Below are 243,655 nucleotides of genomic sequence, written 5' to 3'. Positions count from 1 at the left end.
AGAAATACCGGCTCCTGGGCTCGGCCATCTGTGACACCCTGAACCGAATGACCTTGTGGAAAAGCAGAACCGTAAATTAGCCTAAAACATTCGGCTGAAACCTGTTCTCCTGAGGATCAGCTGTCAGGCTCAATGTGCGGAGCTCTGTTTTGAGGCTATTCCCCCTCTGTTCACACCCCTCCACCAACAAACAGGGAGGAGTCCCAAAAATATACATTAGTTTCCATTACATCATGCATCAACCTTACGTTGTTATGTTTCCTCCTCTGCCTGATCCTGATAGAGCATTCATTTAAATCCCACTAATGGGTCACGTCAGGTCACTTTTCTCAATCCCCATCGCAGACGAAGCTGAGAGTCTGGTCTCACTCCACGGTCACGTTTTATTGACTGAATGAAAATACCACTGGGAGGATGGGCTTGGCTCGGGCGTTCTCCAGCAGACACAGCATGAAACCAGAAGCAGAAGCAGATTCACGTGCAAAAAGAAAACACATATAGGGAAAATGTTGTGCTTTATTATGATGGGAACAGAAAACATATCATCGAGAAGCCTCTGGGTTTTTCGGCAAAAGCGGATCGAGCGCTGGATAAGCGACCGCAACTGTTCCGTGTCCTTGACTGGCTTAGTTTGTGGCTGCACATAATTAGCGGTGTGACTATTAAACTGTTTTACCAGGATCCCGCTGAGCTGAGCTCCAACCGATGCTGCCTGACTGCAGACCTCCTCTGAAAGTTAATGGGTCGTGGGGGCGGCTCGAACTAAAATTAGGTAAGAGTGTTTCATCCTGAGTATGAGATTTGTGCTCAAAGTCCACAGAATCTGAGCCCCCCCCCCTCCTCAGCCACCCCTCTCCCCATGTCACCACTACTCTTTAGGCTGTTGGCAGATTCATTTGCGCTTGACCTAGTTAATGTCTCTGGAGAGATGGAGGAGTAAACACATGCAACTGCTTCTCTCCAGAAAGACCTAGAACTTTCCACACGCCCAGTTCACAGGCCAGTGTCCACAAGAAGGACCTTTTTTGGCTCGTGAGCTGCGACAGGGGGAAAATCCCCAAACTTTACTGATAAAACTTTGACCTTCTAATAGTTGGGTCATCGAAATCTCATACACTCCCAACTTCAAAATATTCTGTTTAATGTGAATAATCTCTGTTCGATCCAGTTTGATCCCAGTGTTCTCCTGTACAGAATTGGATTTTTAGGGCCTTCTTATTCTGACTATATTATCTAGTCAAATTAAATTGCAGGTTTTTCTCTTTTCTTTGGTTTGTTATATCAGTTTTTAATTACATGTAAAAATTCTGCTAAGTCACAAGTCTGCAGCAAAGGGAATCCTTCTCCAACAAATAACTGACTGTTCATGAAGATGGACGACACCTCTCCATATCCTCTTAATGGCAAGAAATGAAGCCGGAGCTCATCAGGGGATGGAGCCACGGTGGTGAGGTCCCTGCGACACAGTTGTCAGCCGTCAATCATGATGGCTCTGCAGCCATCCGCCTGATGAAGATGTAGACACTTTGGCATCACATGTTGACAGCTGTCATGTCTTCCATCTTTATAAACAGTCTATGGTTGGAACGCCTGATTTGCATTTCTAGCTTTTTTACCACAAACAGGTTATACTGTGGCTCAAGCTGCTTTCAGACCTGCACTGAACTCCACAGTTCCTCCGTATTTTCTCTGGAGGAAGAAACACAAATGTCCGAGAGAGGCAGTTTCTGCGGAACTTTCTCTCCTTAAGTTTGTAGAAATCCAGTCAAAGCTGAAAAACAAATACAAAATGAGTCTGTCTAGAATGTCACTCATTCACCACCTCCTGTAGAATATGATAGACACTGACTTGTTTGAGTGAGACAGTCCTGCTTGGGGCTGCGCAGGTCGGCTCACAGGGAAACTTCAAGCATATCAGTGCTTCACCTATGTGTGAGGGGTCAAAATGTCAAATGTGTGAAAATGGTGTAAATTGTCCAAAACCTTCCACTTCCTGTACCCGTCATTCAATACTGGCTGCCGAGGACTGGGCATCATAACCAAGTAGAATTTCAACCTGCTCTTTGGGCTAAAACTATTCTACAGACAGTCAGACAACTATACAGTACACATGCATATCATGCAGTGAAGTGCAGATGGGTCAGATAAGTTTACAGTCTTGTAAGAAGGATTTACAAGCTCTTTTTGACCTAAATATGGGTCACAGGGCGGAAAATGTGATCTGAAAATATCACCATACTAGCTGTGATGCCACTGTGGAGTGAAAGGTGTGAAACATGCATGCCTGTGCTTGCATTTCTATGTATGGTATTTTTCACTTTTTCCAAACGAAATTAAAATGTTATGCTTTATTCAGAAAAAATGACATGCACAAGTCGAGGCAACGCAGACCGCAAGAGCCAGATTGGTTAAAAAAAAAAGTTAACGCTTCTTTTATTGAGTCTTTCTTTTCTTTGTTGCAGTTTTTTAATAGAAAAGTGACAGCTTTTCAGCATCTATCAGCTCCAACTCCAAAATGTCCACTTAGAAATAGTCACCATTCTTCTGGAGTAAACAGAGACACCAGAGAATTTGTAAATAAGCGGAGAAGACACTCAAAGAAGCTCTACCGCCAATGGTGTTTCGGCGGTGTAATTGCAGCGTGACTTACACACACCTACGCACAACTATTAATGCTCCCTGCATATGCAGAAGCATAAATCTGCCTCAAAGGGACAGTTCACTGAAAAATTGAAATTCACTCATTATCTACTCACCACTGTGCTGATGGAGGGTTGGGTGAAATCCGGCGGAAGTGTCTAAGGTTGCGCACTTAGCTACACAGCGGTGTGTCTGAGTGCCCTTGAATGCACATCTTAGGAAGATATCGTCGGATATTTAAGCTAAAAACATGGTGCAAATGTTCTTGTTTGGAATCAAATATAAATGTCGGAGCTTGTGGACAGTTGGATGACACCACAAGAGCAGAATGGAGGCATGGTTTGTTTTTTTCTGTTGTTTTATCACGTCTGAAGTTTTGGTCACCAGTTACTTCGATTGCATCTGATTCGGCTGATACAAGGTTAATTCTGAGACTCAAGAAGTGTTTTGTGGACTCAAACACTTCACCCACCCTTATCCCTTTAGGTTTCAGAGATTCAGATCAGAGCTGCGGAACAGCTCTGCCTACTATCACAAAATTCGCAAGCTTGCAAATATGCGGGCAAATCTCTGAAAAGTCGTAAACTCATCTCTGCAATAACAGACTGCACTTGTGCGTCTGTGAAGTTTCCAGTAAACATTGGCCAATTAACATCAGATTTTTTACGTTTCAGAAGTTTTTTTCCAATGTACGAGCATTTCGATTTCAAACCTGGAAAACAAACGGATGCACAGGAACACACATTTGAGTGCTGCAGTTTTAAAGGAGGGAATTCTAAATACAAAAAACTTTCCAGCCTATCATAACACAATGCAAGGCTTCAAAACCTGGTTTAATTTATGCAAGCCCTTTTAACAAAAAAACTTATTCTAACCTTTCAAAGCCTTTTTATCTTATTCAGAATATGGTAGATGATGGACGTGGAGGAGGGATGCTGCTGTTCATGCACGTGTGTACTTATGGGCAAGATGGGATGGCATCAGAAAGAAGAGATGGGCGGGCGGGCGACACAGGCTGTGGTGACTGACTGAAAGATCACAGCAGGAATGTGGAAAGGAAGTATAAATATGTGATAGAGAGCAGTGAGGGGGCAGGAACAGGATTAGTGTACTGTGTGTAGAATGACAGGAGGCATGTGTGTGTGAGTGTGAGAGAGAGAGAGAGAGAGAGAGAGAGAGAGAGAGAGAGAGAGAGAGAGAGAGAGAGAGAGAGAGAGAGAGAGAGAGAGAGAGAGTTGACGGGGGCAGAGGAGAGCGAGTGAGCAGCGTGTCACGTGTATTCCAGAATAAGCACGGAGCTGCACTGGGGCCGATCTCTGGACACAGCGGCAGCAGCCAGTCAGACCCTCGGTCCCTCAGGTCCCTCAGGTCCCTCGTGCTCCTTCCACATGGACTTTTCTCTAGCAACCATACAATGTCACCTGTCCTCTCCCTCGCCCCATCTAATCACCCCCCCTGGGCTTTTCTCTCACTCTCCATCCCACTCTGAGAATCACCCACCTCATGCACACAGCAACCACGAATCAGAGGCGTCTTGCCGCAAAGATTCAGTTTACGTTGCCAAACATTTCCCCCGTGTTTTCAAGGAGTTCCTCTCTGCATGTGTAATGTCAGTGCACATGCTCTTGTGCAGAAGACTTTACCGTAAACGTACAGCTTGTTTGTGGCATCTGAAGGCCATTCTATATGCCTCGTGCATAAGTTCAGCTCCAACTATGTGGCTAAGTACAGGGAATCCACTCCTCACCTAAAGTGCCATCCTGATGTGTATGTTTCATGGGATGTGATGGAGGAGAAGCAAACGCCTCCCGAGCCCTCGTTGAATCTGACTGCTTCTCAGAGGAAGGTAGGAGGGATGCCAGGTGCACTATAAAAGGTTGGGACGACATCCAAAGAAAAGAGCTGCAGTCTTAAAATGGGCCTTGAGATGTTATGCAAGTGTAGAGACTCCAGTAGCAGGGCAATGATAATAAAAGATAATTAAAAGCCCACGTTGAAGCTTTTCTGTCTCTGCTGGTGAGGAGACACGTGTTGGCTACAAGCAGCCCCCGCTACACCCCAGCTGTGCTCTGGATGGAAACGTCTGAGGTCGGACTCGTGCACGGTAGCTGCGCGGTGAAGTGGCTCAGAATGGACGACTGCTGTGCTCCACGTCAGCTCACAGGGCAAACATGATTATTAACGACATTCAACATAACGTTACTGGCTTAGCTCGTGGAAAAGAATACACGGGGGGATTATGAATGACACGATCAGACTTGAAATTGTGCGGAATGACCTGTTGAAAGGAAAATAGCAGGTACTCGTACAGGTGCGTATTTTAAGTGTGCAAGACAGTTTCATTTTGGTAATCAGGACGATTTTAGGACGTTGTTCAATTTTGTCTGTCTTCTCTTTTCTAATTGTAGTTGGGCTGCGACATTTAGTCGACTCATGAATTAGCTGATTGCTGGAAAATGTTTAAATCATTCTTCAATTAAACGCGCAAAAGGTCGACGCAACTTCGATAGGAAGTCGTGAACGTCTGTTGCTCAGCTCCTGTGAATTAAGTTTGCCAGGGCCCTAGCGATGGAGTTTTCGTTCACCACAGGACCCTGAAACCAAATAATTGTGTGAAGATGATAAAACAGTTAACTTTTTTCTCTATTTAGTTTTTTATACTGAAACTGATTATTGCCTTATAATAGGAACAGGTCACTATGTGTATTTGAGGTTTACAATAATCAATACAAAAATCTCCCCGACCTCTGACAGGACGTGTCTGCGATGAAGCATCAGCTCCACACTAACTATGATCACCAGCTGCTCTCCCAGTGAAGCTGGACGGTTGCCCACTAAAATAATTATCAGCCCGAATCACGCCACTTCTCGATCTCGCACTGAAACGCCCACATCGCGATCCCGTTAAATGTGCTAGCAGAGGGAGCGTGGGCAGTTCTGCATTGGACGTAGATTTGGCGGCCAGCCGGGTTGTCAGCCATCTCGTCGGCTCTCCACAGGGAGGCCCAAGTATAAGACCTGGTCAACCTATATGAAGAGAAGTGTCTGCACCTAAATGATCCACTGGTTACGCAACAATCCACAGACCAATCTCGATTTAGCAAGTGTGAGTTGATCTGTCCGTTCCTTTTCCCCCTTATGTAACCCTGACCTTCACAAGAAGATTATATTATACTGGTGCTATCGACTGAAACGTTATATCATCTGCTCAATAGAAACACATTTGCTGACGACGGAGATAAGATCTAACAACTATGAATCACACCGGAGCGCAGTCCATGCACATTGGCCAAAGTTCCAGCCCAGTGAAGGATTATTCAACGTGCTGCTGCGAAAGGCAACGCTTGTGGTGAGCTCACAGTCCTCTGCATCATGCGTGGCCCTCCTCATCTTTGTGTGTGTGTGTGTGTGTGTGTGAGTGTGTGTGTGTGTGTGGTAAGCGCAGGCTGGAGCACTTACATAACCCAGTTAAAACATACCCCAGTCACATGTAACGTTCAGCCCTGCAGATAGATATCCCACTGTCGCTTGAGCTGCTCTGGCAGCCCTTCAGATGTTAGAGAGCGTAAATACATGCACAAACACACACACACACAGAAAGAGAGAGAGAAATAAAAGATTTGACAGTGATTCGCTGCCAGACATTCTCAACTTCCTGCATGTGAACTGAACTGTCTGTGTGGAAAAGGCTCGTGGAGCTCTCTCTGTGCATGTGACTGACTGGAGACGGACCGGGAAGAAGCCACAAAGGGAGTGGGCACATGACGAGCTGCCGGAAGTCCAACCTTTTAAAGTCACAAAAAATGCACCCATGTATCACTTCTCCTCCGACTACATAACCTCCGACACTAGCTCGCAACACTATTGGCTGAACCTTGCCACACACAACTGGCAGTTTTTTTTCTTTTTTTGCTCCCCACACTGCTGCAGCGTGCCCACACTACGTGCAGTCACATTTCTGCTGTGTGGGCGTGGTTAACTGGGCGGAACTAACATTTACTGTAAGAGGATGACATATCTGGAGGAGTGAGCAAAGAGTGTGAAAAGGAAGATGCGTCCTCTGACTCGAAGAGTTCATAGGGTCCAGACTCAGTCGTTCCCCACATTATGCAAGAAGCATATTTGTTTTTCAAATGTAAGATTCAGTCCGTTGTAATCTAATAATTTTTGTCATTATGACGTGAAACATCTGTGGAAATTATTATGTAACAAGATAAATTGCCATGTTTTCTGTGCTGAAAATAGAGTGTGAGATCCAAGCTGTAAAAAAAAAGAAGTGAATGCACCGTGGTTTTAATCCTGCTCCTAGACCTTTCAAACTTTTACAGGAAAAGTTACATAACCTTGTGATTACACAGCTATGAATCGCTGCTAAAGCCTAGTGTCAACTGTGTCCGGCCTCTGCACGTGTCTGTACGGTCTGTCCCACACTGTCATGGCTCACATGTTTGTGTTTACGTTGGTGTTCCCTTAAGCAGTAGCTTCAGTTGCCGTTTAACATAGTCATGCACATTCCAGACGTTCTTCTTTTCCACCAAACCCTCTGCCTGAGTGACATTAGTGACTGTTTGTGGGGAACAGTCTATATGAATAATGCTGTGGTAAACTGATTGGTGTCCCAACATTAGAGTACAACCTGCACACACACGCATTCTCACGTCACTGTAGTTCAAGATTTGGGAACAGGACAGCATATGGCCCTAATCCAGGGTACAGAGCTGAGTCATATGCACAGCTCATACATACTCTGGGACAGCTGCTCGTAAGACAAGACACACACAAACATGTTCCCCTGCCAACAGCACCCAAACACTCTCTCATATCTGCTTGCAGCACACATGCAGGTAAGGACAAGTTCTGTTCTTATGCAGCCTGCAAGTAAGATGAGGGTCAACTGAGGCTATCAGCAAGCGCTTCCAGAGAATGTTTTTGGCGGTTAGGCTCCGAAAGTGTCTGTGAATCGGAAAATGAGAAACACATTTAGCAATGCCTCACATAAATCGCACACACATGCATGAAACCCCCATGGGGCCCGCGGGGTTTCCAAAGTTTCTGTAGGTTGAGGTGTGGTGTGATGTGCACCCACGCACACGTGCTGTGCTTTTCTGCTCGGCAGAGTTGGGACAGATGTTTGGTGCATGCCCTGTAATAAAGAGGGTGTGAGTCTCTGATTTGGAGTTTCATTTTTTTATGAATGAGAACGGGAGACATGCAGTCTCCGTGGGATACAGAATCAGCCAGCCTCTCTGACAAATTGAAAATCACAGCGCCTGTTTGTGCTGTGTGACTCATCTGGGATCCTGACCGGCGAATCCACACGCACAACCTAAATCCTCTGTGAGAAAATCGCAAATTGCTGCCATTGTTCCCGACAAATGACAACCAAATGCAGCCGGATTAATGTTAATACATAAACGTTCCTGGAGATCAGACATTGGATCTACTGGAATATCTAGAACCATCTGCGGTTCAGCCCTGGAAAACACTTTAAACACTGCAAAGTAGCTGTGGAAATCTGTTACTTATATAAACACACGCACTGTTTTCTCTGCATTTCATACAGGGCCTGTGTCACTGCAGTTTAAAATGCTGCATGCGTGTGCCCGAAATATCTCTTTGATCCAAAACCCAATAGATGTCTGTTTCCTGTGCTTTGAAGTGGATGTGATGTATTCCACTGTGACGTGGAAGCCTTGAAGACAAAAAAGGGAAATGAGCGTTTGCTGGGAAGCTGTAGGAAGCTCCCGGTCGTCCCAACGCCTGGGGTCACCGAAGGACCTTAAAAGAGTGGAGCGGCCACAAAGAACGATTACAGCTCAACATTGGTGCCAGGCGTGCCACCTCCACCGGCTTCATGGGTGCTCTGGTGTCTGAGGTGCAGGATGTGAATTAAAGCGAGACACCGCAGTCAGGACACTGGGCTGTGGCTGCCGTTGTCCTGCTGCTCCTCATTTTGACAGCTGCACATAAAAAAAAAAGTAGCCACATACGCTCCCCTATGATCACTTGACCATAAAATGCTCTTGGAATCTAATTACCATGGCACAGGCTCTTTACAGAAAGCTCAGAAGACGCTCCAAGATGTCCTCATGCATTTTATGTCTGACAGATTTGCACCCAGTTGTTAAAACAGTCTGGGCAGCGTCTCTGCCTCTGTCAACGACACACACACACACAGACGCCTTTGGATTTGCCCATGTGACCGGTTCCCTCTGCAAAATGTATTGTCTCAAATTCAGTTTTGACCCCATCCTCGATCGTGGGGGGGAGACGAGGTGAGGAGTCTGGTGGGTGTCTCCCGAGCGCACGTGACCTTGTTTTCTGCGAGAGGGTTCGTGACTCACTGGCTCCAGGCTCAGGAGCCTCGTCTGACAGAGTGCTCCTAATCCCTCCCTCTCAGGCAGTCAAACAGAGGTCCTGTGAGTCACGCCTTTACCGCCACTGTGTCCCCAAAAAAAGGGAAAAAGAGATGCAGCCCAAACACACACTGCATGTCGACTGCAGCACCAGTTACAGAAGGTAAAGCTTGTAGAAGGATTGATTGGCTGCAGCTTCTGAAGAACAACAACATGATGCAATTCGTCCTCATTCCTCACCAGTCAGAGACCTCTCATGACTCATACATGTGAATTGTACTCTGTACATGTATTCAGGAGGTTGAAGTAGTTGAGTATAATTTTCTCCGGTAGGTGTAAGTAACTTGAATATGTCCATTATATGCTTCCTCATATTTCTGCTCTTTTTCATTTCAGAGGAAAGATTGTAGCCAACTTTTCATTTGTCATGTATAGGCACTGAAGAATAATTACTAAGTAGTATAGTAGAAGTATACTTCAATCCTCTGTGTAATTATACTATAGTATATTTTGAGTAACTTCAATCTGATATTTAAAATGTATACCTTCTCACACTCCAGCTCCTTAACATTTCAGAGGAAAACATTGTAACTTACTTTTCATTCGAAATGTACAAAAGCTGAAGGATGTAGAAAAATCTACAAATTATTGTAGTTAAGTATCATTTTTGAGATACTTTACTCGTGTACATGTCAGAGGGAAACATTGTACTTTGCATTTCATATGTAGTTAATCGAAGACAAAAGGTTTGATCGGTTTAATTTGTTTATATGGATTTATAACTTTTGCTTCACATTTAACGCTCATATTGAAGAGTCAAAATTAGGATCCAGTAATAACACTCACAGGGGTCTGTCTATTTATAATAAATACTTACTTACTTTGACATCATAGTACATTTTCTTGTCTGATGTCGTTTCTTTAGTGTAGTACTACTGTTTTTATTTGGGTGAGATCTAATCTGCATTATAACCGTAATGAAATGACTGTCCAACAGATGAGCCGAGATTATTTATTTAAATATAGTCTGCTCAAGTGTCCTGGAACAAACTCGTGCACGGGCCATCTCAGTTGTTCCTGGATTTGCTGACTGTGCGCGAGGAGCAGGCCGCTCAGATTACCGACATGCCACAAGTCAGCCATCATCTTCATCTTCATCCCCATGGTGCGGATGATATGATGATGAAGAGTACCTGCACAGTGACCGAACCCAGCCCCGGGTTGACTTCTCGCCCGTGGCTCGTTGAAATGAAACCGATCCGCGTGTCCACGTGTTTGTGTCATTTCCATGAAATCTGCATATGTAAACGGCCCTCGCCTATCGCTGCGCGGCTGTGCTCGGGGGGGACGCGGATTGGTCGGCGGGGGGCGACCGCGGAGCCAATGGGGGCGGCGGCGCGCCGCGGTCCCGCCCTCCCAGACACGTTTCGCTGGGAGAAGCAACACGGGCGCGCTCCGCTGGCTGTGTGTCCTGGCCGCTGCGCTCGCTCACTCACACGCCGCACGTCCCGCACATCAGCTGCTCCGAGAGGCCGACGCGTCCTGCAGGATTTACCGCTGAACAAAGGAACCAGCCGCTCCATCCTGAGGGGAAGGTAGGCTGCCCCACCTCCGGCCGTCTCGCGTCCTCACCACCCGGGCATCCGGATCAACTGCATCGATTACGCGCGCGTGCGGAGGTGAAATCACGTTTGTTTATTTATTTATTTTAAAAATCATCCAGAGGAATTTGACTCGCTGATGCTTGTGCTTAATTCCTGGCGTCGGAATAACTATTAATAAGAATGCGATATTTCAGGTCTGTCGTGATGGAGATAACTACATGAGTGTGAGTGTAGTTTTATGTAACCTTCACTGAGTGCGCTGCCAAATTTACTATGACTGATGAGGAAGTCTTTTGTGTCTGTTGCTGATGTGAACGCTGCGGTCAGGCGGACTGATCCGAACATTGTACTACTCCTCGGTGAGGACAGATGATGAACCTCTGGATGCTGAATTTCTATTTCATATAATTCCAGTTTGTGTCCATTTAAAAAAAAATAATCAGTGTACGTGTTGAGTGGTGGACATCTCTATCCAGCTGCCCCACCTACACAGGTAGATGGACACATAGAGATAATAAGGATAGGGTTTTTCTAATCAATTATGTCTTGACAATGTGTGAACAGAATGTATATCAGGGGATATTGGAAGTTGTTTAGGCCTATGTGGTGTATAATGTGTTATATGTTATTAGAGTCAAATCAGTGATAAAAACGAGTCAGGACAGAATATATTTTAGGATGTATTGAATATCCTGAATTCAATTTGATTTTAATCTAGGAAGAGAATGTTGGGTTCTCACTGATATTGCATTGATTTCTCTCTACTTGTCGAGAAGCATCACTATTGACTGAGATCGACTTCTTAGTATAGATCCGATTAGTGTGTCGTAGATCCATGTTCCACAAAAGTTTGACCATAAATACTTTGCTCATCCACTGCTTTCAATGAGATTAAACTCTTTCTTCTGATTAACCTGAATGTGTGTTACTTGGTGCTTAATTTAATCTTTTCAAGCGTATTTACCTTGAAGTACATATTAGTTTCTTGAAACTCTGCCTCTGTACGTTTTGAAATCTTCATATTCAGATCATTTTATTTATATTGATCGGCCTATCTGTTCCCTTGGCCTCGTCTGTGGACCTTTTTGTTTTGTTTCCAGTAAAGCTGCTGAACCGTGCGTGGTCACAGTTACCCAGAGACCATATTACAACCAGCAATCGGACGCATGTAAATGTTCCCCCTTTGTGTCTTCTGTTTTTGTGTAACGTGAGAACTTGTAAAATCAGTAAACCTCTGCTCCACCCTCCTCAGCAACAGTAAGATCAGAAGGTGGCCGTGGTCTCGAGACAAAGAGCCAGGGAGCAATTAAACTCTCCTGCCCTCAAATTTCACAGCAGACAAAATGACATACCAGGCGTTCACCATACAGCCACCAGAAGTAAAGTGTGTGCTGACAACACTGATCTCCATTCCATTATCTAGCAGTCAGTGGTGGAGAGGTGGACAGATCCCCATTGAGTTTTACTCCACCAGGCACCATCTTCATGTTGGGAACACACAGTGCCACTTTCTCTTTTTCTCAACCCCCCCAAGTGTCACTTGTGTTGATGGGAGGCCTGCAGTGTGAAGCGCTGGTCGTCATGGTATCAGACCCCTGCCCCCTCTTTCTGAATAAACAGCCTTACAGTGTTTATGAATGAGTGCGATGGGAACAGCTGGCCGCTGATATATGAAATGTGGAAATGTGCTCCTGTGTGTGGAGTGGAGATTTACGGTGACAATAAAGACGCCGGAGGCCTTGGGTTGTTGTGGACACTCGGGTGTTTGGCGTTTGCTTTTGATCGCAGCCCGTGTGTGTTTACTGGCTTCAGGTGTTGCTTCTGCAAAACAGACAGATCATTGTGGTCTCAACAACTTTGCTCTCACAGCCACCATCTGCTCCGAGCGCCCGGCTGCGTCTCTTCCTCTGCTCATGTCTGCTGGGCTGGACGTGCAGGAGGATTTTTTTATCCACACAAACCTGCACAGTTCAATATTTTTTATACATTTCCTGATGGCTGCTGATTATATTTAAGCTACCACAGCTTCTCATCTTCACTTCTGTGCTGCCTGCTGCTTTTCACTACTTTCTGTTGTTGCATGAGAGTAACGCTGGTTTCCTCTCTCTGTCAGGTCAGTGATGGTCATTGCTAGTTAGAGCCTGCAGCCAAGGATGTCTGCTACTGATTCGGACAACTCCATTGACTGGCTGGCTAGTGACACCGAGGACAATGAGAGCGAGCGAGAGTTTGACGGTTCCAGAGAGCTCAGCCAGACAGAGGCTCCTCCGTCCCCAGGCAGCCCGACACACCTGGGTCCGTCTGACGCCAGCCACCGCCAAAGCAGCGAGATGAAGGGGCAGGACGGTGACTGGAGCGAGGTCAGGGAGGCCTCCAGCCGGGGATCTTCCCCCGGCCGCACAGAGACAATCGACATCGCCATTGGACTGTGTAAGACACACCAAGGTGAAAAAGCGAACGGCAGAAATGCCCAACAAGCACTGAAGAGACCTCGCAGCTCCCCAGAAGAGGACTGCGAGGAACGGCAGCTCATTTCCAACATGTCGGAGAGAGACCGAATTTTCAGCAGTAAGGTGAGCCCCCCTCCCCCCCTCCTCCTCCATGATGAGTGTCCTCTTCCCACAAAAGGTGGTTGACAGTGTCGGCAAAACTAGAGCGTGTCCTGTCACCTGGATTGACTCCCCTGCAGGTTTCACTGAACATTTCATGCATGTCATTTCCAGTCTTTAGGCATGATTAGACCTGCAGTTATTCTTCGGAAGAGCTCGAGTCCCTGAGTCATGAATCAAACTTTCAATAAGCTGAACAGTAGAAGGAATTTAGAGTTATTTAAGTCATGTTGAGCACTTTGAATCAATGAGATCCGGATTTTAAACGTTTGTTTCATCACATTTTGGCAGAGATATCACTTAAAAATGATCTGTTTTCCTTTTCAGTGCATGGAGCTACAATGCTACATTCACCCGCTGTCATTAATCTTGAATGGCCTTCGTTCAGGGAGATACAGAGAACGTAAGTCGGTCATTTCCTATCTTTTCTTCTGTTTTCTCAGTAGATTTACAGTGTTTAACAATGACCTCTGTTCCTCAGCTTGGTTCACTGTCCTTCTTGTGGCTGGGAGAAAAACAATAGACCTGATAGACAGTGTGCCACACTGGGTCCCTGAGATTTCTGAAACATGTCTTCTTGAAGGAGTTATCGACTAACCACAATTAATTGCTTACTTGTACGTCCATCCAACTTTTATACTGGAGCTTTTTCTTCTATATAGAACTCCACCGCATTACATATTTTAAAGCAGTTGGAAATGAGAACGGTCTCATTTCTGAGTTTCTTGTAAATTGGCAGTGAGAGGGAGAACACTCTGTACAACCGTCTCCAGAAAAACAGCTGCTATTTGTGATTCGTCCGATAGGTGCAACGCAGTCCTCTGGAAGGCAGCTCCATGTTCAGACAGGCTGTTAAACTGCTTAGTTTGGGATCTTTGTCAAATCAAAACCTTGTGTGACCCAACACTTCCTGGCCACAGAGGCAGGGAGTCTGTTCCCTTTACACACAGTTCACACAACCCATCTGCTCCACAGAGTCGGCCCTGCTGTCAGCACGTTTCATGCGGCTCATGGTACAACTTTCTTCTTTTCCAGGACTCAGCAGTTTCCAGGAGAGTGTGGCGATGGACAGGATTCAGAGGATCATGGGTGTTCTGCAGAACCCCTGCATGGGGTAAGTGTCCTCAGCACGACCCACATTCTGGTCTGCATGCAACAATAGCTCATACACATACCTCCAAAAAAGGCCTAACAGACCAAAGACCAAACTGCCTAAATATCCGTCCCCTAAACATGCCTGATTTTTTTCAACATCCATGAAGTGTTATTTGAGAAACAAACGAAATAACCACTTAGTGTTAAATGAGTGGTAAAAAGATTTTCATAATGCAGGATATAAAACAATAAACCTCACTCAGGAGCAAAAATGAGTCTCTAAACTTAAAAGAAATAATAACGTGACATAAATCCAGCCCTTTATTTGCATATATATAAGCAGTTGCATTTTGAGATGTATCCATGCTTTGTTTTTACAGATTTGATCTTCAGAATTAAACAGCATATATTTTTTGCTTCTGAGCTGCTCTTAAGCAACAACTACATTCAACCACCATATTGCACATAATTATAACAGCTAGAAACGGCCCCTGCTATCCGTAGGTCAAATCGGTCTCCAGTACGTCTGTGACTCGTGGTTCACAGCAGGTTGCCCTGCGAGGAGTCGCTCCCCCCCACACGTTCAGGATGAATTTACTGCTAGGATGGCTGGGTTTCACTATAGCTGGCCATCTTGTTAAAAATGTAACAGGCTCCAGAGTGGGGACAGCACACTTGTGTCTGCTTGATTAGCTCTCCACTGGCCAGACGGCATAATGGAGGACATCCCCCCCTGTGAAGGAGAAAGTCTTTCAGTCTCTGTAACGTGATCATTTATCAAAGGATTTGATATTGTAAATTTGTTTTACGTGATACATTAGTAAATGGCAACCTTTTATAGGTGCTTTACCATTAGAAATTGTGTAATTAAACCCAAGATAATTAAATTAAATCAATATCATATTATCAATAAGAATATTTTCCGATAAACAGTTTTCATGACAAAATGTGAAAATCCATGTGAAGATAAATAAAAAAGAATTAGATGAATGTTGAGTACTTTATATTGCATTTTGGAAAATTCCCCACAAAAGCAAAAACCATCATGACAATCTCAACAAAATACTCATCATCGTTTTTTCAGAGCTCACTTAGACATGTTCGAAATGTTTGTCCAATTTAAAACGACATAAAAGCAGGTATTCACATTGTTAAAGCTGGAACGAGTCATAATCACCAGTCAAGGAACGCGTCTGGCAAGATTCTTGATCGACAGAGTAACCAAATTATATAAAATGGAACAATGGCACAAGACAATAATGTCCATACAATATAAAGCTGACAGTCTGTAAATGAAATAACAGCGTCTGGGACCATTGAGCCCTCAATGCAAAGCACCCTGGGAGGTTTCTGTAGGGGAAGCAGAGTGAAGGGGAAAGCACAGTGTGTCCTGCGGGGCAGCCACCGGCCGTGAGCCTCTGCATCAAGGTGCACCGACACATAATAAAGTGCTGCTGAGTGTGGCACAAACTAATTGGAGCCCTCACCCACCAGCTGCTGTCCTCATATGGGAGACAAAGAGTGGGTGTGGCAGCCTCCCCTGCAGACAGCAGGGGCAGAGGCTGGGAGGTGGACGGCACCCCTCCCTCCCTCCCTCCCTCGCTCCCCGTGCCTGCCCTGTGTTGCCAGCTGGCAGCCCCCCCGCCGCAACACAATGGCAGATAGGATCAAAGTGACTTTTTTAGCAGTCGCCGTGGCGGATAATCTTTCACATGAATTTAACATGCCCTGAATGGAGTGTAGCATGAAGGTCCTGATCAGATGACACGGGCTAATCCCTACCCACCATCTGGTTTTTAACGGGTAGACGCAGCCCCGTGCCCACCTCCGACGAGACCTGCGTCAGCGCGGGGAGTTTGTTTTCTCAGTGACGCTGCTGGAGACCGATGTGGCTTTGGTGTTTATATTTAGAAGCGAGCAGAACTATTATGCATCATGCCACGTGTGAGCTCAAAACATGTGAGAAATGTGCTTAAGACAATCAGTCCCCTCCTCCCCTCCCCTCCCCTCCCAGCACACACACACTCATGCGGCGCAGCCTTTGCTAAGTGACTGCAAGTGTTCATGTGCTTTTCAGGATTGCATATTTCCTGTGTTGGAGAAATGACATTTCCGAGAAGAGAATTGTTTTGGTTGATTACTCGGATTTCACTGCTTGACCAAATGTTTTTCTCTGGTTTCTTTCTCTCCTCCTCTCTTTCCGTTTCATTTTCCAGAGAGAAATACATTAATATCATTCTTAAAATGGAGGAAATGCTGAAGAGCTGGTTCCCTAACGTAAAACTCCAAGACCAACTCGCTGTCACTCAGACGGAGAAAGGCCCTCCTACCAAGAAACTGAAGGTAAAGTTGTGTGTGTGTGTGTGTGTGTGTATATGGAGGAGGGGGCGAGCAGAACTGTTGTGTAACAGTTCTTTGCTGTGACATGGTCGGCTGCCAAGAACACATGCTGACAGTGCAGTGAAGGAGGGACTAAAATATCAATTGTTATTTAATCACAGGTCTGGGACAGGGAGGTTTAAAGGCTATTTTTACTGAGGTATTACTGCAGTCTCAGGTTCGCTAAGAACAGTGGTGGAGGAGAACAGGTAGTTTGGGAAGGACTGTTCCTATGGGAATAAGAAAGGTCAGAATGCTCTGGAACATTCCTCCGCATTTTTTAGCGGTGAGGATTTATATGGCTAATCCTGACACGCCCTTCATTAAACAGGTACTGATTTAGTTCCAGTCAACACAGAGACGATTCATTTAATAGGTTCAAAATACCAAATCTGTAACTTTAAATTTGATAAAATTAATATTTTGTTTAAACATGGGAGGAAATTTCTATTTCTAATGTGAAAATGATCTCTTATAATGACCAATGCCCAGGGAATTATCATCCAGCTCTTTGCTCTACACAGCATTTTGATTTCTTTTGGCTCATTGTTTACGTTTTACAGCAGATTTTATCAAGGGGATGTTTTCAGCCGCAATAAATATTCAATTAATCCACTGTATGCTCCCTGTCCAGGCTCCAAACACTAGCAAGAGTTAACAGATTGTAGCCACAGAAGCAAGAGCCGGAGATTTTAGGTGATTTGTTAGACCAAAAAAGTAGCTGAAAGAATCGTGAAGATTAGTTTTGTTAATATCTTGTTCACAGCTTCAGACGAATGCCGATGTCTCTTTGTGTCTACTTCATTTGTAAATCGGCAAGTGTTTGCCAACAAGTGTTTTCGAACAATCTGAAGAGATGATGATCTATCAGTGTTGTATTTGCAGCTTGTCACACTGCCCCCAAGTGGCCAATCAATCAATTATTCCAAGACAGTCTCGATGAGGAGTGGTGCTGGTGTGTTGGTGTCAGCCTGTTCAGCAAATCATTTCTGGGTCAGACTGGGGCACTGGGAGGACCACGCCTAGAAACATTTTAAATTCCAGTGGTTTTTTTTAGAAATACTTTTTTCGGGCGTGCCTTAAATATCAGATGGGAACATCAGATTGTTGTTTTGCTCTGACAAATTTATAGTTTTGTTGTTAATCAGTGGCCATTGATCCTGGCTTATAAACTAGTAAATTAATTAAACTAAACCATGCTCCCTTCTTTCCACACAGCTGTCGCCAGTGAACGCCACTGCAGCCGAGAGCCCAGTCACCGTGAGCGATCCTCCAGTCGGTGCCAAAGCCCTGAGAGTCACCGACCTCGCTCCTGGTGGAGCCTACTCCGCCAATAACCTGAAGTGGCTCCACACGTCGCCCATCTGCCCCCCCACAGCAGAGCAGGCCCCGGCTGGCCCCAGGCACCTGCTGCCCCCCAGAGACAGAGACCTTACCCAGGTTAACGCTGTGTCCTCCAGCACAGACGCCCACACTAAGACAGACTCTGTGCCGCGGGGCCTTCCGCCTGGCAAAATCAACGCGCCCTGCCTAGAGAGGCTCCTTAAATCGACAGAAAGCATCATCACCCGCAGGGAGACACGGGGTTTGATGGACAGCAGCTGGTCCTAGTCCACACAGAAGGCTGGGTGTCCAGCTGTGAGCACTGCGCAGCCCGGCCTTGCCTTGCCCACCTTGCCTGGAGCCAGTCAGCTTGCTCAGCCCATTCCAGCCTTCCGGGGGAAAACGGTAGCCTTCAAAAGGGACATCACATTTTCCTCTTTAATGTGGAAGGAGTGTCGACAAACACGTTGTGCTCTCTGTATGGGAATGTGCCCACTGTGACATGACAAGTGTCTGCTTTAGTTCCCTTTTGTTGACTTCTCTCTGTTTTTTTTTGTTTTTTTTGTTTTTCCCGTTTGCACTCTTCAATAGCCTGTGTTAGAGAGGGAAGAATAGATTTCACAATGGCGGGATCACCGAAGCTTGTGATTTCATGAGTGAATTGTTCCCACCGGCTTGTAGATGCAATAATACAGCTTGACTATCTGTGAAAACGCCATTATGCCAGAAAGGGAAAGAGCGGCAGGAGTACACGGTGCTTGAAGGGAGTATTTCAGATATCCAGACATGTCAGTGGTCTACATATTGTTGTGCTGAAAACAGGGGTGAAATGTGATGTAATCCCATCCACCCACCACCCACTCCACTTTTAAGTTTATTGATGTGACTGTTACTCATTTGTATACTTTATAAATAAGTCTTTTTGGTACAACTGTTCTACCTCAGTGGGCACCACGTCATGGTTATTGAGTAGGAATGTGAACGCTAGTTATCCGCAGCAGTGAGCCCGTCAGCCCCTGACAGCGAGGTTTGCCGTACGAGCCGTCCTGCTTGTACAAACAGAGGATGCTCTCTCCATGGGGACGCTATTGTGGCCTGACTGGTGCCATTGTAAAGAATGTCAACTGCAGATTTCGTTTTTTGAGTTTCCCAGTCGAAGGCAAACAGTGCCTGTAATGTCAAGCTGTGCCTGTAAGCTGGTTTGATAAAGAGAGAGAGAGAGAGAACCATTCAGAATACCTGCTCCTCTGTGGGATGTACAAATCAGGAATTCTCACGCTCCTGCCATTTTCCTGTATCGATTAAGTTATTCAGATCTTGCCAACTACTTTCTGTGGTGGAGTAGAGCGATTTATAATTATTTTGCCACCAAACTGGGCAGTATGCTAGACCAGCAGAGAGCAACAAGGTGTTTCTCTGTGTAAATCTTACAGAAAGGTTGTCGATTTACCCTGAAAAGTGGCCTTTATAGTGTGAAATTTTATACTTTCAAAATAAATGTGGTTATATTTGTTTGATGCAAATTGCCTTTTTTTGTGTGTTTTTTCCGTGCGTAGCCTGGTCGCAGTTACCGTCAAGGTAGAGAACCTGCAATCGTGTTGCACTCAAGCTCTTTCTCCTTTTACATTAAGTAACATATTCAGCACCACTTTGTTAAAGCATAAAAGGCACAATTCAGAGGGTAAGACACAGGGAAAGACCCAACTGTGTCAGCAAAGGACATGAAAAAACCCATTGTTAAGTCTCAACTATAAGATTTAAAGCCAGTCAATCCACCATCAAAGAACACCTACCTGATTTATATTACAGGTAGAGCAATTAAAAGGTGGGCTGACTGGGAACCCTTAAATTCGGGCTTACTTCCCGAATGAATAATACGATTTATTGTTTGCCAGGAGGATGTAATTATCAGCACAGTTCTGCTGTAAGTGAAACGGTTTTACAGAAGTGCAGTGAAATATGCCAGCGTGGTATCACTTCATGTTTCTAAGAAAGTGTTGCCGCTCAGGGCAGGTTGGCTTCGGTTATTTCCATGCTCACACAGGAAAGTACTTTCGTAAGCCTGCAGACAAACCCCACTGCAGAGCTACGACTATATTTCTTATTTTATTGGTATTTCCTAATTAGAATTTTGTTAAATCGGGGCAGAGTCAGAGATTTCGACTCTCTTTTTCAAGAGAAACATGAGAACAGGAAAGATTGACAATCAGAAAATAAAAGCAACACAACAAGGACTTAATTGAAACATGAATCGTGAAAAAAAACATCAGATAACGAAGACTTAAAATCCACCAAGGAGAATGTTAGACAGTCTCCAGTCTCCGCTTTATTTAAACGGTGCACAACAGCTGAACACAGCTCTGCAGACATCAGAGTGAGCGTGGAGGATACCTAAGGTGCTGTAGTGACCAGATTTAAATGAGAGAAGAGAGGTGAGGTAGTTTGGAAGTTTCATCACTACACCTTTATAACGGAATAACATGAGATGACTGTGGAGATGTTCAATCAGCCGAGTGACGCAGAGAACAATGATGAGTGTGAAATTTATGATAAAATGTAATGCACTATAACTTTAATATCCCCCTGTTGAGATACAACACATTTATCTCTCTCATGGAATAATAATACAAAAAATGGAGGTAAAAAGAGGTAATGACAGATAGACAAACATCATTTTCAGAGAAAGGAAACATTGGAAAACCTCTGCATGTAATAAACATTTGGTAGATTTAAAAATGTCTGCAGGTTTCCTGTTGGAGAGAAGTGTTGGACTGTGACCTACATTCGTTACAGCAGCAGCTAACTTTCCAAAGTTCTGTGTGATGAAAGAGACGAGTCCCGCCGCCTGGAGCTGCACGATAAACTGTGCCTCAAAGAAAGAACACCTTCACTGCCAGAAGAAAAAAAAAAGTATTTCTGCAAAGAATACTTGAAATGACTGGTGTCCCCGAATCTAAAACCGAACACCGCCACCTATAGGTGGAAACATCACAAACACAGAGTCCATCCTGTGTTTGTGAGGTTTCTTCTTTCCCCAAATGAAGCTGCTTTGGAGTTTTATCTGTCAGATTGAATTAGAAGAAAAAAAATGTCAGAACCATCCGTCAATCTCAGACCTTTTTTATTTTCTTCGGTCACCTCAAGAGCTATGACTGAAGTTTGAAGGGGGGGGGGGGGGGGGGGTACTGTGGTTTCGGAAACAATTTGCGATGTCATTATGGAGATAGTTCAGCTCTTCCCCTTTTTTCTCTCTTGATTCGTCGTTCTCTAAATTGCAGTGTATAGTCACGTGTCTCGTTTTCTAGATTAAAAGGGGCTGGCTGACTGGAGGTCCATTACCCAGACAGCATTGTTTCCCTGCATTTCTGCCCCAGATTCCATCTCCCAGGGGCCGGGCTAATAGCACTGGACTCACGTGTGCAGTCGACCTGACAGCATCTGTATCAGAAGGCGGCTGGCACAGAGCTGAATCCGTCTCGCCCTGTAAAGGGAAATTGTAATGAATGATAGAAAGAGCTGCGGCTACAAAAAAAAGAGACACATCTCTCATACGGCTCCGTGAAGGGAGTTGTTGTAAAATGGATTTCACTGGTTAAAATGTGATGTGGAAATAACACAGAACAAAAAGGGCAAGGGATCTTCAGATATGGAAATATGGGTGCACTTAAAAACTCTCTAATTGTGGAAGATATCCAAAATAAATGCATTACCATAAACATGTACACCAAAATAGGCAAGTAGGGCACAGAAAAAGGGCTACAAGGCCAAGCTCTTTAAAAATGCTCTCCAGAGGATACTTATCATATTTTAGGAACATAAAAATACTCTAATTGCGAAATGTATCCAGAATAATGGCTGGTCTGCATTACTAGAAACATGCAAACCCCAAGAAATGGCAAGTCCTATGCATATAAAAGCCAGCAAGTGCCAGAAAAAACCCATAAGTGAATGTTTTTAACTTGTGAGTGGTAGCAGAATCCCGAATTATCTTCCAATGGTCCACCTGATGACACAATGCACCAGAAATCACATCTCCATTTTAAAGGTCCAGAGAGGTCACTGATTGATGTCAGCGTATTGTTACCTTGAGGCCGACATGTGGGAACAACTACAAAGCCTAATCACCACTGGAGGAGCAGAGATGGGAGTCTTTTGTTTGAAACATTGAAAGGCGAGTGGGAGAGAGAAAAGGGGAGAGGGGGGAGGAGGACAGGTCCGCTCTTCCAAATTGCAAAAAGCCGGAAGGAATAATAAATAGAGCTTAATTATCTCCAGCTACTCTTTCATTGTAAATCAGCCTTGATTCGAGCTCCAGCTGACTGTGAAATGACAAGGCAGCGCCACACTGAATGGGACCCAAGGTGGCGGCGCTTCTCTCTGCTGCAGCTATTTATATGCACTGTATCTATGTAATTCAATTTCTTCAAGTCTTCGCAGACAGAAAGAGGCAGATGTGAAGTCACCTCCCAGCCGCCAAGTCAAAAGAACGTTAGGTGTCACTTCAGGATGTAACAACCTCGGTTAGGGTAGTGAACTACAGGGAGATAATCCCAGCATCTCCCCTGCAGGCCCTTTAAAAATATTCCTCAAGCTGTAAGACCACATTTAAAAAACAACATCCTCCTGTGATTCAACACTTAGACGCACATGATTGTAGTCTTTACACCTGCACTATGAAGCAAAAAATAAGCCAAGACCACACAGTCATCACAAGCATAAAATAATGCATGCGACCATAACTGACTTGCCATCAGCAGATTGTCAGCATTGAGGTTTAAAGCTTAATAATCACTTGAGTCGTTGGACGTATAATCAAGGCCCATCGACTAATTTCGAAATGTTGCCATCAGAACAACAAATACTCTGCCTCCTCATTGATTTACCGGTTGTCAGACCAGCAGGAGTTGCAGGGGAGACAAACATGTTTCCGAACATCCGGCAACTTTGCATGAGAATGTCACACATTTCCATCTGAGATCAAAAGTATAGAGGGAACTCATTATGCTGTTAGGAAGCGTGAGGCCGATTCATTCACACCCTACAGAGATAATGGTCTCATCTGTCAGAGGAATGAACACCTTTAATTACGAGAGAGCCGTGAAATGATGACACAACCACCACCGCTGCAGTCTGCTTCCCACTGAGGGAGGGCTGGTCGCGTCTCCCATAAAACCTCTGAGCAGTTTGCATGGACACTGGCGAGGTCGGGTCTTGCTTACTTTTATGCCTTATGAGCTAAATTGTTCAGTATATTAATGAGGATAAATTAATGCTATTTAAAGGATGCTGGTTGATGCATCATCCTAATATTGCAGAAGGAATATCCTGGTCTCCGGAGCTAAGTGACCCCCCTTCCATTGATCCCTGGTACAGAGAGCAGTGGGCCTCCTCAGCTCAGAACCGGGCCATGGATTTCTCTGTCTCCAAGAGGTTATCCTCAGCCCTTTTAGCAGCAGAGATGTTCAAAGAGCACTGTTGCTGCTCTGCGTGACTCTTCCCAGCAACATTAACACTTGTTTGAAATATGAAAAACCTACGATCTGAGGAAATATCCAAATTCAATGCATTGCACCTGCACAAAAAACTGACACGAATGAGAAAAAAAGCTTGATCACATGTGAGTGGACGACCGGGAGGCTATTTAAAGGCTTGTTGAATTTTTCACATGCAGAGATGATGATGATCGCATTGGAAATGATTCTCTTTCTCAGTGTGCTCTCATTGTGTGGTCAGCTGTCCCTGATTCAACATCGTCCACAAGCTTCATCTTCATCATGGGGTTTAATTTGTATGCAGTGTTTCAAGCTGTGCACCGCCGGGGGCCCCGGAGACCAATTATGGGAGTGTGGCATCGTCAAGTCCCCCCACACCACAACCTGCCACATACTGCTGGCTAATTACCTGCACTTACTCCTGTGGCAGAGGAGCACGACCCGCTCTCCCGAGGCTTCGGATCTTCCTGGAATAAGCAAACTATCCTTTTAAAGAACCTGCAAGAGGCATTTTAGCTCGTTGCATCTGGCAGCTCTCACATCCCGCTGGGTGAGTATGTACAGCAGATACTCCGTCAGGACCTGGATGTCTTGAAAGATGTACTGCATGTGCAATACAAATATAGCATTAAAGCCAGTGGATGTATGAACAACAATTCCTTCAACGACTTTATACAATCAGATAAATAATCAGACAATATAAGAACTGTACAGTGATACTGTGATTAAGACATATACGTCTTAATCACAGTAGATCCTGTTGGAGTTTTCACAGCATTTCCAGACATCAACATAATCAGTTACCAACAGCTTGATGTCAGAATCAGACTCTGCTCTGTAGGATGTAAACAGGAATATGAACTGAAGATTCGTCATAAATAGGATCATTGGAATAATAGGACAAACAGCAGTCAGATTATCCGTGTCCATATAAACAGTCTGTGTTGCACTTCAAAGCTTTGTCAGATCCACAGTTGATCGTAAAGCTGCAAAACATAACTTTGATGTCCTCTCGGTGAGTGAATCTAACTGAAGGGGCGTCCTACAGTCGTCCTCAGTATCCTGAGGTGCACCACCTGGCACCTCCCTGGAGTCTACTCAGCAGGTCCAGGGGATGCACATCACTGAGGATGAAGCACCGAGGGGGGGGGGGGGGGATGAGACCCTGGATACAGACACACCAGCCGGTGACATATCAAGAGCCCAGAGCCTAAATATGGCCCCCTTTCATTAAATCTCATCTCCAAGAATAGGGAGCAGGCCGTGCTCTCGTAGGTATGAATAATGGAAGCAGCCTCCAGGAGCTAATTTCCAGAGTGATCACGGAGCTAAAGAATGGCCCGATGATCACACAGATAAAGTGAGAGGCTGACATACAAGATTAATGCCTCCAGGTCTGTTTCCAGAGATTCACGGCCTCCGCTGTCAGATCTTCTGATGCCCGTGTTCCTGAGCACCCAGGATCTGATGTACATAGAAAACAAGATCCACTTTGAAACACTGGAGACGTGTTGTTGACATTTGTCAGTGTGCACACAGCAGCTGTGATATCAGACGTATAATATAATTACACAAAACTAAAGGGACGTTCATGCAATAATAATATATGACATATGGTGGATTGTTGTACATAAATGAGAGCTTGATCTCACAGTTTTGTTGTTGTGCTGTTATAGCTGCAATATTTATGCAATGCTTTTAATATTCATTCATACACAATTAATATTTAGTTTGTCACATGTTGGAACAGGATTCATCTGGTTAGGATGTGCTCAACTGTGTAATTACTGCTTCTCTGAACATATTTTTGATGTTCATTTAATGTTGTGGCTCATTGATGTGAATCCTTTGTAATTTAAAAACACAGAATAAATGGATCATCAGCTCTTCGTATCGACCACTAGGTGGCACTGCTCTCAAAGGTAAACAAACTCACTGCTGTGCAACTTGCAAAAATAGGATTAGATAATCCTTTATTATATATTATATAAACACAAGAAAATATAAATTTAAGGAATAGAGCAGAAATAATACATAGCTTCCACACATAGAAATGAACATTGCACATTTCCATTAAATGACTTTAACCTGAGTGAGTTAATGGTGCAGTTCCAGAAGTGATTTGTGTGGTCTACTGTGAGCTACTTGATAACCCTCAATAGCTCAATGATAAGGAAATATAAATATATTGAATTACTTGTACTAATGTTGTGGTGTACAAGGGAATCCATTTTTACATATAGGCAATCAATACGGTTATCAATACATTCCAGCATGGACCGCCTAATGTCTATGATCTGTTTTCAGAAGTGACTTTGATAGCTCACTCTTCAGAATTACCTGTGTGTGATTTTTTTACTGAGGATCCTCATTGTTTGTCTGCCTCCTGCAGACGACATCACGTGTTCCAGTGTGGCCCCCTGTCTGCTGCAGCTTCAAAGACATCTGTATCTCTGCTGATGAAGGACACGGTTTAGTGTTACAGTAAATACATGCAGCGTGTGATATGTGACTGGACGCCTTATTTGTCTGTGTCAACGAACCACGCATCAGGTCATCGCCCTGTGAGCCCGCTGGAATCTCATGAGCCCACAGCCCTGTGTCGCTGGTCGACCACAGAATTGATCCCAGCATACCAGCAGCGCCTCTGTTACACGAGATGCTGCTCAGACCGATCTGTAATGGCTGACTGGAAGGCATCTCACTTCTCTGCCCATGACAAAGCTGCAAAAGACTCGGCTCATGTTGCAGTGAGACATGGCTGAAATATTTACAGTCACCAGCCCGGGGACTGACTCCATCAGGCCCATGGCAGACAAAGTGTCCAGGGCGTACTCTAAATCTTTCCCCTCATCTGATCCTGTGCCAGTAACTCACGGGTTGTCATCAAACAGAAACGGACTACTGTAGAAATGTAGTGTCACTATGCTCTAATAAGGACTTGAGATCCAGCAGTGTGATACTGGCCATTACACCCTGACAGCGGCGGATTTAACACCTTCTTCAATTCAGTAATGGAGGCTGAAATAAACTAAACAAATCAAATCATCCTCAAATTTTCAACTTATTATAAGAGAAATATGAATTCAAAGAATATGCTTACATGCTAACGTGTTGCAACAGCCCAGGCTAAAGCAGGCTATTGCCAGGGGCCCCCTGAGAACAGCTGATTACCTTGGTCCATAACAGCTTTTGTGAGCTTCCCCTTAAATTATACGATTGGCTACATACAGCAGAGAGCAAAGACTACATGGTTACAAACCTCTGTAACGAGTGTGTCAGTATTTCACATCAGTATTTTTCTGTTTTCAAAAGCATCATAACTTCAGAGGTTTGGTTAAAGATTAGAACATCAAAATGCAGGTGTGATGTGTCTGGGGTTAGCAATCATTAAATTTACTACTTTACTATTATTTCCATGTACACACAATAAGTGCTTTGGTTTTTACTTGTGATAATAAAAGAATAGTTTGAAGATTCGATAATGTGTGTTATGTGTTTCTGGGGTGTGTGTGTGTGTGGGGGGGGGGGGGGGGGGGGGGTATGGTTTGATGTAGGGCCAAGTCCCTTTTGCCTGGGGGCCCCAAAGTCCCCTTGAAACGCTCTTGATTCCATGACATGTATCCGGCTGTGTGTTCATTGCCATTCAAAATGTGAACATGAAAGCACATCTGTGAGGGGCCAGGTGGGGTTCAGCATCTTGCCCAAGGACACTTCGGCATGGGCCGGGCTTCGAGCCGCAGACCTTCTGGTTGGAGGAAGACCGCTCTACCCCCTCAGCCACAGCCCCCACAATAAAGTTGTATGTGTAAATCTTGTGTGTGGGGGGTTTTCATATTGTTTCTTAAACTCATAGCGACACCCCCGACTTTACACACCTTGTCAGTTAAGACATCATCAAGAGGAAAATGACTCGATCAGAACGGAGGAGCTTTGTCATTTCATTAGTTTGTTCAATTTCTTTGACGCTGAAGCAACGTTGTGTTAAAAAATTTGCCACTTGGCATTTTAATAGAAAGCCATATTGTTGATTCTTTCCACAAAACTTCATGAAGCGAATCATTCATGTGCCCCCCATCCTGACCTTATCAAACTTTTATGTGCAAATTCAGTGTATAAATGAATCAATGCTGTCATGGAACACTGAAGCACAAACAAGCCGTCAGGTTTCAGACTGACCCACTTGTTGATAACTACTTCTTTCTTGCAATCTGTGGAATTGACCTATATTGTGCTGCTGCCAAAAATCCATCTAGTTCATATCGAATGATGCCTCTGATCGTTTTCAGCCCAACTGAACTCAAACAACATCGCTGTTGTGAGACCAAATAACTGAACCGTGGCCAGAGGAAAAATTAGAAGAAGAGCCCGACTAGAATTAGAGCTCTATGATGTCTAGAGAACTAATAATGAATTTATTGTCAGGAGCAACTGGTGTCAGTGCAGAACACTTCAAAAAGCCTGTGTGAACAGAATGTTTATAGAACTTAAGAAAAAAGAATGGAAATGACCTTGAACCAATAATTGCACCGTGACTGCTCCGCTTATTCTTTATTTTATAAAAACTAACAGAACAAACAGTCATGTTTCATTAATTTATTACACAAAGGCTCCATTTACAATACATACAAGTGAACAGAAATACGTGTTTGTAACAGTGAACGTTCATTTTAAGCTAAGATATGAGTAAAACTGCAATTAAGACATTTGGCTTACATTTATGTATATTTACACCATAAATATATAGATGTCAAGAACGTCACAACTGCATCAGAAAGGTATTTATAAACCGTCTTACAATGAGATGCAACTATTTTCCCATTGGAAAGTAATTGAAAGTATTTCAAATGTCCTATATTCAATACAACCTACAGATATGTATGTATAGTGAACAATGCAGGTAATTATGATGAGGCAAATAAAGAGGTCGACAGTAAACACTGTGTTCACACAGACATGGCTGTGATTTAAGCAGAACAACATGTAAACATCATGTCTTCCCGCAGCACTTTTATGTGTCTATATATACGTTGGACAATACAAGTCTTTAAGATCCTCACAGTGAAAAGAGAGAAGGACTTTTACTGAGGCGTCAAACAACAGCCGAGGGACTTTTAAGACTGCAGTTATTAGAGGAAGCTGCCTACGTTCTTGTGTACGCGCCAACACCGGCCTCTCGGCTCCTGTCAGCAATCACACATGTTACCTCTTTAAAACCTACATTTGAATCTAGAAACAGCAGGAGGTGGTCTATTGTCTGCTGGTTTTTATGAGAGGATAAAGACAGAGTCGCCTTGACCAATGAAAACGCTGCATATTCAGTCGTCACTCAAGCGAACACTGTGTCGGCCTCTTTGAGATAATGTCAGCTGCAACGTAAAAAAACAAAAAGAAAATAAGATGCTAAGTCACTACTTTAAACCGGAACATGAACAAACAGCCTTGACACTTGGACTGGACCCGATGGTTGTTGCTCTCAGGAGGTGTTGCTTCTCTTTCTGGATCTTTGTCGTCTCTTCAGGATTTCTTCTTCTTGGTCACTTTCACAGTCACGCTGAGAAAAATAAAAATAAAATCTAGTGTTAGAATTTAGAAACAGTTCTGATTAATATTATTTTGAAAATCTATGGGCTCATAACTGTACAGGTGGTACAGCTCTATGACTCCAGATAGATTCAACCTCTGCTGCAACTATCACGGTTACATTTACAATAACAATTGTAAAATACAATGAAATCTCTTGTTTTCTTGCTGACAGTTGGATGATTCAATTAATTGTATTTTCATCTCCTTAATAAATGAAAGATGTATAGCGACAGCCAGGCTCAGCGAAGCATAAATAATAAATTAAGAAGATACAAAATGAAATTGAATGAGCTTTAGTGGTGCTGGCAAGAAAGTTGTGTAAAATTCATGCAATTTGAGATTTTACTCAAGTTTCCAGATTTGCCAGAAAGCAAAGACGCTTGTTGAAGTATTGTTTTAACTCCTGATTGAGCCGTGGCTGTTACTTTTACAACAGTGTGTTCATACCCCGTCCTCCTCAGGCAGCTTGTGGCCCTTCTTCATGATCCGCGTCAAGTGGTTGCACAGAGCCACAATTCTAAATGAGAACTGTTGGAGAGAACAAAGAGAGAAACTGTTACAACATAAACCAATGACATTTTTATAGAGCCTTGATTACTGTAAGTTCGTAAATACTGCACTGTACCTTCCACCTGCGTCGGGCGTACTGTCTCCTAAAGTTGTCCAGGTTCACCACCGACAGCCTCTTCACCATGGCCTGTCTGGTATTCACTGGCTACAAAGACACAAGGAGCTTTCATGTTAATTTCAAATTTGGAGAACGCTTGTCAAAGGAGAAGCTCAGGAAATAAAAGGAGCTGCTGAAAAATCAAAGCAGATTGGAAATGGGGATATTTAATAAATAATGCACATTTATTTCAGAGGTTTTGACAACAGTTAAAAATGTCAGTGTGCACATCAACCGAGACCAAAACATCTGTGAGGTGTTGAAAAACACTGATAAAGGTGCAAAACTGATAAACTACATCTCATCATAGATGCTGTTGTAACATCTCCAAGAAAGAAACAAAAAGGATTTTACATCAAATAAATAAATTCAACCTTCACTAAAAGTGCCCATTGTTAGTTAATAAGACTACAAAAGTTATTTTACACATTTATAACCATTGTAAAAATATGACAACAAAAACAATAAATCAATCAGAAAATGTCAACTTCAAATACATTCAATTGAAAATATTTGCAGTTTGATTCTGTATTCATGTAAACATAACTGAGTAAAACATTCATAACCATTGTTGTCTTCATTGCTACAGTATATGTCACCAAAGCTGCTACATCAAAAAGAGCTGTGCGTAAATGAAATCAGCTTCTGTTAATAACATTTCAAGTTTAGTAACATTTTTAATATTGTACCACATAAAATAAATGTTTGACATTTTGTGAAGTAGGATTATTTGCTCTCTAGAGCATTACATGTAGATGCAGAGTTGGCGGTTCACTGGTGATTTTGCCCTCGATAAAAAACTAATTTTCTCTTTGTTTTTTGTAAATTTTTGATAAACAAGATATAAGCTTTAGAGTTAGGCCTAGTGGTAGATACTTGGACAGAGCCAGGCTAGCCTCTGCTGTATCTTTATTTTTATCGTGTACAGTAGCTAACTTTCCCGTGGTAACAGCGACCTCCACCCTTTACCATTCGCTTCTTCACCTGAGGATTGTGGGTAGTGTTGCACTTCTCCTTGACATCGCAACACAAGCTTGTGGTAAGTCTACCTCGGATGATTAGGGTTGATAATCAATATCTCTATTTAAAAACCAATGGGATTTTTACTTCCAGAACCAGACTATTAATCATCTCATTTATCCCTCAACAAGAAAGCAATCACGCGTATTTCCTGAAATCTATTTCTTCAACTGGAAAGTCCAATTATTTTTGTTTTTCACATATAAAGAAATTTAGAAATAAATTTGAAAAGGAGACTACACAGCTATACATTCAAATGTTTGTGTCTCTGAAAACAAAAATCGATGTGTAGAACACGTTAAGATCCCTAAGTTCAAGGCAAGCGTGTCTTCGTCTGAGCGTGTTAACCAGACTCGCTGAGCGGCTGCTGGGCCTCTGGGGACAGTTCCCCTCCACAGGACTGACGCAGCAGCTCCTTCAGCGCCTGCTTCACGTCCACGTTCACACTGCTGCTGTGGACGCTGTCAGCGCCCCCTGGATGCAGGGAGCTCATCACGTCCTGCAGCCACTGCATTTCAGAATCCAGCTCCAGCCGCAGAGCGTCCATCTGGCTCTGCCTCTGGTTGTATTTCCCGCTGATGCTCTCCAGACCGGCATCTACGGCCTTCACGTCCTCCTGCAGCAGCCTCCTGGTGGCCTCCACTTTGCGAAACTCATAGCGGACCTGGGAGAGCTGCTTCCGCGCCGCCTCGCTCTCCTCCTTGTACCAGGCCTCCTTGTCATTGTAGACGGAGAGCAGCGCCTCGATGTCCACCTGAAGGGTGTGGTGGGCCCCCGCCACCTCTGACAGCCCCGTCTCCATCAGGCTGATGTCCTCCACCACATGGGCGAAGCGCTCAAAGTTGGCGTACGTGTTGTTCTGCGGCATACTGGAATGCAGCTGGATGGTGTACTCCTTCAGACGCTTAGTCTTCAGTTGCTCCGCTTTCTTCTCGGCCTCAGGGGCGGCGCTGTCCTCCTCCGGGTGAGCGCAGGACTTCAGACAGAGGGGTGGAGGAGGGGGAGGACACTGAGTGAGAGTCTCGTTGTCTTTGAAACACACGAAGCGGTGAATATCCCAGCAGATGTGGTACTGAAGGATTAGTGTGTGACCCTACAGCGAAAGCCATGGCAGTTAAGAGCACCGAAAGGGACAGACATGTTTGTTGAGTGTGTTAAGTTTCCTGGTTTCATGCTGATGTGTCCAAACAGGATGAAGACTCCACCGCAGGACACTACTCCCATGCATTTCAGCAGTCGACACTGGAGTGGACTCCGTTGACGTTACGGGTTGTTAAATGTCCATGCCAGTGAAAAGGACGAATAGTGACCAGTTGCTTCCCCTTGACCTCCGACTGCGAACTACAGACCTATTAGATCTGTGCTGCTGGGATGATCCCTATTTAAATCGAGTTACTATCACCAATGGGAGAGAGAAATATAATGACAATCATATAAGCTGTGTCTTCTCCTGTCGATCCTCAGGGTCTTTGCTTCAGCTGGTGTAGAACACTGCTGCTCACATTATAACCAGCACCAAGCCCCGGCCCATGTCTCTCCTATTCATGCCTCCCTTCATTGGCTGCCAGTTAATTTTAGGATTGATTCTAACAACCCACTGTCATGTTATAGATCTGCTCACACCCTATGCTTCAGGCCATAATTTAAGATCTTCCAACCAGCACTTACTGGTAGTTCCTCAGTCATGACTGGTGACTAAGGGTGACCACGCTTTTGCCATCAGGACCCCGAGGCTCTGGAACTCATCGTCTCAAGTGATGAGAATTGCCAACACATGTTCAAATTACTGATGGAAACTTATTTTTGAAAGAATCTTCTTTAATCCCTGATTTTTAACTGGTTTTGATGGATGTTGTTTGTTGTGATTATTTACTTGTATGTTATTTATATCTCTCTGGTGGGCAGCATAGACCACAAAGTATGCGGTCTATGGGGCTGTCTACTGCCGAGTCATCAGCTCATCCGGCCCTTATTACTGGAGTTGGTCACGACAGGAAACTTCTGAAGTCCCATGGTTTTGTTTTACATGTGTAACCATTAGCTGTTGAGTTGCGTTGAGCATGAAACTGAAGCACTTGGTCAGTGAAGTGCAATGAATCCTGGGATAGGTTGGGCTGCGAAGGATCGACCCGTTGGAGCCTTCGTTTCTCGGGGATGAAAGGACGTATTTGTCGGCTGCATTCGAAGGACACCTCGAAGTGGGACTGTCTACTTGTGCTGCTGTGACACAATCTGTTCTTCAAATGCAGCCTCAGAAGAATGCAGCCTCTGAATTGAGACACGGCTTATGTATGGTGCAGTCACTTTGATAAACTACTGTATGTTCCCAAAACTTATAGACCGAAGTTAGTGTTATGAGCCTGAAGTCATTTTTATTTTGTTCAAACAAACCTGCTTCCCCGTTTGACATGAACTGCCTGGTGTTGTCTCACGTGTGCGGGGGGGGGAGCTGACCCTAGTTATTAAGAACACCAAACACATGCTACGACACGGCACACATGTAGAGCATACCTTGATCCAAGGATGATTGAGGGTTTCTTGTATGGTCAACCGTTTTCTGGAAGAAGAAAATGCAGCTGAGTAAATACAGGAGGGAGGAGCGGGACCGCCAGTCACACATTCTGCTGTGAAACATTCATACGTTCAGATGAGTTGAAAGTTCACAGGGATATTCAGTTTCTGGGAAGGCGCTTTAAATGGAAACACTTGTTAAGCAACAGAACAGGACCACACGGTGCAAAAAAAGACAAGTATTGCACAATGGCTCGCCTGAGGTAGTGAGGCTCCTTTGTAAATAATGTTTATTCAGCTTATCTTTTTTAGTGTATCACAGTGTGTACCAAAAACAAATGTTTCCCAAATCCTTGCTCTAGATTTCTGTGGACTGGCAGTGCTTTCATTTTTCATTTGGATCAGGACTGCGTATTTAATGCACTTAGGAGTTATGGCAGTGAAACCGAACTAAAGCCGGGCTTTGTACTGGCATTGTCGGGACTTGACCTTTGGCTTTCAGCTGTTTGCCAGCGACCTGTTTGGTTTACCTCGTGTCCTTCTCCAGGAGCTGCCGGATGAAGCTCTTGGCCAGCTCGCTCGTGTTGCTGAAGAACTCCTCGTCGAAGTCGTAGCTCATCGCCGAGATGTTTCCCATCGTCTCCTGCTTGGTGTCACCCAGGAAAGGTGAGGCGCCGCTTAACCTGAAACAACACAGCGACCGTTCACACACTGACTAAGACCCTCCTCGATAATCTCCAGAATTCCTATTCATAATCACGAATCGTGGCAACTCACAGTATATACGTGATGACTCCGATGCTCCTGTGAATGGGAACAACAGCACAAGGTTAATCCCGAGTTCTGCCCCGTAGCCTGTTGTGTGGAGGGCAGCAGCGTCAGAGGTAATTAAAGGATCTTACCACATGTCTGCCTCCAATCCCAGTTGCTCGTAGTTGACTATCTCTGGGGCTGAAAATAGACAGGACATGGTTGTGCATCACAATCAGGCCACCAGACATCACACTGTCCTGCGGGGGAAAAAAAATCTCGTACAAAACACTTACCGACGAACTCAGGAGTGCCAAAAATGTTTTTGAAATCTGCGCCAGCTTCTATTTTGTGTGCGAGGCCGAAGTCTATGAGTTTGATGCGGGGCAGAGGAACATTCCTGTCCAGCAGCATTATGTTTTCAGGCTGAAGGGTCAAGAAAACAAAAGAGAGACGCACGTTTTGTAAGCTGATTGGCTCTAATACAGAGAGTGATTAATACATAAAGACAATGAATAACTCACGTTGCCTCTTTAAAGCCGTCTGTTGTGTAAGCAGTAAAGAAAAACATTGCAACCGTTATACTTGTTACACAAGTTTGACATCTTGAGTGGTTTCAATTTTCTTATCTAACTCGTGGCAAGAAAGTGAAAAAGCACATTTCAAGAAAAGTTCTTACTTTCCATCTAAAATGTCAGCTTAATTTTTGCCAAATGAAGTTTAGACTTGTGTTGGTGATAAAACGCATGAAGAGGGAAGAGGTAAACAGGATGTTGGTTTTCACAGAGCAGCGACGATGGCAACACTGCTCTCTGAATGTGAGGAGATAACCTTGTGGTGTTTGTATCTCAGAATCTGGGCCTCAGCCAGAGCAAACAGGAAGGAAGTATGATTATGAAAAGTGAGACTCTACTGACATGTCCATAAGACACCCGCTATAAATATTATATTGTCCTTGCATGTACAGTATGTAATGGTAGAGTTGCTGCAGAGGGAAAGAATTTCATCTGCAACCCCGGGACAGATATAGTCTTATTGTTGTGATGCACAGATGGAGCAGTTTGTACCTTCAGATCAAAGTGTGCGATCCTCTTGGAGTGGAGGTACTGGACCCCGTTCAGGACCTGTTTGATAAACTGAGTGGCCTGCTCTTCACTGAGAGACTCCTTCTGAGCCAGGAAGTCAAACAGCTCTCCTCCAGAGACCCTGAGACACACACACACACACAAAAACACACACTTGAATTTGATCTATAGTGTGAATGGATGCCTTGTATACGTTTGTTTGTGGTACTCATTCAGCTCAGCTTTGCCTCTGTTTGTCCAACTCATCAACGTTCCCCATTAACTTCACAGAGCGACATAAAGCATCCTTTGACCAGCTGGCATCCCAGAAGCATGATATTCTTTCACTGTCATACAAAGAGGACAGAATGGACGGATCACTGGATTACGCACACAGTTTGCGATCCTGCCGCTAACGGTCACAGTCACAGTTCATCCCTGCTTTAATTGGACAGAGCCTTCAATTAGTCCCAGTTTTCAGTTCTCCATGTTCCCATGCGGGGGCTGGCTGGACACAGACAGGGTCCTCTCAGGACTGATCAACACAACTGTTACTGTCGCTGAGAGACATTCAGTTCTTTCCTGGAACAACACTCGACAATGGATTTCAGCAAACCCGTGTTTAACAAACCAAGCGTGGACAAAACACTCATGGAGCGGGACATGTAGTGAATTTTAAAAACTCTGTAAACACTACTTAACATATTACACGCTAAGTTAAACAGGCTGCGATCATGTGACTGCAGAAGAAATGGACACAAATCTCTACTGTGTAGATGTTTGGGGGTTTTCAGGGAGAGGTTTTTATAGTGGGAGGTGATTCTCCCAAAGGAAACAGTTTCAGGGGAGACTCAGTTCAATGAGGTTAAATATTACATAAGTACGGTTGCTCTGAAGTGCAAAATATGACCATAAATTACAAAACACCTGCAAAACGATGGCGCTCATCACTGATTGGATGGATGCACTGTCGAAATGTGTTAGTCATTGTTAATGCTTATTTGCCATTGGGGTTTGGGATGTGTTGTGTTTCGTGATTTGCCTTTAATGTGAATGTAATAGTAACCAAAAGGATTTCAGACTAAAACCTTGTGATTTTGTAACGTTCAGAAACACAGCGTTTGTTGGGGAATGTTTCTGATAAGTCTTTACTTGTTTGTACTTGTTAAATTCTTGATTGTCTATTGGATTAAAGAAAATAACCGTGGTCACATAGTGGGTTAAGGGTGAGTGTAGGGGGGTGGACTTTATCCGGTTTGTTGAACCATGCGGCGACTCACAGTTCGAGGATGAGCACCACGTCCGTGCGGTTCTCGTACACGTCGTGCAGGGACACGATGTTAGCGTGCTGGAGCTCCTGCAGGATGGTCACTTCCCTCTCGATCTCCTCTCTCCTCACACCTCGCCTGCTGGCCCGACTCTGGCGCTTCTTGATGAACTTGGCTGCGTATTCGGTGCCCGTGCTCTTCTCTGTGCAGCGCTTGACTATGGCAAACTGCCCACTGCAGACAACAAAAAGACACCAAGAAAAAGACACAGACGTTACTTAACAAGGTTATTACTGGGGTTTTTTACGTGGCAAGTGATAAAAACCTTGTACTATCAGTCATTTGTAAAACTTTCAAAATGAGAATCTTGGTAATCAACGACAGGATGTAGCTGCAGGTGAAGAAACCCAGGGAGGAAGCCATGTGTCACAACCAGATGAAATATCGTGGTAAAGTTCATCACTTCCTGTCTCCCGTCCAGACAAAGAACAATCAGGCCTAGAGTGTGGACAGAGCTGGTGTCCTCCCACTTCACCAGCATTCCTGCCAAATCTCAAACTATCCCCAAGTGATCAGTCCACAGAGAAAATAAAATCCCAGGAACTCTGGATATTTCACAACAGAGGCGTGGCTCGGGGGGGGGGGAGCATCTCTCAGAGGACGATTGTTTCACTTTTCACTGAGCTCTTGTTTCACGTGCCTGAGCCTCTGCCTGGGACTCTGACATGCTCCTTCAGTGTCACTCTCCTCCGACATAACTACACGGTCCTTTCACTCATAATTGACTCCCTGACAGACAGATTGAAGAGTGTGAAAACATTTTCCAGCGTCGTCGCCCAGTTAAATATATGTGCAGAGTCTCTGTGATCAGAGCAGCACATGTAATCTCAGGCCTGACTAAGACAGATCTGGGACCTGAACTGCCAACCGTGTAAATTCAGACGTCTGAGTCACTGATCCGAAGGCGACAGATACTCGAGGGTGAGTCCTGCGGTGGCAGAGGTGACGTTCTGTGTATGGAGGGTGAGCATTCCGGCGACTTCGGTTAAGGAGGTTGAGCGGGTCATCCACCAAACAAACAATGAAGTTGATTGTTTGATCCCCGGCTCCTGCAGTCAGCACGTCAAAGTGGGTGAGATACTGAACCCCAAATCCCCACTGATGTTTTTTTCAGCAGAGGGAAGAGTTTGATAGAAACAATATAGAGTATCGCTGTTGGAACTAGTGTGTGAGTGGGTGAATAGGGCTGGTGAGACAATTATACAGACAATTTACCTTTGTCTTTGAATAATAGAGACACTTTGTATTTTTAGACATAATGAAAAAACACCCAGAGGAGGAGAGAGATAATAACTGGCATTTCATATATTTCGGACATAACTGTCGGAGATTCCAGGGTGGCTGTGAGAAGCTGTCCAATCTGCATCCACTATCATCATGGTGTCTAGTGGGGCTAAGAATAGCTCAGCTTCCAGGCTCGTTCTCCACTGCTGCTGCTGCTGTGGATAAAGAGAGAGGCGTCCTGCTGAGCGCGGAGGAGTGGAGAGCGAGGATGAGTGGGAAAGAGGAGTGCTAAGAGGAGCTGCTGGATAAAAGACAAGAGTCTACAAACGCACGGACGCCCACTCTGCTCCTGCCACACTCAGGTTCCACTTTCCCTCTCAAGTAGCACTCACACAGAGCTCATCGCAAAACAAACCTCCGCCAAGGCCCAACAGTCCCTTTCAATCCAGTCAAGCTGCACCACATTTCAAGCAGTCATTGATATCAGTCCACTTAACAGGCCAGTTTTTTGTTTTTCATCAACTATAATTAAAATGTATATAATTAATAATAATGAAGTATTTGCTCGGAGATTGGTGAAAATGTCCCCCCGAAAAAAACTATCTCGCAATGTTGAAAAAACGCCCTAATCCGGATCCGCACCAAAAGTGAATGAGCTCGTTCCCCCACCAAGGTTTGTTGTAATTCATCGAGTAATTTTTGTGCCAGTTTGCTTATAAACAAAATACAGCCCAACAGGTGTAAGGACATAACCTCCTTTGCAGAGATGAAATAACAACCAAACAACAGTTATCCTCTTTGTGGTTTGAATCAACCCATATAGTGGGTTTAACCTTTCCTTAACCACATAAGAGCAGGACGGGTGAGCCGGTTTGCTTTTATGAGGCACACCCTGTCCTGTGCTCACTCAACAGTCACATCTGGGAGCAGCTGCACTGTACACGCTAAGCTCCATTAGATTTACCTCACTCCAAAACAATGAAACAATAAGTCACTGAGGTTTTCTTTTCATGCAGGCCAACAAACGTTTATCAAACTGAAGGGAAAACCCTCCGATATGAAATGATAAATAGACGTCTCCCTGACAACAAAAGGTTAAAAGTGAAAGTGGACATCATTTTTTTTTTTTTATGAGTCAGTATGCGTTCCGGATTCCAGAGCGGCACGTCATCAACTGTAAAGCACAAGGTAATTATTAAGATCTTTTCATCCATAGCGGCGCAACTGATCGTGTCCAGACAGATAATGCAGAAGAGGAGGAGAGAGAGAGAGAGAGAGAGAGAGAGAGAGAGAGAGAGAGAGAGAGAGAGAGAGAATGGGAGAGAGAGAGAGAATGGGAGAGAGCATCTTACATCATAACAAAGAGTCTCATGCTGCAGAGGTAACAACAGGGAGGGTGGGGGGATGAAGCAGAGCAATGTGGAGTCTCAGATTCCCCCCCCCCCCCTCTGTTCCGTTCGGGCGACATCTACACCTCAGAGACGTCCCAAGAGGCGGACAATGTTAAAGATGACGATGATAATGTGTGAACTGGAGAGGAGGGGAAGGCGTCCAATGAGATACTCTCTTGCCAAAAACAGGCACCCCAAGGGGAGGAAGAGTCAAATGGCAGGCGCGGCAGCAGTGTCCTTGATTTGCCTGTTAGAGCGAGGCCCGGGCAGAATAACCCTTCGCGTTGATGGTTGTCGCCAAAATGTGAGAAAGTGCCCGACACGACTGTCTGCGGCGGGCTTTGCTTTAGTGTGGCTGCGGAGTCGTGTAGAGTAACAGCAGAGAGCAGAGATGCTGGGAGTGGTATTCCACACCGGGCCAGGCGTGCCGGCTGTCTTAGCCTCTAAGCCGGGGCCGGTGGGGCTGAAAGTACCATCTCTCCGCAGAGTTTCCACTTCCAACAGCTGAAGGTTATTATCCACAGCCAAGGTTGGAGGAATGCTCGGACAAGTGGCGCCGGCCCAATATTTAAACACATTTCTCAACTGAACAAGCTCGGGGGGCTGCGATGACAATGAAAGCCAGATTCGTAATTGGCCAAGCCCTGTCCCCGACGACCATCTGTAAATCGACGGCTGGAGGAGAAGCTCGAACTTCTAAAATAAGGATCCTCACACTCCAGAAAACAACAACTACTTTGTACAAAATGCAGCTTGATCAGCCACTAGGCTTTTGTTCTGAAATACTTCAACTTGAATGCCCTTTAAATCGTTCAGGATACTATAGATCCCCATTGGTTTTGAAGTCGTCCAATGTCAACAAATCCTCTCCGGCTCAGCGAGGCTTTACGAGTGTTTGCCGACAGCAACGGGAGGACCCCTGTCGAGCGGGAACTTCGGGAATGTCCAAAAGGTCAACCCGGAGTTCCCTCTGCCCGGCTGCGTTGAATAAACACATTTTTCTTCCCACTCAACGGCAGGAATGCGTGTTCCTCAGAGCTGACTGCGTGCATTCCCGACCTGCTCCGTGCACACCCTCCCTCAAGGCTATAGATAAACCTCGTACAGTAGATCCCATTGGAGAAATTCAATCACTTCCCTGCATTCACCAGGAGCACCTGTTGCACCTCGCACCTCAACACATCCCGAGTGTGAACGCCGCTGCCTCCACCGAGCATCGTCCGCCCTCCCTGCGTCCTCGCCAACGACAACAAGCGTCTGCACATTTCCCCCCCAATTCAAATTTCCTTCTGCATTCATTGTCATGTGTTTCTAGAAATGACATCAACCAGAGAGGAATAGGGAAACACCTTTGACGTCAGGTGTGGTGAGATCAGACCTCGTCAGTGTTTCTGCATTTGAAATGTGTCTAATTGGATCACGAGTACAGGGCTCTGGGAGATCCAACAAGAGGCTATCTTGTTTTGCCTCATGTTCACCATCTTAGCCATTGACTTTAAATGAGGATTAACGACATGACAGCTCCCCCCCACCACCTCCCTCGATTAAAAGACCCTGCCTCCTCCATGTTAGTGGGTGAGACGTAGACCAAACTAAAAGTCAAAGTACATGTCAATTAAATTGTTCTCAAAGACGGCTTCTGTAATATCAGTTAGTTGTTATCAAACTGATGTTTGATAATTTTTCCAATCATTTTTTCTTCTATTAGATATTTGATGCTCTATAAAAGGAAAGAAACATCATGACTGACAGCTGACACTGACTCTTAGTCGAGCATGTGATATAACTAGTCCGCTACTCTAGATCCAAATGCACAAACTGGAAGCGTTCATATCCTGGATATTTTGGCAATTCATTTTCAGATAATGGGAAGAAGTGGAGACATGTCGTCCATCTCTATTCACAGTCTATGATATTAACTTAGCATGTTTGCTAACATTAAGTACAGCCAAGGCTAATGGGAATTTTGTTCGTTTTGTTGTTATTTTACAAAACATATTTTACCATAATGGGATGCTAATGTGGAATGATTATAATTCATCAGGACGTGGACATAATAGATGTCATGGCAATCCATCTCTGGTCCAGTAGTTCTTTAAACAAAAAGGTCAAATTCATGGTGGCACTAGAGGTCACGATCTTTATGATTCAGCATCTGGGGACCATGAATGCAGACTCAAAACTTCTTGTCAATCCATCCAATACTTGTTGAGATATTTTAGTAAGGACCAGAGTAGTGAGCCGAAAACAACTGACACATCAACTTCCACAAACACATGCAGCCAGTGTAGATAAACACCACAGACTCAGGGCTGTATTCGCTAACCATTGTGAAACCTGTGTAGGAGACATCACACTCACATCCGCTATGGTGTCAGTGCAGTATTTACACATTTCAGTAAATAGAGGAAGTTTACAAGCCTTTTATTTGTGTTCAGGAACGCAAAGACAATGGCACTTCCTACCCAGCGGTGCATCCTGTGAATTGTTGTCGTTACTTGACCATGACTTACAGAGGGGGTGTTGTTGTTTTTTTTGAATCAGTAAGCGCTACATGACTGACACGGAAATAACATCTTGTAAATGTACTAAAGTTGTCTGACCGAACATGGTGCTGGTCACCAAACATGGACAAGGACGAGTCGGTTGTTGACAGGTAGAGTTCACATTCATCAGCACCTTGCCTTAATGGTCACTTGCATAACAGCTCACCACAGTGGGCCCACACTCACACACTTCCTACTGTACGTCATCATCAGTGTCAACAATCACATGTTAAGACCGGTATACAGTTGCGGGTGAATGCCTCGCGTCTCAAGCACAGGGTTTACCCAACGATCTCCATCGGTGGAAAGAAACAGTGAGTACAACCGTGTGGGGTCCTGCGACTTTTGAATCTGTCAACAGTGGGGGGCTGATATGATGAATGGACTTTCCTCTGGGCTCAACAGTTCCACAGAGCACAGAAACATTTAAATAACCCACATCGATCAATTCCTGGCCACACTCAACATCCCCCACTCTGTTGAGAGGACGATTGAGCAACAGTTCCACTGTGGAGCGGTCTGAACCCGTGAGGTCAGCACAAACTGTGGGTGAACTCAAAGCTCACAGTAAAGCTGTCTAAACAACACAGAAGAGCTACGAGCGAAAGACTCCATTGGAATTAGTGATACAATTCTCAGATGTGACGTGTGACTGAAATAACTAAGTTTTGTGGTTTCAGTCACAAACATCTGCAGTGTTAAAAACCACAGTAGATGGGAGTTTCTGTTTCCAACGACAGTGAAGCTGAGCACGTACAAACCTCAGCTCTCAGTTCTCCTCTCGAGAAACACGTTTCAGCTCAGCCACAACTCACTGACGTTCTTACAATAAACATTTAATAACTAGAATAGCATTAAGTAGAGTAAATGCCAATTAGTATCAATATGTATTTTTTATAAATTTCTTTCATCTTTTAATGTAAAGCACATTGAGTCTGCCTCTGTAAGACATTGACTATATATAAAAAAGCGTATAGATTAATTGACATAACTATTGTAACTATTGCAACTATAGTAGCTAAAATCTGTTGTGTTGCCAGGTTATGAACGTGATGATTCTTCTTCTTTAATTAATCAGGAAGCTACAATATTGGAAATTCATCTGCAATTATGATTCACAATTTGTCATTAATTTGTTGCAGTTGATAAATAGCTAATAAGTTATTAATAAGCGCATTCAGATCTCTGCTGCTCTTCTCATAGAAAGTGGTCAACAAGTAATTTGACTTGACAACCCTAAAGGATTTGACAGACACATGAATATAATCCCTATTTGCACCTTGTAAACCCTGAGTAATGGATGCCTTTTAATAATTGTGAAGTCATACCCAGTTTACGTCCAGTAAATTTCTGCTTTTCAAGTTGCATTGGAATGTTTAAATAAATGATGTGTAGAATCTCAATGTAGCATATAATCAAAGTGCTGGACATGAAACCTCTCCTGAAATGCAGCTGAAGCATTTCCAGAGCAGATGTTGCTCTGTGCTGTGAGGGTGTGTCAGAGGGTCGGGGGCCAGCAGACACCAGGACGCAGTGTGTATTTTGACAGGTAGCGAAAGGTCACAGGTCAGACGCTGTCCCCTCACACCCTCTCCGTCTGTTAACAAGTGCTGCGTATGTCCGAGGCGTGCGTCCGTGCAAAACGACTCAGCAGCTTCCTCAGGCCCCAATGCACTCTGCCAACTTCCTTTAATTTATTTCCCCATTAGACGCTGTTTCCTTGATGTGTGCTCTGAATTAACACCCCTCCTTAACGTATAAACTTCAACACATTGGTTCCACCAACGCCCAGAATCACCTTTGGCAAAAAATCATATTTCATTCTCTCTCTTGGACTGGGAGCTTGTTTTCATAAAGAGCGTTCACTTTTCGGACTTTATCTCTGGCTGTAAACTTCCACCTAGTTTTGACACAGTGACACTCCCAAGTCAAGCTTAAACAAGCCAGCTGTTTGCACACATAGAGGCAAGCAGGGGACTCCTCTCACACTCTGACTCAAACACAGTTTTTTCGAGCGCTGGAGATAAACATTTTCTACTGGACTCACCTTCCTAGTTCCTCCCCAATTTCATAGAAATCATCCACGTTCTGTTGCTTGAAAACCGCCATGCCAGGTGTCTTCATTGATGTGGTCTGTGGGTCCAGCCTGTCTTTTCTCCACCAGTCCAGCCCTGTGGATATAAGAGAGCAGTTCACATTGATTCCTGACAGGGGCACAGAAAACCCTTACTACGTGTTGCAGCTTGCTGTGGAGCATTCCATCTCAGAGCTGTACCTACTTTCACCTTCCTGTTCACAAAGTCTTCACAACACTAGAACTTGACCACCAAAGGAGAAAGTGCGCTTGGTTGGTCTTTAATTTGTCTAAATACTGATTTACTGGCTTAAGATGTAACTGTGCCAAGCTGAGCCGAGTAACAGTGTTTCCTTCTTGTGATTATAACAGGATTACAAATTAAAAGATAAGAGCATTTGGGGTATTGAGGGCAGGGTGTCTATTATGAAACATTTTGTCTGACACAGGCCACAGCATATTCTTTGTATTGCTATTATTCCCTCTATGAATAGGAATGAATGAAATAAATAATGAAGTTATAAAATAGAATATAGAATAAAAGGCAATCTCATCTTTTTCGCAAACTGAACTAGAACCAACTCCCCATATGTTAAGCCTCATGTCACACATTAAACTGAGCAGCAGCCACATCTTACCTCAGTGTCAAAGCTTCTGTCTGCTGATGAACTCACATCTGTCCCCACGTCTCCTGCAGCTGCTCTGCTCTCCTCATGAAACTGGCTCCTTCACCGTCTCTGTTGTTTTCTGTCACTTGGGGCTGCACCGTCAGGCTTTTGAGTCTGCACAAGTCCCTCCCCCTGATGGCTCCACTATGAAACTCAAGCATGAGATGGACAGGCTATGAATAAAGATGACTGACATGTCTGCTGTTTGGTCTGAAGTGAGGATTACTAAAGCGTTCCTTATAAAACACCCACAGAGGGGAAGACAAATTCAGTCAGCCGTTTGTTTTTATTGAATGTGTGCTACGGAAACATAGAGTGGCGTACGCTCACTTCTGTGACATAAAAGCTTTGCACTTTATACTGAGTAAACAAACAAGGTAATGTAGAGATTTACAAACAAATCAATTGAGTGCACAATAATATTTAGGGATGTGAAAAGAAAAAAAAGGACAAAAAGATAAACTGAAGAGCAGAGGGTAACTTTACATGTAGCTTATTCAATGTGAAAATAAAATGACAAAACATGAACAATGCAATTTAACAAGCATCAGAACAAGTGGCCGTGCATTGAAATAAAAGTGAACATTGACATTATGAGTGGAAGTTCCGGAAAAAGTAAATTTTTTAGCTTAAACTTAACAATTTCTAGAGAGACCTGCTCTCATGAGGATCATTTGATTTGATTTGAACCTACAGTTTTTCAATCTACATTTCTATTTTAATAACAATTGGAACAAGGAAAAGAAAACATGGTCAATTCTGACGCAAACAAATGCTCTGTAAATAAAAGTAAAAGAAAGATAAAAGTTATAAGTTGTAAACAATACATCAGCGAACAAGGGAGAAGGCTCTGTGTCCAAACCTCGTAGATTTCAAACAATAACAAAATCTTGTTTAGCCAAAAGAAAACATGGTTCTTTGTGTTTGTAGAATATTTTTAGACTGTAGTTAGTTGAACAGCATGAATCACAAACCAGATGGTCACAGTGCTGGAGAGGAAACCATCATGTCTTAGTACCTGGATGTGGAGGAGAGACAGCTGTTGCCACACATGTTCAATAATCTCCATAGATGACAAATCATATCATCAATTCATTCTCACACAACAACCACACTGAAAAAGTGACTTCTCATCCTGAGCTGAAGTCCAGCACAGTGATTGGTACCTGTGGACGAGTGGCAACGCTGGACAGAGACCGATGTTGTACTGCCACACTGTGGACAACGAATGCAAATACATCAGCAATTTGAGATGAGGCTCAGAAATCCCAGCATATGAAAGAGGTTGGGGTCAAAAGTATGAAAAACACTCTCATCTTTGGGGAAAAGGGAAAATTACTGAAACCTTCCACCTGATTTTTAACTGATAAGACAGGAGTAAGATTTAGTTTTTAATCCAAGGTTTGATCAAAAGAGTTTCTGGACCACACACACCTTGTGATTTGAAGGCTCTAACACTTAAAGTTTAAGTTTTCAGCATCACTAGTTCAAGTTCAACAACAGATAAAAAGTTGTGTTGTTCAGAACAAGTGGAAAAACATTTCAGAGAACATTTGAGTTGCGATGAAAGGAAAAAAAGAGTAAACAATCATTTGTTCGACAGGTATAAAAAGCTCCAACTTATTACAAGATCAAAGCCATGATTTCGAAAATACTGATTTGGACTGATGTGAAAGTTTGAACTTGGCATTGGAGGATAAAGAGATAATAAGACAAACACAGTTTTGGCCGTCAGGTAAACACACAAGCATCCAGCAAATAAAGTATTTAGGAAATAAGGCAGGAATACTGATGTAAGCCACACAGCCTGTGACGTTTTTGTCCTTTGTCACGATTCCACCTCGACTGTATGAAGTCGATTGTTCCAGCATCAATGTGGAGACCAACTCCAACAGATCTCTACGTCAGAACAACCTTTTTACAACAGCGACACATCACTGGTGTGTGGAGGAGGTCTCTTCGTCTTCAGCGTCAGGTTAATTATCCTCCTCATCGTCACTGACGAAGCTCCGTCCGTCCTGACTCGACTCCCTCTCCCTGAGGAAGGTCTGCCTGATGGCCTCCAGCTCCGTCAGCTCCAGACGGACCTTCTCCAGGTGGAAGGAGCGGCGGTTCTGGATTTGCCTCATGGGGAACGGGTTCATGTCCCCGAAGGCGATGCTCATCAGCTTCCTGGAAAAAAACAGAGACGGTGGAAAAACTGTTGTGTCAGTCTTGGATGTTTCATATTTTTCTGCAGACACTGTGCTGTGGATACGAACTGAATTTGTTGTGTATTTGTTTGAGGTAACTGAGTGTTTTACTTAGTCTAAAAGTGTATTAGAGTTAGAATTTGTACCTCTGCCAGGGAAGTTGTGTTTTTGTCTGTTTGTTTATTTATTTGTTTGCAGGATTACACAAAAACGACTCCTTTATGGAGGGGTGGGGCATGGCCCAAGAAAGATAACAAATTCTGGGACAAATCTGGATCAGGGGGTGGATACTGGAATTATTTTCACTTTCTTCAACATTGCGAGACATTTTTCAAAATTGTCCCTGATTTCCAAGAGAAGAAAAAATATGAGATTGAAATATATGAGGATGCAATTTGGAGCAGTTCCTAATAAAATTCAGGATCTAGTGAATTCAAATGTGGTTTCATAAGGAGACGAGGAGAGGAGTTGGGCCTTGGCCGAGGTATTCCGTCTACTGAGTGCCCTTCTGGTTGATTCTTGATTATTTAATGCTAAGCTACAGATGCAAACTCCTACTGTAGATGAGCAGTATGAGTTTATTTGCTCAGTAACAGAGCATGAGGACACAATCAGCTACTCCAGTGTAAATGGCCTTGCTCCTTATTACTGCAGACACACTGGTCTGTGTCACGATGCAAATACCAAAACAAACAGTAAGCAGTGGCTGTACCTTGAATCCAGGATTGTTCCGGTGAAGTATCGGAGATATTTGAAGATGGTTGTGGAATCCTGCAACTTCAAAAACTCTTCCTCCTTGTACTTGAAGAGAGCGAGGGCGGAGCGAAATATGATCTGTAGAGGGGAAAGTATCAAAGCTGTGAAATTCTCCCCTGGACTTTCCTGTGTGAACATTAACAATAATCCCATCATCATCTTTAATATGCAAGGTCCATTTAGAAGGAGTTTTTATGACTTTTAGAGGAATGTCTGAAGGTAACAATATTTAGCACCAAATCGCCACTGTTGCATTTGCTTAAATGTGACCGAACCTTAAAAGGTGGAAATATGCTGTAGTGTTGACTGTTCATTTGACTATAAATGTGTCTTTTATCATATAAAAGGGTTTAAACTCGTCATGTTAATATGTTTTAAAAGTCTCCCCACGGGACTTATTCCTTTTTTTGGACTTCTACTACACAGATATTGCCTCACACGGTGGAGACCGAAAATGAAACTAAAATAAAGTGAATACTAAACATCAGGGAGCAAGAATTAATCCAAAAGTCTGCTAATGTTGTTGTATATGCCTGATGTGTGACTATCAAACTGTGACCTAACAAGTTTACCATACGATACAAAAAGATAATGATAATATGCGTGTTGGTGCTCTGTCCACAGTTTGGTTCTGTTGCCACCAAAGGGCCAAAACAAGTCCAGGTTTAATGTCGTATTCATTTATTGTGGTTAAAAACTGCAATGTCAAAACCACAGTGCCGACATGTAGCATTGATTTGGACTCATCTTAGGGCAAATGACAGCCTGATAAAGAAACTCATTTTGTTGGTCTTTTGCTGGTGCTTTGTCAGCGCTCTTCTAACTGAAAATAGATGTGTGCTGTTGTCGAAAATGAGAGTATATTTAACTTGTAGAACATAGAACCAAAACAAAAAGCTAAAATAGGCTAAAAAGCTCAGCAGCTGTATAGTTAGGGGATAATTTCATGTGGGATCCTCATATTTTTTAATAACACAAAAGCATTTACCCACTGTTAATATAAAAAGTCTATATATATAGATCTCTGGCGCTACAAATGATTTTGAAGTTTGAAGACACAGTGAATTAATATGACTAACAACAAAAAATGCACTTGTTGGAACTTGTTTACACCCCAACAGAAAGCATGCTATATATAGAAGGAGCAGAATTTAAGCTCACACGAATGTCCAGCATGCCTGGACAAATATCAGAAATGGAGCGACAGCGTTTGAAAACGGAGAGTCAGAGTTTTACTTTCTCTTTTGCCTCTTACCTTTGGACCTTCGTACAGGAAGGCGTCCCAGATCTTGAAGAGGACGCTGCTCACCACACTGTCCACGAACACCACCAGGAACCAGTTGAAGGTGATGAGGGAGAAGTCGACCTTGTGCTGCTCAAAGTGGGCGTGAAGCCGCGGCAGCTTCTCTAACATCAGGTCCTTGAACACGCGCTGGTCAACCTGCACAAGCAAGAGAAACGGGGAATTTTATTTTCCCAGCAGGAGGAAAAACTTCAGAAAAAAGTCCAGCAGATAGAAAGACTGATCAGTGCACTGCATTCCTGCTCTGGTATGTCATGAGCACTCGGTCACATGGATATGACATCACCATCACCAGAAAAAAAAATAACACTCCTGAGGAGGCAGCAACTTGTCCCATGTTCTCCAGTATCACAGTATATAATTTCAGCTTGTTTACCTGTGAGCCAAGCAGAGTCTTGGTGTAATAGTCTCTCGGCATGAACACTTCCACAATAGCTATGAGGCTCCAGAAGGCGTCCTCTTGGTCCAGATAGAGCAAGGCAATGGCAGCCAGCCTGAGGAATTTCATACAATAAAGAGTAATGGTTACAAGGCATAAGAGGAGAGAGGGAAGAGCAGAAAAACTAAATCCCCTCCTGTTGGTACCTGTTGAGTCCCTGACAGTAGCCAATATCTGGGTTCCTCCAGGAGAACGCCATCAAGACGTTCCTGAGTTTCTGGATGCCGCCCGCACTCGGAGAGGAGTAGTGCTTGTTGTTGGGCAAAGTGCGCAGCAGGTCCAGCTCGATCTGCTTCGAGGCCGGGTTGGGCTTGTCCCTGGCTACATTCAGTAGCGTCTCATAATAGTCCGGCGCCAAATGGTCCCGAAATTTCTTGACGTGGAAGGCGACACACCAGCGCCACACCTGGGACCGGTGCTCGTGCGGCACACCGCAGCGAATCAGGGCTTTGAGCTCAGGGGAGCGCACCAGGTCTCTGTTCAGGGTGCTGGCCAGGTAGTTCTCCCACTTTACTCCTACGGACACCTCCTGGTTCGTCATGGACAGCGTCTTCAGCTCCAAGGCTCTCACCTTCGCGAACAGCTTCTCTTCCTCCTCCTCTTCCTCAAGCACCGTCTTGAAGCCAAACACGTCGTACTCACTGAGGTTGATTTCAAAACAGAGAAACAAAGTAGAAAAAACTGTCAAGAATCAGTGACGCTCACGTTAATGCAAAAGTTATTTAAACCTAGGTACCTCTGTTCTTCCCAACATGATGGAAGGATTTCCCGAATTTATAAGAACGGGTGCAGTGCCTGTTCGGAATGGGCTGTTTACTTGTCCTGTGTTAATTATGAATTACTCCTTGTCACACATGGGTCCTCCTCAGATATGAAGTTTTTATAAAACAGTTTATGGTGCAGAGTGAAGTTAGAAAACTTGCTTTATCTGCAGTGAAGATTTTATAATAACTGTTAAACAGTTGGCACAAATATCAGATCCAAGTTCTGTGGATCTTGTTACCATGACGAAGCTTTGCACCTGTTACTGGTCAGCTCTGCGTCTGTCTGATATGGTGAAATAAAAATTATCAAATTATCTAAATAGTTTGGTGTAGAATTTGACCCAGTTTCAGAAGTTTGCGAGTATTTGCACACTGCCCCACCCCCACCTACTGCTACAGAGCAGTAGCGCCTGTTCAACTTTTTATTAATAATTAGCATATTGCATGTACAAACTGCGCCAGACTAAACACTGCACTTCCCTAGACCTTTAGAAATACACATGTTAGGTGTGAAGTTGATAAGATGAATGATTTTCGAGATATGCGTTACACTGACAGAGAGAGATTCAGACAGCACTAGATATATTATTATACCCATTCAGCAGAGCCTGTTTTTCTGGTTTAATAAATGGGTGTCGCTGTTAATCAAGGTACAACAGGTCTTGTGACTCTCATGCAACAGTGTCTGTTAAGACTACTAGGATAATATCCGTCTCTCCTGAAACAGATTTTTCCATGATTTGTGAAATCCTATGTCTACATATAACAGCATGTCCAGGGACTGACACATTGGCTACTGCTGTTTCCTAACATTTAATGGCCATACCTGACAGTGCTTGGTTTGAAGATGAGGTGCTCCTGCTGATCGGAGCCCTCTACCTGCAGAGCATCCTCTAACAATCTGGAAATGACGTCACAGGCAGGACTCTGCTCCGAAGACGAACACACCGGGTTCTTCACTTCTTGAAGCAGCACCAGATATTTACTCTCTAACTGACACAACTTGGCCTCCAGGGCCGTATACTGCAGGAAAGGGAAAACGCAGAGGGTTACAATAAAGTTTCTGATTGTTAATCATTTTTTCTTGTTTTGCAATTCAAGAATTAGGGGGCACCAGCCAAGCTCAATACTGGACTTCCCCTACCACTCAGACTTCCTGTTTCTATTAACAGGAAAATGCACCATTAACCACCAAAGACAAGACAGTACCTTTGCTTCTAAAGCTTTTTCTCTACTCTCTGCATTCCTGCGTAACACTGTCAGCTCCAGGATCTCTTTGTTCAGGAACTTGTTCTGGGATTTGTAGCCTTGAAGACCGTCCTGAATATTAAAAACACATCGTTTGTCGGGTTAAACAGTGACAACTTAATCACAAAAAGAAAATAATACTTGTGGATCATACACTGAAGCTAAAGAAAAACAAACTTTTCCTGGACTACAAATCGATTCCCACAGAATCAGTGCTTATAATCAGCAGCTTCATTGTCCCTCTCTAAAAATCCGGTTTAAGTGTTTTCCTCTGCACCTTCAGGATGTCCAGCTCCTGCTGCTCTTTGATTGGAGACAGTGAACTTGCATCATTTGGTTTTCCACTGTCCTCAAGGCTCTGCTGCGACAGCTTCATGATGACCTCATCCTTAGCCTGGATGGTCTCCATCATCATACCCAGCTGCTCATTCATCTCCCCTACTTTAATCTTCAAGCCTTTCAGCTCCTGTTGCAGGCTCTCCTTCTCCAAGGCGAGACGCTCCATGTGGCCACACAGGGCCTGGATCTGTCCGTCTCTTTCCTGAAGCAGGTTCCCCAGCTGGGTGATGTCTTCCTGGGTTATTTCAGAGGCCGGGGCCGGGGCCTGGTCTGAGGCTGTGGATGGATCAGGAGCCGGGGCTGGACAGCGCACTGTTGGCCGCTCGCTCTGAGACGTCCTGAGGGTCTGCTGCAGAAGTCTAACCAGCTCCTGGGTGATAAAAGACGAGGTAAATTTGTCACCACATCAACTTGTAGGGTCACAATGATGTTTTGAAATGAAGTTGCCTGGTTCACAGAAAATATGCATTTGAAGTCATAATATTACAAGAATTAAGTCGTAATTTAACAAGAAAAAAAACGTCATTATATTATGAGAATAAAGAAAAAAAAACTATTTAGGAGAAAACCACCCGGAACACCCCTACTTGGCAGAGTTCCACTCTTTCTGGAACCAAACTCTTGATTACAGATCTCACCGTTTAATAATATGTAAAGTCCTATATTTTAACCACAGACTAATTGTATTCTAAATGAAACGCCACAATCTTGCAGCTTGTTACTGAAACTGACAACAACTCATAGCACAAGGAAGTTAATCTTAATGTCTTGACAAACCTTGACTCGTTGTACTAACCAGGCAGTCAAGTGTGTGCCAGTTGGGTTTTCCCACTGTGTTTTATGGCAGAGCTGGGAAAAAACCACCAACACTAATATAATAAAGAATGTGTCGATGCTCATTTGGACCTGGAGTCAGGCTGACCAGAGAAACATGTGACGTTTTCCTCCACTATGCCCACATGACCTCCTCATTCACTTCAACAACATCGTCAAATGTGCTGCACTGAAAAAATGTGGCTAATGTGCTTCCACAAACACACCCACATGTGTGCTCACACAGATGGAGACACAATGTGTCACATGCAACAAATTTGTATTTCCTTTCCAGTTACACAGAGACACACACCAGTTGTCTCCAGAGTCAGTTAGAAATTCCTGCTTAAGTTGGAGCTGCAGAGTCTTAACTACCTCCCAACTGAGGCACACGCGCGCGCACACACACACACACACACACACACACACACACACACACACACACACACACACACACACACACACACACACACACACACACACACACACACACACACACACACACACACACACACACACACACACACACACACCCCTAGTCTCTAAACAGACTGTTTTGAGGAGAACTGTTGTTCCATCAGTTCTTGCTTCAGCATGACTTTACATTTTTGTCTTCCTTTGTCAGTGAGAAAGTTAGAACTACTCACAGCTCTAACTCAAACACCACCACCCAAGATTTCAGCTAAATTTCCCTGAAATACTATTTCAAGCACTAAATTCTGTTTGGTCATCCCCCTGAAGTGGATGAGTCAGACATTGTGAAGTAAAGTCCTGACAATCTATCATTGTGAAAACCAATGATCCTTGCTACATCCACTGAGAGATGACACAAAACAGGTTGAACAGAAGAGCTTAAATGGAAAAATGTCCACCTGATGTTTAATGATAAGAACTACTTAAATAAAATAAACCATCTTTGAGAAAATATATTTGAGATGTTATTGGACACTTTAGTTTGGTCCGTGTCACATCCACTTACATGGAGGAGGAGGGGGATTTATGATCTATACTGCATCCAGCAACCAGGGGGCAATCAATATGATTTGCTTTATAATCAGTCATGGCACATGTTGATATAAAGCAATCAGAATGTTTCCATTGTTCAAAAGAAGGTTTGTGTGTTTAGCAAACACAATAAACTTGAATATATATATATATATATATATATATATATTCTAATATATTTTTCATATCTTTATCACACTCCTTTTTGAATGCTATTACATCGGGAGAGATAATGACCTTCTGACTGGCGAGCTCATCTCGGAGTTTTGCCTGTTCCTGCTCCATGCGGCTCAGTTCTTCCTGTTGGCTCTGGAGGCGAAGCTGCATCTCCAAAGGTTTGCTTCCGTTGTACTCCACTGGCGAGCTCTCCGCACTGCGCGTCTCAGCACTGCGCCCAAACCTCCCAGAGCCCATCATGTCCCGAAGCAGTGGCCTCTTAGGCCGGGCTGGATTTCGCACAAAGTCAAATGTAAATGCGGATCCCAAGGAATCTGAGAGAGAATAGAAAATCGTACTTGTTGCCTCTTATGAAAGATACTTCAGGAGCTGGATGCAAAACAATTATACAGTTCTTCTATGGGGATAGTCAGCAGGGTATGAGTATTAAACCAGAAGTGTTTAGAGAAACATGAAGTACATACGTCTGAGTGTGTCTGGGTGAGATTTCTGTTCAATGAGGTCCTTGGGTGGGGCGTCCACCAGCTCCCACTCCTCTGTGCTGTTGTTACCAGTGTAAAACACACTGCGCCTGTTCTCAGCTCCCTTGCCCTGCCGCAGATAAGACATGGAGTTCCTGACAGAACAAAAACCAGACAGGAGGGTGAGTGAGACCAGGAGTGGAGCTATAATGACTGCTACTTTGTGCAAGCGGTTTAAATGGTAAATGGTTTTGTTTTTATATAGCGCTTTTCTAGTCTTGATGACCACTCAAAGCGCTTTACAGTACAGTTTTACATTCACCCATTCACACACACATGCATTCATACAGTGCATCTATTCGCAGCACTTTGTTATTCTATGGGGGGCCATTCAGGGTTCAGCATCTTGCTCAAGGACATTTCGGCATGCAGATGGGTCAGACTGGGGATCGAACTGCCGACCTTCAGGTTGGAGGACGACCACTCTACCCCTCAGCCACAGCCGCCCTTCTGGCAAATCCACAGACATCACAGACTAACTGCAGGGAACATGAAGTTCTACTCCTTGGTGAATAGTAACATAAGCATAAAGAAATCCTTTGTTAATCTATTAGGAGTGCTGCCATAAATTCTGATAATGCTAACGTCTTTTTAAATTAAATACTAATCAATTATATCATCGCATTGGAATAAATGGGAAGTTATGAATCATAGTTATAAAATTCTTTAAAGTGAAAACAGCTGTAAAATGGCCACGACAAGTGTGACACTGAAGTTGTCGCTTGCCTCACACCTCGTCAGCCGACACATCCGGCCCACAACCGTCACACAATAAGGACACAGTTTAACAAGTGTAGCTGCCCACAGAGCCCACATGATGAATCGCTCTTCACTTAAGGCCTCGATAAGCATCTTTAAGCCTCAGGACTCTGCTGTTACAGTAAAGGCTAATTTAGGCTCAACGTTAGATATGTGAATTTAAATGGACGGAGCAAAGATTCCATCCTCTCAATCATTTTGTGCGCATCTGTGCACGTCTTCTGAAAGCTTCAGGATACGGATGAAACAGACGAAACGTAGCAGTACCACAAGTAATGCTGGGAGGGCAGCATAGCCAATAGTTGAAAAGAGATGATCATAGGACACGAGGAAGATATTTCAACAATGGTGGAGACTACAAGTTTTAAGATGAAACATCGCTGCCTAGAACACGGCAGCATTTGTGTCTTTCTTTAGAAGTACATTATCAGAACCTTCTCTGCGGTCGCCATGTTTGTTGTTGTCAGCAAACCCTTGAGTCTGCGCTGCCCTCTAGTGGATGTTTTACTTGGCAACTACGCCAACATGAAGGATACATGGAAGTATGTCGGAAGCGACCGTTTGAAACCCATGTATCACTGTCCGTAGATTAAGGCCGCATAAATTAACCTTTACATCTTTGAGATTTGACTGCTTCTGCTCTCATCTTTATATCTACGAGCAGAAAATAACACACTGACGTAAAATAAAACAGGTTCAGTTAGCAGCTCTACTGACCCCATGTCATAACTGTTTTATCAAATTATCAGGACACAACTGAGTCTCAGGAAACAAGTTTTGCCTTTTGAAATACAGGAGGCTACATCATCGTTAAAGGTAGAGCAGACTGGAATTGAACAGCATCGCAGTTGAGTTGCTCTCAGATTCCTGTGCACCTCAACGAGAACAACTCTCTTTCCATCAGAGATACAAAGCAAGTTCAAATGCGCATTTCAATGTGTAACTTGAATGTATGTTTTTAATGGTACCAGAAGGGGAACTGTTGATGTCTCAATACTGGAGCAACTTGTGAACTGGATGTAACCATTTCCTCCCCTGCTGACACCTTCAACAAGAACTGAGGAGGTGTTTTGTTTCCTCACTACAGCTCTCTAAGGGCACGCGCTGCAGCGGTCAAACTAGCTGCACCTGTTCAGCAGGGACTCGAAACAAAGACCTGATGAAAATGTGATATCTTTCTTCAAAAACTGAATGTACGATATAACTGAGCCTTACTTGAGTTCTGTACCAAAGTTTTTGAGCGAGAAGTTGAGAGGGTTGGTGGACACAGCGGAGGCTCCTCTGGCCGTCTGAATCCCCACCATCGACCCGTCCTCTGTCTCCGTCTCCATGGCAAAGTCGCTGCGGACCTTCTCCATGCTTTCGCTCAGCTTCTCAAAGACGAAACCATCTGAAGTGCAACACAGAGACGATGAGAATAACATCGGATCAATACGACAGCACTCGCCTCACCACTACTCCTTAGGATCTAGGATTCATCTTATTATTTTTACTTTAAATTACACCAAAGGATTCCAAAATAAAGCAAAGCAATATTTGGAGTTACCCACAAAGCTATTTACAGCAGGATACATGCCTGTGGGTTCATGAGCAACTCTCTAAAAATCACTGTGTAACATTTCTAAGCCCAGCATGCTGAATATACATTTTCGTCTTTGTATGAAACTAACTTTGAAGATGTTGCTTAAACGATGTTTAAAAGGAAAGTGGTCGCAAATATCAACAATGCTTTGTATGTACTTGTGTGTTATCACAAATGTGTGTTTGTAATTTAAGTAATTTGAAATCAATTAACAAGTGCCAGTTCCAAACCTGAATACATTTTACCTACAGCCTTTTTTAACTTGGTTGTAACACTGTTTCCCCCTGAGACTCCAAAAGTGTTTCGTTGATTCAAACCCTCACCCACCCTCCATCGGCACAGTGGTGAGTAGATAATGAGAGAATTTAAATTTTAGGGGGTGAACTATCCCTTTAAGACATTGTTCTGAATAAGATGCTATCATGTGAACAGCATGTTCTGATCTTATCCCAGATAAACATAATTAAATTTAGGCATGTGGAATATTCTAATCTTGGATAATAACGTCCTGCTGGAGTTTTCACAGCATTGTGCGGCAACAACATTCAACAGTTGCCAACTGCTTGAGGATGCATTGTCTTGAGTTCCAGTGTAAGCAAGCAGTAGCCTTATCAGACTATGCTCTGTAACATGTTGCTCTATGAAGCTCTATAAATACACTGTACTGTACATGCTACTAGTCTGCAGAAACTCAATGTGAGAGAACAGCAGAGGATCCTCCGCAGGATTCATCGTGAGCAAGTTGATGATGTTTCTAAGAAAACATATGTCTCCAGATAAAAACGCAGTGCCATACACGTAGAAGACACCAAAAACGTGTGATCTCCGCAGCAGAGTTATTAATATCTTACGTTCTGTCTTTGCTGCAACACCCCTCACTAGAACAAGCTGGAGGATTTGTTTCAGTTGTGAACACAGAGAATCTCCCTCTGCGTTGTTCATGTGTGTAGGGAAACCTCTGGAGAAATTCCAGACCCAAGTCTCCGGAGTTCCTTTGGAGGCTTATGTTATTTGATTCTATTAATGCATTAAGATTTAAACACACACTAGATTAAAAAAACTTATGTGACCTCTTTTCTTTCCCCCTGTGTTGATCTTTCATTTAATCAATGCTCGATAAAACCACTCCTACATTCTCTTACTGTTAACACTTGGGAACCTGGCCACAAAATAACTCGCCTGGTGTTTGCAGCAGTTGTGTCAACATCAACCCATCAGATACACGTGTTTACTTTCAGCTGGTGCCTGGACATGATGAAACAGAGCAGGGACGTGTGTACATTCACACTGTGTGTACCTGTGTGTGTCTGCCTACCATTGTCTTTGCCGACCAGGCCGGTGGGAGGGTAGGCCAGGGTCGGGGAGCTCCAGCTGTCTCTCTGACCGGAGCTCCGAGTGCTGCTGTACTCCCAACGCTTCTGCTGCAACTGCTGGAGCCAGAAGTTCATCACCTGCCTGCTGGGGGCCTGGAGACACAAACACCAAAACACAAATAAGAGTTTTCAGACGATCTATGGATAAAGAAAGTCCGCGGATAATCCGGAGGCTCTCACACGGACATAAGTGCGTTCACACATGCACCTCATCCTGAGAAAGTGCTGAGAATCTCCAGAGTTCAGTGCATGCCTGAATTCACAAAAGGTGATTCACTTGCATGGATCAAAAACAAACTCTTCCTTAGTCTCAGAGGGCCAAGTGTTTACCCAGTAGGCGTTTTGAGTTCAAAGATTAAATGACACCTCACACATCGATAGTAATAGAACGACACCTGTCTGGATGCAAGATAACAGCTGTGGAGTCAAATTGAACATACGAAACAGTTTAAATATCAGGTTACTAAAAAGATCTGTCACGTGAAGGAGCGCAGATCCTGGTTTCAGTCTCTGTTCCTGCCTCAGGCCATGCAGGCGGGCCTGGTGTTAACCATTCACTCCATCTGCTTCAGCCTGGGCAGCAGGAGTGAGACCACAGGGCCCTGGTTTGGCACTGACCCCGGTCACAAGTCACATGACTGAAGTAGAGGGGAGCGTCACATGAGACACTTTTATATACAGTCTATGGCTGTGACACATTAACATACAGTTTATGAGCTCATGTGCACTTGAATCTATGATTAAAAGTAAACAGACGGATTCTGGAAGACATGACACTTGCATATTTCCTTCAGAGTGACTAAACGATGTGCATGTGAGACTAGATGACTGTGTCCAGTGTGAATGGGTGTGTCTGCGTCCCCCCCCCCCCTCAGAGGAGGAAGTGAGAAATCAGAGCACCACAGCCTCAGCGCTGCGAGGACCCTCACACCTTCAGCTCCTACCTTCAAGAGGAACTCCTTCCCGGCGGTGCGGATCTCAAACTGACCCTCTTCCCCCTCCACGTCGTAACAGAAGCACGCGTCTCCCACCTCGATGTGTCCGAGCGGCAGCGCGTCCTGCGGAGTCTTGAAGTAGTACAAGTAACACTTCCTCGGGTCGTACACGAACCACCTCGGCTTGTAGCCCCTCAGTGGCCCCTTGCCGGACAGTTTGTTCAGGTAGCCGCACAGCCGGGAGGCCTGCTCCTTCGCGCCCTCCACCTCGGCCACGTCCACTGACTTGGCGGCCGTGACCCGCGGGGTCGCGGCGGGGCTCGCGTCGCTGCCATCCTCCCCTTCGTGCATCTTTCCCCAACTTTCCTCTTCTTCTTCTTCGATTTCTCTGTGCAGCGGCGGATGCCCACTGCTGCTTCCATCCGCATGACTGGCTGCCTCCTGCCCCGGGGGAGCACGGGAGATGTAGTTCACTTCATAGTGTAGTTCGTGTGCGAGGCAGGAGCACCGCTGGGTGGAGCTGTTTCACAAGGAGAGCAGCAACATGACTTTCTCTTATTTTTTTACTTTTGATTACAACAATGTGCAAAAAATACCAAAGTGTACCAAAACAGTAACATTCAATATAAATAAAATGAAATTATAGAAAAAGGTAGTTAAGTTATACTAAATTTGTATAAAAAATGTTCTTCCTTGGGTCCTGAGTCATGGATATCAATTGAGTATTGTTTTTTGCAATCAACAAATCAACAAACAAACACAATGGCCAAAACATGACCTCCTTGGCAGAGGTAATAATACACATGATACACAAAAAGTTAAAAAGAAAACGAAAAGACTATATTTTGGTGTTAAAGCATAACTGAAAGTGAAATAAAATATGAAATATTTAAAAGAAAATATTTAACTTGTTACCTGCTTTTATAGTATTTTGTTTTGTGGGATGTAAAATTTAATCAGCGTAACGTCTGAAATCCCCACTGAGTTCTACAAAGTTTCCTACAGTTAGAGAGAAAAGAAGCACTTATATTAAAATGCTTAAGTTTAACAGTTTAATTAAACAAGATCTAACATCATCAAGAATTGAAGTGTTACTGCACCTTCTCTTTGATAACGTCTCTATCTGTAAAGTACCCGTGTAACTAAACAGCTATCGATAAATGTAATCGTAAAATTAACCATGTGTGATACTGGATGAACAGGCTGTTCAAGATGCTTTAGAGTTGCAATTTTGTTATAACACGATAGATGTGTATAGAATAGTAGATGGGTGGTCTATGTCTGGAAGTGCACCTACATATTTCCCAAAACTCTTTTATATAACTGTAATGCAGTTTTACCCATGGTTTAAAGGAAAGTGTAAGAAAAACTGATGCGGTGCTTTTGCACTGACATTTAACAGGCATCAACAGACGTGTGACCTTCTAAAGGACCCACATCCTCCTCTTGTGTATGTCACCACGAGACTGTTAAAAGATCTTAAACCGCCTCCTGGCTGGCAACTGTCTAATGAGACATACCTGCCTCTTTGTTCTACATCTATCAGAAAATACTGTACTGCACAGCAACAGTTGAAAAACATGTACGTCTATGTCTCTTGTGCATTGTTAACAATTCAATATGTGCACATTTACATTGTAAGCACAAATAGTGATTATATGGTAATTTACAAACACAACAGACAGAGCATTTGACCCCGAACCTGTTCACACCCCCAGAGGAGCAGATGGTGATTCACAGAGACATTTAAAACCAGAAGACAGCGCCGTTAAAGATGATGTTGAAATTCTATGTCCTGGTGTGTTGCAATACTTAGTCATACAAGGAACATACTGTATGTACAGTATGTACTTAGTGGCAGGGCTGCTATTTGTTTCCTCTTCATGTCGTGATAGCATTGACAGATGAAGTCAACTGAAATCATCTAAAAAAAGGCAAGTGTCTGTGTCCCTCTCAGGACTGTAGTAAACTAAATAAATCTTTGAGTGTTATATGACCTTAACTTCGACGAGGGGGCCGATGGGAGGAAGGTGGGAAGTTTTTTTCAAAGTGTAGTCTGCTCTTGACTTTTCCAGGATTACCTACCCTAGCTTTAATGCCGGCTGCGTTGGAGGATCACAAGCCTCAAACTTAAATTGAATGTATTTTGTGATAATATAAACATAAACACAATCAAAACCACATTGATCGCAGACGTTTTATCAGTTGAATTTACAATAATAAAATCCAGTCTCATCCCGCTCAGTATGACACAGACAGTTTCTGGTTATGGTTCTCCCCCACAGGGAGTTCCTATACTGCTCCTCGCCATGGAGCTGGAACTGCTGGAGGGGAATCATGACGACCTTTCTCTTCAGTGGAGGGTATGAGTTTTTATTGATGACAAACACGGCTGGGAAATATCTGATTTAATTTGGGTTGTGACTTCCAATGTCTTTGCAAGTTTTCTCAGATATTTCCACTCCTTCATACCTGCCTCAACAACCAAAACCAGAATGTATTGTAAAACCAAATGAGGTGAACACAAGAGATCAACATGGTGACGCAGCTCAGCTCCCATTACTACAGTAAATCAAACAGTCTGTGGGTAAAACAACCTCCTCCTGCAAATGAGTGCAGTCGTGTGCACAAACCACATTTTCTGTACATCTCTTTTTCCGTCTCTCTTCAGGAAGCTCTTGTTTGTTCAGCCGCCTCTCTCATGCAAATGAGACGTACAAACTGTTATTGTGTCATTGCCGAGCATCACTGCTTTCCAAGCCGGTGGAAAAAAGTGTGTAATTCTAAATGTCATCTGTCTATATCTCCTCATGTCTGGAGTTGAACTCCCTCAGAACACCTTTGATTGCAGATCACAGGCTAATGAGAAGATGAGAGAAGGGTTTTTAATGTTTGCTGAAATGGCTCCAGGTTCAAACCCCACACGGTCAGTCTCAAGAGAAGGTATGAACTCTATCAAGAAACAACAGCATCAGAGCTGTATATCTAAACAAGAAAGAATCAGTGCTCATTTCTTTTCTTTTCCTAGGGGTTGAGAGGTGCGCACTGTACGGGAGACCAAAACCCAGATTGGAAAAGATCTTCCCAGGGTTGAAAGATCCCAAATCACCCTCCTTCAGGAATTGTCTCAATTCTTTCTTCAAGGTAAGAACACTTATTTAATGAACACTCACTTATCTCATCCAATGAAAAAAAATCAAAAAAAATCAGCAGGGGAGAAAGTCTATTACCGTATTACTTAAATTTTACTATTTAAAATCTACCATTATCATTTAAATTTAGATAGTATTTGAATGAATAGGGAATACAGCACTTTTTTTAAAGTCAGAGAGTTCTTTATAAATGTTGGATTCCGCCTGGATTTGTGATTAAGCCGTTAATACATGTTATACAGTATGAAAAAGTTTCTACATGTGATGAGCAGTGAACAGTTTTTCCTGCAATAGTGATGAGATCATCGAGCTGCTTTGAATTTCTGGTTGACACCTCCTGGAAAATAAACAAATGAGTTCTGGTGGAGCCTTGTTTTGTATGTTAGGAGATAAACACAGGCTGTCATCACTGAATGTCTGTGCGGCTCTGATTAGGACCGAGCGAGGATGGAGCCCAGAGAAAAACTCAGGAGTTCTCACGCTGAAGTGACCCAAGGAAAACTGAGGGAGCTGGCATCGAAGTGGTTCCTAGAGACTCAAGTGCCCCACATCGTCCAAAACGGTTTATTCCCCACCTGGTTCCTGGGCTTCATCACCAGAAAGTAAGTATCGATTGAGGAAAGCGTGTTAAATATTAAACTGCTCGAGAATAATCACATTCTTTGGACATAAGTCACCTTTCTTTCTCTTTTTGAATCTACCCCTCTGTTCCTTTAAACCATTTACGTCATGCATGTTCACAAAAAAGTATTGAGTATTAAGTTTTGCGTCTTTTCTACTTTTATCTACAGTGCTGCTGAAGACATACTCAGAGAAAAGGAGCCGGGCTGTTTCCTGGTCCGTCTCAGTGATAAGGCCATCGGGTACATACTCTCCTATAAGTAAGTAATGACTTAGGGAAAAAATGGTGTTGTGTTGTGTGGGTTGTTGTGTGTTTCTGTGTTATTTCAGTAATTACCACTAAACTCCAATTCAAATTGTTATCATTTTACAATCAATAGAATCCAAGAAATAAGCATAAAGTTTCATATTTTTGACACAAAATAGAATCAACTGAATAATGATATTTTGTGCAGAGACTTGAGACTTAAACAAACTGTTTTTTATTGTTGCAGAGGCAGAGATCGGTGTCGACACTTTGTGATAAACCAAAATGAAGAAGGGCAGTTTGTAGTCTGCGGGGACAATAGGGGACATGACACGATACCTATGCTAATAAACTTCTACATGTCGAGCCCCATCGAACCGTTTGGAGAATTTCTGACATCTTCCTGTTCTGAGGTCAGTTTAAGTCACTTTATTTGGGTAAAATGGAGCCAGACTGAATAGCTCTGACTTTTATTGTTTTTTTTCATTTGTGCAGGTACGGAACGAAGAGCTGTATGATACCATCCAGATCTCTCAAAAAGAAAAACCTGTGGCTTCCGTCAGAACGGGTAAGAATGTGCCAAAACAACGGATTGACTTGCCTGCTGAGCGGGCACGCACCCAGCCAAGGCAGAGCAACAGACCACTAGAGGTGAGTACAGTTGATGTAAATGTAGAAGAATCAGTAACTCTGAGCAGATTTTAAAAACGATGGCTTGTTGTGTCAACCAGGAAGTACCGCCTTTGCCTCAGAGGAACAGGAACTTCGACAACGGCCCCCCGATCAACCAGGACGGTGTTTTGTACGCTCAGCTCCAGAAGCAGTCACCCAGGGATAAACCAAGATCCCAGCACATCTTTCAGGGCCATTTACCTGGAGACAATCCAGCAAGGCCCGAGAGATACACCAGCCAGAATCAGACTGTCAGTCGGTGTAGTCCTCCATCAGGACAAGGATCGTCTCTATACCCCCAACTCAGCCTGCCAGAGAGCAGCAATGGAAGGTCTCGTCCGGACTACAGCTCTGACGGGGAGCACTTTTATAGGCTGACTACACCTCCACACACCCCACCAAGACTTTCCCCAAAGCCCGTCAGACAAGTCACGGGCAGTCTCCCACAGTTAGACCCATGTGGTCTAGAACCTGCCCTTTATTACCTGGCTGGTAAATCTGGCAGCCCACACAGTGCAGCGTCAGAGACCAGCTCAGCGACTTCCGAGCAGGGCAGTGAGTCACCGTACGCTGAGGTCGCTGGTGTGGCCCTCTTCAGTCACCTCCCTGAAGACAACACATACGAGCTAATTCCTGTGCACGAGGACTCAGTGGATCCGGAAACCAGCAATAACACTTACGAGCCTCTGGAGGACCTCAGACCCAAGATAGTAAAGGTTAGCAATGTATTCAAATTTCATTCAAATACTTAATTCTTCACATATTATTGTCATTCATCATATTTAATAATGCAAATCTTCTGCAGAATGAGAAACGCAAATGGCATTTCCCTGAGGCCCTGAGGAAATGGTGAAGAGGCTCAGTCCCCAGCCGCTGAGGGACGTGTTGACTCCTGCCACTCTGACACTACTGTGCTACTAATATACAACCTGTGAAAACTTATTTTATATGTTCAACGTAGACTTATGTGTTCCTAGATATTCAAAAGTCTTTTTGTTTTGATGTATTTATTTAAAAATTATAATGCGTTTGCATTTTCCAGATGAGCTAAATAAAATGCACACTGTATACCGAACTTTTCAAAAACAACTTATTTAACACAAATCAATAGATGGATCGATATTGAAATTGCATTTCCTTGAGTCTTATTTTATTTCAACAGTTTATGATGTGTAGTGAAATGTATTTTATTCAATGTGCTCTATGATTTTCTGGTTTCTCCGAGTTTGGGGGTAAAAGTAGACATGATGCAGTTAAACAGACATCAGTATAAATATATTTCCTAATAGGAAACAAAAATTCAAACCAGCTCCACCAAATTTCACACTTATAAATTGCAGTTCGTTAAACATGCCTGATTTTTTTCAACAAGATGCATGAATTAATTCCCTGGGAAACTGGTGAAAAGATAATAACCCTGAGAAATAACAGCCTATCTTGCAATTTTAAAGAAAGTTATGCACCTTCATAAAAAGTATACTAGTATTATATGATAATGTCATGATGATAAAGGGGAAATGGGGAAATTCTACAAAACCCTCATGTGTAGGCTATTGTATTTAACACTTCAGTAACAGGAAACCGGATTTGCATACAGATTTCAAATGTCTGTATATGACAGCAATGGAGAGGAAGATGATCAAATGTATTTTATTGTATTCAATCATTTACTTCTCTTTTCATTTGCAATTACAGTTTTTGTGATCTCAGTAGAATTTCTGTGAAGATAAAACTTCAATGACAATAATTAGATATTTCTGAAACTTTCACAGTTGACATAAACTTGTAGTTAATTGCGTTAACTCACTCTAATATAGTTTTAACTGACATAAGGCTAGTTTATCAAAGTAAGTTAATAAATGACTGGTAAAACGTTTTACAGAGTAGTCTTTAAAATACTCATCCTCAATAATAACTTGTTTTCAACTGTGTTAAGAAACTTGTGAAGTCATGATAATGTTGATTCTTGGTCTCAGGAATAGTTACACATTCAACTCAAAGCGAACTTACTGGTTTTCTCTCTGCACTTTCCATCACATAGCATGGCCCTCATCAGCGGGGGAGTTTGTTCAGTCATTGTGGAGAATGAAGAAGTACTTATGGATGAACTATCATGGCTTTCAGCAGAGGTCTGAATGGTTTAATTGTCATAAAAGATAATTCTGAATCCGACCTTTATTCTGCACCAAAATCCCTCTTTCTTTCTTCTTATTTGGTTCTAAGCCAACCAACACACAGACATTGGTAATAAATATTTCCAAAATACTTTTCACAATCCTTCCTCCACTGTCGTCATCACCATCTGAAGCCACTCAAATGTAAACAAACAAGGTCCTGTGAAGAGAGACCAGCGTGAGGTTCACTCAGTTTCTTCAGAAAGTGTTGCTTACCGTTGGGGCTGCTTTACTGCCCAAGTATCACAGCGAGCCAGAAGCTTCTCTGCTGGAATCATAATTAACAGATGTTCCCGGTTATTTAATGAGGCCACACAATCAGCACTGCGTTGCCCCGAATCCTTGATACTGGCCTCATAAAGGGAGCTGGAGATAATGGAGTGAATTAACTGGCTGCCCTGCGGAAGGCAGACTGTTTAACTGACTTCAACATCCGCCTCCACACTCCACAAGTCCTCTCTGTTTTAGCTGGGGCGGTCTTTAAGATTGTGGCTCTGTTGTGTAAACTTATATTTTGAAGTTTGCTCCAAAGCTGCTTGTTTGTTTTTTTGTCTGCTGACACATACAATGTCCATCTAGGCAGGGGTAAAGACAGCGGTGCTATTTTCCTGAATCTGCTCCCTGATCCAGATCTGCACCAAAATTTAATGGATTCTGACAAATAGGGCATTATTCCACTAAGTGTTGTGGTAATCCCTCCAGTCCTTTTTGTATAATCTGGTTCACAATCCCACAAACACACAGGCAGGGGTGAAAACACAACCTCCTTCGCTGAGGTAGCAATAGATTATCACAATCTGAGTGAACACAGTAGAAATGTTTTAATTATTTATGTATATGCCTTGTTGCAGTACATATGATATATATTATATTATTACAAAGAGCTTCGGGCAACTGGAAACAAACCTGAACTGTTCCCCTCCCAACACACACCACTGACATGTTGTTTGTCATGTTGTTTTTTTTGCTGTAGCTTGCCTCCCAGTTTCTACTTCGGGAATCTGTCTGACTCATCTCCAACTAACCAGGTCACATTTATTTTGCAGCCACTGAAAGACGACTACAGTCTGACTCTAAGCAGATGCCTGGTCTGACCATCTGAGTGATTCATAATGAAAATATTCTGCATGTACCCAGCGTCTGACTCCTTCATGCATCCTGTACCAAAATCATCCGCCGCACAACAACAACACTGTGCACTGTACCTTGTGTAATATACCTGATGCAAATCTGCAACCAACAGCCGGGAAACCAGATCCCATTAATCAGTGACCCACATGACAGAGGCCGTTTCCTGCAGCTTGCTGCAGATGAGGTGTGTGTGTGTGTGAGGTGTGTGTGTGTGTGTGTCGGTGTGTGTGCGTGTGTGTGTGTAATGTAATCATGCCTGTGAATGCTGATGCAGCTGGCTCTTGATCACATCCTGCTTAACAAGTTATTACGGCTCTTATGATGGGGAGGTGCACTCATTCATTTCCTGATCTTTACTGTGCACGCTTCTTGATCATCATGGGCGGGTGGGTCGAGGCAAACTGCTCATAAGGACGTGATGATGGTGCAAGTGTGGGATCCTGGATTCAAACTATTCATTCATACCTTTTTTTCAGTGACAACAACAAATCCCACAGATGCATTGACACAAATGCAATTCACCACACAAACAACCAGTACACACAGGAAAAAAGCATTTATCAAAAGTACCTGAAGTCACATAAAAATACTATAACATGTGTAGTAACCAAAGGATGGCTGTAACTACCATCTCATGATAATGGCTGAGGCAGATGAAAGATACCACAATGAGTTCGGAAGACAGAGCCCTTCATTTAACCCGGAGAACAGGAATATATGATTGTCAACGTGCTCGAGAAACACAACCTAGCATGACTTAAAGCAACACACCGCATGTACAAATATTGCATAGCTCATATAGAGAATATCTGTATGCCCTTAATGCCAATGCTGTGCTTTCATTCACCTTACATCTACTGTGTCATTGTAGGAAGACATGTGCAATGTAGGTAGATAAATATTTTAAGTATAAGCAGCAATCCGGAGACGACTGGCTCATTTTTAGACTTGTTTCATTTCCCATTTTTCAAACTTAAAATGTGGAAGAATCTAGTTTTTTCCCAACGAGAGACCGAACCAGGTCAAGCCCTTGATAAGTAATAAAATAAAAAATAAATTTTCATCTGCAGCCGAGAAATCCAGCGTCCTGGGAATCCAGCTTTACCCAATATCTTGATTTCTAACTCGGCAGACTTCGATGAAGCCAGAGAGAACTGATATGTGATTCTCTTTTTGACGATGGGAATGGAGGACAGGCACTGTGCTGTGGCCAGGACACAGTTCAGGTAGAGTCCTGAGGTTCATCACGCCGTCGACCTTGGAAAGCTTCAACTTAGCCCTCTCAGATTCGTATATGGAAAGTACTGGAGGAACAAAAGAGACATAATGAGGGACATTGAAACAGAGAGGTCATGTAAACATACTGATTTACTGGATATCTGAGTATTAAGACACCAGAATCAGGAGATGTGTTCAGTGGAGACAAACTGTGGTGAGGTTATTTAAATATAAATAATTAGTAGTAATTAGTAGTAATTAAGTAGCTAAGGACACAGAGCCCACATTGCTGCAGCATGAGAGGTAACGCATGCTCAGCCCACGTTCAAAATGCCACTGCTTTTCATATAAAATGAGGTGTAAACAATATATTGCCACATGCTTTTATACATGCAATCTTAAAATGTTACTTTATGGTACATTTATTACCTTAAAAAGTCAGGTGCCCTAGATATCATATTCTCAAAGTCAGCAAAGGAGAGTTTGCTGTCTCCATCCAGATCGGCCTCCTCGATGGCTTTCTCACACACCAGCTCCACCTCCTCGGGAGTCAGCTCCTCCTTTGTCAGCCTATTCAGAGTCTTTTCCAGGTCCTCTTTGCACAGGTAATTGTCCACATTGAAATCTGTGGGTAACAGCGGTTACAGCAAACAATGGCTGACTTTCATTTTACACCGTTCTGGGAACTTTGAAAGAAAATGAAAGAGTATCCTTTAGAAATGCAGCAATACCATATATTTTGAAGGCATATATGGCCTTGAGTTCCCTAGGAGCCATTTCACTGAGGACTGAGAACATGTCCACGAATTCATTGAAGCTGAGATTGCCCATCCCGTCTTCTGAGAAAGACTCGACGATCCTGTTTCGAAACGGATTTTCCTGCAAATGAATTAACAACATGAACAAATAAATATACACGAGCGAAAATATTAATGCAAAGGTAAGACATGCTGCAACGAGGAGCACATCAAAATTTAGAGCTCAGAGTCTGGATGAGAAAAGAGTCTTTGTCTAAGCAACCATAGGTTTCATGACCATGTGGTTTTATATGCATGTTGTTCTACATATGAGCTGCAGCGTTTTTTCTGCTGATCACAGGGTTCGTCTGAAAATGGCTGACTCCTCCTCTTTGGAGAGGCCAATCGACTCAACACAGCTCATAAAAACTGAGTCCTAGTGAGATAGGTATGTATTTATGGGACTGTGGCTGCACACAGGACTTTGGGTGAGCATGTCTGGCCGAGTCTTCATCGATCCTGCCTTGACGGGTATCCATCTTCTTCCTGCCAACCTCACACCCCTGTTATCATACGACAGTTTGCCAGGAAAAGGTGCTAATTATACCCAGAGCAAGGACACATTTTGACTGTCGGAGAAAAAACCCTGGGTGACAAAATGCTGAATGTTCTTTTCAAATGGCAGGTGCTTCAAAATAGGGAGGGAATCCATCTGTCAGGAAAAAGAGGCAGATTATTTCATGGCACATTAGCTTTCATACGCTGTGTCATACAATCAGATGTGTGATGATGATGATGATGATGGTTAAAAATCAATTCTGGCTGCTAGAAGAGAGTGTGTATTGATTAGGTGTAAGCCCACGTGAGTAGTGGGTTTGTGTTCTTTTGGCAAATGTGTTGTTTAGGCCCAATAAAGAGCAATGACGAATTTGCAAAGTGCCTTTCAGGCAGTGAGGGTCAACAAATTAAAAGAAAAACCTTTGTTTTGTTCCTGAAATGCTTTGAAATCCGGCTGAATTCTGGAGCTTTTATTTAAAAAGTTGTAAAATTGTGTCAGAAGATTGTCACTCGCAAAATAGACCTCTGAGCCACAGGCAATGCTCGGAAAAATAAAACCAGTTAAGTAAATCATTAAAACGTATACACAAGCCACACAGACTACAAGTGATAAAAGATACTCAGTTCAGTTTTATGGAAAACATTGACTGCAGAAAACAATAAAGTGGTTAATCGAGATGGACCAGTTTTCTAACGTCACTCTTCACCATGGACTGTTTTAAAAAAACTCTTCACACAGCGTCCAGCAGAGAAACAATAAAACAGTGACAGTACATTGTAGAACTGTTTGAGGAGGAGTCACTAATCAACAAGGAATAATTCTGAAGTGGATCCAGAGCATTAACACAGGACAAGAAAACAGCCCATTCTAAACAAGCAGGTTTAGAACGGGCACTGCACGAGTCATCCAAGTCACACCGCAGGACTCAAACCGTACTGAGGTATATAAGGATTATTTTACCTTTAACTCTGGCATGTTGACTATCAAGGCTAAAGGCACATTGCAATCAGGCTCCTTGGTGTAGTCCATTGGTACAAGATGTGGAGCCAACTCATGGTATCTGCCATGTAACCTAGAATAAAAGATACAGACCAATTACTGTGCTGGAGGTTTTTACTCAACATATACAGGTAAACACCTGAGACACAGAGAGATGTTTAGCAGGATGGATTTAGTAGCAAGTAGTTTTCTATTGGTTTATAAAAGGCACATGTAGAGAGTAAAAATTAGGGACTAAACAAACTAAACTAAAAACTTACGGGGGCATTTTTTGAGTAAACATATTTCCCCTAGAGTAAAACATGGAGCTGTAGAAACAAACTAACTCTGACTGTGCTGGACTGAATTAATCTTCACATGCAGTTATTGCAATTTTTAACCTTTCTACCTTGAGTCCATCTCTTTTCTCTTGGCTTTAACATTCTTCAGTTTTGTGGAATATATTTTTGTCAATGAGGGAGCCGCTCATCAGCTGAAACACTGGTCTTAGAAGACAAACTAACAATTAAATAAGATAAACCTGACAAAACGATGGAGGTCAATTAGTGCACTGCAGGAAATGAGTGGGTAAACCTGCACCATGACCTTTGAAAGGGTTCGAGACGTACAGCTTCTCTGACCTCCTTGGCTCTAAAATCTCTTTAGAATTTTAATTTCAATAGCAAATCATGAGGAAACTATTAGCATTAGCATTAATTTACAAATAGTAAATACACATAGGAAGATACACTGAAATGATCCAGTATTAAGGCTGGATGTGCCATAAACCCGAAAGGCTGAAATCAGTGACCTCATGGTTACCAGTTATAACCTGATGGTACATAACTGTGATGTAACATCTGCAGCCGGAAACACAGAAACAAGCAGTGTTTTATGAAGGTCATAAAGTGTGGGACTCTAGTACGCCCTCTGCTGATTGTCAATTTGGTTTCCAGTCCACCGCTGACCACAGAATCGAGGTCAATTCAATATCACAAAGGAGAAACTGTACAATTTGTTGATGAGTGATAAGAGTGTGAACAAATACTGAGACACAACGTTGTGAGATTGGACATTTTTTCAACATTTTCTCTGTTTCTCCCAGAGACCTTGATGAGCGAATCAGACATAATAAAGGGAATGACAACTATGACTTTGTCTTAAATGGTGAACCTTGATGGAACTCAGGGGGCCAAATCAGACCCTAACTCCCTGCATGCCTGGAATCACATAACCTTTATCCTTAACTAATGTTGCCCCACAACATTCTTGAGTATCTGTATTTAATTTCTTTAAGTTGCTGCTTTATCTTCCAGCATCTAGAACCTCCTGAAACATGAGCATCAGTGGTTAATTCAATTAAAGAGAAAAGCAGGCATCTTCTTTTAATTTATGCACATGGTCCTGGGACTGAGTGAAAGGTAGAGAGGAATGATGCTAAACCCAGTGAGCCATGATACCCAGCGCAATCACTAAGAGCACGTTCATATTTATTTCATTTTTTAAGGTGTTGAGGATGCACATGTTGACGGAGGTGGAAACGTGACACTCCATCGGGCGGTGCTGAAAACAACACCACAGTCAAAAGGTCAAACTGACTTTCAGAGGTTTGGATAACGTTCTGATAATGCTGCAGGACAACATGGGGAGATGATGGAAAGATACGAGAAGATCATGAATGTGTTGGAGAAGAGAACCATTTACTTGTGATTGTAAGAAATGTAGCAGCCACTAAATAATCATTGACAGTGTCCTAATTTGACCGTTTGGCTTCATTTTAATTTGCACATACACATTGAAAACAATGTAATGTTGAATTAATTCAATTTCATTATATATTAAGTGGTTGCAAAAAATGAACATTTGCTCAATCAAGATATAACTTTGAAGTTTAGTGTACATACTTTTTAATTTGATTGTTATTTTTTATATTTATTCAAGATTAATTCCAAACTGTATTTAGGATTCAATAAAACATTTAAATCAGTTGAATAAACCAGATTGAGACATTTGACATTTACATCGAGTCAGTGCAGCTTTGCTTTGTATTATTAAAATCGTTATGAGGGAAATCTAGAAACAAATTGGGAATCGTCTTGCTATGAGGCAACAGGGCTAACCACACTTTGCCACCCAAACATTTAAAAATATTACACATCAACATTGTGCATTTATGTGAAAAGCAATAATCAAGATGTAAACTACATAAAACTTACCGCAAAATTTCTTTGCGGGTGAAAAATGTACAGTCCTGCAATGAGAAAAACACATGTGTGAGTTTGTTAAAGAGCTGAACCGTACAACCAAATGCAGAAGGTACATGGATTACACACTGTACTCTCAGTGACACGTGTGTGTGAATCATATATAATAACATTACTCTTCCTCTGACAGTCATGTTTACAGCCCTTACTGTAAAAGCGTTCATTGAGGTGTTCAGTTTCTCTTAAATGAGGAATGTGTGCGGGTGTTGTCACCTGCCACTTACGGTTGGAGCGATGAGGCAGGGAGGAACATGATCTGCTGCTGTCTGACATGCATGTACTGGCACACGCATTATCCAACAGCCCGACTGGGAGCACCTCAGTTTACATTTTCTCTTTTGCCAATTGTGTCTGAGCTGTGTCTCCTGAGTGTGAGGCCAGCTGAGCTCCAGAGACAATATAGGAATATAGGAAGAAATAAAAGGAAGGATCCCTATTCACTGTGGCAGCTCGAGTCTAAAACAACCCTTTTGAGGATGTGTAGGTTAATTATAATGTGGGTGAATATTTATAGCAATATCTGACAATGATATCATAGACAACTGGTATCCCTCATACAATATGATGCTGTTGATGGAGCCTATACACATAGAAAAGATAGAAAGTGTAATTACAATATCAAGCTGTGAATTTCTTAGAGGAGCTATCTACAAAGCCTTGGTCAGTTGAATTACGTATCGGGCGGAATATCTAAAACATTTGATTCTACAAAAATAAGATCTCTCACTGGTCGATATTGAACCGAGGCTTAAACAAAAAACAACAGTATTCTAAGAAGGACTTTTAACAAGCAGGAGTAACCAGAGAGGCTCTTGAGAACCAAACTGTCTCCTGAGAGTAGAGTTTCACAGCATATCACTCTGACTTGGCATCAATTATTGAGTCCACACCTAATCACATGATAAACCTGTGCACAGGAAGATGCGTTTCTTCACAGGAAAAAACCTGGATTATTGTTCCATGGAGAACAGAAAAAGGTCAGATGTTTTCAGATCATAACTCAACAGACAGCAGATCCTCCACTTTGCAGGGAAATTGAGACCTTCAGCTGTAAGACTTGATTTCATCTATTTGAACTGTGGAGTCAGAAATGATAACACTTCAACTGGTAATCGGTTATTTACTGTAATATCATTCACTTACGTGAAATACAGGACCACATTGTTCCATTAGATTGATGTTAAGCGATATTGACGACCAATGTTGAGTAAATTCTTTCCCTTCTTTCTCTTTCTTACAAACTTGTATTCCTGGTGGGTTGGACATGCACAGTATATGTATGATGCACGTACAGACCCAGACATGCACGCTCACCTGGTAGGCATCAAGCTGCTCGTCAGTAAATATAGTTTGTTTATTACCCATCTCGATCAAGTGATCTGCTGCTTGAACATCTGGAGCCTTTTGTCAATGAAAGGCATTTAGTCTCCTCACAGGACAAGTCCAGGACGCTGGATAAGTCTCACTGAAATGTCTCTGGTGTCCTTACAGCTGATGTCCTTCTTCACTGCTAACTCTTCAAGCATGTGGTATAAATGAAGAAAAGGTCAAAAAGAAAAAGCATGGTACCGGATGTGTCCAGTTGTGTCAGTGGAGCGAGTGGAGCCTGACAGCGGAGCCCAGGGAGAGCAAACTGATCTGCTTCTCTTTAAGCCCCTCGGCTGCTCTACACTGGAGTCAAGCCTGACCAATGACAACGCAGGCAAATAAATAAATAACCAAACAAATAAATAAATAAAACACAACCTGCTGCTAAAAGGAGAAGCTGTCCATATATTCAATAATCAGTACAATGTGGATATATGATAATAATAATAATGATAATATATGATCTATTATTATTATTCATAATAATATGCATGATAATAAATAATATTATATAATATGTATAATAAATAATTGTAGTATAGTATTTCCAAAACATATTTTACATACATATATTTCTGTACACTATACTGTGTTTCATAGAATTTATAACACGTAATACATTATTATTATTACTATTATACTTAGCATTATTACATTTTTATATCCAATAATTCCATCAACAGTCTATTATCAACTATGTATATGTGGTTTGTTTTTGTACGGTAGTATGGTAATTGAATTACACACATAAAGGCTCATGTTTGCATCTGAAGTGAGCACGAGACCCTAAAAGTCCGGATGTTGGTCGGGCTGCCTTGGTTGACCGGGATCGAGCAGGCTGTTCTGGTAACGAATCAGAAGCTTTGTTAAGAGTTTTACTTTCTCTAGATCAGCCATTCCCAAACTTAAGAATGCCGCAGCCCTATTTGAAAAACTGAAAAATGTGTGCAGCCCACCCACACCTTTAATCACAACTATATGATCCACACACAGGACTAGAAACATACATATTAATAATCTTATAGCTAAAATATTTGTATATGAACGCAGGCATATGCATAACATCCACATTTAAGCATAACAATTTGCAAAGCAACCAATGTAAAAAAAAAAAGAAAAGAAGTGCAAATAGGGTATTGTTAAAAATATATTCTTACTGCTTGTTTAACAGAGCACGTCAAGGATATCCGGCAGAAGACAAACACATTTGAGGCGTAACCAAATATACTTGAGGCGTTTAAGCTGGGCCTTCGACCGGGACTCACTTACCATACGCTTGGTCTGACCTGTTTGTCGGTCTGTTTCTGTATCTTTCTTACCTGCCTGCCTACCTGATAGTAACTTGCAGTCCCTTTGTACTCAGGATCTTTGGTTGTATCTGAACTTACCAGCCTGTCAGCACTCTCGGTTTTGTGGCCAATTTAGGTTTTGAACATTTTCTTCGTAAGCTCCTGATTGTGTAAATAAAATTCCATACATGCACTTATCTCCTTACTTTTGTGTTCTTGCACACTAAGTTCGGCCTCGTTCCACAGAGCATATCAGAATATGGATTCAATTTTCAAAAGGCTTGTCCACGTAAATTTCCGATGCTGCCATATGTGGAACCTACATGTGAATCATTTAAGAACAGAAAGTCACAGGTAAAACTTTTCCATTTGTTTCTTCTCTGTACTAGAGCTGTGCAGGCTGTTAACAAAGGAGAAACTATCTTATTTTGTGTGCTAGAACTTGTTTCCCTTTGTTGAGTTATCATAAGGGGCATTGTGTATCATTCCTGCTACTGATGAAAGGTCCATTGTTTAGTGATATTTACACAATCATTTAGTGGTTATACTGTGGTCTATAAGTGTTCTTAGGTAGACACAAGAGGCACTTGAAGTTCAGATGAACTAGTCCATTACTATTTGAACCTCAGCATCTAGGCTTCCAAATTTGTAAAATTATACATTATATGTATATTGTTGTAATAATTTTTCAGTCAGTTGAAATAAATCCTGAAGAGAAAAATTTGGGGTTGATTTGTGTCTGTATAGGCCTACTATAAAAACCACTTTGCATTTAAAATGTTTGTACTTGTACTTTTACTTTTGATACTTGAGTACATTACAATACCTGATCCTACTTGTGATACTTAAGTACATTTAATATGAGCTACTTTAAGACTTTTACTCAAGTCATTCTCTGACGGGTGACTTTTACTTTTACCGGAGTCACTTTCAGGTAAGATATCTGTACTTTCACTCAAGTACGGCTTTCCAGTACTTTATACACGACTGCAACCACAGTTTGCTGTTGACGTTCATGCTGATCCTCACAGGGATCCTCTCTCAGTCAGTGCTCCAAGTTTACAAGCTCCGAACTTCCCAGTGACACAGAGGAACCTGTTGATCTGCAGCAACTTCTCTCCTTCACAGACTCTGCAACACTTGCTTTTCTGCAGACGTGTCTCCATCTTGCAGCGGCCTGGTGAAAACAGAGCGTCCCCCTCCCCGTGTGCTCATCCTGGGCTGAAGCGCCGCAGACACCGAGGTCCGTCTCACTCAGCATCCACCTGCCTGTGACTGGCTGCGGTACAGTAACAGTGAGTGTGTGTGTGTGTGCGTGTGTTAGTGGACACCCCGGGACAGATGCATGTTTCACCCTCGCACCAACACAACCTCGTCTTGTCCCCGCGCTGCTTCACACCCTCGCTCACCGCCACCACAGGCACATTCACAGGCAAACTTCCCCGCGATGGAGTCGAAGCGAGATAAAGACCAGGGTGAGTTGTGACGGATGGAGCTTGTTGCTACGTCGCTATGCTAGGCGCTAGCGTCGTACGCTAAGGCTTATGCTAGGGTGAAGCTAACATGGTGACGTTTGTTCCACGACATATTTTTTTTTGCGCGTGACGCCTCCAGAGAGAGAGACACAAATTTAATTGAGCAGAACAGCCCCACGTTTCATCAGCTGAGTCATCCTCATGAGAGCACGCAGCGTCACTCCGCTCGTAGCTGACACACAGGCAGCTAACAACACGAACCGGTGGCCACTTGTACCGTGTCTGCAGCCGTCAACACGATGTACTTGTTGTTTCCTCCACGTTGCGGTGATGCAACAGTCACCGGTGCACCTGTCATTGCGTTATTTACACGCAAAGTGAACGAAATGGAGTGTACATCTGTTAATATGACAGAATGAATAGGAACTGTGGAGCTCCAGCGTCGTTACGTGTGGTTAACCAGATGCGTCTGCAGGATGGTTTGTCTCAGCAGGCTCAGGCAGCAGCATTCATGTGCACTCAAGAGTTATGGACTGACTCCGCCTGAGGAAAAAGAACCCAAATATAACTCCCATGCAACTGTTGAGACCGTACATCACACAATCCTCCCACACAACAGCACATCAGCCTTGTTTGTTTGTTTGTGAAACCCCCCCGGAACTGCACATTTGCACTGTGCTGCCACATATGAAATCCACAGATTTGCTTGGATTTGTATTTACCATTTGGAGAAGATTTGCACGAGTTATTTTCATGCTCCATGATAAACGGAAGAGACACGGCGCCTCCAGCATTGTGCTTCTCCAGCGCTGACTCACAAATAGGATTTCTTGCATATATAAGAATAGAAAAGTGAATGCTCTTGGCTGTTCCGCAGATGCAGACTGTGAGAAGATAACCGCTGTGCTGCTCAAGGGACGTACAGGAGAATTTGATCTGGAGTCCATACTCTTTCTCAAATTGAGAGGTCTCGGTAAGGTGAAATTCATATTTCATATTTCAAATTGCATCAATGTTTTCGTATACTTCTTTTTTGGGTTTGTCTTACAGGAATACATGATCTTGGATGCATTGGGGAGTGTGTCAATTTGGAGAAGCTGGACCTCTCTGGAAATAATATCACAAATTTGGGTTGTTTAACATCGCTGCGGCTTCTTTCTGTGCTCAATCTGTCTGCGAACAGGATTTCCAATTTAGGTAAGATTTCAGGAGCAATAGTTTTATTGATCTCAACTGATCAAATAACATTCTTTCATTAATATAATTGTATTAATTTAATGTTATTACTTTTGTACTTCCAGAGCCCCTGCGCAATTGTGACAGTTTACAGCACTTAAACGTGGCTGGGAATATCATATCCAGGTACTGCTGTGACGAATACTTCACCTAAATGAATGAGTTAACATGGCACTAATTACAATTTGTATTATAAACTGTAGAAACAATTGAATGTTTGGCATTAAATATGAAGTATTATATGTTATGGCCCTGTAAAATGATCTTGTGTGTGTTTTGTTTTTCACCAGCATTGAGAGCTTTCACTGCCTTCAGTCTTTGAGAAAGCTAGAAAATATACGTTTTAAAGACAACACTTACAATTACACTAATCCAGGTATGTTATTCAGTGATTATATTTAGTATCTATTTAATGGAGGGAAATCTTGATTAGTGAACTCACAATGACTCTCCTTGTCAGTGTGCAGAAACACATCATATAGAATCATAGTTCTGGAGATGTTCTCCAACATTAAGGTGCTGGATGGTAAGATGTTTTTTTGTTTTTTATTATTCTTATGCTTTGCATTAAAACTCTTATACTTGTGCATGTTTCACAAGGTCTGTGGATTTGTTTGTTTAAACTTTAGGTGAAAGAGTGGTCGGACGGGGCAGTGACTTGTACCAGTTATGCAAAGACATTGATGACACCATCAAAGGTATATTTTCTAACTAGTATGTATTATGTAAGTGTATTATGTTTGTACCGTACATTCAGGAGTTCCTCAGAAAAGGGATTTTAACTCCTCAATCTTCAATAGCCCATTAACACTAAAGATAACAGTATTTTAGATATTCAATTTACAAATGTATTGAAAAGGAATAACAAAAATATTTTCATGTGGGCCTCCCATTTGTCTTGATAATTTTTGAGATGTTAAAACCAGATTAAACATCTCTTGAGACACATGAATGTCACATTGAACCTTATCCCAATGCAGCGAGAGTGCCAGAGGATTTGTAGAGCAGAGTGGCAGAACAGCTTTATTTGTGTATTTATATTACAGCATTACCAGCCTGTGATGTTTTCCTGGTAGAGTAAGATGTTATCAGATTGAACCAATGTGTTTTTCTCTCCCTCTATGAATCTTTAGCTGGTTTATATAAGAATGGACAACTTGTCGAACGTCCTGATTGCAAGCCATGGGTGGAGGATAGTTACTGGGAGATAAAGCGATCAAACAACGCCATTATAGAAGAAGCCTACAAACAGTTTAATGGTAAGAGGTTCTCTGGGTGACTGTTTTACATGTGATCTAATCAGCTGTCAACTCAACCTATCTGTGTTTGCTGTATCGTAGTCCATCTAATCATTGTCCTTCATTTTACTCTACAGATGTTCTTCATGAATGCAGACTCCTCAACAACAGAGCCACACATGTCATTTCTCAAACTGAGAGATCAATGAGCTTGAAGAAGCAGCCAAAGCAGTACGCCATCTAAGTTATGATAACTTCAACGACCTTCCGTTGTATGAGTTCCTATGTCTAATGTACTGTAGGCTTTTAAAATTACTACGCTATATCCAAATGCTTGATAAGTATGTTTGCCAGATTCACGTTCTCTGTGTTGCAGTGCAAGCATTTGTTGAAACTTTATCGCATCCTATGCATTGGGTAGTGGACAATACATGCAAGTGTTTTAAAAGCCTTTATCCATTCTGACACCCCTCAGTTTGGTTCAAAGATGTCTTTACTTGCATTTGCATTTTGTACCATATTGTAGCCTAAATTTATGCTGAGAGCTAATGCTGCTCAAGAATTAAGAGCTCTTTTCCATTTAACATTGCTGGATAAGTTTGGGAGTTAATGTGTCCCATGCTGTATGCTTTCTTTGTATGTTAAACTTTTGCAAAAACTGAATGAATGATTGTTCCAGCTGTTTCTACTTGTTTTATACCATAGACTTTATTATGTGTTTGACCAACTTGTAGAAAATACAGTGCTTATAAAGGTGTTAAAGTCTACTTCACTACTTTTTTTTCAAACTTTACTTTAATACTGATACACACACACTGTGTACACATCCAGAACCAAAGAAAGTGTTACATTAATGATGTGTCTTAAGTAAAGAAAGGCGCAACACACAGAAGGCAGCCATACATGGTGGAATTTGTAGACTCTCAGTAACAGTCTACTGGCGCCACCTGTTGGTGGTAATGTATTCTGCAAAATTGTCTGAGTCACTCATTGAGTGCCACAGCTGCAAAGGACAAAAAATGTTTGAATAAGTGCCATTATCATAGATAAGTTAAATGACCCATAGACACATTAAACAGGATCAGCGGTGGCAGTGTCCAATCACCAGAGACCTCTGAACCCCAAACTGTAAGTGTGTGAATGCTGTAGACAGTGTTTTGCAAGTTCACACCTCTCATGAACTAGTTCAAAGTTCAGTTCATACAAGTAAACGTGAATAGTTCACGTTCATAGTTCACCATTTCAATTCTGAACTAGTTCATAGTTCAGTTCATTTCATAGTTTTAAGGTGGAAAGTGAGAATGAAAGACTTAAATTGTTAAAGAAAACCTTTTGCCTTTACTGTCGGAATCTTTATCAGACAGTGTGTAAAAATCCCTCTTTGCTTTCTCTTGCCATCTGTATATGAGACCGAGAGCTGCTGTGTTGCAGGTATGGCCTGCCCCTTTAAGGAAAGTTTGTAGTGTGTGACGTAGTGCACCTAGGTATTGTGGGAAAAGACGCCAAAAGTGTGTGTATAACGAGAAGTGACGGAGCACCTAGAGGTGATTCGAGTGTTGCCCCTGCTGTTTATCCGAGAAATAAAGTGGCCGCATTCCAAGTAAAGAAACATCTCCTCCTCCTTCTTCACGGAGCGGTCTGGACGGCTGGTTACCTGCCAGACAGCGAGCCAAGATAACCAGTGACAGGGGCGGCTCCTGGTACAGGCGACATAGGAGACTGATTTATCATGACGTGACACATGCAATGTAAAACAATACATTAACGTCACACCATCATCCTCTAACCCCGGGACGCACCGGAGGTAGAAGCGCTGCGAAAAGCGGCCCGCCTCCTTTCTTGGCCCATCTTAAATACTTGGGCCGTTCGCACCGGCAGCGTAGTGTCAGGAAGAACCTGGAAGCGCCGCAGCCACACACACAAGCATTTAATCTCCTGTGGGGGGGTGGCGGCTACAGGCTTGCGTAGGTCAGTCACCTGTGAAGACCAGAATCATTTACCCCTGAACCAGCGCGGAAAATGACGATGATGATGAAAAATTAAACATAAAAAAATTAAATATGAAATTAAATATAATTTTTTTATATTCGATTAAATTAAATTAAATTAAAATTAAATTAAATTAGATTAAAAAAAAAAAACTGTGCGCGCACATCCTGCGCAGAAGCCCATTGCGCACATCCTGCGCAGAGGCCTACTGCGCACATCTGCGCAGAAGCCCATTGCGCACATCCTGCGCAGAGGCCTACTGCGCACATCCTGCGCAGAAGCCTACTGCGCACATCCTGCGCAGAGGCCTACTGCGCACATCTGCGCAGAGGCCCATTGCGCTCATCCTGCGCAGAAGCCTACTGCGCACTTCCTGCGCAGAAGCCCATTGCGCACATCCTGCGCAGAAGCCCAATGCGCATGAATTGCGCGCGCAGTTTTTTTTCTTTCTGTTTTTATATTTAATTAACTTAAACATTACATAGTGTAAGATATTTTGCAATAAATAGCTGAAATCCTGCCAATTGTAAGAGTTCAGTATATCTTGAAAATGGGAGGGAGAGAGATTCGGGGGTACTCCTTGTCGGAGAACGGACGCTCTACCAACTAGGCCACACCTTCTGATGATTGTCAGGAGGAACTAAGCACGATAAGAAGATGGACAAATCTTCGCGTATCTGTGTACGTGTCATTTTTGCTGCTTTTGACAAACACTTAACAAAATACTTTCTACTTTACTACATACTACATACATACTACAACCTTATTTAAAAGTTACTTTTATATTTTTGGCTTTTAGATACTGGATGATTTAACATAAACACATAAAGAGAGAAGTTTCCTGTCGTCTATACGCGAGGACGCTACAAAATTAATTATTTCTCATTGAGTTGCGTACAGTTCATCGTTCTCATAAAAGTGAACGTGTTCAATGAACGCGTTCTTTTGCGTTCGTTCGTGCACAACATTGGCTGTAGTTATGGATGACATACTGGTTGTTGTATTGTGTGCTGGACTGAGGTTAGGTGTAGGTGAAGATATAATTTTTTCACATAAACATAATGAATCAGGCCCTTACAAAAGTCCCCTGATACATCCAAGAGTATCAATCAAGCAGAGGAGCTCAATTTCATGTGGATTCCTGCACATTTAAAAATACCCAAGTAAACAACCTGCTCATAATAATACGATTATGAGATAAAACATTATTAATCCTACCCCGGGAAAATTCCCTTATTACAGCTGCAGGTAGTCAGAAGGATAAAGAACACAGGAAAGTATACAAATATAATAAAATTAAATGAAAACACAGAGAATGTGTGCATGATATACGAGCAGCGGCTAACGGACTAACACCAGCAGGTGGCAGTAATCTGACATTGAGGCTGGAGACCGTGAAAGCCCAAAGAAGAAGAAGCGGCTCCTCTCCTGCTGCAGTACCCTATGTGCAGTAGAGGATCGACCTTGGTCTGAAAGCTGATGATGGCGGGGAAAGCGTGGAGGTCAGGGGTACGTACCGTCAGTCTGTCAGTCTCTCACGTGTGTTGTACCAAACCTCTGCGACTGTGTCACAGCAACGGTCAGTTGACGGCTCCTGGTACAGGCGACATAGGAGACTGATTTATCATGACGTGACACATGCAATGTAAAACAATACATTAACGTCACACCATCATCCTCTAACCCCGGGACGCACCGGAGGTAGAAGCGCTGCGAAAAGCGGCCCGCCTCCTTTCTTGGCCCATCTTAAATACTTGGGCCGTTCGCACCGGCAGCGTAGTGTCAGGAAGAACCTGGAAGCGCCGCAGCCACACACACAAGCATTTAATCTCCTGTGGGGGGGTGGCGGCTACAGGCTTGCGTAGGTCAGTCACCTGTGAAGACCAGAATCATTTACCCCTGAACCAGCGCGGAAAATGACGATGATGATGAAAAATTAAACATAAAAAAATTAAATATGAAATTAAATATAATTTTTTTATATTCGATTAAATTAAATTAAATTAAAATTAAATTAAATTAGATTAAAAAAAAAAAACTGTGCGCGCACATCCTGCGCAGAAGCCCATTGCGCACATCCTGCGCAGAGGCCTACTGCGCACATCTGCGCAGAAGCCCATTGCGCACATCCTGCGCAGAGGCCTACTGCGCACATCCTGCGCAGAAGCCTACTGCGCACATCCTGCGCAGAGGCCTACTGCGCACATCTGCGCAGAGGCCCATTGCGCTCATCCTGCGCAGAAGCCTACTGCGCACTTCCTGCGCAGAAGCCCATTGCGCACATCCTGCGCAGAAGCCCAATGCGCATGAATTGCGCGCGCAGTTTTTTTTCTTTCTGTTTTTATATTTAATTAACTTAAACATTACATAGTGTAAGATATTTTGCAATAAATAGCTGAAATCCTGCCAATTGTAAGAGTTCAGTATATCTTGAAAATGGGAGGGAGAGAGATTCGGGGGTACTCCTTGTCGGAGAACGGACGCTCTACCAACTAGGCCACACCTTCTGATGATTGTCAGGAGGAACTAAGCACGATAAGAAGATGGACAAATCTTCGCGTATCTGTGTACGTGTCATTTTTGCTGCTTTTGACAAACACTTAACAAAATACTTTCTACTTTACTACATACTACATACATACTACAACCTTATTTAAAAGTTACTTTTATATTTTTGGCTTTTAGATACTGGATGATTTAACATAAACACATAAAGAGAGAAGTTTCCTGTCGTCTATACGCGAGGACGCTACAAAATTAATTATTTCTCATTGAGTTGCGTACAGTTCATCGTTCTCATAAAAGTGAACGTGTTCAATGAACGCGTTCTTTTGCGTTCGTTCGTGCACAACATTGGCTGTAGTTATGGATGACATACTGGTTGTTGTATTGTGTGCTGGACTGAGGTTAGGTGTAGGTGAAGATATAATTTTTTCACATAAACATAATGAATCAGGCCCTTACAAAAGTCCCCTGATACATCCAAGAGTATCAATCAAGCAGAGGAGCTCAATTTCATGTGGATTCCTGCACATTTAAAAATACCCAAGTAAACAACCTGCTCATAATAATACGATTATGAGATAAAACATTATTAATCCTACCCCGGGAAAATTCCCTTATTACAGCTGCAGGTAGTCAGAAGGATAAAGAACACAGGAAAGTATACAAATATAATAAAATTAAATGAAAACACAGAGAATGTGTGCATGATATACGAGCAGCGGCTAACGGACTAACACCAGCAGGTGGCAGTAATCTGACATTGAGGCTGGAGACCGTGAAAGCCCAAAGAAGAAGAAGCGGCTCCTCTCCTGCTGCAGTACCCTATGTGCAGTAGAGGATCGACCTTGGTCTGAAAGCTGATGATGGCGGGGAAAGCGTGGAGGTCAGGGGTACGTACCGTCAGTCTGTCAGTCTCTCACGTGTGTTGTACCAAACCTCTGCGACTGTGTCACAGCAACGGTCAGTTGACTTCAGCCTGTTTGACCGACGCTCCTTCATTCACAGACTGACGTCTGCTCCCCAGCTAGCTAGCCATGCTACTTGCTTTGAGTTACTATAGCAACCTGATTCCTGGCCGCCAGCCTGCTACTACGACATGATTTCTATAATGTGATAATGCATGTGGTGACAGTGTATTGTTGACTGCTCAAGTGTAACATGTTACTGCAAATCTACGCTAAGGCAACACGTCTTCATATCATCTGCAGATTCTTAATCTACTAAGAAAGTGGGGTTTATCGGTCAATGACAAGGATAAAATCAAGGCACAGGAAGTAAGTTAAACAAGTAAAGTTGACTGTCCCCGCTGGGTTAGCACGGTAGCTAGCTAGCAACGACCCTCAGTAGAAATGCTGCTCAGATCTGAAGTTGACATGTTATTGAAACTCGGCACGGCTAAGACACGCCCTTCCCTGTAAACTGACAGCTCCTTTACAAAATGAGACTTCTCTTCACTGTTTTTCAGCTACAATATTAACATTACATTTTCTATCTCATCTAACCTTTACCTTAAACTTAACTTTAAAGGTATTTGTGTGGGTCCTTTATCCATTGTCCTTAATTAAGACGAAAACATTTTATTTAAGGAGGCCTAGCAGATCCTGCTGTAATGAGTATCTTCTTCCAGATAATCCATCTATCTATCTATCTATCTATCTATCTATCTAATTATCTGTCTATCTCTCTTTCTCTCTATCTATCTGTCTATCTGTCTATCTGTCTATCCATCTATCTATCTATCTATCTGTCTCTCTGTCTTTCTGTCTCTCTGACACTATCTGTCTGTATATATATATATATATATTTATATATCTGTGGGCTGTAAAACACAAGAATGCATAATTCTTGAGTCACCCTTTTCCTAGTATGCTCGCTGCCTCCAGTAAGTTCACTGTTCCCATACTTCTCCAGTTCTTAAGGGTTTCCTCAGTCAGAAATACACAGCATAGCATCCGTGACATATTCCTGCAATAGAAGTCAGAAGATAAAATGAAAAGTATTTGATTTTTATATTTCTGATTGTCAGGTGTCGAAGGTGGCTGGAGCTTTGATGAGAGAGACTCCACAATCCAGGACATTCAACCGTGGGGTATTCATCTTTTACTTTAGAGATTAAATACATTTTAAATTGAAGACTTTTTACATATAACTTATTAAATTGTGACTCTGAAGTGAGTCGTTGTTCTATTATCACTCAGTGTTATTTGTCTTTGTTCTGCCTCACAGATGCAAACCGTCACTTTAATCCCTGGTGATGGAATTGGTCCAGAGATCTCCAATGCTGTCATTAAAATATTTGAATCAGCTCAGGTAAATACTTATATTTTAAGTCTGTATTTTTCATACATTTTTTAAATGGCTCTATTCAAACTAATCTCCTGCTACTGTACACTTTTAAATTAGGCACCCATTCAGTGGGAAGAGAGGAATGTTACTGCCATTCAAGGACCTGGAGGCAAGTGGATGATTCCTCCTGATTGCAAAGAATCAATGGACAGGACCAAAATTGGCTTGAAAGGTAAATTTTTACAAATATTTATTAAAAATAGGATAATTAGCCAATAAGTTATTGCTAATGGTGCTGATGAAATAGGTACAGTGTTTTTCTAGTGAGTGTTAACTGATTATTCTATAACTGTAACATTTCCCCCATTACTCCCCACAGCAGATGTTAGGGATTTAGATCATTTAGAGAGTTGCATTACATTTGCTAATGACACTACAAGATCCATTGCTGTAAATTGCTGTTAAAAATAATCATGGCACATCAATATAAGATCTTATCCATTGGATAGGTGTTTGTGTTGAAGGTTAACAACTAAATATTATTGCTTTATTTAACAATAAACAGGTCCTCTGAAGACACCAATAGCTGCTGGTCATCCCTCTATGAACCTGCTGCTTAGGAAAACATTTGACCTCTATGCCAATGTGCGTCCCTGTGTGTCCATTGAGGGATATAAAACCCCATACACTGATGTGAACCTGGTCACCATCAGGGAGAACACTGAGGGAGAATACAGTGGGATCGAACATGTGGTAAAAATCTTCAAACATTACTTGTCAAGTATTGGAAATTGAATTTTTTTTGTAAACTATTTTCTGTTTTGACCTTTTCATTTTACATAGACATGCGTAGAATCAAAATGTAGGCAGTTTTCTTTGGCCCAAAAACCCTTATATTTTAATGTCTTTTTTTATTTAATTTCTCATAGTTACTGTTATTATTCTGTATTATAGCAGTGGGGTATTTCACATTCACTATTGATAATATTCATTTCAGATTGTCGATGGAGTTGTACAGAGTATTAAGCTCATTACAGAGCAAGCCAGCCTACGCATTGCAGAATATGCTTTTGAATATGCCAGAAACAATCAGAGGGCCAGTGTTACTGCTGTTCATAAGGCTAATATTATGTAAGTTGTTTTTATTACAAATTAGTTTTATAACTTTATTTTAAAGCTGTTTGAGGAAATTAAAAGGTTGTCCTCTCTTTTTTCTATAGGCGAATGTCAGATGGGCTTTTCCTGCGAAAATGCAGAGAGGCCGCTGAAAAGCACAAAGATGTGAAGTTCACTGAGATGTACTTGGATACTGTGTGTCTTAATGTAAGTCCCAGTAGCTTTTACAAGAAATTAGTTTTTGATTGGATACAAAGCAATATTTTGCGGTAAATATTGTATATTTAACATCCAATTATGTTTTTACAGATGGTGCAGGACCCCACTCAGTTTGATGTGTTAGTGATGCCAAATTTGTATGGAGACATCTTGAGGTAAAACAGATTGTGTATGCATTTAAACACAACTGTCCATTGTGTCTTTTTGTTTTACTCTACCTGTAGAAATGTGTTAAAACCAGGAGAGCAGTGCTGACTAGGTTGAATCCAGCAAACAATAAATTAGCAGAATATTGTAATGTGCTACAATGACAACAACATTACTGTAGGAACAAGAACTCTAAAGGTAAACCACATGTGTTTAATATTACAGTGATCTTTGTGCTGGACTTATTGGAGGTCTCGGAGTGACTCCTAGTGGAAACATTGGAGCCAATGGTGTTGCCATATTTGAGTCGGTATGTTGTTTTTCTATCCAGAAAATCACGGTGTGGGAGGAGTTACTGAAGACACATGAACCTTTTGTCTACATGTTTTTGTATCCTCATCATGATGATTGATTTTGATTAATTCCCCCCTCAGGTTCATGGAACTGCACCAGATATAGCAGGACTAGACATGGCCAACCCCACTGCCTTGCTGCTCAGTGCGGTCATGATGCTGCGGCACATGGGTCTGCACGGCTACGCCAAGAAGATCGAAGCTGCCTGCTTTGACACCATTCGAGACAAAAAGGTAAACTTCTTTTCAAGACATTAAAGACGCACATGTTCATAAGTTCCCTTTCTGACTTATTATGCTATTTGTCATCCATCTTCAAGGTTCTCACAAAAGACCTGGGAGGAAACTCAAAGTGCTCAGAATTCACAGATGTTATATGTCAGCGAGTGCGTGATATGGACTAATAAGATCCTCATGTGGCTGTGAGTCGATCGTTAGTGTTGAAGTCTATAAACTTAATCATGGCCTGTTGTATCTGCACATTTTTAACCGAAATATGTATTTAAAAAGATTTTGAGATCCCGAAAGTTTTATTTTTCCCGCACTTTTCAAAGCAATGTCTTAAAACGTTGGATCAACATTCAACGCTGTATATGTTATATGCGTATATACTCTTAAAAGAGATTTATCTGTGGTGAACATGGTCTATTTATTGGCTGTATTTAGCCTCCTGTGTGATGTATTGTACAATTTTATTTTATCATTGAAGGCACAATTTCAGCTTTTATAATTTGAACATTATCAGGCTCCGTCACATGAAACTTGAAAATGTTTTGCACTCGTCTTGTTGTTCAGGTCATAGTGTTCTCTGCTGCAATATAAAGAAAATGAGTATAACATCAGAACATGTCAGAGTCTTTATTTAATGTTATGCTAATGACTACGCTTGGCTTTATTAGCGCCCTCCACTAACAGCAACAATCCCTATGATAACTTGTTACTGTGGTTATTGTTTTTCATTTGTTCACATGGGTATAAACCATGTACGGAATATTACCAAATGCAGCACAAAATATGTAAATTTTTAAGATCCTTTCAAGGAAGTACCTGTTAAAATTTTTGACTGAAAAATAAATTGTATGTGAATCAGGAGAGATTTAAATTGAAAGATAAACAACATTTATTGCCATGCTGAATAAGAGATTAAGTAATGTGATATGCTTGAGTCTATTTGATGCTGAGGTCTAGACACTGCCGGTGGTTGATGGAATCTTGAGAATGTTGCGGATGTGAATGAGATGAGATTAGTGAACTCAGTTGAGCTTGACCAGACTGCACATGAAGACATGAGGCTCACAGTAAGTCAATGAAATTGCAGCTGACAGACACAAAGTGTAAAACAGATTTGAAGTTTGACAGTAACAAAATGATTGGCTGATTTAGATCACGGCAAAATCTGTTTGATTTCTATAAACATCCAACGGAAAAGAGAAAATAAACAAAAAATACAGAATTTGTACATAAAAATAAACATTTCACTGAGGAAATATTGTTCGTATCAAAATGTAATTGAGTAAAGTGCAGTGGAACAGGATTATTGCAACAGGATGTTGGTTGATTGCACAAAGCAGGTGGGGTACAAAAATGAATGTGAGTATGCAATGATATGTGAATATATAAAAATGAGAAATAAAATAATGTAATATGAGGTTCATTTTGAACTGTTTCCTATTACTTGTCTTGAAATTGTTTTATGGTAACTTGTAAAGCACCTTGTAGTATATACATATAAAGGTGATTCATAAATACAGTTTTTGTTTTTATTATTATTGTCATTGATTATCATAAATGATTATTGTTGTTATAATTGTTGTGATGTTAATATTGATGAACTCCCATCTGAAGAACTCGAGAGGATATTTTACTTGTTGTAATTACTTTTAAATGAGCTGCCTGTGTCCCACTAAATGCTTTATAAGCCTCGGACCCTGGCACCATGGCTCCAGTGTAATTTAACCCGGGGGAAAGGGGCAGGGTGCCGGCCTCCTCTGACCACGCCTCCTTCGTGTCCCTGCGGCCTCAGCACGACGAAACATCCGGCGCCTCTACTGGAGCTCTTCAGAAAGTTCTACACCGTGGAGCGGTTATAAGAGCCGGCCATCTTCCCCCCAGCAGCCTCACTGTTCACCGAAGGAAACACGGGAGTGTAACACCACAAGGTAAATATGTGACATCGTGTGTAAATGTGTACGAATCCCTTTGCTGCGTAGCTGTTAAACGTTGACGGTTCAACGTAGGAGAACAACAGCGGAAGTAATGAACGGACCGTGAACGCCACATGTCCTGCAGCTGTTACCGTGTTTTTCATATTTAGCGTCACCTTTGTCGTTAGGTAGCCTTCGCCAACGGTCGTTTCACATTTACAGAAGAGCCACATTGATTATTTTTTTTGTTCCTTTTTCTTCTGGTGTTTGTTGTAGAGGAGCTACCATGGTTCACGAAACCGGCTTCTACGACCTCCTGAGTGTCGGCCCCAAAGCCACGCAGGATGAGATCAAGAAATCCTACAGGAAGCTGGCCCTGAAGTATCACCCCGACAAGAACCCCAATGAAGGGGAGCGGGTGAGTGACGCACACACGCGGAGCCGTTGGAAATGGCTCTGCTAATTTTAAACACCTGACTGAAGGAAGTTTCTGGAAAGACCGAGGCCACCTCCCCGGTGTCTGGCGCTGTGTTAGAGCCAGGGATCGATGTGATGACATATCCTCGTCCTGACTCATGAGACCAATCAATCAGTCAAATTTCTTTGTGTAGCCCATATTCACAAATCACAGTTTGCCTCATAGGCCTTAAATGGATAGTTCACCTAAAAATTCGAAATTCACTCTATCTTCTCACCACTTTGCCGGTTGAGGGGGTGGGTGAAGTGCAAAACACTTTGGAACTTTCAGGGTTAAACAGTGCTGCAACAGAATCCAATATAAATTAATTAACTTGGGGATCACTTCTTCAACGTATAAAAAAAAACATTAAATGCCTCCATACTGTTGCTGTGGTGTCGTCAATGTGTTTGTAAGCCCCGACATTCATATTTAGTTTAATTGTATTGGATTTGGCTACAACGCTGTTTACCAGAAGTGTTTTGTGGACTCAAACACTTCTTCACCCACCCCTCCATAGATATAGTCGGGAGTAGATAACGAGTGAATTATCCCTTTAACAAGGTGTGACGTCCTCTGTCATTAACAAGAGCAATGAAAAACTACAGAAAAAAACGATTGACAGGGTAAAAAACATAGAAACCTCAGAGAGAGAATGTTGTTTAAAGTATTTTTTCCTTGAGAAAACGTCTGAACGAGAAAGTGAACAGCAATGACCGATGAAATGAGTTATGTCAGTAATGGTATGTGAGTCGGTTAATCGTCAACTTTTTTTTAAGGGCATTTAGTATTATTCCTCAGTAAGACAGGTAGTGAGATGTATCATTATCTTACTGTCTTGAAAGGTATTGATATTGCAGAATCTCAGTATCATATTATCGAAAAATGTCCTCATATTGTTAAAAGGGAAGATGTTTTTCTTGGCAACTTCTTTTCCTTAAGAGTGAGTGTCATTAGGTGATTGTTTGGATGCTTTTACAGTGCAAGGCCAGTAGTGGGCTCCAGCAGTATTTGCATAGAGGGGATTAGATTGAGTCGTGTGGAGAGTGTATATGACCACAGCAAGGAGAGGCTGTACTCCTATGTTGATGATTTTGTTTGGCGGTTCTTGCTATAAAGCAAGTTCACTAGAGGTTGAAGTTTCTGCATCTGATCATTTATCTGAAGATATCACAGCAGTGTTAATTTTGGCAGCTATTTTTGATTTAGTCTTAGTCTTTTGACGAAAATGCATATTAGTTTTAGTCACATTTAGTCATTTTTATCCTTCTTAGTTTTAGTCGACGAAAACAAATTACATTTTAGTCTAGTTTTAGTCACATTTAGTAGCCACATTAAACTCCTTTTCTTCCCTTCTCAGGACCAGGGACCCTGTGTTGTGTCTAAAACTGCATAATAGTCTAGCTTGCAGTACTTAGGTTGTCCATTAGATATCCCTACCAGCATAGGTCTATAGCAGGGGTCGGCAACCTTTACTTTCAAAAGAGTAATTTTACCCCCTCTTCCCCCAAATAAAATTTGTCTGGAGCCGCAAAACATATTTGATAACAAAACAAATAAAGTTTAATATTAAGTTAATATAAATTATAGAACCACAATAAAGAAAACTCTTTTACTGTTTGTACCTGTTAAAACAAAGGAAAACACCGAACACTTATGAAGAGATGAAAATATACAGGCAAGTGTAGGCCTACTTTGAAATAAATTAAACACAGACCTTTGTAGGGCTATTTGAATAAGAAGTACCCTATTTTGAAATAAATAAAAACATATAGCTGCAGCCTAATAGCTTAAAAATATATATTTAGTTTTAAATGTGAAAACAAAAAGTGAGAGCAGGTTAGACTGGAGGCGGACACAGAAACTGAAGCTCGGTTCAAACCAACTGCAGCTTCTGCTCTGATCAAGAAGGTGCTGTGCAGATCTCTGAGCAGCTGAGACCAGAGAAACTCTGTGTTTTCACTGTTTCCATAGTTAAGAAGCTGCTTCACATGGACGAGCTCAGATCTTGTGTCTCTGAGCAAGTGAGCGGGGTGGGGGGCGGAGCCTCGGGACCGGTGCACTATCTGGGGCGCACACACACACACACAGACGCACACACTCACTCGCCCGCTCCTGATACTTCATGACGGCCTGATACGATGTTTAAATAAATTATTGTGACTTAGTCAACCACCAACATTTTCGTCTCGTCTCGTCAACGAAAGTTAAAATAGATTTAGTCATAGTTTTTATTTTCAAAGAATCGTTTTCGTTACGTCTTCGTCTCGTCTTCGTCATGGAAAAAAGATCGTTAACGAATATTTTTCGTCATCGTTTTAGTCAATGAAATTAACACTGTATCACAGGTAGTTAGTCTTTCTGGGGTTTATTTGTTTTTTCTACCTGGTGATTCATGTTCGACATCACAAACTCACTGGAAACCTAAAAGCTCTCTCACTTTGCTGTCTTGCCAGTGTTGCATATTGCAGATATTAAGTAACAAAATCACACATTATTACCAAGATGTAAAAACAGCAAGTACACAACCATTCATTTAATGCACGTTATAATGTTGCGCTGGGAGAGGTGCAGCATCTACACTGCCAAAATAAAGAATAGGTTATTCTACTCATCATGAAGTATGCTAACTAGAACAGCCCTCAGTAGAGTGCAAACTTTTGCCAAACCACATTTTCATATTCACCAAATCAACATGTTGATATGGATCTGCACCAAACTGCACACACTCTTAAATATCAGTCTACTAAAGAGGCCTGAAATTCTCAGTAGAATTTAATGGGCTCTTCCCTGACCCATACTGCAGCCCTCCACCAAGTTTCATAATTAAAGTCCATGTGTACATCTAATAAAACCAAAAGATTATATTTCCGTAATCATGAAACCATCATCAGTCATTACCACTTATACGGAGATATGTCAATTATTTATGAAATGAATGCAGTCCTGTTCTCAAAAATGAGGTAATGTTTTTTAAATGTTTTAATCCACAGTTCAAGCTCATATCTCAAGCATACGAGGTGCTGTCCGATCCAAAGAAGAGACAATTGTATGACCAAGGTGGAGAACAAGCGATCAAAGAAGGAGGCGTGGGCGGAGGAACATCGCCAATGGACATTTTCAACATGTTCTTTGGAGGTGGGGGACGGATGCAGAGGGAGAGAAAAGGTAAGATTTGTATTGGCTTAATAAGTAATCCACCTGCATACTGTTTAAGTTTATATATTCCAAATGCATAACATTTAACTTTTACCTTCATACATTACGTTATAAACATATATTTTTTTATATTTTCCTACAGGGAAGAATGTTGTTCACCAGCTTACTGTTACTCTAGAGGAAATGTACAGTGGCGCCACCAGGAAGCTTGGACTCCAGAAGAATGTGATTTGTGAAAAATGTGAAGGTACGTATTGGTTTGTCGTTAATCGTTAACTACTGAACAAGTTTGTTCAGAAGTATCAAACTGTCATTATTCTCTTTATGGCAGGTTATGGTGGTAAGAAAGATGCCCTGGAGAAGTGCTTGACTTGCAAAGGAAGAGGAGTACAAATTAAGGTGCAGCAGATTGGGCCCGGCATGCTCCAGCAGATCCAATGCATGTGTTCAGACTGCCACGGACAGGGGGACAGGTTTAACGCCAAAGACCGCTGCAAGACCTGCAATGGACAAAAAGTAGAACGCAAGAAGAAGATTCTTGAAGTTCACATTGACAAAGGTTAATTTTTCTTCCATCTCAGATATTCTTATTTCTTTAAGAATTGTCGTTAGTATTAAATGTGTAAAGCAAACTAACCAGAAGATAAATGTGTTTGGCAGGTATGAAAGACGGTCAGAGATTGACATTCCAGGATGAAGGCGACCAGGAACCTGGACTGGAGCCCGGAGATGTGATCATTGTACTTGATCAGAAGGACCACTCTGTTTTCCAGAGACGAGAGGATGATTTGACAATGAAGATGAACATCAAACTTGTTGAGTCCCTGTGTGGTTTCAAGAAAACCATTCAAACCTTAGATGATAGAACGCTAGTCATCAGCACACAGCCAGGTAACTGATCAGCTGCTCTCCAGCCTCCCTAACCCTTAAATGGACTTTTTCAAATTCAGAGTTAATTTAAATGTCTTTTTTTTCAACAGGTGATGTCATCAAGCACAATGACATCAAATGTGTTCCAAATGAGGGCATGCCAATTTACAAGGATCCCTTTGTAAAGGGAAAGCTTATTATTCAGTTCCAGGTAAGACACTGAACTGTTTAACCAGTGTTACACCGGACTCTGGATTCAAATCTTTCTTAGGTTATATTGTCGGACCAAACCTTCAGATCAGGTAATTGTAATTTAACCCCTCAGGTGGATTTCCCAGAAAAAGACTGGCTTCCAGAGCATCTCATGTTCCAGCTGGAAAGACTGCTTCCTCCCAGGGAGGACGTGATGGTTACTGATGATGCGGATGAGGCGGATCTCTGTGAGGTGGATGAGCAGACACAACAGAGAAACTACGGCAGGGAGGCTTATCAGGAAGATGAGGAGGGTCCCAGAGGCGGAATGCAATGTCAGACTCAGTGATTATACACTATGATATCACAGGTTGTAGAGCATGTGGGGTTTTTTTGTGAAATGTTTTTGTTTCTTTAAAGTTATGATTTTTAAGTAATGCACAGCAGATTGTTCACATTAAGTTTAAAACAGTAAACAACCCATTTGTGTGCTTCTTTCCTGAAACACAAACATGCAACTGGGGTGATTGTATTTCCCATTTTAATTGTGCCCCCAAAGTTATCAAGTGTATGTTGTTGTTAACTCATTCTCTTTTGTTGATGTATGCTTCTGAAGAAAACCAATGCACAAAAGATTTATTTTCACTCAAAAGCTGAAAGGACTACTTGTATGCTTTCTGTGAAGGTAATTTCAGCCACGACAAACATTTTATTATTTCTCAATAAAAGTCCCAGAATGCCGAAATCTTTGGATTTATTGTGATCTCGCATGTCATATGTAACATTTTTTAAACTTTGCTAGCAGGTTAAAACATTTGTACAGACAACTGTGGGAAAATAGGGAGTTTATCTTGAGCATTGCAGACATGATGAATGTCCCTCTTGGCATTTAAAATGCGGTGAGGAGTAATTCCCTCTGCCTTTAAAAGCCTCTCACAAATTTCTTCTGAGGTGTCTATAAAATGAGAGGAGGAAGGGGTGATGATAAAATAAATTCTTACATTGTAAATATAATTCTAGGATTAGAGTAATTGATTAAAATCAAGTTAGAACAGTAGAATGCTTTTTCCTCTTTAACTTCCCTTTTGGTAGGTTATCATTTCAGCTTTCCAGATGTCATAGAATACATGTCAAACTTTTTTCCATTTTCATTCCTTCCCCACAAGCTCTCTTTCCAGTGTCCAGGAATGTCTGGCAGGTGTGATTAAAAAGAGAAACCATATCCTGTGTTAAAATTTGAATTAAAAGCAGTTAAAGAAGCAGAAGTAGAAAGCTTGGAAAACACGCTACATTTTTTACTTTGTTTGCGATATCAAGGCACCGGGGAAACTGAGATTAAAAGTGGCTGAAATGCCCATCTCCAGCGCAGGTATAAATAGCCTGACATTGATAAATGGATGATTAATCCTTATTAATGTTTCAGCATTATTTTTTTTGAAAAACATCTCACATTATCATGTCCTGTTTTACCTAAGACATACAATCTGTACAGCCATAAAGTTTTGAACATATTTTATTGAAAGCGAGAATTGCAAGAAACAGGAACTGTTGGGATTTATTGTTATTTATCTCATCTCATCTCATCTTCGTCCGCTTATCCGGGGTCGGGTCGCGGGGGGAGCAGCTCAAGCAGGGGGCCCCAGACTTCCCTTTCCCGGGCCACATTGACCAACTCTGACGGGGGGATCCCGAGGCGTTCCCAGGCCAGTGTTGAGATATAATCTCTCCACCTAGTCCTGGGTCTTCCCCACTGGACGTGCCTGAAACCTCCCAAGGAAGGCGCCCAGTGGGCATCCTTACCAGATGCCCGAACCACCTCAGCTGACTCCTTTCTAAGTAAAGGAGCAGCGGCTCTAATCCGAGTTCCTCACGGATGGCTGAGCTTCTCAACCTATCCCTAAGGGGGACGCCAGCCACCCTTCTGAGAAAACTCATCTCGGCCGCTTGTACCCGCGATCTCGTCCTTTCGGTCATCACCCAGCCCTCATGACCATAGGTGAGGATAGGAACGAAGATCGACCGGTAGATCGAGAGCTTTGCCTTGCGGCTCTTGTTATTTATAACAAACATTAAAACCTTATTAATCCAATTACGTTTTTTTACCTGGAACAACCTCAATGTACAAACATTTATAACACCTCTACGAAAAGTATAATGAACATATACAAGTTTCAGGTTAAAAGAAGATATTTAGGGTATTTTTACTGCTGTCAAATGTCTCATCGGGACAAATTTGACCCAAACAGTATGTAAGGGTTAAACTGATGATGATGACTGAGAAACAGACACAGGCCTAACTCTTAAATCTCAGAGAAGTATCAGTTTTGTCCAGGATGTCCTCTCTAATTTTTGTATAATTTGGATGAGCGGCCAGAACCTTATGACACACATGTATGGCATTGTCATGCCTCTTTGCCTTTAAGTAGTTGAGAGCAAGCTTGTATCCAATAGATGGGCTAGTCTGAATCCCGTATTTCCAAGCCAGTTCATAGTTTTGTGCTGCATCATGGAATTTTCCATCTTTTTCCATCATATAGCCCAGATATTCATAAGCTTTACTGCATGACTTGTTATGCTTGAGGCATCTCTTCAGCAGGTCCCTCGCCAAGTCATACCTCCCTGAATGGATATAGATGTCTGCCAGGAGCAACCAGCTCTTTTCAAACTCATCGGCATCAACTAGGCTCCACTTCATCTGAGCTAAGGGTTTGAGCTGGTTCCTGGCCCGCAGATGATCTTTGAGCATCATATGAGCAGTTGCTACGGCCAACAGTGCTGGGACGTTGTCTTTCTCCTTTTTGGCAATCTCCATGAAATCTTTGAGGGCTATTTCCATGTTGGCCTTCTTTTTGGTTGCCAGAAGGCAGTAGTTCTCCAGGATGCGGAGCTGTAGGTGTCCGCATGGTGTCTTAGGCTTTAACTCCTTCAGCAGTTTCCTAGCTGTTCTTATAGCAAGGAGCTGTACTTCCTGCTTCTTTGTGGAGTTCTTCATTTCACTATCTAGATTCCCAACCATCTGTTCTCCCATGGGGTCATAGTCAGGGTTAAGGTAAATTTCCACCATGTTGTACATAGCCTGTTGACCCCAATCGTTGTCTGTCCGAGCTTTATTAAAATGGTGGAGGGCATCATTAAGTTCTCCTGTATACCAAAGATAAAGTCCCTTGCAGTAGTTCAACCCAGGGTCAAACTCAGTCGTGGAAGATTTTTTTTCTGCCATATCAAGAAATCTGGGCACTTCTTCCAACTTCCCAGCCCTCCTCAACACGTCGATAAGACATGACAGACTTTGGTAGTTGTCTGGTTTCCCCTTTACAAGTTTTTGACATTGGGAAACAGCCTGTTCATAGTCCTGCTTCCTTAACATGGTGTCAGCCATCATCATAGTTGCGTCCACATTAAACTGGTCATTCTTCAGAATGAGGCAGCATTGCGCCTGGCACGCATCAACTTCATCCAGAGTGAGGTGCAACCGAGCCAAGTCCAGCAACACCTTGCAATCAGTCTCACAATACACAAGAGCTTCCTTGTAGAATTTGACTGCAGTTTTATAAAACCCCAGTCGTTTGTAGTGTTGAGCGATCTCAGCGCAGATCTCTCCAGCAAACTGCTTCTGCATTGGGACAGTGTGAGGCTGCTCTGACTGCACCCTAGTAAGTACCTTTCCCTGCACATCCCGGGCTCTTTTTAGGCAAAGTAAAGCTTCCTCATTTTTGTCAACCTTGTTCTGGACATTTGCTAATAGGAGAAGATATTGGCAATACTCGTTGAGTTCCTTAACTTCATTCATTGGTTGATGGTCCAGCGCTTCACGCAATACCCTCTCACAGTCCTTGTACTTTTTCACCCTTAACAGCAGCACAGCCAGGTCATAGCGTAGGAAGCTCTGTTGCTTAGTTTTCAACACAACTTCATAGTAAGTTATTGCCTTGACATAGTTATGAGTCTCACCCAGTGCTTTTCCAATTTTGCCAACTAAACCACCATATTCTGGGTTTTTCTTCAGAACAAGGTCATACATTTTTATGGCTTTCTCTTGTTCTTGAATCGTCATATAGGCATCACCTAGCAAGATAAAAGTTTGACAGCTGGGCATCTTCCTCGCCATTTCTTTATAACAGCTTGTATACAATTTTGGATCATTTCTGTGGTTCAGATATATATCTGCCATTTTCTCATTTGCTTGGATGTAGTAGGGCTGCTTGGGACAAATGCTTCTAAGCATACTAAGCGCCATCTCAGAGTCACCACGGAAAAGGGCCATGTCTGCATCTGCAATAATGACACGTGGCTTCTCAGGGGTCCCAGAGAACTCAATGAGGGCATCTTGTATCACCTTTACTGCTTCATGCGTCATTCCCTTGAGCCTCAGGGCCTCAGCCAACTCCAAGAAGACAGAGACACAGTCAGAAATGCTCAGCTCAATCTTCTTCCTCTTGGACTTGAACAAGGATCCAGCTGTTTGAACACCTGGGAGACTCATGGCCATCTGCAATGTTTGAATAGCCTCTGTCAGTTTGCCCATTTTCTTCTGACACTTAGCCATGATCAGGTGGTACAAGAGATGTTCTCGAATCTCAAATTTATGGTTGAGGCAGGGTTCAATAGACTGGGAACACAATGTGAAGTTACCCTGCAACAGATGGATCTGTGCCATTAGTAGATGAGCTTCTGCATGAGAGGGGCACTTTTCCAAGCAACGATGGAGAATCCTCTGAGCAGTGTCAGTGTCGCCAGCGAGATATCTGACTTTGGCTAACAGGAAGACCCCTTGGTGGAGACCTGGCACAATCTTGACAACAGTATCCAACAATTTGTCACATTGCTGGAGTTGAGGAGCGAGAGTTTGGCCCTGGGCCGGAGGCTTAGCAGGACAAAGTGCAAGATACACTTTGACTATCTCCAAAAGGAAGTCTGGGTTGAGCTTCTCCAAGTACTCTACTCCCAGAGGCACACCTTGCAGTTTGGAGAGGTGTTTGTCCACTGCCTCGTCCAGCAGATTGGTAACCTCTTCCTGTGGTCTGCACGTTTTCACTGCCAGTAAAGCCCGTAGGTACAGTAGCTCTCCTGATTTTTCAATAGATTGTTGATTCTCTGCGAGAAATGCCAATTGTTGTTTTGCAGCCTCAAGGTGGCCCTCGATCAGCTGGCAATGAATTATGCCAGTCACAGCAGAAACACTGGTCTTATCCAAAGCCATGGCAATATTGTACCACTTCATAGCCTCCTTTATACTTCCCCGAAGGACCATCTGGTAGCCCAGCTCTGTGGCTAAATACGAGTCCCTGGAATCCACAGAGAAGGCTCTTTCCACCATCCTGAACGTTTGCTCAATCACTTTCTCATTTCGTCCACAAACACGAGTGAAGGCAAGAGACATTCTGTAGATTAGCTCAGGGTTGTGGGGTTCCAGATAATCCAAGTTTTTGATTAGGGTTGAAAGCCGTTTCACTGACTCAGTTATATCTCCATCTTTACATAAAGAATGCAGAGCTAACATCAGTACTGCCTCCAGGTTATTTCTATCCTTCTCTAAAAGCCTGCGCGCTACCTTTATGGCTTGATCCCAGTCTTGAAGGCTGAGCAGCAGTTTCATCTTCTTGATGAGCGCAGGCACAAACCCAGGGGAACTCTTAATGACCTGGTTGACCATTTCTAATGCTCCAGAGTAGTTCTGAAGATATTCATGGTATTGTGCCTTCCCCATCAGGGCAAAAACATCTGCTTTCTCTTTCAGTGCCTCATCAAAATATGTTCCAGCTTTCCTGGCATAGTCATCTTTACCAGATGTCACATCTATCCAGGCTTTAAGGAGGATCCCCTCTCTAGAGCCATTGGAGAGTTTGATCATTTTCTCTACGTACTCTTTTGCCTTATCATTTCGCCCATATAGCCAAAGAAACAGTCCAGCATAATAAAGACTCTTGGGGGACGCACTTTTACGATCATGTTTGATCTTTGCATTAAGTGCTCGAACGACTTCCCTGTCTGGGTTAGTCTTTTTTCTCTCAGCATAGGCAAGCGCTATAACTGTGCAGAGAGATACATCTTGACTATCTCTTAATGACTCCAACTCCACAGAAGCTTCTTGAGTTTGGTCTTGCATAATGGAACCATATGCTTGGAAAAAACTGTAGATGGGGTCATTGCCAAACTTCCTCTGAGCATCTTCTGCTGCATTTACAGCGTGATTGAAATACTTTCCATAGCAATAGAGCTCAATCAAAGCCAACATTGTCTCTTCAGCCTCTGACTTGGACATCTTCGAACAACTAGTTGTCTGGTAAAATGCAGTCAGATTTTCCTTGTTCGGTTTATTGGAAAAGGCAACTAACGTCAAGCATCTGCTTTTTCTTTAAAGCTTTTGATGCCTATGATCTTCATAGGTTAAAGTCACCATGCTAGCCATTGAAAATTGCTTGGAACTAGAACAATGGAAATTTTAAGTTTAATTAAAGGTCTTTCTAAAATTTTCTTGAAAACCTTAATTCTTTTGTAATCCCCTTTACTTCACACTTGTGGCTCATTTTGTAGATAAATACATAAAAGCCCACTGTGGTACTGAAGCAATAAGACTGTGTTTTTTTCTCACAGCGACCATCTCTCTATTTCACATTATTTACACAAATCTTGAATATCTGTGTTAAAGTTTTTGTGTAAAGTCTAAAAAATTGTTATTTTAAACAATAAACATTAATTAATTAATTATCTTGTATACCGTCACTTGACAAATATTCAAATGTACCCAAAGTTGATCTCATAAGCTGTGCATCCAGTAATTCAACAAAACATCTCAAGTCTTCATCAGAAACACATATTTCCCTCTTTGTGGGGCGGCTGTGGCTCATGGGTTAGAGCGGTCGTCAGAAAGTTAGTGTTCCAATCCCAGTCCTCCCTTGTCCACATGCCGAGGTGTCCTAAGGCAAGATGGTGAGGTGTGGCCCATCTTTGTATCCAGTCTTATATACAACACCGCAGGTTATTCAAATAGAGTTTAAAACAGTTAGTAAAGCCAATTTTGTCTTACTTTCCTGAAACATGAACATACAGGTAGAGTTCCTTTTATGTTCACATATTTAAGATACCTGCTTCGTTGATTTATGCTTCTGAAGAAAACCAACTGAGAATGTATTTTCACCCTGACACTTACAACTTGTATACTTCCTCTAAGGGTAATTCCAGCCATTGCAAGCATTTATTCCTCAATAAAAGTCCCTGAAGGCCTTAGGTTTTTTATAACAGTTTTATTTATTGAGATCTCTCATTTCGTATTAAAAAAAACTGCTAGCAAGTTTAGAAAGTCTTCTTAAAAGTTGAACATTTGTACAGTGACAGTATCATTATTGAATGAACTACATTGTAATCAATGGAAAATGTTATCAACGCCACGGCTGAATTACAGACATGGAGGATTGAGGAGGCAATCCCTTTTTAATGTTGCTTCCTCCTGAAAGAGCAACCTGTAAAACAAAAATGAACATGAGTTAGTAAGCCTTCTAGTTTACAACACAGGGGATATGTCAGTAAACTGTCTGTTGATTGTGACTTTTAACAAAGTAAACAGCTCTATCTGTACATTGGAATTAGGATGTTTTACCCTCTGTCAGTCTGGCCTTTCCTCCTTTTGGCTGGCACAACACAGTTGAGCATCCCACACAGAGAACCACCGTCTGTGCATGGCTGAACACAGTGGTGATCTTGTAGCAGCCTGCAAAAAATACTGGGTTAAAACTGCGAACAATAGATTAAACATATAAGTGCTAGGTAATAGCCCCCCTCTTAAGGGTCGCAAGATATATGTGAGGGCTCCAAAGACTATAAATACTACAAACATTTTAAGTTTAATTTTCATGAAACATAATTTTACCTCTTTGTGTCTTGCAATAATACACATGTACCATCTGAGAAGTTTAAAGTTGATAAAAGTAAATATGATGAAAAAAGGTCATATCACATAATTGTATTGTCTTAAATGAAACTCATCGTATCTTTTAAAACTAAAATTCAGCTGCTTGAAGTGTAGAGCTGTCAGAATCTTGCAGTGGTGCAGTGGTGTAAAAAGTGCAATATTTCTTTCTGAAAAGTAGAACATTGTAAATTTGTTGTTAAATTTAAAAAAAAAGAACTTGAGTACTTATGTACATAATGCTACGTTTTCATTAGAAAAACTATTCTACAGAAACACCAGCCGTCCACTCTACTCCGTAGCTTTAGAGCCAACAAAACTGCGAAGTTTGGAAACGCTGCTGGGCCCATTTTTTGTTTGAAAACTCTGGGGCCGTGTTTTAGTATAGAGGGACAGAAAGTGAGATGTTTGGTAGATGTTCGGAAGAAAACAACAAGCATTATCCTTGTTTACCAGTGTAGACCAAAACATGGATAATCAATTAATTAATTATAGGTGTAGTTGTCAAAGTTGTCTTTGCTAACAGCTGTCAGTCTGTGTAGTTAAATTCTGCAATTTAGAATGATACGAGTGCTTACATGCGTAGGATACAAGCTATAATTGGAGCAATCTGCAACAACTCCCTTGTCCAGAGGGATGCGCTTGCCTTCCTGTTTCCACAGCATGTGCATGCCCAGTGTATGTGAGGGGTCATGGACGGATATTGTTTTAGTTTGAAAAAAGCCATATTCAAATTAAAAACATAGTAGTATGGATGTAGCCTCAATGTTATCTACAGAAGGGTTAAATCTGTGGATAACAATGACAGGTAAATGAGTCACTGTGCGACTTAACACTGTATCTGACCTACAATGAGACTAGTCTTGTGAGTAATGTACTGTATAGATGCTTTTAAGACATGGCCTCCAGAGGATGTCGGGAGAATTGGGTTCAGACTTTCTCCACAGTTTGCCTTTCCCAAAGGAGATTCTCCGCTCAGACAAATTCACGATAACACAGAAATCTCTGGAGTGTTCAGGTGACGACGGGTGGTTCAGCAGGAAAACGCAGGATGTCATGTTTAAATTCTGCTGCTGCTTCTACTTTTATCCCTCCGTTTTTTCATCCTTAAATAATTTGTAACATTCCTCACTTGCGGAGGAGCTCCTTCTGTGTATTCACATCAGCTCCTCCTGACTTTCTGCGGGCTTTCTAAAAGGGAGCCACATGTAAAAAGTCTGGAGGCTCTCAGTCGGACATTTTCATTCACACACACACACAGCGCCTCAACAGAATGTCAGGAGAATCTTTGGAGTTCAGATTATGTGTTATGACCTGAACAGGCTGGTCTCATCAAAATTTCGTTTGAAATGTTACTAAAGAACATCCGCAAAAATTCGTATGAATTCGACTTAATCGTGAGTCAGGCGGCTGGGGACAGGTGCCTTATGCGCTGCTCTCTCCGTGGCAACAAAATACATGGCGGATAATCACTTTATTCTTTATGGTAAATTAAATATTTTCATCGTTTATAAGTGTGTTTGATCAACTTTGAAGCAGCGCATTTTAGGATTATTTTCATAATCTTTTTTCAGATGGTTTGTATGATCTTTTGTTGTTAGTTTACTTTTAACGGATTTATTTTATTGTTGCTATGGACGCTTCCCTCTGCCACCATAGTCCGGCTCTCACATATAAGGCAACCGCAGTTTAAAACTCCCAAACCGGGACCATTGTCGCATGCCGTGGACGTGTACTTTGTGATGGAATGAGTGAGCGTCCTGGAGCTCCTTGAAAAACGTAACCTAGCATTACAGCGAACCGCTTGAGTGGACCTCAAGCTGGTTCCTTTCCCTCCACATGCGGCTGCGAATCACAGAGCGTCCTGAGTTGGTGTCTGCGGTACAATGAAATATTTCATTGTTAAAACATTTTTTAAAGATTTAATGTATCCCACAATGTGTGTACCTGTATGACTGTAGAGACGGGCTCTACGTTGTCTCAGGCCCAGTGAATTCTCCTCAATTCTTCTCCTCACTTCCAGGAGAGAATCACTGCTGCCAGCTGGTGAATCTGAACAACACAAAGCAATACTGTAATTTGATGTACATTGTGTAATGCAATCTTACCAAGTATGTTTTCTGATCTTATTTGAACACGGAGATATTAAGACACCTACCATGTTCAGCCCAATCCTGTACATCTGTGACCCACTGCTGCACAGTCTCATCATTCAAAGACAGGTCCTCCTTGATAGCCTCTAGGCTCTGCCTCTCCCTCTGAAGATCCCTTTGTGTCTGTGGGGAAAATAGAGAATACAAATATTATCTATTCCTCACTGAGATTGCAATGTGGCCTTTTAAAAAATAAATGACAATTACCTTATGAAATCTGGAGCATAAGGTATTGCACATGTTTTTCACCTTCCTTTTGTGCCAGTCCATGATCTGGACAGTCAGCATGTCTGTGCGGGCTGTAACAAACAGATTTTTTTTTCAATACAATCAATGATACACTCTTAATTATGCTAATTGTCGTGTAATGCTATTGAATGATTAGCCTTGATGTGCAAATATTATATTAGATAAGTCAGAAACTGCAACCAACCTCCTTTTCCCATAAACTTGGTGTTTATGGCAGTCCTGGAGAGGAAGGAGTTGACCATTTCCACCTCCTCTCCCAAGGTGGAACCAGCTCCATCCTGATTTCCTCCTCCCCATTTTATCTATCATTTTAGGATGATACCGTGCATCCCATTAGTAGAAGGCCAGAGAAACATTCGCTGTTGTTTTGGCTCTGTGATCCAGCACATTTAAATATAGATAATAATAATAAGAATAAAGTGTGTAGTTTAAGCTTTAACCTGAGGTGGTTTACATGCATATTAGTTAACCCCACAAGTAATTTAACAAATGAAAATGAAATTGATGTCTAAAATTACCTCACACTACATACCGTGTGCTTTAGCATGAAGCACAGACAGAAAGGGTTTCATGGTAGTGAGGTGATGATATTCAGGGTAGGCTTCACAAATTCTGCTGATGTAAGGCCAATATTTGCAAATAACGTCCATGCAAAAGAAGGTTGGAGGACTGATGGCAGAGACTTCCTTCTGCAGGAACATGGGATAAGCGAAGATCTCACCCCTGTAGGATTGCATCACAGCATTATGTCAACAATACATAATAAACTGACAAAAAGACAGAAGTTAGGTTTACGATTAATAGATGAGTTTATGGTGTTAGCAAGTATATGTTCTGAAAGGGTGAAACCTTTTTGGAATAGATGTTAGTAAGAGGGTTATCAAACTTGCCTGAACATATTCAGAGCACGAAGAATAATCCCATGTCGGCACACAGCTACTTCTATACCCTGTCGAACAATGGTACACTTAATTTCACATAATTTATCTGCACAGTAGAAAAGTTATCTACCCTTCCAGCAAAGAAATTGCTAAAAAAAACAATGTTACTGAGGAACAAAATAAAACTGCGCACACAAAAATGACATACATCTTAATATAATATAGATTAAGTCTGATACCATCTACATAAGTTTGTAACAGAATTAGCATGTTTATTAGGGACTTAGTATGGTAAATAGTAATTCCAAGAGAAATCTCTTACAACACATACCTGCTCATCAAGGCTGGAGCTACTCCTCTTACTCGTCTCTTTGGCTGCATTCAGCTGAGACCTGCCACAAACCCCCTTTCCTGGCACCTAAAAATGACAAAACATCGTCACAGAAGTCATTTAAATTAATTTATGAAAATTTTGGGTGTAATTTTGCAGGATATACTTTTGCAAATGGTAGTACTCATCTAAAATAAAATTGGGCTTGCAGTATACAAAGTACAATGACAAATTATGTGATTAAAAACATACACTCTTACATGCTTGGTCCTCCTTTGGATGTCTTCCACAAAGGCTGCCACCTCATCATCTTTGCAGAGAAGCACACCCTCAAAGTAACCTGCTTCATCAGTACTAGAGAACATACATAGCAATATATGATCATTTTAACATAAATACACAAATATACATAAATATTGCGGCTGCTGCTTCAGCAGTCACGTAATCTATATTTGGGAGTCCCAGCTGTGGGAAATCCTAATCTGAGGAAAACACAGATTTTCAACCACATGTGGATCTATGAGTATCTTGATAGATACCCACAAGCTCATTATTTGTAGGCATTGAAATAAAATATGTTAACATTAACAATTTAAATGCAAATAGAAGGTTCCGTCACTTGAGCACAACAGGTTGAATGTGTTAAGAATCCCTCAAGTGTTTTTTTTTTTGTTTGGCTCCCACTATAACAGTGTGCATTGCTTAAGAATTTACACAAACACTCTTGACATAACAAAAAAGAGCTGATACATGGACATGATAGGACAATGTAACATAAAAACATAGACACACCACCCATCCTTTTTGAAGCGGTAGTGCTTCCTGTTTCCATCGACGGACACAGCCAGCATTTGTGGACAACAGGCTGGGCAGATGAACGGCTGCTCCGAACACAATTTGTTCACCTCGTAAGAGCTTATCACCCACTCCATGAAGCTCTTGTAGAATGTGTCAGAACACACTTTACCAGTCTGTTGAAATATCCATTACAATTTAAGTTATACGTATGCAGAATTATAAGGAGACATTGATAAATATTGTAAACATATAATATATGCCAACCCACCCTGCCACACTCTGTTGTTTGTGCATCGAGCATTCTCATAAAGCTCAAGCGAGAATTCCCTGGAGCAACCAGCTTCATTTCCTTGAACCCTTGAAATATGGCTACATCATAAAGTGTGTAAAAATTTATTGTGGCCGGCCAGTAGCCGCTAACTTGTACATCTTTGAGCTCTGGTTTCCAGCTAGCACAGCAGCTTCCACACCGCAGCTCTGGGAGGTTCAGATCATATCGCCCTTGGTAAAAAACAAAACTTGTTATATTCTCTGATAAGAATATAAAGAAAAGGTGCTCAAAAGCCTAAACTTGTCTGACAGTATGGAATGTTCATGCTATTGAGTTACCTTTCATGTTTATGAAGACTATAGGTCTCCCTGGAACAACATTTAGACTCTCTGGAGGGCATTCACAAATATGGTCTGGCATTTCCATTGGCAATATTCTTACTAAGGGAAAAGAGATTAAAAACATAAATAAATAGATTTGTGTTTTTAAAAAGAAAAGAAAATATATTTATTTACCACATATGTGATGAGAATAGTGCCCGTCAGCATCATCTTTCACCACAACTGTTGGCGGCAGTGGCTTGTGGAAGCCATGAATCCTGGATGCCCGATTGTGAAGTGCTTGGGACTGATGATGGCTAATGTCACAATCACAGCAGTAGTATTGCATGGGCATGCATTCAGCGCATCTGATTGTGGCGTCCTTCTTTAAGCATCTCTGACAGAGCTGTGGTTTGATGCAGTTTGCTCTGAGCATATTGTCCACAAGCTGTTGTCTGGCTTCCTTCCATCTCTCTGACGAGAAGATGTTTCGAGTCTTCCAGTCGCTGGCTGTTGTTGGTGTGCTGGCATCAATAACGACATCGGTGTCATCGTGTGAAACACTGAGAAGACTCTCAAGTTCTTTTAGTGCATTCTCTGTTTCAGGAAGAGAAAATGGTGTATATAAGGAAAAGTATGGGCTGGGCCATCAAATTTGTTTGCCAATCAAACATGGCACAGAAATATAAATATAGAAACTATCGTCACTTACCAAGTCCTTCCTCTTGGTCATCGGGCATCTGTGCAGAAACCCCCTCAGGAACACTGGGAGTGGATGATCTGACCCGTTTCGCTAAGAAGAGAAAGTTTAATGTGAAGTATGCCAACATTTCATTGCAGTTTTAATGTCAATCACTACTAATCTTATTAGTTCTCAATGGAACTGCCCTTGTCTGTGGATCTCTTTGCTATTTATAGGTTTGGTCAGGTTACTATTTCAGTTGTCATAGTATATGACAACAAAACATAGACAGACATTATGGCAGAGTTCACAGTACAGTATATTAATGTTACTCTTGGAAATAGCGGAGTTAAAATGTGTTTGTTAATGTGAATGGTCCCTGATAAAAAAATAAATACAATGTTTCAGTATTTCATACCAAGCCAAAGTGTGGCCCTTGGTCGCATTTGTTGAAGAGTGAGGAGAGGATGTTTAGGTTGTATTGAGATGTAAACACTTCTGTTTGCGTTAGAAGATACTCTGCTTAATTATGGCATACCTTTGTTATTGTGCAATATTTCACAACAATCACCAGCAATTTTCTCTCAGCGAATAGTTTGTGCAGCATGCAAATTCGAGTATTGAACTAACCACATGAGTTTGATGAGGGGGACTTGCGTCTTTGGGCAACAATGTTGCCGTCTTTGTCCCGTTTCCTCCATCGAATAAAAGGTTTTGGTTTTGGTTTTGATTTTCTCTTTTTCTTAGGTGACTAAGAAGGACAAAAATCGAATTAAAGAAAATAAAACCATATAGACTGGCATAGCAAATCCTTTAATGAAAACAGGAAAATGGAAAGTGTATCGAAAGTGTTACAATACCAGAGTTGCGTTGAGCTCCTTGATCATAGATAGTGCTGCCTTCTCCATCTCTTCAAGATGAGCCTCTGCATCCTGTAGTGATGACATATTGCCTAAACAAGCCACGAAACTACTTACCAGAGACTTAGTATGCCACTGAAATTGGGGTAACAGGTCTTACAGGGAGACAGACAAATAAAAACCACACACAAACACATACAAACAAATGAGACACACTGTCTCACACAAAGAGAGAGGACAAAGGACAGATGTTGGCTCTTAAAAGAGCCGTTTTTTTTTATCTATAAAGGACTTGGTTGAGGTCGGAGTAGGAGCAAGGGACAGGTAAGGTGCGGTAGGTGAAGGAGAAGAATGAATCAACATCCGGCGCGAGGCAGTGTGGGGGGGGGGGGGGGGGGGGGGCGAAGGAGAATGACGCAACTTCCGGCGCACGGCTCTTGTTACGGACGTGGTTATGTGCTGTAGAGCGAGGAATTTACGGGGCGAGGAAAATAAAAAGGCATTTTGTCCTGATTAAATACACATCTTGTGTGTCCTTCTTCTACCGATGCCTTGCACTATATGAAAAGATAGTAACGTAACGGGGGCAATTTACAAAGTGTTCCGGTTTGACGGCAAGGAGCGACAAAAGCGTCCATAGCAACCCTCTTAGATACGACAGAAACTCTTCGGAATAACGAACAAACCAAACATCGTAGAAGGTCACTGAATGAAAATATTGAAACTGAAACACACATATCTCGCCATAAATATCTTCAAAACACATTTTTATTAAGAAACATTGCTTAAACATAGCGTTTTCCAAAAAAGAATACAGCAATCTCCGCCATGTTGCTTTATCAGAGCACCGCAGAGCGAGAGCACGGCAGAGGTCTGCGCAGGCGCACTGGTCGTTTGGAGCATTTCGTCATATCTGTACGGATATTTGTACATTGCATCTTTAGTACGATATCTTACGAACCGTTTCGTGAGACCATGTTGACCTGAATCTAGTCTGTCATTACTCACCTGGACACTTCACATCCATAAAGTAGGAGTTTAACTGAAGTCAACGACAAATACAAATCAGAGGACACTTAACAGTTGTCAGGACATCCAGACCCGGTTGGTCAGATAAAAGTATAACAGTGGTTTTTAGTGTATTTGTAATGTACCAAGTACTTTTGTCCTGTCTCACGTTATATACGGTTTATAAAGATGACTACTTCTTCCTCTCGAGGTAAGAGGTCATTGGTTTTGTTTTTCAACTCATGTTGAAGCAATGATGACAAGTCACAGATGAGCACACACTGTATTTTCTCCCTTTCCCAAAACGAATATAAGTGTTAGTAAAAGAAGTAAATCATCCGGTTAAAACACAGGAGGGTCTTGTCTAAAAGCTTCGGGTGCGGACTGCTTCTTGGCCCCCTCTGTCGCACACGCCTTTGGTACCGCTGTGTTTCAGCAAATAGACGCCTCCTGTGTCTCAAGCAGCTACGTTAGCTAACTTCACGTAGCCCCATGTGCTGCGGCTGCTACGCGTCAACAACACAACCCCGAGGCTTCGCTTCGGTGAGAAGTCGACAGTTAACAACACAGACAGCCGACATCACTGCGCAGGGACAAACACAACACGCGGAGCAGGGAACTTAAAAAACTTACAAGCATTTTGTCCGTGTTAGCTTTAGCTTTCCTGCATATCCTGTGTTAAAATTTGAATTAAAAGCAGTTAAAGAAGCAGAAGTAGAAAGCTTGGAAAACACGCTACATTTTTTACTTTGTTTGCGATATCAAGGCACCGGGGAAACTGAGATTAAAAGTAGCTGAAATGTCCATCTCCAGCGCAGGTATAAATAGCCTGACATTAATAAATGGATGATTAATCCTTATTAATGTTTCAGCATTATTTTTTTTGAAAAACATCTCACATTATCATGTCCTGTTTTACCTAAGACATACAATCTGTACAGCCATAAAGTTTTGAACATATTTTATTGAAAGCGAGAATTGCAAGAAACAGGAACTGTTGGGATTTATTGTTATTTATAACAAACATTAAAACCGTATTAATCCAATTACGTTTTTTTACCTGGAACAACCTCAATGTACAAACATTTATATCACCTCTACGAAAAGTATAATGAATATATACAAGTTTCAGGTTAAAAGAAGATATTTAGGGTATTTTTACTGCTGTCAAATGTCTCATCGGGACAAATTTGACCCAAACAGTATGTAAGGGTTAAACTGATGATGATGACTGAGAAACAGACACAGGCCTAACTCTTAAATCTCAGAGAAGTATCAGTTTTGTCCAGGATGTCCTCTCTAATTTTTGTATAATTTGGATGAGCGGCCAGAACCTTATGACACACATGTATGGCATTGTCATGCCTCTTTGCCTTTAAGTAGTTGAGAGCAAGCTTGTATCCAATAGATGGGCTAGTCTGAATCCCATATTTCCAAGCCAGTTCATAGTTTTGTGCTGCATCATGGAATTTTCCATCTTTTTCCATCATATAGCCCAGATATTCATAAGCTTTACTGCATGACTTGTTATGCTTGAGGCATCTCTTCAGCAGGTCCCTCGCCAAGTCATACCTCCCTGAATGGATATAGATGTCTGCCAGGAGCAACCAGCTCTTTTCAAACTCATCGGCATCAACTAGGCTCCACTTCATCTGAGCTAAGGGTTTGAGCTGGTTCCTGGCCCGCAGATGATCTTTGAGCATCATATGAGCAGTCGCTACGGCCAACAGTGCTGGGACGTTGTCTTTCTCCTTTTTGGCAATCTCCATGAAATCTTTGAGGGCTATTTCCATGTTGGCCTTCTTTTTGGTTGCCAGAAGGCAGTAGTTCTCCAGGATGCGGAGCTGTAGGTGTCCGCATGGTGTCTTAGGCTTTAACTCCTTCAGCAGTTTCCTAGCTGTTCTTATAGCAAGGAGCTGTACTTCCTGCTTCTTTGTGGAGTTCTTCATTTCACTATCTAGATTCCCAACCATCTGTTCTCCCATGGGGTCATAGTCAGGGTTAAGGTAAATTTCCGCCATGTTGTACATAGCGTGTTGACCCCAATCGTTGTCTGTCCGAGCTTTATTAAAATGGTGTAGGGCATCATTAAGTTCTCCTGTATACCAAAGATAAAGTCCCTTGCAGTAGTTCAACCCAGGGTCAAACTCAGTCGTGGAAGATTTTTTTTCTGCCATATCAAGAAATCTGGGCACTTCTTCCAACTTCCCAGCCCTCCTCAACACGTCGATAAGACATGACAGACTTTGGTAGTTGTCTGGTTTCCCCTTTACAAGTTTTTGACATTGGGAAACAGCCTGTTCATAGTCCTGCTTCCTTAACATGGTGTCAGCCATCATCATAGTTGCGTCCACATTAAACTGGTCATTCTTCAGAATGAGGCAGCATTGCGCCTGGCACGCATCAACTTCATCCAGAGTGAGGTGCAACCGAGCCAAGTCCAGCAACACCTTGCAATCAGTCTCACAATACACAAGAGCTTCCTTGTAGAATTTGACTGCAGTTTTATAAAACCCCAGTCGTTTGTAGTGTTGAGCGATCTCAGCGCAGATCTCTCCAGCAAACTGCTTCTGCATTGGGACAGTGTGAGGCTGCTCTGACTGCACCCTAGTAAGTACCTTTCCCTGCACATCCCGGGCTCTTTTTAGGCAAAGTAAAGCTTCCTCATTTTTGTCAACCTTGTTCTGGACATTTGCCAATAGGAGAAGATATTGGCAATACTCGTTGAGTTCCTTAACTTCATTCATTGGTTGATGGTCCAGCGCTTCACGCAATACCCTCTCACAGTCCTTGTACTTTTTCACCCTTAACAGCAGCACAGCCAGGTCATAGCGTAGGAAGCTCTGTTGCTTAGTTTTCAACACAACTTCATAGTAAGTTATTGCCTTGGCATAGTTATGAGTCTCACCCAGTGCTTTTCCAATTTTGCCAACTAAACCACCATATTCTGGGTTTTTCTTCAGAACAAGGTCATACATTTGTATGGCTTTCTCTTGTTCTTGAATCGTCATATAGGCATCACCTAGCAAGATAAAAGTTTGACAGCTGGGCATCTTCCTCGCCATTTCTTTATAACAGCTTGTATACAATTTTGGATCATTTCTGTGGTTCAGATATATATCTGCCATTTTCTCATTTGCTTGGATGTAGTAGGGCTGCTTGGGACAAATGCTTCTAAGCATACTAAGCGCCATCTCAGAGTCACCACGGAAAAGGGCCATGTCTGCATCTGCAATAATGACACGTGGCTTCTCAGGGGTCCCAGAGAACTCAATGAGGGCATCTTGTATCACCTTTACTGCTTCATGCGTCATTCCCTTGAGCCTCAGGGCCTCAGCCAACTCCAAGAAGACAGAGACACAGTCAGAAATGCTCAGCTCAATCTTCTTCCTCTTGGACTTGAACAAGGATCCAGCTGTTTGAACACCTGGGAGACTCATGGCCATCTGCAATGTTTGAATAGCCTCTGTCAGTTTGCCCATTTTCTTCTGACACTTAGCCATGATCAGGTGGTACAAGAGATGTTCTCGAATCTCAAATTTATGGTTGAGGCAGGGTTCAATAGACTGGGAACACAATGTGAAGTTACCCTGCAACAGATGGATCTGTGCCATTAGTAGATGAGCTTCTGCATGAGAGGGGCACTTTTCCAAGCAACGATGGAGAATCCTCTGAGCAGTGTCAGTGTCGCCAGCGAGATATCTGACTTTGGCTAACAGGAAGACCCCTTGGTGGAGACCTGGCACAATCTTGACAACAGTATCCAACAATTTGTCACATTGCTGGAGTTGAGGAGCGAGAGTTTGGCCCTGGGCCGGAGGCTTAGCAGGACAAAGTGCAAGATACACTTTGACTATCTCCAAAAGGAAGTCTGGGTTGAGCTTCTCCAAGTACTCTACTCCCAGAGGCACACCTTGCAGTTTGGAGAGGTGTTTGTCCACTGCCTCATCCAGCAGATTGGTAACCTCTTCCTGTGGTCTGCACGTTTTCACTGCCAGTAAAGCCCGTAGGTACAGTAGCTCTCCTGATTTTTCAATAGATTGTTGATTCTCTGCGAGAAATGCCAATTGTTGTTTTGCAGCCTCAAGGTGGCCCTCGATCAGCTGGCAATGAATTATGCCAGTCACAGCAGAAACACTGGTCTTATCCAAAGCCATGGCAATATTGTACCACTTCATAGCCTCCTTTATACTTCCCCGAAGGACCATCTGGTAGCCCAGCTCTGTGGCTAAATACGAGTCCCTGGAATCCACAGAGAAGGCTCTTTCCACCATCCTGAACGTTTGCTCAATCACTTTCTCATTTCGTCCACAAACACGAGTGAAGGCAAGAGACATTCTGTAGATTAGCTCAGGGTTGTGGGGTTCCAGATAATCCAAGTTTTTGATTAGGGTTGAAAGCCGTTTCACTGACTCAGTTATATCTCCATCTTTACATAAAGAATGCAGAGCTAACATCAGTACTGCCTCCAGGTTATTTCTATCCTTCTCTAAAAGCCTGCGCGCTACCTTTATGGCTTGATCCCAGTCTTGAAGGCTGAGCAGCAGTTTCATCTTCTTGATGAGCGCAGGCACAAACCCAGGGGAACTCTTAATGACCTGGTTGACCATTTCTAATGCTCCAGAGTAGTTCTGAAGATATTCATGGTATTGTGCCTTCCCCATCAGGGCAAAAACATCTGCTTTCTCTTTCAGTGCCTCATCAAAGTATGTTCCAGCTTTCCTGGCATAGTCATCTTTACCAGATGTCACATCTATCCAGGCTTTAAGGATGATCCCCTCTCTAGAGCCATTGGAGAGTTTGATCATTTTCTCTACGTACTCTTTTGCCTTATCATTTCGCCCATATAGCCAAAGAAACAGTCCAGCATAATAAAGACTCTTGGGGGACGCACTTTTACGATCATGTTTGATCTTTGCATTAAGTGCTCGAACGACTTCCCTGTCTGGGTTAGTCTTTTTTCTCTCAGCATAGGCAAGCGCTATAACTGTGCAGAGAGATACATCTTGACTATCTCTTAATGACTCCAACTCCACAGAAGCTTCTTGAGTTTGGTCTTGCATAATGGAACCATATGCTTGGAAAAAACTGTAGATGGGGTCATTGCCAAACTTCCTCTGAGCATCTTCTGCTGCATTTACAGCGTGATTGAAATACTTTCCATAGCAATAGAGCTCAATCAAAGCCAACATTGTCTCTTCAGCCTCTGACTTGGACATCTTCGAACAACTAGTTGTCTGGTAAAATGCAGTCAGATTTTCCTTGTTCGGTTTATTGGAAAAGGCAACTAACGTCAAGCATCTGCTTTTTCTTTAAAGCTTTTGATGCCTATGATCTTCATAGGTTAAAGTCACCATGCTAGCCATTGAAAATTGCTTGGAACTAGAACAATGGAAATTTTAAGTTTAATTAAAGGTCTTTCTAAAATTTTCTTGAAAACCTTAATTCTTTTGTAATCCCCTTTACTTCACACTTGTGGCTCATTTTGTAGATAAATACATAAAAGCCCACTGTGGTACTGAAGCAATAAGACTGTGTTTTTTTTCTCTATTTCACATTATTTACACAAATCTTGAATATCTGTGTTAAAGTTTTTGTGTAAAGTCTAAAAAATTGTTATTTTAAACAATAAACATTAATTAATTAATTATCTTGTATACCGTCACCAACACTAACGGCCACACCGTTAGTGTTTCAATCCCAGTCCTCCCTTGTCCACATGCCGAGGTGTCCTAAGGCAAGATGGTGAGGTGTGGCCCATCTTTGTATCCAGTCTTATATACAACACCGCAGGTTATTCAAATAGAGTTTAAAACAGTTAGTAAAGCCAATTTTGTCTTACTTTCCTGAAACATGAACATACAGGTAGAGTTCCTTTTATGTTCACATATTTAAGATACCTGCTTCGTTGATTTATGCTTCTGAAGAAAACCAACTGAGAATGTATTTTCACCCTGACACTTACAACTTGTATACTTCCTCTAAGGGTAATTCCAGCCATTGCAAGCATTTATTCCTCAATAAAAGTCCATGAAGGCCTTAGGTTTTTTATAACAGTTTTATTTATTGAGATCTCTCATTTCGTATTAAAAAAAACTGCTAGCAAGTTTAGAAAGTCTTCTTAAAAGTTGAACATTTGTACAGTGACAGTATCATTATTGAATGAACTACATTGTAATCAATGGAAAATGTTATCAACGCCACGGCTGAATTACAGACATGGAGGATTGAGGAGGCAATCCCTTTTTAATGTTGCTTCCTCCTGAAAGAGCAACCTGTAAAACAAAAATGAACATGAGTTAGTAAGCCTTCTAGTTTACAACACAGGGGATATGTCAGTAAACTGTCTGTTGATTGTGACTTTTAACAAAGTAAACAGCTCTATCTGTACATTGGAATTAGGATGTTTTACCCTCTGTCAGTCTGGCCTTTCCTCCTTTTGGCTGGCACAACACAGTTGAGCATCCCACACAGAGAACCACCGTCTGTGCATGGCTGAACACAGTGGTGATCTTGTAGCAGCCTGCAAAAAATACTGGGTTAAAACTGCGAACAATAGATTAAACATATAAGTGCTAGGTAATAGCCCCCCTCTTAAGGGTCGCAAGATATATGTGAGGGCTCCAAAGACTATAAATACTACAAACATTTTAAGTTTAATTTTCATGAAACATAATTTTACCTCTTTGTGTCTTGCAATAATACACATGTACCATCTGAGAAGTTTAAAGTTGATAAAAGTAAATATGATGAAAAAAGGTCATATCACATAATTGTATTGTCTTAAATGAAACTCATCGTATCTTTTAAAACTAAAATTCAGCTGCTTGAAGTGTAGAGCTGTCAGAATCTTGCAGTGGTGCAGTGGTGTAAAAAGTGCAATATTTCTTTCTGAAAAGTAGAACATTGTAAATTTGTTGTTAAATTTAAAAAAAAAGAACTTGAGTACTTATGTACATAATGCTACGTTTTCATTAGAAAAACTATTCTACAGAAACACCAGCCGTCCACTCTACTCCGTAGCTTTAGAGCCAACAAAACTGCGAAGTTTGGAAACGCTGCTGGGCCCATTTTTTGTTTGAAAACTCTGGGGCCGTGTTTTAGTATAGAGGGACAGAAAGTGAGATGTTTGGTAGATGTTGGTCTTCTCGGTCACAATGTACCCTTGGCTGATTTGTCTGTCTCCCTTTCGGAAGAAAACAACAAGCATTATCCTTGTTTACCAGTGTAGACCAAAACATGGATAATCAATTAATTAATTATAGGTGTAGTTGTCAAAGTTGTCTTTGCTAACAGCTGTCAGTCTGTGTAGTTAAATTCTGCAATTTAGAATGATACGAGTGCTTACATGCGTAGGATACAAGCTATAATTGGAGCAATCTGCAACAACTCCCTTGTCCAGAGGGATGCGCTTGCCTTCCTGTTTCCACAGCATGTGCATGCCCAGTGTATGTGAGGGGTCATGGACGGATATTGTTTTAGTTTGAAAAAAGCCATATTCAAATTAAAAACATAGTAGTATGGATGTAGCCTCAATGTTATCTACAGAAGGGTTAAATCTGTGGATAACAATGACAGGTAAATGAGTCACTGTGCGACTTAACACTGTATCTGACCTACAATGAGACTAGTCTTGTGAGTAATGTACTGTATAGATGCTTTTAAGACATGGCCTCCAGAGGATGTCGGGAGAATTGGGTTCAGACTTTCTCCACAGTTTGCCTTTCCCAAAGGAGATTCTCCGCTCAGACAAATTCACGATAACACAGAAATCTCTGGAGTGTTCAGGTGACGACGGGTGGTTCAGCAGGAAGACGCAGGATGTCATGTTTAAATTCTGCTGCGGTGATCATGTGTTTTTGTTTACAGTACACCAGCATCGGCTCTTCTGACCAAACTCTCTCTTAACATCTTCGTCTTCTACTTTTATCCCTCCGTTTTTTCATCCTTAAATAATTTGTAATATTCCTCACTTGCGGAGGAGCTCCTTCTGTGTGTTCACATCAGCTCCTCCTGACTTTCTGCGGGCTTTCTAAAAGGGAGCCACATGTAAAAAGTCTGGAGGCTCTCAGTCGGACATTTTCATTCACACACACACACAGCGCCTCAACAGAATGTCAGGAGAATCTTTGGAGTTCAGATTATGTGTTATGACCTGAACAGGCTGGTCTCATCAAAATTTCGTTTGAAATGTTACTAAAGAACATCCGCAAAAATTCGTATGAATTCGACTTAATCGTGAGTCAGGCGGCTGGGGACAGGTGCCCTATGCGCTGCTCTCTCCGTGGAAACAAAATACATGGCGGATAATCACTTTATTCTTTATGGTAAATTAAATATTTTCATCGTTTATAAGTGTGTTTGATCAACTTTGAAGCAGCGCATTTTAGGATTATTTTCATAATCTTTTTTCAGATGGTTTGTATGATCTTTTGTTGTTAGTTTACTTTTAACGGATTTATTTTATTGTTGCTATGGACGCTTCCCTCTGCCACCATAGTCCGGCTCTCACATATAAGGCAACCGCAGTTTAAAACTCCCAAACCGGGACCATTGTCGCATGCCGTGGACGTGTACTTTGTGATGGAATGAGTGAGCGTCCTGGAGCTCCTTGAAAAACGTAACCTAGCATTACAGCGAACCGCTTGAGTGGACCTCAAGCTGGTTCCTTTCCCTCCACATGCGGCTGCGAATCACAGAGCGTCCTGAGTTGGTGTCTGCGGTACAATGAAATATTTCATTGTTAAAACATTTTTTAAAGATTTAATGTATCCCACAATGTGTGTACCTGTATGACTGTAGAGACGGGCTCTACGTTGTCTCAGGCCCAGTGAATTCTCCTCAATTCTTCTCCTCACTTCCAGGAGAGAATCACTGCTGCCAGCTGGTGAATCTGAACAACACAAAGCAATACTGTAATTTGATGTACATTGTGTAAAGCAATCTTACCAAGTATGTTTTCTGATCTTATTTGAACACGGAGATATTAAGACACCTACCATGTTCAGCCCAATCCTGTACATCTGTGACCCACTGCTGCACAGTCTCATCATTCAAAGACAGGTCCTCCTTGATAGCCTCTAGGCTCTGCCTCTCCCTCTGAAGATCCCTTTGTGTCTGTGGGGAAAATAGAGAATACAAATATTATCTATTCCTCACTGAGATTGCAATGTGGCCTTTTAAAAAATAAATGACAATTACCTTATGAAATCTGGAGCATAAGGTATTGCACATGTTTTTCACCTTCCTTTTGTGCCAGTCCATGATCTGGACAGTCAGCATGTCTGTGCGGGCTGTAACAAACAGATTTTTTTTTCAATACAATCAATGATACACTCTTAATTATGCTAATTGTCGTGTAATGCTATTGAATGATTAGCCTTGATGTGCAAATATTATATTAGATAAGTCAGAAACTGCAACCAACCTCCTTTTCCCATAAACTTGGTGTTTATGGCAGTCCTGGAGAGGAAGGAGTTGACCATTTCCACCTCCTCTCCCAAGGTGGAACCAGCTCCATCCTGATTTCCTCCTCCCCATTTTATCTATCATTTTAGGATGATACCGTGCATCCCATTAGTAGAAGGCCAGAGAAACATTCGCTGTTGTTTTGGCTCTGTGATCCAGCACATTTAAATATAGATAATAATAATAAGAATAAAGTGTGTAGTTTAAGCTTTAACCTGAGGTGGTTTACATGCATATTAGTTAACCCCACAAGTAATTTAACAAATGAAAATGAAATTGATGTCTAAAATTACCTCACACTACATACCGTGTGCTTTAGCATGAAGCACAGACAGAAAGGGTTTCATGGTAGTGAGGTGATGATATTCAGGGTAGGCTTCACAAATTCTGCTGATGTAAGGCCAATATTTGCAAATAACGTCCATGCAAAAGAAGGTTGGAGGACTGATGGCAGAGACTTCCTTCTGCAGGAACATGGGATAAGCGAAGATCTCACCCCTGTAGGATTGCATCACAGCATTATGTCAACAATACATAATAAACTGACAAAAAGACAGAAGTTAGGTTTACGATTAATAGATGAGTTTATGGTGTTAGCAAGTATATGTTCTGAAAGGGTGAAACCTTTTTGGAATAGATGTTAGTAAGAGGGTTATCAAACTTGCCTGAACATATTCAGAGCACGAAGAATAATCCCATGTCGGCACACAGCTACTTCTATACCCTGTCGAACAATGGTACACTTAATTTCACATAATTTATCTGCATAGTAGAAAAGTTATCTACCCTTCCAGCAAAGAAATTGCTAAAAAAAACAATGTTACTGAGGAACAAAATAAAACTGCGCACACAAAAATGACATACATCTTAATATAATATAGATTAAGTCTGATACCATCTACATAAGTTTGTAACAGAATTAGCATGTTTATTAGGGACTTAGTATGGTAAATAGTAATTCCAAGAGAAATCTCTTACAACACATACCTGCTCATCAAGGCTGGAGCTACTCCTCTTACTCGTCTCTTTGGCTGCATTCAGCTGAGACCTGCCACAAACCCCCTTTCCTGGCACCTAAAAATGACAAAACATCGTCACAGAAGTCATTTAAATTAATTTATGAAAATTTTGGGTGTAATTTTGCAGGATATACTTTTGCAAATGGTAGTACTCATCTAAAATAAAATTGGGCTTGCAGTATACAAAGTACAATGACAAATTATGTGATTAAAAACATACACTCTTACATGCTTGGTCCTCCTTTGGATGTCTTCCACAAAGGCTGCCACCTCATCATCTTTGCAGAGAAGCACACCCTCAAAGTAACCTGCTTCATCAGTACTAGAGAACATACATAGCAATATATGATCATTTTAACATAAATACACAAATATACATAAATATTGCGGCTGCTGCTTCAGCAGTCACGTAATCTATATTTGGGAGTCCCAGCTGTGAGAAATCCTAATCTGAGGAAAACACAGATTTTCAACCACATGTGGATCTATGAGTATCTTGATAGATACCCACAAGCTCATTATTTGTAGGCATTGAAATAAAATATGTTAACAATAACAATTTAAATGCAAATAGAAGGTTCCGTCACTTGAGCACAACAGGTTGAATGTGTTAAGAATCCCTCAAGTGTTTTTTTTTTTGTTTGGCTCCCACTATAACAGTGTGCATTGCTTAAGAATTTACACAAACACTCTTGACATAACAAAAAAGAGCTGATACATGGACATGATAGGACAATGTAACATAAAAACATAGACACACCACCCATCCTTTTTGAAGCGGTAGTGCTTCCTGTTTCCATCGACGGACACAGCCAGCATTTGTGGACAACAGGCTGGGCAGATGAACGGCTGCTCCGAACACAATTTGTTCACCTCGTAAGAGCTTATCACCCACTCCATGAAGCTCTTGTAGAATGTGTCAGAACACACTTTACCAGTCTGTTGAAATATCCATTACAATTTAAGTTATACGTATGCAGAATTATAAGGAGACATTGATAAATATTGTAAACATATAATATATGCCAACCCACCCTGCCACACTCTGTTGTTTGTGCATCGAGCATTCTCATAAAGCTCAAGCGAGAATTCCCTGGAGCAACCAGCTTCATTTCCTTGAACCCTTGAAATATGGCTACATCATAAAGTGTGTAAAAATTTATTGTGGCCGGCCAGTAGCCGCTAACTTGTACATCTTTGAGCTCTGGTTTCCAGCTAGCACAGCAGCTTCCACACCGCAGCTCTGGGAGGTTCAGATCATATCGCCCTTGGTAAAAAACAAAACTTGTTATATTCTCTGATAAGAATATAAAGAAAAGGTGCTCAAAAGCCTAAACTTGTCTGACAGTATGGAATGTTCATGCTAATGAGTTACCTTTCATGTTTATGAAGACTATAGGTCTCCCTGGAACAACATTTAGACTCTCTGGAGGGCATTCACAAATATGGTCTGGCATTTCCATTGGCAATATTCTTACTAAGGGAAAAGAGATTAAAAACATAAATAAATAGATTTGTGTTTTTAAAAAGAAAAGAAAATATATTTATTTACCACATATGTGATGAGAATAGTGCCCGTCAGCATCATCTTTCACCACAACTGTTGGCGGCAGTGGCTTGTGGAAGCCATGAATCCTGGATGCCCGATTGTGAAGTGCTTGGGACTGATGATGGCTAATGTCACAATCACAGCAGTAGTATTGCATGGGCATGCATTCAGCGCATCTGATTGTGGCGTCCTTCTTTAAGCATCTCTGACAGAGCTGTGGTTTGATGCAGTTTGCTCTGAGCATATTGTCCACAAGCTGTTGTCTGGCTTCCTTCCATCTCTCTGACGAGAAGATGTTTCGAGTCTTCCAGTCGCTGGCTGTTGTTGGTGTGCTGGCATCAATAACGACATCGGTGTCATCGTGTGAAACACTGAGAAGACTCTCAAGTTCTTTTAGTGCATTCTCTGTTTCAGGAAGAGAAAATGGTGTATATAAGGAAAAGTATGAGCTGGGCCATCAAATTTGTTTGCCAATCAAACATGGCACAGAAATATAAATATAGAAACTATCGTCACTTACCAAGTCCTTCCTCTTGGTCATCGGGCATCTGTGCAGAAACCCCCTCAGGAACACTGGGAGTGGATGATCTGACCCGTTTCGCTAAGAAGAGAAAGTTTAATGTGAAGTATGCCAACATTTCATTGCAGTTTTAATGTCAATCACTACTAATCTTATTAGTTCTCAATGGAACTGCCCTTGTCTGTGGATCTCTTTGCTGTTTATAGGTTTGGTCAGGTTACTATTTCAGTTGTCATAGTATATGACAACAAAACATAGACAGACATAATGGCAGAGTTCACAGTACAGTATATTAATGTTACTCTTGGAAATAGCGGAGTTAAAATGTGTTTGTTAATGTGAATGGTCCCTGATAAAAAAATAAATACAATGTTTCAGTATTTCATACCAAGCCAAAGTGTGGCCCTTGGTCGCATTTGTTGAAGAGTGAGGAGAAGATGTTTAGGTTGTATTGAGATGTAAACACTTCTGTTTGCGTTAGAAGATACTCTGCTTAATTATGGCATACCTTTGTTATTGTGCAATATTTCACAACAATCACCAGCAATTTTCTCTCAGCGAATAGTTTGTGCAGCATGCCAATTCGAGTATTGAACTAACCACATGAGTTTGATGAGGGGGACTTGCGTCTTTGGGCAACAATGTTGCCGTCTTTGTCCCGTTTCCTCCATCGAACAAAAGGTTTTGGTTTTGGTTTTGATTTTCTCTTTTTCTTAGGTGACTAAGAAGGACAAAAATCGAATTAAAGAAAATAAAACCATATAGACTGGCATAGCAAATCCTTTAAAGAAAACAGGAAAATGGAAAGTGTATCGAAAGTGTTACAATACCAGTGTTGCGTTGAGCTCCTTGATCATAGATAGTGCTGCCTTCTCCATCTCTTCAAGATGAGCCTCTGCATCCTGTAGTGATGACATATTGCCTAAACAAGCCACGAACTACTTACCAGAGACTTAGTATGCCACTGAAATTGGGGTAACAGGTCTTACAGGGAGACAGACAAATAAAAACCACACACAAACACATACAAACAAATGAGACACACTGTCTCACACAAAGAGAGAGGACAAAGGACAGATGTTGGCTCGTTTTTTTTTATCTATAAAGGACTTGGTTGAGGTCGGAGTAGGAGCAAGGGACAGGTAAGGTGCGGTAGGTGAAGGAGAAGAATAAATCAACATCCGGCGCGAGGCAGTGTGGGGGGGGGGGGGGGGGGCGAAGGAGAATGACGCAACTTCCGGCGCATGGCTCTTGTTACGGACGTGGTTATGTGCTGTAGAGCGAGGAATTTACAGGGCGAGGAAAATAAAAAGGCATTTTGTCCTGATTAAATACACATCTTGTGTGTCCTTCTTCTACCGATGCCTTGCACTATATGAAAAGATAGTAACGTAACGGGGGCAATTTACAAAGTGTTCCGGTTTGACGGCAAGGAGCTACAAAAGCGTCCATAGCAACCCTCTTAGATACGACAGAAACTCTTCGGAATAACGAACAAACCAAACATCGTAGAAGGTCACTGAATGAAAATATTGAAACTGAAACACACATATCTCGCCATAAATATCTTCAAAACACATTTTTATTAAGAAACATTGCTTAAACATAGCGTTTTCCAAAAAAGAATACAGCAATCTCCGCCATGTTGCTTTATCAGAGCACCGCAGAGCGAGAGCACGGCAGAGGTCTGCGCAGGCGCACTGGTCGTTTGGAGCATTTCGTCATATCTGTACGGATATTTGTACATTGCATCTTTAGTACGATATCTTACGAACCGTTTCGTGAGACCATGTTGACCTGAATCTAGTCTGTCATTACTCACCTGGACACTTCACATCCATAAAGTAGGAGTTTAACTGAAGTCAACGACAAATACAAATCAGAGGACACTTAACAGTTGTCAGGACATCCAGACCCGGTTGGTCAGATAAAAGTATAACAGTGGTTTTTAGTGTATTTGTAATGTACCAAGTACTTTTGTCCTGTCTCACGTTATATACGGTTTATAAAGATGACTACTTCTTCCTCTCGAGGTAAGAGGTCATTGGTTTTGTTTTTCAACTCATGTTGAAGCAATGATGACAAGTCACAGATGAGCACACACTGTATTTTCTCCCTTTCCCAAAACAAATATAAGTGTTAGTAAAAGAAGTAAATCATCCGGTTAAAACACAGGAGGGTCTTGTCTAAAAGCTTCGGGTGCGGACTGCTTCTTGGCCCCCTCTGTCGCACACGCCTTTGGTACCGCTGTGTTTCAGCAAATAGACGCCTCCCGTGTCTCACGCAGCTCCGTTAGCTAACTTCACGTAGCCCCATGTGCTGCGGCTGCTACGCGTCAACAACACAACCCCGAGGCTTCGCTTCGGTGAGAAGTCGACAGTTAACAACACAGACAGCCGACATCACTGCGCAGGGACAAACACAACACGCGGAGCAGGGAACTTAAAAAACTTACAGGCATTTTGTCCGTGTTAGCTTTAGCGTTCCTGCATATCCTGTGTTAAAATTTGAATTAAAAGCAGTTAAAGAAGCAGAAGTAGAAAGCTTGGAAAACACGCTACATTTTTTACTTTGTTTGCGATATCAAGGCACCGGGGAAACTGAGATTAAAAGTGGCTGAAATGCCCATCTCCAGCGCAGGTATAAATAGCCTGACATTGATAAATGGATGATTAATCCTTATTAATGTTTCAGCATTATTTTTTTTGAAAAACATCTCACATTATCATGTCCTGTTTTACCTAAGACATACAATCTGTACAGCCATAACGTTTTGAACATATTTTATTGAAAGCGAGAATTGCAAGAAACAGGAACTGTTGGGATTTATTGTTATTTATAACAAACATTAAAACCGTATTAATCCAATTACGTTTTTTTACCTGGAACAACCTCAATGTACAAACATTTATATCACCTCTACGAAAAGTATAATGAATATATACAAGTTTCAGGTTAAAAGAAGATATTTAGGGTATTTTTACTGCTGTCAAATGTCTCATCGGGACAAATTTGACCCAAACAGTATGTAAGGGTTAAACTGATGATGATGACTGAGAAACAGACACAGGCCTAACTCTTAAATCTCAGAGAAGTATCAGTTTTGTCCAGGATGTCCTCTCTAATTTTTGTATAATTTGGATGAGCGGCCAGAACCTTATGACACACATGTATGGCATTGTCATGCCTCTTTGCCTTTAAGTAGTTGAGAGCAAGCTTGTATCCAATAGATGGGCTAGTCTGAATCCCATATTTCCAAGCCAGTTCATAGTTTTGTGCTGCATCATGGAATTTTCCATCTTTTTCCATCATATAGCCCAGATATTCATAAGCTTTACTGCATGACTTGTTATGCTTGAGGCATCTCTTCAGCAGGTCCCTCGCCAAGTCATACCTCCCTGAATGGATATAGATGTCTGCCAGGAGCAACCAGCTCTTTTCAAACTCATCGGCATCAACTAGGCTCCACTTCATCTGAGCTAAGGGTTTGAGCTGGTTCCTGGCCCGCAGATGATCTTTGAGCATCATATGAGCAGTCGCTACGGCCAACAGTGCTGGGACGTTGTCTTTCTCCTTTTTGGCAATCTCCATGAAATCTTTGAGGGCTATTTCCATGTTGGCCTTCTTTTTGGTTGCCAGAAGGCAGTAGTTCTCCAGGATGCGGAGCTGTAGGTGTCCGCATGGTGTCTTAGGCTTTAACTCCTTCAGCAGTTTCCTAGCTGTTCTTATAGCAAGGAGCTGTACTTCCTGCTTCTTTGTGGAGTTCTTCATTTCACTATCTAGATTCCCAACCATCTGTTCTCCCATGGGGTCATAGTCAGGGTTAAGGTAAATTTCCGCCATGTTGTACATAGCGTGTTGACCCCAATCGTTGTCTGTCCGAGCTTTATTAAAATGGTGTAGGGCATCATTAAGTTCTCCTGTATACCAAAGATAAAGTCCCTTGCAGTAGTTCAACCCAGGGTCAAACTCAGTCGTGGAAGATTTTTTTTCTGCCATATCAAGAAATCTGGGCACTTCTTCCAACTTCCCAGCCCTCCTCAACACGTCGATAAGACATGACAGACTTTGGTAGTTGTCTGGTTTCCCCTTTACAAGTTTTTGACATTGGGAAACAGCCTGTTCATAGTCCTGCTTCCTTAACATGGTGTCAGCCATCATCATAGTTGCGTCCACATTAAACTGGTCATTCTTCAGAATGAGGCAGCATTGCGCCTGGCACGCATCAACTTCATCCAGAGTGAGGTGCAACCGAGCCAAGTCCAGCAACACCTTGCAATCAGTCTCACAATACACAAGAGCTTCCTTGTAGAATTTGACTGCAGTTTTATAAAACCCCAGTCGTTTGTAGTGTTGAGCGATCTCAGCGCAGATCTCTCCAGCAAACTGCTTCTGCATTGGGACAGTGTGAGGCTGCTCTGACTGCACCCTAGTAAGTACCTTTCCCTGCACATCCCGGGCTCTTTTTAGGCAAAGTAAAGCTTCCTCATTTTTGTCAACCTTGTTCTGGACATTTGCTAATAGGAGAAGATATTGGCAATACTCGTTGAGTTCCTTCACTTCATTCATTGGTTGATGGTCCAGCGCTTCACGCAATACCCTCTCACAGTCCTTGTACTTTTTCACCCTTAACAGCAGCACAGCCAGGTCATAGCGTAGGAAGCTCTGTTGCTTAGTTTTCAACACAACTTCATAGTAAGTTATTGCCTTGACATAGTTATGAGTCTCACCCAGTGCTTTTCCAATTTTGCCAACTAAACCACCATATTCTGGGTTTTTCTTCAGAACAAGGTCATACATTTGTATGGCTTTCTCTTGTTCTTGAATCGTCATATAGGCATCACCTAGCAAGATAAAAGTTTGACAGCTGGGCATCTTCCTCGCCATTTCTTTATAACAGCTTGTATACAATTTTGGATCATTTCTGTGGTTCAGATATATATCTGCCATTTTCTCATTTGCTTGGATGTAGTAGGGCTGCTTGGGACAAATGCTTCTAAGCATACTAAGCGCCATCTCAGAGTCACCACGGAAAAGGGCCATGTCTGCATCTGCAATAATGACACGTGGCTTCTCAGGGGTCCCAGAGAACTCAATGAGGGCATCTTGTATCACCTTTACTGCTTCATGCGTCATTCCCTTGAGCCTCAGGGCCTCAGCCAACTCCAAGAAGACAGAGACACAGTCAGAAATGCTCAGCTCAATCTTCTTCCTCTTGGACTTGAACAAGGATCCAGCTGTTTGAACACCTGGGAGACTCATGGCCATCTGCAATGTTTGAATAGCCTCTGTCAGTTTGCCCATTTTCTTCTGACACTTAGCCATGATCAGGTGGTACAAGAGATGTTCTCGAATCTCAAATTTATGGTTGAGGCAGGGTTCAATAGACTGGGAACACAATGTGAAGTTACCCTGCAACAGATGGATCTGTGCCATTAGTAGATGAGCTTCTGCATGAGAGGGGCACTTTTCCAAGCAACGATGGAGAATCCTCTGAGCAGTGTCAGTGTCGCCAGCGAGATATCTGACTTTGGCTAACAGGAAGACCCCTTGGTGGAGACCTGGCACAATCTTGACAACAGTATCCAACAATTTGTCACATTGCTGGAGTTGAGGAGCGAGAGTTTGGCCCTGGGCCGGAGGCTTAGCAGGACAAAGTGCAAGATACACTTTGACTATCTCCAAAAGGAAGTCTGGGTTGAGCTTCTCCAAGTACTCTACTCCCAGAGGCACACCTTGCAGATTGGAGAGGTGTTTGTCCACTGCCTCGTCCAGCAGATTGGTAACCTCTTCCTGTGGTCTGCACGTTTTCACTGCCAGTAAAGCCCGTAGGTACAGTAGCTCTCCTGATTTTTCAATAGATTGTTGATTCTCTGCGAGAAATGCCAATTGTTGTTTTGCAGCCTCAAGGTGGCCCTCGATCAGCTGGCAATGAATTATGCCAGTCAGAGCAGAAACACTGGTCTTATCCAAAGCCATGGCAATATTGTACCACTTCATAGCCTCCTTTATACTTCCCCGAAGGACCATCTGGTAGCCCAGCTCTGTGGCTAAATACGAGTCCCTGGAATCCACAGAGAAGGCTCTTTCCACCATCCTGAACGTTTGCTCAATCACTTTCTCATTTCGTCCACAAACACGAGTGAAGGCAAGAGACATTCTGTAGATTAGCTCAGGGTTGTGGGGTTCCAGATAATCCAAGTTTTTGATTAGGGTTGAAAGCCGTTTCACTGACTCAGTTATATCTCCATCTTTACATAAAGAATGCAGAGCTAACATCAGTACTGCCTCCAGGTTATTTCTATCCTTCTCTAAAAGCCTGCGCGCTACCTTTATGGCTTGATCCCAGTCTTGAAGGCTGAGCAGCAGTTTCATCTTCTTGATGAGCGCAGGCACAAACCCAGGGGAACTCTTAATGACCTGGTTGACCATTTCTAATGCTCCAGAGTAGTTCTGAAGATATTCATGGTATTGTGCCTTCCCCATCAGGGCAAAAACATCTGCTTTCTCTTTCAGTGCCTCATCAAAGTATGTTCCAGCTTTCCTGGCATAGTCATCTTTACCAGATGTCACATCTATCCAGGCTTTAAGGAGGATCCCCTCTCTAGAGCCATTGGAGAGTTTGATCATTTTCTCTACGTACTCTTTTGCCTTATCATTTCGCCCATATAGCCAAAGAAACAGTCCAGCATAATAAAGACTCTTGGGGGACGCACTTTTACGATCATGTTTGATCTTTGCATTAAGTGCTCGAACGACTTCCCTGTCTGGGTTAGTCTTTTTTCTCTCAGCATAGGCAAGCGCTATAACTGTGCAGAGAGATACATCTTGACTATCTCTTAATGAGTCCAACTCCACAGAAGCTTCTTGAGTTTGGTCTTGCATAATGGAACCATATGCTTGGAAAAAACTGTAGATGGGGTCATTGCCAAACTTCCTCTGAGCATCTTCTGCTGCATTTACAGCGTGATTGAAATACTTTCCATAGCAATAGAGCTCAATCAAAGCCAACATTGTCTCTTCAGCCTCTGACTTGGACATCTTCGAACAACTAGTTGTCTGGTAAAATGCAGTCAGATTTTCCTTGTTCGGTTTATTGGAAAAGGCAACTAACGTCAAGCATCTGCTTTTTCTTTAAAGCTTTTGATGCCTATGATCTTCATAGGTTAAAGTCACCATGCTAGCCATTGAAAATTGCTTGGAACTAGAACAATGGAAATTTTAAGCTTAATTAAAGGTCTTTCTAAAATTTTCTTGAAAACCTTAATTCTTTTGTAATCCCCTTTACTTCACACTTGTGGCTCATTTTGTAGATAAATACATAAAAGCCCACTGTGGTACTGAAGCAATAAGACTGTGTTTTTTTCTCACAGCGACCATCTCTCTATTTCACATTATTTACACAAATCTTGAATATCTGTGTTAAAGTTTTTGTGTAAAGTCTAAAAAATTGTTATTTTAAACAATAAACATTAATTAATTAATTATCTTGTATACCGTCACTTGACAAATATTCAAATGTACCCAAAGTTGATCTCATAAGCTGTGCATCCAGTAATTCAACAAAACATCTCAAGTCTTCATCAGAAACACATATTTCCCTCTTTGTGGGGCGGCTGTGGCTCATGGGTTAGAGCGGTCGTCAGAACGTTAGTGTTTCAATCCCAGTCCTCCCTTGTCCACATGCCGAGGTGTCCTAAGGCAAGATGGTGAGGTGTGGCCCATCTTTGTATCCAGTCTTATATACAACACCGCAGGTTATTCAAATAGAGTTTAAAACAGTTAGTAAAGCCAATTTTGTCTTACTTTCCTGAAACATGAACATACAGGTAGAGTTCCTTTTATGTTCACATATTTAAGATACCTGCTTCGTTGATTTATGCTTCTGAAGAAAACCAACTGAGAATGTATTTTCACCCTGACACTTACAACTTGTATACTTCCTCTAAGGGTAATTCCAGCCATTGCAAGCATTTATTCCTCAATAAAAGTCCCTGAAGGCCTTAGGTTTTTTATAACAGTTTTATTTATTGAGATCTCTCATTTCGTATTAAAAAAAACTGCTAGCAAGTTTAGAAAGTCTTCTTAAAAGTTGAACATTTGTACAGTGACAGTATCATTATTGAATGAACTACATTGTAATCAATGGAAAATGTTATCAACGCCACGGCTGAATTACAGACATGGAGGATTGAGGAGGCAATCCCTTTTTAATGTTGCTTCCTCCTGAAAGAGCAACCTGTAAAACAAAAATGAACATGAGTTAGTAAGCCTTCTAGTTTACAACACAGGGGATATGTCAGTAAACTGTCTGTTGATTGTGACTTTTAACAAAGTAAACAGCTCTATCTGTACATTGGAATTAGGATGTTTTACCCTCTGTCAGTCTGGCCTTTCCTCCTTTTGGCTGGCACAACACAGTTGAGCATCCCACACAGAGAACCACCGTCTGTGCATGGCTGAACACAGTGGTGATCTTGTAGCAGCCTGCAAAAAATACTGGGTTAAAACTGCGAACAATAGATTAAACATATAAGTGCTAGGTAATAGCCCCCCTCTTAAGGGTCGCAAGATATATGTGAGGGCTCCAAAGACTATAAATACTACAAACATTTTAAGTTTAATTTTCATGAAACATTTTACCTCTTTGTGTCTTGCAATAATACACATGTACCATCTGAGAAGTTTAAAGTTGATAAAAGTAAATATGATGAAAAAAGGTCATATCACATAATTGTATTGTCTTAAATGAAACTCATCGTATCTTTTAAAACTAAAATTCAGCTGCTTGAAGTGTAGAGCTGTCAGAATCTTGCAGTGGTGCAGTGGTGTAAAAAGTGCAATATTGCTTTCTGAAAAGTAGAACATTGTAAATTTGTTGTTAAATTTAAAAAAAAAGAACTTGAGTACTTATGTACATAATGCTACGTTTTCATTAGAAAAACTATTCTACAGAAACACCAGCCGTCCACTCTACTCCGTAGCTTTAGCGCCAACAAAACTGCGAAGTTTGGAAACGCTGCTGGGCCCATTTTTTGTTTGAAAACTCTGGGGCCGTGTTTTAGTATAGAGGGACAGAAAGTGAGATGTTTGGTAGATGTTGGTCTTCTCGGTCACAATGTACCCTTGGCTGATTTGTCTGTCTCCCTTTCGGAAGAAAACAACAAGCATTATCCTTGTTTACCAGTGTAGACCAAAACATGGATAATCAATTAATTAATTATAGGTGTAGTTGTCAAAGTTGTCTTTGCTAACAGCTGTCAGTCTGTGTAGTTAAATTCTGCAATTTAGAATCATACGAGTGCTTACATGCGTAGGATACAAGCTATTATTGGAGCAATCTGCAACAACTCCCTTGTCCAGAGGGATGCGCTTGCCTTCCTGTTTCCACAGCATGTGCATGCCCAGTGTATGTGAGGGGTCATGGACGGATATTGTTTTAGTTTGAAAAAAGCCATATTCAAATTAAAAACATAGTAGTATGGATGTAGCCTCAATGTTATCCACAGAAGGGTTAAATCTGTGGATAACAATGACAGGTAAATGAGTCACTGTGCGACTTAACACTGTATCTGACCTACAATGAGACTAGTCTTGTGAGTAATGTACTGTATAGATGCTTTTAAGACATGGCCTCCAGAGGATGTCGGGAGAATTGGGTTCAGACTTTCTCCACAGTTTGCCTTTCCCAAAGGAGATTCTCCGCTCAGACAAATTCACGATAACACAGAAATCTCTGGAGTGTTCAGGTGACGACGGGTGGTTCAGCAGGAAGACGCAGGATGTCATGTTTAAATTCTGCTGCGGTGATCATGTGTTTTTGTTTACAGTACACCAGCATCGGCTCTTCTGACCAAACTCTCTCTTAACATCTTCGTCTTCTACTTTTATCCCTCCGTTTTTTCATCCTTAAATAATTTGTAATATTCCTCACTTGCGGAGGAGCTCCTTCTGTGTATTCACATCAGCTCCTCCTGACTTTCTGCGGGCTTTCTAAAAGGAAGCCACATGTAAAAAGTCTGGAGGCTCTCAGTCGGACATTTTCATTCACACAAACACACACAGCGCCTCAACAGACTGCAGGAGAATCTTTGGAGTTCAGATTATGTGTTATGACCTGAATCTAGTCTGTCATTACTCACCTGGACACTTCACATCCATAAAGTAGGAGTTCGGACTCTGAACAAGTCTTTTCTTCTTGTGTTGTCTTCTCTCATAGTCGAGAGCAGGATGGAGGAGGTCTTTGGCCAACTGAAGTCAACGACAAATACAAATCAGAGGACACTTAACAGTTGTCAGGACATCCAGACCCGGTTGGTCAGATAAAAGTATAACAGTGGTTTTTAGTGTATTTGTAATGTACCAAGTACTTTTGTCCTGTCTCACGTTATATACGGTTTATAAAGATGACTACTTCTTCCTCTCGAGGTAAGAGGTCATTGGTTTTGTTTTTAAAGCTCTAAACGATATGAAAATAGCTGATATTAACTCATGTTGAAGCAATGATGACAAGTCACAGATGAGCACACACTGTATTTTCTCCCTTTCCCAAAACGAATATAAGTGTTAGTAAAAGAAGTAAATCATCCGGTTAAAACACAGGAGGGTCTTGTCTAAAAGCTTCGGGTGCGGACTGCTTCTTGGCCCCCTCTGTCGCACATGCCTTTGGTACCGCTGTGTTTCAGCAAATAGACGCCTCCCGTGTCTCACGCAGCTACGTTAGCTAACTTCACGTAGCCCCATGTGCTGCGGCTGCTACGCGTCAACAACACAACCCCGAGGCTTCGCTTCGGTGAGAAGTCGACAGTTAACAACACAGACAGCCGACATCACTGCGCAGGGACAAACACAACACGCGGAGCAGGGAACTTAAAAAACTTACAGGCATTTTGTCCGTGTTAGCTTTAGCTTTCCTGCATGTACGTGGGGCTGCTGGGCAGAGGCAGGAGGAGGAGGAGGAAGAGGAGGCGGGGGGGGGGGGGGGGGGGGGGGGTTATGTTCGTTCTGTCCACAGCGTATCTTCAAAACATGTTTACTGTTCTATCAGACATCATGGAACAGTCTGGCACCTTCCCTGCCATGTGTGTTTCTGTCATATCTTTTTAACTGTCACCGACATTTTGTGTGACAAGTGTGTAAACGTTTTAACATTCTGTGAAGTCATTCTCTGCAGTGATTGGGGAATTGATCCATCAGCCATTAAATCATCATCATCTTCATAATAATAATAATACGATGTTACAAAGTGCTTCACAAAAAGTCCATGGCAAATGAAGAATCAAAAGGTGCAGTCACCTCACAATTAACCTTAGTAAAATGCAGGAAAGATAACGGACCAGTCCAATACACAAATACAACTTTTTGTATGTGTAGTGGTTCAATAGAAGGGGGGGAGCAAATATTATTAAGCTACCTGTAGTTCTGCAGAATTTGTTTTGGTGCAAATTTACAAAACCCACTAATAAATCATCACACCATACAAAAGAGCACAACGTATAAATAACCCAACACAAAAAATAAACAAATAAGTAAATAAGGCGGCGAAAAAGAAATTCCCAATGCCAAATAAGAAAGCACAATAGCAAAAGAAAACACTACAAAAAAATACCAGGGTAAATTAGAAAACATAATAGTAAATAGGAAAACAATAGGGCAAATAAAAAATAAAAAAAACAGTTATTCGGACAACACAAGGCAAATAGGAAACCACAACAAATTACAAAACACAAAGGCATTAAAAAGGGGGAAAAAGAGAACACTCTAGCCCAGAGGTCTTCAACAGGGGGTCCGTGACTCCTAGGGGGTCCGCGGAGGTACTGCAGGGGGGTCGCGAAATGTTTGGTTGATTAGAATTTTTTTAATTTTTTTTTTTTTTTCTAACCAATTTTTTCCCACAAATGTAAATGTCTTTAAATACACATTAACATGCATCGGACATATTGAGAGGCCGATTTGACCCTCTGCCTGACAGCCTCCATCCGTCCAAGATTAGATAAGTTGTGTGCTACCCATCAGGGTCAGACATCTCACTGATGTGGGAGTATGTGTGTCATCCAGAGATGGCTTGAGGATTCACTATCTCTTCTACATGTATGTTTAAAATTAAAACATGAATCTGTGAATTACTTTAATAGCTCAGTGTTGTATGCAAGATGTATGTTTATAAATGGCAGTGGCATGGCCACCCTGTACCTAGCACATGTTTAAATTAAAAACATGACTATATGAGCCTGTGTTATATTTGAATAGCTTAGTATTGAATGCACAATAACAGGGTAGCTATGTTTATATATGGCACTAGGCCCAGCTTAATATAAAAGACAATTTTATACAATTTATATAGTAGGGGGTCCCTGCTCCATCTCTCCACCAGTTTTGGGGTCCTTGGCCTGAAAAACGTTGAAGACCCCTGCTTTAGCCAATTAAAAAAAGGACATTATAGAAACCATAATAGGAAGACACCAAAGCAAATAAGGAAACACAACCTTGCGATTTGAGACATGTTTTGTAACCTTTCCCGTTAAATAATAGAAAGGTTAGGGTCAGCCGCTAACTTCCTGTTTTGTGTGAAATTAATGCCACCATGTTTCGGGCTTGTTTTGTGTCTATGATGTGCTGTTGCGATTTGGCTTCGGGGGCCACCGTACGTCAAACTACATTGCCCACAATGCAAAGCGGGAAGTGACGCCACCGCACCGGTCTGCCGCTCCGTCACACACAGACAGCTGAGGGGGGATCCCGGCGCCGCTCGGCCTCTTTAACATCGAACACGTTGGACTGTATGCTGCGTTCAAATGGCGAAGACGTACGATTACCTGTTCAAGCTGCTGCTGATCGGGGACAGCGGAGTCGGCAAGACATGTCTGCTGTTCAGATTCAGCGAGGACTCCTTCAACACCACCTTCATATCCACAATAGGTGAATACCCCTGCATCCGCCCCTCAGGACGCCTCTGCTGTAATGCATGCCCATATTCACAGATAGCGCTGCTTTGCTGCCCTTGCTCTAATGTAGGTTGAATATATGCAGAGACAGCAACACGTTTTGATTCTAACACAAACGTGCATCGTTAAATGCAGCATACGTAAGACAATGGGAACCAGTGATGAGCTCCTGTCCTTGATGCTTCAGAGGCATCATTAGACCTGCATGTAGAATGAGATCAAAACTGTAGTCATGTTGATCGAGCGTCAGAAACCTTATTGAAATGTGAAGCCGCTGATAACAGTTTTGATGTTGTTATATCTTCGTTAGTTTCGTTGCGGTTACATTTGCTGTGGAATTAAATTATGTCCTTCAGCAGGCTGACATATAGGATGGATAATTTGTCCCTGGGCATCATGGACATGTGACCGTTCACGATATTGTGCCACTAATGGATGCAGCAAACATCAACTCACAACCTGTTTGTGTTCATTTTATTACAGGAATAGACTTCAAAATCAGAACAATAGAGCTGGATGGGAAGAGAGTCAAACTTCAGATTTGGTAAGTGTCTTTGTAAAAGCAAGTGTGACGTGAATCTGGCTAATTCGATAACTGACATTGTTGCTTCGATGATCTTAGGGACACTGCAGGACAAGAGAGGTTCCGCACCATCACCACAGCTTACTACAGAGGTGCTATGGTGAGTCCTCCCTTCATCACCACACACCTCCTCACTGTGTGTCTACCAAAAACATCAGGGTTTGGAAATTCTTTCTGAGGTTGTTTTTCTTCACAGGGTATCATGTTGGTCTATGACATCTGCAATGAGAAGTCCTTTGAAAACATCAAAAACTGGATCAGAAATATTGAAGAGGTGAGCTCTCACTTTAAAAGGGTTGTGTGTACGTTTTTTGCCTTTGCGAGATAGCAATGTTACAGCATTAACAGTTGTGTATCTAGCAATCTACAAGAAACATTGCAAGTTCAGCATAAAATTGTATCCCTTTACTCACAAAATCAGTTTCTAGCGATGGGCGCTGTTGACGGATGTGTGCTTCTGCTGAAGTTAGCATTGGAACCAGAGACTCTTGCTAAGGCTTGTTACTTTCTAATAACGAGTCACTGCAGTCTGAAGACGGAGCACAGCTCACAGGGTATACTTGTCCATGTGAATGGTGGAACAAAAGAAACCACGTGTGGCGGAGGAGAAAACTTGCATATAGCCCCCTTACCTAATACTAAGAGTTAAACTAAATATTTTGCAAAAAAATGTATTTATATTTGTTACAAGTGCTGTTGACATTGTCCTCGTTCTGAGAGACATACTTTGCATAACTAATCTTTTAATTTCTCCCAGCATGCCTCGTCTGATGTGGAGAAGGTGATCTTGGGCAACAAATGTGACATGAATGACCGGCGACAGGTGTCGAAAGACAGAGGAGAAAAAGTGAGTCTCTTCATTACTAAAATCTGTCTCAAACAAGTAAGGTGCACTTTTCCAGTTTGTACTAAGGGACACTAACAGTTTTTTGTCATCTCACTTAGCTGGCTATTGATTACGGAGTGAAGTTCTTGGAAACCAGTGCAAAGTCTGGTTTAAACGTGGAGGAGGTAAGGAGAAATGTTTAACCCTGGAAGTGTCAAGTAACATGAGTGAGAATGTATTTACAGGTAACATTTGATCTTTTTTTTCTGTCACTCAAGGCTTTTTATACCATGGGAAGAGACATATTACATAATCTGAGCTCAAAGACAGTAAGTGATTAAGAGTTTCTTTTAATAGATTCTACAATGTGTGAAGGCTCACCTGTTTAATACTGTACTTATTAAATCTCTCCCTGTTCTAGACTGACAACGGGGCCGGAGGGTCGGGCAAGCCGGTCAAACTCTCAGAGAAAAAGTCCAGGAGGATTAAGTTCTTCAAATGTTCGCTCCTCTAGGCTGCTCCTCTGTAGCGCTGGCAGCTCACAGCCTGTGTGACTTTGCTATTTTGGAGTGTCCCTCCTCCCTCAATGTCCTCTCAGCAGCGGCAGCACTGGTCATAAACAGAGAGCCTTACTGCTGTCATGAAGCTCCCAGTGTAATGAGTGGTTGAGACGCCATCGTGATCTGATGAGCAGAGGAGCATCGCAGAGGAATGAGGCTCGATACTGTAATTAGCCTCGTGATAAGACTTGATCATCAGCAGTGGTTTGTAGCTGGCCGTCAGTACCTGCTCACAGGGGGGCGTGATTCTGTCGGCATTCATGATCCCTCTGGTGGAAAATATTCATTACAATATCTCAGTTACACATAGTTGTCGTAAAAAAGGAAAAACGTGGGGAAAAAAATCTTTTTTTATTTAATATGATGATTGTGTGAGTCTCAGCACTGATTGTATTTGTCTGTGAATTACGTATTAATAAGCTTATGGTCTCTTGTTGCACAACATTTCTGCTTGTTCATGTGTGCCCATAGAAGGACTTGCAGTATTGTTTTAGAAAAGACAAAAGTATGTATACATACAACCTACTGTATTCTCAATTTTTATTTATTCTTTTCAAACAGAACCGTTACTTATACAGGTTTGTGTGACAAAATGAAACGGAAAAGGTTCTTTGTTTCTTGGAAGTTGTACTCAATACATATTGTTATGCAGTTGTCAGTATTTGCATGGAAGCTGTAGGGACACCTGTGAGTGGGACATTATTGAGCACATTATACATTATATCTAAAAAATGTTTACAGACTGTATTTCAAAGTGTCAACCATATATAGGACCGTCATGTTTTTGCTTTTCACATTGTGTACACGTGAATATTAAGAGTTGTATATATCCTTTTGTTTCACCTAAACTGTAGACATCAAACATGTTGCCCTTTTCGTCTCTACAGTGAAAACACAATGACATGGGAAAGCTGTAATGTGAACGATTGTCTTCGTAAGCTACTGTATGTTACACCAGTGAAAAGAGACAGTAAAGAAAGTGAATCTTCAAAAGAGAATATTATGTTGGTTTTCACTATTTTGCAACAACGGTTAACATTTACTGCAAGATTGGAGAGTTTAGTAATCAAGTTTAGGTTGTGGTTGTGGAAATTGTTTCATAGACAGAGTCATCAGAGGCCTCTGGCCGTAAAAGGCCTCACAGTTCCTCTTCCTATCAAATACTTTCCTCATTCTGTTTTTTTGTCCCCTATTTCCGCTCTAATCAACCTCTCTTGCAGCTCTCATTTCTTTTCCTCTGCTTCATCTTCGCTCTTCTCTGCCTCCATCTTCTCTCCCACATCTTCCCCTCCGTCATCTGCCACCATTTGGACTTCACTGAGGTCTCTCTCGCTGCTGGAGGCTCCGGGCTCCTTGCAAACCATCAGGCTCTTAGTTTTCCTCAAGCTTGCATTCCAGCTCTGTGACCTGTGAGACGGCAAGTAAGTTGCATCAGCCACAGTCAGATACTCAGTGGCGTCTGAGAGGTTTCTCTTCGCCTTCATCTTGGTGTGATCTGGCCAGGGCTCTGCCGCCCGCTCGCCCTCTGAAGGACTTGGATCAGTCAGACTTTTCTCCTCTTTTTCAAGCACTGAAGGGCCGGCGCTAGTTTGAAACTGCTGGGCAAGAGTCCTGACTGTTGATACCTTAGGCAAATGCCCCAAAGTGCTGGGGTGCACCTGATACTCCAAGTTTCCCGGCCACTGTTTTGGCGCTTTAGTCACTTGCTCCACCAGTGACCTGTAGTCCGTAGTCTGCAGCACATCGTCACCTGCTTCTGCTGGGTTGTAGATAATGCTGCTCATTGCCCTCTTCTTTGTGATAGGAGAAGTTTGACTCTGGGTATAAGTGGGGACGTATCTCAAAGATTCCGTTCTCTTTGGAGAAGAGGACGCTCCCAACAGCATGGGGCCTTTTTTCGTTTGTTCAGCTGCTTCCTCTGGTTCATCAGGAGGGCTGATAATGATGGTGCTCATAGCCCTCCTCTTAGTCAAAGGAGATGTTGGTTGGTCTTCAACTGGATAGTACTTCAAGGATTTGGCCCTTTTTGGAGAGGATGAAGGCTTTAGTCTATCCTTGTCTGTTAGGCTGTCTATCAGCAATGTGCTGCCTTTTATGTTGGTTATGGTCTCTTGACTTGATGCTGCAGAAGCAGGCTTTTGTTCACATGGAGATATGAGAATGTCCACACAAGAGCTGGGCCTCGATCTCTCCAAACCTGCAACATCTAAGGTCTGACCACCATCCTTTGTGTTGAGAGTACAAACACTGGAGGCTTGCCGCAGACTCTTCTGCCTCTCTAGACCAGTTTTAGTCAACTCATTTGTGTCCCTCTGCTTCTGTGCAATCTCCTCCATGTCCATGTTGAAACGATAAAGGCTGTAACCATCGGCACTGTTAATACTGCCCTGACGAAGGAGAGAGGACGGGTCGCACACTGAGGAGTTTCGTGAGTAGGTTCTGGTCAGCTCCAGTCTGTCCACACCTGCAAGTTTTTCAAGGGCGACTGCCATTCGTCCGTGGATCTCCTCCAGTTGAGCCAAACGCAGATCCACGGTCTGAAGAGAGGCCTTCATAGTGTTCTCCCTCTCGTTTACCTCCTCCAGACGCATGGACATGTTCTCAACTCTGCCACAAAACACAAACGAAATGTATGTATGTTTTTCCTGGAACTGGTGTTTAGAAATGTCTGAACACAAAGGAGGCTCACCTTTCTGAGGTAACCTTGATGCGTTCGTCACTGGAGGACTGCTGCTTGTCCTCTTTTGCACGGAAATATTCCTCCACACACTGTTCTTCGAACTCGAAGAGACATTTTAACTCCTCTGGATTCAACCTGAGCTCTGGTATAAACAAAGACCAACACTTTTTGTCAGTCTGAGGCTACATCTACGCTAATGCATCAAATGTGCTACGTATACGCCTTGCATCCATACTACTCCGGAGATTCAGAGCTACAAAAGATAAGTTTTGTCCAGGCAAAAAACACAACCCGAACCGCGATGGATTGGGGCTGAGTTTTTGTCTGGACGGGCATAAATGGAGAGCTAGGACACTCGTAACCGTGTGCTAGTATACAATCAGCATCATCTTTATCATTATATCTGTTAACAGCTGGTGTGCAGTTAAGATCTGGATGTTACATTGATATAGCTGCCTTCATGCATCCTACAAGTCTAAGACTGATCTAAATGTCACTGAGCTAAAACATGATTGGATTCGTTTAATTGAGCCAGGATACGAATAAGATCTTGATATTAAGGGTTTAGGTATATACGTTTTTCTCATTATTAGAGGAAACTTACTGAGGCCTCGGTCCTTCTCATCCAGCTCTCCCTCTTTTTTCTTCGTGGCACACCGACGACACAGCCGGCTGAAGATGATGTAGAGGTGGCTGAAGATGATGAGAGGTGGAGGAAGGATGGGACGGTCATGAAAGGTCATGATCAGCTGATATCGCTGGAACTTCCATATCTGGTTGGAAATGGACTTGACCTCAAAGAAGGTGTTGCTGTGGAACAGGAAAAAAAGATAAATGAGCATAAACCATAACTGTGCAGTCAGATACTGGAACATATACTTACTTAAAGACTGCAATGAGCAAGTTGACCAGAAGAATGTTTGCCACGAGAAGGTAACAGGCCATAATAGCAGGTGTGAGCCAGGCACCCGGGATGCAGGGAGGCAGTTTCTTTCCATCCTCGTCATATAAATGTTCACCACACGGAGCTGTGGGGAAGGGAGGTTACAGCTGTTGAATTTATTCTGAGAACTTTAGATGATTGATTGGAATTACATAAGTGACTTAAAAATAACTTACGGTTGATTTCCATTGCATAGACTAGAGAGATCCGAGCAAAGCAGAGTCAAGCAAGAACACGTAGAAAGCGTTAAAATCAATTAATGTTGGACTTTCATATCTCGCTTCTGTCAAGGTCAAGCTGACGTGCATCATCAAAATGTTTCCAGAAAGGCAAGCATGTTTTTTTCCTTTTTCGCAAAAATCAAACGTCATATTTCACAGACTGGTTGACGTCTTAAATACATTGAGCAGTAAACATGATATTTAAATATTCATATTTATATAATAAGCAAGATAATTCAGTTTTTTTTTAATGCAGCGTATTGCCTTCACCCTGACAGAAGAAACTGACAGAACTTGAAGGCAGATGATCATGATCCAGGGGCATGAGATAATGATACCTATTCTACTCTCCCTCAATGCAAAATTCTGGACATGCATTTAAGACAGAGCCTATTACAATTCTACCAGCAGAGGGAGACAAAGTATGAGAGATCCTAGTGTAACTTATTGTTTCACAGAGTTAGACAAATAAATTAATCTAACGCTGATCATCTGCCCAGAATCAGGAAACAAAATCTTACTATGAACTCTAGTCTTACGGTCTATCGAGTCCGCAAAAACCTCTCCATAGATCATCCAGTAGGGCATGTAGAAAATGTTTCTGGCCAGGCGCCAGGTCGGCTCCTCATCAGGGTGAAGGATGGCCTGCCGAGCCACCCCGAAGCTCATGAGCACCACCAGCATGATCACTACAAAGTACATCATATCAATCATCTGAAAATAAAGAGGAACAAACATTTGAACTCCTTGGGAACTGCTGTATGTTCTGTTAGTATATGTATCGTGTCTGTCACGTGACTTTCATAGGATTTAATTAAAACACTTATTACCATCTTCCCGATCATCATCACATAGGGTCCCAGGTATTTGTTGACTCCAAAGATGTCCAGGACACGAATGTACCAGAAGATAATGTCTATACAGTAGATGACTCGGCCCCAGCCCATGTAAGGCTCATGCTGCAGCCGAAGCAAAAGCCCAAACAGGAAGGTGGTAATGGCGACCATGTCTGTAATGTTCCAGTACTCCTCCATCCACACACTTATCTTCTGTTTCAGCTTCCCCGGCTCTGACATCAGAATCTAGACACAGTTTAGAGACCACAAGTGATCTTTAACACACATAGTTACTTGAACTTGATCAGACCATAAACTGTTGACATTTCTCCACTTTCTCTTCTATTATGAAAATGAAGCTTAACATATCCTGCATAAAGGTGCAGCCATCTTGTGCTTTTGATGTCATTTGGAATCAGAATCTGCACAGAGATGTTAATAGTGTGAAGCCTAAGTATTGAGGTCAGCTGTCAATCATGACATAATCCCCCTGACTTTATAGCACCAAGTAACTAATCAAAATTAGTTTGGTCCACTAACATGGAGGATCCAGGGTTGTTTTTTGGCCTATACTGCAACCAACCACCAGGGGGCAATCGAGAGAATTTGGCTTCATTCTCATGTTGCTCATCTTTATATACAGTCTGTGGATCAGACCGACAATAAATCTTGTCCTTTTTACCTGTCTGACTTTTTCAGCGCCAAGCGTGAGGATGTATGCAATGACAGTCCACTCCTGTATACATGGCAATCGCTCCATTTTCACCAGGATTATGTAGTTGTACAACATCAAATATCCCAGATAGCAAATCTATTGGAAGAAGACAAACGTTATAAATTATACATTTTTTATTGTAAGTTAGAATTTTTTTTGTAAATGCTCACTATAATTTGTGTCATGCACCAAAAGGGAACTCACAGTGTTGAACCAGAATTTGGTGAAGGGTGCGTCGTAAAACTCAAACAACCTTTTGCCAATCGGGATTTTGTGGACGTGCGTGCTACCCTCCTCTTCGTCTCCCTTTCGGGAAGTTGCATCCGAATTGGGATCCTATAATGCAAGAACAATCACTTAGGTCATCATCTTTCATCTGGACAAAAATGGTTTATTAACAAGATGTAAAAACTGATCAAGGTCAGCATGATCCTGGACCTTGCTAGATTTTGCGTCGTCGTCCTTGTCTTTTCCCGTGTCTTTGCCGTCAGCAGCTTGATATGACACATCATCGCCAATACGGAAATCCAACAGTAGAATGAAAGGAGGAAAGATGATTCCCAGAATAACCTGAAAGAAAATATTCAGTTTTTACAAGACATGGTGATTTTTATATATTTTCTTGTTTACAGTGATATGTTCTACTCCAATGTGATTCCACTACTGGGAGAAGTATTACGACTACTTATGACACTGCTAGCGTTACCTCTGCCAAGGAGGTTATGTTTTTTTTTTTTTAAAGGGAATGTTGGGCCTTGGCGGAGGAATGAGTTTCATTTTTTTTAACTTGTTTATGATTGCTTGAAAGGAAAACATTTTGTGTTATCAACCTTGAGGCCTGGATTCTTGCCGATCCTTAAGCAACCCATCCACATGTCAGTGAGCAACATTTGGCTGCAGGTGTGGGCAATGAAGTCGCGTTGCTTTGCAGCCACAGCCAGCTTCAGACAGGTGGAGTTACTCCAGTTCACCAGCTCGTATGTTAGGAGTTTCATGGCCACCTGCTCGTCATGCTTGTAGGATTGATCTAACATCTCATACGCCAACTGGCCAAATTCTCTGTGAAGGGGAAGGAAGAAGGACAATTATTTAAACTCAGCACTTCTCCAAACAGTTTGAGTAATATGCTTTATATGTTATATAGAAATATAGATATTTTAATGCAGACTTGTGAGAGCCGACAGAGAAGTTAGAGTAGTACACGTTATCTGTACTGACTTGGAGTTGTTCTCCAGGTCTTGGGAGACGTCATCCACCAGTTCACTCTCAGAGCAATCATGAGCCATGGCTTTGTATAGCTTACAAGCCACCAGGGCCTTTGCCATGGCCTCCTCTCCACGTTGCCAGAGGAAGAGCGCCATCTTCTGGCGCTTCATCAGCACCCCCCACAGCATCAGCTCATGGAAGGGGAACTTGAAACGACAGACCTCAGGGTCATCCACGTCGATTTCAACCTCTTCCTCTTTCTTCTTTTTCCCCTTTTTCTTGCCTTTCCTGGGTTCATCGTCCTAATAAAGTTTTTGAAAATAAAATGAAGATGTGATGTAATCTAATGTAATGTAAAAGATGATCGATTATTCTGCTGCATGTGTGAGTTGTTGTTTCAGCTAACTGACAGGGTTGTAAAGGAAACCTCACCTCCATTCCAAGGAGCTTTAGCGCTTTTGGCTGCAAGAGGAGGAAAAAAACGTAATAATCAATATCAGATGTCACTTAATATAACGAGCAAGTCGTTGTCATTTATTTTCTCCCAACCACGCGTACCCTTTTTAGTCCATACAGATTATTGTAGAGGTTACGGAAAGCCTTCCTGGTGTAATTGCTCCTGTACGCTCCACCCATGAGGTACTCCAGCACCAGACCAATGTCAATCAGAGTGATCTGATAATCTGGAGGAAGGTTTCCCTGCAAATTCACCATAGTCATACTCAACAAAGCTGCACTCTGAAGATGAAACCTGATATGATCTAAATAGTCAAACATTATGCATTAACGATTAATGCTCCAGGAGAGTTCATTTGTACCTTTTTGACGTCCCTAACCACGGCATGCAGGGTGTTTTGCGGGCCTAGTTTCTGAGAGAAGAGAAGAGGAGGAGAGGCGAGTGTCAACCTGTTTCATATTTGTCAGACTTGCATTCAGATTTGGTTTCTTTTTATTTATTGAATTGTGTTGCTGCGGCGTGTCATCTCCACCGTGTTGTATAACTCCTCCAGTCTGGGAATGGTGAGGAAGTGGTGAATATTGACGCCGTTCTCAAGAAGCAGTTTGACAAAGTCCACTCTGTCCAGCACCAGAGCATCCATCATCGCCTGCTCCAGAGAGTTCACCTAGGAGAAGTCAGCACGGGACACATTCCGATTATTATTTACACCACACGGCCTTCAAGCTATTTACTCACATTTCAATCATGAGTAAAGTCTTTGTTGTGAACCCTGCTCTTACCCAACGAATACACTCCAGCTTCCTGGGGTCTGTTTCTTCTGGAGGCTCAGGTTTTGCCTTTCCTTTCCCTTTGCCCTTCTTTCCCCGGGTCTTACTGCGAGGAGCGCTGGCGGGACTCCTCTGCTTCTCCTGCGTCATGGCTGTAGATGTTGTGGTGCTGTTCATCATACCGGCAGGCTGACCAAAAGGAATAAGCGGGAAGGAACTCTGTATCTCTTCTTCGTACAAACATTCACACAACATTTCAATCTTTGCCTTTTGTTATAAATATATAATGGTTTATTAAATCATTGAATTTTTGTGTATACGAGAAATACAATTCAGTTTAATCAAAGTCCCTCTGTCTTTCCGCCAAAGTTTGATAACTCGTGGAAGCATTTGTATTCTATTTAAAAAAAAAAAAAAATCTTTGATGACTTTGCAGCTGTACTACACTCATTCGGAATCATTTATTCACATTATTCAGGTGTGATCGACACTCACGGGTAAATTGTGTCCGTAGACAAAGATGTGATTGCGTGCAATATCCACTCTGTTCCACGCCAGAGCCAAACTGAGCTGATCTGCTGCTGAAGCATTGGTGCCTAAAGCAAGAGGAATGGAGGAAGAGAGGGAAGACAGAGAGAAGAGGTGGTATCTAGTACTTGCTGTGCTGCAATAGCACCAATATTGTTGTGACGTATATTCAGAAAATACCTTTTAACAAGGCTGTGAGAATGGCCATTTCAATATCTTCTTGTCCCTCAGAACCCATTCGGAAAACTGTGATCTACGTGTGGAAGAAAACATGAAAAGAGAGGAGGAACGGTTGCAGCAGTCATGTGACGGTGGGATATGTTTCTCGACAAACTGGATAGATGAATGGGTGAATCAATGAACAGATGAATGTGTATAACTGTCAATGTCGCTCACAAACATGTGGAGTGAACTGGTGGGACACTGTTTCAGCAGGAACTCTCGCTGCAGCACTCTGTGGCTGACCCCTCACATGCTAACTGTTTGTCAGACACAGTGATAGTGCTTTCCTTGTTGCATGCTCGACTATATCAAATGAAGTTACGCTGACGGCCCTGTCACATGTGCAGCCGTGGTGAATGGAATTAGCTTGGCATGAATATGCGGCACTGTGCCAGAGAGCTCCGAGCTGGTCTCGAGATGCGTCTATAACCAGCCGCTAACATCAGCATCAGGACTGAAGACTTGTGTTGCTCTTCCAGACAGATACAGGATGCAAACAGGGAGACAGTGAACTCCAAATTCAGTTAAATGATGTGTCCTGGTGTAACATCATTGCAACTTTCCGCTCTCTAAGTCAGTGTTTTCAGTTTGTCTAACCCAGCTGTTCACATGCATTTAGGATGAGAGGATTAAGCAGGGCCTAGACAGCGACACTGATTCACCTGTAGGTTAGTCATGGCACTTTAGATTAAGAGCAGGCAATGATGGGGCCTCTTCGTTGTGTATAAAGTTCTGCCACATTGTCTGGGTCGGGTATCAGTGAGAACTAAATGGCACATGGGGGGGAAAAAAGGACGCAGCAGCTTGATCTTTGAAAAAAAAAGCCGTTTAAGTTGCTTATCTGAGTGTGTTGGAGCATTAGGCAGACTAATACACCAGGGATAGAGGACACAAAGTCACTGGTGAAGAGATAGCACTCTGGGCCCTGAAAAAGAAAAGCCTGGGGAATGGAGAGAAAGAGTAACCTGGATGAGGATTAGGGAGATGGATCCCATCCTCCATCTGTGTGCTGCATGTTTACCGTGAAGGGATGAAGTAAGAGCCTCTGCTAAGCAGTTGGTAGTGGGCTCTGATCTTTCCCACCCAAATGTATAGAGTCTGGAGATTATATATCCCGGGTATTACAAACTACTAATCACATCACATGGAAAATCTGCTGCGGATCCTGAAATGGCGCCGCTATTTATGCACCGAGGTCTCCCATCAAACCCTCCTGAGAAACACTCATGGCTCGGGGGTTAATCTGCTATCTGTGGAGATCCATCACCTGCTTCCTCATATGAGCGCCAAGCTGCATTGTTTACACCAAAATAAAGACTTTAAACTCGGCAGAAATCGCACATCAGCCGCCACCTCGCAGCTTTGCACTTATGCATGAGCATTTATTACTGGTCGGCGGTGGAGCTGCGAATGACCCGCATTACATGACATGACCGCGACAAGACGGGGGGATGACAGGCAGGTTGTGGGGATTATGTTTATTCAATATGTTAATGGATCACATAGATTAGTGGAATGGATGAATGACGATGGAGACCAGATGTTTCACGACAAATGATTTATTTATTGACACAGACAAGTTATTTTCCATATACAGGATAAGTGTGAAATACAAGGAGCTTGGAGATATTAGCACATCATCCATCGCTTGTATCCTCTTACTCACCAGCTCCCTTTTCTTCATGCATTCCATTACCATGAGCAGGATTTGCTGTGATTGGCTTTTGGTGTAATTGAAAGTCTTCTGAATAGTCACCAACAGTTGGTCTCGGACGTCATCACTAATCAGGCTGGAGGGTGTGAGGGGGGAGGAGTTGAGGATGACATTTCAGCTTTTTAACCAGAAGAGTAATGTGAACATAAAGAAGGAGAACTCATCGGTCTAAAGTCTCACCCTCCATCCTCTGAGAACCTGTGCGCGAAGGAAATGATGTCAGAAGCTCGGCCGCTGCCGTCGCACACCACCACGGGGATGGGGGGGTCGTCTCTCAGGCTCTCCAGGGCGATGGAGATCACGTTGGGGCCTCCCTCCACAAGCAGACACACCAGGGGGACGCCCTGACCCAGACCTGGAAAACCCCCCAAAAAATGACAGTCTGTCGCTGAAAACCCATCCATTTGTTTTTATCAACAAAACTTTAAAAGTCAAAAGTTGAACAAACAAAATGTTGATGTTATGTGCCAACGGGCAAAACCTTAGGAGGGAGGTGTTGAAGTCAGTGGTGACGGCTGAGCATCCCTTTGCTGTCCCTGCCTAACCAAACTCCAGGCATAGGATGACAAAGGGAAGCCCACAGGTCACAGAGGAACTCTCTGCCCACGCGTCCAGGAAGACGGAGTGTCTCACAGTCACACAACACGGAGGATGTAGGAGCATGTTTCATCACGTGTGTGCAGCACCGTCCTACTTACGAGTGTTAATCTTCTGCAGGGAGATGTGCTTCTCCAGCAGTCGACGTAGTTTGACTTCAGAGCCATACTTCCCGCACGTGCCGTTGTCAGTCAGGATGAAGTGGGAGTGGCTGTTGTTGAGCACTGCCAGTTTGCTCAGGGGGTTAGCCATCGTCTGATAGGGTCTGGTTACCTGCAAACGAAGGAAGAAATCGGTTTAAAGGAAGAAACGTTTGCATAACAGTTGAAGAAATGAAATGCAGCTGCAGATCTTCTTACATCTTTCCCAATGAGGTCCTCTTTGTTCTCCAGGATCCCCCATGGAGCAATTCCTATTGCACACACCTTCCCTCGTGACTTGGAGGAGTGGTCCTTCAAGGCATCTCCCACATGACGGATCACCCCTGAGTTGTAATAATACGATATATTGTTAAACACAGCCTCATGGATAATGACGCTCTCTACTGCCTTATGGGGCTGCATCATGGGACACACTGTGTCACAGGAAAACCCACTGATTGTCATTTGTGCTAAATTTTTCCACAGAAGCTTTAATTATAGAGCTTAACCTATGACAATAGGCCGGTCAAATCTCCCCTAGGAAATTGCAGAAATTGTTTTATGTAATGACAATTTAGAACCAAGGTAATCTTCTAATGTCACAAATGGTTTGTTAAGGGAACATTAAAAGCATTGTCCTGAGCCGCCAGTGTCCTACCCGTGTTGACTCCGCCCGTGAAGATCCACGCTCCAGTGGTGACCGCAGCCTTGATCAGGCCTTTGCCAAACACCTGCTTGAGTTTGGGCTGGAGGTCGAAGTTCTGGAGGCCGCCATGAACAGAGATGAGCAACGTGGGGAGCTCCAGCTGCCAGTCCTTCACCATCAGATGCAGCAGGTTGTCAGGCTTGGTGTCATAGGAAACCCGGATGTACTAGTTTAGAAAAAAAAAGTATTTGATTCACATTAAAGAATATTGCATGGAGACATATTTGTAATGAACCACATTGTCACCTTATCTACACTATTTTCCATTAGCTGAGACTCACCATGGCCTTGTTGATGAATCCTCCACCCTGGAACTCAATTAGGCCAAAGGCGTCTGTTGGGTACGTTCTGGTGTATTTTAACAACGTCCATTTATCCTTTGGGGTGTCGAGCTGCACCAGCTGGTTGGTTTCCTCTACCGAGCTGGCACCAGGGGGAATGGCCGCGTGCTGCGTTGTCAGCTGACCACAGGCACATCTAGACATCACAGAACCAAAATATCAGAACTGATCCCTGATGTGTAAACTTAAATAAACTGTCTTTGCTACTCATAGAAATCCCTGAGCGTTACACTGTCCAGTGTGGACTGGATGAGAATGACCTGAGTCAAAGAATGTTGTTTCGTTTGCCCAATGCGACTGTGTCTTTTCCTCGAAACACACATTGTGCAGGCTCTTTCATGACTGTGCCCATTTCTGGGAAATAATGTGCCTCATCGAACAAAGGGCTGCGCTGCCTGGCTGCTCTCAGCCTGTTCTCGGAGCCCAGCATAGTAACCATGTCCTACAATGAACTCTGGAAAACCCAGTTTAATCTCAGTAAATCTCTGATAACCTGTTGTCATAGGTCCCATGATTTAGTGAATTACTTAATTAATTAATAGGAAGAAATGAAACATCACTCATAATGAGCATAAAACATGATTAATATCTTATTGTTCATTATTAACACTGTCGTGATTCTATAACTACTGATCTTTCTATAGACTTGCAAGACATTAAAATAATTGACCTAACCTAAACTGTTTCATTAATGTTTCATGAATGTAAGCTCTCTTTATAAATCACTAAAGAAATAGGTGATGTTGCAACCTGACCTGACTTTAGCACAAGTGATGAACAGTCATTAAATTAAATTACCTGGTTGGGTCCTTGGTGGGAAATATGTGAACACATTCTCTTTTGAGAAAGGTCCTCTCGATCCAAGCTTTCTGTGCCTGTCAAGAGAAACATTTTGAAAGAAAGAAAGAAGCTGTTAGTCGACATAACAAGTTGTCATACCACAGAGAGATCATCCGTCTTTTCTTTTTAGTTACACTCTGGAAATCCTCTTAGCGGTAATCCTGGCTAAAAGATGAGGATTTTTTGTATCTTTAAAAAAAAAAAAAAGGCGAATAAATCAGATTAATAAAAGGACTACTATTATTCCTGAGATTATTATAGATTGATGATACTGTGGTATTAGACACTTTGTCATCATCTGTTCAAGTTTGATGAGCAGTGCTGAGTTTGAAGCGAGTTTTGCTCTGAGAGCCGATGTCGTTGACAGTGTTGACCAATTAAAAGTGAAGCATTGGAGGCGAATCTGTCCAATCAAAAGTTAAACGGCAAAAAAAAAGTCATAGGAGCATAAAGAAATGGTCATAAATAAATCCCAATGCAGTCTTGTGACCAGTGACCACAAGTTCCCACAACACAGTGGAGTTACTGTTTTCTCTCTCTCTCACTCTCTCGTTTTCTCTCTCTCTCTCTCTCTCTCTTTCTCTTTCTCTTTCTCTCTCTCTCTCTCTCTCTCTCTCTCTCTCTCTCTCTCTCTCTCTCTCTCTCTCTCTCTCTCTGGAGCTTCTGCAGGAGGGTTGCTGCAAAAAGGTCAACTATGTCATATATATAAATAAATACATGTTTCCGCACATACATTGCATCATCTTTTCATGAACTATAACTATAATATAAATCTTCATATCGTACTCTGATATCTGCGGCAGAACTGCAAAGACACACTTTTCATCATCATGTGTTAATAAAGAAATAACCATTATATTGTTTGTATTGTATAGCTGATATTCTTACCAGATTCATTCATTTGAATTTGTCTTTATCCCAAAGAGTCATCTAGAAATGACTTGGTTCTGTAGATGTAATTAGTGAGTAATGATTGTCTAAATCAGAAGATACACTTAGTTTAACTAAGAATATTATGAACAGAATAATGCTGTGTGTATGTAAATTACTAATACTGCTCGTCAGGTTTTTGTAAAAATACTACCATCCTGATTTTTTTTTTTTTTAAAGTCCAACTGGCTGTGGTTGTTTCCGTCTATTTTGTGTCAGTCTTGTCTCAGCAATTTTCCATTTCAATGTTGTCGTGCATCATTGAGCACTCACAACTCAAACTGTGCTGCCCTGCCGACATTCACCACATCTAAATTCAGATTCAAGGTAACATAAATCAAACAAAACATCTCCTGCCACTCGCCAGCATCTAAATAATTCTTTCACAAAAGTGTTAAAAGTAAAAAAAGTTGCTGCTGTGGATTGTAGATGCACTTACGGATAATCTTCGGTCCGAGCTGTGGAGTCCTATCGTTAAGGCTGCCGGAGTGAGAGCCTGGAGAGTGGAGAGGTCCAGCGTCTGCTGAGTCTCTACCCGAGCTTTCTCCTGCTGCTGCTCTCTCAGTCAAGCGCTCTTACTGAATCCCACTGGACATGAAACTTCTTCACTTTATGAGGGCCAGTTAATATGATGAGCATGTGAGCAGGGTCTTTGTTCGCCCAAGTCTCATGACTCCAGTTCAAGGTAATCCTTTTTGGAGTCCCATGACCAACCTCTCCATGCCCACAGGGTATTTTCATCCTTCGCTTGAACAAGGCACAATAAATCTACTTTGATACCCGGCCCCTAATCTCCCAATTTGTTGAAACTCCTTTCTTTGTGTTCACTTCATAGTGTGGAAGATCTTCATAAGTTTGTGTGAGAAGACGGAGCAGAGCGTCCGACCTCGCAGGGACTGCAGTGTCGTTCAGAGGCTCTCTAACTATTAATTTGAAAGTTTTTACCCCCTCCAACTACTTTGATTTCAACCCAATTTGCATAATTGAGAGAATTGGATGCAGGCATTCTTTTGTAAGGCGCCTTGTTAAGACCTGACTGGTCTCCAGTCGGGGGCAAGGTCACTCGCTGCTAATTGCAGTTAATCTCCATTTCCACCCACCTTGTTTTTGTGGTGTAAAGGAAAAGCTCAGCAGAGGAGACAATTCAATATTCTCTTAATCTTTAAAGAACGATAGTGAAAAGAGATTCCCGCCCACATGTAAAATAAATACCCTACCAGCTGGGTGAATAAAAATAACCAACATTACATTTAACCTACAGCCAACAGTTTGACTTTTAACATTTTAAAGCTCAAGTGGGGGGATTAAGCCTCTTTTGTACAGAGGAATGTCAACTAAGATCTTTTAATGAGTTCAAACTGAATTATGTTTATTGTACATGGTGAACTTCAAATTGTATATCAGTTTAATCTGATGTACGTCAATTTTACGTGGTGGCCTATCAGTTTAAAACTGTTAAGGGCTTCAGGTACGTGCTGAAATAACCAGAGGAAGGCATTAGGTGGGCTGGAAGCTGAGATGGAGTTAAAAAGCTCCGAGGTGCAGACACTCATTTGAAACCTTCCTCTTGTGAAAGGGTTTGATAATCGCTCCTTTTATGGTTGAAAGGAGCAGTTTGAGCCCGACTGTAATAAGTCTTGTTGGTGAAAAAAGACGAGGGAGGTCGGTGACTGATGTCTCAAGAAGACAAAGAGAGAGAAGCGGGGCACACACACACACAGACACACACACACACCACAACTTCCCCCGTTTGGTCCTGGCACTGGTAGAAAAATTAGGAGGAAAAAATTGCACATGGGCCACTGTTAATTATAGCTGGAGAAAACAAAGCCCATTTCCAGAAGGGTTTGGCCAGTATGACGCAGTTATTTCAGCTTACTTAAACTCATTAACCACAGCAATTAAAACCAAAATCCAGTCAGCAGCCAGCCGCCTCGTTACGAGCTGCCTCTGAGCACTAAGCAACAAAAACCTTAAAGAATCAGATACCATGGGATCAGATTGTGTCACGCCAGGCATTTTAACACGACTTAAGACAAGCCCCGGAACAATAAACAACATTCATTCCAAAGTGCTCCGTTTTCTGAAGAAACGCTGGTGGAAAACAAAATGCAACTCTGTGAGATGAACACTAGAAGTGGTGCGTTGCTGAGGAGGACACAGGAAACAAATTAAGGACTATTTCATTAGCTGTACTTGATGTATTGTTCCTTCTCTTAAATATTAGGCCACTGCATTGCAATACTGTCAATATGCATATCATTCAGTGTGTTGGAGCAAGTCATTCCACCAGTTTCACATGTTGTAAATACCATGTTTGTATTAAGTGAAGAAACCTACAGCCTACACACACTGTGTGCCATACATTAATGCCTCTCTGCGCTGGAATCACATGGTCCCGGTCTCCTGACCCACGGCTTAGTGAGCAGCTAAATCACAGCACATTTGTTCCAGTTCAGCTACAATTACATGGACCATTCAGCCCCATCAGTTTTAAGGAAAGTAGGTATAATGATGCCTGTATTTCTGTATGCTGATATTTGACCTGGATGCACATGATGGTTTCGAGTTGGTGGCTTTATAAAGTAGAGAATGACGCGGAATCAGTCGTTCTGAATATTGATTTCTGTAACGATGGAATTCGAACAACAAAAGCCTCATCAGCACAAGTGAAATAGATCAGAAGGGATTTGGGGGTCCTATGAGGAATGTGGTGTCTCCAGGGTCGAAGATAAAAGCAACTAATTGCTCAGCTTTGGTATTGAATGGCGACGTGCTTCGAGTTTGATGCTATGTGACAGGAAAGAAACCCATGAAGACTCCCTCACTGGCGGAAAAAAAATATTCCAGACCCATGGTCCATCTCACGTGAACCGAATGAAACGCTGCCTTTTTACGTATTTTCACTTGAGGGGAAAGATATTTGGAAGAAGGCGACACAACTCGAGTTACAAGCTCTGGATAGGCAAATTTGCATTAACTGTGACGCTAACTGTTTTCACCCTGCCCTGTTTGTAAATGCTCTCATTGTGCGTCTGAGTTTGAAAATCCAGTTAGCCATCACATGAGTCCAACATGTCACTGATTATCCCCGAGAGTTGAGGGAGTCATAAGACGTTTTTTAAAGACACTGTTTTCCTGTGTTGTTCCCCTAAAGAAAAACCCTGATGGAAAAAGAGAATAAATGGAGATTTGCATGGATTTGGCATAGAGATAACACCTGGGCAACAAACGGTTATTTATAAATCTGCTGAGGTTTGACGGCAGGTCGCATATTAGAAGAAAAGTGTTTTTCTGACAGTGGTTGTTTTATTAAATGCTTGACTTGCATTCTGGGTTATATTTTAAAAAAACTGCAACACTCTTTGATTCTGCAGCAAAAATATAAAGAGAGTCAACCTGTTTCTAACATGTCACCATGTTTAGACGTGTTAGTGCATGGGATGTAAAAGTTTTACCATCTACGAAGCAGAATCAACAGATTTTCTCTTCGCTAAGACCACAGCTTTTATATTTTCCACTTGGTCTGCTTCATAATTTAGTACAATAACTTCTCTATGTTTGTCCTTCAGTGACATGAACCCATTTAACTTGTCTGCAACATTTGAGGCTCTTACTCCTTTAAGTCTTAGTTTTCACCAAACTCAGAGCTTCAGCCCGGCTCCATGGTCCGGGTCACACAGCCCCAGTATAATTCATGCTCAACCCTGACCTGAATCTTAAAGCTTTTTTAAAGATCCTTGGCCCTCACATGACCTGAGCCTGATGCTTACATCACACGTCATATGATCTCACACAACAAAAAAAGCACTGTGAAAAATGCTGAAGTTCTCTGTCCGATTTGTATTGATTCTGTTGCTTGAACAGAGTTTATTAACTTGGTTCATTTGGTTTTCTAATCGTCTGAAAACAAAACTTATCTCTGATCAGTCAAACCCGTTAAACCAAAGACGCTTTCAGTCAATTTCTTTCCTCACTATTGACGAATAAGACATAATATCTCAGTAAAATAGGTAAAAGGTCAGTAGTCAGCTGGGTAGATGGAACTTTACCGGCAGCATCTTTATGGCAACAGACAAAGTGATATCATGTGAACGTATTTAACTGAATTTCCTCTCTGTTGGAGACTTTCACCCTCAAATCAAATCTGTTCAAGCAATTTATAAAGATATTGCCTTCAATTTCTGATGCACTATACCATGAATGAAGAGTAAATCCTCATCCTTCATACCACGACCCACTGTAAATAATGAAGATGATAGTTTAAATAAAGCAGATAAAGCCATGATTAAAGGCTGTCATACATGACAATGCATGATCAGAAAAATAGGACAATGTTGTCTGTCCGCCGTCTGGTAAATGAGTTTATATTTAGCAACATATCCGATCTCATTAAAAACTCAGCGGAGAGCCATGCCATTGCTGGTTGCTTGACGGAGTTAGAGCTCATATATAGAAAGAGGCTGTGGATTGTACACAGAATATTAATCTCACCCAATAATGCCTCCATTAACATATAGATACCCATCCCACTGAATTATTTTAGGGACGGCAGTGTCAGATGTGCAGCTGACATGCACATCAGGAGTTGATTCAGCCACATAGTGAAGAATCTGCCTCAGTAATGAACAAAACGTTTAAGTAGAGGAACATTTTGGTTGATGGTTTTAGATGTGAATGTAATCAACAAAAGTTGAATTTGAAACGCATTATGTGTTTCATATTTCAATTTATCTTCCATCTTTTTACATTTTGTAAGAAATGTATTTATATATGCAGTCCTGTAGTAATATGCTTCCACAAAACAGACACCAAGTGAGTGAATCTGTGAATCTGTGGTGTGTGTCAGCGTGTGTATGTGTTGTGTATGTGTGTGTAATCCCCGCTCACACTGCTCATTGGATTCGAGCTCGAGGCGAGCATGAATATAAAAAATCCCATCTTTCTTGCTTTCAAGGACATGTTAATAGGAGTGTGTTAATCACATGAAAGCAGAGTTTAGAAAGATATAAAAGTCCTTAATCTGCCGAAGCCATGGTCTTCCATACTGGGCCATTATGAAGGATTAAAGTGGCGTACTGGAGTGAGCTGCTCACTCGGCTTCCAACACCACTTAGCACTAAGTTTGCAGGGGCTGGGAGTGCAGACCATGTGCTCAATAATATACGACCCACAGTCCTAAAGGATGCTTGTCATTACGCTGTGGGCAGAAGCTCTCAAATGATTGGTTAGGCTCTAATATGGACTCTGGCTATAGTAGCGGCTCCATGTGACACAAGCTGTGCACCACAAGTCATTCTCAGAATAATCATGTGGTTTCACAAAAAACAGCCAAAAGTTCACAAAAAGCAGCCAAGATAAAAGCCAGTTGTTTGTCAGTGATATTAAACCTATACTCTCTTTATATAAGAAAAGCAAAAACTTAAAGGGTAACCTAAACCAAACTCTTAAAGACAAATAATTACACTCCAGTTTGGAGCTAACTCAGACAGGGGACACTGAATCACCTGCTGAGTGTGACCTCATCTTACCTTCTGCGAGCCAGATGTGGTGCGTTTGAGCGAGGACCTTTTGAAGGTGCTGCTGGGGCCCTTGGCGTCCATGTTGACGACGGGCAGCTTGAGTCAAACTGACTTCGACAGGGATCCTTGGAGAGCGGCGACAGGTCAAGGTTCAGCAGCAGCCTCAGCAGGAGAAACCGACAGAAACCCCTGGATGTCCACTACAGAACCAAGGCATGGCAACGACTTCTGTGATCGCACATTAGAGAAAATAGCAAGTATCAACGCATCATTGAGGGCTTCGGTGCCTCGCTCTCCTCTCCGCAGCTTACGCCCGACTGACAAGACAGAGATCCCTGCCAGGGATATAAATCACTCGATGACACACTTGACACATAGACCCTTTTCCTCTGCCGGGCATCCCATAATCAGGCTTAATGCAGCCAGCTCTTACGAAGCCTCAGAGTCTAATGGATAGAGATTTAATAAATGGTTATTGAAGGTAAATCTACTTTGGCACATCACAACCCCAAAAAAGGCTTAGAGAGAGAGACCATGAGAGCTTCGAGGCTAAAGTTAGCCGGCGCAGCGCCAGAGGTTGTCCCAGCAGATGAGGCTCAGTGTGTCTGACAGGGGGACGACAGGAGGGTCCCAACAGAAAGGTGCAAACACACACACACACACATACAAAATGTGATGCAGAGACAAAAGACCAGAATCAACACACACACCCTGAACAACAGTTGAGTCTAGAGGGACACCATCAGACTCATCACTCAGTTTGATTACTACCGTTATGAACACAGCAGTGAAGTTGTCTCATTTCCACTCAACAGCAGAATTGTACATGGAGAAAGTCGTATCACAGCACAGATTCAAAGCAGCTTGACATTAAGAGTTTTACCTGTTACACAATAGCAACGAAATTAATTGAAAACAAAACTAATACGGCCTAATATGAAATTTCATTTAGCCAACGCTTACAAATTAGAGCAATTATTTCTGCTCTACCCTTTTCTCATCTCTAACATTTTTATTATTTCTATATTTGTGGACTATTGCTGTGTGATATTCAAATTGATTTAAAACATTAACATATTGTTTCTTTTTATCCAGTTCCTTTTGTTTACCTTAAATTTGTACTTGTACATCACCTTGTTGCTGTGTCATTATCTGTATTATTATTATTAATATTATGATTATTATGATTTACTTAAACTTAATCTTTATCTATCTAAAAAGAGACTATGATGTGAAAGTAACCTCCACCTCAACATTTAAGAACACAAACAATATATCAATGTAACAGATCTATCACATGATACTGCATACATGAAGAAAATGTAGACATGTATAAATGTATGTATATATATATATGTTCATATTTAAACATTATAAACATATATATACATATATATACATTTATTCGTGTCTACATTTCTTCTTTTCTTCATATATATATAAATATATACATTTATTTTGTATACATGATTATTTAAAATTTTAAAATATTTATATATTGTTATAGATTATCAGAAAATTCCTCTTAAACCTCTGACCTCCTGAGCCACAGATGGATGAAGAGTCAGATCAGACAAATTAGAAATCCAGTGACTCCCTCTGCTGGTTACTTAATTGAGCTGTAGCAGGAGGCTAATAAGGAAAATTTCCATGGCAACAGTCAAAACTGTTGAGAAAACATTAAGAGAAAAGAAAAAAAATCACTTCTGCTTGAAGCAGGGCGTTCTCTGTCTAGGTCAGCACCTCCGATCAGATAATAATCCAGAACTATAATGAAGCTCACATAAGCTTAATTTAGCAACTGTACCTGTTGTGGCGAGTGAAGAAAGTCAGATGATGTTTTCTTGAGGTCAAAATCACAAATGATCAACAACAACCACCATTCATCTTTTTGTTCTCTTGTCCATTGCAGCCATGTGTCTCATTGTTGTCTGCCTGGATGAAGGATGGATAATGCGTAATTTCTCCTTGTAAGCAGACACAAATGAGCTTTATCATCTGCTGGTGGCTTTATGTGTGTGTGTGTGTGTGTGTGTGTGTGTGTGTGTGTGTGTGTGGGTGTCACTGCAGGAGATTATTTAGCTGCAGGAGAAGGTGCAGCACTGAGCTTAGCAGAAGCAACAAGAGCTGCTGAGTTTGAAGTGTGGTGTCGACCAAAAATACAAAGGGGAAGTCAAAGTGCAACAAAGAACATTTACCCATTACTGTACTTTAGTACATTTTTCATGTATCTGTATTTCACTAAATATATTAGCAAGCATTTATACTTTCTTCTTTTTTGTATATTGTTATAGAGTGATCAATAAGGTGAACTGGTCAGATCTGACTCCGCCTCCTGTAGCAGCAGCATCACTTGTATAGAAGAAACAACTAGAATGGATTCAGAAGAGGCTGAGACTCAAACATAATGATGTAGTAGACAGTTACATTATGGAACGGGATACATTCAGTAAGTACTTTCTTACTATACTGAAAGTGTATCTAAAAGAAAAGTATCACTTCTACTCAAGTAGAAAAGTCAATGTGGTACTTTTGCCTGTACTTGAGTATATTTCGGCTATTTATTTGTACTTTTACCTAAGTAAAATGTTTGAGAGCTTCCTTGACCACTGGTAGGCACTGCCCTCCCCTTAGATCAGAAACAGATGGATGAATCTACATGTATACTTGACACTGAAGCCTGAGAAAAACCCTAACCCTAACCCTAACCCCATTTGACACTTAGTTCGCATTAATAAACAAACTATGGATTTTCAACAAACTGCAGTGAACGATGCAGAGTACAGAAGAGATTGGAGCCCACAAAAACAGGATGTTGATATACTATGATCTCTTCACTGGTGGCAGGTGACATGAAGTTAATCCAAGCTGACATGAATGCATCACTGAGGAGGTTGTTGTTGGCAGAGGAGGTTCATTGATTTTCTATCCTAAGAAAATACATTGCCCAAATTCATGTTAGAAAATAAATAACGCCTTATAACGTTTAAGTACGATTATGTATATAATCAGTACATTCATTTGTCAACAATAATAATTACCTGACAGCTTTGTGGATTTAAGATATAATCTCATCAAGTATTAATATGACTGTATCTCTGTGCAGTACACAATGTACAGACTACTATGCGGACGACACAGAGCATGTCATTCCCAACTTTGACCACAAGATGACGCTCTGAACTACTGTATGACCTGGGGATTTGCGCATCACAGTGAGTGTGGGGGGGGGGGGTCACACACAGAGTGATTGACCTGCCATCACGACAGTCACTGTGGTTTTAAATCTATCAGGTTGTGTCTATATAGGATCCATCAGCAGAGACACCAGCAGAGATGTGCAAACAGAGGAGGTGCTTCCCTGTAGTTAATACTTCGTTTGGCATCAAGCCCGATCTACCTTGGAGTTGCTTCACTTGATAACTTGTAAATAGCTGGTGTGACTAATTTCTTCTATTAAGCCAGATGGGATGAAGCCAAAAACTGGAAGGCAGGATTAGGCCCGAAGCCGACCTCCACGTGTGATTCTCTGGAAGGAGACAGTGTTCATGGGAAAAGGGAGGACATCTCACTGCGTGCGGCTCGCTGAAGCTGTGGAAGAGCTTCTTTGTTCCTGTGAGGTGCTGACAGGCATTTCAATTCATTTCAACTTACAGAGCCAGAGCACTGCAGACACCTGACGGGGAAAAACACCAAACAAAGGGAATTACGTCAGCTTGTTCTCGCACGTGCCTTTTTTCGTTATCAAGGTGATCTGCAGTGACCTAAGCTAATAAAACAATAATAAGTAGTGTGCGTTTTTTTTTCCGACTTTGTGAACACCCAGTGTTTCTGCTGGTTGCTAGGGAGACGGACTACACCCTCACCTGAGACCTTGGTGCTTCAGGTGTGTTCAGTCCCTCAGTACGGCGGGGGAGGACAAACACACCCGGCTGATAACAACATGCACGCAGTTGGACTGATAGATAACAAAAACGCTGCTTTACATGTGTCGGGGGAGATAATACACACCACAAGGATGTGTAAATGAGTGAGTGTTGACATTTCATCTCTCTTTACAGACCAAACACTGAACATGAACCTGAACTGAAGGGCAGGAAATGTTCTTCGGTGTTTTGTTATGAGCGGGTCGCGTCAGGACATGTTCTCTTCTGCACCCTTCGTGTCCATGTCTAGCATCCTGAGCTCCCCACATAATAACCCCTTATTTGACACGACACGAGTAAAAGCTTGATTTGTACGTCTCAAAGCCAACGGAAGGTGCATTTAAGAGGTGTGCAACACGGCCCCTGAATATTGTTTAACTGTCATTTCGAGCCAGACTAATTCACTTTTATTATTTTGAAAGAAATGTCAGAATTGTACTCTTGAAAGCTGAATTTATAAGCGTTCATATCCCCACTGAGGCCCAACAGTCCCCTTATGAAACCACATTCAAATTCACCATAGGTCCTGATTTTTATTACTTCACCAAATTGCACACACTCATATCAGTCCACTACACGTGCCTGATTTTTCAAAACAAAAATCCATAAATTATTCTGATTTGAGAAATCAACAAAAATGCTGATTAAAGCTCGATCTCTCTGTGTTATTTTAGGACATATGACAAGGTGGAGAGTCTCCCTTGTACGTTTGAAGGTCTAGTTAAGATGCAAACCAGCAGTTGATGTCTGTGGATGTTAGTGCTAAAGAAGAACTCCCTATCTGTCAATGTCAAAGAAAGTTGAAAAAATAATCCTGCATCCACACTGAAATTGAATAGGTTCTTCCTTAGGTCAAGCCCCTCCTCCACAAAATTTAATGGAAATCGCTTTTGTAGTTTTTGCGTAATCCTGCTAACAAACAAACAAAAGGAAAACATCCCCCCTGGGCAGAGGTAATACGATGCACTTCAGCAAACTCAGGAATTAGCCTGCTGCAGCTTTACTTCTGGTACTCAGTCGCCTGACTACAGTTCAAGTCACTCATGTTTGCCTACAAAGCAACTTCTGGGTTTGCACCCATCTATTTCAACCCTCTGCACTGTGTTCCTCCCAGGACCGCGTCTGGCATTGCCATCCCTGCAGACCAGGCAATCAGTCCAGACTGTTCTTGTTGTGGTTCCCTGATGGTGGAACAAGCTGCCTATATGTGATCCGTGCAGGGACGTCCCTCTCTGTCTTCATGAACCTCTACAGACTCGTGTCTTCTGAGAGAACCTCCTCTCCTGACACCTCTGACACCCAAACATGCCCCAGTAGCACTTACTGTGCACTTTCACTTCACTTCTTTACCTGATCTGGTGCACTTTGTCCTTTTGAACAGACTTAGTACTTCAATGTTTCCTCCTGTACTGCGTTATGGTGTCGTCCCTCATTGCCTCTCAGTTCTAAGTTCAATACGGAGTTAATGTAAAATCTAATGTCACGTCCAGTGGCTTATTGTGTCTTATGATAGCTAACCAAAGATAATTATTGTTGTGTAACTGACATTGTTATTTGTCAGTTTGCTGATTTAACTCTACGTTTTACATTTGATTTTCCATAAATGTCACTTACATTTCCTTTAAATTAATAAAAAACAAAAGCACATAATGCAACTAGTTGTTTTTAAAGCCATGAAACTGCAGATAATTCTTGTCTATAGATTTATGAAATGATGTACGGTACTATTTGTGGCACAAAACTTAAACTTAAAAGATTGCTTGTACAAAAATAGAGTATACATGTGTGTAAATGATAAGGAGATTTTCTTAGAAGGTGTAGGAGGAAGAAGCCGCCTATGGGCCACGTCTCAGAGCTGAGGGGTGTGTCCACTCATGTCAGAAAAAGGATGTTTACAATGTCTGGGGCTGGAGAGGGGGCAGAATTGCGTGAGGGGTAAAATCGCGGACGTGTTGAGCCCTAGGTTCTTCCTGAAGGTTGCAGCTTATGAGGATAACACGGATGATAAGACATATGTCGAGAGAAGTGGTCGCTCTGTACTCCACCGTCAGCACAAAATGGGTTTTAGGGAAGTGGATAGGAAGCAGGCGTGGCAGAATGTAGGTCTGTGTGCACAAGGCTAACAGCTCGTCTGGTGAAACACCCCCGGCAGGCTCGTGCACACCCAGCTCTGCCTGCCTCTGCCTGCGGAGTGGCTCACTGAGCAAACTGTTCCTGGAAACCTGTCCCCTGGGAGACATGCATTCCATGAATCTCCTTCTTGGAGCGGTTAATCATCTAGCCTGTTTATGTATCTCTATTCTGCCTGCTCAGTGGTTGCATGCTGGCATAAGGCATTGACCTGGGGCCCACACAAAGGTTAAGAGGGAAATCCATGTGCTGCAGTGGAGCTGACAAAATGCCTCTCTCTTGACCCACAGGAAGTTTCTCCAACCCATGACTCCATTTCACGATATATCAAAACGACCAGAACAGTGGCTCCTTCCCATGATCAGAGAAGGGGCTTCATAAACCTCTGTGTTTGTGTTTGCAGCGTCTGTGCTGTCAGGGGAAAGCACATAAGCCTTTCCCCAGCAGCTCCTTCTCACTGGAGGAGGGGGGGGGATGTCGAGTCCTGTGCTCAGCTGCGTAAACTTCCAGAATCAACTTGTAGTCCAAGATCCAAACAACCAGATGTGGGATTCACCCTCAGAAGCCTACTACTTCCCTGACCTTTTAAGGGGCCGACATGTGATGGACTGACGGGAAGAAATATTTAAACTGCATCAACACTCTGGAGATGTGAGACGGGAACAGACAGCTAGACTGACAGAAAGCACAAAAACTGCCGATCAGCACTTTTCGCACGAGGAACCGAAGCCACGCGACACAGTCACCGCCTGCGTCAGACGTCCACAGTCACCAAACCCAGTGTAATAGATGCAAATGAAAGTCAGAAATGGATGTAAACAAGCAAAAATCAATAGTCATTGCTGTGCTTGTTTGATTACCTCTACAGCCCGAGTACTGCTGTGAGCCAGATTACTGGGAATTACGAGTCAAAAACGGTCAATATTTTTTTAGAGCTTCATCGGAGCCACAGGCTGTTGTCAATGCCACACCAGCTCTGTGTAATTCACAGAGATGCGTCTATGACTTGGGCATTCAGAAAAACACAGTATTATGTGGGATGGTAAGCCATGAGCTTGGACTGCTCCGGCCTCAAGTGACTCAAACATTAAGACCGACGTATGTAAATACTATTCACTGGACTTAACTGCTTAAATGAGAGATAGAAAACTGGGGGGTGTTCTCAAACCTTTGACCAATAGTGCAGGTCTGCAGCTGTGACGTGGAAGAGAAACACCCGTTCGTTAAAGGAAACAGCATTGTTTGTATATCTGAGCTTTAAACAAAGAGCCAGTGAGGTTCTCATCTCCTCATTGATTGGGCACAGTGTCTTACTGGGCGACCATAAAGGCCCAAGTCAGAGCAAGTCGAGCATGTGTCTAATCCTGCTGATCATGGCACCATTGTCATTATCTATGGGCTCTTGCCTGTGACTGTAATTAGAACTGCCTGTGGATGATCTGAAACACAGATGGTGCTGGGAGACTATGCAAACAGCAGTAGGGTAATCGGTTGGGGCTGCAGACAAATCTTTAAAGACCTCAGCTGACCGAGACTATGGCTAGGTTCATCTACGTTCCTTGGGGGACGTTTAAAAAAAAGTTCTTTGTCCACATTAGCGTTTTGGCTTATTATCTGTTTTAATCCCCGTCCATGCAAACAGCCCCTCCAGAAAATTTGAGGAAGATGTGTGGAGTTCAGTAAATGTCTGAGAGCAGCTTTACTGTCATGAGAAACCTCTCCAGCCATGTGACAGCTGTAAAATGTGAATGATGGGTCTGAAATAAAACTCAAATGCAATTAATCAAAGGCTGCCGCCGCCGATTGAATCACACCAAGTCCTGTCCTCGTGTTCATTAACCTTATCAACCGCGCCACACTCACACATTATTCATGCACCTGCTGTGAATCCAGATGTTCTTCAAAGCTCGAGGGATTTGGGGGTCTAGAAGTTATGCTGAAGTCTTAATGTGTGCACCAGCCTGCTCTCATCTTGAGCCGCATTCGCAGGTACGTGTCTCTAAAAGTCTGTAAATCAAATCATTGCCCTTAAAGTCAAACTGTTTTTCTCACACCCACACAGGAAGTGGGGTTTGACTGAGACACAGCTGCTGTGACACAGAACCTCCCCTGCAGCAAAGCATGTAAGGTACATGTTTTAGTTGCTTTCATGATTCTACACGAAACTGCCTGATCAGGACAGAATCGCTTCTTCACATGTATACGCTCACATTGATTCTCAACAACAACAGCAGATGATCAAACAAATATGACTCAAGGGTGATTTAAATTCAACTTTATCTTCATCAGCAGATTGTGTTTTTATTTGCTCCCGAACCTGCAAATTCACATTCTACGCCATCATTCATCAAAAAGTCCGGAGGCTTCTTAAACTCATGCAAAGTTTAGACGTTTTAATGGAAGCCGAAGAAACCGATAAAGCTCCGCAAAAGTGGATTCTTCTGCTAAATTTCCCACTTCACACATCTGCATCATTCGAGTCATTTTACAGGATGTTTCATTTGGCGTCTGGAAACATGCATCTTTCCAGCGGTGAATGCCTCGACTCATGTGCTTGTTGATGCAGGTGTGGGGCCGCTGTGCAGTCGCAGTATCAAAGGGATGAAATTAAAAGACATCATGCTCGACACAAGAACCACCCTCATGACAAGACTGGTGGAGGCACAGGCCCAGTCTGTCCTTTTTACAGCCATTATGTAAAGATTTGCACTGTGTCGCTGCACACATGCACGTTCCCTGTGTGCATTGGGGCTGCCTGAGTTATTTCACTGTTGCTGACCTACATACACACATTGCCATGTCAGCCCTCAAAATTTCAGCCCGCCTCCAGAGATCCTCCAGACAGGAGACATCCAGAGAACATAGCAACAGGCCCCCCCTCTACCACCACCACAACTAACCCACCCCCTCCTATGCAGCTATGCAGGCCAGGACATGGGGGAAGGGACTAAGTTAACATATGGCTTATTGTGCATTGTGGGGCTGTGGCTTTCAGCTCATCAACAACACTGGCTCTCCCTCCTCCTGTCACAAAACTGTGTTGGACTCTCGGGCTGGAAAATCACTATGCAGAGTTGTGTTTCTGAAAGAGTGACTCATTGTGTGTTTATACACGGACACAAAGTGACACTAGAAACTCCCTGGACGCGCACTGGCTAAACGTATTGTCCCCTCTCACCTCCTTAATAACAACGTGTGTGTGACACTTAACAAGTGGTATAATCACACTGGCTGTGTGCCGGACGCAGACAGCTGCTGGAGAATGATGACTACCTGTTTTATAAGCATGTTTGCTTTGCAGCAGAATGTGTTGCTGGCACAGTTTGTGGCTCCGTTGCGTGTCTAGCAAAATGGTCCGCCACAGTTTGGTGACGCAAGGAGAGCTATTAATATCGCAGGAACGGGATGTTCTCGCCCCGGCATTGGGGTCACTTGAGGATAAACAACGTGCGTCCCCTGTAGATGGTGTTGTTACGGCGAGGAGCGGGAGCTGGGAACTTGGAGAAGGCGAGACGCTGCCGCAGCCACTCCCCCTTCTCATCTCGAGGCCTCCAGCGCGCACCGGAGCGCATCCACGCGGTCCGCCTGGTTCAGGCACCGAGCAGCAGGCAGCGTGTGCACCACAGTCTGCGTGGAGCCTCGCCCACTTGTGAACCCGGTGACTTTAAGAGCGCACTCGGGTCGAAGCGGTGAAAACAACCATGTGATGCAAGAGCACCTCTGTGGAAAGTGTATGTTTTGAAATGAAGCCTCACTGATTTCTCCCTTTTTGAACTCTAGCTTTGCCACACAGAGTTGAGGGCGGTGGCTCGTGCGCCCTGCTCGCTCCAAACGGACCCATAACCGTGCGTAAAAGAATGTGGAAGACATGGAATTTGCACCAAACACGTGGGCAAAGGGGGAATAAGGTCACATCATAAAAATTATTTTCTGGTTCTCAGGAATATTCTTGGATCGTGATGGAAAAAAACCAGTTAGCAACTGAGTTTTATGAGTGGGTGAGATTCAAGGCGGCGGTTGGGCATTGGTGGAGGTGTGTTTTCACAGAGTGTCATTATACTAAAAAGAAAGTCACCAGCAGTTAAATCATTGATAAAAACGATCACCAGTTGGAGCCGTAATGTCTAACATCAAGTTATATATGTCTTCAGTTGCAGTGTTCAGTGCTGTCACAGAACATGTTCATTCCTCGTGGATGACAAGCCATGTAAGTGCCTCTGTTGAATGGGCGCTAGAAGAGATACCCTCATCCCCACAGCATCAGCACACTGGTTAATGCAGCGCCTGCGGACTCACCACCGAGCTGAATGGTGTGTTTCTGAGCTACTTCCCCTCACCAGTGCCTGCGAGGCTCATCCCTCCCCCCACCGCCACTGCACTGATCAATGCATTCTGAATAGGGCCACTACTGACCAGCAAATGGGAGCAAAAACAAAACTGTGTCCGCTTCACTTTGCTCTTTTGAGCTGTATTGTGTGCAGCAGACAAAGCCACCATGCTGTGATGTAAAGGGACAAAGATGGCAGTACATACTCATGGCTCAGCGTTAGCCTGGGGTCAAGCAATGACGTGGAGGTTGAACTCAACGGCACATACATGGCAGTCATCGCTTTCACGTCATAGGATAGAGTGGATTGTCTTGAGGAGGCTCTTCCTCTCTCATATTTGACAACGGACGATTCAAAATGTTCTACCGATGAGTGTGGGCCGCACTCTGTCCTTTGTGGTGCTGTGCTGGGGAGGCAGCACCAAGGCGGGGGAGGCATGAAGGATTAACATACTGGTGAAAAAGGCTGCCTCTGTTGTGCGGCTGAACGTGGACGGCCTAGAGGCACATGCAGAGGGAGGATGACGACCAAGCTGAACTCCTTCTCCAACAACAAACACCTCCCACCCTTCTGTGAACTGATGCAGCCACCCCCCTTCCCAGTGTGCACCCTCTTCCTGCAAGGTGCCTCACAGAGCACCTTTGAGTTCTCTTTTGTGCTACGCTTCCTCATCTGTCTTCCGGTCTCAACTTACTAGTTGTTGTTGAGGAGTGACACACCTGCGGGACAGCATCGAGACGGCCCTGCACTGCTTTTGTGTGTTAATCTGCATGTTAACTGCCTGTGCAGGTAATTTCTACCTCCACCCATAAAACAATTTCCCTATGTGCACAAGCAGCTTTTAAAGGCGTGCAAGTTGTTTGCACAAGGCTTTAACGTGACATCTATAAACTGCACACACGATTGTCCGACCTCGTTAATGTGAACACTTTATAACACAATAAAGCTGCTGAAGGAAAGATTCAACTACCTCCAAGAAAAGTTCGATGAATTTGAAAAGAGTTTTACCTTGTTACTCACTCACAAGAGTTAGGCTACATCGATACATTTTCGTTTTCATTTGTAAACCAGTTTTCAAACTAAGACCACCTCTGTCCACACAGGCGTTTTGGCTGCTTATTAAATTGAATCTTATCTAATCTAATCTAATGTGACCACTCACGTACACCAGGCATGCATGTGCCGGTGTAAACAGGAAGATAATCATGTGTCGGTGTAAACAGGAATTGTTGCAGATTGCTCAAATAACAGCTTGTCTCCTATGCATGTGAGCAGTTGTATCATTGTAAAATTCAGAATTTAATAGCACAACAGCTGTTAGCAAAGACAACAGGGTCAGCAACTTGTAATTGATTATCCATGTTGCGTTCTACACTGGTAGCAGAGGCTAATGCGGGTTATTTTATTCCGAAACGGGGTCATGTGAAATGAGCCTGACGAAATCAGCGAGGGCTACTTCATGACAGAAAAGACCCAATCAGAAAGTGACCTGCTAAATCTGCTTAGGGCCTGCATGAGGACTATTAGCTTAGCATAAAGACTTGAAGCAGGGGGAAACAGCTAGCCTGTCTCTGTCTGAAGGTCACGGCAGCCTCTTAACCTCATTATAACATTATTTTGTGTGTTTAAAGCATGTAAACATGACAATTTGTGGATTCACAGAGAGTTATGTGCCAGACCACGTCTTGGATATATGGATCCTGTTAGTTGACTGAGACAGGCTGTTTCCCCTCACATCTTTATGCTAAAATAAACCAACTGGTTGCTACCTGTAGCCATGTATAGGCCTATATATCATAAATATATATATTTCATTAAGATCATGGAAAGAAGGTCAAGAATGTTTTTTATTTTAGAACTTTAGAATGAGTTGAGTGACGAACAGCACTTTTGTAATAATTCTTTCTTAATAAAACACGAGAATGTTTTCTGCCCAGCATGGAGAGGAAGAACAGACGTGTGGGCTTGTTTGGTGCCAGCTCACTATTTGGCTTTCACTTTGGTCCTGAATTCTCAGAAGTATTTGTTCAGTCTCCTGGTTGCTCTATGCGTGTCTAATGGAAATGTTAGGACAGTAGACCTTGATAAGCACCTAATAAAGTAACCAGTATATCCTGCTCGGCAGCAGCCAGGCCGCACTTTGTCACAATTACACAGTTTGGACTTGTTGCACCTGACTGACTCATTTGGCCTCACGTGATCACTGCGTTCATATATATGCTACATGTAATCTGCAGTTGTTTTCCCCTCTTCAGTCGATCGAAACCTTGGAACTGCAGGTCATGTGGTTTGTTGTTACAGTGACCTACAGAGGGAGTGTGTCAGACTCACACTGTTGACTTATATGATCATGTTTACCCTCAACACCTATTTAACGTCTTGTGCGTGACTAATCCTCTTTTCTTCTATACTGGTAAAATAGCCACCTGTTTGTCAGTATTAGTCATGAGGCCCGACTGCTCGAGTGTCACTAAGGATGACTGGGTTTTGTAGAGCAACACAAAGAAGTGGCAGCATTGTGGGACTGACGCTACAGCCCCTCATGTTCTGTGTCTGTTCTTACAGCTCAAATTACGTCATACGCTGTTTTTTTTTTTTTATCAGAGAGTTGTGGTATCTGATTTTTACTTGTCGAGTCGGTAACAGATAAGGCACATGACATTTCCAGAAAGACTGGCTCCGCACCACAACATCCTTAAGTGCTGTGCTTTATTCAGTTCTGATAAGAGCTGGCTGTTTTTCAGTTTAAGGGAAGTCGGATTGCCCAAGCAACTGAAGCTCCGAATTAAAGGAAATCCAGTGGAAACTTTTTAGTTAATAAATGATAACAAGAAAGGTTCTGCTTTGATGGAAAAACATAATAACCTGATGGCCAAGATGGCCGTCTGCGGGCTACTTTATCGTCCTATCGTCTTTATTTATTTAAAGTTAATGTAAATAAATACAAATACTAACCTCCAAACATCAGCATGTTAGCGTTGTCAGCATGTTAGCATGCTGATGTAACAATGAAATGACTCTCAGATAAGCCAGAGATCTTTGGCCTCTGCTGAACATCAACACCTGCTGCAGGAAAAGCTTTCAATCCAAGTGTTGTGTTTCATGTTATTTTTATTGTTCTTTTTTGTCCTTTTTCCTCCTTGCCTTCAGAGCCTTGACACGCCAAACTCGACCAGATTGCTTATAGTGGTCAGACTGTCCTGTGCTGGAAAACACATCTCTCCCATTACAAACAGTAGCGAGAAGGCCAATCAGATTGCGAGAACTCCATGTCAGTGCCAGACAGTGTGCTGTTTAGACGCTGGTGAATCAGTACTGGGAATTTGGGGAATTTAAAACTGGTCTCTGGAATCATCAGATCGCAGTATAGCTACAGAGAGAGAGAGAGAGAGAGAGAGACTGTTGCATGTTACCTTTGGAGCTGCAGCCGCTCTCTTCGGGGCCTTCTTGTGCCTGACACCCTGCGGGAATTGATAAACACTCGCAGTTTCTACACAGCTCTGGGAAATAACCCTGTGAAAGAGGAACTACACCCTCTTGACGTGCTCAAGCTAGAATAGGCTGCCGAAGCACCACGTGAAATACAAGAACGCCGCGTCTTTTTTTTTGTGGTGAAAGAATATGTAAAATAATACAGCCAGATGGCCCTCTGAAAGCCACATCGCCTTGCTCTCTCCGAACACTGGGAACTTTCTAGTGTGGGCTTTTGTGCACGGTGCTGAAAGTGTGCATTCATTCTCACAGGAGAGCATCAGCTGCTGCAGGGAAGCAGGTCTAATCCTGTATCACTGCAGTGTGCGTTTTTTTTTCTTATTCTTAATAAACGTGTTTCAAGCAACCCCTTTTGTTAAGTGGTGGATAAATAAGAGATGAAAAGCGGAGCACAGGGTGATCACTGAGAACATCATGCACAAAGCAGAGTTTGGTCACGTTCTTCATCTGCGACGGTTGATTCCTGAAAATATATTTGAGATATAACCAGTGGGGTTAACTCGGGTGCATGAGGTTATCAGGGACGTTCAAGTGTGTCCTCGCTGCTAATCAATGGCATCAGCTGTTTTTTTTTCTAACAGGACTTTGTCACTGGGGACATGTTATTTTCCAGCACTGCGTTTGAAAACCTAACACTGGAAACCTGACGAAAAATTGACTTGTGATTTTAACTCTAGGTTTCTGGGACATATGTTTCCGACAGACTCGCTGTAACACTAACACTGTGAAATAAATGGCCGTCTAGTAATGACAGAACCCTCATATCGCATAGCTCTGTATCTTGACTATTTCCTCCCCACAATGGTGTCACTTGTCTCTCGCCTGAGGATGAATTGAAGAAGACATTGCCTGTGGTGGCTGGCTGCCTTTCAGTTGGCAGAGACCACAGAGCTGCTCAGAGGAAGGTTCTGAGGTAAATTGCTGGTTCTGTTGAGAGTCAGCCGCCATCTTTAAAAAAAAAAAAAAAATGAACAAGCTGTTGGTGTTAAATTTGGCGAAATATTACACTCGATCATAATCGTGACACGAAGCAACTCCTTTACAAATGTACACACAATCCCCGAAGAAGAAGAAGGTTTAATTAACATGTTAAACACGTATTTGAAAAACTGTAACAGTTTTCTCCGGTTATGTTAACACCACTGTCTCTCCTTTGACTGAGGTGTAATTAAGAGCTTATGAGAGGATGTGAAGAAGTATGATCAGCCCTGTGGAATCTCAGCAGGCTATGCAAATAATTTGGCCATTGGAAGCAGTTGAGCCCACTGCCGGATCACGGTCTTGCTGGCCAGGGGCCCGGAGGAGAAGATGACGCAGTAACATTCATAGAATCAGGAGGAACTTCTTGTTGATGATGATCTGCGGCAGCCGGTCTTTTATGCAGACCAGACAAACTCACTCGCCTCAATGTTCCTCTGTGACATGTGTGTGTGCTTTTCTTTATTGTTTCCTCATTTATGATTGGTCATTTGCTAATGTGACAAGGAGGGGAAGTCAGTGGCATACTGGTGTCAGAGATTCACCTCGAAAGAAGAAATTGCTGCTGTTTACCATCAACACACATTTCCTGTAAATTAATCTGCACACACTGCCTCCACGAAGAGGAAGGGTTTTTATCTCTGCTTGCTAGTCAGCTGGATTGTGCAAAAAGTCCTCTACCAATATATTACATTGTGTGGATGGGCGGGGTTATTCCCATGCAAGGAAGACCTCAGGAATCTCATTTTCGTTTACACTGGGTGTTTTCACAGATTTCTCAGAGAACAATTCATGGATTTTGGTGAAAAAAACCTGACATTTTTATTGGACTGTCATTTATGAGTGTGTGAAACTTCCCAAAAAGATCTGGGTCTAGTGAATTTAAATGTAGTTTCATGACTGTTGGGCCTTGGTGGAGGTACGAGCTCAACTGTGTGAGCATGTGTTTTCTTCAAAGTGTAAGGTCAGAATGTAGAATATCAAGCCTCAATCCGATTTCTTTGCCATGAGTGTTTGATAACATGTTAACTCTCATTGCCAGTAGTTCTTCTAGCAATTGTTTTAAATCGTTATTGTCTTATATATCTGTATCGGTATTCTTTACTTTCTAATATCAGCATCGGCCTGTATGAGCTCTTCTGAGTGCCATTCTGTTCTGGTTTATTTTGTTCCAAGGTTTTGCTTTACATCAATGCAGAGCTTTTATTCTGTCTGGTTGTGATATAAAACAGTTTGAAGGCGCCTGTCTGGATTGTATTTGACGCATATTACTATTTTCAATACATCATAGAATGAAATGAAAATGACCCATTAACCATGACCATTAACGTGACGAGAGTCTTCAACATTTTCATTGATCTTCTGATTGTCTTAGGAAAAAAGTCACGGGTCCTGATGAAAAAAAGACAGGCATGTTTAGCGGCCTGATATTTATGAGTTTGTTTAATATGGTGCAGATTCAAGTTAAAATCTGGACCTAGAGTAAAGGCTGTTTCATAAGAGGACCTCGGCGGAGTGTCAGTCTAATTGTTCATGTGTTTTCTTTCAAGTTTATGTAGAAGCCGTAGAATGTGAAGCCTCAATTACATTTCTTTATCATGTGTGTTGACAACAACTACTCAGCTGCTACTCTATATTGGCTGATAGATCTGTATTGGTACTCTTTAGTTTCATAAATTGGTATTAGCATCGGCCCCGCGCCTTGGTGGAAGTATATGCTCCACTGAGTGTCATTCTTGTTGTGGTTTGATTTATTTTGTGTCAATATAAGTATTTGATGCTTTCAGTAGTTTCATATCATTTCAAAGCTTTAATTTGGGACTTTTGGTGAGATAAGACAATTTGGAAACGTGATTTTGGAAAGGACCCAACTATTAACGTGACCAAATATGGCATTTTCACAGATTTTTCATTATATTGATGAGCATGTGCAACCTAGTACATTGCCAAAAAAAATCAATCACCTGATTCTAGTGAATTTAAATGTTGTTTCATTAGGGGACCGTTGTAGATTAGTTGATTAGTTGTATGTGCTATACTGAGGGTCATATAGATTATACTCCTTTCCAATGTACGGATTTGCTGCTTCTGTGAAAAAAAAGAAGACATTTCATTTTATTTCATTCGAGACTGTTTTCCATGGATATATCAGTAGAATGACATTAAAAATGACTCCTGCATCGTGTGCATGTTTTTGCAAATATTACACCACGTGTCAGTGTCCATGCACGCGGACTAGGATGCTGCAGAACGATCCATCCCGCCCGGTGCTCGGAGACAGCAGAAAAATACTGTCATTGTATTGCACATTTTGTTCCTGAAATGTCTCTGCAGTGCATGTAACCGTGTCGCCCGTGAGCAACCTGTGGGGAAACTTTCAAGCAAACTCGTCCTGCTCGGTGCATCTGAGGACACGCGGTGCCCAATGAATGCGCGGCCACTCTGACGATGCTGCCGAAGCGCTGCCGGTCGACACGCCCCCAGCGCGGATACAACCAGCAGGAGCAGGCGCTCAGGAGACACACACACACACACACACACGCACACACTCACTATGCCGGAGTGTTTGAAGCCGCGATGGGAGTTAACACATCCAAGTTTGTAGAGTTCCTGTTTCCAGCGTCGTTGCACTAAACAAAGACTCTGGCTCTCTTCTGGTTTTTTCTCCATCCGAGGGGCTTGTCTGCATTTTTGTCCGAGGCGTCTCTCTCACAGGATGTTGATGATATTGGAAAGCCGGGGTGAGATCCTAAAGTCACTTCTCCTCTGACGAGAACCACCTCCTCTTCTCCACCACACAAAGGGAAACACGGAGCAAGTACTTTCCCCAACGCGCCATCATTTTCTTTTTTATATTACTGTTGTTGTTAGTGTTATTTTGAATGTCATTCAGAAGCAGAGGGGGCTGTTTCAAAGACACGATGGATCACTTTGCTGCAGAGTGCCTTGTTTCCATGTCCAGCCGTGCAATCGTTCACGCTCCTAAAGGGAATAGGGAGATGAAACCAGAGAGCCCGTCCTCCTCCTCCAGGAGCGGGGAGGAGATGAAGGAGCCCCTGGTGAGAGACAACTCCTCTCTGTTCGTGGTGGCACGGATCCTGGCGGATTTTAACCAGCAGCAGACTCCCGGCAATGTTGCCGAGCAGGCAAAAATAAAGGATGAGAACATGCCGAAGCTGCTGGATGAGGATGATGATGATGATGGTGGTGGTGATGATGGAAACTCTGCCACACCTACCACCATCTCCGATCCTTCGCTCAAACAAAGAGGCAAGAGATCGAGAGGTCGAGCAGAGCAGGAGTCCCCCCAGAAAAAGCACAAATGCTCCTATTCAGGTTGTGAAAAAGTTTATGGCAAATCCTCCCACCTCAAAGCTCATCTAAGGACACACACAGGTCAGTCTCACCGGATGCGAATGTTTCTTGCTGTGAACATTATACTTGTTGTGGTTCAATATACACGGGAGCGGATGAGATGATTAAAGCTACGAAAATCTAGATTTGAATAAAGAAACTGGTTTCTGTTATACACCCAGAGAGATATGTGTGCAGAGGAGGATGGGTGTGTGTGCCACATGCGTAAATACGCACGGATCCACCCGGGGATGGAAATAGACGGACGGATTGGGGCAGATTTGGCTCATAGTTTAATCAATTGCATTATTGCCTTTAAGTTGTGTGAACTTTGGGTAATGTCATTTTGATTTCGGGGAGGGAGCGAGTCGAAAACAGTGCCACTCCCACTCAAGTCTCCGAGCCTTGTCACGGCGTTACTCCCCCCCACACCGCCCTCATTGGACGGTGCGTATAAACCGAAAATACAAAGCAAAAACGCATAAACATCCCGTTTTTCTTACACAATCACTTCTACACTGACGTATATTCGTGCACAAAGTAAACTTTGGTTAGTTTAATGACATCATGACAAAATAAATAACATTCAACAACACGCATTACGCACATCACAGAATAAATAAACAAGTGTGGACGAATATGCGGATGCATAAAAAAAAAAAGTTTTCAAGATCCATCCAGTACGTCACACTGCAGAGAGAAACGAGAGCGATGGGGAGAGAGGCTGTGAAACGCGCTCCAGATCGGCAGTGAAGGCTCGGTTGGCTTTGACCTTCCTGAAGGACCACACCTCTACATTTGCGCTTTGCATTCCGCAGGACAGAGAGCCACAGACAGAGAGAGATTGGAGGGAAACGAGATGTAGATCGGCTCAAATTGGGGGGTTTGATAAGCGCCGCGCAGTCCTCCGCCTGCCCAGAGCCCTTTGTTGTGATGTGCCACACCCCCAAGCAGACAGACTGCCAGCTGATCTGGCCAGCAACAGACTCAGCTAGCTGAGCCTCGACTGAGGAGCCTGTTACATGACTGCAGCTCTCACTCCCTTCCCTCCTCTGCTTCTTCCCACACACACACATTGATCGCAGGAAACCTTATTTGAACTTGACATACATTTGAGTCTTTTTGAGATTTTACGTGATAGAAAAAAAAACACACATTATCGACTATGACCTCTTTCTTCCTCTTGTCTGTGACTCTATATATAAAGGTAAATTATTGTCTGTTTACTTATCCAGCCCTTTTTTCTTTGTGCCTGTCTAACTGGGAGGGTGCACTCCCCTTTCCTGGCTTTGTGACTGGTTTGCATCTGTTTATATCTCCAGATGTATTATCCTTTAGAAGACGTTCATATGGATGCCATATGCCTTGGAAAATAAAGGGGAAACTATATAACTGCCCGCACACGCTACCTCCGGTCTGTTAGGAGGTGTCTTTTCTCTGATGTGTGTGGTTAATCCTGTCGTGCTGTTGTGTATTTTTTGTGTTTTTATCCATCAGCTGCAGCCTGGTGCTGCCAGCTCTGGTGCATTATCAGTTTAAGAGTCTAAGAAAATGAAGCCCTGATTTGACTTATGTCTATACATAAAGTGGGAGTACATGATACTAATAATAGTTTGTGTTAGTGCAGGTCTATAACTGTCCATCATTCCTGCCCCTGTGTCTTTGCTTATTAAGCCTTTTCCATTCTTTCAGGACACACTCCTGTGTCTGGCTTTTTGTGATTGGCTTGCGTCCTGTTTCTTGTTATTTGATTGGATAGTCACGAAATGTGAGTCATCTCAGTTCATCTGAGACAGACGTGCAGCAGCGCCTCTCTCAGTGTGCCAGCCTCCAGTGCAGTGTGCTTCCCTTCAGCCCCAGCCATGTGTTTTAAGTGCAGTTTTTATTGCCCTGAATTTGCCCAATCCCTTGTCTCTTTGCCTGCTAAGTGTTTCCTTTCGCCTGCTTCTCTGTGTCGATATGCCCGGCGTCTGGCTTCACGATTGGTTTGTGCCCCATAAATTCCCATAATAATGGCTCTTGCTGCTTATTTGATTGGATAGCCTCAGAATGTGGGTCATCTAGGTTCAGCCAGGCTGTCTCAGCCAACCTTGCAGTGCTTTCACAGAGCCAGACTCTGGCGGTGCACTTCCCTTCAGCCCCTACTAGCAGAGTCAAGAGAGAATGGATCCCATCCCCAGCCAATCACCACTATCTAATTGAGGGGGGAAGCACTGTCATAGACACTAAACAAAGAGCTGGGAACAGGGTGTCCTTACTTGACTTCTCTAACGCCCAAAGCCTCATCATCCCATCTTTTTAGATCTTTGGAGCTAAAACCAGAGCAACATTTTATTTCTGATGTACACATTTTCTACGGCACATCAAATAATTGATCTCATTACAAACTCAGAATGAACTTTATCATTTTCATTTATATCCATGCAAAAATCACATTTTAGTTCATGTTATGATGTTTTTGTTGAACAATATCGGCTGTTTACTCTTGGCTTTTATTGTCAGGAAACAAAAATCTAAACTAAACTAACACTTGCTAGTTATATACTTTGTTCATTTAGTTTCAGTATATTGCAATGTATTTCATAGTTTCTTTCAAACTACTGAAGCATTGTCGAGGGTAAATATAAATGACAGATAACCACTGCTATAAATATAGATTCAGGGTTTATATATATAGTTAAACATAGTTTTCAGGGCTTCAGTGTTTCTGATGCCAATCCAGTGCGATGAACATGAATACAAGTTTGTTTATGGAGCTCAACGTTTTTTTTAATTTAACCTTTGGAAAACTCTTGTCTTGTATCGTATTCAGGATAATTTACAACCCTGTCAGACCCGAGGATTTTCTCGAGAAACTGGTAAATTTATCTCTGAAAAGGTTTGCTGTCCTGGCTCCTAAATGGTGGAATGAGCTCCCCATCGACATCCAGACATCTGAACGTTTACACATCTTCCGCCAAAAACTAAAAACACACCTCTTCTGACTATACCTTGAATAATTTTTTTTTATATATATATATATATATATATATATACTAACAACTTTTTTGAAACTAACACTTTAGTAAGACTTAAATGGCACTTACTTATAACACTTTGTAGTTTTGCTTTATTTTTAAGAAATTGTACTTTCTTGATTCTTGTCGTCCTGGGTCTGTACCCTCGGGGTTGAATACACTTATTGTAAGTCACTTTGGATAAAAGCGTCAGCTTAATGAAATGGAATGTAATGTAAAAAAGGTGGTAAAAGGTTCCCGGTTAAATGTCAAATTTTAGGTTTCAACCACATTTTGTGTCCTTAAGCCCAGAGTGAGACGGCCAGTAGGATGTAGCAGACATGGGTGTTCAGGTGGAATTTAAATCACTCATTATGTTGCATCATGTTTGATGTCGTGGAATCCACAGCAGTTTAGGGGTCTATGGTTACCATACAGCTTCTGTCTGATCTTCCGGTGTGGGAGGTGGGACTTTTTCCCCCTCCAGCCCATACACTTATCCTGAAGTATGGAAATTGCAGTTGTGTAATGCTGATGCACAGATAAACTCTGCTTTACAGTCAAATGGAGCAAATGAGGGCCAGAAAGGCAACAACTGCCTTTGACTCTTTCACATGGAGTTTCTCGCACTAGTTGGTTTCTTTTTATTCAATCTTATTCTCTCTCTTCAACTGTGGAACAGACCCTTAACAATGAGGTCCCGCTTTCCCAAGAGGTGTCTTACGGTCATGGGGTACACAGTGTTTTCTGTGAAGGCTCATTACCCTGCTTTAGTCATGTCATGCAGACGGCAACGTCCAAAGGAGAGATGGCCCCTGACAAGCTCATTACAAGTCATGTCTTCTTCAGAAAGAACAGCCCGGCTCCTCTGTGCCCCCCACAGCTGGGCCTCACAAAAGGCCATCTTGTCAGTGTACAAAACCTATTCGAAAACTATTTGAATCACCGGGAGGAACAGGGTCAATATTTCTCAAAGACAAAGAGCCTAATGACATATTTTACAGTTCGTTTGACGTTTTGTCTAGACATCTTTTGTGTTATGCTGGGGGTACCTCTAATACCGAGAGATTGCTGTATAGCATTTTACTGTCTGTCCTAAAAACTAAGTGGCACCACCTGGCAGCACAGTTTCACCATCATGTAGCTCCAGTTAGCATAGTTTCTACTTTCGGTCAAATAACTGCGGTTAATGACACTATTTTAAAGCGTAAAATTATCCCAAGTTTGGTATGGAAAAAGAGAAGCAGGAGTCTCTCATTTTATATAAACTGCATCTCCGCCAGTGGTTTTATATTTGGCTGCCGGGCTACACAGAGTGCAGTGTTCCTGTGTGGCTGGTGGCAGTGATGAGGTAGCAGGGTGGAGATGGGGTTTTCCTGGTCTTTCCCGAGCCTGACCTTGGTGTACTAATATGCAAAAAATACACTGGGGCACAAGAGGTTAGTCTCTCTACCTGCCACATGGCAGGATTTCCACCATCCCTCCCAGTTGAGTAATATTTCTCCTAAAGTGAAACAAAAAAGGATGACTCCTTAGTCAGGAGATGCCCAACACTTTCCATTGACCTCCATTCGGGTGAAGCTATAAGTTAAATGTCATTTTTAGGGCAAGCTAGCAGTGTGTCGTGCAACAGCCCAGACTGAAATATCTTAACAACTATGAAATGCATTGCAGTTAGGTTTGGTATTCGATCATGAATCCTAATTACTTTTTAATGATCATTTGAATTTTTCTCTTGTTCCACCAGCAGGTTGACATTTTCCGTTTTATGTGCAGCATCTCATTTATGACCAAATACCTGCTGAGGTAATCACATTCCTGTTAAGTTTAGCTGCACACTGGGTTTGGTGTAATTAGCGAATGTTAGCATGCTAAAGCACTTTATGCTTAACATGGCATATGCTCATCACGAGCATGTTAGCAAATGTGAGCATGTTAGCTGGTGTCAGTTCAGCTCAAAGCCCCACTGTGCCACTGAGTCTGCAGCATGGCTGTTATACATTTAAAGAAGAATACATTTGAGTGTTTTGTCTCGATGTAAGATAAGACTGGATGAAATGTGGTTGGCAGCAGCCCACACTACGTCCAGTGGAAACAAGGTATTAGTTAAATCTACTTGATCCTGGGGATGCAAATACAACCAGTGGACCCACCATCTTGTCTGTGCTAATCCTCTGGTCCATGAAACACCCCACCACAGCGTGATGTGCTCTGGTGAACGCACTCTCCCAGTGCTATGTTACGTACATATGGACATGTTAAGATGACTGTAGGACAGTTCCTCGCTATGTCAGGATATAACCTGATTTAGCCATGATTAAGCATGCATGGTGGACACTCATAATACTGAAAGGCCCCTGTCAGGCAGTTCCCTGGCTTTGCTGCGTTCAATGGCCCACAGGGCTCATGTATTCTTTAGTTAGCTCTGGAGTACTACTATAAAAGCTACTCTGTCTGTCCCCCCTCCAGCCCCTCCCGCGCTTCTCCAGCCTGCACAGCAAAATAGGTGCTGAAGCGTGTTGTGTTCCCAGGCCAAGACCCGGCCAAGGCTCATGGTGTGGTGTTGATTACCAGCGGCAGGAAGAGAGGGATAGAGACCCGTGGAACACTGTGCATTTTTCACCTCTACTGTTCAAAAATGGCCAGCCGCATTTTGCGTGCGAGGGAGGGTTCTGCAGTAAAGAGACGGAGAATGTACAGTGTGGCGGGGTGGGGGTTGGGTGGGGTTAGATACTAGGATAGTCACTGTCAATACCCTGCATTGATGTAGGTCATATATTCAGCTGCATGCATCTGCAGCTAATCTGATTAACATTGAAGGGCTGTGACCTCTGCACCAGAGAACCCGCCTGTCAGGTCGGCGCTCAAAGGGTCCCATCTGAAAGTTGGACTCGGACCGGGTCCACTGTGTTCTGTTCAGCACAGCTCAAATAAGGGGGCAATGGCTGAATTTGGCTGTGGAGCTGATGTCAGAGGGAGTGTTTTTTTCTCTAGCTGAGCCGTTTATGTTCCCTACAGCATGTAAGGTGTGTCCCTTTTCTCTGAGTGATAAATCAGACTGTGGCAGCCCACGATACACTGGGGTGAGGCCCTCGGCACAGAACGAGGAGTATTTTGTTCAGTCTTGGGGGAAGGACAGCATAATCATCTCCCTCGTGAAAATATTTCTCTCCCACTCACCGTCAGAGTATCAGGTATAACACTGGGACAGCTGGCACTATCCCCAGCCTGTATCTGCTCTTATCGTGTGTGTGATGAGGCCTCCCAGGATCTAGCAAGGCTATGGCTCTTTGTCGGGCACCGGGCGGTGAGGATGTCTATCTCATAGGAGATATAATGTCAGGCTCCATCAATGGAGTGAGCTGGCATTGTCCCGTGAGAGTGGGTGATGGGGCATCCCTGCTCCCACCTGCTTATGTAGACCAACTGCAGACACCCATTAATACTGTAGCTGCAGCTGCCTGCATGTCCTAAGTTCACCAGGGCTTAAAAAATGAGGGGACTGCCTGCAACACATCAAGGCTGCAGGTTGTTTCACTATTCACTCAAGGCTGAAAGAGAGTGCCCACTCTAACTAATTGAAGCAAATGTGATGAGCTAGTCAATGCAAGTTATCCCGGCAGTTCTCTTAAAGAGTTGAGGGGATGAAGTAATGTATGTGCAGGAATCACAGACAGTCACACTCCTCCCCCGCTGCGTGTCTCCCGGTGAATGTCAATAAGCCCTGTGCAGTGCAGACCAAGGGGAGTGAGTTACGGTTAGTACGCCCAGCCTGTCTGATTGAAATGCATTACAGGAGTGCCTCTCCTGCTGGGTGCGAGGCTGCCACTATTGTTCACAACCTGACAGCTATAGGCCCACGAGGGGAGCCGGGCTATTCAACGGCCAGCTATGTCCCCCTCAATAAAGACAAAAGATGATAAGAGATCAAATGCTTGCTGTTGTCGGAGCTTTCTCCCACTTTGAAGCCGGACCTCATCACGAGCACCTGACCCACCCAAGGGTTCTCTGTTCCTGCAGGGAGGTCTAATTCTTTATCTTTAGCAACAAACTCTGAAAAGAGCCAAACAGTTTGCCGTGGCAGATTTTCTTGGAAAGTTGACTCCTCTCCCACTGAGTTAATTTTTCATAGACAAACAGCCACGTAAACAGTTGTTCTGATCTCAGTTGTGTTTCAAATCAAGGTTTTTTTCTTCTCCACAGACCACAGAACGTTTTAATCCTTTGTTGTTGTTTTTGTGAAGCAAGGCCTCTGTATGTTCTGCCGCACGAACAAAGAAATGGGCCGCTGCAAAAACCTTAATGTATATTTATTGTTCTGCACACACATGTTTGTGTTTATACCATCTTGGTATGTGATTGTGAGTGTGGAGGGAGAGGCCGGGCACGGTTGGGTTACCTCGTCTGCTTCAGTGGTTTATGCTGATGAGGGACTCGCCAGTCATTTTAGTATTACCCAAAATCACATGAATGCTTGTCTCCTGGCAGAGTGGCTGGCTCCTGGTTGGTTACAGGTCATAGCATGTTGTAAACATGCATCCAAATTACAGGATTCTGCGGAGCCCTGCCACTGGAGTTAGTGGTGTCCCTCTCATTTCATGTTGCCAAGCTGGCTGTGCAGCTAAGCCAGCAGTGAGGTGAGGTAGCTCCAAATCTAATGAGCTGTGATCTACTGTCTGACTCCAGTCTTACTTTCCCTTTGTCTAGGCTTGTAAAAGTCTGTGCAGGTCGTATGCATGCGTGTGTGCATGTGTGTGTGTGTGTGTGTGTGTGTGTCTGCAGCTTGTTGTTGTCATGAGCTCTGTAAAAGATATTTCCTGCTCAGTTTCTCACAGCCAGAACAAAGTTAACTTCAAGGTGATCTCACATGTATCCACAGGAGCTGGAGCTTGTTCCCCTCTCTCGCCCTTTAGGAGCTATTTACTCAAGTTCTCATGGCACGCACACGTGGAGGTTTAAGCTGTGGGAGTTTGGCCCAGGACACACCAGGAATGTTATCTCCTCTGGTTTGAGATGCTGGTAGCCGCTGTCGGAGCAGGTGACTGAGTAGAGTTCCTGTGCCGCTGCCGCTGCTCACGTCAAAAAGAGATTTGATCTCCCCTTCACAGACCGCATCTCTTACACCGGGGAGGCGGATTCCGTTTCTCTCGGCCGTTTCTGCAGAAACCGAGGAGCCGAACTTCTAAGATATGAATGAGAGGGGGGTGAAGGGAGATGAGCAAGAGATGTGTTGTTTATTTACTGACCCAGTGGCCTCCGAGAGAACAGTTATATAACAAGAGTACCTGTGACATAATCACATCGCCTTGGAGGGGGGACACTAATGCCTTGCAGTGGTACAGTTTGCATGATGTAACTCCCTTTACGGGTAACTGGGTCACTGTGTTCGTTAGGGAAAAGCTTCCCTCATTACGCCCCATACTACCCCCCTTTCCTTGCCCTCTGCAACCGACACATTCTGAGAAAGACAAACCCCACCCTGGAAATGGCACTCTGCCAGAAATGGGTGCCTGGCCTCGATGGGGCCGGGCGTCATGGCGGCCACAGTGTCCTGCTGTGACAACGCTGGGACTAGTTGGGAAGAACAGAAGTGTAAGGGGAGTAGCTAGCAGCATTAGTCTTTTAACAGAGATGCTGAGTGATGGCTGCAGTTAATTGAAATATCTTGCAGAGTGACATCCTCCTACTACAACAGGGAAATAGCTGCTATCATCATTTCCAGTCAGGATCGAAGCCTATGTTCCATAACCCCCCCTAAACCGTGTGGATCCTTATGGTTATGAAACAAGCTCAACAACAAATCGGGGCACAGCATGTTTGTTCTCTTCACGCAAGAGAAACTTCCAAGGCGAAACATTAGAGCAGCAGGATTTCAATGCATATTGTCGACCCAAATGCCAAAAGCAGTTTAGCATCAGAAGAAAATGGTCACTGTGTTGGTTCATTTTGTATTTTCAAAGAAGTCACATTGCACATAATTTGATGTGTCTCCGTGAGTAGCTGTTGGATACCTGATGCTTCCACTATGACTGCATTACTGTATCAGAGCAGTTAGACGGGATATTTCAGCCCGGCTCTCTGGTGTCTGGTTAAATATTAATGTTGTTGGATCCTTTACACTGGTTATTGAGCCTTAAACTGCCTACGTGGCTCAGCACTTCTTTTTTAGCCAATAACTTATTTTGCGGGGCCATGTGGCAGCATGGGCTGCTCCTCTTGATTCCAAGGTCTGAAATCAGATAATCCTGAGTCTTTAAGAATTGGTAACGCCAACGGATTAGGAGGTCATGTTTTCACCCCTGTCGGTTTTTGTTGGTTGGTTTGTATCTTAAGCACGGATGGGACGGATTAAATACAAAATGTTGTGGAAGGTGTGGAAAGTATGCACCAGGGAAGAGCCCATTAAACTATGGTGAAGATTTAGATAAAGGGGCATATCTGATTTCCCGGGGAATAATTCATGTATCGTAAGGAAAAAGGCATGTTAAGGGTTCTGATACCAAGAAAAAGGGTGGTTTGCGATGTGCATATGCAAATGTTTATATGTCAGTTACAGAGTTTACATAGGCTGAGCCCTCAGGATCTGTAGTGGGAAGGGCCAACGGTGTTTGTCTGGAGCTGAGGTGAGGCGTCAGAGGCAGGAACACAGACTGGGTTGTCTAGACCTGCTCTGTCTGCCTGCATGCTTTGTAACCGTGCAGTATGGGGGGAGGGATCGAGACTATAGTGAACCGAGTTCTTGTTTTTGAGACTCACTGGCATCAGGTAGCATATGAGTGTTTGATGCTGAACCTGCACTGTTTCCATTGTGGCCCTCGGGGAAACCACAGAACAAAGAAAGCATTTGGAAGACCTGCTCTTATTGTCATGCCACCAATAAACATTAACACATCCCGTCATCTATTCCTTTTCAAACCTCAAATCCTTGGCATATACTTACACATGATGATTGATTATTGTTATTCTCCAGAAAGAACCATGACATTAAAATAATATGTCCTGCTCTTTGCTGTGTAGCACTGCAAAGTAAAATTAGCATGCTGGATTATTGTCAGGCAGAAACTCAGTGAAATGTAACTAAACGGAACACAGTATTACACATAATGGCGCGTGAACGCACGGCGCTGCATTGAGGCTCCACGCTCTCTGTTTCCAAATCAGAATGGAGGGAAACCACAAGATATATGGTGCCATCTGGCTTTGAGTATATTTGTGTCAAAGCCCACTTTTATTGCCTGATGGAGGGGGGAAGGGTGTAATTTCCCATGTGCCGAGTCACATATAGTTGCATGTTGGGAAATGGGCAGGGCAGCCAATGTGAGCGTGATTAGCATCTGGAGCATAGATAATTAAACTGTGTCTGCTCCTACAGCGCAATTTCTAAGTGATTTACCCCCAATGTCCCACGAGTCCCACTTTAAAAAAATATATTCTGAAGAGGTCTTTTGTGGTTTTTGACATCCCTCCCCTTACTGACCTATTAGTGACAACAGTAGCCTTGGGATCATTATTCCCGGATGACTCAGAGTTGACTCTGTAGAGAAAACAGCACAGTCCTGTTGAGCCGGACCTGTCGTGTGTTTACTGCGCATGTCAGGGTTCACGGCTTGTCAACCTGTAAACACCTCACAATGAGTCACTAACTGTGGTAGCAGAGTTGTTATCACATTGCAGACGTGTGAATAGACATGAGTTTGTATTTTTCCAGGTTACACTAACTGACACTTTCAGGACTTCTGAAAAAGCTTAGTGCAGAAAAGGAATTCCCTTTGAACTAAATCTGAAGCATGCACAGTGGATTTAGCCGATTTTGACCTTATAACGCAAATGTCAATACTTTACATTACTGCTCACCATTTGTCCAATAATACTATCGTGAAAAAAATAACTCATCTTGGCCTGAAAATGTTCAGCGATGGCCCTAATATTAAGTGTATATGATCTGTAGTACGGTTTCTTTTTACTTATTACTTTTAATCTAGTAGATCTTACCGACTGTTTTAATCTTTTTATAATGTTTTGTTTGTTTTTTTACACTTTCTCGTCTATATTGTAATTTGCTGCTTTGTGATCTTAAAATTTCTTTTAAATTGTTTCCTATTTTTTCCTTCAATTGCAAGTTTTTTACTTGTAAAATTATAATTATGGAGGTAAAAACATTCAGAAACACTGGTGGTTAAAGTCATGCTGCTGTAGTCTTGTGTTTCTTCAGTAATTTATACAACATCTCTCTTCCTTCTCTGTATTTTTCAGGAGAACGACCTTTCCCGTGTACCTGGCCAGACTGCAGTAAGAAGTTCGCTCGCTCCGACGAGCTGGCCCGCCATTACCGCACCCACACGGGGGAGAAAAAGTTTGGATGCCCACTCTGTGACAAGCGCTTCATGCGCAGCGACCACCTGATGAAGCATGCCCGGCGCCACTCAGAGTTCCAACCCGGCATGCTGAAGAGGCCCCATGGCGGCAGCGGCGGCAGCAGCAGCATGCGCCCCAGCTCCCTCAGCGACTACAGCCGCTCAGATGCCTCCAGCCCCACCCTCAGCCCCACCCTCAGCCCAGCCAACTCGCCTTAAACTGAAAACCAGTCGCACTTTCCGCCTCTAACCTGCGAGGCCTGTGTTTTCATCATAACACTTGTGTTGCACAGTTGTCAGCAACCCCCCCCCCCCCCCCTTTGCTATTCCTGCGCTTGCTGTGGTGTACCATACTGTACATAACTGCTTATTGTAGTGCAATTACTTGTGTGATCCTAAAAGAAGGTAATGCCTTTCCCAGATGGCAATATTTACATTCTGTACCATATGTCTGTATTTTTTTAGCTTCTAATGATGGCTAGTTGTCCAATATACGTTCGCAGTCGGCTAAACAAAAACACAGACGCCCTGACAAGTCTTATCATGTTTGATTTTTTTTGTTTTTTAAACCGGTGAGGAGAAGGGGTTTACACACACCTCAGGATCGAAGACAGTTACTTTTTCTGGAATACCACAGTACTGAACAGTACTCACATTGACTGCACAATATACTCATCACTTTACTCTGAAATTCAACAGGGGTTGGATTTTACGCCCTGCTCAGGGATGGCCTTGTTAGCTTGAAAGAATGAACACAGTAAAGAGAATCCTACAGTACATATATTGCAGCCTTACACTCAACACAAATTGCACTCTATGGTTTTATTTTTATTTTTTTTATTTTTATCTGTTTTCACATCCAAGGAAACTAGCCCTATGGTCATACGGTCAATCATACACAAAGCTCATGCTCTGGACTCACGTGTAATCTGGGGATTCATATGTGATTTAAATGCCGTGTATCTAGAAATCAATATCTCCATACCCTCACCTCAGTATACACATCTGTCCACAGTCAGTTGCCGTAACACTGGGTTAAACATGTTTTTAGCATGCAGCGTGTACTGTGTAAATCTGCGCAGTGGGAGGACTGGGAGTGAGTGAACAATTTTTATACATGCACTCAGTTGAAGAAACCTTTAAATAGACACAGTTAAGTTTCAAAGCAGCTGTTCATACGTCTTTTTCAAGCAAAAGTGCTGTATCATCACCAGTATTTCACTCAAAATGGACACAGAGGGATTGTGGTTGAAACAATATTTATCCCTCTCTCGAGCACATAGGAAAAAGTACCAAAGACAAGAGTGAAAGAAAGCTTTCTACTCGGTCTTGTGAGCCGCCCTTCATCGAGGCTTGGGGCTGGTGGTTGGCAGTATCACAGGTAGAACCAGACAGCCTGCTCACTTCCCTCCTCCTGGCTCTGACTTTTTTGCAGCCTCCCCGAAGGAAAGAGCTGCATCCCACAAGAAGCTATTCACAACCCGCAGGAGGAGTGTGATCATGCCATTTTTCAGGGAGTCCCTCATTCAATCATCTGGCTCTACCTGTCCTGTCAGGGAGCGGAGAGGCTGCACGCCTGCCAAATTGCATAAGTGCGCCTAAGTAGGAGGTCAAATGTAGGCCGGGGTAGTTGGGCCTAGCCGGGCTGGTCTGCAACACAGTGGAGCGCAGACGGAACAAAGCAGCTATCTGAAGTGGGCAGACAAGAGAGGGCAGGTCCTGAAAAAAGAGGAGAGGTTTATCATGAGCTGAGCAGCACTGAGGAGGAGACACCCAGTTGCAGACAACCCCATCTCCTCCTCCTCCTGCGACTCCCTTCCTCCTCCAACTGTAGGAGATGTGAGTGGAAAAATGGCTGTAATTAGTGGGTTGATCCGACCTGTAAGATAAGAGTAGAAAGAGAAGAATATGAACAACGGTGCTGCCTAAACAATGCCGACAGTGTGGGTAGGATGTGCCCAACTCCATCCTAAGCACAGGTAGAAATCCTCTGGTCCTCCTGAGGAGTCAGATTTCACGATGCCAAGAAAACGATGCGCCAAATACCCACAAGTAAAACCGGAGCCGTCAAACAGCTGCTTTCAAACTTCTCTCTTTAGCAACGAGGGGGCTTTTAAACTGTTGAAAAAACATCTGAACCAAAATGAACATATCAGCAAAGTGCAGCGTTCGCCAGTCTCACGTTGTCCTGCCTGTGAAGCTCAGATGTGCCCGTGAGAAAGCTCACTTGTGTTTTCTAGACGGACATGCCTCAATAAGTCGGGCAAAAGGCACAGTAAACCTTCCATGCAAACAGGCACCACTATCAAAACGGCTGCAGCCCAGCCAGTCTGTGTTATGCCTACATTTGCTTTTAATGCTTCAGCACTATGGTCGCAGATAGTTTCATGCATGTAGTGTGGTCCGGACTGCAGTCATCGTGAAGCCTGTGCGTTCGCTTCATCTTCCCATCTCAGCCCTCACCCCTGCGGTCTGCATGTTAACAACTTCGCCCTGAAAGCGTGGAGGGTCCTTTTTGAGGCGGTGTGGCAGGTGTAAGCTAATGAATGGCAGGCCTTGTCCCTCCCTCGCCATAGCGGCCATCTCTCTTTAAGGTCGTAAAGAATCAGCTCTGTCACATCCTCCAGAAGGAAAAACCATCCCTTATTTTGACCGAATGCAGTAGTTTACTCAAAAACACCACATGTTAGAGAAAGAAAACTCTGTGAGATGTTAAATAAGGTTCCAGGCGGCAGGATGACACTTTGAATGCCACTAATCAGTCACTTCCTGTGAGGAAAGCACCGAGAGGGTTTTTACTTTTCACCATTTCTGAAAACAAAACAAAAATGAAATCGGATTTTCACAAACAATTTCTTCTAATTGCTGTTGAGCAGCTTTTTGTGGTGTCTACCCATGGCTTTTTATTTTATTACAGTCAATTTTTGACTTGATTTGTAGTGTAATGTTGTCTTTGCGGAAAAAAATAACAAACAAAAAATCGTCTGAGTGGCTCACCCCTAAGCAGGTTTCATAAATCACTTCTTAATCCATACTCTGCACATTTACCTCAGGGTCGACATCCGCAGAGCAGACCGGGACAGTTTGTAGATTTTGTCGTAACATCCGTGGCTGCACAGAAATGTCTCTGCCGGCCTTCCGCAGTTCCTGGGGTTCCCAGTGCTCACTGCTGGTCAGTGTCCGACCACACTGGAATCACAGGAACGCCTCTTTACGGGCCCAGCTCCTGCCTGATATGTCTGCATAACATTCAACAGTCCTGCTAAATGCCTCTTTAAGCACCGGGCAACAATGATGAACTGCTCCTTTAAAGACCTTTGACCATTAGCGCCGGTGGACGTGCTGTACAGTATGCAGCCCGAAGCTCATACCATGAGAAAACAAACTCACTGCGACAGTGTAGACATCCATCCATCCATCCACCAATCCATCCATCCATCCATACTGCACCAGTGACATACAGGCCTCCACAGGGAGGGTGTCTCATTGCTTTTATTCTCACTGTACCAAATCTACTTGAATAACACAACACAAAAGGCCATTGAACACAGTTTTGTACATGTCCGTTTTTACTGTACTCGCATATGTTGTCAAATAATTCATAACCTCTCTGCAGAAAGGTATATAGAGTAGTATGTTCTTTTTTTGATGATTTTCTTTTGTGATGATTTTCCATTGTCTTCAGGTCATTTCAGCGATTCCTTTAACTTTATCACAGCATTAACGTTGACTGTTTTGTCGGGCTGTAACGGCAGGATATTTTTTTGAATACAGAAACACAACTTAAACCCCATTTAACTGGGGTTCACCCCTTTAACCAGATACTCTTACTACTCTGTTGATGTCAGGATGCAGGTCGCTCCAGTGAGCCTGTTATCCAAAGTTCCTCCATGTTGGAAACTGAGAGGGTCGTTGGGACGAGTGATTGGGGTCACGATGAGAAACGGAAACTTCCTGACCTCTATGTACGTTGAGTTCCCCTGTGGTGACTTTTTCCTTGATTACTTAGATTCTTTTTTAAAGTTTTCCATAAGAATAGAGAGAGACCACAGCATTGTGAGTTAGCAATGTAGTCACGATTGTGTATTATTATTATTACAATTTTTTGTCTCATGTAAGAAGTTTTAAGCTTGTATGTTTTTCAAAAATCATACCTCTCGAAATATGTACCTTCATATCTTTTCAAAGCATCCATCATGTAGCTTATATTTGCTTGATGAGTAGCACAATTAACTGGTGGTTTTATTTGTCCCTACTTGAATAAGAAAGGAAAGAGAGACTTCTTTTGTAAACAAAAAAAAACAAAAAAAAAACACTGGGCTACATTTTATATAATCATCCCATGTTGTCAGGGTCCTGCACATCCTTGTAGATTCAATAAGTAATCTTCCTGGGAAAAAGTATAACTATGGTTTTTTTGATTATTTTTTTAACAAAAATATTTAAACCATCCCTTCCCTACTGAGCTCCACAACTATGTCTCGGTCTGAATATTTACTGTGATTGGGATGATGTCAACTGTATTGGTATAAAACTCAATTTCAGCATTTGTTTTAATCCATCTTTATGATTGTAATTGTAATCCCAGTAAGATTACAGATTTCAACATCTGTCAAAAACAACTTTAAACGTCGACAAAGCGGAAATGTGAGGTTTCTACAAAATGTTAACGGCGTTTTCTTCTAAATGTAAAAATAAAATACATTAAAAGAGAATTGATTGTTGACGAATATGTAAAGAACTAACATTTAATATTATTTAAGAAGTTGATATTAATGACATGAATATATTCACTGATGGGACTGTCTCAGCCGAAATCTTGTTGACTGATCACAATACAAAAGCATGACTGATGCAATTGTGTGCCAAAACCATAATGGTAACTTCATAAAGATCATACAAAGGATAAAAAACAAGAAACTAGCTACTATCAGACATTTAACAAAGGTGTACAGTTTTATAAAGTGTGACTTTTTTTTTTTTACGTTATGTACAGGATTTAATGAAGCAACTCTGCATATTTGATATGCAATTGTTCTAAGTTAAATATTTCTTTTTCTGCTTAATGTAAACAGTTTTTTTTGGACTGTGTAGATTTGTTTTTATTTGATTCTTGTTATTTAATTTGTTTTCTTTTTTTTTTGCTGTACAATACTCAAGCAATGTATAATGGCTTATTACAGGTATTTTTTGACATAAACAATCTTAATGATAGTGAACGCCCACCCATTCCAAAGGATTGGCAATTTTGCATTTGCTATAAATGTGCTGCTTACATTGACCTGATGCATCTTGGTAGGTTTTGATATAGAAGTTCGTCTTGACTGTGAGGTTTTACCCATTGTGAGTTGTGCACAAGGTACGTTTCTCATTGTCAACATTTCCAGGGTTTAATCTCTCCTTTCCTCTCTGCGGGCTCTTTGTGCAGGCTTAAGCCAATTCAAATGAACACAACATGCAATATTTTTAAAAAGTTCAGACAGAGCATGTCTTCCCTCATGGTCAAAGGCCTGAGGCTGTTTAAGGTGGGATAATGTTTAATCGGCAGCCATGAAAGAAAAGAATGGTTCTTGACCGGTGCGAAGGAGTCTTTGAGTTCTCGCAGCTCGGCGGCGGCTCCACAGTTAAAGACTGTTACCAAAGGCTTTGAACGGAAAGATGAATGTTGCAGTAACTTTGAACCCAACCCGCCATGGACCCCTGGGTTCAACTTTACATGCTGTAAGTGTTGATCAATGGATGTTGTGCTTCATATGGACCTTTTTCTGCACCTCAACTTTTTTTAACTTGAATGAACAAAACTCATTTAAATACAAGAGCAAACCAATACTCAACGACTGAAAGAGTATTAACTAGAGACTGAGTGAGTAGGAACGTGCAGCGTGGCAGATTAGCAGAAAACATCCGTCAGTTCCCTTCACTGGCCGAGTGCTCTCACTCGACTGCCACAGCTGACACTGTACAGAATTTACTCTTGAAAAACAGGATGACAAAAGTCTTTTACTCGAACGTTGGATATCTTTGCCCTTAAAGGATTTGTCTTGTTCTAAGTTCTGCAGCACACAGTGCTGTCAATGACCTCCCTTTGATTCCAAAGGGCCTGTTGGTTCCGAACCTGTTTGTCTTCAACGTACCTCCTTAGTGTATTGTTGCTCTCTTGATACCTCTGTGTGTTCCTCCTCTGCCCATCACCATCAGTTGCCTGTTGTAGTGACTCCACGGTGCTGCTCTCCCTCTCAGCGCCGATAAAAATCTAATCTGTAAATAACTCTCGACTCAGCTATGGCCAGTACATCCACTTGTGACCTCACTCTAACCTTCAGGTGTCATTTATTTTGTTTTAGATTTTTTCTCTCAGCAAACCAAAATCATGCATTCAAGTATTACAGTTGTACAGTTCCTCGGATTCTACACACTTCTAATGTGCTGGTCTTAGCTGCTCTGCTGTACCTTTTTATGGCATTATTTTTTACATGTTAGACAATATATTGTGACCATGTCCTATGCAAATATGAAAAATAACAGATTGTTGAATAATGTATGTTGTCATAACTTGTATGCATGAAATAGTGAAGTTTACATTTGGAAATAAATTCATAAAATAAGCAGCTCAAAAATTTGATTTGTGCTCTTTTCCCTTCTGGTTTCTGTGACAGCTACAGGTGCCACGCTAAACAGGAACGAACACATGACAGGACAATGATAGAGGCTAAAACAAAGGCTACTAGTAGAAGAGGATGAGAGTCATTGGCCAATAGGTTTGTTCACCAACTTTTAAGAGAGAAATGAGAGTGTTGATGTTATGGCTGTGACCAAAATCACCACTAACCCCTAGTTTACTATATAGGGTTATCTATAAAGAGCACTATAAAGTGAACTCTTTTGAAAAAGACAAAACATGCTTTTGGACTCTACTATGCACATTTTCTACAAAACAGCGAACTGACTATATTTCCTCCATATTCACATTTGATGCTTTTAACTGACAGAGTGTTTGTACCAGTTATGTTTGCACAGAGGGATCCTGAACATATTCAGAATTGAGATAACATCCTGTTGGCCTGCCTAATGGTGGACTGCTCAGAAAGATCCTGAGGGGAGGTGGGTGTGTGCATTTCCATAATCTTCACTGCCGCCGGTCAAGTAAATAACTACAAGCAATATCCCTGACTTAACTGAGTTGAGCATCTGTGTTTAATGGCTTGTGAATTCAACTTAACGATTAGAGGAAGATGTTCTATAAAGTTAAATATCTTTCTTTAACTTCAGGCATGACAATCTTGCAGTGTGCTCTCAATTTCTCAGTTAGAGAGCCTCTTTTCACAAGCCTGCCTTTCACTTCAGTATTATTCCTGTAAGAGGAAGTACACCTTGTTCCCCCATGCAAATATTTACAGCAACTGCTGGGGTATCAATGATGGGTGTGGCAGTGCAGCGCTGGGTACTCCTTCCTTCCTTATTGTGTTTTCAGGTCAAATCGGCTGTTAAACTGTTTCCTGTACGTATTCACTGCCTTTGCGAGCAGAAGAAGAAATGATTCACCGCAAACTTGCAGCCTCCACCCTGTGAAAACTGCACTTCTTCATCTGCATGTTCACCAACCCACATGTGCTTAAGGTGTGCCCCCCCCCAAGCCTCCACCACCACCACCAGCAGAGACCACAGGCGTGGCCAATCCTGCTCACAATGAATCATTTAATGTGAAGTGAGACAGGAAGCAAGAGAGAGAACGACAGCATTACAATTCTTGATGAGGAGGCCTGCGCAGTGTTCTCCCTGCTCAATCTGTACACCTCCTGTCTCCTGGCAGGTTGGAGCCACTAGCACACCACACTTCACAGACACACAAGCTGCCGCCCCTGGCATTGCCACAATTTGATGTGCCATCATAGCCAGCATGTTCCCCGGAGCTTGTTTTTATATTTGTGTGCTAATATGCCTGGTTAGTTTTAATGTGGGTCTATTTTCCCGTTTTGAATAGTCGCAGGGAACTGTTGTCAAGGAAAACTAAGCTGCTAAATGTACAAATCCTGCAGGGCCTCTGGTCACGAGTTTCACCAGCACACACCTTGTCATACTACAAGAGAGATCTTTGTACCGGTTGCCTGGGTGAGACACGTGCTCTGTCTGGGCTGCAGGTCTTTCAATCATGTGTGTATTTTCAAGATGACACATGTTCTCTTTCGTGTGAGTTACCTTGCTCCAGATGCACAGCAAAGTACAAAGCCTTGAGAGCTCAACTCTGCTGGTGACACCCTGCAGGCAGGATGTGGGGGCAGAGGAGGTGGTTTCACTTTGACTGATTCATCACCTCAGGTCCACCTTATTTTTGGATTATTATCTCCAGGAGAAATTTACCACGCAGAGCAAATCTCAGGTATTTTACCTGGAAGCGTTGAGGACCTCGACCATCAGTTATTTTGAAGGCATTTTACCAGAGAAAGTACAGTACGGCGTGTGAGAGAGATGGGAGATAAAGACGAGGGGGTGGGTGGGTGGAAGGTGTTACGCGGCGCTGATTGGTTCACCCAAGCTCGACACACTCACAGTCTAGAGCGTGGGAGGCTCTGCAGGCTGGAAAACGGGTCTATGCTCCACGGAGGTGTGTGGGCATTGCTGACTTTGAGATTCAGTGGAGTTAATCCACAAAAAAAGAAGAGACAGATGTGTTCCGCAGAGGCAGCAGCAGTGGTCCTAATCACACAGAGGCCCATGCATGTGTGTGTGTGTCCGTCTCCCTCCATGCCGAGCCCCAGAAGGCAGGCTGAAGGACCATGTGATGCCACCCACTCTCAAGTGCAGTGCATGGCAGGGCTGGCGCTAGATCCTGCGGAGCGGGTGGGATGAGCTCAGATATTGGAGGCTGGCACTGGCTGAGAACAAGGCTTAGCTCTGGGAGGTGGGGAGGGGGTTGGCATTACCGCTCGCTGCAGCACCGACTTCAAAACGCAGCAATCCCTGCTTAAAACCCGACAGCACTGTAAATACTGTCAGGTGGAGTTGCTTACAGTCGAGTCGATGAGAACAGCTTGTTGAGAATAGTGCAAGGAGGATCTGAATATTCAATTTACATACCCATGGTTAGGCGTAATTGTCCCACATTTTAATTTCCTCGTCTTAATGAGCCAACTGCTCACCATAAGAATCAATATTTATGAACCGTTGTGTTAAGGTCTGTAATGGCTTCTAATTAGGCGAGGAAGGAGAGAGATGCATCTGAAAGGGAAGGCAGTTAAGAATCAGGGCATCCTGCGTGATTCCAGAACGAGTTGAGAACCAAGAGAGATTTGACAACCCGAAGGCTGCCAAAAGGACGCTGTATGCCTGATAGAGCTCTTTGTTGCCTTGAGAAGCAAAGGGAGGTCCCCTCATTCAGATTCAAAGGAAATTCTGAGAAAAGGGGATCCAAGAAAGTAGACAATGTACTCCCATTCAGTTCTGGGAAGATGCAGGATACAAGATCTCGGCCAATATTGCTGTGAGGAAAGAGACCCTCGTGTGCCATTGTGTGACTAATAGAAGGCGTCACGTGGAGTTGTAATTCATCTTCAAAACTTAACAAGTCAGTCCGTATTATTGGCTGCCAGAACCGTGACCCCGAAGCACGGGGCAACAGTTGGGGAGGAGAGTCTAACCCACATGATCGTCTCTAGCAGCCCGGTCACGAGACTCTACTCTCAGTCAGAGCTATGCAAGTCATCCCACACATAGCAGGCCCCTGCCCACAGAGCAAAACCGCCCCTCACTCTCACTCTCACTCCACCAACTCAGCCTGAAGTTGCTGTACAGACAGTGGACACACAAAGTAAACACTCAATCTTAACTTCATACTCATTTTCTCTTTATTGGAAAGTTCACCCCAAAATGATAATTCACTCGTCACTACTCACCCATATGCTGATGGAGGGGTCGGTGAAGTGTTTGAGACCCAAAGCACTGCTGGAGTTTCGGGGGTTAACAGTAGGAGCAGACTCCAATACAACTGAAGATATTGGGGACTTTACTTATCTTAAACTATTCCTTTTATTGCTAATTAGTACTAAACGCAATGGAGAGGTGTGGCTGACAGGAACAGCTAAGTTTTGCTTTCAGGTGTTTATCCTCAGGTTACTATGAATATCTGTAAAAGAAATGCGTGATAATCCATTTAATTGCTTTTGAGACACTAGTGCAGCACCTGTTCTAAACCTGCCGGTTTGGAATTTGCTGCTCTCTTTGTGTCAAAGCTCCGGAGCTACTTCAGAATCATTCATTGTCTTCAGTGAGTCCTCATCATACAGTTCAACAATGTACTGTCACTTTTTTTTATTGCTTGTGTGCTGGATGTTGTGTGCAGAGCTTATTATAAACCGTCTGTGGTGCAGAGGGAAGTTAGTATTTTAGCGGACATCTAAGCAACAGACACATTCCACAAACTCTACTTTTCAAATTAAAGTTCTGTAATTCAGCTGGATGTAAAGTATTGCAGCAACAAAACAGACATTGTGCTTTTACTTTTTAGAGGAATTGCTAAAGAGGAGTGATCATATGAATGTCAGATGTGAAATGTGAAATAAATATATTAAAACTATTAAAATAATCTGGCTATGATTTTGACTCATGGTTAACCCAGTTGCCGACCATTGCTGTAGTTTATTAGATGACGTATGACTGACCCCCCAACAGGCTGTTGCACTGGTCGATTGTTTATTCAACTTTTGTTAATATTAAACGTCCCGCTTGTTAAAATTCTACCAGAAACAACACTGCTCTTCCCGGAGCGCATAACAACACACAGGCCAAGTATGAAGCGGATCAAATGAAAGGTTCGTGAGATATGCGATACACATTCAGACAGACATAAGTTGGTGGAATTAGATTTCCATGACAATAGTGCACTGAAACATCCCTCACAGCTCGCACCATACAGACTTTCAATATTTATAAAATCATGGTTCCTTGTACAAAACCAGCGATGATAATCTGACTGGAAGCCTTTAGAAACAGCTTTAATGCACCAGGATGAAACCTTTCTTACTGAGCTATTCTCATGAGCTGTTCGTTTCTCTGCGTTTAAAGATTAAAAGAAGCTTTGAGTAAATTAATCCCAACATATCTACAGTGACGAATACATGACTAAACCTCCATGTGAATATCCTCTGAATCGTGTGTATGCTAAGCTTCATTCCATTTGTCTCGATGTGTGACACGCCCTCACTAGATTTAACCAACGTAGGGATGGAGAGGACATTTCAAAGACTAGGCGTCCATTCTTTCGCTGATCAACAAGCATCCCTGGAGGAATGAGGCAGAGTTGCAGCTCTCGGTCAGGAATGCTGCCCCACTTTTCAGTTCGCCCCAAAGAATCTCAACTCCGTAACCTCAGACCGTTTGGGTTGGATTTCTCCCCTCATTCAGCTCTGTCTCATTCAATGAGCCGACCCAAGATTAATCACCTTCTCCCATTAATGCTGAGTCTTATAAATCAGAGTGTCCCATTGAAAACTTCAGATTGCCTCTTAAAGGGGCGCGGCCCAAATTGTGCACATGATGACCAGTTTATTTGTCTGGGGGAGCGTTGCACGGCCTGTGAAAACATCGTTATAGCATCTTTTAGAGCTCAGTGTGAGCTTTGTGTAGTCTGACAGAAAGACCCAGTGATGTCATAGTGATGTCATGAATGTAAACTAGTTTGCAGCTTGCAGGGACTTTTCGTGGGAAGCCCGCGTTTCAGGAGAATGACGGTGGGTCATTTAAAAAGGGCGTCACTATTTCCCAAGCAGAAGAGGTCATTATAGGAATTATAAGATCAAACCTTTTTGGAGCTTTAGAGCTGATTTTCGGCCTCTGCTGCATTTTGGACATTAATTCAGTGGGTGAGATGTTCATTCGCTCCTCTGATGCAACCCATGGCCTCCTTTATAAGGCCATTAAATAGTCTCTAATCTAACTGGAGATAACACTGACGTTCACTTGGTTTATTTTCACAGGCTGAGTGTTAAACTCTCTGTTATGGGTAAAACAACCTGATTACAACCGTTGAAATTACAGGCTTCATCGTGTGTTGTGTCTTGTTAAGTTCTAAGAGTAATGTCTCCCATAATCATCTGCTTTAGGGCCCTGCTAGAAAAAAGAAAGGAAGGCTAGAGATGGGAAGAAGACGATGGTAAAAAGTGTATTGCAGTGTTTTGACATTTTCCTAGAATCTTATAAAATACCCTAAAACTCTCAATGCGCAGTACTGATTAAAAAATATTATTTACAATCCTAACAATATGTAAAAAAAAGACACAGACACACCATGTTTGTAACAATAAACTATTTTTTTCATATTTACATCTGTACCTAATGTGCAAATTAATAATTTAAAGTAGTGTAAAACTTTTAAAGGAATACAAAATCATATCTTACAGTCCTAACATGGTGGGAGTCCATGAACTGGTCACAAACTGGGAACAAAGAGGAGCATCACTGTAAATGTGTACAGGAGATAGGACAGAGGTGAACCGAGGGAGCAGTGGACGTCCTTGGCCAGGACACACACTTAGTTAAGGACAGCATGGTACATTATCCAAGCATCACCAGAACAAACAGCAACACAAACACTGCATCTTTACAGTAGTCATGTCGAATGAGCAGAAAGCACTTGGAGGCCCGGGGCTTCACAAACCCACTGATTGATTAAAGCACTGATGATCACAAAGGCTTGAGGTGCTCGTAGCAGCAGGTGCTTCTTTTAAAACGGCCTCTAGATATGGAGGAAGAACACACAATCTCACACTGGATGGGTGACACATGTATACTGCAGGCCACCACAAAGTGCCTATAGCATGATTGCACATCGTGTTGCGTGTGTAGAGGGGGAAGCGACACGTAATCACACGTCAGACAAATACGCATCGGCCTGCTCTCACTACCCACAATTCTTCTCATCTAACACATCGACTGAATAAAGTCATTAATAGGCGACTCAGAGACACACACCATAAAACACTGCATATTTGGAAAGCAATCTGTCCTATGCACATTGTTCAGTATTTGGCACAAAAAACAGTTGGAAAATTGGAATCTAATTTTTTTGTAAGAAGCCAGTTTTGGCAGTGCTTGTGGTCTTGAGGAGGTCGACTACGGGCAAAAATATGAAATGAAATCCTGCACAATATTTTGCGTCTGCCTCTGATACAGCTAACCCTTGCACTGTGGCAACAACAAAGGTTAACACGTAACACATGAGAGTTTGACATGTCACCCTATTCCAACATTACAACCTATGATGCTTACACGTTTTTATTCCTGTAGTTCAAATTGTTTACAAAAGCACACCGTGACAATCCTTTACAATTTACAAGACACAGATAACCTACAGTAATTATATTATTGGTGCATAGACAAAACTGGGAGAGGTTGTAGCAAAAATCCCCAATTTATTGCTTTAAATTCTAATATCAATCTCCCATTGAATTTATTTTGATTGCAAAACAACTACAAATTTCCCACAGAGATTTTGAGGAACCTAGCAGAGGTATTGCATTAAAACTGATTAAAAGAGCTAAAATGTTCCCTCCAGATAAGATGCAAATCTTTTTAAACTTTGAAAAATAAAGACCTTTCCCTCACATACAGAGAGTTACATCACAGAGATGACTTTTACTCTAAAACAAGTAAAAGACTAAATTCAATCAGACAGAAATCAAACTAAACAATCGCACGATATCTGGCCAAAGCTGCTCACTGTTTCAAGTTCTGCATCCCCCATCATAAAGGAATAATCTTTACCAACAAGGGAAGGGTGACAGGAATACAAGAGCATTCTTCAACAAAATAGGAAAATGTTTGCCGTCATGATATTCTTGATGCAGAGTGCAGATGGTGTCTTCCCTCAAGTCTCCTGTGGCCTTGCTGACAAGTGGCTGAAGTGGCGGTGATGGCTACGCAGGCCTCTGCACCTTGCACTCCCTCTCCCTGCGTTTGAGCTCCTCCCTGTAGCAGTAGGAGCAGTAGTTTTCTGTCTCTGACCTGCCGTAGAAGGAGCAGTTCTCCCTCTTGCAGCGGCGCTGCTGAAAGCAGTACAAAGGGCTTCCAGAGCTCCGCCCTTTGGTTTTGTCTTGGTTGAGCCAGGTGTGAGACGAGTTGTCCTCATCAGCAAACTCCAGGCAGTCCTGAATGTCTCCCGCATCAAATCCATTGGTGTAGGTGTGGGACTTGTGTTCGCCAGGCATATTGTAGGCCAGGGTGTCCATGGTGTTAACAGTGCGGACCCCTGACAGGCGAGCAGGGCTGTAACTCTGCGATGAGAGTGAGCGGTTCTGCTGGGGGTAGGTGGCGCATGTCTTTAGGGTGCCCACCGCAGGCTTATAGGGGTCATCTTGGAAGATGGAGGTTTGCATGTTGACATCTTGTATGTGAATCACACTGTGCCTCTGGATGGGCGGTGTATGGCTGTAGTGGGCAGACACAGGTAAAGGCCCAGGTCTCTTAGCACCAATACTGGGGGAGGAGTAAGGCGCAGGGGCTGGGTGGGAGACATGGTGTGAGGCTGTTGGCGGTGTCAGGGGGGGCACTGGGACCGATACTAGGGGGGCTGCAGGAATGGGACTGTTCCTTCCCTGCATCTTGAGACCCAGTGGGGGCTGTGAGTTGTGGTTGTAGGTGTGTGTGTGGTGGGGCAGGACAGGAGAGCAGCTCTCCGGAGGCGAGCTGTCCGATCTCTCCCTCTGGAAGACACTCTCATGCTCAGGTTTCTTCGCGGCCACCTCATTGGTGATGGGGGGCTTCTTCTCGGCCTCCTTCCTCTTCTGCTCCTGCTCTTGGCTGAATCGTTCCTGGGCGTTGGTCAGATAGTAGTTGATCATCTCCTCGTGGAACTGGTGTCGATGGCTGGTGAGCAAGAGGCCGGCGAAGATGAACTTGCGCTCCCCCTGCATGGCGGCCCGCAGAATGTTGAGGCTGAGCTTGACATCGGTGCTGTATTTCCAGTTTTCCATGATCTTGTCCCCTGAGACTCTCCCTGCACTGTCCTGTCTCTCCGTGGGGGAGGAGCTGGAGGGTCTGTCTGTAGGAGAGGGACTAGTGGCCTTTTCAGAGGAGGTGGAGCTGGCTGACTGGCCCGACTCCTCCTTGCTTCCTTTGTTAGTCTTAGACTCCTTCTTCTTTGCTTTCTCCCCTCCGTTCTCCCCACTACGACCTGAGCCAGAATTGGATTTGTTCATTTTACCGTGCACGAGGCCACCCAGGCCTCCCATGTTCTTCTTCAGCTTGATTCCCAGGGTTTTGCTGAAGCTACCTAGTTTGTTGGCTACAGAATCCGCCCGGCTCTTGTCTTTGTCCTTGCGCTGCTTGTCCTTGTCCTTCTCTTTGCTGGGCTTGCCCGTGTTGACATTAGAGTTGCTGCCGACAGACTCGCGGTCAGAGTCCATGGACTCTGCCAGAGACTGGACATCCTCACCTGCAGAGGCTGTGGGAGACTCTGGCTGAGCCAAGGGAGCCTGCACAGAGACGCACAAACACACACACAGCAATGAAGAAAACACAGATCAGAACAGAGGTGATGATGTTTCAGGGACAATTTCATAAAATTTTGATTTCTGCACTTTGGAGAATTTCATGGAATTTTGATTTCAGGTATTTATAAGTGGACAGTTCTAACATATTTCTATAAATATGCAAATTCACACACACGCACGCACGCACACACACACACACACACACACACACACACACACACACACACACACACACACACACACACACACACACACACACACACACACACACACACACACACACACACACACACACACACACACACACACGATCTAATTTTCCTGTACTCTGAAGATTCATATTCAGCACACACATAAATGCCGAAGGTTTATTGCCTTCTGACAGTAAATAACGCTGACTGATTGGACTCTGTGGTTTAAAGACCTTCTGGAATGGAGGAGTCTCTCCCGAGCTAAACTAACCGCCACGAATGACTCACAAGCAAGAAAATAAAATTACCCTTGTTTCAGATGGAATTCGAATCCACGTTACATTCATGTAGTTGTGCAGCAAGTTGAGTTTGGCCTCCAGAGACAAGATGAGACTGTAGGAGAAGATATATTCAGGATTATAAACAAGCAGTGTAATGTAGGAGTCTTCATGGCATCAACAGTGCGCTTAAGGGTCTAGTGCAACATTCTGTTTAGGAAGTTTCAGATTTTTAAAGATGGTACAAAGAGCTGACATCAGAAAGTAGTTAAGGCATCTTCTCTCTATATATATGAATTCTCCATTCTGCAGCTTGTATAAGGATCAGCTAACCCCCTGACCGGCAGGAATGTGAAACAGAAACCCTTAAACAAAGCCTTTGCTAAACTCAGAGAGGGTGTTGCTGCTTTAGTGGGGCCATTCCTGGAAAACCCTATGGATGACTGACGTGACTCACAATTTGTTCTCTCTCTGCTCACTCTTTGAAGTAACCTGGATCCGGAGCCCGTAATCAAAGTTAAATCCCCCACATATATACAGCCGTGTGTGTGTAGACTGAACAGAACTGCCATCGCCTGCGGATTTTACCCTCTCACCTTCTCTCCGAGTTGCTTTTGCAGTCACTTGCTCTGTTGATACGCATCAACATGCTGTGATAGACTATACAGGACTTACTTGGCTAGCTTGGTGTTATCGTTGTCGTCCCTCCCCCACTCCCAGTCCCGGCCAGGGTCCACGGCAAAATGGAGTGCCAGCAGCTTGTGCTCCGAGTCAGTCAGAGGGATAACAGCTGGAAGAGATGAGATTAACAAAAGGTTACTTCGGTGTCGCCTCACCAACGGAGACTACATCGCACGCAACCCGTTCTCCCACAAGACCGCTGTGGTGTCAGAGCTGAGTTGACACCATGAGGCCTCACTAGAATGATGCCATGTTACTATCCCAGATGCCTGTCAGTTTGGGTTCAAGCAGAGGTGGGCAACCTCCAGCCTCCGGCCCATATACGGCCTGCATCAGTAATACAAAACAACTCTCATGACAAGAAAATAAAATGAAATAATAGACGATATGTCCTTCACGATGGTCTCTTCTGAGCGTATCAGGTCAGGTCATGGTCAGTGTGAGAAACTGATTAGGTGTCTTCAGGCTTTCCTCAGGTTTCCACAGGTTACATTTAAGACTTTATAGGACCCTTTTCAGACCATAATGAGTTAAGTTTTAGCCCTATATGTCAAATACAACAGACATGAAGGGATATGGAAGTCCCAGATTGACTTACACAACGGACCCTTGAAATGTTATTTTTACAAACTACAGTCAGAGACATTATCCATCATCTCTCAGGCAACCAAGAAGAGTGCACTCTAACAAATTCTGACCTTGGTGATGTGCAGACTACCAGTTATCAGCTCCACGTTGGTCTTGTTTGTAGTTTTATTACAGATTGCTAATATTTTTTCTGATTGAGAAAAAACTGCAACACAAATAGGCAGGAAAAACTATATTCAAAACCTAGTAATCCATTCAGCGGATTTTGTTTGATCTTGTTTACAAACAAACAAACAAACAGGGGTGAAAACATAACCTCCTTGGCAGAGGTGGTGAACTAATGAATCTAAACTTTGGCATGATGAGAGGGCAGCTTAGATTTATAGAAACTGAGTACGTGTTCGGCTGATCGGAGCTGCACATGATTAATTGGTTTGGTTATAGAGTGCAATCAGACACAGGAGTACAGGTTAAGAGCAGGAGAGGTGAAGAAAAGTCATTCATCCTCCACTGATATGATCCGCTCTTTACTGGGAGGAAGAGGTTTTCGTCACTGGAAAGCCTAAAACAGACACCCACACGTGCTTGTTCTCGTGGCTTCCTAGTGTGGGGGCTGTTGTCCACATGACGCCAGAGAGAGGCAGGCTGTTCAGGCCGAGGACATTCCAGCTTTCCCTGTCAGCCCCAGATGGAAGATACAGTCTCCTCCCTGCCTCATCAATTCTTCCACTGCCAAGAGGCTGCTCTTCAGGCTCCACACAGACATGGACACCAGCAGCAACTGCCCCTACTGCATCCCCGGTGGAACTGCAGGTCAAAGCCCCTCTCCATCCCTGTCGAGTCTCTTTCTGACGGCCTGTGTTTGGGTGCAAAGCACACGATGAGGCATGCTCACTGTCAAAATACTGGTGCTGCATGTATTTTGATGATGCCTTAAGTTCTTTTAACAGCCACATCCGGGCTAGCACATTTAACACAATGCTATTTATTTTTATCTCACACCATCAGTTTGAAGCTTATGAAACATATTCCACTGTATCACTAGCAGCAATGCTGACGGACTAGACTTGTTGAGAAAGACATCTGGCCTAGAATGTCAGGCTGGGTAAATGACTGCCAATGACAATGCATCTTATACTATCTACTTAAAATGAGGGACTGAGTAATAGCTGCAGCCACAGAGACAAATAAGAGCCTTGGGAGGGGAACAAACTTTTTGAAGAAGGTTCTTTCCTAGAATGCACAAGGCCAATATAATTCAAAATCACACACACACACACACACACACACACACACACACACACACACACACACACACACACACACACACACACACACACACACACACACACACACACACACACACACACACACACACACACACACACACACACACACACACACACACACACACACACACACACACAGCTCCCACTCAGTTCCCACTCAGGTCATGCAGCAGAAGGTGGAGGTCTGTGTCCCGGCTCCCACGATGCAGCTGTCTTTCTTTCTCCCCATTCCAGAGTGCTGTGTGTGCTGTTGTTCCCAGTTTGGGCCCGGTCCAGATTCACAAATTCAATGCTGCCAATTGAGCTCTGGGGGACTAAAGTGTGCTGTAATGTATTTACTATCCCTGTTGGCAGCCTAGTTGTGTTGTCCTTGAATGACCAGACTCCCATAGCTTATGCATGGATGACATCATAGCCCTCTGTGGTATGCGAGCTGTGTACTCGGCAACATAGCTGCTAGCCCGCCTCGCCTTGCTCAGTTTACATCTCTGAATCGAGGGGTTGGGGGGGTCCAGTCTGAGCGATTAGGGAGGGAGGGAGACACTTGTGTGTACTCAGTGAGGAAACAGCTGTTGGAAATGAGGTAGATATCCTTTCTATGAATGTATTCACACGAATTGGTTGGAAATAGATATATTACATTTTTTACTGTGCAGCCCTCAGTTCAATCCTGCTATGTGCCGTGAGAGCAGAATGAGAGTGAGCAGCACGAGCTTTGATTCAGAGCCGGAGCAGTGAGCCAATGTTTCCTATGTTTTGCGATTCAAGAACAATTTGTACTGTCTGGAAAACGCACAAATTTGAATTCCTGACTTTGGTCAGTCCGCACAGCTGCAGATTTAAAGGGGCCTAATTCACCAGAGTAAACAGCAGTAGTGCATATAAACAAGCCTGAGCTTTTTCACAGCGGAACCGTGGTTGTAATAACATCACATTTGAAGTAACATAAAACCACAACACATAACATTTTAATTGTGATTGCCATGTTGGCTTAATTACAACGAGTCCATGGTGAGTAATACACTGGGTGTCTTTAATAGATAGAGGAGGGGGCTTGCCAGAGCTGGATGGGTACACTGCGATGTTATGTACTGTAGGTGGTCTTTGTGTAAAAGACTTTAATTCAGAGGGTTGTCAGAGGGTTGGTGATGGGATGCCAACGAAAACCTGGAAGTGTTTTGGTACTGGGACCAGAGCTTGAAGTCGTTTCAGAGTTTTCCAGAGGGCCAGTTCCACTTCTGACGTCATTTAACCACAGAAGCGCAAACAAGCTGATAAAAGACACAGCACACGGCATCTGCTGAGGAGCCGATCATTATCACACAGCAGGTGAGCGGTAAATGGGCTGATAGAAATCATAGTCATGTGCACAAGGACTCTGGGTTCACCTGATGAACTCACCAGGAAAACCACTTGACTGCTCTTCTGTGGGAGACACTCAGAATATAAACAAAGAATTTTAACCATCAGCAGTAACCTTTGACTTCAGTCACCCCTCGCTTGTTGTTTTTTCACCATCCACCATCAAAACAGCCCCAGCAGTCATGCACGCCGGCCATAAAAGGGGCAGTAGCGTGACGTGTCAGTGTGATTTAGAATCAGGTTACTGGGAGGGACTCTGCTATAATCTTCCATACAGAGGGCTAAAGAAAGAGCCAGTATTCTAACCCAGCCTCTGGCACCTGAACACACACAGGCCCGATGCCCCTCGGATGCTCTTCGCTGTGCTGGGGAAAACTGAGAGCAGCCCTCCACCTGAGACGTCCACACAGTGGCCTGACTGTCAGCAGAGAGGCTTGGTTAGCCGGGGCCCCAGCGGTCCAGGACCCTGTCCATATGTGGCGATGTCATGAGGGCTTAGAGACAGACTGGGGCTACTCTGCCCTAATTGGCGGTGGAAGATTAGGTCTGCCTGTCTGACCCTTTGCTTGTATGGCTGACATCTGTCCAGCCGTACAAGATATGAGGCAGCATGTCATCACTGTACTTTTCTTTCAATTTAAAAATGATAAGAGCACCAGCCATTTCTAACAAAGTCATAAAATATAGAACTTAAAATGCATAAAACCGCAGATAAACCTATCTAGAGTAGGAGTGATTTGTATCATTAGTGTGTCATGGGATACATCCCATGACATACACATGCATCTAGTGTGTACAAGTGTTTTCATAACATCCTGCACACAGACTGCAGACAGTACCTCTCTCTGAGCCTGTCTAAGGACACAGCGTACCAGAATAATTAAATGCAGTCATGCAGAGGGGTTGTGCTTGAGCTACAGCGGGTTCTTTGGACATATGCACCATCTGGTGGACAAAAAGGAGAACCCTCTCTGCCACATGATAACAGCCAATATACAAGCGTGCAGAATAGTGGAGGAGCCTGGCTTTCATGTGCTGCTGGCACAAAAGGGAATGACCTCAGGGCAGGAGCGGCAGGTTAGTGATCATGTCTGTCTGCTTGTCTGCAGTGATCATACCCCTGCCTTAATAGCTAGGTTGGTGTTTATGGGCTGAGAATAGAACGTACTCAGACGAGCACAAGAGAGGAAGAGAAGGAGGAGGAAGACAGAGAGAGGAAGAAAAAGAGCATTTGCGCAAGTGTATCTGCATTTGAGGGTGAGAAAAAAACACCGGGGAGACACAGAGTTGGCCGGCTGCCCACGCAAATCAAATGACAAGTGAGTTCCACCCACTGAGTCAGATACAGAAGAGTGCCGTGACTGCTAACGCTGGTTGTCAAGGGGAAGCACTTTATTTGTTGATTAGAGGACCTGCATGTGAGGAATAAGCTAACCTCGAAAACAAGCCACGCATCTGGAGTCGGCAACATCAGAACGGGCACAACAGGACAAAAAACAAGAGTCACTCAACACAATGGAAAATCAACACTGACTGGCCACAACATAACAATCAAAATGTTCTGCACAGGAACTATATCAGAGATTTCTGCGTGAGAAGAACAGACACACCCAGTTAAACCGGCGGAATTCAACCTCAGAGGGAGAAACGTAGATATGCAATAACATACAGGATTGAATTACTTTAACTCAATATTTAGAAAGTCAGAAGAAGAAGAAGAAGAAGAAGAAGAAGAAGAAGAAGAAGAAGAAGAAGAAGAAGAAGAAGAAGAAGAAGCAGAAGCAGAAGCCTGCCATCCTCTCCCCCTCCATGTCGACCACTCCCTGGTCCCTGCTGCCAACCAGCCAGTTTTAATAATGGATCACAGGTAATTAGACTGCTGTCTCATACATTATTCACCTCTAGCAGGACAGGCCGACCACTCGCCCTCACTCCCACAATCCACGCACTTAAGTTAAAAGCAAAAACTGCCTAACTATTGCACATTACAGGAGGTGACTCTTTGGATTAACAACTCAATGTGAAAACACAGCAGGAGATTCCTCTGCAGGATTCACCGCGAGCGAGTGGATGTTCTGATGATGTTGTGAATACGTGACAGAAAAAAAAATATCCCTGCATGAAAAAGCGTTAACAATCCATATACATTTTGTAACGGGGTGTTCATAATGTGGTGCAGTTGCTTACATTGCTCTCGCTGCTGGTCCCTCTGCTCCATGGACACCAGTGCGGAGAAGTGAGCCTGATCATAGGCCAGGACCAGAGGGGAGCAGTGACAGCGGCTTGGAGGCACCTCCAGGGGCAGATATAGTCCTCCAAATGGGATGGGAGCAAAAGCTGGAGATTCACAACACACAACACCACATGTAGTGTCAGTTACCTCAGCTCACCCTGCTGTAGTGTACAGGATCATTAGAAGATGCAGTCAGCCTACCTTCTCCTCCTGAGTCTCTGAGCATCGTGTCAGCCACCACTACGATTGGCCTGCGTAACACGTGGGCCAGCACAAACACATGGAACTCCTCCAGACTCTCGTAGACGGGATCCTCAGAGTTATCCACACTGAGAAAATAAAAGGAACACATGAAACACTGTGAGATTATGGGACAGGCTCCTGACTATTGAATGGTAGAATGACATCTGCAGTCAAAATATTAAATGAATGTGCTAACAATGCGCAGGTGTAATCAAATCTCATCCAAACGGCTCCTACTTTTTTCCTCTATCAAACAGGACAACAATGCAAAACTTGAGTGACACTCAGTAGAGAGCATACCTCCGCCAAGGACCAACAGTCCCCTAGTGAAAACACGATCTGCACCAGATTACACACACTCATAAACATAAGTCCCTGAAGCACATGTGTTTTTTTTCATCAAGAACCATGAATTATTCTCTGAGAAATCAATGAAAATTTTGAAAAATCTCGATCTCTTAATGTAAAAGAAAGCAAAAAAAGCATCTCTGGACCGCCCCCCTGATCTGGATCTGCACAAAATGGAATAGGTTCTTCCCTTTACCAATACCACATCCAGACAGATGAACAATCAAACTCAGACGAAGACATAACCTCCTTGGTGGAGGTAATAATCCATCTGTACATACATATATTTGAATAAGAGAGAGTGGGAGAGAGAAAGACGGAGGGAGGGAGCAATGGAGAGAAACAGAGGCTCTCAGGCATGCAACCACCAGGGAACCGGAGGATGTGGAACAATTAAGTTGTCAGCCACACAAACAGCCACGCTGCCACATTTACTCTAATGAAGAGCCTCTTAATATGTGAATCCCACTCATCCCATTTAGTGGCTCATCTCACACTAGGACCATCAACCATCCCTGACCTGATTACTGTATTACAGTCAGACTCAATGAGAGGTTAGAACCACCAGGCTAAATGAGCAAATTACGGTCATTAATGGGATATACTCAGCGATAGAGATCTTTAAAAGGGTTGTTCACCCAAAAATGAAAATTCACTCATTATCTACTCACCACTAGGCCTATGGAGGGGAGGGTGAACTGTGTGATTGGCTGAACTATCCCTTTAGCTGGACATCTAAATCTAAAAAGAATTCTATTGTTTTCAGACTTTACCAATGAATTGTATGTTATGAGGTTTGCACACTTCACATTCCCATCCATCCATCCATCCATCCATCCATTATCTATAGTGCTTATCCATTGAAGGTCAAGGGGAAGCTGGAGCCAATCCCAGCTGACATTGGGTGAGAGGCAGGCTAAAACCTGGACAGGCCGCAAGTGGATCACATGGCCGACATTCACACATGCAGTCAACAATTAACCTAACCCCAATCTGTATGAATTTGTAATGCGTGTGAGGGAGCCGGAGGAAACCCGCACAGAGAGTTTGCATGTTCCACACGCAGCAGTTCTCTCAGTCTGCAGATAGAGCATCATAGTCCCCCCCCCACCCCCCCACCCCAATCAAATGTGCTGCTACACCAAGCGATGATATGAAAACTTGTGTATGTTTGTTTCAGAGAAAATGGAAACAAAGAAAACCACAAGGTTTCTGTGCGTAGGAGGAAGAAACCACGGTTAGTTTCCATGGTGCCTCTGTAGCCTGACATAAACCCACTCTTACGCTTGTTTTCAAGGAGTGTGTGTGTGTGTGTGTGTGTGTGTGTGTGTGTGTGTGTGTGTGTGTGTGTGTGTTTGTGTATGTGTGTGAGAATCACCTCACCTGCAGCAGCTAAAAGTAACCCACTGCTCAGGGAGGTTGTTATGGAAGAAGAGGTAATGATGCAGGCAGCCAGTAGATGGCACAGTCTCGCTTGTGAGATTCGGCGATGTTATTAAATCAGAGAAGCAATTTGAAAGAGCAACAGTCCGAGTGGGACCAGTTTCCCCGACAAATCCATCCCGGCAAGAACTTTTTGTTTTCAGTGCGGGCCTCATGCAGAATTTCAACGCACAGCACATTAAAACAAGAGCTATAATGTGGAACATGCGACTAGAAGCTGCCCAACCTGTACAGCTGCTGTGATTCACTGTGGTCTCCATCTTACACAGTGGTTTGAGAGCAAATACTACTGCATTCTGGTTAAAAAGTGTAATATTTGAGTCTTTGGAGAGCGTGCGTGTGTGTGTGTGTGTCTGTGCTTGCAGGCTTTTTATTTTAAGGGATGTAGTAATAGTCTATGAGTCAAACGGCTTACCCTCCACTGGTGTTGCCGTTTTTGCTGAGGTGAGAGCGAGGCTCGCTGGAGGCCAACTTCAGCAGCTCGTTCCACTCTCTCTCCCACTCCTCCTCAGTGTACACCAGCCCTGACTGCAGAAACACACACACAGAAATAGAAATTCTCATGAACATGTGCTGGTGCTCACCCACACAATCCCTGTTATTAGTCATTCTGACCATTTCCACGGTTAAATGACTAATGCAGAAATTGCTAAACTTTCCGTTCTGCAATTTCTGCCTGTTCTTCTTGCTAATGGATGAGACTGACAGGATATATGGGTAATTAGATAAAAAGGTGGATGACATGCAGCAAAGGTCCCTGCCCGGACTCAAAGTGGGACACTGCAGTTACATGGGTTGCATCTCAGATCAGCGGGCCACCAGGGTGCCCCGGGCATTTTTAAAACATGAGCATCTGTACTACTTCTTTGCCTGAGCTATCTTTGGTGACACATTTTTTTAATAAACTGGAAAATACTTTAATCCATGGACGTGAAGAGAACGGAGAGGAAGTGCAGAGGATTTGACAGTATTAGAAGCACTGTTGCTAATCCACATTGGTATCGTAGAGAGACATTTTTCCTCGCAGCGAAAATCCAAATGCAGAGAAGCTAAAATCAGTGCTATTAGAAGAGGTTACGAGTGGCTCATCCCTGGCTGTATTAAAGTGTCATTAGTGAAAGAGGATGTGATGCTTTTAGAAGGTACAGTGTGCCGGGATGGAGGCTCTCCCTGACCTCCTTGTTCTGTTGGGTCTGCTGCCACCTCCACCTCCTCTTCAGAGCATCCCTCTCCGCTCCGCTCTTCATCATGGTGTACAGGGACTTCCTCAGCATCAGGTCTCTGTCATGGAAGCCCCACATTCCTGATCAACACACACAACGGCGTTACTGCCAGTCAGGCTCAAGGAACATAAAACAACAGCACCATCGCATATAGATAAAACTAGAAGTACCGCACTGCTTTGTATGCCTCCGCCAGCTACTGCAGTTTCTGTGAACATAATTCTAGAGTCTTTTTTCCCCATATAAATGTCACTATGAACTTGACCTTTGACGACGGAAACACAGTAACATTAGGTCATTTTGACCTTGACCTTTGACCTCTAGGTTATCTCTGAGTTCAAGTGTAAATTTGCACCAAATATGTTAATTTCCTCAAGGGGACCTTAACACATCATGTTCAAGAAAAACATAAACATACTATATGAGACCGCCTTGACCTTTGACCTTTGGCTACCAAGAGGAAATCCAAGCTCAAGTGTATGTTTGTGCCAAATGTGAATTAATTCCCTCAAGCCGTCTTGGAGATATTGCATTCACGAGGCTAAAAATGTGCTTTGGGAGGTCACCGTGACCTTGACCTTTTGACCTTTAGCTACCAAAATCAAATTAGTTTTCTGGAGAACGAGTGAATATTTGTATCAAATTTGATGAAATTCCGTTGAGGCATTCATAAGATATCGTGTTTCCGGGAATGGGCCACTGGCTGTCACCGGCATGAAGGCATAATAAAGAGATGCAATTTGGTTGATAGGTTGTTCCTAGATGACCTCAGCTGTCAAACTAAAAATGTCTTTTGTCACTCATCAGAGGGCCTCAGTCGTCTGGATGTCAGTGCTGATCACATTAGCTGTGATGCTTCTAACCCTCTGCTGCTGTAACAGTCTTCACACTCGGGAGTCAGCCATCTCCTCCAGCACAGACCTGCATATTCTGTCATGCCCTGAACCCTGCGGACGCTGCAGCCTTCATTTTCCTGCAATGTATAGGTCAGTTAACTCCATCCCTTCTCCTGCTGCTTCCTTCATCTCTCTAACTTCTCCTGTCTCACTCCGTTCTCTGGATTCAGCAGCTCTGACCCCGCGTTGACACTCTCATTAGACCCCGACTGGCACAGTTGTTCCACGCCAACTGGACGTTTAAAAGCCCCATGATAAGAAAAGGAAGTTTTGCATGTTTTTTAATTTACATTTTTCTTGTGTTTCTTGTTATTTGGACTCGGCCATATATATCATAGTGATCTGATCACGGTTGTCTACCTCCTCTTGGTTCATCCCTGTCCTGCTCATTGGGGAAATCCGCAGGTTTGGACGAAGTTGGCGGATAGATAGCAGGCTTCAAATCGTTGAGACTGTCAAATCTGACACTGATGCACAAAGCACATGAAGTGTAACGGGCTACTGTAACCATCAAGCCTACCTACCATAGCTTTATGTTTTCACCTGAAACAAAAATATGCAGAATCAACTTGCACTCTTAAGTCTGTTTCATGGAGACTCTAAAGCTGTTTTCAAAAAATGGTTATCAAATTATGGTGACAGTGTGTATTGAATATGCTGATGTGTGCATGAGTAGCTCACCTAAGGAGGCAGCGTGCAGGAGGCAGTTCCCGTCCCCTGTGGTGGCCAGAGGAAGCAGTTTCTTACAGCTGGTGCACATGGTGGACCACCAGTTCAGACGACCTGCACACATACATACAGTGAAATAATAAATGCACAGGATCTGCACAAAACCCAGGAAAACACATTTTACGTTAGTCCATTTTCAATTGAAAGTTCAAATGTATTTGTATAATGAAATATAATGTCTCAATATCAATTTGCCATTGATCTCGAAACTAGCTCAACATCTCCCTGAAGAGAAGCATATGGTCGACAAGAAAGATGTCTTTTTGTTTGCAACACAAAACTGAAACAAAAAAACTTTACTGAGGATTTTCCAGGGCCTATGACAGTTATCTATGAGCTATTATATATTCTACATGAACAGGAACCATAGGTTGGGGAAAAAAGGAATGCACTGAATGAAGAGAAAACCGTGTCGATAATAATACAAATTCGTCTTTGTGAAGGACTTTGCAACGGCTGGTTTGAAACGTGCCGTATAAGTTGTTTTTGCTATTATTATTAATAGAATCACCAAAAAGTGTTTGACTGGGTTGAGATCTGGTGAGAGTGAAGGCCGCAGCATATGATTGACTTTGTTTTCATACTCGTGAAACCATTCCCTGAGCCCTCCCTCCCTGTGTCCATCTGCTTCTCTGATCCTCTTTCAGATTTTCCTTGTATTTGACATCCATCTCTATCTGATCTCTCCGCCTTGTGGAGATATAGCAGAATTGTGAACTGTGAACACTTCTATCAATGAGATTCAACAAAAAACGGTGTCACAGCTACTTAACAGAAGCCGTATATGGTGCATGTGAACCTTAATATTCAAAAGTAACTTAACGTCTCTTAGTCGAGTACTGGAGCAGGTACAAGTGACGGCCCATTGAGTACAATTAGCCAAACAAGTATAATGAGCCTCTATGGCTGATCTTTGAAGGCAGTGATTAGAACAGGCAATATGCCTGCAGCCTCCACTCTGAATATATTCCTGGTCGGCCTGACTTTCACAGTTAATCCAGTTTCTGCTCCATCACTGCCCCGAGGGAGAAACGACTGCTTCACACCCCCGGCTGCTGCACGTCGCTTTACTGCAGACGGCCTCACTGCTCCGAGTCTGGGCTGATCTGAATCCATCATCAACCACAGTAAACACAGAAGAGGCTCTGAATGATTTACCCCTCAGTGTAGACAGGCCTCAGATTGCACAGGTTTGTCCCATCAGTTCGAACGTCATGATTTTAGTTTTTTACTTTAGATACTGTACATTTTTCTAAAAGGATGATCTGCTGTCACATCCCAGTGCGTTTAATGATGTTACATCCGAGAGTGACTATTACTTTTTACCATCCATGAAGCGAGGCTAATTCTTATTCACAGAGATACATATTTTATCGTCCTGATCCTTCCCACAGTTTGTGATGCATTTCATTTTGATTAGATTCATGACAGTGCTCAAACTTTCATGAGTGTAAATTCTTGATGTATCACAGGATCAGATACTGTCTTCTGGTTGGCTACTCAGTGTGGCTCCCATCTTTGGAAATCGGACGAACGCCATCACCCACAACACACCCACACTTTCAGTGCGTCTCCATTGACAAACAAAAGGCATAAATGTCCACCTCCACTACAGGTTGTGTTTTCACCCCTGACAAAAACGACTGAATGGATTTCCATGAGATGCAATGATGCAATGCATGGATCTTGAAATACGCATGCATGTTTAAGGAGCTGATATTGATGAGGGTTGTCAATTTGGTATGGATTCAAAGAAAAATCGGGATCTAGGGAATTTATAAATGGGGCATAATAAGAGGACTGTTGGGCCTGTATGTGCTCGACTGAGTGCAACTCTGTTAGCCAAGGGATGGTTCCAGTTCAGTGCAACCTGGGTCTGGAAGCAGATCTAAATGAAGTCAGATTAGTTATTAATCAGGTTACTCAAACTTAGTCTCAAAATAATCTCTCAATCAGTCAGTGATAAACACGGTTGTCACGGTTTCCTCGTTCAGTTTTGACCCACTATACTTCCCGTAGCTTTGCCTACAGTTTTCCAGTGCAAAATCCAGTTTGGATCAAAATTCTTGTTTGTTGTAGCAATGATGCTGCAATTATATCAGTTTTGAGGAGTTATCCTTTTAGTTCATGAAGTCATACCTATAACTAACTATAACATTTTCTATCCATCCATCATCCAACTGTTTGCTTGCTATGGTGCATGTTTATCGGGTTGACAATCGCCATATTGAGACACCATCAAAAATGCATCTAGAATAATATTATGACATCGTTTTATGTTTTAATGGTTTATTGACTCGATATTTTTTTGTCGACTGTACTCGGATGTTGAACAGAATTAGGTGAGAAAGCCTTGACAGACTCTGTCTGTGAGGGAAACTTTCTGCTGGAAGTTTGGAAACTTCACTCACTAGTTTCTCTTCATTATTTCAAAGCTTCAGCAGGGAGATGAATCCCTTTGGGATCCGGGATGTTTGAATTAGAAGTTGTTGTCTTGCTTGTCTGATCTGTTCTGTCTGTTCTCTCAGTCTCACGCTCTACTTCTCTGTCTCCACTTTCATTGGCATTTCTGTTTGCTGCTGCTTTGTTGGCCTTCTGCCTCTCAGTGTAATCTGAATAAAGGCCACAGTGATGATTCTGTAACATGTCTTGTTTCAGTAGTAGCAGAGTACTACAAATGGATGTATTGTATTATATCCAGCAGTACTCACCAGCCTGCTCCAGAGCCATCATGGTGGACTGCTCTATCAGGTCTCTCTCTATGAAGCTCCTGTAGTCCTCACTGTACACGCTGAGGTCTGGCAGCTGGAATGTGTAGATGGGCATTTCGAGAGGGAACTGCTCGCTGGTGCACTCGCTAGCCACTTGCAGCCGCGCCAGGGACACGATAGCAGAGCTGGCGTGGGAGATCCCGCGGGACAGACGCTTCTCTAAAGCGGAAAAGAGGGACGAATGGAACGGATGAGTGGGAAGCGTGTGGAAACAAAGGGAACTGGTGATTAGTGGTGGGTAATCTCTGTTCCAGACAGGGGTCCTGCTACCTTGTGCATTGTCCTCCTGCTTCTGTGCACACGGCTTGTCGACCCTGCTGACATGGGTGGGCGTGTCACGTATCTCTGGCTGCTTGTAGTATCGGCCCTCATTGAAGACCTGTGGCAGGTTGGCAGTGTGGACCTGCCTGAGCTCCTCGTAATCATTTAGAGCAGCACTGAGGTCCCAGTTTTTACCTGTGGGACACAAACAAAGGTCAGGCTGCTTGCTGAAATAATGAGAAATAATTATATTCCATCTCCGTTACGTTCCCACACAAAAAGTTGTTTTCCTGATGCAACAAGACAGTGTTCACTACTGTTTAGTGTCAACATGATGATCTCATGGAGAAAAGCTGAGAAAACGTCTCTAGTAAACAGAAAGCATAGAGGGAAATAAGCAAGATTCCCTCCTAGTAATTCCTAAAAACCATAACAATGTACTTGGTATTTTGATAACAAGAAAAATCTAAATTTCAACAAGATCTTCAGATTACTGTCTTCCTCAATACTTTGATTAAATACCTATAAATCTCTAGATCTCTTAACAGTCATTAAACAAACGGTTATTCCGAACAATAATGGTATGTACAGTCTATATAGAACAATGCCATACTGTGCTTTTGTCTGTGTTAAACGTGCTGCATCGAAACGTGAGTAACTAGGGGTTGGGGTCGGGTGGGGCCAGCAAAAAATGAAGATAGTGAGGAGAGACAGATACTTCAAAAGAGTGACAACAATATCCTGATGTGCAGGAGGGACACACACACACACACACACACACACACACTCACACACACACAAGACCACGCACACAGAGACACAGTTGTCCTCTGGGTACTGTCTCTCTAACACATTCCCTTCCAGGTTTATGAGACAGAAGTCAAACCTCCATCTTATTATATCTGAGCGTTCCTTCTCCTAATGCCACAGGACCTGTCTGCAAAACACTCTTTATAAATCCCACCTAAATGCCCTCGACTGCAAACATTAAGATCGCCGGCTCTCTGTCTGTCTGATTGTAACCTGAGCATGTTTGTGTGTCAGGGTCCATTAACGGACTCCCTGTGTAAGAGACCTGGAGGAAGTTGTCTTCTCAACCCCACTCGGACTCCCAGACTTCTTGGCTGTCTGAACATGAAACACAGCACCACTAATCACCATCTCTCATGCCAATCAATGCAAAACTGATTCCCCTGTATGGATCTCAGCAGCTGTAGCCGCATGCATCCAGGAACACGACTTAAGGTCCAGCTACACAGCCACTCAGCACCTAATGCACGTTCTTTAAAACGCCTGTACATTAAGCTGCTACTACACTGTGGCAAGGAAAGCACAGTCCCTGCTCACTCATTTGTAATTTGTAATGGCCAACGTCAGCACAGGGAACACTGACAAATTCATCTGCAGTATCAATATATTAACCCTGTCTGTTAGACACACTGTGCATCTTTTTATTCAAACAACATTCAGAATTAAACCTTTTTCAGAGGATTTACATATAGATAGTAACAATAGAAATAGATCTTTATGAACAAGCTTTACTGTAAAAAATATATTTTCTTCAAGTATACACTCCATTAAGATACAGCAGACATTTGTATTTGTCACAGATGTTCCTGTCAACATTAACTATGGCTCTGCTCTATCTCAGAGTCCCAGTGTTAAGATAAATAAAATAAGGGGATAATTTACCATGTTACAGGAGAAAAAGTGAATAATGAAACACTCAGTAAGTAAAGGTAGTAAAAAGTAAAAAATATATATTGTATGCATATATATACAATGTCAATTTAAACTAAATATGAACTTCATTATACCATATACAATTACAGTTGATCAATTGTTTGTTTACAACCCTCAGAAAATGTTCTAGTTCAACGTCTCGTGAATTTTAACACAAAGGTCAAGGTACATTCATTGCTGCAGTACACAAACCAGCCTCTAGAGGGAAGCACCATATGTGGCACTGTCATATTTTCACACTTCTCTGTTGCTCGTCTCTCTGTCCCCTCAAACACACAGACAAACACACACACACAGACACACACACACACACACACACACACACACACAAACACAAACACACACACACACACTCCTGCCTGACTCGGAGCAGAGGTTAACAGAGCTGCTGATTGATGCTCATCTGGAAAGCGATGCTAACATCAGATAAAAGCAGCAGAAGTTATACTGAAATAGGGCATCCGGGCCCACGTTCTTCCTTGTCTTAAGTGCAGTGTCTTGTTTGGTGTCTGTCACATGAATGCCCCCGTGGCTCGATACCGAGGCAGAATCAGGGGGGAGGAAAAGAGGCTGAGTGGGAGGAAGAAGCAGACACCCAACCCTCTAATTCTTTTTTTCAGACCAGACATCAGCTGCATTATGTACACACAGAGAAAGGAAAGTCTTCACATAGGTTGCTGCAAACATTCTACGAGGTATTCCATCCACTAGTGGAAGTCTGATTAGCATGGCGTATGCTTTTATTTCCATCAATCAGACCAAACTGTATCTGTGTTTGGACTGCTGCATTACTTTACTGCACATTCTCCTGGTCAAAGTGCAAAAAAGGCGCAAAAAAACATTTCTATATCATCGTCTCTATATCTCAGCCAACCCAGCAGCGCAGTTCTGTTGCTGGGTGCACTTTTGCTCCCCTGTGTTTTTTTTCCACTGTATGTACGCCATATACAAGTGCCAGTAGCACTCTGCTCCTCAATGAGTTCCAATGAATGGGCACAAAGCTCTCCCTGGGGAGTGTACTCGTAAAACCGTCACACTGGCCTTTAAATCAGCGAGCTGGCCTACTGTTGCAGCCCCCACTCCTCTCCTTCCCGCCTTTGTTTCCTTTATTTTCCTCCACTCTCATTTCCTCTCCTCCTCTGTTCTTCCCTCTCCTCTGCTCAGCCATGTCACAACAGGGAGCAAATGATCAAAACAGTAATTCCCAAACATCTCGTTTCCTTGTATTGAAGACAACTTTTAGTTCTCTTGAAGAAGCAGGCCAGTGTCTCTCAGCGCTGCGGCGATCTCTTACCTTCCAGCAGGTCTCTTGCCAGACCCGGTTCTGCCCCCGTGGACCGAACAAAGTCTGACAGGACCGCGTCCATGTCCAGAGTCATGTGATCATGTGTGTGCGCTGCCCAAGGTGCAGCGGTGGCCTTGGTGGACGCCAGCCTTCACGTTCTCATCTGGAGAAAAAAACAAGGATGAAACACACCAGGCCTTAAACTCACAATTCAAAGTCCAAATAGTCCCTTACCCCAGGAGAACACTCACTCCACTGCCTGTCTTATTGTATCCCCACCCTGCTTGTACTGATGTGCAATGCTTCACGGAGCTGATCATTCATAGCTCTGTGAATAGCGCTCCACTCCCCTGTGCTCCTCCCAGTTCTTGCTCACAGTCATAACATCACATCAGGCGGTCCAGATGCAATATCAACAACACAGCCAGTAGTCGTAACCAGGACACACCTGCCTATCTCTAAAGAGTTTGGCCCACCGCCCGCCGTCATAACAACGCTGACCCTCTTCCTGCCACTGGGTGTCAACCAGAGGTCTCTGGGTTAGTCCAGCCTCTTCAACCACAGCGACACTCGGAGCTAGACGGAACAGCCAGGGACTGTTTGCCGATTCAGTGTGATGGTATTTTTATGTGATGCAAGCTGAAGAGCATGTTTACATCACGGCTATCTAACACCCGGGCCCTAATTTATCAACTAGCATCGCCCTGTTAGGTCAACAGCACATGCGTTCACTCCCTCGGCCCCAGGAATGAATGAGTCCACGCCTAGCTTTCATTCCAGCAACAGAGGTCGCAGCATTGTCCATGAAGAAACAAACACCCACAGGTTTATAGCTCTGACACTGGGCTTCTGTGCGCGGGCCAGAAGTTTGTAGAATTGACCCGAGCATGCTGGAGACCTACAGATCCTCCGCCCACGTCTCTGAGCAGCCAACAGGAGATAAGCCCCCCCCCCCGACTCGCAGTGTGCCACGTGACACGACTGCCCAGGTCTTGGCTCCGAGCTGTGAAGTGACAGACGCTCTGAAAATAGAGCCTGACAGAAAACAAATGCCGTTGTTTCCTGCTTCTGACGAGGAGGAACACAGTGGATTACTGTAACAGGAGGATATCATGGCGTATTTTCCTCTCACCACGGTGGAACAATCTCAGATATGAAAAGTATCGGAGAAAAAAAGAGACCCAGCAACTTCAGTCTTTATCATATGCATTATTAATGAGCCAAAGCACACTTAAGCAGTAGTTTAGCTGACCTACTTACTGTCAGCCATTTGTATTGTGTTTCATGTGCTTTACAGTACCAAGAGAATCATTTCAACCACAAGGAACACAAGGAGGTCAGATGAACCAGACCTTATACAAGATCATGAGATAATATAGGAAGTTATCAGATTAAAGGGGAACCACAGTGGAACTCTTGCTTCTGACTTGTCTCTCTATTTGGATATCGACACTTTTAATATCAAAAGGAGAATGTAATCTGAAGATCCCTGTCTGTCTGTCTGGCCACAGAACCGTCCATCTTATCATCCTCACACCCGTGCATGTGTATTGTTCAGGGCCCAAGAAAGTGCAGTGTACATTTGGTGCGATTTGTAAACTTGATCCAGTCAATATGGATCAAATTAAACAGGGTGTCCACCGCTCTGCAGCAGGGACTTCTGGGACTCATCAGCGTATGTGACCTTGTTGATCACCACAACAGTGCATTCACGACAATGGCTACACTGATTCTGTAGTTCGGGGTTCTGTATAGTGAGTCGAGCTTCACGTGACTTTGAATAAAAAGGCCATCTGCTCTTTTTGATCAGCAGTGGCAGCTTCAGAGTCCTGCAGACTGAGTCCAGCAGCCGATCTTCGTTCGCTACGGCTAACTCATACTGCAAGTCACTTTTATAATTTTAGAAAAAGATCTGCAACGAGCATCACCACAAGGCAAACAAACAGGAAGGTGGCTCTGTGAGGTATTAGCCTTCTATCAGCAACAAACAGACAACATGTGCAGAGGGTTAGGGTTAGACACTCAACTCCGTCCCTAACACAGAATAATAGACCGCAAGTGAGAATCACAATATTGCTTTGCAGGGCAAAAAGCTTTGAGTCCAGTGGTGTGGAGCATGTAAGAGAAATAGCGTAAGCCATGACCTTGTATTTTCCCTCATGAACAGCCTTCAGTTCAGATGGCCGTCCCTGTGGGAGGTAATTCCGACTCAGAAACACACTAATGCATGTTTGTCTATCTGACAGAAAACCATGTGGGCCAGAGGAAGCTGAAACTGTCCGGCTTCCTGTTACTCAGAATCACAATTAGCATATTTGTCACATGCACGTATCAGGCGATTCCAGTTAACTGGAAAACAAACTTCTTTCAAGGACAAGGCTGACGTATTGAAGTGATTCCACTGATGCCAACAGTTCTATTCAAAGTTTCGGTCTCACCTACCCTCAGCCCCAGACAGCATCAATATCAATAATCAATAATAATAGGATTTTGTTTATGGCTTTTCTCTGCAATAACAAATATGATGTATGTATGAAACTTTAAGTACATTTTGCTGATAATACTTGTGCTTTTCTTATTTTCTTCTACTATATTTCGAATCTAATACTTATAATAGAGTCATTTTACACTGTAGTATTGATTCTTTTATTGATGCAGAACATCTGAATACTCACAGGAGGGTGTTACAGGGTTGAGCTGAAATAAACTACAGTGCCCATGAGCATGGTGAATGAAGACATTACCCAGTGTTGCTGATTTATGTGTTTTGATTGTGTTTTTTTGGGGGCGACAATGGAGTAAATCAGGCTCCGACTACACAAGCAGTGCTCGACAACGGGATTCATTCATCCAGCCTCAAACTGTGAAAATGTGCAGCAGATGGTGGCAATTGAACATTTTTCTGTGTCAAACCTACTTTCTGTATTTTCGCTGAGTGTGTTTGAGGAGCCATCTGATAGCCTTCGGACTGTCAGGACCAGACACAGCTCTAGTCCATGGCTTCAGAGGCAACAGTGCAGAGGAAGACCCTGGGGAGGCAGAGGACCCTGAAACACAGAGAGAGGCACAGAAAGTTATCATCCTGAAACACAAGGTTACGGCCCTTTGTCCTGATTGGGCGATTCAGTTAAAAGCTGCTGTGAAACACACAAACGTACACGCGCCTGCATCAGTGTTCATACGCTAATCCAAAATGCCATTTCTTTCATTATGTGTCACTCAGAGGCCAGTTTGTCAGCTGACAGTTCATTATGATGTGACTGACTGAAGATCATAGATTAATTTCCTAAGTTTCCATCTTTTTTAATGAAAGGTGTCAGTGTGATGTGTGTAACGACACCTGTCAGCTTGTGTATGGTCACAGGGAAGCTGCATCATTTCTTCTAAGATATATCTAACGATAATTCTGAAATAACATTTTAATCAGTTAAACTTATATATAAGGCACACATGTGAAGAGTCAGAAAGTCAATTCAGTTTAATTTATAAAAAAACATTGACTATAAAATCTTCATCACAGATAAACCTGGTAGGATGATGCTGCACATGACGTCCAGCTCAGAAACAATAAAAAGCGACAGTACATAGTTGAACTGTTTGAGGAGGACTCACTAATGACAATTATTCTGAAGTAGCTCCAGAGCAATAACACAGGTCAAGCAAGCAGCCAAAGAATAAACCAGCAGGTTTAGAACGGGCACTGCACTACTTTCCAAAATAACCTAGAGTTTATGTAGTATCATCATTTTAAAGAACTGCCTTCTTCCCTAAGACCCTGCCTACACTTACATTTCCATGTTATCACACTAAAGACGCAGGTGTGAATGTGACACCACCACCAAAATGGTAAAAAAAAAAAGTGCAGCGCTAGCCTCACGATCTGTGCTTTTACGTAATGAAACGCTAACATGCTGATGCGGGGAGAAGGCAAAGAAGGTCACCGGTGGGTTGTTGTGTTCGTGGATGATCCTGCATGACGCAGCAGGCACAGATGTGATTCTGTTTGTATGTGTGAAAGCAGCTACAATGAAAGTTCTGTGGATATTCTGCCATCCTCCGCTGGATCGCAGCACACCTTCAGTAGAAGACTGGCAAGTGCTGAGCAGTAGGAGTCCCCCCCCCTCCCCCTAAGTGGGGCTGAAGTATCCCTCAGTCATGCATTATTCACATGGAGCGTTAAAAGGTTCATATACTGTATGTGTCCTCTGTTTATTTGTACATTATCTCTTACAGCAACATAAACATGAATGATTATTCCACATCAGATGTAAAGATAATTGCAACTTTTTTCTGCATTTGAACATCTTTGTGAAAATTGTAGTGATCAACGCAAATATCTGAATAAATGATCAGAATAATGAAAGTTTGTTACGGACAAACACAATGTCCGACAGCAAAAGGGGCATTTTTGCATTTTTTATTCTGTAAAATAAACCGCTTCATAACGGCAAAAAATAAATGCTGATTTCAATTTGTCTGTGAAAGGCTCTGATCTTCCAACTTTTATCACACTACCAATAAGCAGGTTAATCTTAAATTGCTTATCTAAGTCAGATTACATGTGTGAAAAATGATCAAGCAGAAGTAACAAAGTTAGTCCACCCTTGTCTCTTATAATATTGTAATTACCGGTCTCAGTTGCAGACAGTAACACAACAGAGTAAAGTTCTCTAATGTCCTTATGAACAAACACACACACACACACACACACACACACACACACACACACACACACACACACACACACACACACACACACACACACACACACACACACACACACACACACACACACACACACACACACACACACTACATTGTTTATCTCTTCTGACCCACTGACCCGCGAGCGCTCTGCCCGCGGGGCACCCAAAACAGTGCTGGTTCAAAACACTGCATCATGAAATCCCAAAGTCTTAGATTGCATGTTAAATTAAAGAGTCTTCAAATTGTGAGTTAATTTAATAGCTATTCATTTTACCTTCAGATGCAGCCTTTAGCATCAGATTTGATGTCAATAAAATACCTGCTTAATATCTGTCAACTCAAATACATGTTGGTTTTCACAGACAGCCGATACAACCTGGATGCGAGGAGAAGGATTCAAATGGCACTATAGAGCAAATCAGGCCAACAAGTCCAAGACGTATAGAGATCAAAACCATAAATGATATTTCATGAACTATTCTCTGGTAAATTAGTACAAATTTCGATAAAAACCTTTGTCTGGATCAACGCCAAATTCAATGGGTTCTTCCTTTGCCAATGTCCCTCCCTCACTAAGTTTCAAAGCGTAATCCTGATATAAGCCAGACAAACAGACAATCAGAAATGAAAACATAATTTCCTCTGCCCGAGGAATGGGGAGGTGCTGGGTCTAACCCACTGAGTGGTGAAATGCAAATGATTTATTTATTGACCAATAGAAAGTCACATTAAAAATGCAGTTAGTTAGTTAAACATTCAACATCTCATCCTCTATGTAAACTTTATATCACAGGACAATAAACTGACCTTAGTGAATTCTTCAGATGAGGCTTTTTAGATGTTTAAATCTAATTTCCCTTTTTTAATTTAAAATACAGTATCTCTTCTGAACCTGTGGAACAATTAATCCAGCTTCAAAATACAGCAGCTCAAAACAAACTACAATTCAATACAAAATCACCCCTACACACTATGCATAGTAATACTTCCCAGCAGCTCCACGCCCACTACTCTTATTTTCTCTTAAGCATAGTTAGAAGTGTCACTACTTTAAACGGCAAGTTGTAAACCAGTTGGCTGATTAAAAAGTGTGACTCGATAAAGCTTGATGAGGGATTCGACTCCTTGACATTTCAGAGCGCCACGCATACAAACACAGGAAGAATGATGCACAGTTTCTTCCTCACAGACAGATGCTTATTTGTCATTTAATACAGAATCTCTTCTCCACGCAAATGTGCCACAGGCTGTATTTCCATGATGTGAACGTACGTATGGAGCAGTTGGACCGTAATAGGATGAGTTATAGCAGAGATAATTGTCTCCATAGTGAGCGGTGATCGCCCACATGCGAGGCCGCTATACACGGCAAGCAGGTGGGAGGTGAATATACTGTACAAACACTTTCACTCTACTCTTTGGACTGCAGCTCCCCCACAGCTGGAGAATGGTCATGAAGTAAATCCTATAGAGTATCATATACATCTGGAGTTAAAAGCTTTCAATACCTGGTTGTATTTTGGCTTTTGGTGAAAACAATAAAAGGGATACAGTTTGGGAAAACTGTTACTGAAGTATTAATCAATCAATCAATCAATCAATCAATCAAATGTTATTTGTATAGCCCATATTCACAAATTACAATTCGTCTCATAGGGCTTTAACAGGGTGTGACATCCTCTGTCCTTAACCCTCAGCAAGAGTAAGGAAAAACTACTAATGACCCTTTTAACAGGGTAAAAATACATAGAAACCTCAGAGAGAGCCACATGTGAAGGATCCCTCTCCCAGGACGGACAGAAGTGCAATAGATGCCACGTGCAGGAAAACATCATCAAGATTAAAGTTTTTAGCAACATTGATGAGGGTAAACATCCCGAAGGATAACCCCAACATGGCATGCCAAGCAGTCCTGCTGCATCACAGTCCATGGTCAGCAACCAGCAGGACCACGATCCACGATCCAGACCAGACGCCACTCCAGTCCTCAGTCACCGTCCACCGCCGCCCACCAGGACCCACCACAAGCCGTGGTCCTGGTCCACCGCCCGTACCCAATGTGATGATGAGGGTAAGGGAGACAATCTCTTACTGAATACAAAGTAAACCCTGTCACGATAAAGGTGTCTGATCACGCCGCTCCCCCGCTGCAAGACCATCTTGACTTGACACAGTGTAAAATGTATTAGTCTGATGATGGCGGACGAATTGTAACTTTTTATAAAGACTGGATGTCACACTGTGCGAGCAGCTGCTGAATCTGCCAGTGGCAGAACATCTGGTGTCAGCCTCCAACCCACCTCCTGCCAGGAGGAGAGGAGTGGATGGGAGGTGAGGAGAGGAGGAGAGGAGGAGAGGAGGAGAGGAGGAGAGGAGGAGAGGAGGAGAGGAGGCCAGGCTTTATCTTTGATGGGCCAATTTGATTTAGCCAATTTGTTGTTCATGAACACATCTGCTTATCTTCATAGTATCTAATCGTATTTGTATGATGAAAACATAACTCACCAAAAACTGAAAGGTTAAAACATGTTTTAAGCGACAATTTTAATGGCGGTGCTTATGGACAGGAGCAGTATGGAGGCATTTCATGTTTTTTGGGGCCACATCCGCCATTTTACCAATACTGATATATCAGCCATTGCAGATGTTTAAAAAAAATGGTAGTGAAGATGTTGTCATCCAACGCTTAAGAAATGATATTGAAGTTTGATATTTTACAATTTAACCATCAACTTAATTATAAATAACTATAGATGGAAAGGGAGAGATGGTGGACTAGTGGCAGAAAGTTGGGCTGTGGGCAGGAAATCCAACGGTGGTCTCTGGTTCTAATCCACGGAGTGACAACAAAAGCAACATACCTGGATGGACAACACCTCGATCTGTGCCACACTGTCAAAGTACCTACCCCAACCCACTGTGTATGTGCCCCTGAGCAAGGCACCTTGCTCCCCGGGGCACCGTGCATGGCTGCCCACTGCTCTGTGTGTCCTCCTGTGTACACCAGATGGGTCATAGCAGAAAACAAATTTCCCCCCTTGCACACCCGAGTGTGTGTGTGCATGTGTATGGGACAATAAATGTATCTTGTATCTTGTAAATGACATACATATCTAGAACAGCACTCAGTACAGTACCCTTTATGAAACAACGTTTAAATTCATGAGCTCTGGATTTTTATTTGGCTCTGCATCAAACACTCATACATTTCAGTCCCCTAATCCTGGAAGAAAATTTCATCAAGATCCAGAAACTATTCTCTTAGAAATCAAGGGAAAGGTTAAAAAACAAACTCTGACTATGAAGTGAATTAAAACATCTTGGATCAGCAGCCTGATCCAAACCGGCACCAAAATCGAATGATTTCTCACTTGGGTGATGTCCTACTCCTTCACAAAATTTCATGGAAAAACAAAACTGTTCTCTAGTTTTTACCAAATCCTGATAACAAATAAACAAAACAAAATTTCCCCAGTGGAGGTAGAAACTAAATGCATATATTTTCTGCATTGTTTATTCTGTAAAATAAAACTTTCATATTGGTGCATGTCAGCAAGCATAAATGCAGATAATGTTATCTGTGGCTCAGATTGGCTGATAAATTGTTCAGGCTTGACTAAATATTTGAATAAGATCGCTAATCTCATTGAATGATTCAATGCATCCTGCTTTTTGAGGACTAACTCTCTTCAGAGCTCCAGTGGAGCAGGTGGCAACAATCCAAAGTGTCAACAGGACGTCTGCGACCTGAAACCTGAGCCCGGTTTACAAAATAGTGGCAAAAGACTTGTTCTGCAAGGGATGGACATACGATGCAGGCTTGTGGTTAAACACAAATGAAGTTCCTGAAACCTCAAAGAGTCCTGATCCTTCCTGCGTTGGACAGAATATTTTGGATTCTTCAACCCGAGCATGGACTAAAATCTCAACAAATGGGGTCAAATGGGGCTTCACTGCCAGTGTGTGAGCTGAGCTGCAGTTGGAGGGGCCAAGCACCATCAGCCTGAAAGTGCTAGGCTCAACATCCTGTATGAAATGTGTGAGAACATAAACATGCATGTGTGTGTGTGTGTGTGTGTGTGTGTCAGTGTGTGTGTGAGTGTGTGTGTGTGTGTGTAAAAAGCTCTCCACCCCATTCAGTGTGCCCTTGGTGTATTTACCAATCTCACAGCTAGCAGAGCGAGTGCTTCTACCAAGGACTGCCAAAACACTGAAGACAGCTAATAAAAGATGTGATTCATTATTATCCAGAACTTATTCACATGCCTGTGTACAGCAAAATGTCAACCCACTCTCTCAGTTATGGCCAGAGGGTAAAAAAACTGCCTGTTTTTTCCTACAACAATAGAAGCAGCGCTGCTAATTTAATGGAAACACTAAAACCACACAACAGTTTCTGAACGGCGTTGATGCACAGCTATTATCAACCTACTAATTCCACAACCATCCGTCTGTCAGTCTTTCCCACATATCTCGCAAACCGTTCACCAAATTGACACTTGGCATATTTAAAAATGCCTGAGGAAGTTCAGTGTCAAATTCCGTTTGATTTGAACATTAGATACCTTCAATATTAATAAAGATTTGAATAAACAAGCGGCCGGCGCTGTGTAGCAGTCAGAGGGGGGGAGCGGGGTAGTGTGTCAGTCTGTGAACCGAGTTGAACATGTCTTCTTCAATGTCCGGAGATAAACAACTAGCTGGTTGGCAACTGGCAGCCAGTAGCCCTTAATATCTGTCCCGCCAGATCATTTCAATAATTTGAATTCTTATACTCACCATGTCGGACTGACACAGACATTCATGGGAGTCGCTGGTGCTGATCTCCGGCATGTCAACAAAATTCATAAAATCACTTCCTCCTCGTTGCAATTCATTTTCAAAGTGAAAGCACACGATTCGTTTTTGCGGCAGCTGTGCTCTACACCGAGTGGAGTAAGAGAGCTTTTATTAGAGATCTGAAGATTGTGTCAGCTGTTTAACAGACTCTGAAAAAGCTGACATGCAGTGTATGAAAAAAGAACACCAGTTACATAAATCAAGCTTATATGCAAACCACAAATGTGAACAGTAATAAAGCAGATTCAATTTCATTTGATTAAAAAGCTTGACCAGGAGGGATGAACTCATGAAAAGCTATCGAACTTCACTCTGCACCATGGACTGTTTATAAAGAGCTGTGCACACAAACAATAAAAAAGTGACAATTCTGAAGTAGCTCCGGAGCAATAATGCAGGACAAGACAACAGCCCATTCCAAACAGGCTTGTTTACAACAACCACTGCACTAGTTGAGGTAGTCCAATGAATAAAGGCAGAAACAATGGAAAACACTATTAAATAATATATTAGACTTTTAGGGTAATTGCACGTTACAAAAGAAATGAGCACAATTCCAGTCAGACTGATTTTTCCTTTCCACCTTGCATCAGTAGTGAATAATCAACACAATCCATTAGCATGCTTCATCACACAGCACACTTAACTGGCATGGTAAATTCATGTAATGGGATATCATAATGTCTCAGCAAACTACACACTAAGCACTTCCACTATTTCAAAGTCCCTGCTTGAGAGCACAAGATTCAATCAGAGAATTTGTGTGGAGAGTTGACGTACCACTTGCTATTCAGGTTTCATATCAGTCAGCCAACCTCAATCTTTGTCCTTCCTCCTCCTCCTCCTCCTCCTCCTCCTCCTGCAGCCACAACGGTAAGCTTGTATTTATGGTGATTGTGTACGTGCATCACTAGTTACATGTGGCAGCAATCGTTTGCATGCAGTAACCAGATGCTAGACAATATGATCGGCAGCGACGTGTTTCAATCAGTGCCTGGGGCAACATGTTCATGCTGGGGCTCTTCAGGGTCATCAAGTTCAGCCATTTGGATTTTTGAGAGCTCCATCTCTGTCTGTCTGTCTGTCTCCAATAACCATCTTGGAGTGTAGAGACTCCCTCCATTATGCTCTACTCACCAGTGAGACGTTCCCTGACTTCAGAGCCCACAGAAAGGAATTTACTTGGTGTGAAAAATCAAACGCAGGGTCCCACTTAAGAAACGAGAAAATGGAGAGATCGACTGCGAGAAAGTAAACAAGTTGGAAGGAGTGACTAGGTTGCATATCACTGATACACCAACCACTCCTGGCTAACGCAAGAGAGCCAGTGTAATACTCAGAAGTCTTGACCTCTAGACAGCATCTGTAATAAAGCTGTGCACAAACACTCACATACTTTTTCTTTGACTCTCTTATTCTCCGCTAAACTTAAAAGAAGCCCAGCTTCTGTGCAGCAGCCTTCCACATGCTGTGGGAAAGATGCTGCTGGAGGCATTAATGTCACTTTACATCTCATTGCTGCACTGCACACTGCCAGCACAGCAGTGCACGGAGTGGAGGGTTGTTGTCAATTTGCTCTAAATGCATCATCACATTAATATTTGAGGTAAACTTTGATAAACGCTGCAGTGGAAGGCACAAGCAGCCTGTGTATCTGAGAGACACTGCTGTTTCAAGAAAACTTTCCATTTTAGTTTAAGGAGACATATATAGGTCAATCATTTTAATTTGAAAATGTTCCGAAAACAATCACTAACCTCATACAGGCAATTGCAGCAGCTCCTCTTTTCAGACTCCATCTGAAATGGTTAGATTCTGTCTCTTTAAGCCCCCCCACCCTCCCGATAATGCCCATTCTCCTATGATTGGCCAGCTGGCCCACTCTGTTGTGATTGGCCAACTGCGTCAGCCTCTATCTTACTTCACCTAGCTTTGTCCGGAGGCGTGTCAGACTAGCTGCTAGGCGTGCATTATGCAAATGTACGGAAGTAAGGTCCAGACTGCTGACAAGGGGTTTGGGGAGCTTCAGGAACAGGGTTTTGTGTGGGAGAGATGAGCTCCCTTTACCACAGACTTTGGGCTGGTAATCTTTGCAGACTTAATAACACACTAGAGGAATAAGAAAAGCCACAAATAAAACATAAACCGTCTCTATTAAAAAAGTGAAAAAGTCCAGCCTATGAACCACATGAATCAGCAATAATGTTAATTTACCAACAGAGCCATAACTTTTACTGCTTTACCTGTGGTTTCAATTATTTACAGACACAGTCATTAGTTAGAAATGACAGGAAAGTTATCACCTCTAAAAAACGTGTTTTCACAACAAGTAATACATTATTTTAGCAAAGTAACGGTTCCTGTCTGATCTGACTGTCGAGTCAAACCTCTGGTTCAAACAGATCCGCAGACACAGCTCATCTGTGTTTGCAGCATGCACCCAAACAAAGAGCGGGTTGCTGAAGGGCACAGAAGAAGATCATAACCCCTTAAAATGTCAATCCCTCCAGCCCCCTACCACAGCGGGCAATGCCCCTTTTCCCGACTGGGCCCTTTCGGCAGAGTGCCACAAGCTGTCAGCTGTGACCGCAGACTGAGGCCTTACCAAAGCAGAGGGTTCCTGACTTTCTGTTGGTTTGAAGCTGATGCTATAGAGAGTGAAAACTGTGAATACATCCTTTGCAGCCATAGGTATATTAAAAGCGAGTGTAAGAATAGAAGAGACATAGGGAACTGCTTGTTTTCTGAATCTGTATGTTCTGATCCCACGTGAGATTAGCACAGCAACTAGCTGAAGCCAGCTGGTGTTTCCTATGTGAGTTTGTGCTGAGGGAGGGTGTCCTCTCAAGTGACAAACACACAATGTGCATCCACTGATTTTACGTCTTGCACAACACTGTTTTGGATACACACAAAACGATTACTGCGTGTATCAGAAGAGAAACTGTGTGTAAGTGACGTCATGTTTCACTTGTTTGAGATTACCACTTAACTGAAATGTATGCATGCCACTTTAACAGTGTAGTTCTGGTTTGTTACTGAGGATTCAGAGGCCATCATTTTCAATAACGCTGTAAAGGTCTATATCCTTGCACATTAACAGATGTTACTGACAATAACGTTTTTTGTCCACCTCTTCGCTGTCTTCGTATTTTTAAAATACAAAACCCATCCAGATGTGTGCCGCTGCCGCCGCTGCTCCAGTTCTGTTTTATGTCCCTTGCGAGGCCAGATCTCATTGTGCAAGAAGGACGACCACGACAGACCAACAGTTAAAGAGCGCCGATCTGATACCACTGCAGTAAAAGCTTAATGAATCCACAGGTAAAGGCCATAGACTGTGAAAGGTGTACGATGAAAGACTGATCTCAGGATTTTATGAATCGATGCAGAAACATTTAAATCAACATCCTAGCCTGATAGCATAGAAGGTTATAATGTCTTCTCTCAGAGATGAAATACACAGACACACACACACACACACTCACACACACACACACACACACACACTCACAACCACATCTTGGTGAGCTTAGCGGCTAAGCAGTACTTGTGCTCTTGTCAACCTGATTATTTCATTTTGCTATCCAGAAAAAGTACAGGACAATAGCATTTAGAGTAAAGCAGTGCACAGTGTCATGTCAGCAAGATTTCTCCCAGTGGCTGCTTTGAACAAGCATCCGAAATGTAAAGAAATAATTGTATTAAGGTGAAACTCTGCTTTAGTCACAGAACATTCAGAATGTCCTAAACTACCTGTATCGTCCAGCATGGCACCACTGATGGATCGATTCTGTGTGTGGGTGCTTGCATGTTTGTGTGTGTGTGTGTGTGTGTGTGTACATTCAAGTAGGTGGAGAAAGCAATATTATGGAGTTTCTCTCCTATTGTTATTCAACAGCCTGGCTTTTCATTTTGAGAGCATTATTTCTTCATTTCACGCTCACATTTCGCAGTGCCATCCCTCAAAACGCTGCCCTCTCTTCTAAACAGCAGCCACTCGCGTGCAAATATGCTCTGCTCCTGCTCAACATTGTTTTTCTGCTCTCACATATCCAGCTGCTTGGACAAATGTCCTGCGATTCAGTTTGAGTCCTTATCCCCTATGCTCAGGCTGCTTCAATGCACTTGAGCAACTCCTGTCCATCAGAATGGCAGGTATGACACTGACCAATAAAATCCTTTTTGTTGGTCGGTGGTCAGCCCCATTGAGACATCATGACAGCGTTTCCCACAGAATTTATTCAATCTATAGTGGTAACAGGGGTGCACATGCACGAAGGTCACTTTCACGCCCGACAGATTCCGAATGACAGCTCCACAAACGTACGAGTGAAAGATAAGTTCTCGGATGATAAAAAAGAACTGCATTGCATGCCACAACTGCGGCTGCAACAATGAGGTCTGACTGCGTGGACAATAAAAATGTTATGGGTAGGGACCATAGCGTGAGCATGCAGTAGCTCGTGGTAAAAAAACGACAGCATGTGTGAGCATAAGGCAAATAGCGGTGCCCACAAGTTTTAGATCTCTAATGTTATGATGAGAAGTGTAAAAAAAATGTTGGTTTATTATGAAACTGAGGTCGAACAAACACGAATATGACAGGCCGCCACATTATAGATAATTAATGGGAAACACTGCATAATGTTCTGCGAAAACAATCCTCAGTTGCTAGTGATGGAGCTGCAATGCCCTCCCACACACCTGCCCACTACTTTGCTAAGGAAAAAAAAAAATCAATAAAAACATTATTCTATTTAAAGTTAGGGCAAGATGTATATTTGAATACATTTTGCACACAATAAACCTATTTTATTGTCTCCCAACTGTATCTGTCACATGACTATTTCATGATCGAGTGCTCAACATGTGAATGTTTACTGCGGTCGCTCCTGATCCTGAGGCGCATTGCCATTGAAAAATGGCCTCAAGAGTGTTTTCTCAGAACATAATGAATGCATAAGGACCTCAATGAAGCTGACCTCTGACCTTTGACCTCTAAATTACAATCAGTTCCTCCTTGAGTCCAAATTAATGTTTGTGCCACATGACATAAAACTATGTGTTCCCAATATATCGCAATCACAAGAAGGGGACGGAGAGACGGACGGATGGACAACCACAAACTCCAACCCAGACTCCAAGCGCTTCCTGCATTTCACTGTGGTCACTTTTGCGGAAGGAGCAGCAACAAGCTAACGTTAGATGTGGAGCTCATGCTAACTAGGAATTTGATGCCTGCGTCTTTTATTCCCATTACCTATAGCCACAATGGATTTCCCATCCATCCATTATCTATACCCTTTATCCTCTGAGGGTGGAGGGGGAGCTGAAGCCAAACCTAGTGACATGAGGTGAGAGGTTGGGTACACCCTGGACAGGTCCACAGCATATAGCATTCACACCTACGGTTAATGTAAAGTCTTGAATTGACCTAACCCCAATCTGCAAGTTTTTGGACTGTGGGTGGAAGCCGGAGTACCTGCAGAAAACCTACACAGACAGAAAGACCCCGACCAAACTGTTATTAAAATCAAGAACCTACTTGCTGTGAGGCAATAGTGCTTAAGACTGCACCACCATGCCGCCTACCATTGATTTTGAAGCCCTAAAACAACCAACATATTTCAGAAGGTAATGGAGCTAAAATCCACAAAGGTATCCCACACAAACTTTTGCATCGGCCTCTCGGAAAACCAAAAATCCTCACTCTAAGTAACTTTGCTGGATGCATGTTCTCCAAGCTTGGTTTAAGTGCACCCACAAGGAGGGCATTCAGTGGGCGGGGGTGCAATGTGGAGGAGAGATGTGTCATACCCAGACAGTAACTGACATCTGACAGATTATGTTGTGGTGACTGATGATGCGAGCATGCAAAATGTTTCCCCTTCATCGTTCAAAGGATTTCCACGATCGGAATGTGTTTTACAACCAACAGGGATGTTTCCCCGTACAGTCTGTGATCTGATTTCCATTTTTACAGAAATAGATTTTCCTCAAATCAAACATTTACAATAGCATAAATCTGGACAGTCCGTACCCACAGATGTTAATGCGAGTGTGAAAGGTTGCTTGTCTCTGTATGTCAGCCCTGTGTTGGGCTGGCGACATGTCTAGGGTGTACCCCATCTCTCACCCAATGTCAGCTGGGATTGTATCCAGCTCCCCTACGATCATCAAAGGATGAGCACTATACCTGTAGATCATGGATGGATGGATGCTCTAAATCTCATTGTGGTGCTTTTAATGTAAGGGCTGGAGTTCCAGTAGCTACTTCAGCTGTTTGCAGACTTCGGAGACCTTTCTGTGCTTAAAGGGATGGTTCACTGAAAAATGATACTTCCGGTAGTGGAACTTTAGGCTTAAAACATGGTGTAAATGATGCCGTTCGAATTGAATATGAATACCGGGGCATGCAGACACTTGGATGACACCACACGAGCAGTATAGAGGCATGTTGTTTTTTGTCTCTGTTGTTTATTACGTCTGAAGAAGGGGTAACTTTGGCTGCAGCACTGTTTACCCCTGAGACTTCTAAATTGTTATGTGGAATCAAACACTTCACCCAGTCCTCCATCAGCATAGTGGTGAGTAGATAATGAGTGGAATTTCATTTTTTCGGGACACTATCCCTTTAACTGCACTTGCTGTTACAACTAGTGACAACAGCCAATGACGTGTATAAACCAGGACTGAAACCTTTAGGCCCATTATCAGACATGAACTCTGGAGAAAGTCCACACAACTGGGAAGGGACTTTTTTTCAGATCTTTTCGTTCAGATATTAAGAAAGCAGCAGGAGATGCTCGGGCCAGATACGTTCAAAACAACAGGAAAATCTAGTAGAGCATGCAGGAAGGGAGTGTATAAACTGCACTGTGGAAATTATATTTTCACCAAAACCTATCAAGTGTCGTTGTCTGTCTAATTTGTTGGTTTCTTCTACATGTATGACACCTCTCTTCCATCCTGACACATTTGTTTTCATTTCATTTTTTCCAGTTTTGTGTCTATCGACTGTTAGAAATGTCATCAACATGTTCACTTGCTCTGTGGATGAATGTTGTGGGAAAAAGTGCTTCATAAATGTGTGATTAAAATAAATGTACTAAATGTATACAACAGTTTCACTGCTAACAGGGAGCAACTTGAAAAAAGGTTCCCTGCAAAACTTCACAAGATAAATATAGTCCACAAAACCAACTGTACTTCGTGGCCCTCTTAAGTCACCTCACATCTCTTCTTCATTTCACCAGAAAGGAGACAACAAAAATGATAGATTCATTACTAGTTGATGGAAAGGGCAAAATAACTTCCCATTATTACATAAATGCATGTTTTCTTGAGATATTTGATGAGAAGTGTGGAGTAAAAATGAAAGAAAGTGCAGTGACAGTGTGAGACAGCACAGCATTCACTTTCTCTACTCAAGGAAATGAATGACGTAGAAGGCGAGCTGAACAGCTCTACTGATCTTCCTTTTTCCACGACGTGCCTAAGCTGCATTTCCTTTTTAAAATCTCCTGAAACAAAAATAAACTGCAAGACAAAATGGAGTTACATCGAGTTAAGTTTCCAACCATCTCAGCTGGGTTTTGAAAAGAAGACGAGGCCTGACCTCCTTCCCTGAATGAATGAAAATGACCTACACAGTGGACCCGCATGAATCTAAATTGAGTCACCAAGGGTATCCTGTTCAACAGAGTTCTGTTTGATTTAAAAACTTCTCCCTTGCTGATTGGGGACCGGACAGGGGATGGCTGTGCCCACTGGGCCTTGAGGGGAGAACGTCACAATGGCGTCTGAAGCAGCCAGCCTGAGTCTAGACTGAGCATCAGACGAGCAGAGCAACACACGTTCAGTCAGGTGCAGGAGGTGAAGACACACACATTTGTGCACATATGCAGACCATGGCTGTCACAAACCAACACACAATCTGTGGATTTTCATTGTGAGTAATTCAAAGACGTTTCGATAGCATTTTCACTTCCCAATACCAATACCGAAAACTGGACTTTGTGTTTTGGTCAATAACGAGAGCTGATCCCATACCAGTGCATTCAAAATAATATCTTATATGATACAATGTATTTTAACAGCTGCATGCTTTAGGGAAGTGATGATTGTTATCATTGTTATTTGGCCTCATGGCTCAGGCTAAACCCTTTGAAAAAAAAATTCATACAGAGAATGTATGTCATAGAGGTTATTTTAGTATCTAGTTTCACAGTCATTACTGATTATATAGTTTTCAAGAGAAAATCCTCACATGACATTAAAGTTTTAGCTGCTCAAGAGAAGCAAAGCACATCGTAGTGATATTTAAAAAATCCTACATAAATTATAATCCAATGGTTTTCAGCTGTGTGTTACACTGGTATGTGTCTGTCTCAGCATCTGAATTATACAACCTGATCTTCAGGTATGAAATGAGGATGACCAGACTGGGCTCCGAGAGGTTCTTCACCAACCTCTGAAATCCAACAGCAGCTTTTATGCATCAACGCTGAAGCCTTAAAACGGACGTATGCTTTAGGACAACTGTATTAATAAACGTTCCTTTCAGTAAAACAATATTAAAAGGTCTTTGTTGCAGGTCTCTGCTTGATTGACAGTTGTCACAGCCTCTCACAGTCAGCCACACTGGTTGCCCCTTCTTTATCCCACCTCAGCCTTCCCTAGAACTATACCCATCCGTTTAACTAAAACCATCTCTGTCCACAAAAGCTTTTTGGCTCTGTATCCATTTTAATCTAGGTCCATGCCTGAAAACGGATATCACGTGACCACTCACCTAACATACACAGGCATTTGGTTGTTAGTGTTAGAGTATACAAACAAATAATAGATTGTGTCCTCCGCATGTAAGCATTTGTATCATTGAAAAATGCACAACAGCTGTTGGCAAAGACAACAGGGTCTGCAACCTGTAGCTGAATGTCCATGTTGCGTTCTACACTGGTTGCCGAGGCTATTTATGATTGTTTTCCTCCGGAAGGGGTCACGTGATAGGAGCCTGACGAATCAACTAAGGCACGTCGTTATCAAAAGACCCAATCAGCAAGCTGTGGTGAGTGTGTAGGTCATCGTTTCCTTATAAATGCTCGTTCAGATTATAACATATGACCTAGGTAACGTCTAGTCATCCAAATAAGACAATGGTCACAAGCCACAGGGAGACCCCCTCTGCTCCACTCCTGCAACTCACATATCAAAATACGACAAATAGAAACACAAGCTCAAGCCTTGAAGATAAACACTGTCAAATCCAGCTTTACTATAAAAAAGTCCATAAATCATTGTTAGATGGTTTCTGCAGTCAATGTATTAAAGCCTGTCTGTGGCTGCAGTCTGAAAGGGAATACTGGTGTAGGGATTTATTACATCTTTATGGTGCAAGGTTTACAACTACATTTGTCTGTGATTTGGAGGTGCAGATTCATATTTCCATTCAAACGCAAATTTGAGAATGGGTTTGCTCAATGCCTGTGACCACCACAGTGCAGTGACTCTGGGAAGGTGACCTGTCGCCCCTCCACCCTCGTCTAATTTGATGTGTGCATGAGAGGAGCCCCTCCGCCTGCCTCCATGGCCTCTAGCTGACCTCCCTCTGCCTGCAGACAGAACACTTAACATTGCTTCCCCACCTGTAGAGATGTCTGAGGAACAGGGCCAACTTCAAAGCCCTGCAGTGATTGGGCCGTGATTACCACGGGGCACTTGACTTGTTTGGTCTCCTCTGAAGGACTAAACTTTGGAGGAATCAGGCATGGAGATGTGGAATTCCTCCGAAAGGAAATAGGAGATTTAATCCCCCTTCACAGGTGCATTTCGGGATCCGGGTGATTTATTTTGATCGTTCCTTGAGATCCCTGAGTAATGCATCAGTGGAAAAACGTGAACAAATGTGAACTGAAAATGTTTCGATTACTCAATCTTTTTTTCTCCCCTTTTCTTCAATGAAAGTCTATGAGCGTAATTTCTCTGCAATTGCACAGATGTTTGCACAGGATTGTCCTTTTGCAGCAATTGAAAATAGTTCAATAAAGCGACACTGCTGCAGTGACATGAAAGCCCAACTGAGTTCAACAACAACCGTCATCTCTGCTCTGCTTTTCTGCAGCTAAATACCAGTGACAGGAACAGAATTCACTGTGGTAACTGATCAGGAGCCAAGTGCCCTCTCCCCAGTGCCTTCCTGCACCGGAGCCCTCTGTGGAGCTGGCATGGCTCGGCTCATCCAGGCCATGCCAGGGGCCTGGCAGCCACGGGCCCTTCTTTGTAGCTCTGCCCTGTCTATTGGAGCCTTCTCCAAATTAGACTCGACAACTGTCGGCTGCCCGTCTCAAAGACCCAAGCAGAGACTTTAGACAGGGGCAATAGGTGGACTGAATAAGTTGTGTGGTTAACACAGCCGACAAGCTGATTTGATGTAAATCACCAACAAAAGACCCAAAAGAAACCGAGAGAGACATCACTGGTGTTATAACCAGTTCAAATATAAGCTGATATTCCTGACAAACACGGATTTATTATGTCGATATAAATAAGGCTGGAGTCCAAAATTAGAGCCTTTGCAACACAAACACAATCGGGAGATACTGTGAACCAGGCCAGCATTATGAGAATGAAATCAGATAGAGGCTTTTGTGAGGCTTCCTACATTTGAACAGGAACAGATAGGTGATGGAGACACTGCTGAGATTTACTCAAACATGCATGATTTCCTCTCCAGCTACATGTGAAGCCATCTGGCCCAAAATACACTGTGATGATTAATATTCCATATCTGTAAAGAGAACTACAGCCCCCACAGCCTCAATAAGCTGAAAGGGACATTTGGGGGGGGGGGGGGGGGGGGGGGGGGGGGATGCTACCACACATCTTAAATATATATACACTACATCACAAAGGTCTGTGACTAAGCATACAGATACTGGAACACATCCATGTTTTACAGCATATAAGCGCACGTCTCACCAGAAACCGTCGATGAGATGATTTTTGGCCTCGATGTTTTCTTTGCCTTCGACCCAAATCACAGGTCTTCGCACGGAAGCTGAAGTTGAATTGCATCGAGGCACGTACACGCTGAGAGAGCCAGGTGCACCTGTCTGCAGCGGCAGCCTATTGTGTCCACTGTCCACTGAGCCATGCATCAGCCTGTCGTGTGTGTGTGTGTTTGCGTGTGACTGTGTGTGTGTGTGTGTGCGTGCGTGGGAAAATAAAATAAAGAAGTGTATTTCTAAAAGCAGGTCGGTGCCTTACCGTGCTGTTTTCACTCATTGCTCCCCATCGTAGCGTTTTCAGTCCAGACCTCTGACGAACCGTTAATTCCTACCTCTCTCTCTCCTCTCTCTCTCTCCTCTTTCTCTCTCTCGCTCATCCCCATGTCATATTTCTCCGCTGCAGCAGAACAAAGCCACGCCCCCTCCAACAGCCACGGCCGCGTGACGTCAGCCGGTGCACACGCCCTCCCATTGACGTGCAGTTGGAAGCCGCTAGAGGCCGCTGTGACTGATAAAAGACAAGAAAAAGTGCACACACAGAGTAAAGAGCCCAGAGCCCATTGATACATCTCTAATGTTTTATATTTTCACGTGAAGACCTGGACAAAATTCAAAATTTTTGAAATAAAGAAACGTAGAGGGTTTTTTTAAGCTTCTGCACTTATTTCTCAGGCATAGAAAATACACTATATCACAAAATAAATCAGTTACTGCAGTCAGTGCGGTTCCCCATTCCAACCTGTATATTCATTTCCCCCAGTTGTTATATGGTTTTACAAATGTTACAGTTTTTATGTCTATTTTCTTTTCCAGTTGTTATGGGGTTTAGGTGTTATGGTTTTCCAAGTGCTATAGTTTCAATGTTTTGTTTTCCTGTTGTTAAGTTTTTAAGTGTTTTCAGTGTTTTTCTGTCTTTCGTGGTTTTCCATGGGATTTGGTTTTCTAGGTGTGTTGTCTTGTCAGTTGTTATAGATTAGCAGGAAGCATGTTTGTCCCTGGTGTTTTGGGTTACCAGGTGTATTGGTTTCCAAGTGTTTTTATATGTTGTGTTTTTTTCCAGGTGTCTTGGTTTTCCCAGTGTGTTGGTTTTCCAGGTGTTTTACATTTCCAGGTTTGTTGGTTTTACATTTGTGTTGGTTTTCCAGGTGTGTTACATTTCCAGGTTTGTTGGTTTTCCATTTGTGTTGGTTTTCCAGGTGTTTCAGTTCTTTCCAGGTGTTTGGGTTTTTTCAGATGTTTTGGAACATGGAGCCTCCCTGTTTTCATTCACTGGCACCAGACGCCCCTTTGAAGCAGACACTGGGATGTTTGGGCACACAGAGAGTGGCTGTTTGCTCCCGTTCTCCTCCCAGGATCACTCGCTGAATGCCGCTGCTGACCGCAGTCCCCGCTCATTGTCCAGTCTCCGCTCGGACGAACTGGTCCTGCGAGTTATCCTCTCGGCAGGTGTGTGTGAAGCGCCACAGTTGGTGGTGTAGGCTGGCAGCGCACCTATCGAGCTGGCAGCGCACCGAATCAGGAGATCGACACCACCACCAGCACCAGCACCACCGCTGCTGCTGCTGCACGGACACTGCGTCTCTTTGGGGACAAACCTATATTTTTTAACTCCTCCTCACTTCCAGCCAAAGTCTCCGGGCGCAGCCATGAGGTCGGTGGCCGCCTGTCTGCTGCTCGTCCTCTGCTCTGCGGGATTTATTGCGGGTAAAAAAGCCTCGTCGCCCTCCTGTCCGAGCGGACGGTTCCTGCTGAAGAGCCAGTGTGTCCTCTGTCATCCCACCTGCTCCGAGTGCGTCGGACATGAGCTGTTTGAATGCACTACCTGTGGAGTTGGTGAGCAACATTTCACACACACGCGCGCGCACACACACGCACACGCACTCAATGCATGGCCGTGCATACATAGCCAGCACCCCCCTCGAGTAAATTGTAGTGTATTGTATTGTGATGGATATTTTAATCATAGGGGGCTCATAATATAATATAATGCTCTTGATACGGCTTCAGAAAGGTGATTTTTTTCGTTTAGTTTCTAGCAACATATAAATATTCCAGGCTTCGCAACATTTTTGTCCTCGTATGAAAAATGTCACCTGTGTCTGTCTCTTCATTTATGGCCACTGGCTGATTTAAGGTCCCCTTTGATGGCAGATTGGAAACAAATCCATGTCAAACACTGATTAATCCATCTGAAAGGGAGGTGGAGTTTTTCCTTTCAAAGCAGCACTGCACTGGAGGCAAAGTTGTTTCAAGGCTTTTGCATTAAAGGAGTGGCATTCAGCTCTGGTTTATCATCTACTCCTAAAGAATCAAGGAAGTGCAGCCTCTAGAACTTGTTGATTTTTGTTCTTCTTCTTTTTCCTGGAGTCACAGGGGCACCTTTTGAAATCAAGGTGTGATCATTTTTCTCCTGTGTAATCCGATCACGTCAGAATGGGGCCTTTGTTAATCAGGGGAAAGGGAGAAAAAATATCCCCTCGGGCTGGAAGTATTACTGTTGCAGTTCACTGGGTGCAAACCTGGGAAACCTGCATGTCTCTATTTCACTCTGTCCCTCACCCACACATCCCTTTCTTTGTGATTCTAATTAAATGTACACTGCCGTTGAGATTTTTGTGCACAGTGTGGGATCCTGGTGTGGGTACCTGTTAGCTGTCCTGTGTGAAGGCACATAAAAATGGTCTGTACTCTATCCCTCGCGCTCTGTGGTGTGTTCACACAGTTCTCTGTACATGCTGTTGGAAGGGCTTGTGGTTCCTCTCCTTACTTTCTCACACATCTACTGAGTGGATGAGACAATGCTGCAACTCATCGGCTTCCAGAGGTGCCACGGCTAGGCTAGTGGCAGGTGGCATAATATTAACCACCAGGGCCAACACAAGCCTCTCTCTCTGCCCACAGCTCTGATCGCTCATCTGCCTCCGACTGCCCTTGTTTACATTATTTTTTGAGCCTCATCAGTCGGTGATCTCACATGTCGAGGTTGTCATCTGCAGGCCCTGCGGTCAACATGCTGGACCGCAGACATCGGTTAATGATGCTGTTCATGAGTTTGACATGCGCTCGTTCTGCCACAGTTTCATTTTTTCCCGTCAAGGACGCACGGCCAGTGAAATGTTGTATGAATCCTCATTTTCCTAATAATTGTGCGGGTCCATATCTCTGCAATATGCATGTCATTACTTTGGGCCCTGAACTTCCACACAGCCGACAGCAGGGTCTTTCATCTTTTCCTCATCTTGTGTAATCATCAGGCTCTACCTCTCTCTTTATTAAGAGGAGCTCATTGATTTTCAGTTTTATAAAAGCATTGCAGGAGTTCCACATGGTCAACGACATCTTAACCGGATGAAAAAAACCGAGCAGGCTGTATAGTAACAAGTCCTCTGTGCCCTCCCCCTCCTCCTTCTCAGATGAAGATGGACAGGAACGTTTCCTCCACCAAGGTCGCTGTCGAACACATTGCCCCCGGGGACTCTATCCTGACAGGGGTCACTATGCCTGCCTGCCCTGCATCGCCAATTGTGAACTCTGCACAGATGGCAACATATGTGCCAAATGCCGGGAACACTACAAACTCCAGAACGGGGTCTGCCAAACGGCGTCCTGTAGCACGGGTAAATCCAAAGCATTGTTCCTGACTATAGGCTGTAAGTTGATAGAAAGACACACAGGCTGTTACTGGGTGGATCTCTTGTGTTTCAGGGCAGGTGCCGGACCCTGATACAGGAGAGTGCATTGACTGTGAGATGGGCTGTAAAGCATGTTCCACAGGTAAGTTTCACATGACTCCTGTATCAGGCTTACATCACGGCCCAGTGAGGAGAATAAACAATGAATGTCAAAACCTCCTTGATAATGATGCACA

At 42.9% G+C, this 243,655-nt stretch overlaps 19 protein-coding genes and 1 long non-coding RNA gene across 30 annotated transcripts; 8 read left to right on the top strand and 12 right to left on the bottom strand.

Annotated features, from left to right (window-relative positions):
• The first annotated feature begins 9,012 nt into the window (after positions 1–9,012).
• Positions 9,013–19,529, top strand: LOC128444000 (circadian-associated transcriptional repressor). Of its 4 annotated transcripts, none has more exons than XM_053426291.1 (6): positions 9,013–9,159; positions 12,714–13,173; positions 13,537–13,612; positions 14,245–14,323; positions 16,521–16,647; positions 17,902–19,529. In XM_053426291.1, exons 2-6 carry the CDS (start codon positions 12,754–12,756, stop codon positions 18,292–18,294), a joined length of 1,095 nt encoding a protein of 364 aa, XP_053282266.1. In that variant the 5' UTR covers positions 9,013–9,159; positions 12,714–12,753; the 3' UTR covers positions 18,295–19,529. The 4 variants fall into 4 exon arrangements, with proteins under 4 accessions (XP_053282266.1, XP_053282265.1, XP_053282264.1 ...); XM_053426290.1 differs by lacking the exon at positions 9,013–9,159 and adding an exon at positions 9,166–9,325; XM_053426289.1 differs by lacking the exon at positions 9,013–9,159 and adding an exon at positions 10,457–10,591.
• An 8,550-nt stretch (positions 19,530–28,079) lies between these two features.
• dapk2b (death-associated protein kinase 2b) lies at positions 28,080–44,475 on the bottom strand. Of its 2 annotated transcripts, XM_053427969.1 has the most exons (12): positions 44,298–44,457; positions 43,633–43,756; positions 36,377–36,598; positions 35,100–35,238; positions 34,329–34,458; positions 34,185–34,233; positions 34,060–34,086; positions 33,813–33,965; positions 33,283–33,328; positions 29,710–29,799; positions 29,532–29,612; positions 28,080–29,052 (listed from the first exon to the last, which is right to left on the bottom strand). In XM_053427969.1, exons 2-12 carry the CDS (start codon positions 43,707–43,709, stop codon positions 28,975–28,977), a joined length of 1,092 nt encoding a protein of 363 aa, XP_053283944.1. In that variant the 5' UTR covers positions 43,710–43,756; positions 44,298–44,457; the 3' UTR covers positions 28,080–28,974. The 2 variants fall into 2 exon arrangements, with proteins under 2 accessions (XP_053283944.1, XP_053283945.1); XM_053427970.1 differs by lacking the exons at positions 28,080–29,052; positions 29,532–29,612; positions 29,710–29,799 and adding an exon at positions 29,916–31,747 and having other exon boundaries at positions 44,298–44,475.
• On the top strand, positions 33,595–36,303 carry LOC128445157 (uncharacterized). The gene is made up of 2 exons (XR_008339262.1): positions 33,595–33,948; positions 35,388–36,303. It is a non-coding gene; the product is annotated as an uncharacterized LOC128445157 (long non-coding RNA).
• A 119-nt stretch (positions 44,476–44,594) lies between the features above and the next one.
• On the bottom strand, positions 44,595–58,899 carry tbc1d2b (TBC1 domain family, member 2B). The gene is made up of 13 exons (XM_053427967.1): positions 58,543–58,899; positions 57,541–57,691; positions 55,859–56,033; positions 53,828–53,979; positions 53,424–53,677; positions 51,307–51,738; positions 50,991–51,101; positions 50,608–50,804; positions 49,164–49,658; positions 48,955–49,072; positions 48,531–48,716; positions 47,232–47,353; positions 44,595–46,499 (listed from the first exon to the last, which is right to left on the bottom strand). The coding sequence occupies exons 1-13, from the start codon at positions 58,882–58,884 to the stop codon at positions 46,304–46,306; spliced, it is 2,931 nt and encodes a 976-aa protein (XP_053283942.1). The 5' UTR covers positions 58,885–58,899; the 3' UTR covers positions 44,595–46,303.
• A 2,274-nt stretch (positions 58,900–61,173) lies between these two features.
• On the top strand, positions 61,174–64,300 carry LOC128445154 (SH2 domain-containing protein 7). 2 transcript variants are annotated; one of them, XM_053427966.1, is made up of 8 exons: positions 61,174–61,459; positions 61,562–61,677; positions 62,121–62,287; positions 62,477–62,566; positions 62,801–62,966; positions 63,049–63,204; positions 63,285–63,941; positions 64,031–64,300. In XM_053427966.1, exons 3-8 carry the CDS (start codon positions 62,133–62,135, stop codon positions 64,076–64,078), a joined length of 1,272 nt encoding a protein of 423 aa, XP_053283941.1. In that variant the 5' UTR covers positions 61,174–61,459; positions 61,562–61,677; positions 62,121–62,132; the 3' UTR covers positions 64,079–64,300. The 2 variants fall into 2 exon arrangements, with proteins under 2 accessions (XP_053283941.1, XP_053283940.1); XM_053427965.1 differs by having other exon boundaries at positions 61,176–61,476.
• A 2,506-nt stretch (positions 64,301–66,806) lies between these two features.
• cib2 (calcium and integrin binding family member 2) lies at positions 66,807–73,937 on the bottom strand. Of its 2 annotated transcripts, XM_053427099.1 has the most exons (6): positions 73,601–73,937; positions 72,239–72,273; positions 70,005–70,116; positions 68,480–68,627; positions 68,178–68,373; positions 66,807–67,834 (listed from the first exon to the last, which is right to left on the bottom strand). In XM_053427099.1, exons 1-6 carry the CDS (start codon positions 73,649–73,651, stop codon positions 67,813–67,815), a joined length of 564 nt encoding a protein of 187 aa, XP_053283074.1. In that variant the 5' UTR covers positions 73,652–73,937; the 3' UTR covers positions 66,807–67,812. The 2 variants fall into 2 exon arrangements, with proteins under 2 accessions (XP_053283074.1, XP_053283073.1); XM_053427098.1 differs by having other exon boundaries at positions 72,239–73,937.
• Positions 73,938–76,244: 2,307 nt separating this feature from the next.
• On the top strand, positions 76,245–79,648 carry lrrc61 (leucine rich repeat containing 61). The gene is made up of 9 exons (XM_053426993.1): positions 76,245–76,418; positions 77,296–77,391; positions 77,469–77,615; positions 77,720–77,780; positions 77,945–78,030; positions 78,115–78,180; positions 78,284–78,352; positions 78,788–78,913; positions 79,030–79,648. The coding sequence occupies exons 1-9, from the start codon at positions 76,289–76,291 to the stop codon at positions 79,134–79,136; spliced, it is 888 nt and encodes a 295-aa protein (XP_053282968.1). The 5' UTR covers positions 76,245–76,288; the 3' UTR covers positions 79,137–79,648.
• A 4,508-nt stretch (positions 79,649–84,156) lies between these two features.
• On the top strand, positions 84,157–88,352 carry idh3a (isocitrate dehydrogenase (NAD(+)) 3 catalytic subunit alpha). 2 transcript variants are annotated; one of them, XM_053427485.1, is made up of 12 exons: positions 84,184–84,276; positions 84,595–84,660; positions 85,413–85,475; positions 85,613–85,696; positions 85,790–85,904; positions 86,238–86,425; positions 86,670–86,803; positions 86,893–86,995; positions 87,098–87,162; positions 87,380–87,464; positions 87,589–87,741; positions 87,828–88,352. In XM_053427485.1, the coding sequence occupies exons 1-12, from the start codon at positions 84,247–84,249 to the stop codon at positions 87,909–87,911; spliced, it is 1,170 nt and encodes a 389-aa protein (XP_053283460.1). In that variant the 5' UTR covers positions 84,184–84,246; the 3' UTR covers positions 87,912–88,352. The 2 variants fall into 2 exon arrangements, with proteins under 2 accessions (XP_053283461.1, XP_053283460.1); XM_053427486.1 differs by lacking the exon at positions 84,595–84,660 and having other exon boundaries at positions 84,157–84,276.
• A 1,152-nt stretch (positions 88,353–89,504) lies between these two features.
• Positions 89,505–95,074, top strand: dnaja (DnaJ heat shock protein family (Hsp40) member A). The gene is made up of 8 exons (XM_053427484.1): positions 89,505–89,666; positions 89,928–90,069; positions 93,102–93,276; positions 93,410–93,514; positions 93,599–93,826; positions 93,928–94,158; positions 94,248–94,348; positions 94,463–95,074. The coding sequence occupies exons 2-8, from the start codon at positions 89,938–89,940 to the stop codon at positions 94,676–94,678; spliced, it is 1,188 nt and encodes a 395-aa protein (XP_053283459.1). The 5' UTR covers positions 89,505–89,666; positions 89,928–89,937; the 3' UTR covers positions 94,679–95,074.
• Positions 95,075–96,447: 1,373 nt separating this feature from the next.
• LOC128444817 (tetratricopeptide repeat protein 21B-like) lies at positions 96,448–101,419 on the bottom strand. The gene has a single exon (XM_053427472.1). The coding sequence runs from the start codon at positions 100,589–100,591 to the stop codon at positions 96,623–96,625; it is 3,969 nt and encodes a 1,322-aa protein (XP_053283447.1). The 5' UTR covers positions 100,592–101,419; the 3' UTR covers positions 96,448–96,622.
• Positions 101,420–101,557: 138 nt separating this feature from the next.
• Positions 101,558–115,761, bottom strand: LOC128444815 (tetratricopeptide repeat protein 21B). Its single transcript, XM_053427471.1, has 3 exons — positions 109,789–115,761; positions 101,927–102,037; positions 101,558–101,789 (listed from the first exon to the last, which is right to left on the bottom strand). Exon 1 carries the CDS (start codon positions 115,005–115,007, stop codon positions 111,039–111,041), a length of 3,969 nt encoding a protein of 1,322 aa, XP_053283446.1. The 5' UTR covers positions 115,008–115,761; the 3' UTR covers positions 101,558–101,789; positions 101,927–102,037; positions 109,789–111,038.
• LOC128444820 (uncharacterized) lies at positions 104,822–109,124 on the bottom strand. Its single transcript, XM_053427478.1, has 12 exons — positions 108,781–109,124; positions 108,551–108,671; positions 107,951–108,031; positions 107,434–107,835; positions 107,257–107,358; positions 106,916–107,148; positions 106,642–106,820; positions 106,110–106,203; positions 105,850–105,936; positions 105,528–105,586; positions 105,156–105,360; positions 104,822–104,939 (listed from the first exon to the last, which is right to left on the bottom strand). The coding sequence occupies exons 1-11, from the start codon at positions 108,865–108,867 to the stop codon at positions 105,162–105,164; spliced, it is 1,644 nt and encodes a 547-aa protein (XP_053283453.1). The 5' UTR covers positions 108,868–109,124; the 3' UTR covers positions 104,822–104,939; positions 105,156–105,161.
• A 70-nt stretch (positions 115,762–115,831) lies between the features above and the next one.
• On the bottom strand, positions 115,832–124,214 carry LOC128444823 (40S ribosomal protein S27-like). The gene is made up of 3 exons (XM_053427481.1): positions 124,167–124,214; positions 116,201–116,311; positions 115,832–116,063 (listed from the first exon to the last, which is right to left on the bottom strand). Exons 1-3 carry the CDS (start codon positions 124,183–124,185, stop codon positions 116,035–116,037), a joined length of 159 nt encoding a protein of 52 aa, XP_053283456.1. The 5' UTR covers positions 124,186–124,214; the 3' UTR covers positions 115,832–116,034.
• On the bottom strand, positions 117,958–123,495 carry LOC128444819 (uncharacterized). 3 transcript variants are annotated; one of them, XM_053427474.1, is made up of 16 exons: positions 123,175–123,495; positions 122,945–123,065; positions 122,345–122,425; positions 121,828–122,229; positions 121,651–121,752; positions 121,310–121,542; positions 121,036–121,214; positions 120,504–120,597; positions 120,244–120,330; positions 119,922–119,980; positions 119,564–119,754; positions 119,216–119,333; positions 118,990–119,081; positions 118,788–118,905; positions 118,577–118,681; positions 117,958–118,505 (listed from the first exon to the last, which is right to left on the bottom strand). In XM_053427474.1, the coding sequence occupies exons 1-13, from the start codon at positions 123,259–123,261 to the stop codon at positions 118,991–118,993; spliced, it is 1,845 nt and encodes a 614-aa protein (XP_053283449.1). In that variant the 5' UTR covers positions 123,262–123,495; the 3' UTR covers positions 117,958–118,505; positions 118,577–118,681; positions 118,788–118,905; position 118,990. The 3 variants fall into 3 exon arrangements, with proteins under 3 accessions (XP_053283449.1, XP_053283451.1, XP_053283452.1); XM_053427476.1 differs by lacking the exons at positions 117,958–118,505; positions 118,577–118,681; positions 118,788–118,905; positions 118,990–119,081 and having other exon boundaries at positions 119,550–119,754; XM_053427477.1 differs by lacking the exons at positions 117,958–118,505; positions 118,577–118,681; positions 118,788–118,905; ... (1 more) ...; positions 119,216–119,333; positions 119,922–119,980 and having other exon boundaries at positions 119,614–119,754.
• Positions 124,215–124,911: 697 nt separating the features above from the next.
• On the bottom strand, positions 124,912–130,213 carry LOC128444818 (tetratricopeptide repeat protein 21B-like). The gene has a single exon (XM_053427473.1). The coding sequence runs from the start codon at positions 129,383–129,385 to the stop codon at positions 125,417–125,419; it is 3,969 nt and encodes a 1,322-aa protein (XP_053283448.1). The 5' UTR covers positions 129,386–130,213; the 3' UTR covers positions 124,912–125,416.
• Positions 130,214–130,351: 138 nt separating this feature from the next.
• On the bottom strand, positions 130,352–133,320 carry LOC128444822 (40S ribosomal protein S27-like). Its single transcript, XM_053427480.1, has 4 exons — positions 133,227–133,320; positions 132,487–132,595; positions 130,721–130,831; positions 130,352–130,583 (listed from the first exon to the last, which is right to left on the bottom strand). Exons 1-4 carry the CDS (start codon positions 133,230–133,232, stop codon positions 130,555–130,557), a joined length of 255 nt encoding a protein of 84 aa, XP_053283455.1. The 5' UTR covers positions 133,233–133,320; the 3' UTR covers positions 130,352–130,554.
• A 1,721-nt stretch (positions 133,321–135,041) lies between these two features.
• Positions 135,042–138,255, top strand: LOC128444821 (ras-related protein Rab-8B). The gene is made up of 8 exons (XM_053427479.1): positions 135,042–135,262; positions 135,772–135,832; positions 135,911–135,971; positions 136,068–136,145; positions 136,629–136,718; positions 136,817–136,882; positions 136,976–137,026; positions 137,119–138,255. The coding sequence occupies exons 1-8, from the start codon at positions 135,139–135,141 to the stop codon at positions 137,209–137,211; spliced, it is 624 nt and encodes a 207-aa protein (XP_053283454.1). The 5' UTR covers positions 135,042–135,138; the 3' UTR covers positions 137,212–138,255.
• On the bottom strand, positions 137,784–170,500 carry LOC128444824 (transient receptor potential cation channel subfamily M member 1). The gene is made up of 28 exons (XM_053427482.1): positions 170,423–170,500; positions 156,635–156,853; positions 150,132–150,208; positions 149,274–149,469; positions 148,945–149,158; positions 148,506–148,630; positions 148,248–148,419; positions 147,730–147,904; positions 147,502–147,625; positions 145,794–145,866; positions 145,581–145,681; positions 145,098–145,274; positions 144,848–144,982; positions 144,677–144,727; positions 144,417–144,557; positions 144,291–144,320; positions 143,871–144,160; positions 143,483–143,711; positions 143,091–143,222; positions 142,857–142,988; positions 142,620–142,748; positions 141,932–142,183; positions 141,641–141,815; positions 141,057–141,077; positions 140,821–140,965; positions 140,542–140,747; positions 139,947–140,079; positions 137,784–139,864 (listed from the first exon to the last, which is right to left on the bottom strand). Exons 2-28 carry the CDS (start codon positions 156,704–156,706, stop codon positions 138,481–138,483), a joined length of 5,091 nt encoding a protein of 1,696 aa, XP_053283457.1. The 5' UTR covers positions 156,707–156,853; positions 170,423–170,500; the 3' UTR covers positions 137,784–138,480.
• Positions 170,501–173,958: 3,458 nt separating this feature from the next.
• On the top strand, positions 173,959–192,800 carry klf13 (Kruppel-like factor 13). Its single transcript, XM_053426006.1, has 2 exons — positions 173,959–174,875; positions 186,083–192,800. The coding sequence occupies exons 1-2, from the start codon at positions 174,362–174,364 to the stop codon at positions 186,400–186,402; spliced, it is 834 nt and encodes a 277-aa protein (XP_053281981.1). The 5' UTR covers positions 173,959–174,361; the 3' UTR covers positions 186,403–192,800.
• Positions 192,801–199,433: 6,633 nt separating this feature from the next.
• On the bottom strand, positions 199,434–240,184 carry otud7a (OTU deubiquitinase 7A). 2 transcript variants are annotated; one of them, XM_053427625.1, is made up of 13 exons: positions 240,047–240,184; positions 222,147–222,276; positions 219,239–219,392; positions 216,211–216,396; positions 215,881–216,099; positions 213,122–213,223; positions 211,497–211,624; positions 210,737–210,849; positions 208,489–208,616; positions 208,242–208,391; positions 202,810–202,924; positions 202,165–202,249; positions 199,434–201,647 (listed from the first exon to the last, which is right to left on the bottom strand). In XM_053427625.1, exons 3-13 carry the CDS (start codon positions 219,321–219,323, stop codon positions 200,091–200,093), a joined length of 2,868 nt encoding a protein of 955 aa, XP_053283600.1. In that variant the 5' UTR covers positions 219,324–219,392; positions 222,147–222,276; positions 240,047–240,184; the 3' UTR covers positions 199,434–200,090. The 2 variants fall into 2 exon arrangements, with proteins under 2 accessions (XP_053283600.1, XP_053283601.1); XM_053427626.1 differs by lacking the exon at positions 240,047–240,184 and adding an exon at positions 228,716–228,844.
• Positions 240,185–243,655: the final 3,471 nt, after the last annotated feature.

Source organism: Pleuronectes platessa, chromosome 7, assembly GCF_947347685.1.
Source record: "Pleuronectes platessa chromosome 7, fPlePla1.1, whole genome shotgun sequence".
Lineage (NCBI taxonomy): Eukaryota > Metazoa > Chordata > Actinopteri > Pleuronectiformes > Pleuronectidae > Pleuronectes > Pleuronectes platessa.
Note: the sequence above shows the minus strand (reverse complement) of the source record. Positions and strands in the feature narration are given on the sequence as shown.

What these genes read in the sequence shown, in the direction of transcription:
- cib2 (XM_053427098.1), bottom strand. Translation starts at nt 72,450, where the DNA reads ATGAACGCTTTTACAGTAAGGGCTGTAAACATGACTGTCAGAGGAAGA. An exon ending in ATATGCCTTCAAAATATATG is followed by an intron (nt 68,374 to 68,479) that starts GTATTGCTGCAT and finishes TGTTACCCACAG; the next exon opens with ATTTCAATGTGGACAATTAC. An exon ending in AGGGCACCTGACTTTTTAAG is followed by an intron (nt 67,835 to 68,177) that starts GTAATAAATGTA and finishes TTGTTCCTCCAG; the next exon opens with TACTTTCCATATACGAATCT.
- LOC128444000 (XM_053426291.1), top strand. Translation starts at nt 12,754, where the DNA reads ATGTCTGCTACTGATTCGGACAACTCCATTGACTGGCTGGCTAGTGAC. An exon ending in TTCAGGGAGATACAGAGAAC is followed by an intron (nt 13,613 to 14,244) that starts GTAAGTCGGTCA and finishes CTTCTTTTCCAG; the next exon opens with GACTCAGCAGTTTCCAGGAG. An exon ending in CTGCAGAACCCCTGCATGGG is followed by an intron (nt 14,324 to 16,520) that starts GTAAGTGTCCTC and finishes TTCATTTTCCAG; the next exon opens with AGAGAAATACATTAATATCA.
- LOC128444817 (XM_053427472.1), bottom strand. Translation starts at nt 100,591, where the DNA reads ATGTCCAAGTCAGAGGCTGAAGAGACAATGTTGGCTTTGATTGAGCTC.
- dapk2b (XM_053427970.1), bottom strand. Translation starts at nt 43,709, where the DNA reads ATGAAGACACCTGGCATGGCGGTTTTCAAGCAACAGAACGTGGATGAT. An exon ending in ATTGGGGAGGAACTAGGAAG is followed by an intron (nt 36,599 to 43,632) that starts GTGAGTCCAGTA and finishes TGTTGTCTGCAG; the next exon opens with TGGGCAGTTTGCCATAGTCA. An exon ending in TGGCACTCCTGAGTTCGTCG is followed by an intron (nt 34,234 to 34,328) that starts GTAAGTGTTTTG and finishes GTCTATTTTCAG; the next exon opens with CCCCAGAGATAGTCAACTAC.
- otud7a (XM_053427625.1), bottom strand. Translation starts at nt 219,323, where the DNA reads ATGACTCTGGACATGGACGCGGTCCTGTCAGACTTTGTTCGGTCCACG. An exon ending in AACGGCAACACCAGTGGAGG is followed by an intron (nt 208,617 to 210,736) that starts GTAAGCCGTTTG and finishes TTATTTTCTCAG; the next exon opens with TGTGGATAACTCTGAGGATC. An exon ending in CAGAGACTCAGGAGGAGAAG is followed by an intron (nt 208,392 to 208,488) that starts GTAGGCTGACTG and finishes GTGAATCTCCAG; the next exon opens with CTTTTGCTCCCATCCCATTT.
- LOC128444823 (XM_053427481.1), bottom strand. An exon ending in AAAGGCCAGACTGACAGAGG is followed by an intron (nt 116,064 to 116,200) that starts GTAAAACATCCT and finishes TTTGTTTTACAG; the next exon opens with GTTGCTCTTTCAGGAGGAAG.
- LOC128444824 (XM_053427482.1), bottom strand. Translation starts at nt 156,706, where the DNA reads ATGGACGCCAAGGGCCCCAGCAGCACCTTCAAAAGGTCCTCGCTCAAA. An exon ending in CCAAATTCTGGTTCAACACT is followed by an intron (nt 142,749 to 142,856) that starts GTGAGTTCCCTT and finishes TTCTTCCAATAG; the next exon opens with ATTTGCTATCTGGGATATTT. An exon ending in TGAGAAGGACCGAGGCCTCA is followed by an intron (nt 140,080 to 140,541) that starts GTAAGTTTCCTC and finishes TGTTTATACCAG; the next exon opens with AGCTCAGGTTGAATCCAGAG.
- klf13 (XM_053426006.1), top strand. Translation starts at nt 174,362, where the DNA reads ATGTCATTCAGAAGCAGAGGGGGCTGTTTCAAAGACACGATGGATCAC. An exon ending in TCATCTAAGGACACACACAG is followed by an intron (nt 174,876 to 186,082) that starts GTCAGTCTCACC and finishes TGTATTTTTCAG; the next exon opens with GAGAACGACCTTTCCCGTGT.
- lrrc61 (XM_053426993.1), top strand. Translation starts at nt 76,289, where the DNA reads ATGTTTCACCCTCGCACCAACACAACCTCGTCTTGTCCCCGCGCTGCT. An exon ending in GCTGGGAATATCATATCCAG is followed by an intron (nt 77,781 to 77,944) that starts GTACTGCTGTGA and finishes GTTTTTCACCAG; the next exon opens with CATTGAGAGCTTTCACTGCC. An exon ending in CATTGATGACACCATCAAAG is followed by an intron (nt 78,353 to 78,787) that starts GTATATTTTCTA and finishes ATGAATCTTTAG; the next exon opens with CTGGTTTATATAAGAATGGA.
- LOC128444815 (XM_053427471.1), bottom strand. Translation starts at nt 115,007, where the DNA reads ATGTCCAAGTCAGAGGCTGAAGAGACAATGTTGGCTTTGATTGAGCTC.
- LOC128444821 (XM_053427479.1), top strand. Translation starts at nt 135,139, where the DNA reads ATGGCGAAGACGTACGATTACCTGTTCAAGCTGCTGCTGATCGGGGAC. An exon ending in GGATCAGAAATATTGAAGAG is followed by an intron (nt 136,146 to 136,628) that starts GTGAGCTCTCAC and finishes AATTTCTCCCAG; the next exon opens with CATGCCTCGTCTGATGTGGA. An exon ending in CTGGTTTAAACGTGGAGGAG is followed by an intron (nt 136,883 to 136,975) that starts GTAAGGAGAAAT and finishes CTGTCACTCAAG; the next exon opens with GCTTTTTATACCATGGGAAG.
- LOC128444819 (XM_053427474.1), bottom strand. Translation starts at nt 123,261, where the DNA reads ATGTCATCACTACAGGATGCAGAGGCTCATCTTGAAGAGATGGAGAAG. An exon ending in AGTCTTCATAAACATGAAAG is followed by an intron (nt 121,543 to 121,650) that starts GTAACTCATTAG and finishes TTTTTTACCAAG; the next exon opens with GGCGATATGATCTGAACCTC. An exon ending in CGTGCTCTGAATATGTTCAG is followed by an intron (nt 119,755 to 119,921) that starts GCAAGTTTGATA and finishes GCAATCCTACAG; the next exon opens with GGGTGAGATCTTCGCTTATC.
- tbc1d2b (XM_053427967.1), bottom strand. Translation starts at nt 58,884, where the DNA reads ATGCACGAAGGGGAGGATGGCAGCGACGCGAGCCCCGCCGCGACCCCG. An exon ending in GGAAGGAGTTCCTCTTGAAG is followed by an intron (nt 57,692 to 58,542) that starts GTAGGAGCTGAA and finishes TTGTGTCTCCAG; the next exon opens with GCCCCCAGCAGGCAGGTGAT. An exon ending in AAAAAGCTTTAGAAGCAAAG is followed by an intron (nt 50,805 to 50,990) that starts GTACTGTCTTGT and finishes CCTTTCCTGCAG; the next exon opens with TATACGGCCCTGGAGGCCAA.
- dnaja (XM_053427484.1), top strand. Translation starts at nt 89,938, where the DNA reads ATGGTTCACGAAACCGGCTTCTACGACCTCCTGAGTGTCGGCCCCAAA. An exon ending in GATGCAGAGGGAGAGAAAAG is followed by an intron (nt 93,277 to 93,409) that starts GTAAGATTTGTA and finishes ATTTTCCTACAG; the next exon opens with GGAAGAATGTTGTTCACCAG. An exon ending in AGTCATCAGCACACAGCCAG is followed by an intron (nt 94,159 to 94,247) that starts GTAACTGATCAG and finishes TTTTTTCAACAG; the next exon opens with GTGATGTCATCAAGCACAAT.
- LOC128444818 (XM_053427473.1), bottom strand. Translation starts at nt 129,385, where the DNA reads ATGTCCAAGTCAGAGGCTGAAGAGACAATGTTGGCTTTGATTGAGCTC.
- idh3a (XM_053427485.1), top strand. Translation starts at nt 84,247, where the DNA reads ATGATGGCGGGGAAAGCGTGGAGGTCAGGG. An exon ending in ATAAAATCAAGGCACAGGAA is followed by an intron (nt 84,661 to 85,412) that starts GTAAGTTAAACA and finishes TCTGATTGTCAG; the next exon opens with GTGTCGAAGGTGGCTGGAGC. An exon ending in CCAGGACATTCAACCGTGGG is followed by an intron (nt 85,476 to 85,612) that starts GTATTCATCTTT and finishes TCTGCCTCACAG; the next exon opens with ATGCAAACCGTCACTTTAAT.
- LOC128444820 (XM_053427478.1), bottom strand. Translation starts at nt 108,867, where the DNA reads ATGTCATCACTACAGGATGCAGAGGCTCATCTTGAAGAGATGGAGAAG. An exon ending in CCCCTCATCAAACTCATGTG is followed by an intron (nt 108,032 to 108,550) that starts GTTAGTTCAATA and finishes TTCTCTTCTTAG; the next exon opens with CGAAACGGGTCAGATCATCC. An exon ending in AGTCTTCATAAACATGAAAG is followed by an intron (nt 107,149 to 107,256) that starts GTAACTCAATAG and finishes TTTTTTACCAAG; the next exon opens with GGCGATATGATCTGAACCTC.
- LOC128445154 (XM_053427965.1), top strand. Translation starts at nt 61,344, where the DNA reads ATGTCTGGAGTTGAACTCCCTCAGAACACCTTTGATTGCAGATCACAG. An exon ending in TGACATCTTCCTGTTCTGAG is followed by an intron (nt 62,967 to 63,048) that starts GTCAGTTTAAGT and finishes TCATTTGTGCAG; the next exon opens with GTACGGAACGAAGAGCTGTA. An exon ending in AGAGCAACAGACCACTAGAG is followed by an intron (nt 63,205 to 63,284) that starts GTGAGTACAGTT and finishes TGTGTCAACCAG; the next exon opens with GAAGTACCGCCTTTGCCTCA.
- LOC128444822 (XM_053427480.1), bottom strand. An exon ending in TATGGATGTGAAGTGTCCAG is followed by an intron (nt 130,832 to 132,486) that starts GTGAGTAATGAC and finishes TATTTTTTGCAG; the next exon opens with GCTGCTACAAGATCACCACT. An exon ending in AAAGGCCAGACTGACAGAGG is followed by an intron (nt 130,584 to 130,720) that starts GTAAAACATCCT and finishes TTTGTTTTACAG; the next exon opens with GTTGCTCTTTCAGGAGGAAG.